Consider the following 243,793-nt stretch of genomic DNA (forward strand, 5'->3'; position numbering starts at 1 on the left):
ACCCTCACCCTCACCACCATCATCATCACCCTCACCTTCATCCATCACCATCGTCACCACCATCCCCATCATAACCTTCACCATCATCCATCACCATCATCACCATCCTCACCATCACCATCACCCTCACCTTCATCCATCACCATCGTCACCACCATCCCCATCATAACCTTCACCATCATCCATCACCATCATCACCATCCTCACCATCACCATCACCCTCACCTTCATCCATCACCATCGTCACCACCATCCCCATCATCACCACCACCATCATCATGACTCTCACCATCATCATCACCATCACCATCCTCACCATCTCCACCATTCTAAGTGACATGGGAAGAGGTGGAGCAGTCTCCTCACCAGTGTGCTGACAGTCTTGCCTGGGGAATTTCACTGCAGCCTCTTACCCTGGTGCTGGACCATCTGCAGCTTAATCAATACCTTCAATAATTTGTGCCTACTCCCTGTTCAACGGACAGGGCAACTTCACGTTTCCTGAAGGTTCCCATCACTCATAGAAGCATTCCGAGGGACTGCCCGCAGGCCTTTGCAAACCTGTTCTAACCACCCCAGCCCAACCCCGGCAGAACTGGCCGCTCCCTCCTCCGTGCCCCATTGCACCTGGCTATAGCACCTGTCATTCCTTATGACATCTACCAGTTTACATGACTGTCGCCCCCACTGGGCTATAAGCCCTTTGAAGACAAGAATCCTGTCTCATGTGTCTTGAATTCACTGATACTTAGCAAAATGTCTGGCTATGGGCTCAATAAATGTTCCTTGAATGAATGAGTGAGGAGACACATGAGCAAAACTGAATTGTGAGTGTTATCTGGGGTAAGATCTACCGTTAACTGTCTCACCATCAGGAATGTGTGAATTCATAATGCATTCCTTTTATTTTCACCACCTGAATTTTTATTTATTTCTCCGACCCTTACAGATGTTTTCTACGATAATATTAAATGACCATCTATTAAACCACTCCATAGTCTGAGATTAAAGACACAGAAGTGATGGCAAGAGAGAGAACAAGAATATGCCTGATGCCACCAACCGGCCTCAGAAAGAACCAGAATTTAATTTTCTCCATGCGTGGGAGTTTATGCTCTTAAAGCATACATATTAACTTTTCTACTTCTAGATAAAAATACAAATGACTTCTACCACCTCTAAAGGGCCCATCCTCATTTGCCAACTGTTTTGGGAAAAACATCATGCTCAGAGTTGTGAAGCCTTAGGGAGGCCGCCTCAGGGACCCGGAATAACTGAGAGAATGACTGACGGAAGTTCAGAGCCAAGGGGCCCTCCAGGGAGGAAGGAGGGCATGAAGCTATATACGCACTCAAGTCTTGGCCCCCTGCTACTCCCTGGGTGGGAGAGAAACGAGCTCCTGCAGCCTCAGGCTCTGAAACAGAGGACAGCGGGGGCTGCCCAGGTCAATGTGGCCCTGCACTGGTGCCGGTGGAAGGTGGAGGATGCTGTCACAGTTAGAGCAGGGACTGGGTCCAAATCTCAGCCCTGCCACTTCCTAGCAATGATCTTGCATGATGCCCTCAGCCTGCTGCCCCTCTGCAACACGGGGAATGATACTGCCTACCTCCAGGGAATATGAGGAGGAAGCAACAGAGGCCTGTGATGTGCTCAACCCAGTGCCTGGTACTCCATGAACAGCACCAGTCACTATTCGGTGGCAGGTGGAAGGCAACCTGGGAAGTAAAGGAAACACGCCCAGGTTTGCGCTGGGGCTGAAGGGCACTATGGGGCCTAAGACAGTGGTTTGCAAACCTGGCTGCAAGTTCAAAGTGCCAGTGCCAGCCTCCTGTACACCCACTGAATCCGAGTCAGTGGGGGCGGGCCCAGGCGTTCCTTCAAAGCTCCCGGGAGACTCTCATCGGCAGTCAGGGTTGAGACCCTCTACCACAGCTAAGAGTTGAAGTCAAGCAATGAGAGAAACATACCTGCTAATGGTCAATCCAAAGTGTGTCTCCAGGCCTAAGAGGGAGGCCATCCTGGTTTCAGAATTGAAACAAAAGGTCTTACAATTAAAAACTTACCTATCTTTCTAACCCTGAATACTCCACATTAATAAAACACATAATGACCAAATTCTTAGAAAGCAACCAGTCTGGAAAAGTCGTAACAAAGCTCAAGTGTTTATTAAGAATTAAAAATACTGTAAATAAGCCATACAGTTCATTTCACAGTAAACTAAACAAACCTTTTTTTTCTTTTCTTTTCCTTTTCTTTTTTTTTTTTTTCCTTTTTTGAAGGGCAAGACAGCCGTTAAAGAACAGTACAGCTGAGAGGGGAAGGGAAACGGAACAACTACAGAAAATGCACACGCTCCTCACTGACAGGCGGGGCTCTGCTCGGACAGCAAACCTCTTCACGGACATCATGGTGAAATATGACGACTTGGCCTCCACTCCCCAGGCAGACAGCCCATGCCTTTGGGGACAGCCCTCATAAGACATTTCCTGGAAGAACCCAAGGACTCCCCTCTCAGGGGTTCCAAACCTATGTGTTATTTGGGGACCCCACAAGAGGTGACACAGGTCCGCCACAGGGCACTCAGTGGGGTGTCGTGCTTCACATTCAGAACCATCTGGATTCTTTGCATAGTTACCTCTGGGATCACGAGATGATTCAGGAGTAGAAAAGACGCCCACCCCGAGGGAGGCGACTGTCAAGCAGCTGATTCTTTTTGACTAAAAACCGAGGGGGGCTTGCCCCCCTCCCAATTCAGAGGTGACACTGATGGGTTTTAACCGGCTTAAAGTGGAAGACAAGAAGGGAGTGACAGCTCTTAAAACTTCAGCCAGAAGTATAAAACAAAAAAAGGAGTAAAATTAATTTTCCTTAACGACAATTAGAAAGAAAAGTGCCTCCTCCCCCGACTCTTTTTACTTGAAATCTGCCAGCCAGGCAGGGCTTTTGAGGTTAGAGTTAATCTGCTTCTGTTAATCCTCAGCTGAAGCCATCACGGTTCTGCCCTGACACTAGGGACATCCCTTCTGAAAAGCACCTCTGATTCGCGGCGGCCAGGCCTTCAGGAAACCAACCAAAAGCAGAAGCAGAAAACTTGAGAAACCAGTGGCGTGTGGCAATAATCGCAAATAAATTAACCGGGCTCAAAAATACAAAATGCCTTGGTGTGCCAGGTGGTGCCCAAGGCCCCGGAGGAGGGGACGGGACGTGGGGGGAGGGGCGCGAGGGAGAAAAGAACACATTTTTTGGTCATAAGAAACTGGACTTTAAATCCACGCCCTGCCACCCACAGTTCCTTTACAGGTTTTCGTGAATCTTTTCCACTTTCACAAACAACCTATCCAGATCACTTCTCAGGTCATCTAGCAAGCCCTTGGCGGATTCCAGGTTGTTCTCGTTGGTCTCTATTTTCACTGAGTAGGCGACCAAACTGTCCACGGCAGTCCTGAGCATTTTCAAGTCCGATTCCACCTGGCTGACTGAGGCTTTTAGGTTGTCTAGAGAAGAGAGTCTGTCCAGGAAGTCCTGGGGAGGCGCAGGGGCCGCCCGGGCTGGGTCCTGGCCGAGCAGCGTGTGCACCTGCTCCTGCACCTTCTGGAGCGCCTCCACGGTGCTGGGGAGCTCGCCCAGGCTTCTCTTCAGCTCCTCCACGTCGCCGTAGAGCGCGAGCTGGGCCTCCCCCAGGCTCCTCACCGTGCTGGCCAGGCCGCCCTGGTCCCCCTCCGAGGGCGCGCCCAGGCCCCGCACGCGCTCCTGCAGGGCGGCCAGGCGCTGCTCGTGCTCCTCGCTCTTGGCCAGGAGGGACTCCAGGCTGGCGGTCTGCTGCGCGGAGGCCGTCTGCACGGCGTGGACCCCGTCCTCCACGGTGTGGAGCCTGGAGTCCAATCCCCGACTCTTTTCCTGGAGCACGTCGAGGGCATCGGAGTTTCTAAAGACTGCGTCTTCTTGGGGCTGGAGGGATTCGGCCTTCAGCTGGCGGAGCTCTTCCTCGAGTCTCCGGATCTCCTCCGGGAGGCGGGCGGTGGACTCCTCCGCCTGGAGGATCTTCTCCGTGAGGGCCTGGAGGGTGAGGCGCTCCGAGTCGGCCACCTCCTTGAACCTCTGCTGCTCCTGCTTGAGGTTCACCAGCTCTTTGACCTCGGTGTAGACGTCAGACTCCATGGTCTGGAGCGTGCTTCTCAGCGCCTCAAGGTCCTTTTCTTTGGACTTCATAGAGGTTTGTATTTCCTCCACGACTTCCTTCAAGGCTTTCAAATCCTGCTTATACCCCTCGGAGTCTTCCAGAGAGGCGACCTTGGCCTTCACCTCATTGATTTCCTTCTGGCTCCTCTTCTGGACTTCGGTGAAGATGGCAATGTTGTCGTTGATGGACTTGGTGAGCTCTGTCAGCCTCTCCTCCACCGTGTTCTCCAGGGACGTGAAGTCCCGCTCGCGGGCATCCTTCACCACGTGGATGCCATCCGACAGGTCTTTGAGGATCTCATTCTGGAGCTTCTGCAGAACCTCACTGATCCGGTTGATCTCGCTCTCCCCCTGCTTCACGGCTTTCTCCGTGAGATCTTGTTTATGTTGGGAGCTTCTCAAGATGGACTCGAAAGTCCCGACCGTGGCCTGCAGAGACTGCACCTGCAACCAAAATCCAGAGGTTACCTGCTGAGAAGAGCTGAGGAGTTTTACGCAACATAGCTGTATCTCTCTGTGTCTGCCCAGCTTCCAGGTCCCCCCTCTTCCAGAATGGCACTCTAATTTTCCTTGAAGAACCACCCTTCCATACACAGTCCACGTGGTTTGGAGGACCACCCAAAGGGCCCCTCCAAGTGCTCCAGGGGTGGTTTGTACCCCAGGCCTGATCAATCCTCACTTTCTGTTCCCCACCCTCCCCCTCCACCAGGAGCCACAGTGATTAGCCCAGGGATGGGCATGTGGCCTAAGGCAGGTCAACAAGTGAATTCCAGGACTTCTATTAAAACTACTGAGAAAGAAAACCTTTTTCTGCTGGGATTGCCAGCTATAGGATGAAGGAAAGCCTGAAACAGCTCAGACCAGCACACAAAGAACGCCAGTCTAAGAATCAAGCCAGCACACAGGGAAGCAGAACCGAGAGACAGCAAGATCAAGTTCTGAAGACACAATATGAGTCCCTGGATACAGCTATACCTGAAGGAATCTCCTCTTGAACTTTTTAGTTTGAGCCAATAAACTCTCTCTCCCTCCCTCCATCTCTAAGCCAGTTGAAGCTGAGTTTCTAGCTCTTGCAACTAAAAGAGTCTCACAAGTTTTCATAGGGAAAAATCTGAGTCACACAGAAGACACCGGGCTGGGAGGAAAGAGACAAAGGTTCGGGTCTCTGCTCACCACTTCTAGCTATGTGGCCCTGAACAAGTCACTGTCCTCATCTGAAAATATGATCAGTGGACCAAATGATCCCTTAGCATTCCCTGGTTTTGTGAACACATTATGATCCTGTTTGTCACCAGACATTCACTCTACATACATTCTACCCTCAACAGGGTCTGACCTGGGAACCACCCTGGGAATTGATTTAACGTACTAAGGCTGACAATACGGATTAATGACCTGGGCTTCATCCTGACGTGTGGCACATGGTGCTCCCTGGAACGCTTGCTCACAAAAAAAGAGAAGAATCGGAATCTATCAAGCCTCCAGCTCTAACCACCAAGTCACAGAAACCGTACAAGAGAGGAACAGCCACGAAGATGCAATCGGCCAAACCCACAGGGTGGGAAATTCTACAGGACAAATAACCAGGATCCTCAACAATCCAATGGCATTTTTAAAGGAGGAAAGACAGGAAACGATTACAGATTAAAGGAAATTTAAGAGATTGATCAACCAGATGCAACGTGTGGACTTACAAGGATCCTGATTCAAACAAACCAAGTGTAAAAGAGATGTTGAGAGAGTCAGGGAAATCTGATTTTGGACTGGGGATTAGAGGATAATCCAGAATTACTGTTAACTTTGTTAGGTGTAAGACACTGTGTTTTGCCAAAAGAAGCAAGGAAAGGACAGGAAAGGGAAGGGAAAGAAAGGAACTCTTATTTGTTAGAAATAAACCCTAAAATACTTTAGGGGAACTAATGTGTCAGTCAAAATTAGATCCTGGTTCACCATCTCCTGGGTCTGCCAGGGCAACACAGGCCCTTCAGGGGCGGAACAGAACCACCAGCATTTCCTGAAGCCCGGGACCCATGGCGCCCGCTGAATCGTCCAGGTAAGGCCAGGCCAGCCGCTCTGCCCCTGCTGCGGCCACTCAGAAGACACGGGCCACTTGCCCATCCCGAGAGCATCTGAGAACAAAAGAGACCAGCTGGGCACCCAACAGGGCAGGGGAGTAGGGTGCTTCAGACTACTCCAACTTCAGCCCCCAAAAAACAAAACAAAATGGGGGAAGGAGGGCTGATGATGCAATGAAACAAGAATAGCAAAAAGCTTATTATTGAAACTGGGGTTCATTATATTGACCCTTCTTTGACTTATGTTTAAACATTTCCATGATAAGAAGTTAAAGAATAAACAGCATGGGCTCTGGAGCCAGACAGCCTATGTTCACATCCTAGCTTGGATTCATCCTCGCTGTGTGATCTTGGGCAAGTTATTTAGCATCTCTGTGCCTTGGTTTCCTCGGCTGCAGGATGGGAACAAAAATAGTACCAGCCTCATAGGCTTGTCTTGTGAGGATTAAGTGAGTTAATATTTGTAAAGTGGTTAAACTGTGCCTAACACATAGTGAATGATCGATAAACAATAGCTATCGTCTTCATTATTGTTTAGACTTTCTTCTGAAGTCACTCAGAAGCCTGGAGATTCCTGACCATCCTCAGCCCAGTGCCAAGTGAAAACGCCTCAAGAACATGAACAGACACCTCGGGTCCAGTTCCAGCCCCGTCAATAATCAGCTCTGGGAGCATGAGTAAGTCACACTCGCTCTCCGGGTCCCAAGCTCCTCGTCTTTTAACAAGTAGGTTTCTCAAGTCCCTTCTGGCTTCCACCAGTCTGTGATTTTAAGACAGATTAGAACAAGGTTCTCAGGGACTCCAGAATAGACAAGTTTCCTGCTCAACCAAATATAACCTGAGTCGTAAAGGACACTTGGAGAAGGTACTGGAAAGAGCTCCCCTCTGAAACTAGGTTATTGGCTCAGAGCGCCTGCCTGTTCCACGTACAGCACTCAGAACAGTGGCGTGAACAGGGGAGCACGGCACACACAGCAGGGCCGGCCTTCATCAGTGGTCTCTGATGAATCAAAGAATGAATGAATGAACAGGGTAAAGCCTGGTGAAGACCAAGCTGGTCTATTTCCCCTCTAGTCCCTGACTGTCACCCCTAACCTGGGCTGCCTCTTAACAAATAGCTAGGAAGGGGACTAGATCAGTAATTATGGATGAAGTCAAATCCACCCCCAACACTATGAACACAGAAAAGGTCCCCGTATGGATGGTGGTGTGAGTTCATCTTCACACACAAAGACCTCAATATCATCAATATGCAATGAATGCTCTGTTCCCCCAAAATACGTGGGGTGCCCACTAAGTGGTGTGCAAGATGCCAGAGGGAAACTACTGGCTAGGACAGCATCCCTGTCCTCAAGGAGCTCACAGCGGGGGGTCGGGGGGGGTGGCTGGGGAATGGTAGCTGACATTCAAAGCGCACTTACTGTGCATCGATAATCAAAGTCCTTCAGAGACATCATCTCATTACATCCTCGTAATAATCTCATGAGGTGGAGGCTCCCAGTGATCTCTGTTTTACAAATGAGAGACTGGAAAGTCACAGAGCTGAGGATCAAAATGCCAGAATGTGTGGCTTCAGAACCTGAGCTCTTAACCTCTAGAGATGTGTGTGTTCAGAGTGCACTGAGAGCCTGGAGGAGATGCTGCCTAAACCCGAAGCCCTGACTCCTCGTCCAGAGTCAAGAGGAGACAGTGTAACAGGACCAGAGAACTCGCTCTTCCACACACAGCCCCCAGTCTCATTACACCAGCCCGGCCAGGCCTCAGCCTTCTCCTACACCACTGCATGCCACCCTGGATCCACCAGGGCAACACGGGCCCTACAGAGGGTCTGCAACTGAACCGCCAGCATTTCCTGAAGCCCGGCACCCACGGTGCCCGCTGAATCGTCCAGGTAAGGCCAGGCCAGCCGCTCTGCCCCTGCTGCGGCCACTCAGAAGACGCGGGCCACTTCCCTATCCCGAGAGCATCTGAGAACAAGAGACAGAGGACACCCAATAGGGCGGGGGAGGAGGGTGCTTCAGAGTCACACTGCTCCGACCCCAATCCCAGCTCCACCACAGAGGGTCTGTGTGCGACTCTACATGAGTAACACAACGGCTCCAGGCTGCTGGCCCATCTGTGAAATGGAGCTAAGAAACGGGACCTGCCTCAGACAGTGGCTAGGCAGCACTTCACAGAAAGCCTGGCCCACACTGAACACATAATAATACTGTAAGTATAAGTCCCTGCTAAGGACCAAACCTCGCCCCCCCGCCAAGCCTCATACAGACTTAGAAAGGGCTCAAATTTCAGTTGTCAGAGGACCCATCATTACTCACTCATCAATGCCAAATAACGCATTTACTGGCCACCCCAGAGGCACAGACAGAAGTGGCCACACACGGTGGCAAATCCTAATACTGTTCTGGGTGTGAGTTCCAAGTCAATGGAAGAAGCATTAATTGAGCAACTACTACATACCAGGCAAGGCATGGGAAAGATAACAAAAGGAAAAGACAAGTGGTTAAGAGTGTTGTGGGCATTCGCTACGGTTTGAAGCCCAGCCCTGCCACTGACTAGCTGTGTAACCATACGAAGTTACTTGGCCTCCCTGGGTCTCACTTTCCTCATCCATGAAAGGGGCATGATAATAGTACTTACCTCTTGGGGTTGTTGTGAGAGTCAAAAGAGATGAGTGTACAATAAATACGAGGCACTAAATAATAGCTTGATTACAGGACTGAATTAAACAAGGCGTATAGCCAGGTGGATTCTTAAAAATCTAGACGGAGCCCTCCCCTCACTGCGTAGATGGGAAAACTGAGCCCCAGAGAGGGAAGGAATCTGTACACAGCTGTGAAGGAGAAGGGGCGGGGACCAGAAAGGAGAGAGCGAGGGAGGGGCAGGGAGGAAGCAGAGAGAAGACAGCCCAATTTCTTCAACCCCGATTCAAGACCTCCCCACCCGGGCCTCAGCTTCAATCTCTCCTCTCACTACTTCCTAAATGTTACCCGCTGCGGGCAGGGCAGCCACCTGCTGTCCCTCAAAGATGCTCAAGACAATACCCCTGCCTGCGTGTCCTTCATCCCTTCTCTCAACAGTTATCGCTCACCCGCTAAAGCTAGACTGGCGGGACCCTGGCCATTGGACACAGGCTGGGGCCAACTCCACACCCGCTCTCTTCTGAACTCACAGAGCAGTTACTCTCATCAAAACATACCTAACGTGCCATTTCACAAGTAGGACTTGTGTCTTTTGCACCTTCGAGCCCTCCTACGCAGAGCCCGTTGACTATCAGACATCAACAAACATTTTGATTGAGAAATAGGTGGGTAGATGAAAGAGAGGAATCAGAGGAGCTAGTGAGTACAGGCCAGCAGTATGTCTATTTTTTAAGAACGATTTGACATTCAGAACAGGCAAAGCAGGGCTGCCTACTTAATTCCCTTCGAGAAGTCACCTCCCTTGGCCTGAAGCATGGAGTAGGCTGACTCATTCCAGTTGCCCTGCCAGTCTTAAGAGGAAATTCCTAGTCCTGCATACCCCACAAAAGTCGATAGAAACTTGGCAGGGCAGGCAGCATGCTGGGAAAAGGAGGCAGCAGTTCCGGGCTCAGAAGTCGTGGCGGGATTTTTTGTTTCCGTCATGCAACCAACTTTCACTGAGCAATGACACGAGCGGAGGACGGAGGAGGAGGAATGAGACTGAAGGAGCCACACTTGGTGTGGGAAAAACACAGAAAGGGTGAAACCTAAGCAACTTTGCGTTGAAAGGTGGGTCCACCCACACCTGAAACAGGCCCTCTGGACCCTGAACTGGGCCTGGCCTAGACATTCTCATGCAGTCCGCTGCTCCCCCGCTGGGGTCTTAACAGTTGACTGAATCTCTCTAAACCTCAATTTTCCCGCCTGGAAAATGGAGTCAAACAGCCAGTCCTCCCTCCCTGCCGGGGTTACTATGAGAATCAGATAATAAATGAGTAAGCCCTCTAAACACCATATAAATGTGCCTCGTGGTATTATTCACCAGGATGACCCAGTATTTTTGGCCCTTCCTTTCCTCTAAAGCTGAAATACACTACTTCAAAAGCCCACGTGGGTACACTGGACCAATAACGGACAAGGGGCCTCCAGATATGTAACATTTCATTTGAACTTCGCAAATGAATAAGATTACTAGCCTCTCCTTCCCCGGGCTCTGGGTCTATTAAAAACTGGCTCAGATGCCTCCACTGGGAGAGCTGAGGTGCGGCCTTGCCCGAGGCTTCCAGGGATGCGCCAGCTTCCCTTCCAACCTCCTTTTCAGACAACTCTGCCCATTCAGCGGTTCCTAATCCAAAAAGAATGGGCTCCCCAGAGCCTGCCGGCTTCCTTACAGGTCACCGCTAATGTCCTGTGACAGGCCCTTGGCCCACCCTCCCCGGCCGGCCTGACCACCCTCGCCGCGGTCCATCCCTGGGGGCCGATTCCTCCGCGGCCATTAACAAAGAGGGTCTGGGGACTGCCTCGGATCTAGGGCGCCGGGGTGGGGGCATCCGGGCCGCTGGTCGAGGAGGGGGCCGACTCTGGCCACAAGGCCTGGGCAGGGCGAAGGGCCCGGCCGGGAGGGCACGAGGCCGCCCGGCTGGGAGTGGGGACCGCAGCCGGGCGGCCGGGGCTGGGGGTCCGGGGTACCCACCTTCTGCTCGACGCCCTGCAAGCCCTGACCCAGCTCGTCCCTCTGCCGGGAGAAGTCCTGGTGGCCGCGCCGGACCTGCTGGACCTCCTCCAGGACGTGGTGGACACACCAGCCCGAGAAGGCGGCCGCCGCCACCAGGGCGAGGTAGAAGAGAAAGTTGAGCGCCCGGCCGAGCCTGCGCGAGCAGGACGCCGAGGACGCGGCGGCGGCGGCGGACTTGGCGCCGCGGTGGCCGCCCTTGCCGTGCGCCGGTGGCTGCGGATGCTGCGGCGGGTGCTGCTGCGGGTGCGGCGCGGGCGGCGGCGGCTGCTGCGGCGCCGGCGGCGGCTTCTTCGCCACGTCATCCGCGCCGCCCGACGGGTGGGCGCCCCTGTCCGGGGGGCTCGCGGCGCCGTGGCCGCCCTTGGAGCCCCTTTGTTTGGCCGAGGGCATGGCGGGCGCGGCGGCGGGGGAGGCCGCGGGCTGCGGGGCGAGCGAGCGGGGCACGCGGCCCGGGAAACTTCCTGGGGCTCCCCGGGGCTGGGCGAGCGGCACGCGGGCGCTGCTGGCGTCGGAGCGGCCGGGAGCGAGCGGGCGGCCGGGCGGGCGGGCGAGGGAGGAGGCCGGGCGCGGAGGGCGGGGGAGGGGGCCTGCCGCCGCCGCGCCGACCCCGCCTCCCGGGCAGGGCGGCCGGGAGAGCCGAGCCGGGAGAGCCTGCCACGCACGCGGGCCCGCGGGCGGCCCCTCCCCCTGCCGCCACGATCCCAAAGAAGGAGGGGGCGGCCCCGCGGGGCTGATGGGGCTGCCGCGGGGGGCGGCCGAGCGGGGTCTCCCGGGCCCCGGCCGGGGAGGGTGTCCCAGCGGGGTCTCCGGAGGCCGCGGCAGGAGGGGGCAGGAGGCGGCTGAGATGGGGAGGGCGGCGGGGCTGCGTCTACGGAGGCGGGGGCCGGCTGCCGAGGGGACCCAAGGGAGGGGCTGGAGGGCTGGGTAGACAGGAGCTGGGACTGGCGACTGAGCTGGGGCCACGGGGGCCCCGGGGATAGGCGGCCGAGGTGGGGGTGGCCAGGCGGGTCGGAGGGAGGGGAGCCGGGGGTGACCCGGTGCCGTGGGCCAAGTGCGAACCCCCTCCCTTTTCGACTTGTGCGGAGAGAGGAAACGGAGGGGGGGCGCCCCGGGAGTCCTGCCCCTGGGAGTGGGAGTCAGGAGGCGGGAACAGACCTCCCCGTGCCTTTCGGCAGGGAGTTAGGGAAATCCGCCCCCCCCCAACCCCGCCTTCCTACCCTCGAGCCCGCCACCGGGTTGGGCCTTGTCTCTTTCCTGGGGTTTGAAGGCGGAGGCCAAGAGGGCTGGCTAAAAACCTTCGGCTCGGAGGCATGTTTGGGGAGAGTTAGCAAAGATTCTTGGACTGCATGAAGTCTGTTCAAGAGAACACGTGTATTGATCGTCCCACAGCCCAGTCAGTCCACTGTCGACTCTCTTTCTGAAGCCGTTTCAAGTCCATTTTGTCTTTAGGGGGTCCCGCAGTCTGTCCACAGCCGTTCCTGCGGACAGGCTCTGTGCTGTGTGTGCCGCACCGAGAGGGAGGCAGATCAGAGTTGTCACCCCTACTTTGGTAGAAGGAAATAGGATAACGCCAGGCACTGTGCTTAGCAAGTTTCATATGTTCTTACAACTTCACAAAAACCGCGTAAAGTTGGAATTATTTTACCCATTTTATAGGAGGGAGACTGAGGCTGAGTCCCCACCCTAAATGCTTGGCTGAAGGTCGCACACAGTCATGATTTGAACCTCGGTCTGTGTCTTTTAGAGCCTGTGCTGCTTAATCTCTTCGGAGAGGGAAGGAAACGGGGCCCCAGGGAAATGAAGCAACTTGCCTGCTCAATAGGGCTGGTTGGTGCTGGGGCAGTGACAGACCTCAGCTCCATTCAGCTGCTTTCCTCCAAACCTGGTATCTGGTGTGTGCCTGGCACTGTGTGCGCCTGGCACTGCGTAGGAACGCTGTTTCTTCTGCATAGAACCTTCTCCCAATTGTGTTTTTTAAAAAAAATTCTCTGCCCTTAAGGCCTCGTTCAAATGCCACCTCTTCATGATGCCTTTGTTCTAACACCACCTGATACCTTTCACGGAATTAGAGACAGCAAATAATTGCATCAAGAGGCATTATGTATGTTAGGTCACTATAGCAAACCTTTGTTGAGGGCCCACTATGTGCCAGGCAGATGTCTGAAAACTACCGCAGTCTCCTTTAAGGACAGGAACCACCACTGCCTATTTTCTCTGTATCTCAGCTTATAAGATGCTTTTAAAAAACTCTGGTGAATGAACGAACACATGTGTGCCTGCCCTCCGGGGGCCTGCGTTACCTTTGGAGAAATGTGCAGAAACGTTTTGAGGGCTAAATTATGTCGTTGCGAATATAAATGTAATGAGAACTTGGAAAGCAAATCATTGGGCTGTACATGAGGAAGTCTTCCGGGGCAGAAAGGTCTTGAACAAAGCCTTGAAGAATGGATTTGCATAGGGGGAGAGCGGGAAGGATATTTTTGTGGCGGAAATGGGGTGAGCCCAGGACACCTGTCTGACATGGGGGTGTGTGCTTCGATGTCGGGAAGAAAGATAAGCCGGGTGGAGTGGGTCCAGATTGCAGAAATCGGTAGGGGCCAGCCAGACAGGCAGAACAGTCTCTATTAGTCTGGGAGGCTGGAGTAAATTATAGCAGGTTCTGGACTAGAAATATAATCATCTGTCCCAGACAGAAAGGAGCGTCCCCACTCCAGCTAAATACTGGGAGCTATAGTAGGAACATCCTAGTTCAACAGGGCACACAGCTCTGACCCAGGCGTGGGGAAAGATGGCTGAGGAAAGCATAAGGCTAACTCATCAGAAGGTGCTAGAAGAATCTTATTTTAAAAACTTCAGCCAAGTTCAGATTGTGTTTCAAATCTCTAGCACACACAAAGGCAATCATCCACCTTCCAACAGTCATCCATGTCGGGGCAGAGCCGTGATAACTTGAGAAGTGGCTTTGGCGGCCCGGCCAAGCTCTGGCCTGGGAGGCAGGAGCCCTGCTTTTTAAGCCTTCGTTCTGCCACTAAACTAACTCTGTGACCTTGAGAGGTGTATTTAACTTCCCCTCTAGATTTCAAGGTCACCCTTTCTGCACCTCTAAAGCTCTTTCTCATTATTAGATTAATCTGTTTCTTAGAGAAAATAGTCATCTGATTATCAGAAATAATTATTTAAAATTTTTAAAGTTGATTCGGACTGTAGGCCAGATATAAGAATGGAAAGTTTCTCAACTTTCTGCCTCTACTGAGCACTGAAAGAATCGAGTGTAGGGGGACGGGACTGTTACTATTTTCAGTGTTTTCCTCTGTCCCTTTCCTCTGGGAGGTAGTGAAATATAATGGTTAAGATATAGGCTCTGGCATAGACTGACTTGGGTTCAAATTCAGCTCCATGACTGACTAGGAAGTGTGACCTCTCTGAACCTCTGTGTCTTCATCTGTGAGATGGGGGTAATAAGAACAACCTCACCTGGTTGTCGTGAGGATTAAATGAAAGACATGGTCTTGCTACGGGGCACGTAGCAAGGCTCAGTGAATGAAGGGTGGCTAATACAATTTGCAGAGTCACAGAGTGAAAGCTTCTATGTCTAGAGTTCAACGATTTTCTTTCATCATTATTTTTTGGAGCTCCCGCCACCCCATGTGGTTTATAGACCACAGGCTCTGATGTGTTTAACTTGAAAAAGCAAGCAGTGTTTTCCCCTGAAGCGTGGTTCCACTGTGGTGGTTGGCTACACCCAGAGGAGGAGGTTGGGAAGCAGTCATGAAGTGTGTCTCCTAGAACAGGAAGGCAGCAGGGTTTCTTTCTGGAGAATTCCATTCTACCCCATTTTCTGAGTTGGCACAGCGTGAATTTAGAGGAAGTTTCCCTTCTTTTCCTCCTGATTTCTTCTCCTCCATCTCTTTTCCACTTCATCCTCCTAAAGTCTGTGAGATGGTCAGGAATGTGGGTGGAGATGAGGAGGAGCCCGCAGATGTTTCTTCCTTTCCCCCAGCTTGTGCAAAGCGCTCCTGAGCGCTCTTGGACTACATGGATCATGAATTCTAAAGTAGAGCTTTGTAAACCTGCAGCCCTCTTGGTTTTCTGCATTTCAGTTAGAATGCCTAAATAGAAAGGCCCTGTTACTGTTGATGGCCTCGTCTCTGGTCCAGGTTGACAAGACCCCCAGAGGCCAAGGCATGAGCCTGAATGCCCTGCGAACAGGCTGTGTTAGAGATGGGGGCCTCCTTTAGTTGGCTCTGGAGAGCTAGGACCGCCCCTCCCAGCCTCAGGGGTTCACATTCCCAGGAGCTCCCCAGTATCAGATGCTATAGCTCCATGCAGTAAGGGCATTATTTCTTGGAGTTTGCAGCACCAAAGTGACTTATAGACCACAAGCTTTACTTCACTGAGTCCCAGTTTTTGAGGAAAATAATTAGAGTATCTACACTATAGAGGCAATGTGAACATGAAATTGATTTTCTCCTCCACCTGTCCTGCACGCATAGTCTCCCTCATTCCAGCACATATCCGTCCAGTCGCTCAGGGATCATCCTTCACTCCTCTCTTTCTTTCACTCGTCACCCCCACCCAATGCAATATATTAGCAAATTTAGTTGGCTTCACCTTCAAAGTACATCCAGCATCTCCCTCTTCTCGTGACCTGCACCACTACCCATGATTCAAGTCACCACCAACTCACACTTGGGTTGTTGAAATAACCCCATACTGGCTTCCCTGCTTAAGCGCTTCCTGCCCTGTGGTCTGTTTTAAACACAGAAGCTAGAGTGATCCCTGAAAATATGTCAGATCATGTAACACCTCTTTCCAAAACCCTCCGATAACTTTCCAAGTCAATCGGACTAAAAGGCAAAGTTTTTACAGTGTCCCCAATGCCCCCGTGTTCCAGCCCTCCGCTGCCTCTCTGATCCCGTTCCCTCTTACTCGACCCCTGATCACTACTGTCCAGGCACACAGCCCCCTTATTGCTCCTCCGTATGCCAGGTGTGTGCCTAGCTTGGAGCCTTTGTGATTTTGTCCCTTGTGCCAGGTGAACTTTACCCCCAGGTATCCACATGGCAGTGTCTTTCACATCCTCAATTCAAATGTCACCTCTAGGTGAGTTCTTTCTTGACCGTCTTATATAAAATAAGCGCCCAACCCGAGACACTGTATCATTCTTTCCCTTCTTTACATTTATCTATAGTATTCATTTTCTCTGACATACTGTATTTCTGCTTGTTTGATTATTAGTGCCTGTCTCTTCTCATTAGACTTTAAGTTCCATGAGTAGGAACTTTATTTAGCTCACTCTGGTATCCCTCATACCTAGAACAGTGCTGGCACATAGTAGGAGCTCAATAAATGCTATGAACTTCACATTATTAAAATTCCTCTACATAGGGCCTTCTCTTTCATAAGACAACCACAAGGAAGGACAATGGAGGAGAGGAACCCAGTGAGGAATGTTCTCTTAGAACTTCAATATCGTGGTGATGGGAATGATGGCGATGATAGTGATGATGATGATGATGATGATGGGAATGATGGCGATGATAGTAATGATGATGGTGATGATGGGAATGATGGCGATAATAGTAATGATGATGATGATGAAGGCAATGATGATGGGGATGGTGATGACAAAGAGAGGGTGATTGCTAACACTGTTAGGCTGCAAGGGAGCTACAATATCACAGTAAATTGACATTTATTGATCACTTACTGTGTGCCAGGCACTATGCCAGGAGCTTAACATGTGTTACCTCCTTCCATCCTCAGTGAGCCTTTGATGTAAGCACAGAGTGGTAATGATCCGTGTAGGTGGACAACTCATACAAGGTGACACAGCTTGAGAATGGTAGGAGTCTGGCTAGAATCTAGGCAGTTGATCCTAGAGCTCCCACTCTCCACTAGCACGTGAATGTACAGACAGATAAGAAGACAATGCCTAGTGTGATGAAATCGACTATCCAAGGCCAGTCAGCCTTCTGATAAAATCCAGACTCTTAATAAGCATCGTGAATCTCAAACTGGGAAGGACTGGGCAGGGTTGTATCTCTGACACTGATAATTCACCTCCACAACTGCTTCCTCTCACCATGCTGCTGGTGGATGTATGTTTTACCCTTTAGGTGTGTTGTAGGCAAAAAATATATATGTTTTGAGAACTCCTGCCTTAGCATGATATTGAAAAGTCCTTCATAATCTGGCCACTGCTTCTCTCTCTAGCCTCATTTCTCCCTCGAATCTCTTCCTACCCTGTGTTTAGCCAGACTGGACATTCCTACAGTTTCCCTAATTTGCCGTGTTGTCTCAGGAGCTCGGCTTCCTTGACTGTTTTCTTGGCTCCACCCCTACCTGGATAAGGTGTCCTTTCCTGGTGCTCCCCCAGCTCCCAGATGGGTCATAGCACTCACCATGATGACTTACTGTCATCCACCCTCGAGCTTTCAGGGCAGAGACTGTGATCTGTTCCTTTTCTTATCCCTAGGGTCGGGTAGTTTGCCTGGATTGTAGGAGGCGCTCAATATATGATGGATGGATGATTGGATGGATATGACAGTACCTAACTTACAAGGCGAGGCTTCTCATTCTCTGCAGCCTGCACTGTTAGGGTACCCACTCTTTAGTGGGCGAGGGTTTGGGGAAAGTCTCAAAGTTTTGAAAGTTAGTAGAAGTGGGTATTATGTGGAAATGCAGCGTTTTAAGATAGGTTCAGAGAGGATGTTATAAATGTATGTTGCTAATTTAACCAAAAAAAAATAGACAAAGTGTGTGGATATGATGGATTCCTAAGTGAATGGGATGGAGAAGTTGCTGTAAAAACTCTACTCCGCGGAGACCATTTTCATCCTGTCCCAGCCTTGCTCAAAAACCTCCCATATCTCCTTATTAGAATCAAGCCACAATGACCAAGAGTATGTGTGTGGGACAGGGGTGTGGAAACGATGCCTCCCCTCCCACCTAGGATTCTACTCAACCTACCTCTCCCTGCCCTGCAGCCACCTGCAAGCCTCTGTTCTTTGTTCAAGCTCTTCTCCCCAGCCCTCCAACCTGGAAGTCCCAGCTGCCTCCTTCCCTAGGATAAGCTAGTCCCTGGACCACTTCTCCCCCCTCCACTAGTCTCTCCCTCGTTCGTGTTCCTCGGAATGAGGAGGTGTGGTAAGGATAGGAATTGGGTTTGATCCTATGTGGAAGAGTTACTGGGTTGTGTGGCTCTGGAAAGTTATCTAACTTCTCTAGTCCTCACTTTCCTCGTTTATAGAGTAGGATGAATACTTTGCAGGACCATCGGAAGTCATGAATACAAAAAAGACCACTGTAACTGTCAGTTACATATACGTAACTGTCACTAACATCTGCCAACTAAATCAATCCAGCCCCTCTATAATTCAGAGCATATTTGTGGACTTTCAGCTGTAGAAAAAACTAAAATAGTGTCTGTAAACTGTGGCTTATAGTACCAATGGCCTAGGGTTGTTGTGGTGGTGTTTTAGTGAAGTAATATCAGTAAAGCACCCAGCATGCTCTATTTTGGCAAAATGGAGATTATTATGTAGTTAGCATAAAATCTTATCCCCACCAGGCTGTGGACCTCTGGAGAGCAAAAACTTTGTCTGCCTCATTCACTGCACCATCCTTAGTGCTTATTATTGGGTGGATGATTGACACTGAGAAAGTATTTCTTTCATCTGATTCATGCATTGAACAAATTTGAGCACATGATCCAGACAAGGGGGCGACAGCAGTGAACAAAGGAGTCCAAAGGCCTGGGCCTTATGGAGCTTTTGCACCAACAGGGAGACCAGGCAATAGCACATTAGTAAAACAGTGTACTCTAGATGGTGCTAAGGGAGGGATGTAACGTGGGGAAAGGGGAACAGGGAGGCTGTGGGATTGGAGGGGGGTGCCATGTTAGATTAGGAGATCAGGGAGATTTCTCTGAGAAGGTGACATTTGAGTAAAGACCTGAAGGAAGTGAGGGAGCCAGCCCATGCAAATATCTGGAAGATTCTTCTTCCAGGTAGAGAAGGAGCGAATGCAAAGGCCCCTGAGGTGCATCTGAGGAGCAGAGAGGAGGCCAGTATAGCTGGGACGATGAGCAATTCATCCAACGATATTTATGGAGCCCTTACTATTTATTGAATAAACAAATGAATGAGCACAATGCCTGGTCCATAGTCAGCTCTCGGCACATGTTGCTGTTATTGTTGTCATTGTCATCGTCACTATTATCTCTGGGTCTCTGCCACCCCCACCACCCAGTATCCAGCCCAAGACCTGGCACCTCGTAAGAGCTCAGTGACTGCTTGGTGAACTGACTCGCACTGTCCTGTGCAGGCTGATGTTCCCTCACCATTAACACCTGGCAATCCCTTCAAATTTTGCTGCACTGGAGACTTACTGTTTCCTTACATTGGCCTTTTGCTCTGAAAATCCTTACGTCTTAAAGTGATAGGAGAACTGTATGTAAATGCAACGAAAATCACTTTGGTTGAATTCCTCAGCCTTCAAAAAGATAGACAGGGGAGTCCAGCAGTTTGGATTCTGTGAATTCTGATCAGTCCTGGGCCCCCCTTAGGGGAAGGGCAAGCGCCTGGGCTCTGGGCCCAGCATCCTCATCGGCTTTGGTGTCACCTGGGATCCAGCGGCCAGAACTAGGAGCCTGCTGTTTGTAACTCAGATTAGTCTCTGAAGAGGCTTCTGCCTAGAAAAGGGTAGATGAGAGTGAGGGAGCTCAGAGTTCACCAGGAAACTTTCAAACACAACGATCATCACAGTAATTCAGGAGACGTGTCCAGGATCTGGAAGAGATTGAGTGTCACTCACGAACTAATGAACTCCTCTCTGAGCCTCGCCAACCAGGAGATTTCAAATCTCTTAGAAAGGAGACTCCTTGGTGAGGTAGAATAATCTTGTCCTTTTCTCACAGTGAGGAAGTCAGTATTACTATCTAACTTAAGTCCCTCTTGCTTCAATAATCCTAAGTCTCCTTGTTGTTTCTTCAAGTGAAAAAAATACTGTCTCCCTCTCTCTCTTGTTCTCTCTCTCTCTTTTTTTTTTTTGGTGAGGAAGATTGTCCCTGAGCTAACAACATCTGTGCCAATCTTCCTCTACTTTATATATGGGATGCCGCCACAGTATGGCTTGATGAGCGGCATGTAGGTCCACACCTGGGATCTGAACCCATAAACCCTGGGCCGCCAAAGTGGATCGTGCGAACTTAACGACTGTATCACCAGGCAGCCCCAACCATCTCTCTCTTGATCCATTTCTCTGGTGTCCAGTGAAGGTGAAGCAGACAAGAACTCTACTCATAGAAAACTTTCAATTCAGTTGCAATGTGACTCCTGAGGCACCCAGCCCCTGCAGCTCAAGCCCTTCCATCATCTAGAAACTTCCAAGACACCTGTCCTAAAGCCTGGGCTTTTGCCATGTGACCCATGTACAAAGCAGAAGGGCCCTTCTTTTACTGTCCCAATGTTCTCTCTCATTGTTCCCAAACACACCCTCCCCCGTGGGCAGGCTGGCCTCTTTCTCTCTCCTCTCTGGTACCAGGCAAGTTCCCGTCTTCTAGAATGAATAACCTCTTTCCTCTTCTCCACCCAACCAAATGCCACCCTTCCAGGAAGAGAACACTGGCTTTAGAGTAAAAAAGACATTCTTGTTTTAGAGAAAAATAAGGCTGGGGCCCAGAGTGTTTTAGCAATTGGCCTAAAATCACACAGCTCATCCCAGATTATCAAGAGTCAGGGTTTGAAACACGTGTGTCTGATTCCAAACCCCTCTCCCTTTCCACCAGTCCTTACTGCCTCTTGGATGGATGACCTCCAAGGGATACTGATTAGCACTCAATCCTAAAATAAATATTTGATGTCGATTTGTAATACAGGGTAGCATGGAAAATCAGTTTTAAATGAGTACTATGCAGAGGCTGGTTCCAAAGTAGTTGTCAAACAGAACTGATATCAATAAATATTTGTCAGCTCACTAAATGAATATGAATGCTATGAATTTAAGGCAAGTGGATCTTCTGAGAAGTAACAGCATTTTCCATCCCGCAGAAAGGAGATTCTTTGCTCTGTAAACAGATTTGCATGAGAATTGTTTTTTAATAAAAATGACTATGACTGTGTTATTTTCACAACAGCTGTCCTTGGTTTACAGGCTTGAGCTGCCCAGGAGCTGGGATTATCTTCGCTACTGAGCCGAAGGGTCCTCTAGTGGAGCCCGATTTTGCCTTTGCCAAGCTTATGAAGGCAAGGCTTTTGTGAAGTTCAAAGCTGCTCTCCATTTCTCCAAGGAAGAAGGGTTCCTCCCCAAAAAGGGACAGGCTCTTTGAAGGTTTCTGAAACCTCTGGCATTAAAGGACAACATGCACCTCTTTCCATCTCTCATCCTGATGAGTATTTGCATGTTCTCTCTGGCAATGTCAGTTCCATCAGTTCATCCTGAAGGCGGCTACGAAGCAGGCCTGGCCTGAGCCGGAGGCTCCCTCAAGAGGAGGAAGGGAGAGTTAATTAACGTCAGGTGCTGAGCCAGGCATCTTATACTTGATTTCCCGTTGAATCATCACAACCCCATTAGGTAAATATTATTAAGTCTATTTAGGGCAGAAAAATATGACTCAGAGAGGGCCAGTGATCTGACCCGATAACACAGCCTGCAAGTGGCAAAAATGGATTGAAGCCTATATCTGCCTGAGTCCAAAGTCCACGCTCTTTCTACTCTCCCCTCACAGGCTTCCTGGACCTATAGCTAAATTCACCTCTCTCAATCTGCTCCCTACTTATCTGACTAGCTTTATCCCAGGGAGCAGTGCCCAGGGAGCTTGTAAAAAATAGATGAACCCCGGCCTCATATCAGACCTACCAATGGTAGGGCCCAGGCGTGGGAACTTCTTTAAAGCGCCCCAGTCGACAGGTGTGCCCATCCCGTATTAAGAATCACTACAATATATGGGCCCTTTATTCCAGACAAACTCCACCCCCCGTTAATGGCTTGCAGCTCCCCCTTCCTCCATTTCCCAGACCAGTTCCCTAAACGAGCAACTCCAATTGCCCTTCATCAATTCCCTACCTCATCTCTCCATTGATCAAAGTTCTGTCTGTCATCTTTACAAATCAATCGAGCAAGGAAGACTTCGATAAGTTAAATGTTTGGAAAAAATGACCAATTTAGATGCTCAGCTCAACCCCCCCACTCTATGACAAATTACAAATGAATTAAATCCTTGAATACAAAAGTTTCAAGCCTACAAACATAATTAAATAAATGAATCATATCTTGAAATTTTGGTGGAGAAATGGAATTCTAAGCATAGAAGAAAAAGTGTTTATTAAAAGGAGAAAATAGATCAGATTTAACTACATGAAAATGTACGACTGCTGTACTGAAGAATAAGGACAGCATAGAGCATATTTGCTGTAAATACGACAAGCAAAAGTTAATATATTATCATCTAAAAAGACCATATGAATAGGGTAAGTGCTCTGAAGATAGGAACCCTGTCTATCTTGTTTGCTCTTGTGTTTCCTGTGTCTATAGATGCTTGGCCTGCAATAACAGATCAGTAAATATTTGTGAATGAAGAGATTTTTTTAAAACCTTAAAACTCCAGGAGATAAGTGAACATAAGAGATGAAAATAATTCACAAAAGAGGAAATACGGTTATTCAACATATAGGAACACATTGCTAACCTCGCTTGTAATATAAGAAATAGAAGTATTTAAAATACCAATGGGTTATTATTTTTGCCTATGAAATTAACTGAGCTTTTAAAAAACTGTACAACATAATGCCAAGGCAGGTAGGGTGAGACAGCTCTGTCATGCTGTCATGGATCCGGCCACTTTGGAGACTAGTAGAAATGAGAACCAAGTGCTGATGGTATTGAGATGGTCACCGTAATGGAAATTATTGGTTTTGTCTGATAGGCAAGTCCCCGTCTTCTTCTGAGAGACCCCAGGATCCTCAGGCAGCACACCTACCCTCTCATCCAAGGGGAAAGCAACAGGTAAAGACTAGTCAACCCTTCATTAGGATTTTTCAAACTAGCACTGGCTGGAGGAGAAGCCCTCCTTTTTGTCTCGTGAATCAGTGAGGATGTGACTCTGGAAGCTGCCAGCAGTCATGTCTCTTGAAATATGGAGAGCGTATATCTGCAGATGGAAAAAAATAGGTTGGTTTGCAGAGAGAATCCTGTTGGCGTTAGATTCCCTGGTTCCTGTCATTCCTGAGGTCATTTTCTGTGTCCCTGCTCTTCCCACGTGTTGATGACATGAGTCAATCATCCCCCTCCCTTAAGTGTACACCAGAGTGGGCTCCTTCTGTCTGGCAAGAGCCTATTGTTAAATTTTCAGGAATTTTGTGAACTGGTTATTAAATGGGTTGGAGCTCAAAATGGGCCCTGGTAGAAGTATTTACAGTCATGGGGGAGTTTCTAGCCCGTGGAAATTTGCAAACACTCCAACTCAGGGTTTTGGTTTTTTTTTTCCCCTGGAGAGCCACTTATTAAACATTCACCAGCACACCACTTTCCTTAAGGTGCTTGAGCTGGATTTCTGTCACTAGCAATCCAGAGAACTTTGGGCAATGCAGCCAGAGACGCTAAGAGCACCCAAGCCCACCTGAAACTTCCATTATCCCTACTTTACAAATGGAGAGACATCCCTGGTGGTCCCCCAGGGAGGCAAAACCCCAAGGGGGAGCTTTATTTTTAGCTGGGCTTTAGGCTCTGCACCTCAAAGCAGAACTCTGATGCATGAAACTGTTCTGCAAGGTCACGGCTAGACAATGAAGAGGGCAGCCTTCTCCCCGACCATGAATATGGGGTCAGCCATTGGCAAGGAAAGGTGATCCAGTGCATATCCATAAGTGCCGGATGAGATGGAGCCACAGAGAGATGAATCTCAAGAGAAAGTGCATCTGCCTCTGAGCCTGGCAAGGAGCCCTGGCAGAGGCCAGGAGGGGTCCCAGGCCTGCTTGCCACATGGGAGTTCTGAGAACAAAGAGAATGTCCAGGTGTCCTCCAGAAGTTCATGCTCTGCGGCAGCGTTTCTCTCAGACTGCATTCAACACACTGGCGAGGGAAGCTATACCTGCCTCCAGACCTCTTTCTGCCTGGCAACCCTGCCCGCTGGCAAAGGTGACTCAGTGAGCCCCCGGCACTAGTTAGTCACATTCCTCCTCTTCCTCCTCCTCTTGGAAAAGAGGCAAAAAGAGGCTGTAAGGGACGAGTCTGGAGATAGAAGCCCCTCCTCCGGATGCCTTCTGAATTCTTTTGACAACAAGGAAGAGCATTAAAACTGTTCATACCTTCTACATCAGTGAGTTTATTTCTGGGAATCTTTTCTAAAGAAACAATCCAAGTAAAGGAAAAGGTTTATGCATGAACTTGTTCATCACCAAGTTATTTGGAATAGGAAAAAAACCCTGGAATCCACACAAATATCTAACAATAGGAGAATGATTAAGTAAATTACAATACATCAGTTCCACTTAATGTATCACAGTCATTGAAAATGTTTTGAAGAGATTATAATAAGATGGAAAAAATTCTTATGTTAACTAAATAAAAGTTAGGATTTAAATTTTATCTTCAGAATGACTGGCAATACAAAAAGAAAAAAGGCAAACTAAACTAGGCATTGACTGAAAACTAGAAAGATAGACCCCAAAGGTTAAATTTTCTTCTTTGGGTGGTGGGACTGTTGGTGGTTTTAGTTCTGCTTTTCTCCATATTTTCCAAATTGTGTTCAATAAATTTACATAAAAATGGATACCGTTTATTGAATATTATTCAGTATTTATCTCATGCAAAACACTTTTCACAAATTATTTTATTTAAATTTCACAGCAACCCTATGAAGTGGATACTCTTATTATCTCCAGTTTACAAATGAAGAAACTCAGGCTCAGAGAGCTTAAGTAACTTGCCCAAAGTCACACAGCTGATAGCCAAGATTTAGAGCCTGGTCTGTTTGATTTCAGAGCCAAAGTACACTATCCACTCCACCCTCCTGACTAAGAGAAGAAAATAGATAAATAATTTACATATAATTATATACATAACTGTATATGTATAAATATACAAAATAAACTTCTTTTAAGCAGTAGATCTATCCTTCAAGGCTAGTTCGAGGCTTACCTCTTTCAGGAGAACTTCCGCTTCCTGTCCCTAAGCTCTGGCACTGATGTTTGCTCCCTTCATTGGCTCTTACACTGTCCTACGTTGTCGCCTATCTTTCCAAAGGTCAGCTGTAATCTCTCTGCCCCATAAGATAACATGAGTTAGAAACTCTCAAATTCGTATCCTAAGGGAGGTTGAAAAGCCTCACCCCAGATTGTCACCTGTTTACTTTCTTTTGGCTTCTTCTGACTCCACTGAACTAGTTCACTCAGGAAATGGTCTCACCTCTGTGTCCCTGACCCAGATGGAACCTCAGCCCCTTCCTGGGTTCTACAGAAAACCCACACTACAGGTGCTCTGAACGTGAACATGTTGTCCAAGATATGGGAGGGCGAGGAGAGGTTTACGCTATGGAAACTCAAACAACTTCAACGTGAATGTTAAACAGCCTTCTGAAAACTAAACAAAACAAAGTCCTTGGGCCACCAGGTCCTGGAGATGTATTATTTATTGGCTGCTGTGCTCTGTGAATATCTCCCTGGATCCTCTCTCTCCCTCCCTCCCTACCCGTTGCCTTCCTACCCCACCCTCACTCCACACTCAGCTCCAGGCTCTCCTCTCTGTGATGCACAGCTATTCAGCCACTCAAGCCCCAACCTCCAGACTCAGCTCCTGGCCCTTCCAGGTGCCCAGTGAACAAAAGGACCTTTCATTGAAACCAAATCTACTCTTCTTAAAAGGCAGTTATGTTGGTGGAGAGCAAACATTTTATCCTCCTCTATTACATTTAAATATTTAAATTTAATTGAGAACCTGGTTTGGGCCAGATGCTGAAGCTATACAAAATTGGAAAAATACACAAGCAACAATCCCTAAGAACGTAAACATTAAGTTTCTTAAGAACTCACAGCTTATGGAACAAGTAACCCCCATACGAGCTCACTGGGGCTATAACAGAGGTGGGGGGAAAGGGCGATGGCACTCAGGGGGATGGAGCAGCCTGTGGGCTTGGGCCCCTTAAAGATTCCAGGGCCAGACACCCAGGAGTCTCGAGTTCTGTGTTCCTTTCTCTGGCATGGGTTCAGCTGGTATTTCTCGTATTTCCCTTCCTAAAGCTTCTCTTTGGCTGTGGCTGCCAGGATTCTCTCCATTGCATAACAAAATATACAGCATTAATGACTGGTGCTAACCCCAATAACCCTAACTTGACAATAACCCCAATTTGAAATGTGCAGGACATTAGCTCTGCACCACCCTGCAGGGTACCGTGAGCATCTGCAAGACCGCTTGGTGGGTTGGGCAACAGAGGATATTGAGGGTTCTCCGAAGGAAGTCAACATGTGCTAAGATGCTCAGTGCAGTCCATTTTCAACCTAAGTTTCCTGTTTCCTGGGGTTTTTCCCCCTCTTTCAAAATCAAAAGCAAACCACCACTCTTCTTTCAGATTCTTTAAGAACAAACAGGGGTTGGGGGGAGCTGGTGATTATCACAGAGGATGTTCCTGTCTTGACATTGGTTTCAACAGTTCCTTTACAAAATACGGTGACTGTGCTTTATTTTTAGCATTAGCTTGAATTTTGAGCATGGGACAATTGGTTGTCAAGACACCTGAACTGCTTGTCATAGAAGTACTGATATTTGTGGAACACATGTTCCATGCTCGTCATGCTAAATATAATATAGTATCAAACTTAATCCTCCAAATGAACCTGTGAGGGAAACGATACGTCAGATTTTTCTAAAGAAAGAAAATCGAAGCTCTGAGAATTTGCCCATGATCACATGGCTGATCAGTGGAAGAACTGCAGTTTGAAGCCAGGTTCACTTGAGTCTAAACTCATGGTATCTCTCAAAAGCCATAATCTATGGAAATAAAAATCATATTGGTTTTGAGGTCTCTTCCTAGTAATTTGAGACTGGGCACCAAATATATTATCTTTTAAGGATATAATGGGGATTTGCCTTCACCCCAGCATACTATGCTGTTACTGCACAAAATTGGGATTGTCTTGCCTGACGCACATAAAAAAAGCCAATTTTGGGGGCCAGCCCCATGGCGTAGTGGTTAAGTATGGCACATTCCACTTTGGTGACCCAGGTTCTCAGGTTTGGATCCCAGGTGCTGACCTACACCACTTGTCAGCCACACTCTAGTGGTGACCCACATATAAAGTAGAGGAAGATTGGCACAGATGTTAGCTCAGGGCTAATTTTCCTCAGCAAAAAAAACAAAAACAAAAACAAAAAGCCAATCATTACAGCATCAGCTTTTGGGAAAAGAAATGTAGCTTTATTTTGTGAGATCAATCTGCAAGGAGACAGAGGGCATGTGCCCTCAGATCTGTCTTCCCAATCCAGGGGTTGGGGTACAATTTATGGGATGAAAGGTGGGGTGGTCTGAAGTGTGGAGGTAGATGGTTGGAGGTAGGAAAAGTGAGGTCATTAATGATCTGCGCAAGCATAGTCAAGCTTCATGCCTCTTCATAGGATGCATGTTCACAAAATGGTGGCGTTACCATGATCTGAAGGTGGGGCTTTTAGCTCTTTGACATCGAAAAGGTCACTTATGGAGCATTTGCACGGGTCCAATTGATGGATTGATGATTCAACGAGCCTGAACTGGACAAGGGGTCTCAGTTCCTGAAAGACAGCTCTTCATTACCCTGCTGATAAGATAGAGTCGGTTGAACCGGTCCTGGAGGGCCCTTAGTTACAATATTACCATTAAGGTTAAAGTACAAACTGTAATTATTGTTGTATTCTGGGTTGAGATACTTTAAATTAGCTTTTTAATTATAAAAGAGATATATGGTCATTGTAAATTTAAAGCGCTATGAAATACAAAGTGAAATATAAGTGTCAATAGACCACAAAAATTTGAATAGACACCTGACCAAAGGAGAGCTACAGGGGGGCAAATAAGTATATTAAAAATGTACATCATTAGTCATTAAAGAAATGATCATTTAAATCAACCATAAGAAGAGCTAAAATTAAAACGTCTGATCGTGCCAGATACTGGCAAGGATGTAGAGAAACTGGCACGTTCACACAGTGCTGGTGGGACGTAAAATGGTACAGCCACTTTGGAAACCAATTTTGCAGTTTCTTAAAAAGTTAAACATGCAACTACCATGTGAGCTGGCCATTCCACTCCTTGGTATTTACACAAGAGAAACGAAAGCGCATGCAAACACAAAGACTGGTCCACGAGTGCTCCTAGCAGCTTTATTTGTAACAGCCAGAAACTGTTAACAATCCAAACGTCCATCAGCAGAGAACGATAAGCAAATTGTGATACACCCACCCAACGGAATGCTATTCAGCAATTAAAAGGAATTAATTATTGATACACTTAACAACGTGGATGAATCTCAAATTAATTTTGCTAAATGGAAGAATCAAGACCAAAAATAAGACATATTGTATGATTCTGTTTATGTAAATTTCTGAAAGATACAAACCTTTCGTGACAGAAAGCAGATCAGTGGTTGCCTGGGGACAGGGGACAGGAAAGGATGCTAGGGAGGGGTTAAAAAGGGATGTGAGGAAACTTTTGAGGGTGATGGAAATATTCACTATTGCGATCGTGGTGATGGTTTCATAGGTGTGTGCGTATGTCAAAACTTACGAAACTGTACATTTTAAATATGTGTGTTTATTGTATGCCAACTTATCTCAATAAAACTGTTAGACACACACACACACACAAAGTCAATGGCCCCAAAATCCCCTGTTGAAACTCTCACTGATATAATTTTATGATCATCTTTCTAGACATTTGCGCAACAGAGGTCATATTATACACTCTTCTACAACTTACGCTTTCCATTCGGACATTTTTTCATGCAGGAACACACAAAGCTACCTCATTCCTTTAAATGGCTTCCTTGTCATCCAGTAGGTGAATGTTTTGTGATATTTAATGTGTCCTCTTTTTGTGGACATTTAGGTGACTTCCACTTTTTGCTGGAAAATTTTTTTAATCAATACAGTTATTTCCAGAGTTATGAGCACCTGACTTAGGAGCCTCCTGCTCACGCAAACAGCCCTTTGCTGGTACTTTCTCTGGTTCTATCCTCTCTCCTTACCCCCCAGCCAGCAACCAGGCTGTTCTGGCCTACTTGCTCCACCTGGTGGGCAGTGTAGGAAACTGCCAACCTTGATTATTTTTTCCACACAAGTGAGTCTCCCTGACTTCTGTTAGCCCTTCTCAACCATCTGGCCCCTGGATGCCAGAGAGAACTTTCTAAACACAAATCTGATCTTCTCACTCTCCTCATGAAAACTCACCATCTAAAATAAACCTCAAGCCCCTTATCAGAGCATACAAAGTATTAATACTCTGGCCCTTCCCCAGCTCTCCAGTCTCAATTTTGGTAACTTCCCTCCTTTGTAGTTCGGTCCATAACCAATTGTGGTTCTCTAAACACATAGCACTGCTTCATACATCCATATCTTTGTACCTGCCAGTTGTTCTCCCTGGGGTGTCAGTCTGCCCTCTCCTATTCCATGTTGGCCTGGTAAACTCCTACTCGGCCTTCAAAACCCTACTTAAGAGTCCCCACTTCTCTGCAGTCTTATCTGTTCCCTCCCACATGGAGTTAATCACTTCTTTCTACCCATGCCTGGCATATACATCCAATACCACACCTATAACATTTGATTATAATTACCTGTCTATATGTTTGTCTCCTGCACTGAATTAGCTCCCTCACTAAACTTGGTCATTGTTGTCTCCCAGAGTATTCCACGTTACCCAAAAAATAGGAAAGTGAGGCCTAATAAGCAGACACTGAAATAAAATGAACTGCAGTCCCAAGGGAATGGTGCCGACTGCTTCTTCTTTTTCTCATGCGTGTAGGGCCTGCCAAAGTTAGGGTGCTGTTGGTCAAGACACAAAGTCGAGATGCTGAGATCTCTCAAAGGGACTATCCGCTTTTTAATCTTTCTCAAATACATTGTCCAGTGATATCCACCGCTTGGTGAAGGCTGAAGACTATTTGAACTATCTTCAACCTGGCATTCCTCATTCACTGGTTGGAGAACAAACAACAGTCTGTTTGCTGAATGAATTTTCGGGTTTGGTTTGTAGCTTACACCTTGTCCCTTTGGAGACCACAAGGAAACTGTTCCTGCAAATGGAGTTTCCTGACTTTTTCTTACTTCTCCAGGAGAGAAACTGTGGGACCATCATGACCTTCCTTTGTTTCATTTGGGATCTGAAGGAAAATATCTCATCCTTTTGCTCATTCGTTCAACAAATATTTATTAAGTGCCTACACTGTTCCAGGCACTGCTGTAGACACTTAGGATACATAAGTGAACAAAACAATGGTGCCTGCCCTCATGGAGCTTCATTCTCATGGAAGGAGAAAGACAATAGTAATAAGCATGATAAGTCAGTACATTTCCTTGCATGCTAGAGGGGAGAAAAGAGAGAGCGGAGCAGGTCAGGGGGTTCTGTGTATAAAGATATGTGTATCAGAATGCGGGAGCAAACTAAATACCCCCGGACCTGTTGTGGGAGATGATTTGCTCACTGGTTAAGCCAGTTAGAATTGGATTTTGTTCCTCAAAGCTGAAAGCATCCAAACTAAACCGAGGCAGTCGTCCTGGCGTGCCTTCCTTAAGAGCAATGGTTGTCATTCACTAGTCCCATTTGTTCCCTTGGCAAGGAAACATTAACTGCAAGGAGACACCAGAGCCTCAGGTTGCATTTGGGGATGTTCCTGACAGCCTTTGATGGCACTGTGTTCTTCCTCATTTAGCATTCAAGTGTATCCATACCAGGTGATCTCCTTCTCACTGTCAGACACGGGAGACAGAAAGCTGTACCTCCCGGTATGTCCCCAGGACAGGATTCAAGAGGGGCACACCCCACTGCTATTCACAGGCATGCTCTTTCCACAGGGATGAGGCCACCCGCACAACCTCAGGACAACCAGCACCATCTCCAGCCTGAATTGCTGCCACAGCCTCCCAAGGGGTCTCCCTGCTTCCTTCTTGCCCTACGATACCTGTTTTCTTCTGTTATCTTCACAGCAGCCAGGGGGATTCTTTCAAAACATCTTCCTGTCACTTCTCTCCAATCACTTCTCATCATTTTCTGGCCTGTGTGATCTGGCCCAGGTGACCTCCAATCTCATGTTCCACCCCCTCCCTCTTCCCCACCACACTCCAGCCACACTTGCTCCCTGGCTGTTCCTTAAGTGTGCCAGCGTGCTTCCACCTGAGGCCCTTTGCACTTGCTATTCCTGCTCCCTAGAACATTCTTTACCCAGACACCTGCAGGCTTATGCCCATGCTTCCTTCATATTCCTGCTCAACTTTAGCATTAAGGCCTTGCCTGACCAGGCTCCCTAAAATAGCACGCCCCGCCTGTCTATTTCCTTACCCAGCTTTATATTTCATCATAGCACTTGTCATACCTTAAATTCTCATGTGGATCTGTTTATTTATTTCTGTGCTGCCTGCCTTCCCCTCCTAAAATGTGAGCTCCTTGAGGACATGGACTTTGCCTGCTTTGTTCACTGCTTGGCTCCCCGGATACAAACAGTGTCTGGCACACAGTAGGTGCTCAATAAAAATTTGCTGCATGAATTAATGGTAACTTGCCTGACTCTACCTCACTCCATGGCCAAGATAGGACATTCACACAAAGACACACATCCTTTTAAAGCCTCTTCTTCCTTGCCACTCCTCTTCTGGGTCTTATAATATCTTTAGGAGATCTTGGCTGCCATCTTCTCTTTCCAGTCCACTGAAGAAAAAATATAAAGAGTCAAGTCTGATTAATAATCTGATGAGTGGTAAAGGTCTTGGTCTGTACACCGACAGAAGTGTCTCCAGGAGGCCACACTGTGATGGAACTGATAGAGAAAGATCTCGAGAGGTTCCAAGCATGAGCAACTGAGAGTGTGTTCAGGGCCAGGGAGGGGTCTCAGCTCCCACCTCTGCACTGAGCCCAGCATAAGGTCTGGAAGGTTTGGAAGCATCCAGAGGTTGCCATTTGGCATGGACCTTGACTGACCTATGGCTTATAGTGGCAGAGGTGTCCAAGCATCACTTAAGCAGGGGGCCTGGACACACAAGGAATCTGAGTCAGAGGGGACAAGCAGGGCTGATGCTCTGCAGTGTTTGGAAGTGGGAGGCACATGTGGCTGCTCAGGAGTAACTGGAGGATGCTTTAAAGGAAATACATTTCCATGGGGCCGGCCTGGTGGTGCAGCGGTTAAGTGCGCACGTTCCGCTTTGGCCGTCTTGGGTTCGCCAGTTCGGATCCCAGGTATGGACATGGCACCGCTTGGCAAGCTATGCTGTGGTAGGCATCCCCCATATAAAGTAGAGGAAGATGGGCACAGATGTTAGCTCAGGGCCTGTCTTCCTCAGCAAAAAGAGGAGGATTGGTGGCAGTTAGCTCAGGACTAATCTTCCTCAAAAAAAAAAAAACAAAAAAACCAGGAGATACGTTTCCAGCAACACAGCTAGTCGGCACCTATGCGATCACCATTTGAGTACAGAAAGGAAATGTGACTTCCTTTTCTACTCATAAGCTTGGGAGGGCTGGCACTTTGGGGTTATACCTCGGGGAAAAAAAAGCATGCGTTGGGAATCAGAGTTAGATATAAAAATGAACCAGGTAAGTCAATCTTCAAATTCCTGCAGAGTGTCAAAAAGTCTTTAGTGTATGTGTCCCCAAATTCTGCAACCACATTCTCATTTTTCCTTTCCTTAAATGAGCTTTTCCCTCAAACATCAGCCTGCTGGAGTTGTTTCAAAAACTATGCCCACTTTTTTTTTTCAGTTCTGTTTATTTACTAGCATTGTATCATTTTTTTCATGGCAACTAATCAGTATTTTGAGATATTATTGCCGGAAGAGTGTTTTGTGAGTCACCTGAGGAACTTTAGGTTCATGTGTGCAACGAGGTAGGCTTGCAAAGTATCCCCTGAAAATTTTCGGAACATCTCTTATTTATAAATCAGAAACTGCTCAACAGTGAGTTGCTTTTTTGTTTGTTTGTTTTAGCACTGATATGTACTATGAGTAGAATGATCTTAGGTAATCCGTTTGCTGTGGCCCAGAAAGTTCTGCCTTTGGAGAAGAGAAAGTCAGGGAAAGAAGGGGCTCGAAAGGATGGGCTGAAGGGTGACACTTGTCTGTTTGGAACGACAGCATGGGCCTTCTCCAGGAAAGTGGTTGTTGGTTGGAGGGTAGCCAAGACAAATACCATTCACTCTGACCTATGGCGTCTGGTGGATTAAGAGCATTTCATGCTCTTTCAGCATTTGGAGATGATCTCTTCCAACTGCTCGAATGTGCCTCAAACCAAATATTAACTGGTTAATAGAAAAGGAGCAAATTAGCAAAATATGCACACGTGTGTGTGTGTGCGTGTGCGCGCGTGTGTGCGTGTTTTGGGGGAGGCAGGCAGGCTCGTTCATCTAACGAACGTTCTTTGAAAACCTACTCTGGCCAAAGCACTGCTGGGAGAGCTGGAGGTGGAAGCAGGGGTGGGAGGTGGCTACAAGGGTAGGTCAAACTCATTCCCTGCCTTCAAGACACTAAAAATCCAGAGGGGAAAATGAACACAAACAGAAGCAAACTCAAAAAGATGTTGTACATATCACTCATGGTCACTTTCTCACTTGGCGTTTTATTATGCTATTTTGTTTATCCATTTAACAAATATGTATTCAGGTCGCCTAAGGAAAATTGAAATAGGGCCCTGGGCAGAACAGAGAAGGTGTGATCACTTCCAAAGGTAAGGCTGTAGAAGATTACAATGCAGATGGCGTCTAAGCTGAATCATAAATGCTGAGTAGATATTTAGGAGGTAAATTTGTGGGACCAATGGCACTGCAACAAAAGGGTAGTGTTTAAGTAAGAGCATGGCCACAAATTCAAGGATCGATGGGTGATTTGGTGCCCCTAAAGCATAAGTGGGGTTTGTGGTAATTTTAAAACATGTCTTAAAATTCTTTGAAGCTCCTCCCACAAAAGGTGGGTCTAATTCCCCTCCCTTTGAATATGGGCCGGCCCTCATGACGGGCTTCTAACTAATAGAATGTGATGGAAGTGAGATTGTGGGACTTCCAAAGCCAGGTTAGAACAGGTGATACAGTGATACCGTATCCAGCTGGCTCGCCTCCCTCTCTCTTTCTCTCTCTCTCTTTCTCTCTCTCTCTCTCTCTCTCTCAGAACATATTATTGGCAACCCACATGGGAGAAGTCCAGTTACGCTGAAGTCACCAGTCTGGAGAGACCACATGGAAAGGGCACAGAGAGAGGCCCCAGGACCCCAGTTATCTGAATCTTCGCAGCATCAACTGCCAGACAGGCAAGTGTGCAAACTGCCGATGACGCTCATCCTCTGCCTTCACATCTTCTAGCTGAGGTCCCAGACATAGCGGAGAGAGAAGAGCCTTCCCTTCTGAGTCCTGTTCAAATTCCTGACACCCTAGAATCTGTGAGCATAATGAAAGGTTGTTTTATGCCACTACATTTTGGGACTAATTTGTTACACAGCTGTAGTAACTACAGAAAGTCTGGCGAGAGATATGGCAGAAAGGCTTGGTTGCTGCCCAAACAATGAAGTCCTTGAAATCTATGTTAAGAAGTTTGGATTTTTACTTGGGGGTAATGGGGAACCACTGATGGTTGTTGAGTAGGGGCATGGCATGACGCCATTTCATAAAATTGTTCTCCGACATTTTTGTGAGGACAACTTTGTATTTCCTTGAAACCTGATTGTCAGTGAAGGAGGAGGAATACAAAATATGAGGCCTTGAGGAAGGTGGTATGGAAGCAGAGACACTGACCTCTCTGGAGCTCTCTCACCTCCTTGGGAAATACAGGAAAACATGGAAAACTGGAAAGAAATATGATGGGCAGGAATATCTGAGCTCCACCACTAGACACAAAGCCATTGCTTCAGGACCTAAATATAAGACCAAAAGCTGGTCTTCTCTTTTTCCCCTCATTTTCCATAGGATAAAGAAAAAGTAGATTAGTGAGTATTGTATAAAGAGAAATCAACTAAATAATGTGGAAGGTAGCTATTTGCTCTTGCTCTCGAAATCCAGCTTTTCCCCGCCAGGTACACACTGCTCTCACCTCTGTGACTTTTGTCATGCCATCCCTTTACCCAGAACACTCCCATTCTTCTTCTAGCTAACTCATCCCTCAGGACTCAGCTTTAGGGCAGCTCATTCATTCATTCATTTATCTACAAAAGGAAGCAAATAATGCACCAAATGCTGCACGAGGCACTGGAGAGACAATCGTGAAGAAAACTAATGCAGCCCTTACCTGCATAAGGTCCAGTGGAAGGAACAGATGTAACAGGATATATAAATGAGACAGCAATGGTATCATCTGAGATCCCAAGAAAGTGAGTGACAACACTCCCAGGCTCCTAAGAGAGATGTCAGACTACTTAGATATGACTTGCAAATGAAACGATTAAAACCAGTTTTGTGACTCTCGGCTCCTCATCCACTCAAAGGTAGAAAGGTTTAGATTTGAAGAGGCTAGGAGAGATACAGTACACAAATAGTTATAGGAGTCATGGAGGGGGACGAGGGCGTCTGCTGAGGAGATGTGGGCAGACTGAGAACAAAAGAGGGACAAGTCATACCCTCCAGGAACGCCATCATCCAAAGGGCTCATCAGGGGAAGAAGAACCTGCGAAGACTGAGAAGGAATGGTCAGAGAAGTAGGAGAGTCTGATGCACAGAAACAAAGCAGAGAACGTGTTTGAAGATGGAGAGCGTTCAAACTGTGATATACACCATACAGAGATCAAGCAGGTTGAGGACTGAGGATTCACCACTGGATTTGGGAACATGGAGGTTTTCCGGGAGGCTCCCCCATAATTCTCAAATTAGCCTAAATGCACCTCTTCTATGCTCCCTTAGCACCCTGGGTGCTTTTAAAATCATACTGTCTTGTAATTCTCTCTCTTTGTGTGAATCTATCCCATCAGAACCTGGTTATTTAAATTTAAATGAATTAAAATGAAATAAAATTCAACACTGTGTTCCTCAGTGGCTAGCCACATTTTAAGTTCCTCATAGTCACATGTGACTTGAGTATATTGAGATTATAGAGTGTTTCCATCGTTGCTGAAAGCTCTATCAGGCAGCGTTGCCCTAGCCTGGGTCCTTGACAATAAGGGTACCATCTCCAAAGTATAAAATCAAGCAGCCCATTCTTAGATCACTACTTCCTATCTTTCTTCTTCCTCTGGTGTCCCAGTTCCACTGAATCTGCATTCCCACAGGACCTCAAGCCTATTGACTTTGCCCACAGAGCTGAGACCTAGACTTCAGATGAGGGGCTGGCTGGCTGCCGGGGCACCCACTGAGGGACATCATGAGACTGGTCGTGGGAATGCCCAAGGGAAAAAAGGCTGAAGGCTGCCAAGGCAATGGGCCATTGCTGAGGAGCAAGGTCCTCTTTTCTCTCCAGCCTCACAGTCTCCTTCCTTCTAGTGCACACCCCCAATCCCCAATTATGAGACTTAACGAGAAGCCCCTAGCAAGGGAGACACGTAGACTGCAGAGTCTCAGCCTCAGTCTTTTTATGCGTTATGAAGCAGTGCATAGAAGTTAGCGGTGAGAGTCACTCATTTAACAACTGGCTGAGCCCCTGAGAAGCCTTCCTTGACCATTCTTCCATCCACCTCCCCCCATCACATTCAGTCCCCTTTCTGGGCATTATTTTTTCCATAGCGCTTATTGCTACCTAAAATCATGGTATATATTTGTGAATTATTATCTGTCTTCCCTCCTAAATTGTAAGCTCCCTGAGGCCTGGGCCCTTGACTATCTTGTATCTCTAGTGCCTAGGATAGTGCTTGACACATGGTAATGGCTCAATATAAGCATGTTATATATTTATTACACATTATATATGCTATATATGTTATGTTATTATATATGATATAATTATATATTATATATAATAAATGAAGGTACATACTGTAGTTTATTATATATTTATTATATATGATACATTACAAATGAATATATTATGTATGTATTTTATGTATTATATATAATAAATGAAAGTATATAATTATATAATTATATATAAAATGAGGGTGAAGCCAACTGCCCCAAATCTAAATAACAGGTTTGGGGCCGGCCCAGTGGCCAAGTGGTTAAATGTCCTCATGCTCTGCTTCAGGGGCCCGGGGTTCACAGGTTCAGATCCCAGGCATGAACCTACTCCACTCATCAGCCATGCTGTGGCGGCATCCCACATACAAAACAGAGGAAGAATGGCACAGATGTTAGCTCAGGGTGACTCTTCCTCACCAAAAAAGAATAAAGTAAAAAAAATAAGTAATGGCTTACTTCTCGCTCTCGCACAGTTCAAATGGGTATTCCTGGCCAGCAGGCAGCCAGGGACCCTGGTTCCTTCTGTCTCATGATTTCTGTCTTCTCGGGCCTCCACATTATCTGCACACAGTCCACGGATGGGGAGAAGGGTGTTTAAGGGCCAGTCTGGAAAGTGGCACCCATCACTCCCCCCCATTCCACGGGCCAGAACTCAGTTACATGTTCATATCCAACTGTGGTAAGGCTAATAGGTGGTAAGGCTTCAATTCAAATCCAGGTTTATTTTAATAAATCCACCGCCTTTTATGCTAATTTCAATTATGCTAGTTTCTTCCACCCCTGCTACTAACTCCCAAAGGAAATGCTTAGATCATGTGTCTTTATAAATAATTATATTGTTTGAACCACTGCTTAAACACTGGTGTTCACAAAGTTCTGAGAAATCCTAACCGATCTTTACTTTAACTGGAGTTTGTTTCAGCTTTTCCTAGCTCCAGAAAAATCCATCTAACTTTTCCACAAGAGCCTCTGCAGTTAGCTCCCATGTAGCTTCAGATCTTCTTAGAAGGGACAGAGATAAGGGAATAAATTTCCCTCTTAATTTTCACAATTAGCTCTCTGATCTCTCTGACTACCTTGTATATTTCCTGGTTTTCAAGCAAAGCAAAAGGAAGAAAAGAAAGTTTCATTTAAAGTTTGTCAGGGTTAATTTTCCTCCACATCAGTGATTTCCCTACCAACTAGCTTTCTGCCCTCCCAACCAATATTTAGAAGTTTTGCCTGTAAGGTCGTCTTATGGATCAGCATGCACAATATTGAGTACCTACTATGTGACAGGCACTGTGTGAAAGAATATAGATTAATTTAAAGATGGGTATGGAGGGTTATTGTCTGACAAGGGTTTGGGGCAAACAACAGCAAGCATCGCTTAGTGCAGGCTTCAATGCACAGGCAGAAGTGCCTCCTGTTCTCCTGGCATACACAGAGAGGTACACTTGGGTGAGGACACAGCCGAACATGCTTCAGAAATGTGCTGCAGAAGACAACCCCCAACCCCTGGTATTCCCCCCTTTTTCAGAGCAAGCATGAGAATGACCTTGACAGGAAGAAACATGGTGGTCTTCACCACGGCCACCAGGCAGTCTGCTAGTAGGAGGGAGCTGTCGAAGACAGCAACAGTAAACACTAGTGGCCCAGCCTGGAGAGCTGAGGCACTCATGAGAAGTTGAATTTGGGCACAACCTCCACTGCTGGTGGAAAAGACCCCCCCAAATCCCAGTGGGCTCACAGGCAACCTGAGATGAGCCTCCGGGTGCAGTCCTTGGACAATCAAACCTCTTGTCTTGATAGTTATGAATTGGATACAGTCCTTAATCCCCAGGAACTAATAGTCTAAAATGAGTGACTTTCATGTAATCACATCATTACATGGTATGTGTGATACATGTTTTCAAAGCTCGCCTGACGTCTGTTTTTCTATCTAGTCATGCTTAGCAGATCTTATAGATGAAAATAATGGTAAGGGCCCTTGTTTCCTTCATGGAGATAACGCAAATGCCAAAAGGGCCAGGTGAATCATGTAAATGAATGCCATAGGCCACGTGCAAGAGACACGGGGTCTGCAGCATGCAAATTCCAACAAAACACACCTGTGGGCTGAAACCCACTCATTGCAGTGCCCTCTTCACCAAGCTTATGTTCCAGTTCTGGGCCCCTGAGGAAATCTCTCAGGACTGTCACCCTAGATCTAGGAACTGCAGTGAATTCCTCACCTCATTTAATAGGAATAATGAATCTCCCACAGTTTGCATATACCAAAGTGAGCCATTTACTGTCATTTTTGAGAATTATAAAAGCATCACTGAAATAGTTTAAACCAATCCAGATTTTTGGCTAAGCAGTGCTGAATTTCTTCCAAGTCAGTTCAGCTAACATCTCCAGTATTTTTTCTGCAGTGAATTTAACCCAAATACCATATCCATGGGCTCGCATCTAATCTATTGAGGTCCCTCGAAAATTTTTTATCCATGTCTGCTTAGATACCACTTTCTCTTGGAAGCCCTACCTGGTCCTCAGCTCCAGATCGCATGCTCCTCCTCCATGACAACGTGGATTGACTTCTATTTATCAAGATTCAATTTGCAAGAAGTTGAAAAACATGATTCTGTAAAATAGAACATACATAGGTTTAAAAAAAGGTATTCATTTTATTAACTAAAGGGGTAGCCAGTAAAATGATAAAGGCGATTTAAGGAGCATTTGAGGAACAGAGGTTTATATATCCTAGCAAGAAAGGCATTTACGAGCCAGCCCCGGTGGTCTAGTGGTTAAGATTCAGCGCTCTCCCTGGCCCGGGTTCATTTGCTGGTTGTGGAACCACACCACCTGTCTGTCAGTTGTCACACTGTGGCGGCAGCTCATATAGAGAACTAATAACTAGGATACACAACCACGTACTGAAGCTCAAACAAAACAAAACAAAGCAGGCGTTTAAAAAAATCTTAGAATAAGATTATTGGATTAGATACAAAATCGGCTAATATTTTACAGGGCAATAAACAGTAACCTTTGGGGTTATCTTTATGGAACAGAAATAATTTCATTTGTATTGGTAATGGACAAGAATCTTCCATGCTGTTATCGGTTTTCAGTAAATTTATATCTACCTTTACAAAACTGTAAAATATCTGAACCAATAGTAAATAGTAAATCCAACAATTGCACAATAATTGCTAACATTATTGAGCACCAACTATGTCAGGCACATGATTAGACACACACATTATCTCATGTGCTTAATACTAAGAAAAAGGTATTACTACTAGCCCATCTTACAGACGAAACTGGAGCTTAACTGAATTAACCTGCCCCAAATCACTCAGCTCATAAGTGACAGAGCAGGGATTAGAAACCAGATCTGCCCGTTTGGCTCTATACTTGTGCTCTTAGCATTTGTCATAGAATAGTAAAATAGCCCGTTTCTTGGCCTATCTTCTCACTGGACTGTGATTCCATTAGGGGAAAGATCACGGCTTTTTGTTCATTGATATTTTCCTTGCAACGACTGATATCCAGCACCTAAGAAGCACTCAATAAATATTTCTTTAAATTAAGTTGAATATGTAAAAGCAGAGAATCATATTCCAATTCTAATACTTTTGTTAGCCCTTTCACCCTCCTCTCATAATTAAAAGTTCATTTATAGTCCATATATTCACCTTTCTTCCCCTTGGTAACAATGTTTAGTACAATGGTGGAGGTGAGGTGTTTAACCGATATATTCTTTATTCATTTGTATTCATAAAATAAACATTTATTGAATTCATCATAGTGCCAAGCACTGTACTAGAATGGTAAGAAGGGCTCCCCTACTAAAATGCAGCTTTATGAAAAGGAATTGTGTCTCATTTAACTTTTTTTATCTCCAGCACCCGGCAAAATGTCTAGGCCATACTAGGCACTTAGTCGGTAGTTGCTAATTTAATGAATGAATAATTGTTGAATGAGGGATTATTGCAGACCCACGGCATTTTCTTGGGATAGTTCCTGAATGCCCCAACTAACAAATATCAATCTAGAATGTCATTCTCCTAATAAAGCGCCATCAGATAAAACTTTTTAAAATGTAAATGATCCTTTCTTACCCTTGGTGAAATTCACTGTACTGGTTATCTGGTTTTATCCCCGCTTGCTTGGAGGTCCTTTCTCTTCCCTTCCCCTGCTCTGCTCTGTCTTCCAGGACTGATCCCTGGAAACATTTCCCAGGCTCTCTGCCAACTGGCTCCAAGGTTGGCTGATATGAGGCCCTGGAGGGAGATAGGAGGATGGGAATAAGGGAGAAGAACCCACTCCTGTCCCTCCTTCTCCTCCCCTTTCTACTCCTTGTGAAAACTCTCCAGCAGTGGCTTATCTCCTCTATGGTTCTACCTCCCATTCATCAGTCCCTTGTTCCATGGTCTCAGGGCCTAAGGGCAGTCCTGACTCCCAGGTTCTGCTTTGGTCCCTTTGCTCTTTTAGCTCCAGGGATGTAGCTTCCCACTGATTCCATTATCTGAGTTGTGTCACCATCCCATAATAGGACTTTTAGCTCTTCCCACCTGCGTATAATTTCTTCTCTCTATTGAATTCCTTCTATTGAACTATATGGAATGGATTCTTGTTTCCCCGAACGGGTCCTGACTTACTGGTCTGATGAGTAGAGAATGGCCATAGTGACACTAAGTCAATACTCAATGGTCTGTAAGGCTCCTTAGCTAAGTAAATGGCTCCTGTACCAACAACTTGTTGGATTTGAATTTGTTCCTTGGCAGAATTTTAAATTATCCCACATCACAGACCTTTAAGTTGCTCAGGACCAGTTGAAATTGTAAATATTAGATCAGTAAATAACAAGAGTATAATAATAGTAGCTATAGTTTATTGATCCATACAATGTACCTGGCACTCTCCTCAACTCTTTATATATATTATCCCTCTTAATTTTCCAACAAACTGTGGGGTAAGTATTTACTCTATTCAAGGTTCTTAGTAGCCAATAACAGATACTTTGAATAGACATGCCAGAATAGTCTTGGGGAGCTCATGGAATTGAGAGGAAGGCTGAAGAACCAGGCTCAGGAAAGAACTAAAGGAAGCCATGCATAGCTAAGATCATGCCACAGGGGGATCTGCTAAGGATGCCATGCATTGGACACCATCACTGCAGGCTCCGTGAATCATCCCTGTCTGCTCGTGGTGGGCAGCATCTAACAGAATATGCTTAGGTCCCACACCTACAGCCTAGCTGTCAGGGTCTGGCAAGAGAGAATGTCTTTGCCTCTTTCACCTTCAGTAGCAAAGTATTAATGGAATTACCACATCACTCCCTACTTTGGCTTCTACAGTAAACAGTAATAATGGGACTACCATTTGGGAAGCTGCATATCAAAATGACAAATGGCCCCCACAACATCATTATCCCCATTTTACATCTGTGAAGATAAGGGCATATATATAATATATGGTAGAACTTGGCTGTGAGCCCTCTGGTCTGTCTGAACCCAAGGCACACCCTCTTTCCAGGATACCACATTTGTTCTTTATATACAGTTAGTTTGTACCTTAATTGATTTGCTCTTTGAAAACTTTGATCTACATATACTTGTAAATTAAAAAAATTTTTAACTTTTTTAAATTTTTTAATTTACAAGTATAATCACAGTAACTTTCCTTGAAATAAAGAATTTGGCTTGAGCATTAAAATTCACTTGTACACAATTATGTTCTACACAGGTTTTCAGGATTTGCTGATTATGTACATGCAGGTGTACTTGTAATATGAACAATGTCATGCCCAGGAATCTTTCTCAAGGAATCAGCCAGAAACGCCTTGTTGCTCTTTACTCCAGATTTCCTTGTAGCAGAATTTACCTCCTGTTTGCTCTGACTGCTTCATATATATACGAGAGAAGCATAAACAGCTTTATATTTTGGGAGACTTGGCAGCATTCCATTCTCCTTGCTTTCTGGAAGGCATAGCCACCCCAGTTCCTGGTCCAATCACCCTTCTAGAGTAGTGGAATGTAATTATAAATACTTCGGGCACTTAGTTGATATAGTGCTGGCATGCTTGTTGACATGTTGTTATGGAAATTAGATAATTATGCCAAAAGGTAATACTTTGCATGTGACACTACGCGTATGTGTGTGTGGAAAGAGAAGCCATGAAATGGGTTCTGGTTTCTATTCTTGACCTGCCAATTCAGTGAGTCACTGAACATCCGTTTGGTCACTCATAAACCCTCAGTGCCCTAATATAATTCCTTTCACCAGACCCTCAGGAACTCAGCTAAAAGCTACCGTACATGCATCTGAATGGTCAGGACTCTCAATTTTTCATCCTCAAAAGGTGGTAGCATTATATAAGTCCTATACCACTTCGGCAAAGAATACCTTTCCAATTTATCATTAAAGGAAGGAAACCTTTAGAGGTCACAGGTTGGGGCAAAGTACGTTTTTTAAATGAAAGTAAATTCCACGTATTTTGACTATCTAAGAATTGGCTTGAAGGGAACAACTTAAAAAGTAAAGATTAGTATTTTCCCACCCAGCATAATGTTGACATACCACAGTGAGGGGCCTTTCGCAAATCTATTCCTTTCTATAGTTTATATGAAACGTTCCACTTGTTCTCATGACTTTTAAAAATATGAATAAAAAGGAAATAGGAAGGTTATTTATTGTGTAGCGTTAATAGCCCACCACAAAGGCATATTTAGGAGGACATACGATGATAAGAGCAGTATCATTGTATGGCAGCGTGAAATTACATTAGTAACATATGCATGAATACATTCTTACTGTAAAAGAAATAAGCCATTTGTATATATATAGAATAAATCAGGGACATCTCTCTACTTGCTTCTTAAACAGTTCGGAGGATAACTTTGTAGTCCATTTCTACGCATTTCATGTATACAGAATTCACATATGCACTCTCTAATGCAAATTCTCTTTCAAGCATAAATGGTATCACCACATAATCATTGCTCTAAAACTCATGTTTTCATATTGAACACTCTATCTGAAGAGTCACATTTCTTAATCTTTTCCTTTGTGTCTTCTGAGTTTTGCCTCTTATTTTAGAAGCTCTTCCCCACCCCACTGGGTACTCCAAATGACTTTTAAAGTGAGGGCCTAAATGTTCACTCGAGCCTGAACAGGACTACGGAGGCATTTAGAAAATGACTCCCTGCTGGCCCAGAGGTGGGGTAAGGAGTGTGACTGTCTTGGCCTGGGCTCTGAGCCATCACCTCTTTGGCCTCCCATAGGTGCTCCTCTGAGCTTCAACTCTCCTTGGCCCCTCCTACTTCCCGCCCAGAGTTGTCTTCACTGCTGGTCCTCACTCTGTCTTTTGCTTTCCAGGGTACAACAGTGGTTTCCAGGTAAGTGGAGAGGGCCCAAGGAGGGTGAAGGCAGGATACTAACAATGTTTTTTCTTTTAGTATGTAAGGGGTTAGGGTCTGGGGCTGTGTCCTAGGCGTGAGGGTACAGGCAATTAGAATGAGAAATAACCTCCAATTTTATACTAATTCAGTTCAGTGGAGTCAAGGGAAAAACTGGTTTTGGTGCTTTGGAAACTTGATCAAGCATGAGCATTTTGATTAACAGTCAAAACTGGTCAATGATCTAGAGCTGCCTTATCTTCCAGACCAAAAGAAAAAGAAAAAGAATGACAAAATCTGACAAGAAGGTCTGGTTAAATTTTGAACGTTCAGTGACCGATTATCTAGTTTATATTAGCCACATTATTTTCTTCCTTCTACTTTCTATTGGCTTCCCCCTCTTCCTGTTTTCAGCCCTTCCTAGCATCTTAAGATGGACAGGGGGAGAAAAAGAGATGGGACTCAATTTAATCAATTTTTCTACTTACAGTGGAGTCACATCTTATGTAAGGGATTAGATTCTAAAGAAAAAACATAGGGTCAAAATCATGTGCACTCAAAATCATCCTTGAAATTTCCTTAAGTGGGCCATAAGACCTGGGATACACTCAGGTTTTTGCTTACAGCATTGAAACAGATACATGTTCCTTCATCTGAGTACTAGATAAAATAATTGATTTGCACTTGGGGACAGGTTAAGGGAAAATAAGTACCTTTAAACACGAGACGTATTCTGGATGGTGAGATCAGGACCAGCTACATAATTTGCAAGGCCAAGTGCAAAATGAAAGTGCAAGGTCCCTGTTCAAAAGCTAAGAATTGCAAGATGGTGGCAGCAGAACATTAAACCAAGTGTGGGGCTCTTCCAAGTGTAGGGTCTCGTGCAACTGCACAGGTTGCACACCCATGAAGCCAGCCCTGGGTACGAAGCTTGGGACAAAATGAGAAGCTCTGAAACTGAGAGCAACTCAGGAAGAGAGGGCTCCCCACTCCCAGACAAAGAATAGGGGTCAAAATCACTGCCAGGGTGTATATTATTCTGTTGTGTTCCCCACACCTTGCCCTATCTGAGTAGTATAGTTGAATTTGCATTATGCTAGATCAGCACAAGATGCAGCTACACTAAAAAAGTCAAATGGTTGAGAGCTTGCAAATCCATATTAAAAGTACATTTTTGCATTTTCTGATTTATTTCAAGGATTCATTGTAATTTAAAACTCAGATTAAAGATGTGTAAAAAGAAAGTAAGTGCTTACATTTCTTTACTGAGCAAAATTTTGATCTGCCCATAGTCATTTGCCAAAGGCAACAAATCAAATTTAGTCTCTTGCTTAATTTTACGGGGAAAACAGACTTCATTACCAGGAGTTTCCTAGGTGGTTCAAAAAAGGAAGGTTAGAAAAATTAGGTGTCACAAAACGTCATTTTCAAATAAAAAGCTATTTTATTTACTAAAGAGGTTGCCTTTTCAGACACAGTTTTCAGAAGGTCATGAACATAATTCGAGCAAGAAGGACTTTACGCTGATTGCCTGAGCTCTCTGAGCAAGAATGTGATACAAGGTTCCTTTTCTAAGTGACCTAATATTTTATAGCACCATGTTTTTTCAAAGTGCTTTTATATACAAGCCAGGCCAAGGGCAGTTGGTCAGGTAATTGACCAGAAGGTCTCCAGACACCAAGTTATTTAATGTCGAAGTAACAGAAGATTGTGTTTCCAGGATATTTTCTGTCTCTGGCTTGAGTCTCTGATGTTACCCCCCGCAACCCCCCTTCCATCTCAAAGTTCTCACCAGAGCACAAGCTGAAACTTGACTCATCTACTTTGACAAAAACTGCTTCCTTGTGGCTTTGAGAGTTACATATTTGGGCTTTATGTAAGTGCCACGCCTAGGGTCAGGTAGCTGGTCACCCAGGTAGGCAGGACAATTCCTGACTCATGCTCATCTGCTCCAAGTTACATAATAGCATAAAAACAATACTTAACAAGCTCCTACAATGCTCAAAAAGGAAGCAAAGCTGCCATGTGTCATTGTCACAGTGTCCAGAAGTTTGGGGATATTTTTGGTTAATCCTGCTATTGTGGAGTTTTTAGGGTGGTGATGGCAGTTGTTGTATGGCGGTTATTATTTGGCAAGAATTGAAATTGGAGGCTTCTCTCATCCTGACTGCTGATTCCAACAAATGATATAAACACGGGCATGTTCATAGGAAAGAATCTTGGTGGCAACCGCATTTTCTCTTCAATCTCTTGATCTGTACATTTTAGGAAAAAGGAGGAGAGAGTGGCATAAGGACACACAAATAAAAATTTATACAGATCACCAGCTAAGTTTGTTCAGAGTAGTTTACCAAATAGTTTCAATAACTAACACTGAGTGCTTACTGTGTATAGCTCTAAGCATTTCACATGCTTTATCCCATTTCATCCTCACAACAACCCAGTGAGATAGTTATCATCTCACAGGTAGTAAATGACAGAGCCAGAGTTTGAACTCAAGAAGAGTCTATGTTGTAACACTGAATTATTCCATCTAGGTAAGTTGCTTTCCAGCCTCCTTTAAAATGTTGCCTGTCTGGTTTTCTTCTAGAATCAATTCTGCCTCCACAATCCAGACATAATTTCAGCGCTAAATAGAAATACTTAAATCTATTCAAAATTCACTTACGTTCCTGGAGGAAACTCTCCCCCAAATAATATCACCTGACACCCGGCAGAAGATACAGTGGCTTCCCTGTGCGCGGTTGGGGGAAGGGTGTTTCTCTACACCCTGCAGCATGCCCACAGGAGCTGAACAGTAGGCCTGACCGCACAGAGCCCATCCTGGGACTGCTTATTTACATTAACTCATGTCGAAACTTCTCCCAGAGATCGGTGCTGCCAACAACCCTAGAGGAAGTAAGATGCGTTATCTTTTGCACGCACACCAAGTTTACGTCTTCAGAGAGCCTGGGTGGGGGTAACTCCAGTAGCTAATCGTCCCGTCCGGCCACATGCAAATCTGGATTCGTGTTTACGTGGAGGTGCAGATACAAACGTCCGTGACACGCTAGGTTGCCGACGTCCGTGGGAACATACTTGCCACGTTGTCGGTTGGGTTGTCTCTGTATGCGCGGACGGTGTGATGGTGGGCACCCAATTTAGATCGCCCCTTCTAGATGAGGGGTGTTCCGCAGTAAAACGTCCCCCCGCCGGCCGGAAGCTTGCAGCATGGTCCACGCTGGGGCGCCCCGGAAGCCTAGGGAGGTCAGTCCAGCGCTCCACGAGCCGATCCGCCGACGGCTTCGCCCCGCCCCCAGCGCCCCCGCTCCGCCCCGCCCTCCGCGCCCCACTCGGCCCCGCCCCCTAGGGCCCCTGCAGGCCCCGCCTCCAACGCCGGGTGCTCCGGGCGGCACGGCTGCCCCAGTTCCGTAAACACTTCTCTCCCCGCCCCTAGCAGTCCCTGGACCGCACCACTCGCAGCCCGCGGGGGGGAACGCTCTCTCGCACATCCCAAACACCTCCAATCCAAGCTCTCCTCGGCCTCTTTCATCCAAACATGAGGGAAAATGTTCTGTAGTAGGTCAAATCTGTCAGCGCTCTGCTGTCAGAGCCCGAAGTGCCCTGGATTTCCCCTGGCCCCTGTGCCGTCTTCCCCCCGCTCGCCGGTTGTGTGATGGCCACGCCGTGGCTGCCTCCCTAGAGTCTCTCCCGGCCCTTTAAATACCGCGTGGGGGGGCCGGGGAAGCGGGGGGTTGTTGGACTGGTGAGTTTTCGAGGTGTTTTCACCGTGCTCAGTGAGGGGACACTCAGAGACCCACCTACCCCATCCCGCGACCCGGGCTCGCTCAGTCGCTTTCTCCTCCGCCTGTCTCCGCGCGGGACCCGGTGCGTATCCATCCCGGGGGAGCGTGTCGCCGGCTCTGAGGTGATGGGCCTGGGCCGGCGGAGGGGGACACCTCGCCCCAGGGCAGCCCGAGAGCCTCCCCCGCCCCACCTCGGAACTCGGTCCTGGGACGCCGGCGTCGGGGGCGAGGAAGCCGCGCTTCTTGCTCCCCCCACCCCCCTTGTTTGACCTCGAACCGCCGTCCCGCGTGGGAGCGGGGCGTGTGTCAGGGTGGCCGCGGGCTTCGGCGGGGTCGCGGCCGCTTGGCGCTGTTTCCATCCCGCTGGGCCCGTGCCAGCGACCGCGCTGCGAGCGGCTTCCCACCATCCGTCCGGGCTCCAGGAGGGGGCACCCGTCTGGCCTGCGGCCCCCGGCCCGGCCGGGATGGGCGAACCGAGCCGCGGTGGGGACGGGCGGGGCCCGCGGCGTGTGTTTGGGGTTTGTTGCCGAGGTTTCCGCGGCGCTCGGCTTGGGCCCCGCGGTCCCCTCCCTTCAGGGTTTGTTTTGACAGGAAACGTGCTGCTGGAGGGGAGGGGCGCCCGCAGGACGTGGGCGAGGGGTGTGCAGAGTCCCGGTGAGTCCCCTGGACCTTAGGCTCAGTTAGAGGGAAGAGGCGGGAAGTGCCAGTCAGCCCCGGGCTCGAACCCTGGCCTCTCAGGGATGGCTTGTGCTTCCCGAAGCTGGGGACTCTGGGTGGCAGCGCTGGGGTAACGGCAATGATTCGAGGTGGCAGGTGGACGAACGTGGTTATGTTTCTGTTAATATTAGGAAAAACTTCCATTCAACGAGCGATTTCACAATGATATAAAGTTTCCTTTTTAAAATAAATGTATTTAAATGCAAACATCTAGTCAAGATAAAGAGAAGTGATTGATAAATAGAGTATAGGTGAGGGTGGGGATGTGGAAACGCGTGCAGAGTAGTCCAACGACTGAAGTTTGGGAAATATTGTCTTGGATGGTTGTCCTGTTACTTTAACCTTGAAGAAACTAGATAAGTTGTCCTTGTCCCCAGTGGGCTCCTCAGCCCCCAAGATCCCTGTGGCCTCAGGATCTCCAGCCCCCTCAGAGACCTTGCTCCTTGCCACCTGCCAACCGTAATGAGGTTACTGCAGTGGTTCCCACTTTAGGAGACCCCCTGCCTGCCTTTTCCTCTTGCCTCCAGGGATTTCATACATCACCCTGGCAGCCGGGGGAGGTTGCCTGCCTTGAAGTGGCCCAAGGCGGAAGGTACCCAGTCATGTGTGAAAGCAGCTTCAATGCCATTTTGTGAGGGGTCGAGGGCCCCAGGGGGGGGAAGCACAGGTACTAAAACAAGCCAGCCAGGGGTGGGAGGAGAAGTGTTTTCAAGTGTGAAAAGTGCCTAGAAACCCTTTCCCTGATGCTGTAATGTTATGTGTAGCGTGAACATCTGCTTTTTTAGACAATGACTGGCTTGTTGGCTTTTATCTAGCTCTTTGTTGGCTCTAATTTGATGAAGACCAGTATTCTCGAGCTGAATGGAGCAGGCACCTACCTCCCTGCTCTGTGGTTTTTGCTCTGCTGCATATGAATAACTTCTGAACGCTGCTGTTTGGGGCTGATTCTAAAGCAGCCTTTTGCAGAGGGAGATTTTCCATACCATCTGCAATTTTTTCTTCAAAGCCCAGCCTCCCTCCTCTGATTCCTTGCCCTTTGGTACACATATGTGGATGCTTGTCCTTGCACCTGACCTTGATCTCGTCTTCAAGGATGATACCACTAGACGTTTCTTGAAATTTCTTTTTTCCGTGACCTAACCTTAACTGGATGGGTTCCATTCCTCAGAGCACTGCTGGATAATCTGAATAATTCACTTCAAAATATTTTTTGACTCATACTAGTTGTAGGCAGTTAACCCTTTTGATAATATTTGGGTTGTAACAAGGGATTTTGCAGCGCTTAAAGAATGGCTCCTGGATGGAAGATTTTCAGTCAGTCTAGTGGGATGGTTGAGAATTATTGTGGACAATGGACTCTTTCAGTGATGCCCTTCGCAGTATAGCACTTGAGCAGCCCCTTGGGGGTAAGCTCAGCTTGCTACCACATGTACAAGTGTCCACGTGATGATGGGTAGATCGATTTGACAGAATGGAAGTGGAAAGGGCAAACAGCACACCACGTTTTCTCCAGCTGTTCTAGGGTGGTAGAAAGCATGGGCTTTAGGGATCCACTGCCTAGATTTGAGTTGTGCCTCTGCTGCTGCTGTAAACCCTTAGGCAAGTAATTTAACTTCTCTAAGCCTCAAGTTCTTATCTATAAAATGGCAGTAATAACAATACCTTAGCTAACAAGGTTATAATGAAGATTCAAGGAGATAAAATATTTAAAACACTTATCATGGGAGCCGGGTCATAATAAGTGCTCAATAGCTATTAACTCTTATTGTTAATATTTGCTATTTTGAGCTTTAGGATGGTGGAAAGACACAATGTAAACATTTCTTTATGCTCTGGAACTATGAATCTTTTCTGGTTGAATTATTGGTGCCTTGGAAATGTGTTGAGGTAGGCACTGGCAATAGGAGAGTGGAGCTATAGCTCTTTTCTGAATGCAGCTTAAAATTTGGTAGGGATATAGCTATGCAGACAACAACCCTAGTACTTTAAGTGACTGTGTAATGAGAAAATGAGTGAAGTGAGTGGGGTGGAAGAGAAGGAAAACCCAAGTTGTCTTATGAATAGGAGTAGCTTGTCTTGTTCCTCAGCCATACCCGTTGAGCTCTCGCTCTATCCCAGGTAGCGTTCTAAGCTCTACGTGACTCATTGAGATAGAGTGAGTGGCGATAGCAGGGAAGGTCACTTTGAAGATGTAACGTTTAATTTCAAATCTGAATGACAAAAAGGTGCCAATCACTGGCGATCAGGGAGAAGACATCTCAGGGGAGGAGCACAGCAGGTCCAAGTGCTCCAAAGCAGAAAGTTTGGCTTGTCTGAGGAACCCAAAGAAGGCCATTGTGTGTGGAGCGTGAAGGGTTGGTGAGGAGAGTGGTACAGGTGAGGTGAGTAGAAGCCAGTCACAGAGCGATTATCAACCACTTCTTACGAAAAGGGAAACCACTTGGAGATGAACTCTTAAGAGATGATTTGTTGCCTATTCTGAAGCACTCTGGCCTATTTCCTGTTTTATGCTCTGGGCACTGTTCAAGAAGGACATTGGGACAAGTTTGACTGTCTGGAAGAGCTTTTGTACTAGAGGGGTATCTAAGCTATTGCAGTGGAGGGAAAAATCAAAATCTAAGAACTGCAGGAGACTGGACTATTCTGAGTTAGACTTGAAGTTTCAGTTTATTACTTCTTCTCGTTTAACTTTTTGCTTGAAAATAATTTTCAACTTACCAAAAAAAGGTTGCAAAAACAGTACGAAGAACTATTGTCTACCTTTTACTCATATTTGCCTGTTAACATTTTGTTCCATGTGCTTTATTGTTTTCTCTTTTTCTCTCATTTGAATCATTTGAAAGTTGCATATATCATGGCCCTTTATTCCCAAATATATAATCATAGTACCTTTATCAACTTCAGTAAATTTAACATTGTAATACAGACAGTAGATTCAAGTATAGTAGCAATGTTGTCAACTGACCCAATAATGTCTGTTATAGCATTTTTTTCCCTCCGTTATAGGATCCAGTCAAGAATCGTCTATTGGACTATGTTGTCAAATCTCTTTTCCTTTGGGACATATCCTCTGTCTGTCTTTGTTTTTATGACATTGACATTTTTGGAATTCATAACTTCTTTTAGTAAGAATGAAATAGTGGTTGACAATCTGTCAAGCATTTACTAGGGGCTTAAGTACTTGACGTAGAGTATTTCAAAATTAATCGTCGCAACGATTCTGTAAGGTAGATACTATTATTGTCCCCAGTTTGTAAATGGTGAGTGCCCTGTCTTCAGCCAGTAAATATCAAGAGTTAAGATCAAGAACCCAGTCCACCTGGCTCCAGAGCCAGTGTTCTTACTGCTTTAGTGACATGTGCATTGTCACTGGTGGATCTTTGCAAGGTAGAATTTGCTGCAGGAAAGAAATAAGGATGTAAAGTCAGTAATCTGGACACAGGTTGAGGAATCACTAGCAAATTAAAAACTCATCTCTCCTCCATCTGTGGTGGAACACAGGACTGGCCCCTTCAGGTCCTTGTACCCATTCCTTCCTCTCTAAAATGTCAGTAGTCACGCTGCGATTCATTCATCCAACAATAAATATTTAAGTGTCTGCTGCCTCCCAGTCATTGACCTTGGAAGGAATCACATAATATTGCATTTATTATTATAAAATATGGAACAGTATAATGAAAAATGTGATTATTCTCTTTGAATAGTGACCCACTATAGTGTTGGTGACTTTACTTGGAGTTATCTTCTGTCTTCACCTTGACTTTACCTTTCGCCAGTGAGTAAATCCTCCAGGTAGGATGAGATGTAGTGTTCCTGAAAAGTTGTTTGGTTTGCCTGTGAGTTACAATGGTGAAGGTTAGGTAGGTCTAAGTTTGTTGGTATGAGAAGCATTACCTTTCTTAAAGAAACGGCTTCTTTTCGTTATCACTGTTCTAAGAGAGAATTCAGAATAGTTTTAAAAACAGATTAAATACCCTCACTGCCCTTTGAGTCAAGTAGCTTTGTCCTCAGATGACTTATATGGAAACCTAAGACCGAAAAGGGAAGACCAAGTGTGAAGGAACTTGCAGAAGACCATTTACCAGGGTGGGCCATTTGCTTTTGGTTTTTGTATTTCAGACAAGTCCAAGAGTTCTGTCCAGGTTAACCACTGGTCTTGTTTATCTATAGAACATGCTTTTATCGTCATGGGATAAAATTTTTCTTCCTTCTAGAGTTTTTACTACCTGAAATGATGATGATGACAATAATGAAAGCAAATAATACTGATAATAGCAAACATCTGCAACCTGTATACTCAGTGGCAGTCACTGTTCCAAGCACTCTGCATATATAGACTGAATGAAATCTCACACCAGCCTATGAGTTAGGTATTCTTAATATGACCGTATGAGGAAACAGGCAATTTTTTAATATAATGGACATTTTGGCTTCAAAGAAAAGTTTCTGCTTAGATCCACAAAGCCCAATTGAAACATGGAGCCTTCTATCAGCTAAACAAGAGTTTCTAGACATTTTGAAGCTTTTAAATTTTCTCTTGCCTCCCCTGTACTGGAAACTCGATCTCCAGTGAATTGTTGGAAGAAAACATAGTTGCACGTTATTAAGCATGGCTGCCATGAGCATGTTTAATTTCTCAGAACTCCTAGTGATGCGCCATGGGACCCTGGGTTTATAGCATTTTAGCAATACCTAGGTGAAAGGCACCTTATAGCTTGCCCAACCCACTCAGAAAAACGAGGAGAAGAGAGCAGATGTGATGTGCATAAAGTCACGCAGCAAATTAATGACAGACCCAGGCCTCAAACCGTGGACTTGTAACTCCTAACCTAGATCTTTTTATTTTTTAAATCTTTGTACTTTGCTGCCTTATTAAACTCAATTAAGAAACCTACAAAGTGTGCTGTTCAGCTGGAGTAGAAAAATGAAATGGACAGTTATAGCTATTAACCTCATTCATAAATTCCAATGGATGAAAGCTTTTATTCACCTTTACTTGGAAAAACAGCCAAAGTGAAGAGAAATTAAGGGCAGAGCATACATAACACAATAGTGACAGTGGAATGACTGAAAAAAATAAAGTGGAAACAGAGTTTAAGATATTCAAATAAGGGTGTGACAGGACCAGGAAATACTGAATCTTAAGCCTAACAAGATGGGTTTAGGTGGCGGATTCTGCTCCCAGCTTGAACTTCGGCAGTGCCAGGCCTGGAAATGTGCAGTGATATCAGTTTGCAAATGTTCTGGTTGAAGCTATACCAAATGGGAGTGAATGATTCCAATTCAGCTGACACCGAATGAAACTTGTCACATACTTGAGACTGGTAATGGACAAGACACAGCCCCTGCCTTATTAAGGAGAGTCGGAAGTAGCCATGGGAGGAAAATAACTGTACAAGGGACAGAGCTCTGTGGTGGAGATACAGGAGGTGTGCTGCAGGTGTACAGAGAAGAGTGCCATTCGCTCTGGCCAAGAGGGTAGAGGGAAGGCTTCCTGGAGAAGGTAGCATTTTCAAGAAATGCCATCAGTGAAGTAAAATGTTGGTAAAGAGAGAGAAAGCTAGAGGGAAGGGCAAGCATTCCATTTAGGATTTGGGGTTTGGTGGAAGCGAAAGGGTTAGAACAGACCCTTTTCTTCTGTTCTCTATATCCATCCCCCCACCCCCAGCAGATAGGAGTTAAAGCTCAAGTCAAATCTGGTTTGCTTGGGGTGAAGGAGGTTGTTTCACCACTGAGGATGCAAGGGTTCAGGGCTATTATATAGCCTGTGCTCGTGGTGGTTGGCCTTGGCACTCTAGGATAAGGTGAACGTCTCTGCACAGTATCTTCCTGGCAGCTCCAGTCCACTCCTTGCCCTTCAGTCTACAGGGGCAGCCTCTGAGTTAGTGGTTTTTGTTTGCGGAGGTGGTGGGCCAAGCAAGGTTGCATTTCTGTGAGTGGCAGGACTGAAGAAAGTTGTTTAGGTGAAGCCAGGCACAAATGCCCGTGGGCTTTTGATCCTCAATAAGTCCCTCTCGGGCCCATCCTTGTCTCTGTCACCACCCAAGGGATAAAAAATGGCACGGTTTCTCTCAAAAAAGGCTAGATTGATTCCCCCTTAGTCCCAGCCCTGCCTCTGCTTTCTCACGCTTCCTCACCAATGCCTTGTTTTCCCTTTTCTTGTCTTCTAGCATCTGGCACACACAGTTTTTGGCAACTGGACTTGAGAGCCATGAGAGTAGGGCCCTGCCTATTTTGTTTGTAGTTGCTTTTCCCTGTGCCTGGTGCACAGTAGGCACTCAGTTTCCAGGCATACTGTGCGTGGTTGTGGTTTCACATTCTGGCAGCTTTAAAGCTCTGCGTACCTCCTTGCACAGGCTGATTAGGTTTAAAGAGACTCAGTGAACCCTTACTATCGTTACTGTCCATTCAGGATTTGAGATGCTTTTCTCCTCTGGCCCAGGTTTCCCCTCAGTGTCAGCGAATACCACACTCATATCAAGGCCAGCTCCCTCATGGGCCTGGCTGAGGCTCCTGGGCTCATGCCTGGGCATCCCGTGTGCCCAGGATCTCCTTTCTAGGGGGTGACTGGCCACAACTGTCCTTCCCAGGGAGGTAATCTGATGTCCCAGAAACAGCACTGGATGCAGAGCCAAAGGACTGGTTTTATGGCATAGTAAGTCCCCTTGTCCCTTGGAGTCCCATCCATGTCCCAACCCCATGAATCAGGATCTTTTGTGCCTGTTTGTTCATCAGGTGGTGGTGAGTACTTTGTAAATTGTGAAGTAGAAACCAAACATCAGGGCTTACTCTTCATACCATGGCAGTTGATGGAAAAATGGAGAAGAACTTGAAGACTTGCCAGCCAGAGGTTTTAATTTGCCTTCTCTTTTCCTCAAGGGGCTTACAGAGAACTAAAGAGGCTGATTTCAAAAATATTTAAAACAAAGACATCAAAACAATAATAACAGCTAACATTTGAGTGCTGTGCTAAGCACGTTAATAAGAATAATCCTAATCTTCAAGCAACCCTATGAGGTTAGTCTTCCAGCCCAGTTTTTCTAACGAGGGAGGTGGTCCAGTGACTTCCCTAAGGTCACATGGCAAAAGACAGAGGAGCTTCTAACCAGGGCAGTCTGACCCCAGAGTGCCACACTCTTACCTTCCTGTGTTTTGGTGACCCAGGACGAGAGAGCTGTGTGTGCTCTGCACATTTCTTTTGAAGCATCTGTTATTGCTGAGAGCTGCTCCATATTCTCACTGAGTGTGTCCTGAGTAAGCTCACACCTATGGCTGTGGAATCAGTCTTCTGGAAGGCAGGCTTGAAGGCCTAGTGTTAGGCTGGCCAGAGTGCTATAGGAAGGATGAGGTAATCTTCTGGGGGCCCCTCCAGCGCTGTGACACGTGCAGGCATGGCTTCTACACCGGAAGAAGCATCTGTGCTGCCAGTGGAAGTACAGAATGTTGACACAAGGTCTGTTTGTCTATGCAGGTGCTTTACCCACGCTCAAGTGACACAAAATGCCCTTCAATGGTGAAAAGCAGTGTGTGGGCGAGGACCAGCCAAGCGATTCAGACTCTTCCCGGTTTTCCGAAAGCATGGCTTCACTCAGTGACTATGAGTGCTCCAGGCAGAGCTTTACAAGCGACTCCTCCAGCAAATCCAGCTCTCCTGCTTGTAAGCCGTCAGGGAAGCAGGGGCTGGGGGATGGGGGTGGTTCTAGATGTGTGTTAGCTTTTAAAACTCATAAATGAGTGACAGCAAAGGACAGACTTCCCCCTCCTTTCTAGACGTACCAGAATAGAACTGCCAAGGCAGGAATAAATAGCCGCTAAAGTTTATTTTCATTATTGACCCTGATCTGCTTTGGCTTGACTGTAAATCAGGTCCCCCAACCCCAGCTGTCGTCTCTCTCAGGTAGGAGAAAGCCTCTCCTTGAGATCACTTCCTGGGCCCCATGCAAAGATTAATTTAAATTGGCCTGTTCTTACCATTTCTGATTTACATGGAAGGAAACTTGCCCCAATTCGAGGGTCGGGCAGGAAGTGAAATAATCTAAAGGGTTTCCTGCCGATTTCAAAAACTGTTGTGCAAATCACCCCAGAAAAGTGCCCACAAGAATTACTACACTAGGGGTGTGAGGAGAATTAAAAGAGTGGCTGGCCACAGTGAAGGGAGACGACTTGTTTTGTGTATGGAAGCTGGAGATGTGTAAAGCAGATGTGTTTATCTTTTTTTTTTTTTAGCTTTTTAATTGGCATTTTGTATAGAAAATATAACACCTTTAACTGACACACCCAATGCAGAAAGAAGCAACTAATGTTTAATATGATCAAATGCCCACTTCAAAAAAGTTTCTGTTTATTTTAAATTTAGACAGTCTCTTTTTTAAAATTTGGAAAGTACATAAGTATAAGGAAAAGAAAATATTTCCTATAATATCACCCAAAGACGACAGCTGGCAGTACTTTGTCATATCTTCACTCTCACATAGACGTATGTGTGTATCTATGTATGGACTCTTTTCACTTAGTATTATAACTAAAACATTTACTCGTGATAATATATTTTTAAAACATTGAAACATTGTTTTTATGACTACCGACTACTTCATCAAGTGAATGCACTATAATTTATTTAACTATTGGTTTGTCATTGGACGTTTAGTTCATTTCCTTTTTTTTTTTTTTTTTGCTGTTTCAAAAAGCACTTTCTAACATCTTGGAGTGTAAAGCCTTTCGAGGAATTCCTTTGGATATGATTGGATTATTGGACCAAAGGGTACAGACATTTTTAAGGAGACTCTTAATGACACAGAGTTGGGAAAAGAATTTACTAGAAGTGACTCAGGTTTCTGTGCTTTTTCTCACTCTTTATACTATCTTTAGGGTTGACGCCCCCAACAGGGGACCTAGGCATCCTAAAGAAGGGTTTTACTAGTTCTGTGTATTACCATTCTCCTCCCTCTCTCCTTCCTCCCCCCCTTCTTTTTAAAATGATTTAGGTAGCAAAGTATTGCCAGTCAGTACTGTTTGAAGTAATGATTTTTAATTAACAGATGCTAAGAGTTGCAAAAATGATTTCAAAAAGACATGATTTGTTAAATATTTTTTAGAATAATCTTTAGAAATAACTAGAATAATTATTTACTACTTCCTTCTGAGAAGTAGGTCATCTGGCTTATCACATTTGTTTTATTTTAATTATCTACGTTTATCAAGTTCTTACTGTGTTCTTCTTTACTTAAATTATCTTATTTAATCACCTCAGGACAGCCGTGTGAGGAGGTAAGTTATGGCTCAGTGAAGTCAAATGATAAGTATCAATTAGCAAAACTAAGACTCAGACCTAAGCATTATGCTATATACTGCCTATACTTTTAGAAATTATAGTTTTAAAAAATTAGTCATTTCATATTGAGTCTGTTTCAGTTAATGAGAGTTATGAATTACAGAATAAAAAGTAGGCACGATTTCCTATATAGTCATGTAATAAATGCGTATATCAATAGGCACTAGAAATGAGGTGATTTAATTAAAAAAATGTAACTTATAGTAGCCTATGTTAATAAGATTATCTCAGAAACATTTGGTAATTTGTTATCAATACAGTAATCAAAGCTATTAGAGGAGTCCTTAAGTTTTTGAAGTCTTTAAGTATTAAGCAGAGGACTCCACCCATTTTAGTATATATTCTTCTCACTTGTGAAACCCTGAAAATATATGTTGGAACAGCTTAAACTCTGTCTGCATCAGGAGGCTTCATTGCATTACATTTTTTCTTCCATGACATTAACTGGTTTCTGTTTTTCTTTCAGCAACAAGCCCTCCCAGGGTTGTAACATTTGACGAAGTGATGGCTGCAACAAGGAACTTATCAAACCTGACTCTTGCTCACGAAATTGCTGTAAATGAGAACTTCCAATTGAAACAAGATGCCCTCCCTGAGAATAGGTAACCTGGAGGTGTTTTTTGTGCATAAACTGTGCTGCAGCTTCTGTGTGTGTGTGTGTGTGTGTGCGTGCACGCCCGCGCCCCCCCCCCACACACATCACACTGATTCTCGAAAGTTCTTGTATAATATCCACTGGAAGTAAACATTATTTAGTTCTCTAACAAGGTCTTATACTTGTTTTCAAACCATTCCTCTAGGGTACATGTTAACCATAATCTTTGCAACTCAGCTTATATGTCACTTCCTGAGGGAAGCTTTTCCTGACATTCCTGAGCCCACTAGGCTACATTAAATCCCCTGCTAAAGACTCCTGTAGCCCCCTCTACTTCCGCTTTGCTAAGATGTCTTATAATCTTATGTTCAATGTCTGTCTTTTCCACTTGACCAAAAGCACCATTAATGGATTAACTATGTCTGTATTGTTGGCTGCTCTATCCCTGTTGCCCAGCACAGTGCCTGACATATGGTTCATTCTCAAGAAATATTTGTAGATTGACTTATTAAAAACTGATATTCAGGTTGTGAAGATAAATAAATGCAGCTAAGCTGTCCAAGTGCTAAAAGTAGGTGATCCAAAAGCGTCTGGAGGGTAGGAATCACAGCTGCATGGGCACCCCATCCTGCCCCCACCCCCGAGACCTCTAGTTAGAGCTGCACCCTTATATCCTACCTCAACCTCTCTGGCTTCAGAGGCCTTCAAATCCCCTGGGACAAAGAGGAGGCAACGGCTGGAGGCCGTGACTACAGATAAATCACCCTCATCGGTAAAGTTGGCTCATGGATGACAGCATTGAATCTTCAACCTCACAGTGCCATTTCTAAGTCCAGAGGCATTCTCTCTACCAATTAAGACAATATATACTATTTGATTCCATTCAGAACTTTTTGTTAGTTTGAAAGCAGAAAAATAGTAAACATACTAATTTCGTTCTTTTAAAAGGTAGATCATAGGGCCAACCCTGTGGCTGAGCAGTTAAGTTTGTGAGCCTGCTTTGTGGCCCAGGGTTTCACTGGTTGAGATCCCAGGCTTGGACCTAGCACCGCTCATCAGGCCATGCTGAGGCAGCGTCCCACACAGCACAACCAGAGGACCTACAACTAGAATATACAACTATGGACTGGGGGGCTTTGGGGAGAAGAAGGAGGAGAAAAAAAAAGAAAAAGATGGGCATCAGATGTTAGCTCAGGTGCCAATCAAAAATAAATAAATAAAAAATAAATGGTCAGTTCACTTTAAAAAAAAATGTAGATCATAGTCCTCCTGCTCCTGGGGATATTGGTCATAAGAATCATGAATATTTTTTAAGATTACTAGCCAAAGTAGGTGTATCTGTTTGGTTTTCTATAATAACTGCATTTCGCCATGATCCTTTGTCCCAGCTCTAGAGCTACACCCCTAGGCCAGGCCCCCATCATCTCTGACCTGGACTCCTGCAGTCCTACTAGTTGCCCTGTCTCCATCCTTAGCTCCCCATAGACCATCCTCCACACTCACACAGTAGCCATAGTGGTCTTTCTAAAGGCTTAATCAGAGTAGATCATTTCTTTGCTTAAAACCTTTCAACGGTTTTCTGTTACACTAAGAATAAAAACCCAAACTCTTAAGTATAGCCAGCAAGGCCCCACTTCCCTGGCTGTCTCTCTGACTCCTTTGCGTCCTGCTTACTGTGCTTCAGCCACGCCGGCTTCCTTGCTGCTGATCCTGCTTGATCACCAGCTTGATCCTGTCCCGCTGGTGTACTCCAAGATAACTGGTCAGTTGATCCTGTCCCAGGGGCTTTGTCCTTCTGTCTGCTTTTTCAGTCTGCTTCCCCTAGATGCTCGCCAGCTGCTTCCTTTTCCCCGTTCTAGTCTCAACTCAAAGGTCACTGTGCTAGAGAAGCTTTCTTCAACCACCCAGCAGATCAGCACCCTCTTCATCACTGTCTACCACAGTGTCTTACTCTGTCTTCCTCATGGCTCTGAAACTGTCTTATTCGTTTTTGATGGGTTTTTTTTTCATCTTTCTGTCCCCGCTAACATATAAGCTTTTTAAGAGCAGAGACTTTCTTTTCACCACGCCTAAAACAGGACCTACCACATATTGAATGTTGAACAGACATTTATTGACTGACTAGTAAAAATGCATCTTTGAACTTAAAGTGAATGTGTTTTGTGAAGTATGGCAAAAGCCAATTTGGGAGTATTTGTGCTTTAAATTCAAAAGTTGCAAATACAGGCTGTGTTGAAGGCATTTTAGGATCAGACAGACTCTGGGATTTGAATCGTTGTTCTGCTGAGACCATATCTGAGCCTCACATCCTCCAAGGATAAGGTGAGGACTACAATACTCACTTCAAATGCATACTCATGGGCAGACAAGTGCCCTGCATGTAAGTACTTTGATACGATGGAAAGTATGAATTCCTCTTCCTTCACTTTCTGCCATGGCTAGAAAATATGAGTAAGGGAAACAACATGCGGAGTTGGGACACATTACCTTTGTTTAAAAGTGGAATAGCCTATTATTAGCTGTTGATTTTCAGATGACTCTCCACAGTGGCCAAATTGTTACTTTGTAAAATATGGCTGACTCATATTTTGCTACTGTCTTTGGGGAAAACGCTTGGTAAAATGTCAAGTTTCTGATACCCAGTAGGAATACTTCTAAATGGTTTGATTGATCTCATCTCCACTCCTCCCTTCCCCTCCAGAAAATTAAAGAGCTAAAAAGTGCCTTGCAGTCTTTAGAGAAACTTAAATTTAAATTCTGACGTCCCTGAAGGAACCATAAAATTGTTTTGGCTCATTCCTGGTTGGTGCATTCAAGCCAAGTGTATGAGGCTTGTAAAGTCAAGAGCAAAAGTCTGTCCCAGTGATGTTTGCCTTCCTACTTGTTCTGTGCTTGCTCAGGAGAGTCTCAGACCTTGGAAATGACATTTATGTTGAATAAATCTAGTCAAGCAACTAGAATAAGTTTTAACATTGAAAGTTGCTGGGTTGAATATAGTATTTTCAGTTATAGAAACAATTTTAACTCACACTCCTCAGAAAGCTAATTTTTCATTTCTCATAGCATTATTGTATATTTAGCTATATGTACTTTGAAAAGAAAAATTAGAAGATATGCTTAACTATCAAATTATTAATTCATTCACCATGCATTCATTGAACACTCAGTATATGCCAGGTGCTGTGCTAGGTACAATGGTAGGTAGCTAGGAGAATTTGTGGCCTCTGCCTGGGAGAGGTGGAGAGCCCTGTGGAGGACAGAGACCCATAAGTAATTACAGTGTTGGGAAATATGTGCTTTTCTGAAAGCTATGGCAAAATAGTGTAGGAGTTCAGTAGGGATGTGTATTTTAATGTGCACCTATTTTAGGGCATTGACATACAGAGTGAAGCAAGGTGGCCACCTATTTTATTGTGAGCTCTTCCTAGGAAGGCTCCTATTTCAGCAGTTTGGTCTGGCTAACTTTAAATGGAACATCTAAGCTGACATTGGCAGGCATTCAAATTCATGTCTCCTTGGGGCCAATCTGTTCTATTTTGTGCCATGAAACTTCAGCTGTTGAGCAAAGAGCAACTTAGCTGTCTCATCCCAAAAATCTAGAACAAGTCTAAAGATCTATGCAGAAGAGTGGGAAGGTAAATTATGGTATCTCCTTAGGACAGAATTTTATGAATTTATTGAAAGCTATAGGAAAGAAGCATTTAAGAAGTCTAGAGGAGGGGCTGGCCTTGTGGCATAGTGGTTAAGTTTAGTGCACTCCCCTTCAGTGGCCCGGGTTCACAGATTTGGATCCTGGATGCACACCTAGGCCAGTCATCAGCCATGCTGATGACCCACATGCAAAATAAAGGAAGATTGGCACAGATGTTAGCTCAGCACTAATCTTCCTCAGCAAAAAAAAAAAAAAAGTCTAGGGGGAACACTAGGACAGAATATTAAATGAAAAAAATATATAATATTGTACATACTGGGTACTCTTAACTATGTTAAAACAATGCATTGAATGAGGAAAATATGTCAAAAGATTAATGGGATTATGACCAATTTTTATTTTCCATTTTTCTGTGTTTTCTAAGATTTCCACAATGAATGTATGTCTTTTAAAGTCAGGAAAAATAATGCTTATTTTAAAAACCAATCCGTTTCATTCCTGTAGCTTGGCCGGTCGAGTGAAGCACATTGTCCACCAGGCCTTCTGGGATGTCTTGGAATCAGAGCTGTGTGCTGAGCCTCCCGAGTATGAACACGCCATCAAACTGTTTGAAGAAATCAGAGAGGCAAGTTGATATTGTCTGTATTAATCAGTCATTTTTTTCCCCAAAGACTCTTTTCACGTCCTCCAAAAAGTATTGGAGACTCTTTGAAAGGCTGATCAAGTGCAGTCACTGGCAGGGTTTTTGCCTGCCCCTCCTGGGGTGGGGTGGAGGCTGGGGAACAGGCCGGTGGCAGGAAGGCAGGGCAGTACCCAGCGCACGGAGGGGTGGTTCTGACGGTTAAGAGCACAGACTCTGGAGTGGGACAGACCTGGTTCATGACATGCTCACTCTCCTTCCATCTCAGTTTCCTGAGTACTTACAGGGTAGTTGTGAGAATTAAATGAGATGATAGTTACAGTTTCGCTAACATTTACAAGACACTTGCTCTGTGCCAAGCATTAGATTACTCATTTATCCTTACCATGACACTGTGAGGTCGTCGCTCCTGTTGTTATTTTATATAAATAAACTGCCTTCCCTCACTCGCCCAGGGTCACAGAGCTTTGAAAGGTGGAGAGGGTTTGAAGTGAGGCACTCTGGCTTGAGCCTGTGCTCCTAACCACATACTGTGTGTATAACTACAGTGTCTGTTGCATAGTGAGTACTCAATACAGGTTGCCTATATAATATATAATAAATATTTTATATGTGAAATATAATATACCAATGGAGCCCATGGGGTGTTTCCATTTGCTCTTCTTTAAAGGGTTCTTTTGGAGCTGTGGTCTGCAACTTATTCTTTCTTTTCACAGTTTATCTGTAAACTTTTAAAGTTCTTTCAGTAATATTGCTTCCCTGCCATTTGTTTTCATACTGGTAGTGTTAGTGACTTCCCATGGGAGTTGGGGGGGCCTTTAATTCAGAAGATAGAGCTTTCTTTTTAGAGTTGAGACACGGAGTGTTCCTCTGATCCACCACCCAGTCAGTGTCAGCTTCTCTGGCATCCAGGACATTAAAACATGGACAGGGAACATGGTCATCTAGACACTGAAATAAAAAATAGCAACCTTTATTCGTGTAATGGCACTGTTAATTTTTTTTCCTTTCCCTGAGTAGATTCTTCTCTCGTTTCTGACTCCTGGTGGCAACCGGCTTCGCAACCAGATCTGTGAAGTTTTGGACACAGACCTCATTAGGCAGCAGGCTGAGCACAGTGCTGTGGACATCCAAGGCCTGGCCAACTACGTCATCAGCACGATGGGAAAGCTTTGTGCTCCCGTGCGAGATGATGATATCAGAGAGTTAAAGGCTACTGGCAACGTTGTGGAGGTGCTGAGGTTAGCACTGTCGCTGCTTGCATTTCTTAGGATACCTTTGAGTTCATTCACAAGGGAAGTGTGTGAATTGAGGAACACAGAATAATAACTGGGCTCCCAAAGAAATCCTTGACCCTAGGGAAAAAACAAATCAGCAAGGAGCAAGTCAGTCATTTACTGTGTACATAGAGTTTTCAGATATAATGACCTAACAAGGTTGTTAGTTGGCATGTGCTGGGCCTGAGGGATGCAGGATGAAAAAAACCAGATACAATCCCTGACCCAGGGAGTTTACAGTCTAATGGGGAGACAGACCTTGGACCAGGAATTACAAGGGGAAGGGGAGGGGATTAATAGAGCCTTCAGCAGAGGGACCTAATCTAGTCAAGGATCTAGGAAGGCTTCTTTATTAGTGGGGGTAATACTATCTGCTGTGACACATAAACCCTGAATTCTCAGTGATTTAACCAATAAAAGTTTATTTCTCCCACATGTCACAGTCCAAGTTTTTGGTCAGGCAGGCTTCCACATGTCATTCAGAGACGCAGGCTCCTTCTCTCCTTGGCTCCAGCCACACCCGGGTCCTTGGAGTCCTTTACATTCAGTTGGTGAACGGAAAAGAGGTCATGGGGAAGGCATACCAGTGTTTAACCACCTCGGCCCAGAAGTGACACATCCCATTGGCTATAACTAGTCCCATGGTCCCACCTGGACTGAAGGAGCCTGGGAAATGTGGTTGCTGTCTGGAAACATATTTCCCAACCACAAATCCTCACTGTGGAAAGGGAGCATGGATGTTCGGTGGTCGGCTAGCCATCTCTGCCGCAGCTTCCCTGAGAAAGTGAGGCGTATGTTAAAATAGAATCTAATCTGGCTGCATAGGCAATAACTTCTTTCTGATCCCGGAGGAAAGAACAGCCTGCAATACTTTTTGCCATTGAGGGGAACTTTTCTCCCCTTTTTTTGAGAATATGGCCACACCGAGAATTAAGTTTTATGTAATAGTATTGGAAAGATAGAAGGAAACTGGTTTGCATACTTTATGACCTTGGGCAAGTTGATAACCTCTCAAAGTCGTACTTCTCCCCCTCTGTAAAATGGGCTGCGTGTATCCTTAGATTTGTGCTCAGCTCTGCTAGATTGTGGTTCTTCGCTGGCAGAATCCTTGCTCTGAGTTATCTTTTTACCCAAGTGTGATACCAAATCTGGTGTTCCTCTTCATCATATATTGACCACCTACTGGGTGTGCATTTTACATTCATTATCTCACTGACTCTTCACAACACCCCTCCAAGGTTGGTCTTGTCCTTTTCTTTCACAGACGAGGAAACTAGGCTCAGAGAGATTGAATAACTTGTGCCTGGGCACAGAGCTGGTCAGTTGCAGAGCTGCAATTGAGCACAGGGCTGCCCCACTCTAAAATGAAGTATTTTTGTCCTGTACCTCACTGCCCTGTTCTTGCTTTTCTTTTTCTTTTTTTCCCCTCATTTCCTTAGGCATAGAAACCATACACACTCTGTTCAGACTCCTTAAGATTTCAGAGACTTTCAAATGAAAACTCCTTCTTGAATCTTTTGTCTCATTGTTTATACTTCCTAGCATCTATCTGTCAGTTTATGGCTGATGTAATGGATCAGATGGAGGGATTATATTTGCTAAAGCAAATATTCTTGAGATCCATGGAAGAATACACCTGGAATGTACGTGTAATGCCTTCTCTGGAAAGTGACCTTGCCAATGGCAATTGGAATTTCAGGACTGTTTTGGGGTTATCTTTTCCAGCCTATGAAATAGGTAATAGTTAATGAATTTCAGCTTAATTTCTTGATCACCTCTCTAACTATTTTTAACTCTAAAATTTTTAGACAAATATTTCATGTCTTGGACCTCATGAAAATGGACATGGTCAATTTTACAATTAGGAGTCTTAGACCTCATCTTCAACGCCAGTTGGTGGATTATGAGAGAACCAAGTTCCAAGAAATCCTCGAAGAAACTCCAAGTAAGTACAATATAATGTGTACATATATTGAAACTGGGTGAAAATATATTTTTATCTTTGACATCTTAGGTAGTGTCACTAAAGAATTTTGGCTTTTCTGTCAAATGTTTTTTTTAACTTCTAAAATTGACATCACAAACTTATAGCTGTTTCCATGTCCCAGGAGCTGTGCTAAGCGCTCTTCATTTCTTATTGCATAAAAAAAATATTTATGGAGCACCTGCCGTGTCCCAGACACTGCTTAGTGCTGTGAATACTGCAGTGAACAAAACAGAATAAAGTTGTGACCCCAAAGACCTGACATTCTAGTAGGCATGACAAATAAATAAACATGTATTGTCAGATGTGTTAAGTGCTATGAAGAAAAATAGGATAAAGGGACAGAGAGTAATGGAGCAGGAGTGGGGCGGGGGTTGTTTTTCCAGATGGGGTAGACTGGGAAGGCCTCTCTAAGAAGTAACGTTTGAGCTGAGTTTGCAAAGGAATGAGGAAGGGGCATGTGAAGACGTGAGGGAAGAACATTCCAGCCAGAGGGAGCTGCAAGTATGAAAGCCCTGAAGCAGAAACTTGCTTGTGGAGTTGGACAAACACAGGGCAGCCAGTGTGGCTGGAGTAGGGTAGGCAAGGAGAGAGTGGCCAGAGATGAGGCCGAGAAGTAGACAAAGGCAGGCCATATGGAGCCTTGTTAGGAAATGAGGGGAATTTAGATTTCATTCCAAGTGTGATAGAAGTCATTGGAGAGTTTTGAGCAGGGGAGAAAATCTCGTTTTCATTTTTAAAGAATACTCTGGCTTCTATGGGAGCAAAGAGGGAAGCAGGAGTACCAATTAGGTGGTACTCCAGTTGCTTGGGCAAGAAATGATGGTGGTTTTGGTCCAGGTGGTAGTGGTAGAAGTGGTAAGAGGTCAGGTTCTGGATATATTTTGGAAGTAAAATAATGAGAATTGCTGAATGAAGGAAAAGGGAGGAGTTGAGCATAACTAAGGTTTTCGCCTGAGGAATGGGGTGAATAGTGATGCCTTTTAGTGATACGGAAGATGAGGTGAAAGAAAGTTGGGAGATGGTATGCAATCAAGAGTTCAGTTTAGATATGTGAACTTTGAGATCTTGTTTGATATCAACATGGCGATGTCAGGTAGTCAGTTAGATATAAGAGACTCAAGCTCAGGGAAATAGTGGGAACTGGGGATGTACATTTGGGACTCATCAGTGTATTTGTAGTAGATGAAGCCATGGAACTGAGTAGTAGCTAACATGTATAAAATGTTTGCCACATTCTAAGCACTTTACCTGTATTAACTGATTTAATCTTAACAACAACTTTAGGAAATTATTCCCCATGTTATGGATGAGGAAACTGAGGCACAGAGAGGTTAAATCACTTGCCTCCATAACACAACTTGTAAGTGATAGAGCTGAGACTCACCCAGGCAGTCTGGCTCCACGGTGCATGCTCTTACCTGCAGTCTTACACTGGATCAGATTCCCTAGAGAGAGAGTGTGAGTACTGAGTGGGCCTGACTGAGACTCTAGAGCTTCCAGAGCTTGAGGAGAGGAGAAGGATCTAGGAATGGAGACTGAAAGAGCAACCAGAGAGGTGAAGAAAGCCAGGAGAGGGTGATGTCCTGTAAGACAAGTGAAGAAACTGGAGAAGGAAGATGTCTTCAGCTGTCATAAGTGTCGTAAGAATGATGAAGGCCAAGACTTAACCATGGGATGTGACTGCATAGGGATCCTTGATAACCTTGATGGGAGCAGTATCAGTGGACTAGTGGGCGTCTATACCGGCCTGGAAGGGAGGCATCAAGAAAGAGTGGGAGTCGAGGAAGGAGTACCTCATTGAATCCTCACAATTCCTCAGTGAGGTAGGTACTGTTAGACATTTCACAGGTGAGGAAACTGAAATGCCAGATGTTGCATAGCTGGCAAGAGGCTGGCTAACTGGTTCCCCCATTGGCAAGTGCTTGACACCAGCCTCTGGGCTTTAATTAACCACAGTCTAAGGCAGAGTTAGGTGATCCATCCACCTCACCCTACCCGTCATGGACTAAGCTTTTCTGTGAAAATAGTCAATATGATAGCCTTATGTAGACAGAGCCAAACAGGTGCCACTTTTAAAGGGACTCTGGCAGGCTGGAGCATGTCCAAGGACGAGGGTATGGGCCGTGGAGGGTCACGTGAGGAAGAGTTGACGAAGCCGGGCACATTCTGCTTGGTAACAAGGAGATTCAGTGGGCCATGAGCACTGCCCTCCCTGTTGATAACGATTCAGGGACTTGGTTAAGCTCTATAGGGCAGACTAGGATCCATAAGACTAAAGTAGCAGCCAGCCAGTTTTGACCTTCCTAACAGCTGCAACTGATTTAACTTTGGAATGAGCCTCTCTCTTACTAATAGTAGGCAGTGCTAGCTAACATTTTGTTTGAGCACTTATGTGCCAAGTCCTTACTATGTGCCAAATACTTTACATTTATTAGCCCATTCAAGCCTCACATTAGCCCTATGAGGCTGGTACTGTTATCACCTACTGTTTATAAATGAAGAAATGTTGGTTAAGGTACTTACCCTAGGTGACTGCTAGTAAGTGGTAAAGCCTGGATAATGCAGATGTGTCTGCCCCAAAGCATGTGCGTTCAGCCTCTCTGCAGCACTGCCTCTCTTCAAGTGAGATAGCAGCTGTCTTTGGGGGATTTGCAGAGGGAGCTCTAGCATTGGGTGGCAGATCTGATTAGATGAATTTTAAGGATCTTTCTACAACAAAAATGCTGACTTTGGGCCTATATTGTTTCAGCTCCAAAGGGAGAGAGGGATTAAGGGAAATAGAAGCCTACAAAGAGCCTGAATTGGAAAGCTGCACTGCAGTAACTGTGTTCTTAGCGTTTTCCTGAGACGTGCTGGTTGTTTCATCTGTGTGCCTGTGTGTGTGTATATACACACATGTGCAGATGTCTCCTTGTCTTAAATCAAGATAACTTGTAATCTAGAGCAAACTCCTCAATTTACAGTTGAATTATAATTTTGTTCATCTCAAATGATTTGTTTCTCTCCTTAAAATCCAGGCTTAGTGACCTGTAATTCATTTGCACCTTTCACATTGACTTGGATATAATCAGAGATTTAAGAATAGAATAAATCCAGCTGTGCATATAGGTCATTATTGCCCAGCTCTAAACATGTGCCCAGAGATATCAAGAGTCCAGGAAGCAGAGTGTATGTCAGCAGTTAATTATACCCTCAAGTCACTCTGCCAAAAGTCGGCCACTGTGCCTAATATCAAAATAAGAGCCTCACAGTATCACACAGAGGGACAAAAGTGTTGGATTTTTGTGTGTACATGATTTTTATAAAATAATTATTGGAAAACTAATACAGAGAAGTACTCTGGATTTCTGAATTGACTCCAAAAAAGATTTTCTTTTGCCAACAGAGAGATTTTATATAATTGCCTTATTTAAAATACACCCAAATAAGCCTTAGGCAATGATGGGTGTACTAAGCATCAACAAGGTAACCATATTAGAGCCAACAACTAAACTGCCTGTAGAAGGAGTAACAGATTACCCTTGGGGGGCGGGCCAGACCACAAGTAAATTTTAAGATACTCAGAAGGAAACGGTTTTGTTTATTTAGATAATATCTTATATTTGATAAAATGTTCTCATGAACTTCATTTCATGTGATTCTTTCAGAAATCCTTTGGGACATAAATATTTTTCAAAAATACATCAGACTGCAGTATGATTTTGTTTGCCTGGTGCACAAGGCATTCAGGAGATATTTATGGAACATTTTAAAGATGAGCAAACTGATGCTCAGCAATGACCTTCCCAAAGACAGAGCCGTACAGCTCATAGGTAGTGGGGCCAGAAGTGGAAGCCAGGTCTCCCAGAGCCAAGCCAAGATTAAATCAAGCTGCTGCTTTGGCTACTTTATTTGGATTTTTCACTTTTATATTATATCAGCTGGGTTATATTGCAAGCATCAGAAACCAACTCTGGCTGATTTAGCAAAAATGGAAGTGAATGGAAGGATGGGGGCAGTTCACAGAAAAGCTAAAACACCTGAGCCTGAGCAAAGCCAGAAACCAGGAGAGCATCCGGCATCTGGGCAGGAAGAAGCAAGGGAAGTTCTTAGCTCTGTCGTCAGGATGGTTAATGTGCACTTCAAAATGGGCCATCCTCTGATGTTGTAGTCACCATTCATAGTCCCAGGAAAGAGTCTGATGGGCATATGACTCAGCTAGGCCAAGCTCTGCTTGGAGAGGTTGCCTGGTCAGGGGCCTCTTAATTGATATTCACAAAAGTGTGGAAAGGAGAGAAAATGATTTCCCAAAGAAAATCTGTGCCAAAAGAAGGGGAGGGGAGGTGTTGCTAGGCATAGATGAGCAGATGTCATGGATAAGGGAACTACATTCTCCTAACTGGAAGTTGGGGTACTTGGTCTGAATGTTTTCCAGAATATTGAAAAAGGGGGACATCTAAAGCCTTGCACAACATCAGGGGGTCTCATTCGTGTATTCTGTACCATTCTCCTAGTTGATGTGAATGGTGCCTGCTCAGAATTGTACAGGCCAAGAGCTAGCCTGGCCATCCCCCAAAACCAGGATATAGAGTCGTTGCCTCCTTAGGGGTCACTCAGATTTTTGTGCTTAGGTACCAGGTTTCATACTTAAGCACCATATTAGAATTCAGCAGAGATGGGAATTGTATTCCTTGATAAATCCGTATGGGGGGTGCCCTGATGCATTCATCTCAGAAAGTTGAAACACTGAAGTCTTTCATACTAAACTGGCAGATTTTACAGGACAGTCTCCTGACTGAACTCTTTGTAGTGCTAAAGACACAATCAATGGCTTTTATGTAACGTAAGTATTTACATGTGGGTTTAGTGTTGATAAAGCTTTCTGCAACTTCAACCTGAGTTTACTAGGTTTTTGCCTTAGATTCAGTGACCTAGTTGGTCAACTTATAACCCGTATCTATTTTTTTAAACTTTGTTGAAGTATGCTATACAAGCAATAAAATGTGCCCACTTTAAGTGTTTAATTCTGTGAGTTTTGGCAAAAGAATATGCCCATGTAACCACCACCACAAGCAAGATATAAAGCATTTCTGTCACCCCAAAAAGAATCCTCGTGCCCCTTGCAATCAACCTCCCCGCAGTGAGGTAAACACTGATATAATTTTTATCACCATAGCTTAGTTTTGCCTCTTTTAGAACTTCGTATTAAATAGAATCATACTCTGCGTTCACTTTTCTGTCTAGCTTCTTTCACTCAACATAAGGCTTTTGGGAGTCATCCATGATGTTGTATCAGTAGTTTGTGTTACCGAGAAGTACCCTCTGATGATTATACCATGCTTTGTTCATGCATTTGCCTGTTGGTGGACATTTGCATTGTTTCTGGTTTTTAGGCTACTGCGAATAAAGCTGCTATGAACCTTTATGTACCAGTCTTTGTGTGTGCACGTGTTTTCATTTCTCTTGGGTAGACACCTAGGAGTGGAATGACTGGGTCATATAGTAAATATATGGTTAACTTTAAAGAAATTGCCAATTATTTTCCAAAGTAGTTGGGCCATTTTACACTCACCGTCAGTGTATGACAGTTCCAGTTGGTTTACATTTTCACCAACACTAGGTATTATCAGTCTTTTTAATTTTATCCTTTATTTAGGAAGTGTGTAAAAGTAGTATCTGATTGTGGTTTTATATGCATTTCTGTGATAATTAATGACGTTGAGCATCTTTTCATATACTAAACAGCCATTTATCTTCTTATTTGAAGTGTCTATTCAAATCTTTTGCCCATTTTTAAGTCAGGTTTTCTTATTGAATTGAAGAGCTCTTTATATATTCTGGAAACAAGTCCTTTGTCAGATTTATGTGTTGTGGAAATTTCTCCCCATCTGTGGCTTGCTATTTTCATTTTCTTAACACTATCCTTTGAAGAGGAGACGTTTTAAATTTTGATGAAGTCTAAATTATCAAATTTTTCTTTCATAGTTTGTGCATGTTGTGAAGTATCTACAAAATCTTTGCATATCCCAAGATCCTGAAGATTTTTTGAATGTTTTCTTCTTCTTTCGTGTGTGCGTGTGTATGTATATATACGTATACATACACACACAATCATGCTGCCTGTAAATAAAGACAGTTTTACTTTTTTTTAATTGATGTGCCTTTATTTATTTTTCTTGCCTTATTGCACTGACTAGGCCTTCCAATCAAATGTTGAATAGAAGTCATGAGAGAGGGCATCCTTGCCTTTCTAGGGGAAGAATCTTCATTGGCTATTAAGTATGATGTTAACTGCAGCATCTCATAGATGTCGCTTTTTGGCTTGAAGTTTTCCTCTATTTCTAGTTTGCTGAGAGTTTTGATCTAAATAGGTCACATGTTAAATTTGCTCATGTGCTTTTTCTGCATCTACTGAAGTAATCATGTTTTTTTCCCTCTTTTATTGTGTTAATGTGGTGACTTACAGTGATTTTTTTTTCTCATGTTGAACTCACCTTTGCAGTCCTGAGGTGTTTAGCTCACCCCTTGCATCTGTATTCATGAAATATGTCATTGCTCTGTAATTTTCTTTTTGTGTAATGCCTTTGCCTGAGTTTAGTATCAGGGCAAAACTGGCCTCACAAAATGAATTAGGAAGTGTTCCCTCCTCTGCTTTCTGAAAGAGTTGACAAAAAACACCATGTCTTTTAGTTTGATTTGCATGCAGCATGTACATTAGTAAACATTTTTCTAGATGACAGTGGGAAAGGACAGATAGCTGCAAGCAGGTAGGACCAAATGAATTTGTCAGTCTGAAGGAGACTATTTGAGCCAATCTTTAAGCCCATGGTTACCTCTGGAGGTGGTGACTTAAACTGGAAACCTACCAGGTCTCTCATGCCAGAAATAGAGAGCAGAGGCTTTTTGAGCACCTACTAAGTGACTGATATCACTGGAGGGACATCTGATTAGTTTCCCAAGACGATGGCAGACATTCCACTACCTGTCAAGGTGTGCGGTGAGCTAAGTCAACGGAAAGAAAGAACAAATGCAGGTCGTAGATTGGATTCTCAGTGAGCTCACTAGTGAGCTGAAAATGAGAGGAAAGCACTATTTAATGACAATTTTTAAAAAGTAGAGCTGTTTTTCAGTTCAGCTGTTTAAGAGAAATAACATCCAGATTGAAAATTCAAAGGTGGGTGCTCCAAGTAGGGAGAAATAAGGATGGGTCCCTACAGTCAAGAAAGGCTTCCCACACGAAGAGGGATCTGGCCACTAAGGACTGGCAGGGTTTGGACTTAGAGAACCAGAGGTAGCTCCAGGGGGGTTAGGCCACACCTCCCTGGCAGATCAGGAGCATGGATTGAGCATGAAGTCCGTGAAGTCGGGTAGGGCGCTCTTGGGCCTTCACTGCTCATGGGAAATTCTTAGGTAAATGCACCTGTAAAGCCATTGCCTGTACTTGGGTTTCTCCTAGTAGACTAGAAGCTTCTTGAGTGCTAGGACTGTGTTTACTCATCTAAGAATCCCCAGCACTTGGTAGAGTACCTAGTGTAGGATAGGTGCTCAGTTATCGTTGAATAAATGAGTGAATGGAAAGGCTCTTATTACTGTCCACATGAGAAACCAAGGGTACAAGTGCCTCATGATGTTGACCTTGCTTTTGGAACCACCTAGAGCAGTCAGGGTACGAGCTTGTGGGAGTGAAATCTCAGCAGATCCCACAGAGAAAAGTCGATCTTTCACTCTCCATTTGTGCTCTGCTTTACCAGTCATACTCAATTCTCTACGTACTAGGATCACCTGGGGTGTTTAAATACAGATGGCTGCGCGCCATCTCAGACTGATTAAATCAGAATCTCCAGGAGTTGTGCCCAAGATCATTTTTCTCTTTTTAAAGCTCCCCAGGTGGTTCTAAAATCAGCCAGGATGGAGAACCACTGTGCTATGCTCTTGCTTTTGTTTGAGATAACCAAGTAGGCTCTTCACTGTGTCAGCTGTAAATGATTAAGCTCGCAGTATAAATGCTTATTACCGCCACATTGTAATTATATCCGTGACGATTTCCACACACACTTTCTCTCTCTGTTGGATATCTTTTAAATAAAAGACTGCCAGTCTTTTACGTCTTTATAAACAGAACTAGAAAAACCAAGAAAAACATTTGCCATCTGAGGAGAAACAAAGAAACAAAGTTGTGAAATTCTGGGGGTAGTGTGTTTTTAGTGTGGCAAACAGAGCTACTCATAAATTACCCCTCTTCCAGTGGGTAGGAGGAAGAATTTCAACGTGGCTATTCTTTATTTTGCTCTCTGGGTCGTTTTAAAAAATCTGCACCTGTATTCAGTCTGCACCTTTTTTTTTTTTTTAGCAATTGTCACCTTATAAATTCTACCAAATACATAATTTTATAAGAAATGCAGTATGAAAACCAATTTGTTCCTGGTGGGAAAGCTTAGAACTGGGTCTGAAGTACAATAAAGTGCACACACCAGCATGCACGTGCATTTTGAGAGAGGCATAATTTGAATCAGACACTCAGAGGGGTCCAGGACCCAAAAGTGTCTAATAATCAATGCCTTTAGTCTAAACACCTTCTCTGCACAAAACTCAAGGTTGTGTGTGAGCTGGCCGGTGTACCCATCCAGAGCCATCTGCTACCACTCTTTTTCCCCTTGTTCTTTAATGGACCAGCAATACAGATTTGTTTGTAGCATCCAGAATGTGCCACATTCTCTCACTTTTCCAGGTCTTTGTATGGGCTATTCTCCTGGCCTCGAGTGACAGCCCTTTCCTCTGTCTGCCTTTTGTCTTCAAGTGTCACTTACGGATCTTTTCCTCTTAGACCCTGTGCTGGACAACCTCTGCTCCCTCCACTCCCACTGTGCCATCTGGTATTCAGGGTATCCTGCTGTCATTGTTAGTTTACAGACCTGTCTCCCTATCTGGACTATAACCTCCTTGAGTAGGGTGGCTGTCTTTTCATTCCTCCCTAGCACCTGACATAGCATCTATGTCAAATGCACAAATGAAGGGATCCATCAACTATGGGACAAATATGTGGCCTTTTCACTTGTAGGTGCTCTTGATCAAACTACAGAATGGATAAAAGAATCTGTAAATGAAGAATTACTTTCTCTTTCTGAGACTGCTTTGTCTCCTGGGGCTGAAAATGGCTCCAAGCCAAGCCTGAGCCCTACATTGGTGCTAAATAACAGTTATTTGAAACTGTTACAGTGGGATTATCAGAAGAAAGAATTACCAGAGGTGAGTGATTTTTTTCTTCCCTCAAGTTTCCCGATATTTTAATTTTAAAGTTCTAACTGTGAATCAGCTGGTCTGTCTGTGTTGCACGTGGTTTAATGACTTTACTGAAATCAGATAAAAATGGGCATTTGGATGCAACACTGCTTGTTTTACATTTTCATGGTATTGAGCTTTCTTTTCTATTTTTATGTTTTAAATAAATATGCTAGACACTCATGACAGATGGAGCACGTCTTCAGGAACTGACAGAAAAGCTGAATCAATTGAAAGTTATTGCCTGCCTGTCACTAATTACCAACAACATGGTAGGTGCTATTACAGAAGGCCTACCTGAGCTTGCAAACAGGTTAAAAAGGATTTCAGCTGTTCTCCTTGAAGGCATGAGCAAAGAGTAAGTTCCAAGTGTTTTTATCTGCCTACCCTTGTATGTGTTTCAGAGAATGTGAATAACCTTGGGCATCTGGATGTGATATTCAGGACTGTGCTTTAGAGAAGCTTATCTTACACCTTCTTTTTCTAGAATTTCTTTTAATATCTCTGAAGGCTTACATGTCCTTTCATAGGAAGGGAGAGGTCTTTTCCATGACCAGTGCCAGGGTGAGTGTAGTATTTCCACTTAGGATGGGTGTGTGCAAAAACTTCTTTGACAGGGCTATGGAAAAAACAAACAAAACCTAGAAATCCACTAAGCTCAGTGTTTAAAATACCCTGTCAAAGAGGCTTTTCAGATTAAGTTGTTCTGATTCCACCATTTTTCTCTAGTGAAATGTTCACCAACTTCACTGACCCAGCCTGCTGTGAAGTCTTTAGAAGAGGTGACATCACTGTCCATTAAAGATGTTAAACAAGTCCAGGAAAGGTTCTATTTTTTAAAAAATTCATTCCCAGTATCATACCTTCATTAAATACTAGAATCCCATTTAGAGCATCCTGTTGGGAATCCTGTCCAAGACAGAAGATTCCTAATCTTAGTCAATGGCCAGATTTTCCTGTGGTCTTATATGAGTTAACTCCTGCTGCTGGTCCCCCTTTCAGGTGTTTTCAGGGACTTGGACTCCTTATTCCTCTCACTGAGGGGAGATGCCCCCATCCTTCTATACTCCCACCCGTTACTCAGACAGCACATGAATTCCCTGAGAAAATCCTAGAATAGTAAGAGCCAAAAGGAGCCCGAGTGGTCACAGAATGCAGAGTGCTCATTTTGAACTGAAGCTCAGAGAGAGAATAGGATTTGCCTTGGGCTGCAAAGCAAGAAAGGGAATCCAAGGCCTGGGCCCTGGCCTGACGGCCTCAAGTGCTGCTGACTCTGGTGTGAACCTACCAGGCGTGGCTACTTCACACTCAGCCCAAGACCTGTAACCAAAAGAAACCTCTGGTTTTGCTTTTGGTCTTACCTTAGTGTTTCCCCACACGAGGTAACCATTACTTTCCAGAAACCCTTTATTAATAAATGAAGTCATTAGTGATCCCCCAATGCTGCTTAAGTATTTTTATACAGCATATAGCAAAGTGGTTACTAAGAGGACAGACAGGCAGGGGTTTGAATCCCAGCTCGGCTGTGGTTGGTTATACCTTGAACAAGTTCCTGAATCACCCTGAGCCTCGTTGCCTCTTTTGCAAAAAAGGAGTAATAATTGTACCCATCTTGGAGTTGCGAGAACTCAGGATGATTCATATGAAACACTTAGTATAGGTGTCCAGGACATGGTAAATGCTTGATAAGTGTTAGCTGTTAGTAACTATTTAGTTGTTATAGCATCCTCTTCACAGTTGCTCTGCCTATCTGGTTGTATTATTGTTTTGTTTAAACCGCTCCCCCCACCCCAACCTGTGTTGGGAAATGAATATAGTTAATTCTCAATTATCCTCATTGTGGATGGGATAATAACATTCAGAATATAAAAAAGCAGATGGTTCCAAGTGATCAGGAGACCCAGGTGTCATTTACATTTGGTTTGATGAAGCATCTTGAAAAGTAGCAAGAATTTTGCCTTCTTTATTGTGAATAGGAGGCCATAGTTTATGCTAAAATTTGTTTTTTTCTTTAGCCTAAGAACTCACTGATTAAAATCAAGAGAAAGCTAAGGCAGTACCTTGTGGTAGGTAAAAGTCAGGAGGTAAAAATTTTGTCGTAAATATTCTATCTTTCAGTTGTAGAACCCCAAAGGCAGGTCCAATGTGATTTATAACAAATTCCAGACAAGGCAGAAACACCAAGGACTTGTTATTGTTGTTAATGATGATAATAATGATAAACAGTTTTTCTCTTCTTCTCATTAAGCATTTACTACATGCCTGACAGTCGGCCAAGAGCTGATATAGTCACATAGCAAGTTTAGTGGTGGAGTCAGGACTTGAACCCAGGTCTGCCTGACACCACAGCTTATGCTCTAACCACTATATTATGCTGCCTCCTGTTGTTGGGCCTTTCTCTCATTCTTTAATTCCCATTTTGAGCAGAGCTATCTTAAGGACCCTTTCTGGATAGTGAGATGCAGTTTTCAATGATCATTCCCCAATAGTGAGGACCCAACAAATGCACTTTCTAATTACCCTTTTTTCCTTACCTATTAAATAACCCACTGCTAATTACTTTCTACAATTTTCTGGACTCTATATATTTGGATTATTGATCAGTTACTTGAAAGTAGCAATGAGAATGAACTTCTTATCTTTATGGTATTGACCTTTGAATATCTTCATTTCTTGTTTTTCATTGGTGTTATAGATTTCCTGCTCAGGCATGGATAAAGGAATTGATTCTACCTCGTTTTCCAAGCTTAAAAAAAAAAAAAAAAAAAATCCATGAATGAATCCACTCAGACTAAAGGGTTTATTTTAAGAAGTAAATAGGTATTTTGTTTCCTTTTCTGATAGCCCTGCATGAAAATGGGGTTGCAGACTTATTTTCAGGGACCATATTTTTCTGTCTGTGCTGTCCTATTTAAACACTACCTACAGAATTGAGTGGTTGAGTGGTTTTAAGTATTTAAAAATATACTACATATAAGGGTTAGTGGTTGGAAGGAGTTACTGTTTTCTAAGTACATTCTAATAGAAGTAATTATTGTATTTATAGGAGAAAGTTGGTAGATATTTGAAACAAGTTGGTATATTAAAAAGAAAAACTGACAAAAACTATCCCTGATGGGATTTTGTTTTTTGTTTTCTAGGACCTTTAACTTGAAGGAAGTCCTGAATTCTATTGGTGTTCAGACTTGTGTTGAAGTTAACAAGACCCTGATGGAGAGAGGTTTACCCACTTTAAATGCTGAGGTTCAAGCTAATCTTGTAGGTCAATTTTCAAGTATCGAAGAGGAGGACAATCCTGTCTGGTCTTTGATTGGTGAGTCCTCATGTTTTTATTGGTTTCTGCTTCAATTCCGATTTGCTTTAACTTGCTGGTCTTGACCAATAAATGTCCATCAAATTTTAGTTTTAAACAGGTTACCTGCTTCTTTTGGAGAACAAATATTGAAAATATGAAGAAAGTATTAATATTTTCAAAGATTTAGGACTCATTGCTTCTTCTCTGTGTAGTGGGCGGGGGGATGCTTCAGGGCCTTCCATCTTCCTATCAAACCAATAGATTTTTACAAAGAAAATAACATAATGCTGCTGGTAATGTTAAAATCCTAGATCAATACAGTGATCCAAACCAGCTGGCAGTGTGTTCACAGAAAGTAGATGTTGGTTATGCTGTGAGCTAGCCAAAGCGAGCTGAGGCCCCTTTCTTGGTCAGGCTTCAAGAGACAAAATGTAAGAAGGCTGTGGAACTGGGAGGCAAGTGGGTGGGCTTTTTTGGTACCTGATTGCTAAAAAAGTGAACATCTTGGTGTCAACTTTTATTGGTGAGTTGGGAAATGGAGAATGTATCAGTTAGGACTTTTTCTGTTACCTGTGACAGAATCTAAACTTCTAAACTAGCTCAAGCAAAAAGGAAATGTATTTTCTCATGTAACTGAAAAGACCAGAGGGCTGACTGCAAGTACAGCTTCGTCAGAGCTCACACTGTCGCCAGCCCTAGTTTCCCCACCTCCCTCCCTCAGCACTAGCTTCCTCTGAGCTGGCTTCACAAATAGTCTCTTCCTGTCATAGCAAGGTGGCTTCAGCTCTGACCTACATCTTCCCATGTTTAAGTTAGGTGCAAAACAAGGAGTCGGCTTCCCTGTCGGCTCAAATGACCCCAGAATTGAGTCTCATTGGCTCCAGTTGGCCTGACTATAGGTCATGTCCCATTCTTGAGTCAGGCATGGTGGCCAGAGGGGAAGGAACTCAGGCCCAAGATGTTGTTGAGTTCCTGGAGGCACAGTGAGTCAGCTTCACCTGTAACACCTGGTCTGAGAGTAGAGAAGAGAGAATCCCCCCAAACAAAATCAGGGTGCTGTGGCCGTAAGAAGGGGGAGAGGGTGATGTGGGGCACAAAGCAAGTGTGTACTACAGAGGGCGAGGAGTAAAACTAGAAGGCGGAAAAGAGTGTGGAATTAGAATATCCTAACATTCCACGGCTAATCTGCAAGTTTTCAAAATACAACATTGACTTCGCCAAGAATACAGATACTTGCTGTTATTTATTTGAGGCTCTCAAAATAGTTTCTCTCATCCTTATCCCTGGGTACATGGAATGCTGGACATCTAGGCCACACAGGCCACTTAATAGCTCAAGGCTGCCACCCCTCCCCCAGAAAAGAGCCATGCTGGTGTGCAGCACTGCGGGCTGCTGAGAAGTGACAGCTGATAACAGGAACAAGCACAGCATAACCACAGCTGCCCGTGGCTGAGCCCTCCCTGTGTGACCTTCACTGCCGACATGCGTCTGTCCTCACAGCCTCTAGTCTCCAGCTGAACAGCTGATACCTGGGAGGTTGTGTTCCTTGGAGGAAGAGGGCAGACTGAAGTCTCTGCCACATCCTGCTAGCCCCCAACGAGAGTGCAGGCCTCATGAGGACAGGGTGCTATATCCCCGTACCATGCTGGGCCCATTGATGACACTCAATAAATATCTGTGGGAGGGGGGAATGCCTTGGAGACTTGGAGTGGTTAAGGAGCTCTCACCTGAAGGCACATAACCAGCCGGCTGCAGAGTCAGGATTCTCCCCGAGCCTTTCTGACTCCAGAGCTTGTATTCTTTACTGCTCTGGTTGGCATTGCGGTCAGAGCTGGAACCCTGCTGCTTGTTGGCAGGGTGGCCAGAGCATCTCTGTGCCCTTGCTCTAGATAAGGGAAGTACTTGCAATGTCAGAAGGGAGAGGGAAGCTGGGAGCCAGGAGATGCCCCACCCAGAGGTGGCTTCTCAAGATCCGGTGAAGCAGCTTTTTTCCACCCAGCCATCCCCAGTCCAACGTTCCTGTTCTTTTGTAAATTGAAAGCATTTTTTAACCTCATTCAAAGTATTGTTGCCTAGCAACTCGGTTGACTCACTTGAGCGTGTCTCCTTTGGCTCTGGAAGCCGAGAGCATGCCTTTGGCAGGGACTCGGTGCGGCTGCTCCTAACTGGACAAGCGCTTCTGTCACTTTAGTCTTGGCCTAAAAACTGACTCGTCTACAGAGGAGACAGAACCACTTGTAAGCATAATAACAATTTTGAAAGAGTTTCATTCTTTAAATAATCTTGCAGGAAAGTGTTTGGATTGTATCTGCAATGAAAATAGACCTGGGCTCCTGAGTCAGGCAGCCAGTCTAAGGGGAAATTTAGTACACAGTGGACTCTTACTTTTCTGCCTGCAGAGGAGTTAGAATAAATTAAGCAGTTAGAGGGATCCCTGGGACAAAAGAAGGACTAGACCAACCTTAGCTATGGAAGATATAGAAAAGTTTTCTTTCAAACCAGTACCAAACGCATACCAAAACCAGGTAAAAATTATTTATAGATTACCCACTGTGAGGATTATTTGCATGCTTATAGCCATGTACATTTTTTAAAAGTAGTTTTCAGTTACACAAGTGATACCTACATGAATAATTTCTTCTTGCTGATAAGTTACAGACAAGGCCCCAGTCATCTTTGACTGCCTCCTCCAGCCCCGTTCCGGCCTGACTCCCATTGCTCTCAGTTTGGTGTTAATCTTTCGAGACCTTTTCATTCTATTGAAGAATGCTTTCGAGTTTGGGGAGAGATGAGGAGAGGTGGAAGGGCATTCTAGTAAGAGGAGACAGTCTGGCTAAGACGGGGACATGGGACTGGGAACTTTGAGTTCTAGGATAGATCTGCCTGGAACATGTGACTTTTGGGAAAAGTGTTTGGAGATAAGTTTCGTTGATGTCTTAGTTGTCCATATTCGATGGAGTGTGTTCTCCTTAGCAAACTTTCCTGTTTGTGAGGTTTCTGTTTCCAAAGCCAAAGAAAGTCCTCAGAGCAGCATGGGCTGTAGCAGGTCTGGTTTGTCCAGTGCTGTGACAGCCTAGTTTGTGTATGTGTTTGCATGCTTTTGTGAAGTAGTCTGAAATGCAAATGCATTGAAGCAGCGAGGCCAGAAAGGTGGAGAAGGAGTGCCCGTTGGGGCGGCTCTTCTTCAGTGCCTCCAGGCTGTCGGCCACCTGTGGGGTGACCATATAATTTGTTTTCCAAACCAGGACACTTTTGAGAGTGCTCTTTTTAATTATGCCAGGATAACAGGTGTAAACTTCGACTGTCCTGGGAAAACCTGGATGTGGTCACTCTTGCCATGTGGTAATTTGGGCTCCTAAGTTTCCAGGTCTCTAAGCAGATTTTTCAAGAGGAACCAGAAATTTGGATTTTTACATGAAATTTTCTGATTTTAAATGGTTTCTATTTTTTAAAAAACACTATGTGGGCCAAACTGGCAGTGCCAGTTTACAACCTGAGCTGTAGTGTACCTAACTAAAATTATGGGCATTTAGTATTGAGTTTTTGTAAAAGATTCTCTGCCATACCCCAAAAGTGCTGTACATTTTTTTTATCAGTTAGCTATTACTGCATAACAAGTCACCTCAAACTTCATAGCTTAAAAAAAAACAAGCAGGGGCCGGCCCAATGGCATAGTGGTTAAGTTCACGGGCTCTGATTCAGCAGCCCAGGGTTCACAGGTTTGGATCCTGGCCACGGACCTAGCACTGCTCATCAAGCCACACTGCAGCGGCGTCCCACATAAAGTGGAGGAAGATTGGCACAGATGTTATCTCAGGGCCAGTCTTCCTCACAAATAAAAGAAAAAAAAACCCCAAGCATTTAGTATTGCTTACAAGTCCATGGGGCAACTGGGTAGTTCTTTTGGTTTTGCTGGGCTCACTCAAGCATTTGTGGTCAGCTGTGGCTTAGGTGGTTAGCTCTGCTGATCTTGGCTGGACTTTCTCAAGTGTTTGGGATTTGGTTGGTCTAGGATGGCCTCAGATAGAACAGCGGAGCTTCGCTTGATATGGCCTCTCATCAAGCCCAGGCTTGCTCACATGGCAGTGGTAGCTAGAGAGAGCAGATGCAAACCATGCCTCTTGAAACCTCAGCATGGAACTAGCACACTGACACTTCTGCCAAATTTTGTATTGGCCAAAGGATGTTATAAGGCCAACTCCAATTCAAGACTTGGGGAAACAGACTCCAGCTCTTGATAGGAAGAGCTGCAAAGCTGCCTTGTAAAGGGCATGGATACAGGGAGGGTAAAGAATTGGAAATATTATTGCAATCCACCTACTGTAATTAGTATTCTCATTTAAAAAAAAATATGTGCTTTAATAATGGGACTGATAAAGATATCTTATTTTTCCCCAGATAAGCGAATCCAACTGTACATGAAAAGTCTACTCTGTCTTACAAGCCCTCAAAAATGCATGCCTCCCATGCCAGGAGGCCTTGCTGTCATTCAGCAGGAGCTAGAAGTGCTAGGCTCTCAATATGCAAACATTGTGAATCTCAACAAACAAGTGTATGGACCATTTTATGCAAATATACTTCGAAAGCTGCTCTTCAGTGAGGAAGCCATGGGGAAAGCGGACACTTCGTCTTCTACTAAATAAAGAGCAACTGACATTGGATAAGAGATGGAAATTCAGCACTTCGGTACCTAGTCTGTTTCCATCGATGGCATTACAGATGCAGCACATCCTCAGTCCTTTCCATGGTGCAGTGTTAGCCTGAATCTGTGTGATCCAGTAATATTAGCATTGCAGAAGACACGCACAGCATCTAGACCCTTTTCATGCATCATTTCCAAGTTCAAAAGAGACTTTTTAATGAACAGAAAGCAATTTGTAATTAATTATATTACCTATATAATACTTTTAAATGTCTTCGTAAGCATTTATATCTGACTTATTCACTCAACCCTTAAGGAGTTGTATTTCCTCACTTGTCACTATCAAATCTAATGATTTTTCATTTTGGTACAACTTCTCAAAGGATTGCAAGTTGTGAGAATAACCAAGGGGATTGATTTTCTGGGTAAGTGATGTGACGTGAGCATAACTGTATTTGAAATGAACAATTAAATTTTCTTAGTGTGTAATAGAAACTTACATAGTAAGTCTTAAGCTTCCACAAACGTACCAAATCACATTTTATAATGCCAATTGTCAGTATTTGTTTAGAATTTAAATTTATTACATACATTTTAAAGCCACATAAAAATTTTAGATAAAATCTCCCTTATTCGTCTAGTGAAAATAGAAACAAATCCTTTCTAAAATTTTATTTTAAAGGTTGGTTTCTCCTTGTAACTTACCCTGCTCTCTGAGAAAAACAGTTTTTGCACAAATCTCTTAGTGAATGTCCTTGCATTTCTCAGGCCATTGGTAAGGTTTATATAAGATTTTAATATTTTTACGTAAGGCAGGAGTGGTTTGAATTGGTTTACTTGTAAGAAGAAGGGAAGTTAATAAAGCGAGATCCCCATTCTTAGTGAAGCTCACATCTGATAAAGAAGTAGTCAGAATTTGGACTTTTTAACCATATAACCACATAGCTTGCTAGCAAATGCCTTCTGTGCTGACTAAATTCTTACCCCACTATGACCAAGAAGCTCTTCTAAGTATCATCATTTGACGTTCTTGAGCATTCACTGGAACTTTGCTTTGCCAGGCTGGCCCTAGTCATCATGGGGATTCTAGAGGAGTCTGTCCTGGCCTGACAGACTTCTTTTGCAGTGTTAAGGGAAGCACTACACTTGGGTGGACCCAGTCTAGAAAGAGCTTGATTTGCATAAAACACATTTTTGGTTGTTTCATTTTCTAAGGACTCATTGAACCTTAGTAGTTTGGTGGGGAAGAGTGGGCCGGAAGTCAAAAGGGGTCTTCCTTTCTTCCTCAACTCCTTTTCCTCACCACGACCTCCACCATTATGGTGCTACATAATTATTTGAGAAAGTTCTAGGAAATGATTGTGTGAATAAATTATCCCCAATCTTTACATTTTGGAGGGTTCTGCCAAAATTTGAGGAAATTTTGAAAGTCAGTTTTGTTCTCACAATGACCAATAAATAAATCAGCCATTCTAGCCGTTTAAGCAGCTGTGTTTAAGTGGAGTTTTACTGAAGAGCACATCATTGGTCTTACCCATTTTTTTTTCCCTTTCTATATTTCCATTCTGCGTATGTTATTCCTACGCTTAGAAACCATAAGGTGCTAAAGATTTTTGTTTTCTTTTCTCTTAAGTTGAAGCAGTTTTCAACTGTGTTCACTTTGGGGCATGGGCAGCGGCGGGGGGGGGGGTCTGACACATAAAAGTAATACACAGTGTGGGGTTTTTTTTTTTTTGTCTTTCTGAGGTGAACTCTATATTTACCAGGAAAACCAGGTGGTGTACTTTTTTATTATTCGATTGGGATCCAGCTGGTATTCTTATATACTTGATTATACTGCAGTTGCCAGCAGGAAAACAATGTGCAAACATTTTTTTAAATGCATTAAAATGAAGGGCATTCTGTTTCCTTTTTTTTTTTAAGCTGCAAAATAAATCTCAATGTCTCAAGTCTGGATTTAGGCAACTACATTTATTAGGATTTTAAAATCGTATCCTTTAGCATGTTGTATATTTGGTTTTTACTTAAATGTTTACTTCTACTTTTGAGGTTTTCTTAACATGGTCTTGTTTTGTGATGTCAACTTTATTAAACACCATACACACATTTTCATTCTTCTGCTAAAACATGTATTGTGTGCACTAAATTTTAAAACATTAAAAATTATTTCAAGACAACCAGTGTCTCTGTGTCTTCTTTAAAAAAAATTTTTTTTGAGGTAACATTGGTTTATAACGTTATAAAAATTTCAGGTGTACATCATTAGATTTTGATTTCTGTGTAGATTATGTCATATTCACAGAGATTAGGTTAGTGGTTACCAGAGGGGAAGGGGGGAGGGCGGAAGGGGGGATGGGGCACACATGTACAGTGTTGGATGATAATTTGTCTTTGGATGGTGAACGTGATGTAGTCTTTGTCTCTAATCCACCTATGGGTAGCTCAGGGATGGAATATTGAACAGTCTGTTGTGGTTGTTCTGGAATGGTTCTTCTGGTGGTTGTCAAAGCCTTACAGACATCAGGTCATGTTCATGCATTCGGTCAGTCAACAAACCTCTAGTGAGCATCTACCATGTGCCTGGAAGTATCCTAGGTGCTGTGACATGTAGATGACTAGACAGACGCTGTTGTCAAGAAGTTTATAATCTAGTGAGAAGGACAAACTTGTGAACAAGTGTAATAAAATGTAATAACGGCATAAAACAAGTACACGTGGTGCTGGAGGAAAATCATCAAAATCCATTTCGTGGAGCTCATTCCTGAGCTACAACAGGAAGGATAGGCAGGAGCCTACTGAGAAAGGGAAAGGCACCACAGCCCACGTGCTTGGGGAGGACAGAGTGGGGAGAGAGGGTGAGCCCAGGCACCAGCATGCGGTCGATGAGTGAAAGTGATGAGAGGTGAAACAAGAAAGGTACAAAGATTCTGGGATGTCATGTAAAATGTGTGGGTTTTGTCCTGAAGGAGATAAAGAATCAAATCTTCTGAAACAGAAGAACGTTACGGACACGTTATGTTTTGGAAAGATTGCCCTGGCAAAAACACTTGCCATTGGTGCTGGAAGATTCCTCTGTTGTGTGCGTATGCATACACACACTCAAATATGAACACAGGGTACAAGCAGTAGAAATAGACTCTGGCTAATTGTAGCAGAAAAGGAGTTTTTTGGATAGGTATTAAGTACCTCATAGAATCTACGTAATCTGAGGCATCAGGCTTGGAAAATGGGTGGGAACCAAGGCATTGCAAGCTCAGGACTCCTGCCAAGCTGGATTCAGTGCTGTGGCTTCAGAGATCGCTTCCTCAACTGTCCTTGCCCCTTTGTCCATTTGCTGAAGATTTACAGTCCCTGGTACAAACATTCATTTGGAAGAATCTAGATCAAGTGCCCAAGCTCTAATTTGCAGTGGATGGAATGAATGAGTAGCTGACACTTAGACTCCCATGGTCCCACCAAGGTCGCCCAACCAGGGATTTCTCTGAAATAGGAAGTGTATTCTGAGGAGCAGAAAAAGAAAAATGTACTATTATGTACATTCATGAGGTCTTTAAAATTTGTGAGAAATGTGTGAGGAAACCACTCAATCCAGCATTGCCTCATGACACCAAAAGACCATTCAAGGAAGGGCACAGTCACAAGAAGTCAACCTTTATTGGTGTGTGTAGATGGACTGCTGAACAAACAGCTCCCAAGCCTCAGTGGCCTCAGTATAGTCTTATTTCTCAAATTATAGTTCAAAGCAGGGGGTAGGTTGGTTCGGGGGGAGGAGCTATTCCATTCAGCCACTGAGAGACCCAACTTCCATCCCTCTGTGAGTCAGTTCTCCCCTGTATCTTCAGAGTCTTCCCCATTCACTCAGAAGATAGGGAAAGAAAAGGATTGCCCACTTCCACTTACGGTCCATTGGCCAGAACTCCTTTATGTGGCCTCATTTAACTGCAAGGGAGGGAGCAAAATGTGCCCAGGAGAAAGAGGCTTACATGAGTATTGGTAATCATTGGCAGTCTTTACCTCAGATCCCTCCAGCTTCCTTGGATCAACCCTATGAACCCCCTTTTCATGAAAATAGGTTTAAAATCATGTGTCTACTCTCATCTTTTAGTAGTAGCTCCACAGAACACTGCTGGGAGGATTCTGAAGCCAGATCTAGGATAAGTAGTAAAGAATTCTCTGGCTGATTGACAAAGTATGCCATGGGCACCGGCAGCGCCCCCTTTTGTGGAACGTGTTTTTATTCCTCAGTGGAACCCTTCTCGAAACTAAAATTCAGCCTGTTCTACCTCCGGGGATAAGTTCCAAAATGTTCCACTCATTGTTCAGTAAAAGTAGCATGGGGCTGAGAGTCACAAGACCTGAGTTTGAATTCACTACCACTACTTAATAGCTACATGAAGACAAGCCAGTCTTCTAATCCACCTGAACCTCCATTTCCTAACCTACCTGCCTACCTACTACGTGCCTGGCTCGCAGACCTATTGTGAGAATCAAAGGAGATAATGTATTTGAAATTGTCTGCAAACTCTAAAGCATAGTGTCGCCAGAATACATTATAGTAACTAATTTATTAGTCCCAAACCTCTTTCAAGCTTCAAGGGGTTTTAGTATTGTGAGATGCGATGATCAAGTACTTAAATATATAAGAACAAAAATAGTCATATCCCATCAGAACCATGGTCCATTAAGCCCAATATTGTCATTGGCAGAGAAACTCAAGGGTATATAGAAGGCTGCAGTTATTGTCCTTGAAGTCGACTTCAAAGAACAGTGACAAAACCCAACATGCTGTAATTTCATTCAGTAATCAGTTATGACTTTATCCTCCATGATTTAATGTAACCTTTTGGAAAATACATTTGTATTATCAACTTGTGCCCTCTTGTTCTTTATTTTTGAAGTGAAGCTTCTCTTTTCACTTCTAAGCTATGTTAGCCTCTTTCAGATTTCAGGGGAAAGGAACAGAGGGATTTACTGTAAGTCTTTATGAAGAAGAAAGAAAACCCAGGAATCTGTCCCAGCAGCGGCATTTGCAGGCTTGGTGCGGAACCTGAATGGAATTTTTTTCTTTCAGAATAATAATAAGTTAATAATAGCCACCGAGCACTTACCATATGGCAAGGGCTACCCTAAGCGCTTTACATGCATGATCTCATATAATTGCACAATGCGCTGTGAGGCGGGTTTGATCATTATTTCCATATGTGCAGAATGAGACTGAGAGGCTAAGGAGGTTGCAGAGCTGGTAAGTGTGTTTGAATCCAAGGAGGTTTTTTTTTAAGATTGGCACCTGAGTTAACAACTGTTCCCAATCTTCTTTTTTTTTTCTCTTCTTTCCCCCCAAAGCCCCCCAGTACATAGCCGTATATTCTAGTTGTGAGTGCCTCTGGTTGTAGTATATAGGACGCCGCCTCAGCGTGGCCTGATGAGCGGTGCCATGTCTGCACCCATGATCCAAACCAACGAAACCCGGGGCCGCGGAAGTGAGCGCGCCAACTTAACCACTTGGCCAAGGGGCGGCCCCAGAACCCAAGGAGTTTACAACCCTGTAATGTGCGCTCTTAACCGCTACCTATATTGGTTTCCTTAGGTCATTCAGTCAAAGCATTTCCCACTGTCATGATGCTACCAAAGGCTGACTTGGTGTTTACTTCTCTGCTTCTGCCTTCTGTCACTGCCCTCCCTTTTGGTGCGTCTTAATTGAAAACATCACAGGAGAGAGAATATAATTGGGTCTATTTGCCACCAGTCAGTATGGACACCCCCTCCCCCACTCTCCTGCCTTGGGTAGTGGTCTCATGACAAACCACCTTGGCTCCCTGACCTGGCTGTCTTTGGCAGGTTCCTGACTCTATTAGAGTTGACAGGATGGTAAGGTCACATGACACAAAGCAAGGCTTTTCAGAGCAAGGCCTGTGGGCATGGCAGGCAGCTTAGAGGATTTTGGACCAGCCAGTCCTGCTCAAAATGTGGAATGTTCTCTGATTACAGTAGAGACTTCCGTCCATGTTCCTCCTCACCTTGCTGTTTGTGAAATGACAGACTTCAAGGACTTCCCCTTTGCTCTTGACTTTTCAGAGTGAGGAGCCCTTATTCCCTCTCCAACATGGCTCTGGTCTTCTCCAGTTCTACTATGAATTTATTCACCTATAGAAATCAGGACCACACATCTTTTTCCAGTCTGAATGCACCAAGGTTTTGAAGAGAGGATCATCTTTTTCTTTTGTCTCTAGGATCTTCATGTTGAAGCCTCTCAGAAGAAGGTCTAATTTCTTTCATACGGCATAAAGGCCAGTAATGGCCCAGCCCCACTGGATTTTTCTAGTATCATCTATAGACACTTTCCTTGACAAGCCCTATGGGAAAACCACACTCAATTGCCAGAATGTGGTATTAGGTATCTGAAAGCCCTCCTGGCATTGCTCAGGCTGTTTTTTTCTGCTTGAAATGTCTTCTGCAGCCCCATCCTTTCAGCATGGTAGTATGATAGAGAAGTTAAAGGCATGGGCTCTGGGGTCAAGTAATTATGGATTTCAACTCCACATTTCTTGACCTCTACGAGCCTCGGTCTCCTCATCTGTCAAGTAGGGATAATCACATCATCCCTCAGGAGTTGATCATTAAATCATGGAATGCACATACAGTGGTCATTCCCATGCTTGGCAAACTGTAAACAATAAATGAAAGCACTCCCTGATATTTCAGGGTCCAGCTTGGCCACCTCTGCGTTTCCCTGTCTCTTGCTCTTCGTTAACCAACGGCCCCTCTTCTCCTGCCCACTCCTCCGGCACTGGTCACTTTCTCATCCGGTTACCAAAACATTATCTACATAAGTGATGGGATAGTATCCTGAGATGGCAACCATTTTCCCTTCCCTGACTGACCGGCCCTCTGCGCAAACCAACAGTCATTTTGCACCAATACCTCAGCAGAAGGATGTGGCAGCAGAAAGAGAAATTAGGAGACTGTTCCTGGCTTTTTGGTTTTAAAAACCCATCCCCTTAGGGGATCAGAAAGAAGTCATGGACTTGACCTCAGGTGCAAGTGGCGATAGCTCGGGGGCCAGGCAGGAGTAATAAAGGAAGGATCGTGGTAGCTGTGGCCTAAGGGCCAACACCACTCAGCATCAGCCAACTGTTGCCATGTAGGACTCTGGGACCACAGCTACCACGTCCTCCTCTTTTCAAGAAAAACTAAAAACAAGCATTTACAAAAAATGTGAACTATAATATTGAATTTATTATCACTCACTGCATGTTTTTCTTTCAAATTATTTTTTCAACACAAATTTATTCAGGAACAAACAGTGGGTTAGAACCTGGGAATACAAACAAGACGGTCTGTGCTCCAGAAGCTCCCGGTCTGGAGAGCTAGACACAGGAACAGAGGATGTGGTATCGAGTGCCAAGTCTTATGTTAGAGAGTGATTCCCAAAGTGTGATGACCTGAGAACTTATTTAAAATGCAAATTTGCGGGCCTTGGCCCAAATCTACTGAATCAGAAAGCTGAGGTTGTTTTAACAAGCTCTCCAGGTGATTCGGGTGTATGCTGAAGTTGGAGAACCATGTTGATAGTGGAAAGCCAAGAGGTCTCAGGAGCCATGAGCCAACACAGCTGAGCCTATCTTGAGAACTCTGCTATTGAAAAATCTCTTCATGCTTCCTTCCAGGCTAGATTCTAAACAGGCTGCTCTCTGGTAATTCACAGGATGATACCAAGGTGTATCTGTCTCTTTAAGTAAGATCTTCAGGAGCTGATTCTTTTTTCCTTTCTCCTCCTACTTTCAGACATCAGCACAATACTTAGAAGACACAGGTGTTGAAATTTACTTGAAGTACCTAATTCAGAAATTAGACTAACGTGGTACAAGGGCTATATATTCATGATGAGAAAATGGCAAACGTGTATTTACAAATTTTCATAATTTATTGTGTGATACATAAAATTTAACATTTTAACTCTTTTTAAGTGTTCAGGTCAGTGGCCTTAAGTACATTCACACTGTTGTGCAACCATCACCACCATCTAGCTCCAGAACTTTGGCATCTACCCAAACTGAACTTCCAAACTAGTTAAACAATCGTTGGTATCTTTTGCCTTGTTTTTTCCGAGGGGATTTCTTTTCCTATTGATTTGTATAAGTTCATTTTAAATTAGGGATACCAAGCCTTTGTCTTCTACCAAGTCGTGTTTTTAAGAAACTCTACTCATGGTGATTTTTAAAAATCTGTTTAGAAAATTTTAAATTTTTTATGGAATCATGGAACTATGGTTAGAATTATATTATCAAATCTATGAATATTTTCCTTTACAATTTCTGACTGTTGCCATCCTCGAAGGCCTTCACCACCTCAATGTTATGAAATTTTCACTTACGTTTTCTTCTAAAGTTAACATTTAAATATTTAATCTATATAGGATTTATTTAGATGTATCTTTTTTCTAAATGACTAATCAGCTGTTCCAACGTCATTTATTGGATAATCCACCGTTCCCCTACTGATTTAAAATGTCTTTTCATTCTAAATTTCTCGACGAGCTGGTATTTATTCTTGGATCTTCCCTCTAATCCTTTTCGAGTATAACACTGTCTTAATTACTGTCCTGTTAGGCTCTACTCTCTAGTGAGTTAATTCCTTCTCACTTTATGGTCATTTTAATGGTTGTATAATATTCTATCACATACGTACCATAATTTTTTTAACCAATCCCCTGCTACTAGGCATTTGGTAAGTTTTCTGTTTTTCCATACTACATGTGTAGTTTCGGACTGAATTAAATGAATTCTCTGCCTCCGTGGCTCAAGCTGCGCAAATTATCCGTTTACTCTTTTCTTTGAATTATTTAAAAAGTTACAACCAATATGCTTTATTGGTCTTAATTATGGGATAATTGGCAAAGAATCTATCAGCTGGGGTTTAGGATTACTCGGGCGAGACCTCCGAGCGACACCAGGGGGCGCAGTTCCCCATCTTCGCCTCAGCCACATCCGGGTTCCACGGCAAGTTCGAGCAGCGTGCAGGCGGAACCTTTCTGTCGCGCCTTCAATTAACTTGTGCGGCGGGGACCCTTTAGGCCTTCACGCCCCGCTCTCCACGGGCGCTGCAGTTTGCTTGGGGCAGGGAAGGCGGGTGTGGGGGTTCTGTTTGCTTCTTCCTTTGTCGTGAGCAGCATGGACGTGCTGGCGGAGGAGTTTGGGAGCCTGACTCCGGAGCAGCTGGCGGCGCCCATCCCGACTGTAGAGGTGAGGGCCGGGCGCGCGGGGAGCGGAATGGGCCGGGACGAGTCCTCAAGGGGCGTTGCCCCGAGAGCTCTCGCCACGGAGGGCTGCGGGCCGCGGCTTCTGCGCATGCTCAGTACTCCGCGCATGCTCAGGCCGCCACGTGGTGGGGGGAGGGCTCCTTTCCCCAGCCGGCCGCCGCGTGCACGTAGAAGGCCTGAGTTCTGCCGAGTTGTCAGCTGCCACGCGGCCCTCGGGTCGGACCCTTTTCACTGGTCGCGTGTGTCAGGGGAGGACTGGTCCTCGCCCACCTCGGGGAACATGTTGCATCTTCTCAGGCTTAGAGAGGACAGGGAGGTGCAGGGAGCTTAGGCCGCTTTGATGGGGTCCCGTAGCTGCCTGTGGTGGTCAAACCAAGTCGTCCGAATTGCAGACCAGTTTTCCTCTCTTTCAACTTGGAATTCAAGTTTGGGCTGCAGGAGTATTTTAATCACCCTGGAAACTTACCCAAAATTTTGCCTAGGTGTTTTCTGGGGAGTAGCCCCATCGCTGCCATCCGATGATGAGAAATTAAGGATAACTGCCTTACCGTGAGCTGCCTGATGTTGTTCAGCTGGTGACATAATTTTATTTTCTGGAAAGCCACGTGTTATAACCTCTCTGGGCCTCAAAATCTTCCTTGGTATGGAATGAGGGACTGGAGAAATGAGGCTTGAAACGATAGGCGAGAGATTCCAGGCAGAGGGAAGAGGACTCTTTGAAACCCCGTAGGCAAGGCTGGCTGATGTTTTTGAGGAGCTAAAATCCGGTAGTACTAGAGTGGAGAAGGGTAGAGGAGAGCTGAAAGGTGGAGGAGAGGTAAGGGTCCTGATTATGCAAGGTTTTGTTAGACATGTGAGGGAGCAGTGAGATGCTGTTGAAGGGTTTAAGCAGAAGAGTGATGTGATCAGTGAGTCTATTATAAGAACCTCTTTATAATCATTTGGCGGGTTAATGAGGTCGAATTATAATCAGTCCATCAAATTCAATCTGTGAGTGCCTGCAATACACTGCTGATCGTCATCAGGCAATATTGGATTTTTAACTCTTGAAGAGTTAATATTAAGAGCACTTATTGTGATCTAGGCTCTGTTTAAACAGGCCTTAGGTTATCTAATTCTCTGAAATAAGCACTGTTTTTACCACATTTTGCCAATTAAGATTTTTGAGACCCAGAAAGGTTAAGTAACTAACCCAGTGTCAGAAGGCTGCCAAATGGCTGATCTGGAATTTGGGCTCTGGAAGTCTGACTCCAGAGTGTTCATCCTTGAGTGCTAACTGGATTCCTTCTCCAGAGAGCTGAAGGAATAAGCCTAAAGGATTTATATTTCTTGCCTGAATTTGCCCAGCTATGAAGGGACCAAAATCACAGTTCGAGTCTTCTGATTTAGGAATAACAGTTCTCCTTCCTGGCCCTCTTCCCAATCCACATCCCATCTTAAGGGTCCCGCCTACTAAGTCTACTCAAGTCTGAGACTTCATTCCTGCTCTTCTCCCACGTCTGAGTCACTGTCATCTCCTACTAACGAGGCTCCTGATTTGTCCCCACTCCAATCTCTTCTCTCCTCTCAGCCATCGGTTTAAACACAGAACACACAAATACGACCGTATTGCTCCCTTGCTTAAAATTCTTCAGTCTCTGCCTATTGCTCTTGGGCAAAATCTAAAGTCTTTACCATGTTTATAAGGCTTCCCTCAGTCTAGGCACTGCTTACTTCTCCAGCCTCTTTTTCTGTCTCCTGCCCATCCCTGAGATCTTTCTTCTCTTCTTTTGTAGTTCTTTCTGATCTTTCTTTTATTCCTCTGTGTAGACTTACATACAATAAGCACATGAATAATGTGTCCCATTTCATTGGTTTTCACAGTCATCTATACCCAAACAGCTACCACCCAACACAAGATACAGAGCGTTTCCATCACCCCAGAAAGTTCCCTTTTCAGTCCCACCACTTGTTGAATTCTAGCGTCATTGATTAGTTTTGCCTGACTTTTTTTTAAGACAATCTTTTTAGAGCTTTTTAGATTCATAGCAAAATTGAGAGGAAGGTACAGAGATTTCTATATTCCCCCACCTCACTTTATACTTGAAAAATGTTTTTACTTTCTCCAGCTTGTCTGCCTCCCTCCCTGGCCGCTTCTTCTGTCTCCTTTGCTATAGCTGCCTTGTGCCCCTCATCTCTAAATGTTGGAGTGTTCTTGATCTCACTTCATGGAACTCTTCTCCGCCTATACTCTTTAGGAAATCTCTTCCATTACTTGGCTATAATTACCATCCATTTGCTAATTTATATCTCCCTAACTGATATCTCCAGGCCACTCTTTTCCCAAGTTCCAGGCTCATATTTGTTGTTTTTTTGACATCTCCACCCCAATGTCTAATAGATATCTCAGACTTGACATGCCCCCAACCAAATTCCTGATAGCCCCTCCACACCTAAACCTGTTGCTTTGACAACATTCCTGCTTCCTCATCTCCATAAGTGGCGACTCTGAGGTGTTATTCTTGACTCCTCTTTCTCTCAAAGTCTCTATCTAACCTATTATCAAGTCCTGTTGGCTCTAACTTCGCACTGTGTCTCCCAGCTAACCGTTTCTGACTACCTGTACTGGTAGCAGCCCGGAGTATTGCAGTAAGCTCCTAAATGATCACCCTGCTTCTAACCCTGTCTGTTCTCAACCCAGCAACTCAACCCATCATTTCACCTGATGCAATTAAAATAAGTCACATCACCATGTTGCTTTTTGCTCAGAACCTTCTCGTGCTTCTCATGTCACTCAGAGTGAAAGTCAAAAATTTTACAGTTGCTGCAAGGTCTTACCTGATCCTTAGGCCCTTAGTGAGAAACCGAGTTTAGACTCGGTTCTACCCATTTGCCAGATTTCCCATTAGCAGATTATGTGATTCATGAAAGGTGTCTTATCATGGTAGGCTATTTACAAACCCAGGAAGGTTATAAAAAGCGGGCCAAAGAACTCCAGACCCATGGCAGTCTGCAGCTGTTTAATGTAGGAGGTGGACACCATGTGTGTCGTCCGTCTGCTGCCCTCAGATGAGCTCTGACCATGCATTAGTTGAGAGAAAATGGAAGGGAGAAAGAACTCAGGAGACCTGGGTTCCCCACCGGATTCTGAAGCTTACTTTCCCTTTCTCAAACTGGCAAACCCCATTTAACTCAGGAAGTGTCATGAGAATAAAATGAGGAAAAGTGCTTGGAAGCTTGATCATCAAGAAGATATTAAATTCTGTTCTATTTAAGAAGTCTGTGGTGTGCGCATATATAGACGTATCTGTGTCTACCTGTATTTCTGTGCATGTACACACGCACATACATGATTTCCATAAAAGTGGTTACAATGTAAAAACTGTTCTTTTTGTTTTGGTTTATTTTCTTTTGCTTCCTATGGTAAAGTGAGTCATTTTTGGTACATTAGAATAATTTCTTATAGAAATATTGTGGTTGCTAGCACAGAATTCTGATATTCTTGTTGTTTTCCTGTTACAGGAAAAATGGAGGCTGCTTCCAGCATTTTTAAAGGTAATGAACATTTAATAATAATTAGTTATTTTTCTGGTGAAAAATCAAGAAATAAGTCTTTTTTTAAGATTAAATTTTTATCACCAAAATTTTTTGACTATGTATAACTGTGTACCTTGCTAGGTTTTGGAAATACGAGGAATTACAAGGCGGTATCCCTGCCTAGGAGGTTCTAGTTGGGGGAGTGGTAATCTAATTTTAGGGACAGGAAGTAGTGTATCTGGTGTCATGGCCGGAGAATAATATAGACTGAAGTGCTGTTGGCAAAAGAGTGATGCCACAGGTGTTCAGAGAGAGCCTCCCAAATGAAGTGAGACAAACCACATCTTAAGAGGAAAGGATTTAACTAAGCTGAAAGGTAGGATGCAGAGAGCCGGCTTAAGAGAGCCAGCTTAATAGCGGTGCTTGAGAGGGGCCTGCCCAGGGTCTGTAGGAAACAGCGACCAGTCTGTTTGACTGGAATGGATGACTGGATAGTCCGAGGAACTGCTGAATATAAGGGTGTAGGGCTTCAGTTCAATTTTAACGAGCTTCTTCTCAGAAGCAGGGAGTACTACAAGTGAAACACCACTTGGCACCCAGGCGGATGGCTGTAGTCGGAAAGAAAGATAGTAAGCGTGGATGAGGATGTAGAGAAATTGAAACCTTTGTGCTCTGCTAGTGGGAATGTAAAATGTTGCAGCCACTTTGGAAAATAGCCTGGCAGTTCCTCAAATGGTTAAACAAAGAGTTACTGTAAGATCCAGCAAGGCTGCTCCTAGGCGTCTGCTCAAGAGAAGTGAAAACGTTTGTCCGTGCAAAAACTTGTACACAAATGTTCATAGCAGCATTGTTTATAATAACCAACAAGTGGAAACAACCCAAATGTGTGTCAACTTATGGATGGATACATAAAATGTGGTATATCCATATAATGAAATATTATTGGGTAATAAGAAGAAATCAAGTGCTGATACATACCACAACATGAATAATCTTGAAGGCATTATGCTAAGTGAAAGAATGGAGACTTGAAAATTGAGTTTTCAATTAAATTTTGTTGACTTAGTTCTGTGTTCTCAGCAGAGGGGAGAGTGCTGGGAGATGATCCTGGGGGAGCTGTCAGGGCCTGATTTCTGACCCAAATTGGAAGCCATTTTAAAGATTTTTGGCTTTTTTCTAACAGTAATAGGAAACTATTAAAGAATTTTTAAGTAGAGGAGTGATCAGGAATGAAATAAAATGATAGGTCAAGGAAAGATTTTTTTTAATGTTTAAAAAAGGGTATATAATGTATATTTTTTATATAAAAATATATCTTCATATTATTTATATATTTATATATTTTGTATTATAAAATTTAAATTTTATAAATTTAAACTTATAAGTAATGAATTTATAAAATTTATATTATAAATCTATTTTTATATATTTATATATAAACTATATATTTTTTATATAAAAATAATTATAACTTGTTTTTAAAGGAACTATACATAAGCATAAGAGAAGGGGTGGTATTTATGATTCAAAAAAGAGGATGTCATCGATGGCACACAGTCCAAGAAGAGATAGAAAACTTAGTAGAGACATAAGACTGTGGTTATTTCATTCATTCATTCAGTCTTGCATTCATTCATTTAAAGTTGGGCAGACTTTCTTGAAATATACTTGTCCGAGAAGGAAAGTGTAGAGATTTTAATATGTAACTGAAGACAGGAACACAAAGCTTGTAAGGCTACCAGTGCTCTTGGCCAACAGAATCAAGGCTCAGAATGTTAGGCTGGGATGACAACAGTGCAGAGGGACAAATGTAAATCCTGGTACTTAGTTTTGCACAAGTACCAAATGGGGTGTGCTTAACTTAATAGCATTTTTTTGTGAAAATAAAATTACCTTTTGAGTTTTAGTTGATGAACCATAAATGTGGCCTGTTTCTTTAATAGCAGTGGTATAATATCCAGAATGAGGGAGGTGGCAGCCCCCTGTACACTGGTCAGACTGTCCAGAATGTTGTCAGTGAGTTCAGGGTGCTCATTTTAAGAGGAACATGGACAAACTGGAGCAAGTCCACGAGGAGGCCGTTGGCTGCTGAAGGGTCTGGAAGACTTGCATGGGAGAAATAGTTGAAGGGCCTGTTCAGCCTGGAAGTGAGAACGTGAAAGAGTGATGTGATAACTGAATGGACTGTCCTAGAACATTTATTTTCTCCAGAAGAGACAATTAAGTCCATGGGGTGGAAACTGGAGGAAGGCAGACCTCAGGTCATTATAAGGTTGAATTTTTTCCCCATCAATCAGGACTCCTTCAAAATGTGATGGTTGCTTTGTAAGCCAGTGAGATCCCCAATCAGAAAGTGTAATTAAAGCAAAGGTTCTATGATTATTGGTTAGGAATGTTCTAGAAGTGTTGAACTAATTGTGTTTGAAAATTAATGTAAAGAAAATAAACATGCACAGTCCTTTTAAATCTTAAGATTTTGGAGTCTGTGTGTTTGTTGTTCCAGCGTTTTCCATAGCAGCACACAGTACTATCTGTGCAGACATTTCTGACTTCTGAGATGAAAAGGAGGTCACTCTTAGCTGGTATCTGATCTTCGGTTCCCTGAGTTTCAATTTAAAATGCAATTATTTTCAGTTTTCTTAATAAAGATCTTTATTTTTTCCCACTTCATTCTTCTATAAGTGATATAAATAAGCCAGAGTTTGGATATGTGAAAATCATGAAATTGCCCATAAGGGAGAAAGATAAAGAATATAATAGGCATTTTTTGAGGGTTGAAGAGATAATGCTCAATTGCTATATTTGTTTCTTGGATTTTTTTGAAAATTCAAAGTATGCAGAGTAAATCCTGCCTTATTTATTAACTTGAGGGAGTCAGGTATATTCGAATACTCCTATCTTGAACTCCAAAGATCAGGTTGCTTCTCAAGGAGGAAAATTTGAGGGTGTACTAGTAAGATGGAGGAGAAATTCAAGGAGGGTACATAAATGTGAAGTTTTACTAAATAAAAGTCAGGGATTGTTTTTCTCACTTTGGTTTTGAGAAAAATTTGATGATCACCTATTATTGGAGTCTGTTATATAATCTGCTACTTTGTTGCTAACCTACTTTTTACTTTTTATCTGTTTAGGTTAAAGGCCTTGTGAAACAGCATATAGATTCGTTTAACTATTTCATTAATGTAGAGGTAAGCATCAGATCTTAGAAATAGACGTAGCTAGGAATTGATTGGAAGCCAGAGTCTTTACTACTGTTGTTCTTTCCACTGCAGATAAAGAAGATCATGAAAGCCAATGAAAAGGTTACGAGTGATGCTGACCCCATGTGGTACTTAAAGTAAGGAATCAACTGCTGTTAATTGGCTCTTTTGATTCTATCTAAGATTTTTTAAAGTGAATGTAGTTGCTATCAAAACTCTTTTAAATAATTTTCATCTGTTTAATAAGAAGTTAATTGTCAAGTGCTCAGTTTTTAATTGTCACTATCAAGTACTCAATTTTTAGTTGGTAAACTATAACAAGTAGAGTTTGTTTGAGAAGTTACTGAAACTATTAGGTTTTAAATTTTTTTAAAACAATTTTAGATGTGGAGAAAAATTACAAAAGTAGTACAGAGTTCCTTCCCCCAGCTTATCCTAATACTATCATCGTACATAACCAAAGCACAGTTAGCAGAACGGAGAAGTTAGCATTGATACAATACTATCCACTAATCTGGAGATCTTACTAAAGTTTTCCCATTAGCATCCTTTTTCTGGTCCAGGATTCAATTCAGGGCCCTACGTTGTGCTTAGGTGCCATGTCTCCGGAGTCTCCTCCAGTCTGTGCCAGCTCCTCCAGCTTCCCTGGTCTTTCAGGACCTTGACACTTTTGAAGGATTCTGCTCAGTTGTTTTGTGGAAGATCCTTCGATTTGTGTTTTTATGATGTTTGCTTATGATTAGATTGGATTATGGATTTTTGGCAAGAATACCGTAGAAGCGATGTTTTGTCATTTTCACTGCATCATATCAGGGAGTGCAGAGGTCAATATATTTTATTAGTAGTGATTTTCACTTTGTTCACTGATTAAGGTAGTATCTTCCAAATTTCTCCACTGTCAAGTTGCTATTTTTCCTTTTGTAATTAAGAAGTATCTTAGGGGGAGATCCTTTGAGACTATGCAGATATCTTATTTCTCATCATATCTTATCCACTAATTTTAGCATACATTGATGTGTCTTACCTATAACTGTTATTGCTGTGATGTTTGCCTAATGAGATCCTCTATTTCCATCATTCCTTCTACATTAATATTGGAATTCTACATAAGGAAGAGATTTTTCTTCCCTTCATTTATCTATCTATAATTTTATTTATGTCAATATGAATTCATGGATATTTATTTTATTCTATGGATCATAATCCAGTACTATCATTATTGTGTGGCTCAAATTGCATGGGAAGATTCTTCAGGTTGACTCCTGTGTCCTTTCAACACGCTCCTGTTAATATTTCAAGCACTCCTTTGCTTTTTGGCACCATGAGCTGTGGTTCATCTGGTATTTTCCCTGTTCCAGCCTGGAATCAACTGTTTCTCCAAGGAGCCCTAGTATCTCTTATTGGAGAATAGTTTTTAGAAATTAAGGTATGGATACTAAAGCCTCCGTAGACAGAGCTAGGAAATATATGTGTGTATACTAACACGTGCATACACACGCACCTGTATTTCTATATCCTCTCCTCTTTTATACATATTAAAAACCATGCATACTGATACCCCTGATTGTAATCCAACTCTACAAGACTCATTCTAACCTTCTGTCTTTCCTTCTTTGTAGCTTCTATCCCTGACAGTGAGAAGCCTAGATCATTATCCACACTATATTTACTTAGTTATTCAGTCCTAGAATATACATAAAGTAGTTTCAGAGTTGTTCATTCATGCCTCTGTGAGAGTGAAATTTACTAAATGGAGTAAAATATTGGTATACCACTTTTGTATCTTTACGGTATCGACTCAAAATGCAGTTTTCCAAAGTTACTTTGATCAGTCTTCTGTCACACCTTTTCAGTGCAGTTATGTTATGAATTTGTGATGCAGTAATGTTTGTGTTCCATTTGGGTTCGCCCTGCATGCTGATTGATTTTAATTATGCATTTATTTTTTGGGTATCTGAAACACTATTATGATTGTACAAGTTAGACCTATAGAAAAAAGTATGTTAAGGAAATTGGCACTCCCCTCCCAATTCCTTCCACCTTCTTCCCAGGTACTTCCTGTAGGTAACCAATCTCAGTTTCTACTTTCTCCTTCCTAATAGGAGCAACATTAGCTTCCTAAAAGCTAATGTTGCTTTTGTACAAATGAGCATATATATTTTTTCCCCTTATATCCTGTTTCTTAATGTGAATGATAGCTTACTGTAGATACTCTTTTGCCTTTGCTTTTTTCATCGGGTATCATTTTTAGGAGCTGTATTTCCAGTATTTTTGTAAAGAGATGTACAGTAATTTTTGAAAAGATATTTTGATAGCTTTCCAAAGGAGGGAAAATACTATCTGTACTGTCACTTCAAGAAGATCTCCAATTATAATTTTTAATTTGTTTGTCATCCTTAGCGAGATAAGCATTTGTCAAAGTATAATCCTTGCATTTGGGAGGAAAACAGCTTGTCTGTTTATTTGTCCTTTGAGGGGGTATCGTTGGTAATGGAATAATTTGCTTTTCAGATATCTTAATATCTATGTCGGGCTTCCTGATGTGGAAGAAAGCTTCAATGTGACTCGACCAGTGTCCCCTCATGAGGTAATCCTCAACCTTACTTTAACTGGATTTGTTTGCTTTTAGTCAAACAGTCTGTGCCCTTAATATTTATTCTTAAAAGATTTAAAAACAGGAGAAAAAGTCTTATGAGGCAAAGACAACCAAAATAAATAAGCACTTGTATAATACTGTAATATATTAGGAAGCAGTTCTGCACTATTTAGTTTTTCATTTAATCTTAATTAACTTGCACTGTTAATAACTGTGTTCTGTTTCTGAGCTTTCTAGCCATCTTTCCTTATGCCCCCTCGCCAGCCACTTTGCCTGGCGTGGTGAGCTGCTCGTCGCACAGGGTACTTGTTTAGCACATTTTTGAGGGTCAACAGGCAATGTGTCAGGCAGAGGAGCCTGAGGACTGGGAGCTCACAGTCTAATAGAAGAGATGATGCGAAGAGAATTTAAATACCAGGGTTTTGACAGAGCTACAGACAAAAGCCTATAGAACAGGCCTAGTTATTGGCTTTTAAAAGATTCTAGCTTTCTTTTCAAATTCATCCACTCAGTGTCCATAATTTGGAATTGATTTGGGAAAGGAAATGATTTTTGTAGCTATGTCTGGTTTGTGCTAATGTAAAGCTAAAATGGCAATTAGAGAACGTAGCACAGGAATCTTTATTAAGCAACAAGTAAGGTATTAGAGTGTTGTGGCTGTCTGCACAAGGTTAAACAGGAAGTATGATCAAGTGACCAGACATTTATAGGGGCAAATTTTGGTATTAGTCACCAAGTGTTGATTGAACATTTATTTTGTGCCGCAGCATTGAGACATACCAGAGAAATGAGACACAGTATCTTTCCTCAAGGAGTTCATAGTCTTGTGGGGAGATTAAAATAGCAAACATGGAGACAGACACACCAGGGACTGCAGACTTGAGTGCTCAGAAGTGTCAGGTAGATGAGGTCCATATGTGACGTTGTGTTGAATATGCAGTGGTGAGGACTGGAGTGTTGGAAAGTGCGTGCCCAAGTTTGGCTTTTCTTACCTCTGTTTTGCTAGAACTTTCCAATTTTTCAAGAACTAAGCAGCCAGTTAGCAATTTCCAAGTCGTCTTCTAAACTCTGTTATTGAATTCAGAGAAGGAGGAAGACAAAGTAGTTTCAAGTAGTTCGAGAAAGCTGAGGCTACAATTGTCGGTATAATTATGCTTCCTGATATTGAAAAAAGCTACATGGGTATTACCACAATTAGAGAGAGAGGGTGCAGAGATTACTGAGGGATTTTTGACTCGTGGAGAGATGGGGGGAGTGGGAGAGCAGGAGAGTGGGCAGTCACGGGACCTGCAGCACAGTTGGCAGGGTGCAGCTACTGCAGACTGGACCAGCACAGCCCTATTCCTGCGAAAAGAGAGAGACTGAGAGAGACAGAGGGAGCTACAGGGATCGTTTGGGGCCTAGGGAATGGATCCCCATTTTTACCACATTGGCTGAGTTTCATTGCCATTTGAAGGGATAAGTTTGTTAAAATCCATGAATGTTTGCCTATCATGGGCATTACTTTAGTTTTGTTAATAAAATTGAGATAATATTTATATAATAGCTGTATACCAAGGTACCTTTCTAAAAGTATATATTTATACTCATGGGAATTAAAATTATTCTCATCCTCATTTTATATGCTAGGAAACTGAGATGCAGAAGGGTGATTTAAAACTTAATTGGTATAGCCAGAATTTGAACACAGGCAAGACAGTCCGCACTCTGAACGACTGTGCCACCCTGCCTTTGCTCCGACCTGAAGGAGAGGGCTTGATCTAATTGAATATAAGATAAACAATTTTTATTGGTTAATAATAGGGATATCTGGTATTTTTAAATCCCAGGCACAGTTAAAAAGGCTGGAAAAAATTTAAATCTTAACTATTTTTGGTTCAGTAGCAGCCAGAGAGAGGATTCAGTACTTATAAATTGCATGGTGGATGTTTAGAGAAATTCTCTTTTTGAGACTACAAGTCACCTGATGACCATCAATATAATGGGAAAGTCATTGGAAGATTTTGATGGGGTTTCCTATGTTTATCATGGCTGAGGCATGGGCATCATTTCGAGAGTCACTGCCATGTAAAGCTAAAGCACACACCAATTTCTAAAGTTCCACAAATGATTCAGGAATTATTAGAATGACGTGATGAATGATTTGTGCTATAGCATATCACTTGCTAAGGAATTTTGTCATATAGTTTATTTGGAGAAGAAAAGGAAGTATAGTTTAAATTTTTTAGTTCGTGTATGTGTATACTTTAGTTATTATACTGGTTAACTGTTTTGAATAAGCCAGCCACATTGGTTACCTTCCATGGACCCATTTGCAAGGAACAATCTAATTGTTTCAAAGATGTGGGAGCAGACTGGTGATGGTGTCAGATCAGTGAGAATTTAGTGTTCCATTCCTGGGCTGGCAGGGCCAGGGATGCTGTGGCGATGTCTAGATCAATAGCTGGTGTTGCTCCCCTCAAGAAGATGGTAGGCTCATAACTCCCAGTGTCCTAAGGCAGCACATGGAACAGCTCAGTGTTCTGTGGAGAGATCACAAGTGGGCTGTATTTCTACTAGACACAGAGCTCTTGGACCCTGCCAGGACCCTTTCTGTTCCCGCGAGGAGCAGTGACTGTCTGACTGTATTTCAGTGCCGTCTGCGGGACATGACGTACTCGGCCCCCATCACAGTGGATATTGAGTATACCCGAGGCAGCCAGAGGATCATCCGCAACGCCTTACCCATTGGCAGGTGAGAAATGACGTCCGTGTTGGAGCCACGCTGTCTGCATTCCAGCCCTGTGACGTGACCTTGAGCAAGTACTGAAGTTCTCTGCCCCATTTCCTCACCTGAAAAATGTGGGAAAGGGTGCCACTTCATGGGGTTATTTAATGGATTCCATGAGCCAGCACAGGTAAAGCACTGGGAGCAGTGTCCAGCGTATAGTTGTGGTTATTAGTTTTGAATTGTGAAATTTTTTCTGTAAAGTTAAGGGGAATGCTTCCGTTCCCTCCTGTGACTCCAGGCAGTTCGGAGCATTAGGTAAGGTAGCATTTCAGTGAACTCTCCTGGGCTGGTCTTCTTGATGGATTCATGTATCTTTTAAGTTTGAGTTTTCCTGGAAGTTTGAGTGTTTCCCATGTAGCAGTATTTAAGGGAGAAGTTACTTATTGCCCAGAACAAGCTAGGAAATGATAGCCAGCATTAGCTAGCATTTTTGCAGTCTGCTTTTCCTAATTAGAGAAATATATTGACTCTCCTATAGAAATGGACATAACCCACATTAATAATAATAATAATAATAATGCTTAATAATGATATTGGACTTTAAACTTACTCCAAATAATTCCCATTCAAGTGTTTTTCCCTCTTCAGAAGTGCTAGAAGCTTAATAAACAGTCCATTTGTTCAACAAATATGCACCAGCTTCCTGTCATTTGTCGTGCAGTGTGCTAGGTACTCAGGTAAACAGAAGATAGTTAAGATACAGCTCCTGTCAGCTCCGGTAAATCCCAGCTGCCAGGGAAGGCAGGCTTAAGTAACTGTGGCACCACTGGGTAAGTACTTGGATAGAGAAGTCCAGAATACTGTGGGAACACACAAGTTTAGCAAATCCTTCCCCAATTTCTCCTAAGGAAGGGGCTATTTGTATTGTTTCTTTCCTCATTCTTCAGTAAGGAAGATAAGTAGGGATATTAAAATATTAATCTTTGTTGTAGCAGGACTGTTTATCAATGTTAAGATGAGAGCTTTTCTCTTTCTTATATGTGGACCACACTTGTGTCCAGTTAAATCTTGGACCACTGCTAAATTCTTACCCAGATGGGGTAAGGAAGATGTGAAGGAAAGATTGGAGAGATAGGAGCACAACCAAAATAGTTGGTAAGATTTAGGGTTCAGATCCAGGTTAAAGAGAAGGCAGGGAAGGGCGTGAATGTAGCTAGTATTTGTTGTATACCTACTGTGTGCCAGCTGCAGTGATGGGTGATTTCATTGGTTAGCCCTGCATTCATAAAAATGACCTCTGTTAATTAGAATGGTTATATGTAGCATGCACTACCTAAATTAAATACATTATCTCATTTAATTGTTTTTTATCTAAAAATTTTAATTTAATCCAAATAACATTTGTACATGGTAACAAACCCAGTAGTGCATAAGAACGTTTGATACAGAGCAGTAGTCTTCCTCCCAAACCTTCCTCACCCCAGTCCCCTTCCCAACCTCATAACCATTTCTGTTATTTTTCTGGTGGTTATCAAGTCTGTAACTTTAAATGCTTTCCTTATACCTTTATTTCTTGATACATCGACCTTAGACAGTATTTATTGACTCCTAATAAAGAAGGTGTGGATTAGCTTATCTCTGTCACCCCCTGTCCTCCTTCCTTCCTCCTCTAAATTTTGTTTCTTATTTTTAATCCTTCTTATGGGTACTGTGGTCATTTTACTATTCCTATATCTTAGTGTTTTGACTTCCTTTTGTGTAAAGTGAGGATATTTCTATCCCTACCTTCCCATTATGGTTTCTTTTTTAACCTGTGGGTTACTTAGAAGACTGTTTTAAAATTTCCGAATTGGTGCTTTATATCAGTCTTTGCAACTTTATGGAGACCTGTTTCTTTTCATACATGTTTCAGGTGTGTTTGGAAGCAAGGGGTATTCTCTGGTTATTTTGTGTCCTTGTCTATGTTTTTCCTTCAGATTGAGCTTGCTAATTGTGTTCTTTAGATGTTATGTATCTTCACTGATATTTGATTTTTTCGTTCTCGGTTACTGGTAGAGATGTGTTAAAATCTCCCACTATGCTGGCAAATTTATGCATTTCTCCTTACCTTTTTGTTTATTTTTGCTTTTTGAAGTTATGGTATTAGATGCATAGGATTTAGAATTTTTAGGTCTTTCTGGTGAATTGAACCTTTTATTATTATGTGTTTATTTTCTTTATCTCTTATAATATTTTTTGCCTCAAAATTTATTTTGTCTGCTCTTAATATAACCACATCTGCTTTCTTTTGGTTATTTTTATGGCATATCGTTTTTAAAATCCTTTTCTTTCTAATCTTTCTATGTCTGTAGTTTTTTGTTTTTTTTTTAAAGATTGGCACCTGAGCTAATATCTGTTGCCAATCTTTTTATCTTCTTTTTCTCCCCAAATCCCCCCAGTACATAGTTGTGTATTCTGATTGTAGGTCACTCTGGTTGTGCTAATGTGGGATGCCTCCTCAACATGACTGGATGAGCGGTCCCATGTCCGCGCCCGGGATCCAAACCGGTGAAATCCTGGGCTGCTGAAGCAGAGCGCGCGAACTTAACCACTCCGCCACGGGGCCCGCCCCTGTCCATATGTTTTAGCTACATTTGGAGTAAACTGCATAGGGCTAGATTTTTAAAAACTTTACCTGAGGGGGATAGCCCTGTGGCCAAGTGGTAAAGTTCACGTGCTATGCTTTGGCAGCCCAGGGTTTTGCCGGTTCGAATCCTGGGTGCAGACATGGCACTGCTCATTAAACCACGCTGAGGTGGCATCCCACATGCCACAACTAGCAGGACCCACAACTAAAAATATACACCTGTGTACCAGGGGTCTTTGGGGAGAAAAAGGAAAAACAAATCTTTAAAAAAAAAAAAATTTACCTGAGAATGTAGTCCATTTACATTTATCATGTTACTGATGTATTTGGATATACTTCTGTCAACTTATTTTGTACTTTAAATTTGTCCAACTTGTCATATATTTCAGTTTTTTTCTCTTTTTGCCTTTTGGATTAATGGAAGTTTTTTTTTTTCCTTACTCTCCCTCAAGAGGTTGAAAGTTGTATACAGTATTTCTGATTGTTTATGTTTAGTTTATAAATTTTAAAATACATACTTAACAAAGTTTGAAAATAATCAATATCTTTATTCTCCTCCTGGAAAGAACAAGGACTTAGAAAGCTTTGGCTTGTTTATGTGCCTTTGTTGTGCCAAATTTTAGTTCTACCTTGGTTTTTTTTTTTTTTTCAGATGTACTTTTTTTTTTTTTTAAAGATTTTATTTTTTCCTTTTTCTCCCCAAAGCCCCCCCGGTACATAGTTGTGTATTCTTCGTTGTGGGTTCTTCTAGTTGTGGCATGTGGTTTGATGAGCAGTGCCATGTCCGCGCCCAGGATTCGAACCAACGAAACACTGGGCCGCCTGCAGCGGAGCCCGCGAACTTAACCACTCAGCCACGGGGCCAGCCCCTACCTTGGTTTTTTTTTTAGCACATAAATCAGAATTATTATTATTGTCTTAAAGTTAATATTTGTTATAGTTACCCACGTTATTTACCATTTTCTTTGCGTTACCGTACACGTTTGCCTGTCAGATTCTCATTCCACATTTATTTTTCATTTTCCTGAAGTGCTATCTTTTAGAAACTCTTTTAGTGAGGGTCTGTGAGTAGTAACTTCTCTCAGTTTTTGTCTGAAATTATCCTTGTGTCAGCCTCATTCTGAACGATGGTTCAACAGAATGCATGAATCTCGGTTGACAGACAGTGTCTCTCAGCACTTGCAGTGATCACTCCACTGGCAATCCTTCCCTTTTTGGGAACTTGCCTTTTCTTCTAGCTGGGTTTTAAATCATCTCTCTGCCTTTGGTGTTTTGTATCTTAACTGTGTTTAGGTGGAGCTTTCTTTTTTTTTTTTTAAGATTTTCATTTTTTCCTTTTTCTCCCCAAAGCCCCCCGTACATAGTTGTATATTCTTCGTTGTGGGTCCTTCTAGTTGTGGCATGTGGGACGCCGCCTCAGCGTGGTTTGATGAGCAGTGCCATGTCCGCGCCCAGGATTCGAACCAACGAAACACTGAGCTGCTTGCAGCGGAGCGCGCAAACTTAACCACTCGGCCACGGGGCCAGCCCCTAGGTGGGGCTTTCTTTTTATTTATCCTGCATAGATATTATTGTAAGGATTTATGGCTTTTACACATTTTTAAAACTTCTCAGCCGTTATCTCTGAATAGGACTTCTCACCCATTCTGTATATTCTCTTCCTCTAGAAGTCAGAAGAGACATATATGAGACCCTCTCACTCTATCCTTCTTTGACTTTTAAACTCTTTTGTATCTTCCATCTCTTTGTCTCTCTGAAATACATTCTCAACTTCTTCAGATCTCTTTTCCAATTGAGTAATTCTGTCTTCAGCAGTGTCAAATCTACTATTATTCAACCTATTCATAGATTTTTAAATTAATGCTTACATTTTTCATTTTTGAAGTTTTACTTAGTTCTTGTTGAAAACTGCCTGGTTAGTTTTGATAGTTAGTCAGTCTCTTGTTCCTTATACTTTGACTCATTGTGCTATTTCTACATAACTAATGAGAATCACTTTGTTTACCGTGAATGAAGAGTTGCTGCCATTTCTGACTTTCACTAAAGCCTGTCTGCAAAGTTCAAGGAAACCAAACATTTGAGTTTTTGTTATCTGTACCAGAAGAGCATTGTGCCTGAGGAAATACTTCATTTCATCAGCTGTCTCATGTAACTCCATTCCTCTGCCTTTTCTAACACGCTAGAGAAGAAGGCAGACCCCTTAGAGATGTTCGTAGTGCATGATTTGTATTCTTCTCACCTTTTTTTTTTTTGCCAGTGACAATCTTTATGTGATATTTTCTTTTGTTTTATTTTAAACAGAATGCCCATAATGCTACGTAGTTCAAACTGTGTTCTCACAGGAAAAACGCCAGCAGAATTTGCCAAACTGAATGAATGTCCGTTAGATCCAGGTAGGTGTGATTCCTCGGATTTACCCCCTTTCCTTTTTTTTTTGCTTTTGTTTTACTGTTGATGTTGTTTTAGTTTTTCTTTGGAGGAAGATTAGCCCTGAGCTAACATCTGCTGCCAATCTTCCTCTTTTTTTTTGCTGATGAAGACTGGCCCTGATGTAACATCTGTGCCCATCTTCCTCTACTTTATATGTAGGATGCCTGCCACAGCATGGCTTGACAAGCAGTGTGTAGGTCCACACCTGGGATCCAAACCAGCGAACCCCGGGCCGCCAATGCAGAACATGTAAACTTAACTGCTGCGCCACCGGACTGGCCCCTGTTGATGTTGTTTTAACATTTTTCTGCAAACACAATAGCAGCCTTTCTGCTGTATGATGAACTTGAACTTGGATAAAACTTCATTCATAAAACTTCTGGAAATTTGGCTCTAACTTTATTCTATTACTCTGTATTTCTGAAAAATATGCTATTTCCTCTTTTATTTCAAGTTTAAAACTTTAATACTCAAGTTCTGAGGTATTGCTATGGTTTGTCAGTCTTTTCTTTGTCTCTGCTCAGTGGTTTCTTTTGGTATGCTTACAAATTCAAGAATAATCTCACGCTTATTTGTCTAGCTGGACTGAACAGACTCAAATAGCTCACTGCAGATGGGTTTAAATGCAGTAAAGGGGCAAAAAAATGAATCTTGTAAGTTTTTAACAATTATTTTTTCTGTACTATTTCTAGGCAGTTTCTTTTGTAAAGTTTCAAGCTTTGCATTTAACAGAAAGCTTCTTTTAATTCTTTAATTCATGTTTCACATTGATTTAATTTATAGTTACTTTAATCTCATTCCTTTGAAGTTGCATTAATGTAGACTCCAAGAAGGTTTTGGAAAGACCTTAACAAGGTAACTTTACTAGACTATAGTAAAATGTTGTGTAAGTCAAATATGTTGCCTTTTTTTTGCTTATATGCTGCAGGTAAAATAAAGTCTCACTTCATCTTATTCTGAATTGTGTGCAAAAAATGTGTGATAATGTTTTATGAGTTTTATTGAATATAGAATATTATTTTGGAAGCCTAATCTTAGTCTACCATTGTCACTGATTTGTTAGAAAACTTAGAGCAAATTTCAGTTTATATTAAAGATTGTTGGTATTTTTGTGCTTAAGAAATCTAAGGAGTAATTTTTTCACATTTTTCACTTGCCTCTTATGTATGTCAGATGCTAATGCTACATAGACCTATAAGATGCATTCCCTGTTCTCAAGAAGTTTAGTGTCTTACGGCTCATTTGTGTAAAATCGGTTGCTGACTGTCATCCAGTCATGAGACAGTATCAGCAAAGCCCTTCAAGTTAAGTGGTGCCAGCGCCGTGAAGCAGTAATTCAGGAGATTACTAAATCACACTGAGGAATGGGTGGTGAAGCTTTTCTTGTTTCCTTTGGGCAGGTGGCTACTTCATCGTTAAAGGAGTAGAAAAAGTTATTCTTATCCAAGAGCAGCTGTCTAAGAACAGGATCATCGTGGAGGCTGACAGAAAAGGCACGGTCGGTGCTTCGGTTACCAGGTATGGAGAGCAGAGATGATGCCCTTAAGAAATATTGTTAATTCCTTTCATATCAGATGGTGCTCTTTCAATATGAGTAACCAGTTATTTCTGATAACAGGCAGCATAATATTCAAACTACCTTTGTTTAATTTATTGTATAAGTCTGTAAGTGTAGAATATTGGTTTAAGATTTTCCGTGATGAAAGTGTGAGACATTATTTGAAAGGCAACTCGTTATTTTATTCAAGTTGAATTTTATGTTTATTCATAGCATTAAAGGAACTTGTAAAAAAGAAATAGAAAACCACTCTTTAGTTTTTCATGTTCCTTTTCAGTCTTTGACCATTTTACATATGTACATCTACACCGAAATAATCAGTATTTTATACTAAACATTTAATGACTTATATAATGGACTTAACATCTTATTGTTAGTTTCCTAGACCAGACTCTTTCACAGTGTACTCATTTTTCTACCACAGCGTCCCTTGTATTACCCGCATAACTTCTTTTCTCTGGTTTATTATCATGTAATTTGAAATTTGAATGTTAATGAGTTCTGGGAATTAAAAACCTTGTGGCATAGTTAAGATGTCAGTGTGCAGGGCCAGCCTGGTGGCGTAGTGGTTAAGTTTGAGCACTCCACTTCAGCAGCCCAGGGTTTGTGAGTTCAAATCCCGAGTGTGGACCTACACACCACTCATCAGGCCATGCTGTGGTGGCCTCCCACATATAAAATAGAGGGAGATTGGCACGGATGTTAGCTCACTGAGTCTTCCTCACACACACAAAAAAACACATGTCAGTGTGGAATAGGGTTTCTCTTCTGACAACCTATAATGAACTGCTTAACTCAGACTTTCTGCATTTTTCTTTCTGATGAAGAGGCAGCTAACAATATTGGCGATTTATTGAGCAGTTACTAGAAGCCAGGCAGTATTCTAAGTGCTTTACATTTATTGTTTAATTGTCACCTCAGCCCTCCAAGATAAGTAGTAGTATCTCCATTTCACAGCTGAGTGACAGGCCTTGAGGTCAGGGTGCCATCAATCATCAGAGGTAGCCAGCATTTGAACCCAAGTCTAATAGTTCTACAACCCGTGTCTTCCCACTGTACACACCTTTTGGAGCCAGGGCAGTTGGGATCTGAATCCCGGAGTTGTTGTATAGCAGCTATGAGGCACTTGGTCTCCATGCTCGGTTTCCTCATCTGGGATCTGGAGACACCACTTCAAAGTGAGTGTTAGTATGTAGGAGATTAGGGCTGATACAAGTAGAGTGAGTAACAGCACAGTGTTCATGGCAGGGGATCGGTCTGTGTTACTGTTGTGGTTGATGAAAGCTTGGGAGTGTTTTTAAATCCATTAGGAATTTTGTAGGTAATAGAGATACCAGTAAAGAGAGGTTCCCTAGTTTCTTTTGGCTTCACAGTAATACCAAGACTGAGGTATGTTTTATTGGATTATAGTTTAAAAATTCATAGTATAAAGGTTGTAATCTATCACAATCTTAATAAAAAAAATTCATAGTATATAAATTCATTTCTTCATAGTTTTCTCATTATGGCATAAGCTCATTTTGAGGTTTTTCTCTTCAGATTTATGAAATTGATCATGAATATGTCCCACAGTGGATCAAAGCAATGCAGCACAAAGTGAAGCAGATCAAAATGAATTGGTGATTGTCACTCATTCACCCACAAAACTGCCACCATAATCTCGAAGCTAAAGAAGCTTTTATGCTGTTTTAAAATGTTCATGGAAGTGTCAGGAGAGGAGTTGTGCATCTTTAAAAAGCACTTGTTAGAAAGGATCTTACCGACCATTATTGATCAGTTGAACCTTACTGATTAATCATATGCCATGTTACTAGCTTGAAACTAAGTGGGGATGCAGCTTAACCAACTTATGTTTCCTTGTAGCTCCACCCATGAGAAAAAGAGCAGAACTAATATGGCTGTGAAACAAGGACGATTTTATTTGAGGCATAATACTTTGTCAGAAGATATACCCATTGTAATCATATTTAAGGTAAGGCTGTGTGTATCTGCTGAAAATTATAAAAAATTCTCCAGCTTATTTGCATGTGTAAGTAGAAATTTGGGCGCTGGCCCCATGGCCAAGTGGTTAAGTTTGTGCGCTCTTCTTCGGCAGCCCGGGGTTTTGCTAGTTTGGATCCTGGGCGCAGACGTGGCACCACTCATCAGGCCATGCTGGGGCAGCCTCCTACATAGCACAACCAGAGGCACTCACAACCAGAGTATACAGCTATGCACTGGGGGGCTTTCGGGAGAAGAAGAAGAAGAGGAAGAAGAGGAAGAAGAAGAAAAGATTGGCACCCGAGCTAACATCTGTTACCAGTCTTAAAAAAAAAAAAAGAGACATTAGAAGTCAAAATTAAAAACCTAGGCACTGAAAAAGAGGAAGATTAGGAAAAAAAAGAAATTTGGAGGATGCGAAGTTCTAGGAGTAGAAAGATTTATAGCATAGATAAGTTGTCAGTCATGTAATATATTTCCAATTAAAAGCTAATAAGACCAGGGGTCAGATATTTTTAAAAGCAGTAATCTATTTTTTTAAATAGATACATTATAAAAAGTTCCAAAGATAAAACAGGGCATATAGTGATGAATAAGCCTCCCACCCACCTGTGCCTGACCACATGGCTCCACTCCCCAGAAACTAGCTTCTTGTGCATGTTTCTAGAGATAGTCTGTGCATATACAGGCACGTAGTATATGGTAGGTTTTTATGCTGTTTTGTTTTTTACTTACATACATTGCACACTGTTTTGCACTTTGCTTTTTTTTTGTAACTTACATCTTAGAGATAGTGTTATGTTAGTTCATACAGAGCTACTGCATTCTTTTGAACAAACTTCCATTTATAGGTGTATCGTAATTTAACTCCGTCAGTGGACGTGTACACTCTTACTGTTATAAAACTGCTGTAATGTCATGTTACACGTGGGCAGCAATATCTGTAGGCTAAATTCCTAGCAGTGGAATTTTCTGGGTCCAAGAGTATGGACCAAGTTGATTGTTCTTTTTTATGGACTTCCGGACTCTGGTGATTTTCTGCATCAACACAAATCTTCATTCTACAACTGTATTTTTTTTTTTTTTCAGCTTCTTTGTGAGTATGTTGGCTTAGAACCTAAAAGACATTTTCCCATGGAGGTAATGTTTAAATGGTGTAGTCTTTTCAGATAATTGCCTATTAGCCCACTTACCCTGCTCTGAGACTTAAATATTATATCCATTCTGTGAATAAATTGTAGTATTCGACATTAGACAAAGCAGGAAAATAGTTGGCATTATGTGATAACAATTCTTCCTCAGTATGTGCAGATTCTATATTTGCCAGTTCTCCTACTTGCTAAAATTTATTTTAACCTCCAAATCAGTACTTCTGGTGCTTTTACAGTTATTCGTGCGTGCACATGTGCCGAGCAGCTAAAAACTTGAGTCATCAACAGGCCCATTCCCAGCTGAGGTCAAATGCTCCGTCTTTGCGTTTCAGCTCTCATCCTATAAACAGTGCCCTTTTTGAGATCTGTTTATTGCCATGTTTTTTGCATTTTTGTGCTTTTCGTTGATGATTTTGCTGTTTAAAATGGCCCCTGAGCATAGTGCTGAAGTGCTGTCTGGTGTTCCTAACTGCAGGGAACGTGATGTGCCTTGTGGAGGAAATGCAGGTGTTAGGTACACTTCAGGTGTGAATTACAGGGCTGTTGGCTGTGAGTTCAGTGTTAGGAATCAACTATATATATTAAATAAGGTATTTTTAACTGGAAACACACATAAAACAAGGTTCTTATTGATCAGTTGAAGAAAATGTAACAGAAGCTCACAGGAACCTAACTGTGTCGGCGTGGAGCAGTGCTTCCGGATTGGTTGACCCAAGCATTTTCAGCAGCTTCGTGGAACATGGCTGCCATGGGTAACGATAATCCACTGTATGCGGGTGTGAAAGGAATTTTGATGACTGGGTAGATTGGAATAAAGAACTCAGATTATTCGAGGAAATACTGAAGAGATACCGGGAGCCTCAGATAATTTTAGAGGTTGGTAATACTCTTTTCTATCATTTAGTTTCACTTCAGAGTTAAATATTTCTGTTCAGCAGTTGTTATGATAGTAGAAATATTTTGGGGGTTGCAGTGAGAGAAAACAGAGGAGCAGATCCTCTGAGGTGGAATTAACAAAGTTGGTTGAAAAAGAAAAACATTTGGAGATAAGCCTCAGAGGAGTAAGAAAGAAGGAGTTGAGTTGAACCTGTCCCGTTAGAGTTATAACCAGGTACCAGAGTGCCGGAGACAGGGAAGGTGGACCTTCTCATGTCAGGCTGGTGTTGGGGGCCAGGCTGTGTGCCTGATTGTTCATAGGCATCAAATGGATGTTGACAAGTCATGTTCTTGAACTCAGGAGATACCCATATTCGAATGCAGTTATGTGAAGGAGGTTCTAGGCAATTTTCTGTGTGTTTACTATAGCTTAATGTGCTTTTGACTTCTCTACATGAGATGGTGCCATGTATTTTCTTTTTAGAATGACAATCATAAAAGCAGGAGCATTATATGTGGGGGGCCAGAGAGAATTCTTAATTATACTTTTTAGTGCCTTTATTCAAGGTTTTTTTTTAAGCACAGAAGTAATTTTGGCTTTTCTTGTAGGGATCGCACGGTATCCAGTGTAGTATCTTGTGTATGTTAGTGATGTTCAGTAGATAAAGAAAATTTTATCTGTGTAGAATTACATCTCCAGCAGAGGGCACTATGTTCCCATGCATCAAAAGGACTTCTTTGAATGTCTACAATGCATGAAGATGCACAGGACTGCTTTCCTTAGTCCCGAAATTATAAATTAACTATACATAGACTCTTATATCACTCACATGGAAAATGAATTACTAGACACATGCATGCATTAAAATCAGAAAACCTTTATTAAATACTTCCTTTTTTGGCTAGGTGGCAAAAGTTTGATAAGACACTTTCTTCTGTCAAATTTGTTTAATATTTATGTTGTATATGTATACATATATAGAACTGACTTAAATCCTTTTTATAGTGGGGCTATGAATTAACAGTGTACATTTTTATGTAACCAGTAGTTGAGATTTCAAACTTACCCATTTCTGATTATAAAACAGTCCTTGCATTGTAAAAATTTAGAAAGCCACTGAAAAATATAACTACAATTTTGGATAAATTTTTCTAGGCATTTTTTCCCTTTCCTTTTGTAATATGCACATCGATTTTATTTTATTTTTTTCACTTAAAAATGAATTGTGAATAGCTTTCCATGTCTTTAAATATGAATCTACTTCATTACTTTTAGAAGGTGTTGTGTAGAAATTACATGTGTGTGTTATAATCTATAGTCAATTTCCTGTAGTGGGTCATTTAGGTGTCATTTTTTTCCCCCAAGTTTTCACTCTTATACACAACCCTGGGTGTCCTTATACATACATGTTTGTGCATGTTGCTGATTATTTTGTGAGACTTAATTCCTGGGAGTGGATTAGATCTTTTTTTAAAAACTTGGTACGTGTTGTCATATTTTCCTCTCAAAACGTATCCGTTACATTCTAATCAGCAGTGTATAAGAATTGAATATTTTTAAATTTTCAGTTCATGTTTTTCACTGTGAATTTTCAGTTTAAATTTCAGTGGCTTATTTTGGTCTCCTCCTGTAAGGATATTTCAATAATCTGATGGAAACTTGTTTGATAACCACTATTTAGACTTTTACATCTGGGAGGCAGCATAGAGTATTGGATAGCTTAGAATCAGACAAATCTAGGTTAAATCCCAGCTTCTCTACTTATTACCTATGTGACCTTAGGCACATTTCCCAATCTCTTTGTGTCTTGGATAATTTATCTATAAAGTGAGAATTTCACGTAAGAGGGTTGTTGTGAAGAACAAATGAGTTAATATATTTTTTGAAAAGTGAGACTGCCTGGAAAGAGGATGCTGATTCTCTTTCCTTAGTTCTCCTTGCGCATTTACTGAGAAGCCCAGGAAAATAAACTGGGATACCAGGAAAATCACATCATTTCTCTTTCTGTGTTGTGTGGCCCTAACACAGACCTTGACAGTCATTAGGACTTGATGGTTGTTGATTGTAACCAACAATTGGCTAAAAGTGACAGAAGCAGCAGGGTTTCCAGATTTCATGCTGAGTCTGAATATGATGGATCAAGCTTTTAAGAACTAGATCAGCCTTATTTATGGACTTGAATCACTACAAAGGTTCTCCCGCCCATGAATCTTCCCCACTTTGCGTTTTGTATTCCCAAGTCTTCAGCAGTTGTGCTGTGGTGGCATCTGGAGTCCGAAAGTTTTTACAGGAAAGAGGATCAAATTTCAAGGGTGCTGGGCACTATTTCTTGGAAACCAACTTACATTGAAATTTTTGATCTTTAAAGAGAAAAAAATCACAAAGCTATAGAGGGCCATCACAGTTCTTTTGTTATCTGCTAGGACTACTTTTGGTAATAAATTGACTTCTATCTACTTTAAAGCAAAATTAGAGATTTCTGAATACGAGCTATTTTAAGAAGTTTTTTCCTTTCCCTCCTTCACATAATATATTTCAGCGTATCACCATTAGCCTGCATATTGTTCTCTTCTGCTTATTGGTATTTTTTCTGTCTTTAAAAGTCACACTTGCAGTCACACTTAGTGGATATCCAAGGAGAGGACTTCATGCCTCTTGTTAAGGAGCACTGCCCTTATTTTTGTTCTTTCTTATTGCTGATTCCCAGACTGAGTGATCTTCTGCTGAAACATATTGTCTCTGCTATTTTTTCATGAGGTTATTATACAGCATTCACTTCTGGCTTATTAGTTAGGTAAAATGATTTCAGATATCTAGAGTACAAAGAGTTCCATATAAAGCTAGTTTTCAGATGTCTAAATTATGTCTGGAAAGCAAAATGGTTGGGCATTTTGCTGTTGTTTCCATAGCAATATATCATTTATTTGAGCTGTGACTTCTGAAGGCTACATAGTCATCAAGTCAGCTTGGTCTTTGGAGTTGGAGCACTTTTGGTGATAATCTGAGTTATCCCCCTGTATTTCAGCGACCTGATATAGGAAGAGTTTAGTCCTTTTAAAGGAAAGCTTTGCCACTGATCATTCTTTCTGCACATATGGTGTCATTTACCTTGTGCTTGGCATATCTTTGCTTCATGGCTTAGAAATGTTTGGAGGGCCTGAGCAGTCTGTTTAGATCTATGTTAGGCCACTCGAGAATTTTATGCAATTATAAAATTACTGCTTAGATTCAGCATCAGAACAACTTGAAGTGGCAATCCATATGTTAAATGAGGAAAGACTTTTTTGTTGTTATTAAACACCAAAATGTGCAATCAAGTATATAGTCTTTTTCACCTGGAGATTACTGAACTAAAAATTAATTATTAAAACAATCTAGGTGGCCTTCAGTTCAGATGATTTGGGTGTTAACATGCCTAAAGAAAGGGGGCTGATCTAGAGAGCTACTGCCATTTCAGCTCTAGGTTTCTAAGTGTGTCTCAGTGCGACCTCCTCCTGCTTTGTCGTTTTGCGTGTGTGGTTAGGTATCTGTCCCATATAGATCTTTCAATGTTTGGGCTTTCCTCTGAGAAGAGAACTGCATGGGCTACAAAGTTTTATGTCAAAGATTTTAGAGAAAGCTGATTAGAATCTACTGCAAATTGGTATTGTTTTTCTTATATTTCGATTTCATTGAAACTCATATAACATTATTTTGAGAGGTTGACAGATAAAAATTAACTTAAATTTAATTAGCTTTTTACAGGGAAGTCTTCTCTTCTGATATTTGTGACTGGCTGCATGCAGACCGAGGAGAAAGTGTAGATAGTTCTGCATACTCGCCATCACCCTCGGCGTAGATGCGATGCAATGTGCTTGATCTAAGGGGAATCCAGCTTGTTTCTCATTTGTTTGAAAATTAGAACGGATCATTTTTTAGGATTGCTCTTCTTTAATCTATGAAAGGTTAATGAATGTGTGTAATTTTTAAATAGTGGAGTTTGTGTCTAGTGTCCATTTGAATAAACACATCATATCAAATTAGAGATAAAAATATGGAAAAATTAAAGTCCAAAAAAAGGGATTTGTGTCCCGTGAACTTCTTTATTTGTTCACTAAACAAAAAAATTTTTGGACAAAACAAGTTATACACTTAAAATTGTTTTTTAAGTTTAAATAGTAAATTTAATTCTAAAAGTTGGTCTGTTAGTTATCTGTGCTGTGTGACAAATCAGTGCAGTCTATGTTGATCAGGGCTTTGGGGGATGCGTGGCTGAGTGGTCCCGGCTCAGGATCTTTCCTGAGTGGAGTTGTCAGCCAGGGCTGCCGTCATCTGAAGGCTGCATCGGAGCTGGAGGGTTTGTCTCCGTGATGGCTCTTGCACGTGATACCATAGCTTCTCACCCCTGGGCCTCTCCGTAGACTGCGTGAATGTCTTCCTGACACAGCTGCTAGCTTCCCCCAGAGGAGCCCTCTGAGAGAGCAAGCAGGAAGCGACAGTGTCTCTTAGGATGGAGCCTCCACAGTCGAACACTGCCGTTTCTACTTCTTTTCTGTAGAAGTGGGTCATTAAGTTTAGCCTACACTCGAGGGGAGGAGAATTAGTGTTCACCTTTTGAAGAGAGTGTTGAAGAATTGGTGACCTTCTTTCAAACCACCACAGTTGGGGTAAAAGGGATAGAACAGATATTTAGCTTCCCCTCAAATCTTCAAAACTTTCAGTAAGTTTCCATCTGATCCTGAAGTATCCAAACTGAATTTACAGAATGCAGACTACTAAAACTCAAATGTAGAATTGTAGAATTTTCAGCTGGAGGGGATCTGGTCGTGCCCTCTCATTACAGAAATGAAAACACTGAGGTGGAAGAGGTGATGTGACAGTGGTGGTTGGAGAGTCTGTGGTTGACGTTCCATCAGACCTCTCTCTCGACTTTGGAGAGATGCCCTTGCCGTTGTGCTCAGGGCAGTGTCCTTGGTGTTCTGTGTTGGAAGCTGGGGTTTGGTTTTCCCTTTCTCTCTCTCGGCGTGGAGAACTGAGAACGAGAGCATTGGAGCCTGACGCGACAGTCCTCCCTGCTTCAGTGTCTCTGCATAGCTAAAGGAGAATTTTAATGCAAACATAACTTTTCCCTTAACTTCTAAGGGGCAGATTATTTCCCTGCCAAGAGAGGTTTAGGGAGATTATGCTCTGTTCCTTGATATGGCAGAATTCCAGGCAAGTGTGTGAAGGAGTGAGCCTCGGTGCCATATGGAACTACGAAGATCTACACTGCTGGCTGCCACCTTGAAACACTTAAGTGGGTTTCTTAAACCTGTTAAGTGTGTTCTTAGTTTTTAAACAAATCTCTTACAATCTGTATAAAGTATAACTTGATGTCCCTAGAATAGTGAGGTAAAACATCTCTTAGCAAAAATTGTTTTAGCCTGAATGTGAATGATTTGGCAATTCTCAGAAAAATTAATCTTTTGACAAAACTAATTGGGGTTCTGTTTATTTTCAGCAATGCACGTTTTCACATTTACTGCTTTTTGGCTGTTTTGTTTAATTTTTTTCAGTTTGCCTCTGTAATGGTGACCAGTGTCTGCACTATACTTCCTGCCTCCTTTTTTCATGATGAAACTTGTAGGATATTTAAAAATTTTAGAAGATAGTACACATGCACAAAGTGCTTGAGAATGTTTGTTTTCCTCTTCCTAATCAAAATTTCTGTTTCAGGTTCTTCTGCAGCTTGGGCTATGGCTGCCAATGCCAGATGGCACCGTTTCTGAGAAAAGAGCTAGCTTTTGCTTAGAAGTAATACCCACAAACAATGCCAAATTAGCATAAGCAAATGTCAGTGAGTTAACACAAAGCCAACACTCTTTCTATCTTTTCTTTCCTTCCTAGGCCATGGGTGTTGAGAGTGACCAGGAAATTGTGCAGATGATTGGAACAGAGGAGCACGTGATGGCTGCATTTGGACCCAGTTTGGAAGAGTGCCAGAAAGCTCAGATTTTCACACAGATGCAGGTGTGTCTTTTCATCTTGTCCTTTGCTATGAAAGGGAATTGGAGATTTAATGCTGCTCATTGATAAAGCATCCGATGCAATGACTTTTTGGGGTGTGGATTTGGGGTGTTGGGGGGTGTTGGGGAGATGGGAGGAATGTTAGAGATGCTTCTTTGACTCATTTTTTTTAGGGATTAAAGGGAGGAGTTTGTCTAGATAAGTTTTTAGCCTATGGCATCTAACTTAGAAGGCGGATATGTGGCCAGTAGGCTTTTGTTCTGATATAATAGCAAGTACTCTTTTTTCCTTATTTGCCTGAGTGATATGTTTTTTTAAACTACAGCAACGCTAGCGTAAAAGGTTTTTTTTTTCATGCATTTCTTCTTATTATCACTTTTTATTCCTTACTTCTAGTTGCTTTCGGCATCCAGTCATATGTAGTCTTTATCCCTTTTCATGAATTCACAGTGTTATCAGTAAGAAAGGCCCAGGATCAGGGACCCCTTTACCACTTCAGAGCCTTCATTGACCTGCTTAGGCACTCCAAGTTGGAACCTGGGAATTTTATGGCAAGACTCAAAGATGAAGATAGGGATCTACATTTATGCCAAACATAATAAAAATAATTGCCCCTCCCTTGCCATGTGGCAGGGAACCCTCATAGCCATACGTAGGGTTTTTATCCCATGTTTGTGAAGTGCTTTGCTGAGTGTAAATCAATAGTGACATTGCTCATAGCCATCCTCAGAGGTAGGAATTCCCTACGACAGAACCACAATAGACAGTTCTTATTTATCCATATGTACACTCCCTGTTCTGTGGGGTACTTACAACAAGGTATAAATTCCAGGCTGCTTTTTTCTTGCCGCCCAGGATGCTTGTAGAGCCAGCGTTTTGCCACTTAATGTCTGTTAGTGTGTGTTTTGAAAATCAAATCCGTTTTGATATTTTCATAGCCTGAGCCAAACATTTGGGAAGGTTAATTGTCATGTGTAAGTATATTTTACCCCAAAGCACACATCAGCAGGGCTTATTCTCATCACTGCGTTCCTCTTTTTCTGCACTTAGTTAATAGTCAACTCTAGTCATCAGGCAGGCAGCATCCGGAAAAGTTGTTTGGATTTAGGAGAGTCTATTTTTGGTTTTTATTGAAAGTGAAACATTTAGTAAGCATGAATCTTTGTTACAAACTGAAATTATATTGTCCAAGGGTTGCAAGCACATGAAGAGAAAATGCTAAGAAATACCCCAAAATTGGTTCAATTTTGGGAGATACACTCCATCCTGTAAACACTCCATCCTGTAAAGCTGTGTAATGCCCTGAAAGAGCAATTTACCTTAGCCTTACCCCAGCGGATTCAGTGGACTCCATTACTCATTTTATTGCGGACATCATCAGTGTTGGTCAGATAACTCTGGCATCATAAAGCCTTTTGGGCAGGGGCTAAAGAGTGAGTTGGAAAATCATTCATTCATTCCTCTTAAAAAGGTATGGCCAGAAAATTTCAGCTAACTGAATTAGAGAACTTCGGTTAAAAGATGGGGGGAATATATAGTTAGTTAACATAAGAAATACATGTTCCTAATATGAGAAAGTCAAACAGGAAGTGTAAGTTGGAAATGCGTTGTACTCTGTACGCTAGATTAAAGCATAGATTAATATTTGCAACTAATAAGAGGGCACAGAGGCACGTGTGATCCAAAATGATTGATAAGTTGAACATATATTATGAGTTATGACAACATGAATATTTTATGTTGTTCTAAATGCAAATGTAGCGAGTAGACTTTATCTTATACGATAGAACTTTCGATGACGTGGCATAGAACTTTCGATGATGTGGCACATTAGTGCAGTGCTTCAAACCCGTGTTTTGATTTGTTTTTAATGCCTCCCTTTTCAGCCTCTCCTCCGTTTCTCCTTCTCACAAAGCCTATTTGCTGTATGTTGGTCATGTCCATTTCATTTCGTTGTTGCCGAGGGCTCTGGTTTAGAGAGGAAATTCTTTATTACCTTTTTGGGAGAATACGATGCACTAGGAGTGTCATCTTGGCTTGTTTGTGAATCCATTGGCTCTTACCCCAACCCTCACACTGTGAAACCCTGACAACATTGTTAGGTAATCCAGGGAAAAGGTGACTTTCTGCTACGTCGGAAGGGATGTTAGGCTGCCCTGTGTTCCTTTAATTCTTCCTAAAAGAAGTGAAGAATTTTTAGCCTCTTTCCCAAGGGAACTAGAAGACCAAAATTTAATGAAGACAACTCGGTTTAGGGAACTGCCTATCTGTGTGGCTGCCGGCAGCAGCTGACTAGCTGTATTCAGTTACTTACTGCGAGGCCACTGCAGCAGTGGTGTTTAGAGACCTAGTTTGTCTCATGCTCTGCTGGCCTTTTAACGGGGAAGATCCTAGGGTTCATATCCAAATGTTAGCACAGGGAGTTCCATGCAGTTCTGGGCACTATACTAGTCGTTAGGAATCAAAGCGAAAGATGCCGCAAGGTCTAGTAGGAGAGACATGTGTAAACAGTGCTTAAAATACAGTGTGATCTGAACACAAATGAAAGTAGTCAATTCTTTATACATAAAGAGTTAAACGAGCAGAGGAACGGAAGTGGAGTTAGGAAAGGCTTCAGAGAGGAGGTGATTCCTGATCTAGGTTTTAAAGCATAGGAAATTTCCCAGGTGGGTAACTGGGGACAGGAATTCCAGGATAAAGATTCAGGGATCCTAGCCCTTTCTTTTCACTGAAAGCCAGTTGAAAAAAAAAAAAAAGGGCATTTTGTTGTTGTTACAAAATAAGAAGAACCACATGATCCTCTTCTTTAAAAACTTTATTATGGGGGCCGAGTGGTTGGGTTCACGCGCTCCGCTTCGGCGGCCCAGGGTTTCATGGGTCCAGATCCTGGGTGCAGACATGGCACCGCTCATCAGGCCACACTGAGGGGGCATCCCACATGCCACAACTGGAAGGACCCACAACTAAAATATACAACTATGTACTGGGGGGATTTGGGGAGAAGAAAAAAAAAACCACTTTTTATTATGGAAAGATGTCAACATTATACAAAGTGTACAGAATAGTGTTATGAACCCTCATGTACTTAACACTTAGCTTCAACTATCGCAGACACTTTCCCTTTCTTGTTCCATCTGTCTCCACCTACTCCTCACCCATTACTTGATTAGTTTTTAATATTTCATTTTTTTAGGTAAAACTTATACACCAAAATGTACAAATCTTAATTGCATAATTTTATAAGATACAGAATATTTCCATTACCCCAGAAAGTTCCCTCACGCCCCTTCCTAGTCAGTTTTCACTTCCACCCTCTAATTTTTTTCCCACCATTCTGATTTTTTCACCGTAGATTAGTTTTACCTGTTCTAGAAGTTTATATATATGAAATTTTGCAGTGTATATATTTTTGTGTCTAACTTCTTTTGCTGAGCATACTGAGATTCATCCAAGTTGTTCCTTTTTATGTCATTTATCCATGTAGTTTGTTCCCTTATATTGCTGAGTAGTATTCCATTGTATGAATGTACCACAGTTATGTTTTCCTATTGATGAACATGTGGTTTGTGTCACTGTTTGGCTGTTATGAATAAAGCTGCTACAAATATTCCTGTACAAGTCTTTGCTTGGACAGGTTAGCATTGCTCTTGGATAAATACCAGGAACAGAATTGCTGGATCAAAAGGCAGTAGTGTATTTAACTTTTGTGAAGTTGGAACTGCCAAACATTTTTCTAAAGTGATTGTACAATTTTGCAATCCCACTAACAGTGAATGAAAGTTCTGATTGCTTCTTGTCCTCACCAACAATTGATGTTGTCAGTCTTTTTAATTTTAGCCATTCTAGTGTGTGTTTGGTGGTATCTTATTGTGGTTTTAATTTGAATTTCTGATGACTAATGATGTTGGACATTTTTTCATGTGCTTATCGACCTACTTTGTGAAATGTCTGTCCAAATCTTTTGCTTGTTTTTCTTAGTGAGTTGTTTGTCTTTTTATTATTGAATTTGAGTCCCTTTTAAAATATGTATATATATGTATAATATCTGTCTATCTATCTATCTCCTGGATATAAACTGCTTGTCAGATTTATGTATTATGAGTATTTTCTCCCAGTCCATCACTTCCCTATTCATTTTCTTAACTGTGGCTTTTAATGAGCAGTTGTAAATTTTTACAAAATCTAATTATCAGAGGTTTTTTAAATTTGTTTTTCTTTTATGGTTATTGATATCTGTGTCCTATTTAAAGAAGGCTTTGCCTACTCCAGGGCAGGAATATATTCTCCTATGTTTTCTTCTAGAAGCTTTATAGTTTTAGTTTTTACATTTAGGTTTAAAATCTGCCTTAAACTAACTTTCTATTTGGTGTGAGGTATGGGTCGAGGTTAGCTTTTTACTTTATGGATCATTTAGTTGTTTCAACACCACTTGTTGAAAAGACTTTCCCTTCCCCATTGAATTGCTTTGGCATTTTTATCAAAAATCAACTGATATATAATAATGTATACCTGAAATTTACACAAATTGTTATAAGACAATATGACCTTAATAAAATAACTTTTTTCTTTCCTTTTTCTTTAAATTTTTTTTATTGAGGTTATGATAGTTTACAACCTTGTGAAATTTCAGTCATACCTTATTATTTGTCAGTCAAAATATAGGTGCACCACTTCACCCTTTGTGCCCACCTTCCATCCCTCTTTCCCCTGGTAACCACTAGTCTGTTCTCTTTGTCCATGTATTTGTTTATCTTCCACATATGAATGGAATCATACAGAATTTCTCTTTCTCTATCTGCCTTATTTCACTTAACATAATACCCTCAAGGTCCACCCATGTTGTTGTGAATGGGACGATTTTATGCTTTTTTATGGCTGAGTAGTACTCCATTGTGTATATATACCGTGTCTTCTTTATCCAGTCATCAGTCGATGGGCACTTAGGTTGCTTCCACATCTTGGCTATTGTGAATAATGCTGCAATGAACATAAGGGTGCATGAATCTCTTTGAATTGCTGATTTCAAGTTCTTTGGATAGATACCTAGTAGTGGGATGGCTGGGTCATACGGTATTTCTATTTTTAATTTTTTGAGAAATGTCCATACTGTTTTCCAGAGTGGCTGCACCAGTTTGCATTCCCACCAGCAGTGTATGAGGGTTCCCTTTTCTCCACAGCCTCTCTAATATTTGTTATTTTTTGTCTTGGTTATTTTAGCCATTTTAATGGGTAAGAAGGCTAAATCTTAGTGTAATTTTGATTCAAAATAACTTTAAAAAAAATAAGTTGACCATAAAAGTGTGGGTTTATTTCTGGAGTTTTTATTGTCTTCTATTGATCTATTTGTCTTATCCTCTGCCAGTGTCACACTGTCTTCATTACTGTAGTTTCATCATTGAAATGAGGTGAGGTAAATCCTCCAACTTTTCTGTCTCAAAATTGTTTCAGCTGATCCAGGTCTTTGCATTTCTGTGTAAATTTTAGAATCTAGAATTTTAGAGTCAATTTTTGATTTTTAAAAAGCCTGTCAGGAGTCTAATTAGCAATTATGATGAATCTATTGGTCAGTTTGGAGAGAATTTTAACAGTAAGCCACCTTAACACTATTAAATCTTCCAGTCAATGAAACTTGACATAACTCTCAATTTATATAGGTTTTATTTTCTCTGAGTAATGTTTTGTAGCTTTCAGGATAGAGATCTTACGTGGTATGATTCCTTTTTGAAGGTGAAAAGTACTACCCCAAGATGTTCACTGTGGTCTAGGGTCTCTCTGGGTGGAGGATTGATGGCTGCTTTATATATATTATACTTTTTTATATATTTATGTATAATTATTCTCTAAATTTCCTACAGTATTCATGTAGCAATTTTATAGGAAGAAAACTTTATAAAATAAAAAGGGAACCAGTGTATTGCTATTTTGTCATTGATTCATGACAAATGTTGATTTTTTTTTGCTGAGGAAGATTCGCCCAGAGCTAACATCTGTGCCAGTCTTCCTCTATTTTTTAGTACATGGGCTGCCAGCACAGTGTGGCCGCAAACAGAGTGGTGTAGTTCCACACCCAGGAACTGAACCTGGGCCACTAAAGCAGAGTACGCTGAACTTAACCACTAGGCCACCAGGGCTGGCCCTTAAATGTTGATTTTTGACTAGTCCCAGTGTAGCTTTCTCTATAACCAGTGTTCTTGTCTTTTCTGCTTGTAGTGTTTAAGTATGGGTAGGTGCTTAATAAATTCTCTCTGATGGTGTCCTTCAAACATTATTATAATATATGCTGTTTTTTATAGGCATTAAAATATATAGGGAACAAAGTAAGAAGGCAAAGGATGTGGGGAGGTGGACCAAAGAAAACCAAAATAGAAGAAGCAAGAGAGCTCCTGGCGTCTACCATCCTGACCCATGTACCAGTGAGTAACCCCTTTACAACTGTGAATAATGGTCATTGTGGGGTGCGTGCGTTTCTGTTCAAGAATTTTGAATACATGTTTACATTATTTAAAGTCTAGTTCCTTAAGAAAAGGGAATCCTAAAGAGGGCTGGACTGCCCCCCCTGCAAATAATCTTCCATGATCAATAATTTGTTTGTACTCAGAGAAGGTTCCTGTATTGTATCTTCATCTGATCCTCTTTGTTCTGTCATGGTTCTTCTTTCAATCTAAAATTATAATTTTTTTATATTTGTACATATATTAGCGCCACTCCTAGATTTCATGGTTTCGAAGGACAGAGATGGTATCTTAGATGTTTTTAAGTAAGCTTACAGTGCCTTGCCCGTATGGACGCTTTTTTTTTTATTGTGGTAAAATATACATAAAATGAAATTTACTATGTTTAAGTGTAGCGTTCTGTGGCATTCTCATTGTTGTGTTACCATCACTACCGTAGATGCTTGTTAAAATACTGGATGGGTTCGTCTCCTACACCTTGGATTCTTGAGTTCACGTTGTCCAGCTTCCGTCACTTGCTGTGAAGATGCTCAGGTCCAGACAAGCTAGATGACTTGCCTTGTCACTCAGCTGCTTAGTGGTCAGAGAGAGGGTTAGAATCTTATCTTCTGACCCTTGAACCAGTGCTTAATGTTTATTTTTTATTAACTTCAAACAGTTGGGCCATGTTGGCAAGAGCCATCCTTCCCCCACTCCCATTTAATAGATATGCTACTCTTTCTAAGTCATACAATTATTTGTTAGACTATCTTGTCAATCAAATAGCTGGTTAATGATAAGTTACCATGTATTCTGTTCATGAATGATTTAGTTCAGGGATTGCAAACTCTACCTTCAGGGGCTGATTATAAATAATGAGAACTTGTGAGATCTGTGGAAGTGGTCAGTGACCACCTAAAAGCATTCAGATTCAGTTTTCTTATTTTGGAACACCTTATTAGCCAAATAATGGGGGTCTCTGCCTCTGCCCTTTGGCTGCCGTTTGTTTGTGTGTATCCTTGATCTAATTCAAAGAATTAGAAAGTCTTAATGTTAAAGCTGGGTCTGAACCGAATTTTCAACTTTTTTGGATGATTGGAAAAACAGTTTGAAACTCCAAATAGCAAAAATGAGTAGCGGAAATAAGAAGGGCTTTGGAGCCAGGGAGATAGGAGTTCAAATCCTGCTTTCTTGCTCCTAGATGATTTACTTTGGGCAAATCTTATCTTTTCTAAGCTTCAGTTTTCTCATCTGTGCAGTGAAACCAATACCACTTCCTGACAGAGTTGTCGTGATGATTCAGTGACACGATGTACACAAAGCTCATGGCTTCTCAGCTCCCCACGATGGCCATAGAGTCTCTCTTAGGGTCTCACTTACCTTTGTGTGATAACTGAAGAGAACTTTTGATTAATTAAAGAGCCTAGCTGATAGAATGCTGGCTAAAATGACATTTTTTACTTAAATTGATAAAGCTAAACACTGGCACTTTTATGTGGTTGCAGCACGCCTAAACTACCATTTTAAAAGTTTTGTTGTACATAATTCAGTGAGAAGTAAAGCCAGAGTAGATAAACCAAGAAAAAGACCTTCATTTTCCAGAATGGTTTAGGACAGTATTTACCTAAGTGTAATATTGGAGATGATTTTAGGTAATACAGGAACATTTTTATTTAAATAATTATATACTTACTAGAGAAAATACAAGTAGCCTATAAAATCCATTTTGGGGTATTTGGAATCTTATGGTGTTATTTTGAGGGAGGAAGCTTACTTAAAAATGAGCTGTTTAAAATAGGGAGGGAAGAAGTGAAACTCTAACTGTTTGCAGACGACATGATCTTATATATAGAAAACCCCAAAGAATCCATTGGAAAACTGTTAGAAGTAATCAACAACTACAGCAAAGTTGCAGGGTATAAAATCAATTTGCATAAATCAGTAGCATTTCTATACTCCAGTAATGAACCAACAGAAAAAGAACTCAAGAATACAATTCCATTTACAATTGCAACAAAAAGAATAAAATACCTTGGGGTAAATTTAACTAAGGAAGTGAAGGACCTAGATAATGAAAATTACAAGGCCTTTCTGAGAGAATTGGATGACGACATAAGGAGATGGAAAGACATTCCATGTACATGAATTGGAAGAATAAACATAGTTAAAATGTCCGTTCTACCTAAAGCAATCTACAGATTCAACGCCATCCCAATCAGAATCCCAATGACATTCTTTACAGAATTAGAACAAAGAATCCTAAAATTCATATGGGGCAACAAAAGACCCCGAATTTCTAAAGCAATCCTGAGAAAAAAGAACAAAATGGGAGGCATCACAATCCCTGACTTCAAAACATACCACAAAGCTACAGTAATCAAAACAGCATGGTACTGGTACAAAAACAGGTGCACAGATCAATGGAACAGAATTGAAAGCCCAGAAATAAAACCACACATCTATGGACAGCTTATCTTTGACAAAGGAGCTGAGGGCATACAATGGAGAAAACAAAGTCTTTTCAACAAATGGTGCTGGGAAAACTGGAAAGCCACATGTAAAAGAATGAAAATTGACCATTCTTTTTCACCATTCACCAAAATAAACTCAAAATGGATTAAAGACCTAAAGGTGAGACCTGAAACCATAAGGCTTCTGGAAGAAAACGTAGGCAGTACACTCTTTGACATCAGTATTAAAAGGATCTTTTCGGACACCATGCCTTCTCAGAGAAGGGAAACAATAGAAAGAATAAACAAATGGGACTTCATCAGATTAAAGAGCTTCTTCAAGGCAAATGAAAACAGGATTGAAACAAAAAAACAACCCACTAACTGGGAAAAAATATTTGCAAGTCATGTATCTGACAAAGGCTTAATATCCATAATATATAAAGAACTCTTGCAACTCAACCACAAAACATTAAACAACCCAATCAAAAAATGGGCTGGAGACATGAACAGACATTTCTCCAAAGAAGATATACTGATGGCCAATAGGCACATGAAAAGATGCTCATCATCGCTGATCATCAGGGAAATGCAAATCAAAACTACACTAAGATATCACCTTACACCCGTTAGAATGACAAAAATATCTAAAACTAATAGCAACAAATGTTGGAGAGGTTGCGGAGAAAAAGGAACCCTCATACACTGCTGGTGGGAATGCAAACTGGTGCAGCCACTATGGAAAACAGTATGGAGATTCCTCAAAAAACTAAAAATAGAACTACCGTACGATCCAGCCATCCCACTACTGGGTATCTATCCAATGAGCTTGAAGTCAGCAATCCCAAAAGTCCTATGCACCCCAATGTTTATTGCAGCACTGTTTACAATAGCCAAGACGTGGAAGCAACCTAAGTGTCCAGCAACAGACGAATGGATAAAGATGTGGTACATATATACAATGTAATACTACTCAGCTGCAAAACAGAACAAAATCATTCCATTTGCAATAACATGGATGGACCTTGAGAGAATTATGTTAAGTGAAATAAGCCAGCGAGAGAAAGATAATCTGTGTATGACTCCACTCATATGAGGAATTTAAAATTATGGACTAAGAACAGTTTAGTGGATACCAGGGGAAAGGTGGGGTGGGGGGTGGGCACAAAGGGTGAAGTGGTGCACCTACAACATGACTGACAAACATTAATGTACAATTGAAATTTCACAAGATTGTAACCTATCCATAGCTCAATAAAAAAAAAAATAAAGGGCAGGGCATATAAAAAAAAATGAGCTGTTTAAAATTGATTAAAAATATAGAAAGTCAATAATAATTTAAGTGTTAAGGAGATAGGACAATAATCATGATGTCGGGACCTGAATGACTGACATTTAGAAAGCACTCGTTTGGAGGTGTCTGCGTTAAGGGAGAAAGATGGGCAGGTACTCGCAGCCCGCAGCACTTGTACTTGAGGGTGACCTGCAGAGGCTTTGGCTTGGAACCCCAGCCTCTCAGTTCCTTGGAGGCAGTTGATCTCAAAGTGCATTTTTCAGACGAGTGGTGTCAGCATCACCTGGGAACTCGTTAGAAGTTCCTAGCCTCTCCTTGAGGCCGCCTGAACCAGACGCTCAGGGGCTGGGGCCCAGCAGTCTGTTCTAACAAGCCTTCCAGGGATTCTGATGCTCAGTAAAGTTTGGAAACCACTGCCTAAGGATTTCCCCAGGATGCCTAAGACCTCTCTTTCCTCTAAGGTAGTATTAAAAGGACTCAGTTTTGGTGACAAAATTCGGTTTCAGTGTTCCAAGCTCATTTGGTGGGTCTTCTTTCTCTCCCTCTTTCAGGTAATCCACAGATTGACATCCCACAAAGGGACGTCTGAACTATTATTGGTCTTCTACCAAAAAGTGCTGTCAGCCACTAGATTAGAGAGTTTCTATTCTCCACATCAGTGGGATCAGAAAAATGGGAAAAGTATTAACTCATTTTTTTCAGTTTAGACCTAGAGTTTACTTTTCAGCATATGGTAGTTAAAAAAGAGGGGTAAAATGAATGACGGTTCAAGTGCCTTATAAAGTTCAGCAGGATAGCTGCCATAAATACCCACATTTATTTCTGCTTATAAATGTCTTGGGAGAATCTACCAGTATTTACGCAAAGTGAAATTGTGAAATGGACTTTGTTAAAAGTCGAAAATTTGGTTATGAAAGTTTGCTTCATTTTTTCCATTAACAAGAAAGATAAATACAACTAAAAGAGTTACGTGTTTAATGTAGCTTGCCATATTAAGATCAGAAAAAAAGCAAATTAGCTGTATCTGAATGGAGGTAAACATCAATGAGAATGTCTAGAGACTGGGTTTTTCGGCTCAGTGTTGTGGTAATTGTTGTTATGGTGTGAGTTTTTTGGTATTTTTTTTTTGAGGATGGACAAGAGACTTTTCTTTTTAAAGACCTAAATTTGTTCCAACCTGTCTTGTTGATGTAATTGTTTTGCGAGTACAAGATGACAACATAGCTTTTAGGGCTACTTTTTCTTTTACCACATTCCAGAGTTCACACGTTTCTTTAAACACATTCCGAAGTTCTCAGTAATAGAAAGGGAAGAAATTGACGTAGAGAAGAAATGGAGCTTCCTTTGAAGGAGAATGAACTTTTTGAAATACGTACAGAATTTCTGACATCCTGTATTATTTAGTGTAATTCCTTAACAGCAACAACAAACTGTGTGAAGGAGAATGGTTCCTGTTGTTCTTTTAAATCAAGATCCCCTGAATTGATCTGTCACAGTGATAAGGTTGATAGGGTCTCACTGGGATCTTACTCAATGATTAAGGAAAGTAAAATGGAAATTTTATAGTATGAATCTTCTATAGAAAAGCCTATAAAATATTCTTTAGAACTGGCAGAAGCTTAGGCCATACTCTCAGACCTCATCATTTTCAATGTGTAGAAAGAATTTAGTTACCTAAGGGTTTTGTCTCCCCAAACAAACCAGTGCAATTATTTAACCAGTTCTGATTTAACTTACTGATTGGGCCAGATTCATTAATGTGGATTTCAGGATTTGAGAAGATTGACTAGAATATTTGTAGCAAATCCATTCATCAGTCCACTCATCCTTTCAATAGATATTTGTTGAGTGCCAGACAATTTTTTAGTACTATTCCTGTTACCTATTGGTGTATAGCAAACATTTCCAAAACTTAATGGCTTAAGATAACTGTTTATTGCTATCTCTCATGGTTCTGTGGTTTGACTGGGCTCACCAGTGGTGGAAGGGAGTTCTCATCGGGTTGCAGACAGATAGCAGCTGAGGCTGGAGTCATCCAAAGGCTCACCCGGGCTGGACGTCCAAGGTGGCTTCTTCATCATGTCTGTGGCTCTTCAGTGTTTTCCAAGTAGGCCCTCTCTTCCCAGCGGAGTGTCCTGGACGTCTCACATGGTGCTTCAGTAGTTTAAGAGAAAGGAAGTGGAGCCTGCTAGTTTATAGGCCAACCCAAAATGGGTGATGGACTCTACCTCTTAATGAAGGAGCGGCATGAAACATATAGGGAGGGAAGGAGTTGATCATGGTCATCTTTGAAGAAAAGCTACCACAGGTAGTGAGTACAAAGATGAAAAGTCACCATCTCAGCTCTCAGGAAGTTTATAGACTAATTGAGTTATTTTGAATAGGTAGAATCATAACAATTCATTATTTTCTTATTTAAATATTATAACAATGGTTCTTTTCTGGAGGCACCTTAAATTTTCATGTGCATTGTCTCAAAAATTTTCTCTAATTTCTGAATTACAGGTTAAAGAATTCAATTTCCGAGCGAAATGTATCTATACTGCAGTGATGGTGCGAAGAGTAATTCTGGCCCAAGGAGATAATAAAGTTGACGACAGAGACTATTATGGTAACAAGCGATTGGAGTTGGCAGGACAGGTGATTTAATTATTTCCTGTTGGAAATCTTCTTTTATTCAATAAAAATTAATTTGATATTCACTTTAGATAGAAGGAAGAGAGTTGAATGGAATATAGGTTGCATATATTTGAAGCATAAATATTTCACACATAACTTACTATCTCTTTGTCTTGAGTTTCTTTGACTATGAAAACTCTGTCTTAATTTTTTGTTAATAGTATGTTACCTGTATTATATCTTTGTGGAGATGTTTACCCTCATTTTGCGTAATGTAGGAAGTGAAGTATGACTTTAAGTAATATCAATTCTTCAATTAACAAATATTTATTAAACACCTATCATGTGCCAGGCAGAATCCTAGGAACTTGGTACATAGTGGGAATAAGAGATTCAAAGGTCCCTTTTCTCTTAGAACTTATAGTCTAGTGAGATAGGCAATAAACAAGTAAACAATCCCCCCACTTTTTTTGGTGACATGTAGCAGTGGGTTAGTGAGGATGTCTCTAATCTCGTTTTAAGTCTTACCTGATAAATTCTATCTTATTTTGAGAGCATGTATCCCTTTCACCTGGGTAGCAAGTGTCTAAAAGTATTTGAAACTTCATATTTCAGCATTTAAGTCAGAAATTACCTTTCAATCAAAGAGCTAGAACGTAGACCTGGCTGCTTTTGGTATTTTCTCTCTATTTTTGGTTTTAAAGAAGTGCCTTGGTGCAGTGGTCTCTGTTGATGTCCTACTTAGGGGTCACTCAGTTCTTAAATCTGTACATTTATTTCTTTCACCAAATCTGGGAAATGTTTGGGCTTTACTTCTTCAAGTATCTTTTTTGTACTATATTCTCTTCTCCTTCTGACTCAAATTATACTGTTATACTCTTTGCTATTAAGGCTCTGTTCATTTTTTTAAAAAAATTTTGTTCTCTTCCTTAGGTTGGATAATTTCTATTGGTCTACTTTCAGGTTCACTTTTTCTTATGTCGTTTCTAATATGCTCTTACACTCATCCAGTTAATTTTCTTAGTTTAGATATTATATTTTGCAGTTCTAGAAATTTCATGTGGGTGTTTTTTATATCTTCTGTTTCTCTGCTGAGATTTGCTGTTTGTTGATTCATCACAATCATATTTTTATTTAGATCCTTAATTTTAATAGCTTCTTTAGATTCCTGGTCTGCTGATTCCAACATCTCAGTCATCTTTGGATCAGTCTCTTGATTAGCTTTTCTCTTGAGTATAGGTCATTTTTTCCTATTTCTTCATGTGTCTAGTAATCTTGAATTGTATCCAGATGGACATCATGACTGATGAGTTGTAGGGACTCTGGATTCTGTTTTATTCCTCTGAAGAACGTTCTGTTCTTTTTGCATGTTTTAAGGCAGTTAACTTCCTGTCTCCTTGCAGTAAGTAGCTGAAACTCTTTAGTTCTTTCAGTCATAGCTGGGCTGCAAGGTGCTCCTTTTGCCTTTCTCGTGGTGGTCTTCCCAATTTAAACAAGTATTTTTAATTAAAAAAAATAATGTAACAATAAATTAAACATTATAAAATAGCAGATATGTTAAAATAAAATCATAATATATGGTGAAAAATGGTTTTTAAAAATAACATAGTAAAAATATTTCAATTATAAGTTACCTGACCCAGTCCTCAGGTTCCTCTCCCCAGTAACAGCCACTTTTCCTTTTCTCTCCTCTGTCCTTCCAGAGACACCCTATGCATATACAAATATCTTTATCAACTGGCATTTTGAAGTTATACCATTGGAGACTCTTGGCTTGCAGACAGTGAGGCCTATGTGTGAATTTATGCTAAGTGTTGTGGCCCTTTGTCTGGGTCCTTTGTCAGGGGTGAGTTTGGAGTCAGGCTTTGTAATTTTAGAACAAATCATATAAAGGATTGATTTGTCCTCGTTGGTACGAAACAGATATTCAAAGCAGTATGTCTGTGAATGTCGCTTGGCCATTACAGGGATGCCGCAGAGATATTGTGGTTTGGGTTCTAGACCACTGCAGTAAAGCAAGTCACACAAATTTTTTGGTCCCAGTGCGTATAAAAGTTATGTTTACATTATACTGTAGTCTGTTAAGTGTGCAATAGCATTATGTTTCAAAAAACAAGGTACACACCTTAATTAAAAAATGCTTCATTGCTAAAAAATGCTAACCATCGTCCGAGCCTTCAGCAAGTCATAATCCGTTTGCTGGTGGAGGGTCTTGTAAAAAACACAGTATCTATGAGGCACAGTGAAGCGAAGTGCAGTGAAACGAGATCTGCCTGTACTGCCAAGGCCTCTTACTTAAGGGGGGATTTAATCAGTTAAAGGTGTGTGTTGCCTCAGAAATTGACATATGCCTGTTTTTGTGTATGTGCTTTTCAGTTATGAAAAATTTCATGCATACAAGACTATATAAATGTGTATGTGTGTTTGGATATTAAGACTCATAAAGCAAATATTTACATGTCCCAAATCAACTTGAGTGACCACAGCAGTGTATGTTTGAATCTTCCACGCACCTTCTCTGATCCTTAGCTGCCCCTGCCATCTGTCTCTTCTTGAGGTTCTGACCAGGTGCCTGCCTATTCATCTGGTGCAAAGCAACTCCAACACACCCTGAGCATTTCCTGTAAGGTTGGGTCCAAACACAGATCCATTTCCCAGGAGCATCCCTCAGCAGGCCTGAGCTTCAAATGTGGGTTTCGAGGTTTTTAAAGCATGAACTCTTACTCAGAATCCCAATATTAAAGCATAAAAGCTTCTCTGGTTGAGGGGGACTGTAAGGGCTTTTAATCTGCCTGCTTGCCCTTCCCCTGAAACTCCGCTGTGGAATTCGTAAATGCGGTTTGCTCTATAGAATGAACTGTAGACTCTTTAGCAGGGCTTGTGGGCTCCTTGATGATCTTGCCCCTGTGCGCCTTTCCAGCCTCATCTCATGCCAGTGCGAGCCACTTACATCTTCCCAGCCACACCATGATGCTCTTTCATCCTTCCATGCCTTTGAGTCATGACTTCTACCTAAGTTGCCCCTCCCTCATCCCTTAAACGCCCCTCACCTTCCCCTTAATGAGGAGCTCCTACCCATTCATCGTTCTTTAAGTCGCTCTCTCTGAAACCATCTGTGAACCCCATGAGTAGTTAGTTGCTCTGTCTTCCCAATGCCACTGGTACTTTGTTCAAGTCTTTATTGGCATGCTGAATTACTATATAATTCTTGACCCACGTGCTTCTCTCCCCCTTTAGACTGTAAGCTCATTGAGGTAGGAACCATTTGTATTCATCTCTCTATCCCCAGATAAAGTACCATGCACCAGAGACACAGTGGTGAATGAGCCTTGGTGAAGCTTCTGCTCTCGAGTGCATTTTGGTAGGAGAGACAAACAATGAACAAGTGAACAGTAAATAAATGTGATAATATTAGATGGTCCTACGTGTTTAAGGAAAACCAAAGTTAGGTTCGTGTTAGGGCATTGGGGTGTTGGTGGAGGTAAGGGATGTTACTTTTGTCAGGATGGTCACAAAAGATCTCTTTGCAAAGGTGATACATTTTAAACTGAGCCCTCAGACATTCTGTCTGAGACTTTGATGAGGAGAAGCCGGTCTCACATAATGTCGGGAACTGTGTCCAGCAAGAGACACACACAAGCACGTACGTCCCCAGGCAGGTGCTGGACTGGAGGGACTGGAAGAGGGTCGGTGTGGCTGGAGGGCCTGAGGTGTGGGGGTGCTGAGAGAGGACAATGGAGATCTAGTGTGTAGGTCTCGGAAAGGGTTTTGGATTTCATTTCACATGCAGTGGAAAACCACTGGAGAGTTTTACTCAGGGAAGTGACGTGATCCGATTTACAGTTTAGAAAGATCTGAGCTGGAGATAAATAGGACAGGAATGGACCCGTTAGGAGGCTGTGGCAATATTCCAGATGACAGATGATCATGGCTAGGGTGATAGCAGATATTACCACAACTGAAATTTAAAAACTAGAATTAAAAAATGGTAGCAATGTAGATTTTGGGGAAAAGTTTGTGTCTTAACTACTGGGGATGTTCTGTTTGGTTAATGGCTGATGCCAGCTGGTGGGTTTTTGGCCACCTTCAGATTGATCACTCTTCAGGGGATTATGGGTATCCTCACTACCATCAATCTCAATTTTTACAGTTTCTTACTTGGAAAAAAACATGCTGTTAAATGAGTCCATTAAAAAAACATTAGTTGTTTAGAGGAATAAGGAGTGGAGTCGGGAGAGGGGAGAGGAGTGGAGAGACTATCCTGTTGCTTAAAAAATTAGAATTAGAAAGAGTGTTCCCATGTGCAAGAAAACATCGCTTTATAAACAATGTAAAGACATAAAAGGCATTGTGTTGGCAAAAATGTGTAAAAACAATAGCTGCTAATTTCACACCCCATGGGATGAGAGAGTATAAATGTGCTTCAGCTTTAGATAACAGAGCTGTATCCCATGGCCAAGCAGGTTCACAGAGCTTTCCCTCAGTCTTGCTGCCACCAGAGGGCTGGCAGGCCAGCCGCCAGTAGAGGTGTTAGCAAAACCTACCGATTTCAGGCTTAATCTTTTCACCTACCTTTTCTTTTTCGGTAATGTGTTCATTATTTGCTGAGCATTACTCTATTCTTTGTCCGCAAATTTTTTGTTTCTAATTCAGCTTGCTTTGTATGGGTGAGATATGGAACGGCACCAAAAATCCGGCACCCTGGAAAGCCAGGGATTTCCACCCTGTGACAAAAGAATGCCGTCTTGACTTCAGAGATTGCCTAATCCCAGCTGTTTTGATAATGTAATTAAGGCTGCCTAATGTCTTTAATTTTGCAACCAGTTTGTGTGAAAAGGAGAATTTGGCACTCTGAAGGCTTAAACACTAAATAGCAATCTCAGGACGCCTAATTAGAATTCTCTGACATTAAGCTAATTGGCGAAACTGTATTTCAGCAGCTTAACTTCTTTATTAATTTTTTTAGCATTTTCATTGAAAATCAATTGATGAGCTGTCAGCATTTTTTCCTTAAATATAATTTGCTCTTTAGTACTCCTGTCTTAAGCAGGCTAAAAGGCCTCGTACTGGTGATGAAAGGTATTGAATATTATCACCAGCATTCCATCCCTTTTCATCATTTCACTCTTGACCTAAATAATGTGGTTTATTGTGTATCTTGGCTGTGTAGTTTCTCACTGCTCTGTGAACTGGAGAACATTATTTTTCTTAAAGTGAAAATTTAGGGGGGAGAAATGTACTAATGAGGCAGTAGCTCTGTGGGGTGTGTTCTTACTTTTTACTTGTTTAGTATTTGTGTTTAACCAGGGGCTGCAATAAATTCAACTGGGATCTAAAAAACTTTGTCATAATTTGAGACACAGCAGTCTAAGAGTGAGGAACTAATTAAAACAGAGCTGTGCTTTTGTGGTTTAGGTGAAGGGCCTTTGCTTCTGTTCAGGATGCTTGTTCAAGTTCCTTTCGCCAGTGTCCACAGGAAGATGCTGCGATGGGCTTCTTCGTCCCTCCCACCCCCTGCACCTGCTTCCAGTGCCATATTCCTTCTTTCCGTGAGCGGAACTGCTGGGTCTGAGTGGAAGGAAGGAGTAAGCTCTCAGAGGAGGAAGGTTTCTTTTTAGAACACTTCTGCTTGGTGAATTCAAGTCCAGGATCCTGCCTTTCCTATCTGCAGAGTAGACGAGTGGAAGGACATGTCTGACTTAAGGAGAAAAGCGTAAAGTCAAATTCCGCTTAGGAAATCCTTTCTTCTCTAGTGGCTAGAGAAGAAGACACTTTGCTTTGAATTATCTTCTTCATTATGAATCAGAAACTACCTGTGGGTTAGAAACATTCAAAGATATAGTTAGTATGGAATTTGGAAAATCTTTAACTTGGAAGGTTTCATTGAATCTCAGAATTCCTCCTTAAGTAAATAATTAGTATGTATATAATGCCCCTACCTCTCCAATGTTACTTTACTATTTTGTTAGGTAATTAGACTATAAATATGTCAAACTTGTTTCTTCTTCTGTAAAGGAAAGAAAAAAGCTTAGAGAAAAAAGAACTAATAGAATTAATTTTGTAGGGGAATCTAAGTATTTGTCATGTCTGTTATATTTGATTGTTGAAGAATTTGCCTGCTATTTATTTGTAGTAAGCCAACTATTTACTTCTGGTCATCTGTTCCTGCATTGCATGCTGTCCCAAAGTAGTGTTTGAAAACAATAACCGTTTCATTAAACCTCACAATTCAGGAATTCAGGCAGGACTAGGCCGTTTCATGTGGTCAGTTGGTAGTATTCTGCTAGAGGGTAGTGGGGTGGGTTGACACGCTGGTCTTAGCTAGGACCCGCCCTTTCCAGTGCTGTGGCATCAGAGTGGCTCAGGACTCCGAGTGAGTGTTTCCAATGAATAAGATGGCACCTGCGTGGCCTTAATGACGTAGTATTAAAAATCACAGCTTCCCTTAACTTTATTGGATAAAGCAGTCACAGCCTCCGCCCACATTTGTGGCAGTGGGAGGACATGGGCCACACCTCTCAATGTGTAGTTCAGGGGTCAGCCAGAGCTTTGGGCAAAGTTTATACGCATAACTTGGAGATTTTCTCCCTGTGGTTCTCTCCTTTCTGTGAATTTCCCCTAACTTTCCAGCTACTGTGTGGTGGCTCAGATCTTTTCCCTCTGGTTCTTCAATGCAGCGAGGCTGTGGATCTCTGAGTTTTAGCTTGGACTATAAGCTTGGATGTAGCTTGGACCCTGCTTAGCAATGTGGCCTACCTTTCCTTGAAAAGCATTGGAAACAGGAAATGCACCCGGAGCCATTCACTCTTGATAAGTGTTGGCTTCATCCAGTTTCTGCCTGCTTTTCGACACTCTCCAGTGCCTTTAGATAGTTTTAATGTTTTGTCTAGAGCTTATAGTTATTATCAGCAGGCTAGTCCATCTGAGAGGAGCTGCTCCACCAATTCAGGAACAGACCATCCTAGTCTGTTGTTATGACTTCCTATTCCATTCCATTGATTTGGCTTCCATGATTACACTGTTTTAGATATGTCACCATAGTTTAATATTGAATTTTTATTATGTAATTTTTGACATAAAAAATAAAAAATTGTTACATATACGTAAGTTATGAAGGGTACAAGTAAAATCAACACCCTCAAATCCACTACCCAACTTAAGTAATTCTTAATAATTGACCATCATCAGTACCGTTCATTTACCTAAGTATTTCTTCCTTACTCCATTCTTCTTTTCCCCCCCACTATCCTGAATTTTTGGTCTTATTTTTTTACTGCATCATTTAAATTTTAATTTTAAAGTTTTAAGATATTTTATTACAGTATGTTTTGCTTACTTTTGAACTTTATAAAAGTAGGTTCATACCACACACATTTTTCTGCAACTTTTTTCTTTACCCAACATTGTCTTTAAGATTCTTCTATATTGTTGCATGTAGTTCAGTTTTATCTTTGTATTTCATTGTGGGAAGATATGATATAAATGATAAATATTACTTTATTCATTCAGATCAAGGACTTTGTATAGTTTCCCTTTTTTTAAATACTAACGTTCTTATTCATAACTTCTGGTGCCCATATGCAAGACTTGCTACGATTAGGATTGCCTAGTCACGGAGTCAGGTTCAATCTTCAGCCTGACTGGAGAATGTCAAGCTAGTTCCCACGTCTTTGTACATTGCGTTGTATATGAGTTCCTGATGGTCTCCCTCCTAGGACTTAGTATGAGACTTTTACATTTTTGTCTATTTACTGGGTGTAAAGTGGTGTCTCCTTGTGATCTTAATTTTCATTTCCTTCATTTCTAATGAGGTTGAGCCTCTTTTTCATACGCTTATTGACCATATCGTTTTTTTCTTTGAAATTATTTTTAGGTTGTTTGCATTTTCCATATTGATTTCAAGATTTTTTTTGTATGTTTTGGATCCTGATTTTTTGTCAGTTTATGTGTGTTATTGATACCTTCTCCCAATCTGGAGTATTATTTTTTTTAAACTTTATGGGATCTTTTAATGTCTAGAAGTTTATAATTTTAATTATGATCAATTTTGTCAACCCTTTCTTCTTTTTAATAGTGCTCTTTATATTTTAAATTTATGCCTTTGATATTTGTTCTTTAGCCTCTTGGAATGGATTTTGTGCGTGGAATGAAGTAAGGAATCTAATTTCATTGGTTTCCCAAATAACCAGTTGTCCCAGCACCGTTTATTATACAGCCTTTCATTTCCTCACTGCCCTGAAATGCCACCTCTGTCATATAACACGTTTTAATATGTGCGTGGGTTTATTTCTTGACTCTCTCTTCTATCCATTGGTCAGTTTGTCTGTGCATTCATTAGTCCATTCACCTTATTGTCTTGGCTGTGTTACCGTCTTCCATATGAATTTTAGAATGTCTGTCAATTTTCGTTAAAATCTTCTAGCGATTTTGATTGGAGTTGCATAGGAATTGTAGATCAGTTTGGAGAAAATTAATAATCTTAAAATATGTTGTCCTCTTATGCATGAATATTTTCTTCTCTTCATTTAGTTAGATTTTCTTTGATGTGGTTCACTAAGAATTTATAATTTTCTCCATGAAGATCTTGCACCTCTGTTGTTATGTTTGCTTCTAAATACTGCAGGGGTTTTTCTGGCAGATTTTTTTTTCTTGAGGTTATGATAGTTTACAACCTTGTGAAATTTCAGTTGTACATTATTATTTGTTAGTCACTATATATATGTGCCCCTTCACGCATTGTGCCCACACTGCACTCCCCTTCCCCCTGGTAACCAGTAAATAGTTCTCTTTGTACATGTGTTTATCTTCCACATATGAGTGGGATCATATGAAGTTTGTCTGTCTCTATCTGGCTTATTTCGCTTAACATAATACCCTCAAGGTCCCATCCATGTGGTTGCAAATGGGACGATTTTGTCATGCTTTATGGCTGAGTAGTATTCTGTTGTATATATGTACACCACATCTTCTTTATCCAATCATTAGTTGATGGGCACTTGGGTTGCTTCCACATCTTGGCTCTTGTGAATAATGCTACAGTGAACATAGGGGTGCATAAATCTCTTTGTATTGTTGATTTCAAGTTCTTTGGATAGATACCTAGTAGTGGGACGGCTGGGTCATACGGTATTTCTATTTTTAATTTTTTGAGAAATGTCCATACTGTTTTCCATGGTGGCTGCACAAGTTTGCATTCCCAGCAGCAGTGTATGAGGATTCCCTTTTCTCTACAACCTCTCCAACATTTGTTATTTTTTGTCATGGTTGTTATAGCCATTCTAACAGGTGTAAGGTGATATCTTAGTATAGTTTTGATTTACTTTTCCCTGATGATCAGTGATGTTGAGTGAGATATTTTTAATAAAAATATTAAAAAGAAAAATTTCAAACATATACAAAAATAAAATAGTAAAATTAGCTCCCATGTATCCATCACCAACTTCAATTATTATCAGTAGAGGTCAATTTTGTTTTGTCTGTACCCTCTTCAGCTCTCTCCAGTTCTGCAGATGAGGTTGCTTAAACAAATCGAAGCCGTCAAATCAGATCATTTCAATATCTCAGATATCAAATCACATTCTGTAAATACTTAAAAATGTGTCTCTAGAACATAGGACTTTAAAAAAATCGTAACACCATTTTCACACCTAAAATTTTTAAAGAATAATTGTTTAATATCATCAAGGATTCATTAAGTGTTCAAGTTTCTCTGATTTTCTTATAAATATTCTTGTTTATGGTAGGATTGTTGAAATAGGGATCCAAACATATCTCACATATTGCATTCGGCTGATAGGTCTTTTAAATTCCTCTTGTTTTATAGGTTTTCTGTGTGTGTGTGTGTCTGTGTGTGTTCTTAAAAAAACTAGACCTTTTGTCCTAAAGAATTTCCCACATCCTGGGTTTTGCTTATGGTACCCCATGGTGTCTTTAACATATATATTCCCCTATAGTCCTCTCTCCTCTAAATTTCTTGTAAACTGGGAGTTAAATTCAGGGGCTACATCCTTTTCAGGTTGTTTTTTTTCTTTTGCCTGGAATACGTCATCACTGGTGGTGTATAGTTTCTGTTGTATCCTATCAGGAAGAAGGTCTGGTCATATCTGCTTTTTGTGCCACTGGAATTGATCACTGGGTTTAGGTGTGTGGGGCCCTGATTCATCCTTTGTAAAGTTCCCCATCAGTTTTTCTCCTGATGGTTTCATTTAGCGGCTGATGATCATTCCTTTATTGGTTATTTAAGATTATTAAAGGCATGCAAAGTACTGATATTCTAGTAGTTTCATTCTTTCTGCATTTTTTAGCTGGAATTTTTCAATAAAGAATATTTTCATTATCATCTCTTTGGTTACCCTGAGACATAATTTATATGGCAAAAGCAGGATAAATGCTTGCTAGATTTTTTTTTAACCCATTTTGCAGAATATTGATTTAGCTCTCTAGTTTCCTCCAGAGGTGAATAGTGAAGGTTTTTTTTTTTCATTTTCTGTCATTGTAAACTTAGGAATTTTAACATTCTTACTTAAATTTTAGAATTACCATCTCCATTTTAAAAAAATGGCTGCTAGTTTCTTATTGGGATTGCATATGAATTTACAGATCAATTTGGGAGAATTGGCATCTAATAATACTGAGTCTTCTAATCCATGAACATAGTATATCTCTCCTATTGAGATTCTCTTTGATTTCTCTCAGTAATGTTTTAAATACAATTGCTTTTTGTATACTGACCTTGTATCTTGCAAGCGTGATAAACTCTCTTATTGGTTCTAGTAGGGTTTTGATTTAGATTCTTTGGTATTTTCTATGTGGACAAACATGTTATCTGTAAGTAATGACAGATTTATTTCTTCCTTTTCAATACTTACGTCTTTTCTTTCTTTGTCTTGCCCCATTGCGGTGAATGGTACCCCCAGTACAGTGTTGAATAGGAGTGGTGAGAGGAGGCATTCTCTCCTTTGCCCTGATTTTATATAGGAAAGCTTTGTTTGCTGGCCTTCCCTGTGGTACTCTGCCCTTGCTTTGTATCAGTGCAGGGTCTTTGGCCCAAGCGGGTTTCCTGCTCCTCCCTCAGGGAAGGATGTTTTGACTTCTCTGCTTCTGTCTGGCCTTGTACATTTTCCTGGAATCAGGGGCCAGAGGGTTTGCTGGCTTTCCTCCAGCTGTGGACTGCTGTTGCCTGTTACTGGGTGCAGGGCTTATGGTGGGAGCAGGGGGAGTTCCTCCATCCTGAGGGACAGACAGCTTTTGCTTCTTCCTTCTCTCAGTGCAGGTTACCCTTGCCTGGGACCATCACCAGGAGGGTATCCTGACCCTTCTCCAGTGGCTTAAAGGTGTTGCATCATGTGAGAGAAAGTCCAGGGAAGTAGATAGGGTTTTCTGTTGCTTGTTCCAACAAAGAGGTCTTTCTCAGGTCTTCTGCCTTACTCTAGTCTTTCATGAGCACTAACGGAAAAGAACTTGTTAGCGAATGTAGATCGTCTTGTGTCTGGGACTCCAAAAGATTCGTAGCTTTCATGCTAGCCTACACTTGGCCTTTAAGAAGTCCTTAAAATTTTAAATGATTTCTTCTTTTTGGCAGGCCTTTACTCGGTCATGTGTCCCATCTCTCCTTGGAGAGGCTTGTCACCGTTTGTAATTCAGTTCACCTGGTTGCCTTGCAATTTTACCTCTGTTAGAGTGAAGAAATTTATGATTTTTTAGATGATTCATCTTTTTTTTAAAATTATTATTAGATTGGAAGGGATGTTGTCTTGTGGCTTTCTCCGTCCTAAGTGGAAATGGAGCTTGCAAATCTTTCTTAACTCTCTACTCCCTTTCATTTCTAGCCTTCCTTCCATCTCTGCTGTTCATCTGTTCCATGAAATCATTGATTAATCCTTTCCCAATAATCTTAGTGTAGGGGCTTAAGCACTTTGATTTTTTGTTTTTTTTTTTTTTTGCATAGGCTGAACTATCTTGTTTCACACTTTATTTTGGTCTTTATTGTGTTTATATCTTTCTCTGCGTATTTAGGCTTGTGGTGCCTGGGCACTGGTCTGAAGATTGGTGTGAGGCTGTGGTCCACTTTTCACTGGTCTGGAGAGTAATGAGTAAGGGTGGATGATATGAATTTCATCAAGAAAATTGTATTTACTTTCGTTGTTTTTCTTCTGAGAGTATTTGCTTTGCCATTCTTTGATGTTGAAATGTCCTTTTTAAAATGAGATGATGTCAGAGTAATTGGTGAGGAGTATTTTATTTTACAAAGTTTTTATTGAGAAATATTACATAATGCAGAAAAGCGCATAAAACGTAAATTTCAGCTTAAATTGTTGTGAAATAAATACCTTTGTAAATAGCACTTAGGTCAGGAAATGAAATCATTTTAATACTCTAGAAGTGCACCACCCACAGCATGCCTCTGCTTGATCATAATTCTTCCCCTCCACGGTCTCATCCATAACTGGATTTTTATGGTATTCGAGTCTTTGCTTTTCCTTAGAATTTTGCCTCCTAATTATGCCTTTCTAAAAATATAGCTTAGTTGTGCAGGTCTTTGAACTTTATATAAATGAAATCGTCTCATATATTTTCTTTTGTGTCTGGCTTCTTTCACTTAATGTTATGTTTTTAAGATTTAGCCATGATTTTGTGGTTAGTTATCTTTTGTTCATTTTCATCACTTTATAGTGTTCCATTATTTGAGTATGCTACAAATTGTCTAGCTGAATATTATTTGTATGGTTTCCAGTTTTTAGCTGATACAAATAGTGCTGCTGTGAACATCTTGTGTACGTATCCTGGTGCTCATAAAGGCGTGTTTCTGTAGGGCAGTGATACTCAAGGTGCCCCTCCCACCACCCCCCAGCAGCACTGGCATCTCCTGGGAACTTGTTAGAAATGAAAATTCTTGGGCTCTGCTCTAGACCTGTTTAATCAGATACTGTAAGGGTAAGGCCAGCAGTTTGTGTCTTAACAATCCCTCAGCATGGTTACCGTGCATGCTAATGTTTGAGAACCACTGCTACAGGGGACATAGTAAGAGCGGGACTGCCAGGCATAGGGATGGGTAGATGATGGCAAACTGTTTTGTTAGTGGTTGTACCAATTTGCATTTTTCCCCATGATCTAAGAAGGTCCAGATGGCATCCATCCTTGGTGTTGTCAGACTTTTTAATGGTAATTCTCCCCACCCCACTTTTTGAGTTTTAATAATCTTTCTTTGTAAAATTGAAAGTTAGGTCACTGGTCAATGAAATCTCAAAGTCTAGGAGTGACTGTTTTAAATTAACTGTCTTTGAATACAGGGATTATGTCATCATCTTTGCTCTCATTCCCAACGCCTAGTATAGCGATAAGCACATAGAAATCTTCTACGTATTTATCATATTGAATTTTTAAATACTTTTTTCAGTTTTAAGCAGTTCCTTAATGTTTTCTTTAACAGTTTAATGAAGACGAAGTTTATTGAATAGGTTACTAATGCATTTTGAAAGTTTACCATATACTTTTTTTTTTTAGCTTTTATCTCTTCTTTTTGAAGATTTGTTTAAAAAATTCAATTCTGAAATGAAGAAGATTGCAGACCAGGTGATTCCTAAGCAAAGAGCAGCCCAGTTTGATGTTGTGAAACACATGCGTCAAGACCAGATTACAAATGGCATGGTGAACGCCATTTCCACTGTGAGTCTTCAGTCATTTGTTCGGGGTTTTGTAACTTATTTGTAAACCTATTCAATGGAATAGAAACTAAAAGTACTTTGAGAATGTAGGTGAAATATATATACATATTTTTAAAGGGATGCTTACGAGTCACAAATTTTCTACCTTGAAAGATAGTGTATGGTTTAAATATTATCAGTAGGAATTTTGTTAATATATAACTTTTTTGCCAAATTATAGTTCCTGTTACATGAGGCAGTACGAAAATAGATACCCTTATAATCATTAATAGCCATTCTTTTAATGGATCCTTTTCCCTGTTTTTTTTCCTGTAATAAAACTGACATATTACAAATAGGTTTATTAATGTCAGCTTTTGTTCAAAACAGTACAGAATGTTTCATTTCATTGTAGGGTTATATTCCTCAAAGGGCTGTCAGCTGTTCCTCACGTGAGCGATGAATTCAGGCCCCACAGCTGCTGTGTATTGAAGGCCTCTGGCTGTTCATAAAGGGTCATCAGATAGGTTTTTGCTCCCTTTCTTAGAGCGCACCAACTATAGGTCTATCTGATGAAGTCTGGCTCCTCTATTGTATGCCAGACATAAAATTAGTTTTATGGATGGGATTTTTCCCCAACAAAGGAATAGTATAGTGTAGCACGTTGATTCCCTTAACAATGGAAGAATTAGTGGCCGACTTGCTGCAAACTTGACTTTTAGAAATTTGCGGTGGGTCTCTGTGAGCAGCCCTTGCAGTGACAGCTACGTCTAAACTCGAAGTGAACCAGGCCTTTGTGCCTGCTTAGGCACATTAAGCTCTTGCGGCCCAAATGTGTCTGAAAGTAGATCCCTCCATATTTGAAGAGCAGCCTCCGAAGAGCACTTGAACACATTTCTGTTAGAATTACTTTCTCTTACTTTCTGACCCATGATTTTCAGGTCGTAATAACTAAGTTGTTCTCTTGCCCCTAAGTGACACTGCTTTACCTCCTGGAGAAGACTACTTATTAGGAAAATCAGTAGTAGCCTTGTTGCAGGTGTACCCCAATCTGTAGGCAACCAGAGAAAGATCAGCTCCTAAAATTCTGTGTGTTGCCATTAGTAGAATATTTTCAACAAATAAATTTTCTCAGAGGAGCAGTTTTAGACCCCTTGTCTGTTCCTCTTCTCTCTCCTCTGTAATGCTCCTGCAAAAGACTGGAACAAGTTCTCTCACCGAACACCTTGGCTTCACTCCCCATCTCCTTCCTATCCGGCAACAGCTGCTGCCTTAGCTTAGCTCTGAATATTTATTTACCTTACATATTTTTACCCTCTGGGCATGAGTCAGTTTACTAGGTTCATTCGCATTCAAGGCATAAGAGGAGTTAATAAGCAATGTAAGAAGATGTTAACTTGTGGAATAAATGTGTTTGCTCTGTCTCTTTGCTTTGTAATGGATAGAGTTTCTCCCTAGAATTTAGCTCTTTTCCATGTTATCAAAAACTCAAGTTTCTGAAGTGATAGATCTTCACAGTAATAATAATTAAACTTTAATTTGTGAGGAAGCTCCCCCAAAGTCACATATTTCAATTCAAACAGGCTACCTTATCTGCTTCTAAAACCCTAGCAGTTTTTTTGCTATAAGGGTTTTTAACCTGGGGTTCACGAGTCCTCCCCTGAAATGGAATGTAAAATTTTATATTCATGGTCCTATGTGCATTTCTCTCAAGAGAACAGTCACAGCTTTCATCAGATTCTCAAAAGAAAAATGAAGAGCCACTGTTTAGCAGATGTAATTTTTTCTCTTTTAAATCAGAAAAATTATTGAATGAATTGTTTTTTTGACATTTAATTTTCTGCTTTGCCTTTTTATGCATACTATTTTCTATGGTTAATTCATATTACCATGAGTTGAAAATTTAATAGTTCCTAACCTTAATCTTTAAACTATCCTTGAGAATATGTAATGTGTGCAATTAATACAACTATAAAATAATGTACTTGATGTAATACAATATATTTAATGCGTAGGAGATAAAGTAAATTTGATGTTCAAGATTTATTTCATATGAATCTATTTTAAGATTGACGTGATAGCCACAGGATATATACTGTTTCTTAATATGAATATATATGTAGTTTTTAGCTTTAAGAAGCCTACAATTTATTCGTTATCCCTGATAATTACTGTTAGAGTTGTTTTTCTTTTCTTTTTTTTTTTTTAAGATTTTATTTTTCCTTTTTCTCTCCAAAGCCCCCTGGTACATAGTTGTATATTTTTAGTTGTGGGTCCTTCTAGCTGTCGCATGTGGGATGCCGCCTCAGTATGGCCCGATGAGCGGTGCCATGTCCGCGCCCAGGATCCAAACCTGCAAAACCCTGGGCTGCCGAAGCCGAGCATACGAACTTAACCACTCAGCCATGGGGCCGGCCCCTAGAGTTGTTTTTCTGTTGCTATATTTTCCTCTAATTCAGAGTAATTTTGGAAGACATCCAAATAATGGCACATTCCAATATGAAATTCTCTCTTTGAGCTTCAGGCTAGTTTTACCTTAAATGTGTAAAGAAATTGCTAGTGTTCTATTAGTTGGCTGATTGCTTCCATTGGAAATCTCTGGTTGAACTGGCTTGTTCAGGATATAATTTGTTTTTCAGAATATTACTGCTCTGATGTGATATGGTTGATACATCAGAGCATTCTGAGATGGTTGCTGACATAGATATTCATTAAATTCCTGGAAAACCTCAGCGAATGATCTGGCTAAATTTTAATTTTAATTGTGACATTTTGATTTCTGAATATATGTCATGGCTCTAATTTCACAAACAAGCAGTTCCTATGAAGAATTTCTCAGAGTGACTGCAAAGTATCAGTCACCATGTGAATGGGTTAGGGATAGTCTTATGTCTTTCCTCTCTCTGCAGGGAAATTGGTCGCTCAAGAGATTTAAAATGGACCGCCAGGGTGTGACTCAAGTGCTGTCTCGTTTGTCATATATATCTGCACTGGGCATGATGACAAGAATCTCTTCCCAGTTTGAAAAAACAAGAAAAGTGAGTGGTCCTCGATCCCTCCAGCCATCTCAGTGGGGAATGCTCTGTCCTTCGGACACTCCTGAAGGAGAGGTAAGGTACCTGAGGAGTCTGTGCTACATCAGAAGTAATACCAATGGTGATGTCTGCTTCTGCTCCCATTCCCCCAGGCCATATCCTCTTTCGGGTCACCCACTTATCTGGCAGAGGAATCTTGATGCAGCCTGTCAGAACGACATCAGTAGCATTCCAAAACCAGACCTACAGAAACATTTGGTGTAGTATCTTACCTAAATAGAAATATGGTCCAAATATTCTATTAGTTTATCTCAAGAATCAAACCACGCAATGAATAGGGGATAAGAATGTGAAGGAAAATTGACAGACCCATCACCTTTGCCCACGAGGAGCTCTTTTTAAGCGACTCCTTATCATCTTTAGGTGTGCTTAGAGGACAGCATAGTTGCACCTGCAGCCAACTGGGAGCACGCTAAGATCTGAAGTGGATTCCAACTCACTTATATAGGAAACACAAACAATTACCTAAACATTAAACTGAGGAGTTTCAATAGCATCCTTCCATGGCAGCCACTACTTCCTGTGCCACGGCCCCTTCCCCGTATTAACCAGTGTTGGTTTCACTTGATTTTATTTGTTCTAAATTTTAAACTTCCAGAGGAAGGAACCTTGTTAGGTCCACCATTATAGCCCAAGCTCCTAGCACAGAGCCTTGTTCAAAGTAGAGGCCCCATAAATATATGCTGAATGAATAAATATGTTAATTATGACAGTAAAAGGTAGAAGTTCCAAAGTGTAGGAGTTTGTTATGACTCAGGAGAGGTGAAAAATGGGAGTCCATGCAGAGTTAGGATTTTTAGAAATTATCATTCTTTTCCTGATTTTTCTTGAACTGTACGGAAATTCACACTAAAATTATACAGCTAGTCAAATTTGCATAACTAATATACCTTAAGCTTTGGGACACTAAATTTCCCAGAGATTGCTTCACCTGACCTTGATAAAGTACCTATTTTGTGCATCACTATAGCATGATTTTTAAGAATTGGAGATATAATCTTTACATGCCACATGTGTCTCAAGTGTTTTTTTCTATTCACTCTGTTACATCTTTGTTTATATTTTTGTTTTAGATTTTTTTTGGTTTGTATAGAAGTTTAAAAATGTTTTTTTATTTCCTTTTCATTTTGAAATAATTTCAAACATACAAAAAAGTTGCAAAGATAGTACGAAAAATTTCCATAATCCTTCACCGAGATTTCTCAAATGTGAACATCTTACATAACCATAGCATAGTTATCAACCTCGTGAAGTTAACATTGATAACAGTGCTAGAATCTATAGACCTTACAGATTTTGCCAGTTGTCCCATTATGTCTTTTTTCTGATCCAGGATTACACATCGCTTTCAGTTGTCAAGTCTCCGTAGTCTCTTAATCTGGAGCAGTTCTTCAGTCCTTTTTCGCCTTTTATGACCAAGAAGCTTTACAGAGTCCTGGCCAGTTATTTTGTAGACTGTCTCTCATTTCAGGCCAGAAGTTTTATATTTTTATGTATCCACATTTATCAATGTTTTCCTTTACTGTTTTTGTACAATGTCATCTTAATGACTGTGATGTTCTGTTGTCTGGGAATAGAAATTTATGTAGTCAGTTTCTTTGGGGAGACATTTATGAGGCCATCATTATTTGCCATTTCAAATAGTACTATGCCGGGCATTTCTGTGCCTAAGTCTATGTTTATACCCTTGCTTGTTACCTTAGGATAAATTGCTCTAGGTTAAAGGGAATTTACATTTTAAGGCTTTTGTGTGAGTCGCCAAAGCGTCACCTACAAGATTGTACTGCTTTACATTGCCGCCAGCAAAGTGGTGAGTTATTTTCAGACACAAACTGTACTTTGTTTTACTAATGTTCATTCTTAGAAATGACTATCTTTCATTTTTCTAGGCGTGTGGTTTGGTGAAAAACTTGGCCCTTATGACACACATCACGACTGACATGGAAGATGGACCCATTGTTAAATTAGCCAGTAACCTGGGCGTAGAAGATGTGAATTTATTATGTGGGGAAGAGCTCTCTTACCCAAATGTGTTTCTTGTCTTCCTCAATGGTGAGTACATTATGGAGACATGTTGATCCTAAACAGTCTGTGGGGGAGGGGGAGGAAATCAATTATTATCCATGTGTTTAAAGCACAAATATACTTTAATTCTGGGCCCAGGTTGACCTTAATTTAAAGGTAGGAAAAATGGTAACAGAAACAGTTATTCCATTGGCTGGGTCATCCAGGTTCTGAGAGGATACAGCTGTCAGAGCTAGAGGGTAACATTGCAGAGATTGGCTGCTTTACACCCTTGTGCAACTGCCAGAATATCCACAGCAGAATAAGGCTCAGATGGTGTCTTTAAGTTCAAGTTAAATATGTGAAGCATTTTGCAAAAATCATCAGATCCACCCTGGCAGTGAGTTGACGTATTCAGCCACTCAGTGCTTGATTGTCAACAGCCTGTGGCTAGAGCGTCCCTCTCCTTCGGCTCCTGCTCCAGATCTTCCTTCACATACTCCTCCCCATGGGCTTTAAGTCCTCCGGACACTCAACAGCAAGTGTGCCTCGTCCTTCCTGCCTGTGGTTGGTGGTCTGGTGCCTGTCCCTCCGCAGTGTGCTCGTCCTGACCACTGAGCTCCCACCTCTTCCCCCTCTTCCTCCTTCTCTGGGAGGTATGACTCCTTCACTGCGTGGGCTGGTGAGAAGGAAAGCGGGGCCATTCACTGACTGCCTCGTTCAGTGAATCCCTGTGGCTAATGCTACATGAGCCCTGACTCTGCACTTTCACCTGATACCTCTGAATCCTCCCGTTATCCCTGTGAGGCAAAGTCCATTTTGCTCATTTCACAGATGATGATGACAGCAGGAGTAGTTTAATCATAGCATTTACTAGGTGCTAGGCAGAGTTCTAAGTGCTTTACATAAGATCAACTCGTTTAATCCTCACATTGACCCTTTGGAGGTGATAGGGCCAGTGTTCAAACCCAGGAGGTCTGGACTGCGAGTTCATGCCTCCATCATGGTGCTGACAGATGAGGAAAATGAGGCCAGCTCTTCCAGTGTTACTCAGCTAGCATGTGGTGGGGCTGGCCCTAGCCTCAGGTCCCTCAGACCACCCTTATCCACTCCACTGTGTTAGCTTCCCTACAGCCTTGTGGGCTGGCTGCGGGTGGAAATAACAGTATTTTTAAATTATTACTTAATGCTGGTTATCATTTTTATTGGGTGGATATTTTAAATCCAATTAAATATATTCTTTATTCCTGTGAGAAATATTCTTTCTTCTTTCTGCTTAGGTAACATCCTGGGTGTCATTCGAGACCATAAGAAGCTAGTGAATACATTTCGACTGATGCGAAGAGCAGGATATATCAATGAATTTGTGTCCATCTCAACAAATCTTACAGATCGATGTGTTTATATTTCCTCTGATGGAGGAAGGCTGTGCAGGTATAAGTTCTAAAAAGAAGTTTTAAGAGTCTCTTTATGTTTACTTTTGAAAGAAATAGACTTGTTTTTATTTTTGAATCTGCTTTAACCTCTTTCATTGTTAAGATAAATTTAATTCAGTTAGCAAACACCTCATGAATATGCATACTGAGTACTAAGGATTCAAAGATTAATGGGAGTCAGTCTCTGCCTGCAGAGTGCTCAGTCTGCTGGTGAAAGCAGAAAGAATTGCTAATAACAACTGACTATGCTAGTAATAAATGCTAGCCATTATTTTTTTAATAGGTGTACTGTGTGTAAGGCTCTAACTACATTCAGTCCTATGAGGCTGGATTGTTATTTTCATTTAACAAATGAGGAACTGGAGTTTAGTGAGACCAGGTAACTTACCCCAAGCTAGATAGTGGTGGAGTCTGTTTTTTACTTGAAAGTTGTTAGAATTCATTTGACTCCAACAGTCATGATTTTACCCATTATATCCCGTTGCTGTGAACTGAATTTTAAAGGATGAGTAGGATTGTGTTACTTGGATGAAGGAGGAAAGGAGATAGGCTGAGGAATGGCAAGAATAAAAATGTGGAGGCATGAAGAAATAAAATGACATTAGACCCAATAGAAAAGTAGATGCCTTTTGGTCACTCAGGAAATATTAAGGGCTTATTAAGCTCAGGTGCTGTCTGGGAAGTAGGGGTACAAAGCTATGTGTCTGGTCTTTTGGGGATATGCAGGGACATTAGCTGAGGGCGTTACCTTGTTTCATAAGCCTGTGCTTGTTTCGCTGTAGTTGTTTTTTATAGACTTTGGTGCGGTTAGGGCACAGGTTCCTGAGCCAGCAGTAGTTAGAGTAGTGGACAGAGCTTGGACTTGGGAGCCTATCAGGACTGGGTGAGTAGACTGCCACCGTTCATGTCTGTCCAGCATCCCCTCCTTCCGATTACCCTCCTCATTTTCCTTTGGGGACAGCCCCTCCCCACGGGCAGTCTTCTTGGGACGGTCAGTCAGGTGCCCTCTCCTGCGCAGCCAAGGGTCAGGCATATGACCCAAGCTAGGCCAGTCATACTCTCTCCTCAGAGAATTTGAATCCCAAATAGAGTAACTCAAAGGAAGAAGTGGTTGGAACTGATTCATCCTGACAGCCAGGCATGTGAGAGACTGCCCATTACTCCTCCCTTCCTGGATCCTTGGGACTCTTCTAGTTCCTTTTCGTTCTGAGGCTGAGCAGTTCACCTTTTTCTGTGATTCTTATCCTTCTAGTAAATGCTTATGCTTTCGGTAAATTCCTTTTTAATTTATTAATTATTATTTTCTAGTAAATTCCACTTTTGCTTAAGTTAGCCGGAATTGGTTTCTATTCTTTGCAACCAAAGAACCCTAACTGATGATATACCTGTGTTTGAATCTGAACTTCCCACATTGACTTGTGTGCCTCTGAGTTTACTGAAGTCTCTGAGCCTTGGTGCCCTTGGCTGTAAAAATGTGAATAACAATGCCTCGCTAGGACTGTCCTGAGAACTAATTGATAAAAGGTGTGGTAAGTGCCTTGTAGGGTGCGCGGCACACATTAGGGGTGGGAAAGACAATGACATTTTCTAGGTTACTCTTTTTCGGGATTTTTCTCTTTCGTTATATCCAATATAATATGGCAGAGTCTAAAAGAAAACTAATTCTTTTTTAGGAGTAATTTTATAATGGCGTAACGTAGGTCTGGCAGGAAAAATTGGTAGAATTTATTGAGTAAAGTAGAAGTTAACTGAGGCAGCTCCGTGGGTTTGCCTCCCTCTCCTACTCCTGTTTCTGTCATCGCTTCTGAGTCCCTTACCCTGGACCAGGCTGCAGGCCTCGAAGGAGGCAGCAGTGTTGCCCTGCTACCAAGAAGCAGCCGGTATTTCGAGGTAATGTTGATTTCCATGAAAAGTTCCCCAGTTCATTTTTCAGCAACTTGTATTCCCCTTTTGTAATTGTGCAGCTCCTCTCCTTAACTGTTTAAAAGTGCTCATTAGTCCTCAAATAGTTATTTGGTCTTTCGGGTAGAGCGCACAAGTGTCTGGTGGTTACTTGCTCCTCTCTGTAAGAGCAGCTTATCCAAATAGCAACAGCCCTTGACGTTTCAGTGCCGCATGCCATCCTTTGTGTCGGTGTTTCCTCGTGGTGGTGAAGCCCTCAGAGGCAAATCACCACTGACAGTTACAGGTTAATCTACCAGAACGTGTAGACCAAACGCTCTCTACCTTACACCTGTTACATCGCCAGAAATCACAAAGGAAAAACGCTGTATTCACTGCGAATGTATAGCCACACTTTCTGGTTGTGTGCAGCTTTCGGTGACCTGCTGGTGTAGCCCAGTGATGTTTGTCCTAAAGCAAACTGCTCTAAACAGCTGATCCTCATCAGATCCTCACTACAAAATGCCATTGTTATCCTCAGTGACAGTTCTTCTCCGCCCGCTGATTCCATGGATAGTGGACCACGTATTCCCAGTATGAGATCAGGAGATGCTTTTGCTGTGATACGTTTATACAGGTTTTTAAAAGACGACATTAAAGGTTTTGTTTCCTTTCTAGACTTTATTGAGTATCATTTTTCTGTTCCTTTTTCGTGCAAAACCAAGTGTTTCCTAAGATGCTTGGAGGAAGTACTGTGTGTACACACATACACGCATGGGCTGGTGTGTGTGTGTGTGTGTGTCTATATATGTGAGAATAGAGAAAATAGGCCTCTGTGCACTCACATGCAGAAAATACCTGGTGTCCTCAAGCAATCCAGAAATAAATGTGATTATATCTACAGCTTTCCTCATTTCACTACAGTAAACTTACTTGCCAACTTAATTCTTCTGTTGAACTACTATGAATTTGATATTTTTTTCCATTCCAGACCCTACATAATTGTTAAGAAACAGAAGCCTGCGGTCACAAATAAGCATATGGAAGAGCTGGCTCAGGGCTACAGGTAAATGGCCAAAAGCAGAACTTCTCCATCTCCTTAACACCCATTTGTATGTTTAATCAGCATAACATTATTTGATCTGAGCTTTTTAAAAAAGTATATTTCCATTTTGTAGTCTCTTAATTCCTCCTTACCAAATGTGTCAATCTGTTAAAAACCTATTCTCTATGTGAACTTGCGTGGACATTGTAAAATGTTTATCACTTTAGATCTTGAGGATTACAGGGTATTTGTGTAAATTAACACACTATTAAGTGTTTCTAGTCAGAGAAGCATATTTTCTTGTAGGCACTATGGGTCTCTCGTCATATGGGATTTCTAAAGTCATAGAACATATTTTTAAAAGTGGAGACCAGAATGACAAGAATCACAGATGTTTTACTGTTTTTATTTCAGTGATTTGTGATCACTCTGAGATCCAAGGATAATATGTTGCAAGCATCCCAGGGTATTGATACTCTCTCAGAGAGAAGGGTGCTTTGGGCCTAAATGAAAGCCAGTATTTTCCATTATTGCATAGAAAATACTGCAGTAAAATGCTTTTTAATAATGTATGTTTCACCAATGTTCTCCCAGGAATTTTGAAGATTTCTTACATGAGAGTCTGGTTGAATATTTAGATGTAAATGAAGAAAATGATTGTAACATCGCACTCTATGAACATACAATTAATAAGTAAGTAGGATCCGTAACAACCATAATTAAAACCTGTTCTGATTATAGAAACTACCTTCTTCTCTTTTCGTTTCATCTTCAATTGTGTGATCTCTTATTAAGAGCTGTTAGAAATATACTATTTTATAAGGAAGCATAATCCATCATTTATCCCAATGTAAGAGTATCACAAAACTGCTAACAAGTAATCTTTAGATTTAATTATCCTTCCTATTCATTTTACACTTAGTTTATATTTTTTTAAAGAAATTTGATTACTGCCAAAATTGAACTAATGAGTTAGGCTGTGTAAAGCTGTATTTCAGTGGACATCCGAATTCTCATTGTCAGTGCAGGAATTCCCTACATTCTATGTTGCAAGGGTATGTCTGAACTTACGTGCAGTACGAACATGAAACGGTAATGTGTTCACCATTTTCTTCTAGAAAGGTGATTATTTTGGGAAGCACCTGTGTCCCATTTGGAATCCATTGGAGAACATTTGTATAACTTGCTGTCTGATGTACCGCTTACCTGAAGTTTGAATTTTCACAGTTATGTTGTTAAATAGTTAGGGAATTTAATACTACCACCTAATAACTAGGTCTTCAGTCAAGAAAATACTTTTCTGTTTTTGGCTACGAGATGAAATATACCACTTTATTATTGTCATATTATAGTTTAGCAAATAATATTTTTAAGTCAGAATTTTTATTCCTTAAGGGTATAAGTCTCTCAAAGTACTATTTTTATGGCCTTCATTTCAAGATCGAGTATAAAAGAGAACTATTGTATAGTAACCCCATGAAGAGCAATTCCATCCTTTTTGTTATGCCACCCAAAACCCTCAGTTTCAGCCTTGACTCCTCTCCTCTTCTGCACCTCCATCTAATTCCTTAGCATATCCTGTGGACCTTCAGAGTAGACCCGGAATCTGAGCTCTTTTCATCACCTCCACCTACCACCTAGACCAGGCCACTACCATTGCTTGCCTGGATCCTTGCAAAAGGCTCCTGACTATTTTTGCACTTGTTTCGATACAATCTATCCTTAGTAGATCAGAGTGGTCTCGTCACTTCTCAAACCCCGCAGTGGCTTTCCATCCCCCTCAGAAGTCCTTAGGTGGACTCAGGTTCCTCCACCATCTGCCCACCCCACCTTATGCCTGCAGCATCCTCTCTTACCTCTCCTCCCTCCCTCTGGGTTAACCACACTGGCCTCTTCGAACCCCTCATGCTCCTGCCTCAGCACCTTTGTGCTGACTGTTCCCTCTGCCTGGAACACTCACATGCCTGCACGGCTCACTCCTTCTCCTTCAGGTCTTCACTCGGGTGACACCTTCTCACTGAGTGTTCACAACCACCCTGTTTAAATAGAAACCTCTCCTGTGTCCACCCCTCTTCACTGCTTCATTTTTTTATTGCTTATTACCTTGCAATAAAATCTATAAAAGGTAAATTTTATTGATGTATCTGTGTATTGTCTGTCTCCCTCCACTGGAAGCTTCGTGAAGGCGTTTTTCTCCATTCTGTCTACTGCTGTAAAGGAATATAACTGTCAGTGTCACCCAGTCACCAAGCTGTCCCATACATCAGATTGATTTTAAAACTAGACAAGACTTGGTATCATTTAATTCATACTTATGACATTTTCTAAAATGTAGAAATGAATAAAGTGAAAAAGAATGAATCTCCTTCTTTCCCCATCCCACCGAACCCCACCATCCAGAAGTACCAGGTGCTAATGGTTCGATATGTACTCTTGTAGATTTTTTTCCTAAGTGAATACAAGTATCCTTACATGATCTCACACAGTATGTGAGACAATAGCAACATATTTTCAGTGTCTTGATTTTTAAACTTAACATTATTATTGACATTATCATTCTGGACATTTTTCCATATTAGTTTATGTATCTATATTTATATATATAAATATGTTATTTTAATTGCTAATAAAGAGCAATACTTAACATTATCTGACTACGCACAGTTTATTTAACTTGTCCCCTTGATAACTTGATGAATATTTAGGTTTCCAATTTTTCCACTATTGCAAGCAACAGGTTACTTAGTCTTAATTTGAGCTAAATTTAAGGCCATTATGCACAGCGAATAGGAAGATTCCTATTTCCTGTTCAGGATAGAAACCTTATGGTAGTTATAATAATAATTTTCCTTTCTGTTTTGTAAAATCAGAATCCAGACTGTTGGACTTTCAATAATTATTAGATAATATATGATCTTATATATGTTGTTGTCATGAAAAAAGAAGAAACTTACGTCTTTACCTTCTTCATTTTCAGCTTACACCAGTCTTTATATCTGAAAAAGTAGTTTTTATTTACATGAGGAGTGTCAAATTGGCCAATGTTTAAACAAAACAGTATATTTAAAACAAACTCTGCTTTATTCTAGGCTATAAAATGTCACTATAAGCTGTTTCTCTTTAAACAAAGAAAACAAAACAAAACTTAGAGCCCTTCTCTGCTGACAAAGGCCTAAAGTATCTGAGAGGATTGGGGTTCTACTAGGTCATAAGGTCACACTGTATCCCTCAAACCTAGAACCACATGAAGAGCATCCTCTCTAACCGAACTAGGGACAATTCAATATATGTGTACTGAAAAAGAAAACATAGATAACTGGGTAAGTAGGTGATCTTTTGCCATGTACATTACAACTAATTTTCTGTGATGAGTTAGGTTATCTTGGAAATCACTTCTCTTTACAGATGCTGTAAACCATTGAAATTATTAGTTAAGCTTCAGGAACACTTGAGGAAGGAATAGAGGATCAATGGAGAGCACAGATCCTGGATGTGATATTGGTTACTTTCAGCAAGAGCTTAAAACAACGTAGCTGCCCTTTCCCAGTAAAATATCTGAGTTGCTTTACCATTTAGCCAAAACTGAGTTTTCTGCAAAAATATGTTATGAAAGTAACCAAGATTCTAACACCTACTAGGTAAATTCTTACTTTGTGTCCAGTATCTATAGCTGAGCTATCCGATAAAAATGTAATGTAAGCCACCTATATAACTTTACATTTTCTAGTAGCCACATTAAAAAAGTAAAAAGAAACAGGTGAAATTAATTTTGATAATTTTATTTACACCAGTATATCTAAAATATCATGTCAACATGTAATCAACATAAAAATGTTGAGATATTTTACCTTTTTTCCCATTAAGTCTTCAAAATCTGGTGCCCACTTACAGTACATCTCAGTTTGGATGCTAAATTTTCATCAGAAATGCTTGATTTGATTTCATAACATACAATTGAAAAAGCAGATTCACAAATGTAAGTTATTACAGACATAACTAAAAGGTTTTAAATAATTGAACTGAATTATTTAAATTTAAATTTGAGTTTTAAAATGTAAAGTAGTTAAAATTAAGTAAAATACAAACTTCAGTTCTTTGTTGATACTAATGTAACTTTTCAAGTGCTCAGTAGTCACATTTAGCTAGTGGTTACAGCATTGTCCCCATAGGTCTATCGTAACTGTTCTTAAAGGGAACATAGTCCTCTCTCTAAAATGATCATACAAGTTTTTCATTGATATAACTTGGGGAGTGAGGAAAAGTAGGCTACTCATTCATATACACATTATTTTTTTATTTTTGTTTTTTGCAGGGGAAGATTTGCCCTAAGCTAACATCTATTGCCAATCTTCCTCCTTTTTCTTCTTTTTTTACCCCCTCAAAGCTCCAGTAGTAGTTGTGTCTAGTTGTAAGTTCTTCTGGTTCTTCTGTGTGAGCCGCTGCCACAGCATGGCTACTGACAGACGAGTGGTGTGGTTCAGTGCCTGAGAACTGAACCCAAAGTGCCAAACTTTTAACCACTAGGCCATCAGGGCTGTGCATATTTTTGATACTGCATTTCTATATGCTCAGTATAGTAATTTCTCTAAAAGAGTTAGTTATGGTTATTATTAGTTAGTATGTAATAATGCTTTATTTTTTATATAGGCATACCATACTGTCTCCCTTCTCTTGTATTTCTACAAATAATAAAAGTTTCTATCACTGAAAAAAATAATTTGTTTAATTTAAGTGTGTTTTTATTTTATCAGTGTTACTAGCATCAGATTTTATTGTTATTGCGGTTTTATTATATGTTTTATATATGTTTATATAAAGTTATGTAAATGTTACCTAGGCCCCTTGGGGACTTAGAGAGTAATATTTTTATACCCTTTAAGAGATATTTATTTTAGTACTTGGTACCTAAGATGCCTCACTCTTTGTTAACTTGATAGAGATACCACCCACTTGGAGATTGAACCCTTCACTCTTCTCGGCGTTTGTGCTGGCCTGATCCCATACCCTCATCATAACCAGTCCCCAAGAAACACGTATCAGTGTGCCATGGGGAAACAAGCCATGGGTAAGATTTCCTTCTTGAACTTGGTTCTAAATACTTGGATAAAAGACTTATATCTTTCTTCTTTCCTCACTAGTATCACATGTTTCACCAGGTCGGGCATTGCCACCATGTGAGTGTTACCACACACACAGGGTTGCCTGTGGAGCTCTGCAGTGCTTGCAGGTGCCCCTGTCATGTCTAAGGCTTAAACAGACATGGAGAAAACCTCTCTGAACTTGTTCCCTTGACCAAACAAAGGGACATAGAATAAATGTCACAGAATTATGACAGGGTAAATATAAGGAGAAAAGCCCTATAAAATGTAAGTTGTTAACCAGGAGAGATGAAAGAAAGAGCAGAAAAACTCAGGGTTAAAGGAAGAGAGGGGAAGGAAATAGAGATGAAGATGCACAGTGTGTATTAGAATGTACTTAGTAATTGTCTGGATGATAGTCATTGAGCCATTATATCCTTGCAGTTGCTCCTATAGCTCCTGAAACATCCAATTCGTGTCACACCAATTTCTGAATTCATTTTCCTTTCTTCTTTCTGTTTTTCTTCTCTGTCATCCATCTCTTAATTTATCCATCCATCCATAACATTTATTGATCATCAACTATAGACCAGACAGTGGGGCCAGAACCTGAAAGTACAGAGATGAGACAGAGCCCTGTCCTCAGGGAGTTCACAGTCTAGTAGGAGGGACCACAAATAAGATGGTAATTCAATATAGTGTGATAAACTCTTTAATAGACTGACAGTGGAATCTAAAGGAGTAAGAGCAGAAAAGGTCACATAAGGTTAGGGAGTAGGTTGTTTCTGAAGACTAGACCTGGGCCAAGTCTTGAAAGACACTGAGTATTTTTCACAGGTATGGAAATATAAGCAAGCATTGCATGGAAAAGTCCTGGTACTTTGGTGTGGGTATTTAGTATAGTATGGGTATAGAGGTGTGCTGGAGAGGTGCCAGGTATTAAAGAGCTTGGGTTTATGTTGGGTGGTAGAGAGGAGACCAGGCAAAAAAACCCATTTTGTGTATAAACTTTTTTTGAAATGTTTTTGAAAATCATTCAAATCCTAGTAAGTTTAATTAGTTTTATTTTCATATGTATCTATGACATCAGTATGACTTGTCATCTCTGATTTAAAGTATGAGGGGGCTGGCCTGGTGGTGCAGCGGTTAAGTTCGCACGTTCCACTTTTGTGGCCCAGGGTTTGCCAGTTCAGATCCCAGGTGCAGACCTACGCAACACTTGTCAAGCCATGCTGTTGCAGGCGTCCCACATAAAATAGAGAAGGGTGGGCACGAATGTTAGCTCAGGGCCAGTCTTCCTTAGCAAAAAAGAGGAGGATTGGCAGCAGATGTTAGCTCAGTGCTAATCTTCCTCAAAAGAAAAAAATAAGTATAATACAAGGAGTTTCATAAAGAAACTGTCAAAGGTTTTTGCATTGCCTTTGGGTAACAACTGGAATGCAGTTAGCTTCTCAGTGCCCAGCTATCAGCTGCAATTGACCATAGCTTGACAATTAAGGAATCCTATTTCTCATTACGGATAATGGGTATATATTTCTTTTCAAGCTTTATATTGCTGTTTGGTTGGCCATGAAGAAATAAGAAGCATGTTGTCCTGCTACCATTTACCTGATGATGTAATGCCTGGACAGTTCATAATAATTCCCAGTGGGAAAATCCAAACAGCGGCTCCTCAATTTAGCCTTCCCCATTCATCCTCAGCCGCAGCGTAGGCTGATTTCCCGCTTGTGCTGCTAACTTGCTAACAAGTTGAAATATACAGTACTGAACCCTGTGTGTCATGAAAGGGCTATCACTTCTATTGGGTTTACCAAACCGTTTTGTTTCATGATGTGAATCCCAGCTGAAACAATACACCTTTTGTGTAGAACCTCCAGCAGAATTAACGGAAGACTAATCACTTGGTGGCTAATGCCACTCTTTAGTGTGTTTGAAGATTGAAACAGAAAGGGCTGCGTCTGTCTCCACTTAGCACGTATTTTTCCTTTTTTTTTTTTTAGTAAAGGAGAGACCTGAAGGAAAGAAATAATATTTTTGTTTTTGTAATTCCCCTCCGACTAAAAAAAAAGTCTGTATTTTGTGGCCATGAGTATCTGAAACGTTCAGTGAGTTACCACACACAGTTAAGCAGGATCAGTGTGTGCAGAAAGCCAATTCAGTGTCTGTAGAGTTCTTTTGTAGTTTTGTGTGTGAAGGTTTTTTTTCTCGTTTTGTTTTGAGTGTCATTTGCAATTCATTGTCTGTGTTTTCTGAGGTTGGTGTATTCAGCTGCTCTGACCCTGGGTCCTGCACATTTAGCTCCTTGGATACAATCCTCTGACGTTACTGCTGACGCTAGGAAGACAAAAGCCACTGAATATCTTAAGTAATAAAAAAAAGCCTTTGTTACTGTTTGTTATTATAAAACACCTGACTGGAAAGAAAAGCAGTGAGATAAAAGTACGTTTAAAGTTGGCACATAACGTGGCCACATTTCTCTCTGGACACTGAAATAGCTGCAGAAGCATCGAGTGAGGTCTGTATGAAAAACCACAAAAGGAGAAAGGCTGGCAGAGGGAAAAACCCATAGCAGAGACCCAGGTCTGTAAAGCAGACCTGGCACTTTGAGTTGGACTTCTCTGAGTCATTTTAATTCCATGCAGTCTTGCTAGCTGATAGCTGAAAGTCACACCGTCCCATTTAAAACATGAGCCGCGCTGAAGACCATATACATCTCAGAGATTCTATCTGGATTTTCTAAAGTAATGTTTTAGTTACCATTCATCCATTAGTCCATGTGGAAAGTGGAAGACGGTAGCCCAGAATTAACTCACTAAATATTCTAGCCAACTTGGGAAATTTGCTATGTCCCTCTCACTACCAGTCCCTCCCATTCGGCAGAGTGAAGAAATGAGAAAAAGTCATTTTCCGTCACTGCAAAGGAGAGCAAGACCAGCACAAACCAGAGACTGAAAGCCTTACCTTGTATGTAAAAGAGAGCTGACTTTAAACCAACATGAAACACCCGCAGAGGGTGTCTCTTAAATCCAAGGCTCTTTGAGTTATTAATAAAGTTCAAACTTCCACACAATGTCTTACTGAGCTACTGAGAAACACCACTTCCGTGGATATGGCTCTGTCTGTTGTGACATGGCTCAGGGCAGGAAGTCAGGTAGATGTGTGTGGAAGTGGCCAGGTCTCCAGGGCCCTCAGTGCTACAAGGAAAGGCTGTGTGTTGGAGCTGCATTGTGTATGCACTCTCTCTGGCACCAGGCGCCAAGTTCACACGAGTCACGCTTTCATATCCTGCCCATTTTATTAGTTGGCAATCCTCTAGTGGAACACTTTCTCCTGTTTAAAAGGATCTTTTAGTCCCTATCAGCTCAATTAATGAATATGCATCACATACCTCCCTGGCGGGCTGCTTCTCACCACCCCTTCCCCCTTCAGCTCCAAATTGCTGGGACTTTTTCTTTCTTATTTAACTCAGGAGCTAGTGCAGCTTCTCTTGTTGTTTTGTTTTCAGTAGATTCTATTCTTAAGCAGATAGTTCCTGCTCTTGTATTTCCCACTTTACAGTAAGATGAGATGTACTAGAAATAGGCTGGAGAATTTTGAGATATTAAAAAACGCATAATATACAAAGATCTTCATAAAATTTTGTTTTATTCTGCATCTCCTCCTCCCCCACCTTCTGTTTGAATTTTTTTTAGAATATTTATTCTTTATCCCTTTGGGGCTACAAAATGAAAAGATGCCTTGGCCAAATTATCCTTGGCACTTCTTTTTTAAAATTCTGCTATTGGTTCAAAAAAATTAAAATCATTGTAGCTATTTTAGGTATAAGCTTATAAGACATTTCCTGAGACTAGCAGGTTAATAATAAATACTTATGGAAGTAAAATTAAAGTTCAGTATTTAGGGTTAGAGTTGGAGTAGAATGAGTGATACTGCAGGGTGATGGGGTATATATTTTTACTACTACTAATATTGTTAATATTAGTCATAATGAATATTGCCACTTATTGAACATCCAAATGATTTATATACATTTCTTCTTTTAGTCGTCATAATAATCCTGTCAGATATAATACATACCTTTTTTGTTTCTGACAAGAAAACTGAATCCCAGTTAGGTTGAGCAACTTATAAAGTGTTCCTTCATGTCGTCTATACAAGGCTATCTATAAAACTGACTAAAATTCTTCTCAACTGAAGCTAACTTCTTTCCTCACTTTTTCCTTTTTACTGTGGATCACGATCAAGGTGCTGTCCCTGCTAGACTGTGGATTATAAGCTCCTTCAGGACAAGGACTTGTCTGTGTTATTTATTACTATGTCCCTCGTGTCTAGCGTAGTGCCAGCTTAGTAGGTAGAGTATAGTAAGTACTTAATGAATGTTTCAGCAACGAATGAATGATCCTCGGAGCACATTAAAATTGTTAAGAAATCAGGTGCAGATTTTTGAAAAGAATCTTTGAAACAAAGAACTAAGTTGGAAGGCTTATACAACCTAATTTTAAGACTCACTATAAAGCCACAGTAATGAAAACAGTATATTGACATAAGAGTAGACATATCGGTCAATGGAACAGAATCAAGAATCCAGAAATAGACCCACACATTTATGGGTAATTGATTTTCAACGTGTCAAGGCAATTCAGAGGAAAGGAAAATCTTTTCAACAAAGTAAAATATCTGTATCTTGATCTATATAGAAAAAAAATGAACATCAACTCCTACCTCAATCCATTCAAAAAATTAACACAAAATGGATCTTAGCCCTAAATGTAAGAGCTAAAACCATAAAATTTATAGAAGGGAAAATAGGCAAAAATCTTCATGACCTTGAGTGATCTAAGATTTCTTAGATAGAACACAAAAAACACAAACTCTAAAAAAGAAAAAATTAATAAATTGGACTTTCTCAAAATTAAACTTTTGCTCTTTGAAAGATACTGTTAAGAATATGAAAGACACTGTTAAGCCACAGAATGAGAGAAAGTATTTGCAATACAATCGTTTCTCAGTATCCCTGGAGGGTTGGTTCCAGGACCCTACGCAGATACCAAAATCTGAGGATGCTCAAGTCCCTTACATAAAATGATGTAGTATTTGCATGTAACCTACCCACATGCTCCGTAACTTTAAATCATCTCTAGGTTACTTATAATACCTAATACAATGTAAACACTATGTAAATAACTGTTATACTGTATTATTTAGGGAATAATGACAAGAAAAAAGTCTGTACATGTTCAGTACAGATGCAACCATCATAGGCCTTTTGATCCACAGTTGGTTGTATCCGAGGATGGGGAACCCATGGATACAGAGGGCCGACTGTGCATACATCTAAGAAAGAATTATATCTAGTTCATATAAAGAACTCTTCAATATTAAGACAACTCAGTTAAAAGATGGGGAAAACAAAAGCAAAAACCAGACACTTCATAAAGAGTAATAGGAATGACCCATGAGCTCATGAAAATATGTTCAACATTATTAGTCATCAGGTAAATATAAATTAAAGCTGTGAGATACCACTGCACACTCATTAGAACCGCTAAAATGAGAAAGACTGGCAGACTAAGTGTTGGTAAGGATGTGGAACAACCAAAATGCTCATACCGTGCTGCTGAGAATGTAAAATGCCGTGATCACTTTGGACGGTTGTTAAGCATACCCTTACAGAACCACCCAGAAATTTGACTCCTATGTGTTTACCCGAAAGAAATAAACACACAAAGTCTTGTGTGTGAATGTTCATAGGAGCTTTATTCACAGTAGCCCCAAACTGGAAACAACCCAAATTCCATCAACTGGTGAATGGATAAACAAAATGTGTATTCATGCCACGGAATACTACTCAGCAATAAAAAGGAATGAGTCATGATGCACACAACCACATGGATGGATCTCAGAATCATTATGCTAAATGAAAGAAGCAGTACAAGAGTGTACATACGTGCCTTTATAGACGATTCAAACTAATCTATAATGGTCAAAAACGGATCAGTGGTTGCCTGGGGCCAGAGACAGAGGGAGGGATCTGTTGGGAATGCTGGAAATATTCTGGATCTTGATTGTGGTCGGTGGTTTCACAGATGTATATATCTGTCAGAACTCATGAATTTGTACAGTTTAAATGGGTGACGTTTACTGTATTCAATAATGTTGATTAAAAAGCAGTTGGGCAAAGGAATACAAAAATAGTGAAACACATAAAACTTCATTTTATTTTTTCAGTGTAATTTTCTAAGCTATATGCATCCTTACTAACCTTTTTTTCATCCCACTTTAAAATAAAAAGCTTCTTCCCTATTTTAACCTACATTTATGTACCTTGCTATGCCAACTTGTGACTTCTTAAGAAAGTTATGATCAAGAAAATATGACTTTATAAGAAAGATTATGTCCTGGGTAGTAAGAAAATGAAATCATTGGAGACTATAGTTATAGCAAAATGGGGCAGTAGAAGGAGAATTCAGCTTACAGATAATCTTGTTGTGTTAGTTATTCTATAGATGCAATGCCCTTTTTAAGGAAGCTGGAAACAGTCATAGAGGCATCCTGGTTTGAACACATGCTTCACCTTCTAGTCTGATAATTTAATTTCTGCGTAACATTTTTGTCAAAGAAGCTTGCTTAGTGACAAAATAGCTAGTAATTCATTTATAATTTTTATAGAAATAATGGAGTGTAATGGCATTTTGAAGCTTTATAATATGTAGAAGTCATAGTTGGATATAAATCCTGTTTTAACCTACACATCCAAAGTCAGTGCTACTAAAAATATACACGTATACTCCTACAGGTTCTTTAAAAAGTCTTTAAAGAACAATTTCTGATGCAATCATAAGCACTCAACATTTGCTAAACCATTTTGCTGTTCATCCATTGAATGGTCAGTGGTGGGTTACGAGAATTATGTTCCAGGCCTGGTAGCACAATTTATAGCAGGATCCAGTCTCTTTCACCATTGTTCAGAGGTACAGCCATTTATGCTTCCCTGCTGCATAATAATGCTTGTCTCAGGTTTCAGAAGCACGTTTGGCAGCCTGGTGGGACATTGCCTGAACCCTTGTCTCAAGCTGAGTAAAGTACACAATTGGAGCTGAAATCGCAACATAAATTTTAAATGATTTCATGTAAAAGGACAAACTTATTGTCAGTGAACTTTACCACGATCCAAGCAGCAGCAGCTTTATTTTTAGAACAGTAAGTGATCTGTTACCAGGTATCCTGCCCAGCTTATTAGTTGGCACGAAAATAACATAAATTAATTGGCAATTTGTAGTGTAAACTTGACAAAAAAGTTCATAAAGTTCAGTTTAGGTGTTGTTTTTCTGCTGAATCTTGATAAGTTTTCTAGAGATTTAAGCACAAATATATACTATCATAAAAAGTATAATGTGATTCTTCAATTTTACTTAGTTGACATTTATTGAGCATCTATAGGGAGCCCAGCACTGTCCAGGTGCTCGTTTCTTTAGTTCCCTACAGTTTTCATTATTTCTTCCAATAGTAGTCATCAAGGAGCACCATATTATTTTTGCTACCTGAATAGGTTACTTTCATCCCTGACTTGAAATCACCACTGACTTAATGGTATGAGCACAGGGAAAAAGGTAAAGGAAATAAATGTTGAGTTTTGGTATCTGCTCACCTTAGAGCTTAACTCCATTAAATGGCACGTAGGCATCCTAGGGTGTGTGGGTGTTGTGGATGTGTCACTATGGAAGCGTGTGTGAGAGAGAGACTTAGCCACTTAGGGGCAAAGAAGAGAGACCTGGAGAAGTTCAAGAGGCTCAGTAGCCCACACTCAAGCTCAGCAGTAGGGCAAACATGAGTGTCCCAGTTTTTTTTTTTTCTCCAGATTGGCCCTGAGCTAACATCTGTTGCCAACCTTTATCTTTTTTCTTTTTCTCCCCAAAGCCCCCCCCCATACATAGGTGTATATTCTGGTTCTAGGTCCTTCTAGTTCTGTTATGTGGGACGCCACCTCAGCATAGCTTGATGAGCAATGCTAGGTCTGCACCCAGGATCCAAACCGGTGAAACCCTAGACCACCGAAGCAGAGTGCGCAGACTGAACCACTCTGTCACGGAGCCAGCCCCAAGTTTCCTGGTTTTAAGGTCTCTGTGGAGGAGCACCTGTGTGTTCACAAGCCCAGGAGAGAGAAAGCCTTTTCTCAGGCAGGTCCCTGAACACGATGAACCCCTATGGGGAAAGGGAGAAAGAGTAACGTTCTGATTTCCCCCCCAGTTGACATAATACACTTCCGAGGTCCAGTCAAGTGAAAAGGCTGGTTGCTAAGGAGGGGGAAGCCCTTCCCTGACTGGACAGGGCCCTGGGTTCCTTAGTGGAAGGGACCATGCCTTTCCCCATCTTGTCTCCAGTGTTGGGCGCAGAGTAGGTGTTTAGCAACTGCTTAATAGATGAATAGTTAAGCATGTGAATGAGTCCACTCTGCCCTGCTTTCACTTGCGTCTCCTTTATTCTGTTCCCTCCCTTTTCTCCTGCTTTCTCTTTCGTTTAGAACTTTTGTAATTGTTGATTTTTTTTTATGAAATGTATCTGTTTGTCACACTGTATAAGCTCCTTGCTTGTCAGCACTGGGCATTCTTGTCTAGTTACCTTCCCCCGGCAACTGGAAATGTGCCTGGAGCCTAACAGAGCCAAATCCAGAATTGTTGACTGACTTGTGAAATTAACCAGTGGAAACTCACATTCCTCAAATGGGATCAATTCTATAAATCCAAAAAGTTGAAATTATTTAGATTAGTATACCTTGAATGTGATTTTTCTTCATTGTAGGATTTTTACTATTACTGAGAAAAATTACTCTTAAAAGTTGTTAGCCCCTCTGAGGATATCACTTTTGAAATGTTTGCCCTGAAGATTTTCTTCATTTTAATTAGTGAATTTAATGTGTTTATGTCTGTATTCGTTGGTACCTAATCATTTGACATAATAGAATGTTGCATTTTGTTTTCTCCAATATCAATGAAGGTACCATTGGATACAACCAACGGAACAGAATTGATACTCTCATGTATCTACTCGCATATCCACAAAAACCCATGGTTAAAACAAAGACCATTGAGTTGATAGAATTTGAGAAGCTGCCGGCTGGACAGAATGCGACAGTTGCCGTAATGAGTTATAGTGGCTATGATATTGAAGATGCTCTGGTTTTAAACAAAGCTTCCTTGGACAGAGGTAAATGAGTTTTCAAAGTTCTAACACCAAAGATGCTTTGTGCAGAATTAGATTTAGGGATGATCAATGTAAAAATCACTTAGTGTCACAATGTTAATGTCAGTTTTAAGTGATTTGAATTTTATAGTATATAAACAGGGAGCAGTTAGATTTTGGTGTTGACTTACTTTAATGAATATTACATAGAGGTAATTTGTTAAATGTATTACTAAGGAACCTTTTTTTTTTCTTTGTTATTTTACTTTATTGGTGACTTGAGACAATTCCTCAACAGGAATGTTCTAAAACATTTAAGAATTTGTTTATTTTCTAGCAGGAATTACAATAAATGAAATATATTTTTTGAAGACATCTAGTTATCTATTCAACAGCAAACTTGTTTGAGAGGGCAGTAGCAATGTTTATGTACAAAAGGCTATTTTTTATTGTATATCTCAACCCTGTATAATGTTATGCCTTTTTGTTAAGAAAATGATAAGAATTAGAAATATACCTACGTAAACCGTGGCTATAGGTTTTTATGCTTTTCTCGCTCGGTTTTTGGACGGTTTACTTTTGCAAGTCACCACTTGGTGGTTTGTTAGCCATCACCTGATCTGAAGCCTGACTTTCTCCATAATCTGTTTCTCTTTCTCCTCCCTGGCATACCCACTCTGCCTTCCACTTCGCTCTTTGTAGTTGCTAGGCAGCGATAATAGTACGCCTAGACATGTGTCTTTGGCATTAATGTTGGCTGCACTTAATTTATGCCTCTTTTTTTCCTCCGAATGACAACAGCCATGCTTTAAAACTAGATGTTTTCCTTTCTGATTAACTGGTAACGTTTATGTGGAAATCTGAAGACTTTGTGATATCTGTCAGAAACTCCGCAACACAGTTTAATGATCTGAGTTTACTGTCCTCTAGCTTTTAAGCTAGCACCTGTAAATAAAATGTCCATTTACACTTAGAAGAAAACACTTCTTGATTTCATGCAGTTCAGATTCACACTGCACTCCAGCACGTTGCAGTTAATGGCCATTGTACGAAATTTCAAGATCATGTAATGTTTCCAAAGCAGCTGGCTCTCGGAGCCGGGTTTATTATGGCCATACACAATTTAGTAGAAGCCACAATGACTAAGACCTTTCTTGAAACACTCAAACGTCTTCATCTAACATCTGATTGTAGAAATTTGTTGTTTCATCGCACAGTCACCTTCATATTTAAAAAATTACATTAGAGCACTGAGGTTTTGTTTAGAAAGCCACTTTTCCCTGATTGATTTTCTAAACTCATGTTCTTAGATTTTTTGAAAGAGTTCTGCTTTTGGTGGAGAATCGTAAGTGAAGGATTTCACAGCCGTGCATTTATTTCATCAGTAATAGCTAGCATGTAATCCTGAGATGTTTTCCTATTTAGGTGAACTCTGACATGGCTCAGTATATCCTGGGGAGATTAGAGAGAGAATCCAGTTTACAATAACTGCTTGGCCAAAGGGGAAAAAAGAAAGAAATGCTTCCACAGAATCCTGGGAAATGATATTTGGTGTTGAAGGATTGACAGGTCTTTTGGGCAACTCTACAACTGATAAATCTTTTTGTGGGATTCAGTGGTTGAGTTTTTTGCTCCATCTAAAGATTTTCTTCTGTTCATTTGCTTATTTTTCTTAATGTTTACATTTTTAGTTGGTCTCAGGACTTTTCCTTCATCCACTAAATAAGTGTGATCTAAAAATGTAATCAAAGTAAGTTCTAGTCTTCAGGGCAGAGGTGAACGCTCACTCTCATTAAAATTATCTGGTTGCTTCTTCTTTTCATTCTTTCTCGTCTCTGGAGAAAATTGATTTTTTTTTGCTTGTTTGGGATCTCCTCTGGATGCCAAAATCAGAAAAAGGAACACTTTCCGGGGAAGGATAGTAGAAGTTATGCACCAAAAGGATGTGTAGGAAGAATCCTGGCTGATCAGTGGACTTGATCTGCCTCAACTCTGTCACCAACTTGCTGGGTGACCTTGGCCACTTAATTTCTCTGAACCTCACTCGTAGCACCTGTCAGACAGAGGGGTTAAGCCAGGTGGGCTCTGAGGCCCTTTCCAGTTCTCACATTCTGTGGCTCTGTGCTCTGAAAGAATCACAGTGGCACTCAGATTTCTCTCACCTTCCTCCAACATGACTGGATATATTCCATGCTGACAAATGGTTGTAGAGATTCCCATATTTTTATGGACAGGAGGTAGGAGAGAAGTCCTGAGCCAGTTCTTCAGAGTATCAGATTGTTATTTGGTCTGGCCAGTCGCAGATTATCCAAATGTAGAGCAGATTGGGGTTATTTTGGGGGGAGAGTGGGGTAGGTTGTTGAATACTACAGATCTGTGTTTCCTCCTTGCTTTGTAGTACTGGTGGTTCTCATCCCCATTTTGGTTTCATTTTAGGCTTTGGGCGTTGTCTTGTATATAAAAATGCTAAATGTACATTGAAACGATACACCAACCAGACATTTGACAAAGTGATGGGGCCGATGTTGGATGCTGCTACAAGGAAACCCATCTGGCGACACGAAATTTTAGATGCAGATGGTATTTGTTCTCCAGGTAAAAGACTTAAAAAAAAAACTTTAAGGTATACTTTTTGAAATTATGAAAGTTATTCGACAGTATTTCTGAATGTTTGGTAAACAGGGCAGAAAAAAATAACAAACCACTATCCTGACTCCACCAGATCATTTTTGATAAATTTCCTTCCAGTCTGTTTTTCTGTGCATGTGTTTTTACATAGAGTAATCTATTCTAGTTATAATTTTGAATCATAGAAAAGCCACTTTAAGGAAATATTTAGAATGAAAGTCATGTCCCTGCATTTACACTGGTGTTTCATCATTTGTGCATTTAGCTTACAGACTGACTTTAAAATCTTCTTCCCCTAGAAAGTGTGACTCCATTGTAATTACAAATCTGTGATGAATTTTGTTGATGCAGCTCACAGCCCCTGCCCTGTGAGTCTTGTGGGCTAGTGTGGGAGACTAACATTAATCAAAGGATCACACACAAACACATGTCAGCCTACAACCAGGTTAAGGAAGCGTATACGAGCTGTGAAGCCATTGTTTAGCAGGAGGATTTGACCTAGTCAGGAAGATCGGGGCAGCCTTCCCCCAGGAAGTGAGCCGAGATCTCAAGGATAAGTGGAGTTAGCTAATGAAGAGGGGAGGGGAGTGTGTTCTAAGCAGTGGGATTGGCTTATGCAAGCTTGATATTTAAAGGATCTGAAAGAAGGCCAGTATGGCTAAAAGGAATAGAGTACAGGGGAGTGTGGTGAACATGAGTCTAGAGAGAAGAGGGAGGGAAGGGCAGAGGCCAGACACAAGGCCTTGCAACCATGTTACTGTTTTCATTATGATCCTAAACTCAATGATACAGTCATATGCATTTTGAAATGATCACTCTGACTGCAGTCTGGAGAAAAGAGTAGAAGGGAGCCAAGATAGAGGGGGACCAACTGAGAGCTCTCCTAGAAGACCAGGCGAGAGGAGCTGTGGTGATGTGGAGAGAAGGGCTGGGTTGGGGAGGTCACTGAGAGAGGGGAAATGCACATGACCTTGTCACGGATGGTGCACGGGTGGCGAGTTCTGCATCCGCTGCAGTGCCCTGAGCCACATGGTGCCTGGCTTCCCCTCTTCTTGCTGCCTGTGATTCTTGGAGAATTGCCCTCACTCTTAAACAAGGTCATGTCGCTGGGAAAATACGTGCTGTGATAGTACTGTAGCAGTTGGTCTTGGAGCTTACCATAAAAAGACGCAAAGCACAGGTGAGAGCAGCAGGAAAAACCAAAGAAATATTTTGATTTCCTCATCACCTAAGTTAAGTTGGTAGTGACTTATTACTAGTTGAAATAACTATTAATAAAAATAAGTGGTGCAAACTTATTCTAACACCCTAAGAGATATATAAAATTGCTTCCTACTGACGTGACATTTCTCTTGTTCACATGGTCCCCTAAATCAGTTTCCTAGTTTTATACACATTGTAATCTTAAGCTATAATTTTTTCATATGGGCTTGCAAAATTACAAACAAGCCCTGTTGAACTCTAGTTTCCACTGTATGGACTTGTTTTTTTCCTTCCACGTCTGGATGTCATGGACCGAGTCTAATCACACAGTTTTATGTCCCAATAAGCTTTACATTCCACACAGATGATAACGGTTGGTCTCCCATCCTTCTTTCTTCCTTAGGTGAGAAAGTAGAAAACAAGCAGGTGCTTGTGAACAAGTCCATGCCCACAGTAACGCAGATTCCCCTGGAAGGAAGTAATGTGCCGCAGCAGCCACAGTACAAAGATGTGCCCATCACGTACGTGTGGGTTGTGCCTTGGAAATTTAGAAAGATTCAGAAAAAAGAAGTAGGGGAAATTAGGAGTTAGCTCTTGGAGGGTTAGAGAACTAGGAATAGCAATTTGGGGTACTAATGCTTGTCACGAAGACGGCGTGGCATAGAAGATAAAACTGGGCTGTGGAGTTGCTTAGACCTTCTAACCTGGGTTTGAGTTGTGGGCCAGATAGGCAGGCACTCCAGGGAGAGGGGGCAGCAAGATGAAGGGCACGTAGGCATAGCACCGCCTGGGTTTGGAGACCAGTGCAGCTCGCTGGGGCTAGACTGTGGAATGATTGGGTATTCATTCGTTAGAGGGTGATGTGATCAGGTTTGTGTTTTAAAAAATAAAATCAAACACTCTGGCCGCAGCGTGGCATCACCGATGCCCTAGAATGTAGCTGGGTTTTAGTACTCGTGGTGGTGTGTGTTATCTCACAGGGATAAAGCGCTTAAACTCTGTTGGCCTCAGTTTTTTCATCTGTACAATGAAAGAGTTACATTCATTAATCTCCAGGTTTCATTGGAGCTCTGAAGTCTAATGGAGTATGAAACTTAGTGAGATGAGCCCTGGTCAATGAGAACAACCACACTGTGATATAAAAACAAAACGAGAAGGAGTAACAAGACGTTTAATCCAGCCAAGGGGAGCTAAGTTAACAGAGTACCTGAGGTGAAGGTGGGGGGTGACATAGAACTGAATTCCTGGGCTGTGAAAGGCAATTTAACAAATCCATTCAACACACAATTCTTTGAGGCCAGAGTTATGGAGCTGAAATAAACCACAAGCCTTGCCTGCAAGGAGGAACATCCAGTTGGCAAAGACCTACAGAAAAAAATAAGTACAGTAAATGCCATGATCGTTAGTAGCTTAATTGAGAATTTTCACTGTACCAGTTACTGTTCCGACCTTTTTACATGTGTTAGCTCAGTTAATCCTACCACCACCCCTTGAGCTAGGTTCTGTTAATAGCCTCATTTGAAAGACATGGAAACTGAGGCACAGAGAAGTTAAGTAATTTACCAAGGTCACACAGCTATAAGTGGCAGAGCCAGGATTTGAACTCACGCAGTCTGGCTTCAGAGCCCCACTCTTGACTACTCTGCTAAATCCAGCAGAGTTGTGGGTGCCATGGATTTGTCTCTACCATGGGAGCATAGAGGAGAAAGTGGGCCGGTCCACTGGGGGAGGGGTCAGGACCTTTGCACTGAATCCCACAAGATGAAAAGCTATTTTAGAATTACAAAAGTGGTTATGCTAGTTGGTTTTCTTCCTGTCCTGAAGGAGGGTGTCTCTTTTCCTATTCAAAGCTTGTCCCTCCTACCAGGCTGGCTTCTCATTCTCAGCCTGCCCTCCTCCCCTGCTGTGGTGACAGTACCCTGGCTAGTGACTCTGCACTGTCTGGATGTGCTCACCCTCTGCCAGCGCTCCACGTACTCTCCTGTTGCTCCTGACTCCCAGGTGGACGTGTGCCTGCTTTCGGCTGCATATCAGCACATGGACAACTTGATGGGGCCCTCCTCCCCGCCAAAACCATCCCCCTCCCCGCCCCTACCCTGGCCCAAAACCATCCCCCTCCCCGCCCCTACTCCAGCCCCTACAGGCTCCTCCTGGGTCCCTCTCTTATGAGTGGCACCTCCATCCGGCCAGTCACCTGCAGCACTTTCTCTGCCTGCCACACACACCAGTTCAGCACATCCTGTAGGTTCTGTCTCCCCAGCAGTTCTCTGACCCCTCATTGATACCTGTTGCCCTCTAAGTTCTGGCCCTCTCCTACCGGACTCTTAGTAACTGCTCGTCTGCCTCCAGTCTTGCACCTCTCCACGCCTCTCAGGCTCTGTGTTACTGCCAGAGTGACTTTTTCTAAGTTACTCATCTGGTCATGATACTCTCTTGAGTAAATAGAATAAAACTTGGGTAGATTGAGTAAAACTCTCAATGACAATGTTGCGTAAAGGCCAAATGAAATAGTCATACATACAAGACCATCTGTGACCCTTGACCCTACACTTTTGCATCCCGGGCCCCATATTTCTGGTAAATTGTCTCTTATTCTCCAAAATGTGCCATCCGACTTCGAGGTCTCCATGCATTTACTCGTGCAGCTCCTCTGCCTGGAATGCCCTTCCCTGGTCAGGTCTCAGCCCTAGGGTCACCTCCTCTGTGAAGCAGTCCCTGACAGGCTGTCCCCTGCCTGCCACCACTGTCTCCCCAGCCACCAGCTGGATGACTGTGGTCTCCCTTGGGCCTTTCCTGACCTCCATACCACTGATGTCTTTACTGCACTTTCTCTCATCCTTCATTGGGTTGTAGTTCCTTTGGGGCAGGAACTATGTCTCCTTAGTCTTTGTATGTCCAGAACCTACAAGGATCTGACACAGAGTAGACTCTTAATAATGTTTGTTGTATGAAAAACAGCAAAGTATGTGAAAAAATTAGTGGGAAAGCTGAGTAGATACAAGTAATACTTAAAAAATGGTTAAGAAGTTGGAGTGGAGTCTTCCAGGCTTCAGCTCAGATGCCGGGTCCACTTCGTATGAGGCATGCGTTCTAGACGAGTGCTCACCCTCTCTTGGCATCAGTTCTCATCTATAATAAGGGCATAGCAAGATGGGAATAATATGTGTGGTGAAGGTTAAATTGTGTTATGCCTGCCTCATAATAAATATTTAGTAAATGTTAGCCATTTTAAACTATGACCATAAAAGGGAAATTGTAACATTCGAATTTAATGTTGAAAAATAAAAGTCATTCTTCAGAGCCCAAATGGGAATGTCACAATATTCCATGGTCGGTATTAATAAAATATGGCCTGTGGGCGATAGGTTCACAAAGGGCAGTTTGAAAACTCTGCTAAAGTGACTTCCTCTTAACATTAGCTACAAAGGGGCAACGGATTCATATATTGAAAAAGTGATGATATCTTCAAATGCCGAAGATGCTTTTCTAATCAAAATGCTGCTGAGACAGACGAGGCGTCCAGAGATTGGAGACAAATTCAGCAGTCGTCATGGGCAAAAAGGTAAATTGTTTCATTTCTCAACCTGTTTATACAACTGAATACAGTAAAGTATTAGCCACATGTGTATGAAATATTTTATAATTTCCCCTATTTAAAAAAATTAATATGTTTGAAAAATTATTACATTGTTATCAAAATTATTCTTTTGTTTCTCAGATTAACCTATTTATGTCTTAATGGCATTTAAAAATATACCATGGCGTTACTTCTCTGTGCTAGTTATTTTACTCTCCTGTAACTGCTTGGCCCAAAATTATAAATACGTATTTAGAATACTGTACATTCTGTTGGGCCACGGTATCGTAGGATGTGAGCACTAGCAGATACCTCAGGATTGTCTGCCCTTTTATTTAACCCATGAGGAAGTGCAGACCCTGTGTGTTAAGCGGCCAGTGAAGGGTACCCCGCTAGTTGGTGCTGAGCTGGTGTTAGAACCTGGGTCTCCCGGCTCCACTGCGGGGCTTTGTCAGCTGCAGCGTGGTCCCTCTCCTACATGGGGTTTCTCCGTCTGATCCCATTGCCCAGCCTCACTCTTTCCTTTGATGGTTACTGCTGGGTTTTCATCCATTTGTGGTTTTGTTTTGTTTTGTTTTTTATCCTCAAGAAGCATAGCTACGTCACCATTGATTAATGCATTTTTCGGTAGGGTCTCTTTTAGTCAATATACATAGTGCGTAAGAGTGGAAAGTTTGTCCTGGATTTGAATTTTGGCTCTGTCTGCCTCCTACTAGTTTTACAGACAACAACAGCTAACAGTTTCGTAGCACTGACTGTGCGCCTGGCAGTGTTCTCAGCACTTTACATACGCTAACTAATTTGCTTCTCTCACAATCCTGGGAGGCAGGTACTGTTATTACCTGCATTTTATACGTGAGGAAACAGAGGCACAGAGAGATTGATAGCTTGCCCAAGGGCCCCAGTTGGTGGCAGAACTGGTGTTTGAACCCTGACATCCTGGCTCCAGAGTCCATGTTCTTACAACTATACTATCCTGACTGCTAAGCACTTCGCGTTGTGCCCGGCACTTAGTAAGTGCTCAAGAAGTGAGGGCAGTGATCATGAACATGGGCTGGTATTCGTTCCACTCTTCACCCTTGAATCCTGCCTTTGTTTATAAAGTACTAGTGTGATATCTTCTTGTTTTGAAGATAACTGCACGTTATGTTCTTGCTGATTTTAACGGTTTATTTGCCAAGCAAGTACATCAAATATTACAATTTGTTTGGTCCAATGAATACAGCCTTAGTTGTTGTTCCATCAATGAAACTATTTCAGGCTAAGATACTATTTCATCAAAAGCATTTTTACTTCAGTTGACTGACACAAGATTATTTTAACCTGTCAATATTTTGTAAGAATTGATGCCATCTATAAATGTGAATTTGACACTTCTACTTCATACACTTACCTAAGATGCTAATTCTTAGTACCTTTTGGAAACATATCTTGAGGTTCTAGTGTTTTCTATTGCTTACCAGTGAAAATCAAATTCTCTATAAAACGTCATCACTGAAAGCTTTATAAGAATGCACATGGTAAGAGAACATCTCCCTTCTGAATCAGTTTACAAACTTCAGATATCCCAAATCCTTATGCTTTACTCCATCAGAGTATTATGTGAAGAGTTGAAGGCTGGCGTACATTTCAGTAATTATCCACTGTGTTCAGTTCAGTGACTCCACCAAACTTCTGGAGGACAGTGAGCATGTCCGCGTAGTCTTAAAAAGCCTGACTGAGCCTTTCTCACAGTAGATACTTAATTGGTAGTTGATAACGGGTGAATATGTGAATGAATTGAAGGTAGGAGAAATGAAAGCGGACAGATTCTCTACTCTTGATGGATTAAGTTTACTCAGGCTTTAATCTGTACGTTATATGTGAGTGTGTGTGTATAGCATAGACAAAGCAGTACCTTTGAAAATGAAAAACACACTTGATTCGTGAGCTCCTATGAACACAGACCTGTAGGTAAAGTGTCAATAAGTTTGTGCTATAGCGTTTTTTCAAACTATTAATATGACAGGGATAACGTTCATTGACAGAAGTGGTTGCCAGCGTGCAGTGGTCTGAAACATGGCAGATTTTGGAGATCTGTTCGATCTTAGGGGGCTGTGACTTGTACGTCTCTCTATGAAGCTGAAAGAAGGCCCCTGGGGTTAGATGACCTTTCACTTGTAGTGCGGAGTTTATCTTGCTCGTTTTCCTTTTCCAGATGGCTTTTAATCCAAGGGTAAAAACCTTCTGATTAGCCTAGATTCCCTTGATATTCCCCTCTCTTGCAGCTTCGTCAGATTTATTGAAAAGATTGGGAAACAACAAGCAAACATAAAATAGGTAGTGTAAACTTTAAGAGAAAAATAGAATTGGAATGATATAGGACCCTTAACTGAATGTAATTTTTATTTAACTTTTTATCAAATAATAAATGCATGTAGTTTAAAAAGGTGAAATAGTACAAAAAAGGGGTTTTGTACTGAAAAACACTAATTGCTGCCTTTCCTCCAATTCTGCTTCCCAGAAGCAGTTTCTTCTCATTTTTACCTTCGTATTTCTAAGTGACATTCTTAAACAGCTGGATATTCATTCGTCCATCGTAGATATTACTACCTAGTGACTTCCTGTTACCATAGATGGGGGGACCGAGCACTTTGCTACCTCTCTTTCCTGTGTAAATTTGTCATAATTTTGGGTTACTCGATTGTTTAGATTGCATTATTATGACTAGATAAATATTGTTCACTCCCAGACCAAGTATGTGACTTTATTTTTTCAGAAGGTAATAATCTTATTTTAAAATGTGCTTAATTTTCTTTATTCCTATTACCATTCTTCTGTGCCATCAACAGCCTCTCAACACACTTTGCCACACGATTGGCAGTCTGTTAGGACCATTCCCCATGTCACCCCAGAAGATCTCCTCTGTAGCGCCCTCACTGTTGCTGCTCCAAACTGTGGTGGTTATTCTCTGAGCCAGTGTGTCAAGAGTTGGTAACAGGTGAGGGGCTGGCCCGGTGGTGCAGCGGTTAGGTGCGCACGTTCCACTTCAGCGGCCTGGGATTCCCTGGTTCGGATCCCAGGTACATGGCACTGCTTGGCAAGCCATGCTGTGGCAGGTGTCCCACATATAAAGTAGAGGAAGATGGGTATGGATGTTAGCTCGGGGCCAGTCTTCCTCAGCAAAAAGAAGAGGATTGGCAGCAGATGTTAGCTCAGGGCTAATCTTCCTCAAAAAAAAAAAAAAAAAGAAGAGTTGGTAACAGATGAGCTGAGGGATTGATTCCGGCTGCCCCCGGAGTGCTGGGCAGAGCCTGGTGCAGCCAAGGCCCTTGGCAGCCTCATCTTGTGTGCCCTAGAAATATTTTTAGAAAAGGTTGGGGAGCCCCCTATGTTAGTGTGCTATAACAAAATACCACAGACTGGGGGTCTTAAACAGCAGAAATTTACTTCTCACAGTTCTGGAGGCTGGAAGTCCGAGCTCAAGGTGCTGGCAGATTTGGTTTCTCCTGAGGCCTCTCTCCTTGGTTTACAGACAGCCACTTTCTCCCTTTGTCCCCACGTGGCCTTTTTCCTATGTGCCCGCATCCCTCTTCTTGTAAGGACAGCAGTCATATTGGATTATGACCACGTTTAACCCTAGTGACCTCTTGAAAGATCATGTCTGCAAATAGGGTCACATCCTGAGGTATCCTGGGGGTTAGGACTTCAACATATGAATTTGGTGGCACAGTCCATGGCACACACTAAGCTTGCTGAATGGCATCCACTTATTAAATTCCCATTTGAGCTCCTGTTTCTTGGCTCTTCCCATGTCACCCCCCAACAATTAGTGGAATAGTCTGTACATTAAATTGCTGAGAAAGGAGGCATGAGAAGTAAATTTTTTGAGATTGCGTACGTCTGAACATGTTCTGTCCTCATACTTGATTTATACTTTGGTTGAGTATAGAATTCTACACTGAAAATTCTTTTGCCTAAGGATTTTGATGGCACTGCCACATTATCGTCTAGATTCCGTGTTACTTACATGAACTGTAACATGGTTCTTCCTGATCTTTTGTGTACGTGTGCCTGTTTCTCTCTTTCCCTTCTTCCTCCCTCCCTCCTTCCCTTCTTCCCTACTCCCTGCACCTAAGCTTTTACTGTCTTCTGTTCTTGGAATTCTGAAATTTCGTAGGCCTTTTTTTCATTCCTTGTCCTAGGAAATCAGGGACCTTCTTATTCTGGAAGTTCAGATTCCTTTAATTCTTGGACATTTTCTTATATTGTTGATAATTTCCTTTTCATCATTTTCCCTGTACCCTTTCTGGTTTTCTTACTACTTAGATGTTGGATCTTCCAATAGTTTTCTTATCTTTTCCCCCTCCTTGTCCATTTGTTTCTCTTCTTGTTTTTCTTTCTAGGAGATTTGATCAACTTTATTTTCCAGATTTTTTTTTTACCTATCATATTTTTAATTTCTAATTAAAAATTTTAATTTGTACTCTTCCCTTTTTTTGAGGAAGATTAGCCCTGAGCTAACATCTGCCGCCAATCCTCCTCTTTTTGCCGAGGAAGACTGGCCCTGAGCTAACATCCTTGCCCATCTTCCTCTACTTTATATGTGGGATGCCTGCCGCAGTATGGCTTGCCAAGTGGTGCCATGTCCGCACCCAGGATCCATACCGGGGAACCCCGGGCCGCCAAACTGGAACATGCGCACTTAACTGCTGTGCCACCAGGCTGGCCTCTGTACTCTTCCTTTTTATAGCAATGAGTATATATTTTTAGTTTTCTTTCAGTTTTTGTTTTTGGGGGCTTTTTTTCTTTTTAGTTTTCTTCTATTCCTAATTTTGTCTGTATTTCTTGAGAGGTTTCTTTCCCTCACCTGTGTTTTAGGGTCTGGTTTGTTGTTGTTGGAATCTTTCTTCTAATACCTGGTATATCCTTGAACCCTGAAAAGCAGTTGGAAGCTCTATGTCCCATGGATAGAACTTGTTGCCTGGTGGACATCATTGTAGGGTGGTTAGGCAGGGAACCATTTTAATTGCTAGTGCCATCAGTTTCTATGTAGTAAGATCTTTCTAACTGCTGCCTGAAGGTTGGAGCTGGGAGTGAGGCTGGGGGCAGTGCTTAAAGCTATCAGCTGACCTTCTGGAAGCCTGGCAGGGGCAGGGGGCTGGAGCCCACTGTTCAGTGCACAGACTTTCATCTAATTCCTCTGTATCGGGTCCCACCCTCCACGATGCTGGCTCCCCTTGGGTCTTGGGTCATTGTGGTTCACTTACTCGAGTGAGGGAGAGAGGAGAAGGGTAGTTTCCTGGCTGTATGGGGTGAGGAATAGAAACTCGGGATCTGATGATTTCTCATACAGACGTTTATTTCTACAAACATTATTAAGTGTCTTCTAAGTGTCGGAGACTATTCTGGGCCCTGGTGATAAGCAGTGCACAAAACAGACTAAACTTCTAGCCCTTGTAGGGCTTACATTCTTGTGGGCAAGAGACATAATGATAAGTGCTGAGATGAAAGTAAATAAAAGATAAGGAAGCAGACTAGGAAGCATCTTGCAGGGGGCGTGGTTAGTGGTTGAAATTTTAGGTAAAGTGGTGAAGCATCACCACCTCATTGGAAAGATGACGTTTGAGTAAAGACTTGAGAGAAGTAAGGGAACAGACCCTCTCTGGCTGAAGAACTTCAGAGGTGAAAGGAAGGCCTGAGGTTGGAGCGCTCGAGGACCGGTCAGGAGGCCAGTGTGGCTGGAGCAGAGAAGGGAGCAGAGAGTAATCGGAGGCGAGACCTTATAGGTCATCAGTCTGTGAACTTGGGCTGAGTGAGATGGAGAGACGCTGGAGGAGTCTGAGCAGGTGAGAAATATGATCTGACTTGTTCTGGCTCCTGTGTTGAACACAGACTGCAGTGGGGGAAGGGAGGGAGCAGTGATGCCAGCTAAAATGCTATCACAGAACCCAGGTGAGGGTGGTGGTGAGTAGGAACAGCCTAACAATAGAGAAACAGTGAGAACGGGTCAGGCTAGACACGTTTGAAACGTAGAGCCCGCTGGAATTGCTGATGGATGGGGTGACTTTGAGTCGGTCCTCCTGCTTCCAGCCTCACATTTCATCCCGCTTTTCACAGTACTTTGTCTCTGTTTCCCGAGCCTCCCCAGGAATGGGGGTGAGGCTGAACCAGCTCGCTTCTTCGTGCCTCCTCCTTGCTCCTTCTGTTAAGCCGCCGGCTGTTCTTTCCTCTCTTCATCAGCTTTCAGAATTCAACAGTCATCTCTCGTCCCCTGCTAGCTCATTGACCATTCTTTTTCCTTATAGGTTTATACCATAATTTTTCCAACTCTTATGTTAGTGAGGTTTGGAGGAGTGGAGATAAACATGTGTTTCATCTGCTGTGTTTACTGGAAATCTGTATGTCCGTCTGAGAATGTTCAACACGAGAATAGTGTGCCCAGTATTTTTCACTGCGGTTTGTAGAACTGAAGTTGAAATTATTGTAGTAAAAGGTGAGGAGGAGTTTTAGAGCACCAACATTTTGTTCTCTGACCAGAGCCTTGCCTCTAAGCCTTCTTGTTTTTGCTGGCTATCAGAAGTGGGATGCCTCATCGTTATCCAGACTGGTACCAGCCTTTCATCCCCCAAGGCTCATAGCTCCCCGGTCCTAACTGACCACATAAGCCCGCTGAAGCTTTTATAAACAAAAGAACTAAATACTAAACCCACCCATGTGCACCCTGGGCATCAAAGAGAATCTGCTTTGACGGTCCCAGAGAAATCTATTCAGTCATGTTTAAGTCACTACTGTGAGCTCAAAACTGTGTTGGGCTCTCTAGGAGGTAGAAAGGAAGTTCAACCCTTTGCTGATGCCCATGAGGAGCTGGCTGTATACCTGAAGCAAAAAGATCAGTACTAAGCATTACAAAGCGTTAAATAGTAAATTATATGGTAAAGACCACTCATGATAGAGAAGTTTAGAGTTTATTGTGGATAGGAATAAAATCTTAGAATTTGAAAAGACCTTTTAAAAGTCTAGTCTAAATCCGTCTTCCTAGTATAAGAATTCCTTTCAGGTTATCTTTGGCAGATGGTTTTCCACTTCACATGTGGCCTGTGAAGGGAGGCCCTCACTGCCGTCTGAGACAACCTGTTCTGTAGTGACACCGTTGCGATGGGTATATTGAGCCTGAGCGCACTTTCTGTAACATGCGCTGCTAGACCTGCCCTGGCCTGCGGGTGTGCTGAAGGGACACGTTCCCCTTTTCTTCTTGGGCTCCTTCTGTTCAGCATTTAGAGAATGCCTTCAGGTGGAGAAAGAGTATAGCAGAGAGGTAAAGGTCTAGAGCATTAAGAGAGCTATTTATCCCTTTATGCCTTCATCTCCTCCTCTTTGAAGTGGAGACGGTTTCGTAGGAGTTACTGCGGGGATTAAACGAAATGATGTGTGTAAGGCAGTGGACAGTGCCTGGTGCACAGCCGGCAGTCGGTAAAGGGGAACTGCTGCCGTTAGGTCTGTCTTGTGTCTCCTCTCGCGGGCTAGGCAGGAAGGGAAGGCTTCAGAGACGGGGTGGGATCTGGACTTGGAGGGCTGTGATGAAGATGGGGCCTGAGAAAGAAAAACGGATTGGTGACAGAGAAGAGCAAGTGCGTGGGACTGGTTGACCCCAAGAATAAGGAGAGGAAAGAGGCCACAGTGACTGTGGTTTTAAGCCTGGTCAATGAGGACACCAGTCACAGAGCAACTTTTGTCTCGTTGACTTTGAGATGATGGAAGGTCATCTCACGTGCTTGTATTATTATTTCATCTGTTTATTGAGCTTTCCCTGTGTACCAGGCACTGTTCTAGAGACTGGAAATACAATGGTAAATAAAACTGACAGGGCTTCTGCTCTCTTGGAGTTTATGTTCTCTTGGGGGAGAAAACAGAAAAGAAGTAAACAGAAATACACAGTAATTTAAGATGTCATATGTGCTCCCTGAGACCCGACAGATGAAAAAGAGTCAACCAAGCAAAAGTCTGGGAGAATTAAGTTCAGTAGCCCTGAGGCATGAGAGAGCTTGATATATTCAAGAGATAGAAAAGAGGCCAGTCAGGCCAGGCGTATGCCTGAGGAGGAGCATGGTACGAGATATGGTGAGAGAAATAGTACAGGGGCACATCCTACAGGGCCTTGTGGCCAAAAGAAAAGAGTGTGGACTTGATTTTATTTTTTCCGTCTTCTCCCCAGAGCCCCTCAGTACATAGTTGGTTATTCTACTTATAGGTCCCTCTGGTTCTGCTATGTGGGATGCCTCCTCAGCATGGCTTGATGAGCAGTGCTAGGTCCACACTCAGGATCCGAACCGGCAAAACCCTGGGCCACTGAAGCGGAGCGCACAAATTTAACCACTTGGCCAAGGGGCTGGCCCCTGGACTTTATTTTAAATATGCGGGGAACCAATAGGCCTGTTGGCTAGCGAGTGTAAGCAAGGAGTAACAAGAGCTAACCTACCATTGTAAGAGATCGCCCTGGATTCCATGTGGAGAGCAGACTGGAGGGGGGAGCAAGGAGGGACAGGGACACAGGGAGACTACTGCAGTGTCCAGGCAAGAGAGGATGGTGGCTTGGACTAGGGTAGCAGCAGTGGCAAAATGGAGAGACATGCTGGATGCTGGATATACTCTAGAGAGAGAGCCAACACAACTTGCTGATGGCTCAGGTGTTGGGGGAGGAAAAGATGAACTGAGGATGAGATTTGTGACCTGAGCTTCTGGCAATGCTATTTACCAAGACTGGGCGACTGGGGAAGGAATAGTTTTTTGGAGTTAGGCAGAGGAGGGGTTGAGAGCTTGGGCCTCAGGTTTGAGATGCCTATTAGACTCCAGGAGAGGATGTTGAGTAGGCAGTTGCTTAGAGTCTGGGGCTCCAGGGAGAGGTTAGGGCTAGAGGTAAAATTTGGAAGTCATCTGCATGCAAATTTATAGTATTTCACCTTTGTGTATTAGTAATTTACAAGCATTTTCATCTGTATTCCATCCTTTAACCTTTACAGTTCTGGTTAGTATTGTTATTCCTACCTTATAGAACCAGGAAATTGAGGCTCAGGGAGGTGAGTAGCTTGCCTACTACAGCTTAGTGCCGGTAGAGTCAGCAATCAAATCCGGGTTTTTGATTCTGAGTGCATTGCCCATTCTGTTAAATGTGGTTAAGGTGGCTCTTTTCTCTTCTGACATCCCATTGTCACACTGCCCCTGAGATTCCCCTTGGAAAAGACACAGCCTTTTCCTGAGACTGAATCCTAGTATTTCTTAATATATCTTTAAGTCTGCTCCTTAAGGTGATCATCTTATTAAAATGCCCATTCTTCCTGGCTAAGCAGCTTTGCACAGCACTCCTCTGCTACCAATCCGGAGTAAATACCATCCCCATATACCTTGTACCAGAAATGGCTGCCAGACCCCCATATTAAGACATATTCCTCGCATAGAGCTGTCTTTCCAGGGATCCCTTTCCTTCTAAAATAAACTCATTGTAGAACACTACCCCCATTCCCTTCTTTAATTGGTCCTCTGGTCAGGCTTTAGTAGCCTTGGTTAAAATTCAAAATTGTCAAGAATTTGAGCAGATAGAAAAGAAAGTAAATTTTTGAGCGCTCAACTTTGACCATTCTCCTGACTCATCTGGCTAGCTGTGATGGTTAGAGCCAGAAAAGGAGGAGCATTGAAGGATGTTTGGACAGCGATGACAGGGAGCTGGTTTGGAACATTCACGTGCAGTGGCACAGCTGGCAGCGTCTGTAAGGAGCCATGCAGCAACCCAGCCATTAAAGAGGAACTGGATCAGGCCCCAAAGAGTTGTATATGTTGGCAAGTAAAATGTGGATGAAATGGAGAATGTAGTCCCCAACATCAGTTCTGCTATTTGTCGTTGCCATGAAATGAGCTGATAAAACTTTCCTAGTAGTAGTGTGAGTTTTCAGGGTACATGTGTCACACCGTGGTCCCTGCGGTGATTTGTTTCCATTTTGGTCTAGACACACTCCAGAATGAGAGCAACAGTTCATTGAATGTAGTTTTCACTCTTGAAATGTGGAATTGTTTTTAAAATCTTGATCTCCTTTCCAAGTGTTCCAGACTGCTAGGTACCTTAGAGTGAAGCCATGGCTTTTACGATAGATACGTAGTGATGTTCCATGGGGGAAAATAGAGCAGATCGTGAGTCTGGAATGTTCCTCGTGTTTTCTCTTCATGTTTTTTCTCAGTCAGTTTATAGATAAAGATAGGAAGAGATCTCCACATATAATGCTGATTGCAGTCGTGCTTGGAACTAAACTTTTTATTAAAATCAAGATAACTTATGTAAGTCTCTTGAACGTTGGTATAAGTTCTATATGAAGGGAACTCATCAAAGGCGAACATTTTGCCCTTGAGCCTTGCTTTTTCTGATGGTTAGTGCATTTATTAGAAGGATGAGCAGATTTCTGGCTTGGTTTTTGTTTTTTTTTAGTTCTTTAACAAAAGTTATCTGTCAGCCTAAGGAATTTCCAAGTTAAGTTTCATTCCTGTGCTCAGGCAAACCAAATTATTATATTTCCAAATTTCCTCTTACTTTTGCTGCCATTCACAATGAGGGAGGAGAAAGTGGACTCCTTTGATGTGGGTAGTGGGGGGGAAGCAATATATCACATCCCTGAAAGCACATTTCTCAGTCTCTCATGTGAAAAAGGATTAGCACCTCCAACAAAGGTTCTGTAGATCACAGAATTGGGCAGCGATACCAAACAGTATTCCTAAGGAGAGGAAAAACTGTATTTGAGCAAGAGTGTTTGTCCTGGCAAACAGAAGCTTTTTAATAACTGCAAATCTGAGATAATGGCATACGCTCCTCGGTATCTCCCCCTAAACCCTCTGACAGCTAGTTTAAATAGAGGGAAGTCAGCCCTTGTTTTAAAGTAGAAGTGCAGTCTTCTCCACATGCAGTCTTTTCACGGAGTAGTTCAGTGTATCTTTGGTCCGTAAGGAGTATGCATTTACGGATAAAATTGTTTAGAGGATTCACCTTTGACTGTCTCATTCAACGAAAGTTCCATTATAAGGTTACTTGCTTCCATTTTGCATTAATAAAAGTTCTTCAACAACCTGCTGAATTAATTTATTAAGATTTTGATTGAATATTTATTAGAAGAAAAGAAAACCTACCCTGACTTTCCACCACATCAAAGAATCCTTACACAGTGCGTGTAAAGAGGCTTTGGGAAGTGAGAAAGTGTTAACTTGCGTGTGGCAGAAAAGCCAGGAGGAAGGTTTGTTTGTTAAACAAGGTTTGGTTAAAAACTTTGCTTTTTTCCAGACCTTCATTAATTTCCTTCTTCAAGATTAAGTTTTCTAAAATTGAGAGAATGAAGAGACTTGGATTTCAAGTAATAATAATAACACCTTGTGCTCATGTAGCACTTGAGACCATCTACAATCCTCTCTGCTAGACCGGGGCTTCAAAGTCGCGGTGTCTTTGGCTCCCTACTTTGCCTGATCCTGCTTGAATGAAAGATTCTAAGTCGGAAGGCAGGAGGGGGCCGATCGAGCTAGCAGTGTGGGCTCCAAGATAAGGTGTGTCATGCCAAATGATCCTTCAGAATTTTGGTCCAAAAAGAAATTCTGGCAACTCTTACTTTAATGTTAGATATGAGGATTATTTTGTCTGCATAGGCCCATTATTGTAAAAAGATTTTGTTTAATTTACTTTTTTAAGAACAAATCTTGGTCTTCACCAGCTAGCCAGTAACCCTCTGACCTTTCAGTAAGTATCCAACTAAAGCTTTGAAATTAGGGTGTTTAGTGTTTTATGGCCCGGAATAAAAATCTCCAATTCTGTTTCCAAATAGTATAGCCTCAGCACATTTTATTAAGCTCTTGACACATTCAGCCGTGTGTATTTTGTAAAGTTCCTATGGTTATTGTTTTACAATAGCTGCTTCCAGGAGTATTGTAAGGGTTTCAATTAATCAGCCCTTTGTGTGCTTCAGACTATGCAAATTTATCACATCAAACCATTCAACTGCTCCTGGGAAAGCCGTGTAAAAACTGTATTGTCTTCGAGCGCCTCCTCTCATTTAGAGTGATGTTTTAATAAGAAAGCTAATCAAGTTTTCTTATGCATTATTTATCTGTTAACATGTAAGGAAGAGCCGAATTAAAATTATGTCAACCGGGATATGGCAAGCGATGTGATAGATCTGGAAAAGATTCAACCCCAGAACAAAGCTGATAGGATTCAACAGTTTTTGTCTCCTCCCCTCCCCCTCGGGATTATTTAAGGTGGTGGTGTGAAGAATAAAAGAAGGTTAATTCAATGACTGGAAAGGGGGAAAGGAAGAAAGGACTAACCACCTGTGTTAGTCTTCACGTTTTGATTTAGAGATTTACGTTTCTGAATATATAAAGGCTGATCGAGATGAGTTGATTCAAAGCAAAAACATTTCATACTTAACACCAACAGTAGAACTTGAAAGCATTCCCGCTGCCGCTTTGGCCCCATTTACCGCCATCTTCATCCTCCGTGAACTGTGCCACGCTGGAGAGCTGCAGCCTGGGTCCTGTGAAGTTCTCAAGTTGTCGGGAGACACCGTCCTGTTAATTTGAAGTGATCTGAACAGCCCAGCAGAGCCAGCTTGTTCTGGGCCTCTTCAGCTAAAGTTAGTGCAGCTACAACTGCTCCTTCTATTCATTAAGTTGGTCTCCTTTGGTTTGCTAGTTTGCTTCCTGCTGAGAGTAATTAGGTTTCTTATATAATAATAATTCCTTGTATTTAGATGCTGCCTTTCTCTAAGGACCTTAAAGTACCTCTCAGACATTAGCTCATCTATTCTAACACAATTGCCTCATGAGGTAGGTGCTAATTATTCCCATTACAAAGATCAGACACCTAAGGCTCACCAGAAAGTGGTGCTTTCCCCCCAGGTAACACAGTATCAGTTGAACAGAACAGAGTCAAATTAAGGTCACCCGCTTCCTTGATAGCCTGCCCTCTATACCTCTGTCTGAGAGTCCAGGGGATGATGAGCCCTTCACAGATGGCTTCCCCCCCATTTATGAACCTCCTTACCGGGCACTGCAGAGTGATCATTCCTCTAATAAACACCAGCCCTCTTCTTCTACTTTGACTGACAGAGGAAAATCACAGCATCATTTCACCCTTCGTTTAGTGCAGAGGGTGTTAAACTGTGCAGAATAAACAGTCTTGTCTAACAGTTAAGTACCTGCAGAAAGTAAAAGTAGGTAATTAGACTCTGCTTAGTATGATTTCAGCAGAATGTACCACCCGATTTGCTCTACATCTCTCAGCATTAGAACATGGCAAGCTGAATTGTAGAAATGTTTTCATTTTTAATATTCAATCAGATGAATCTGCATAGGACACCTTTCAAGTGGACTGAGTCCCTGAACCTCTTCATATACCCACCTCCACCACGGCACTTAGCACACAGCATATACTGGGAAACCGAGGGAAATGATTCTCTCTTAACTCACTCAGAAAAGGAAGAGTAATAACATATCTCAACCTGAGTGGCAAATGTAATCCAAAAGTGGTTATACATAGAAAGTAGACTTGCTAAACACAAATCTAAAAAATTAAAAAGTGAAGCAGAGTGTGGTATTAAAATGAGACCTGGCTAACAACAAAATAGAAAACCATTTGCTGCCTGGTTCTCAACACATTGAAGTCACGTTAAAAACAGCACTTGAATTAAAGATGTTTTTACAGTTGTCTTCTGCCAGTTGCTACTTGTTTTCCTGTCTTGATATGGTACTAGAATGCTTTAGTTTTTTTTACCTTTTTTCTTGTGTTCTTACCTTTAATTTTTTTTTTCTATTTGAATTGAGATAGGTCCATTATACTAAAACTAGTTTTTAAAAAAAGCCAAAAATGACTTTTGAACAAATTTGTTGCTGTTTATAATTAGAAATACTTTTTAAGAATGATTCATCAGATTAACTGGACTTTTGCCGGGTAAACCTATTCGTAAAATGATTTACATGTTGTTCTGCGAGGCCTCGGAAATAGAGATAACAAATTGGTGTAAAAACCTTCGGTGTATGGGGCATGACGCAAGGCGGACGGTGCCGGTGGCTCCCCAGATTTGCCTTTCCTGAGTGGCTTGATGCTCAGACTTGTGGCTTCTTTAGATTCCGTAAAATCTTCACCTTTATAACTTGAGATTAAGAGTGGTGGTGACGAAATAATATTTTATCGACTGGGTATCTGTAGAACCTTTCTGCTCTGACTTTCTGTGTTCCAGTTTCTCCCGATTATCTGTTTTCATTTGGTAAGAGTTCTGCCGTGTAGTCTGTCGTCTAATTCCTTCGGCTCCTGTGAGTGCATTGACTGTTCCTGGGCCTGTTAAACTGGTGTATTTGCATTTCACTGCCAGGAGGTCGTGCTATAAACAATGGGGTTGGGACACCAGCATGATGAGCCAGGGGACGAAATTTTATTTTAAAATCTGAAATGCTGTGTAAGCATTTAAGGTATGAATTAGTCGTTGTTTCACAACAGCCTCCATTCGATGTGGTTTATTTGTAGTCCATCCTCTTTTCAAGGATCCAGGGGAGGGTTAGCACACTGGAGCGCACTGCATGTCATTTACATTTTTAAACCAGCATTAAAGGAAAGTGACTATAACTTTCAAGAGTTCTAAATATTAGAAGAGATTTTTCATGTCTCTGTCCCTGGAGACAACAGTTTTAATTTCTGATTTGAAAATAAGAAAAGGAACCTTCCTGCTTTGATTAAGGATTTGAATAATTCTGAAACAGAAATACCTTTTAAAAAAAGAAAAGTCTGGTTCTGAGATTGAGAACCTCTTCTCTCCGCTAATGAATTCAGTAAAATACAAACTTTAAAAAATCATCTGTCTAATTTGAGATTCAAGATCATCAAATTCTGTCTAAATATTTTGTTTTAACTTCTAAGCTCATTATGGTTTCTTTGTGTTAACTTGTATTAAAATCTGTCAGCTATGACTGGTCTCATAAGCACAGTCAGCGGACCAGAATAAGTTAATTATTTACTTGTGTCACTAGTGCTCTTCATCTAATGAAATGCACAGCTGTGTTAGATCTGCAGTTGGATGTGTAGCTTCCATTGTTCCGCAAGTCAGCAGAGGGTAGAAGCCGCAATGATGGAGAGCCCTCAGTTCTTTCTGCTGTTCTGGCTTTCTGTGTCGATTTCATGGATCTTTTATCATTCACTTTCACACAAAACAAACAACACAGGGCTGTCTGCTATGGGAACCATCTTGGCATATAAAAGGGTTTTCAGAGCCTAAAGTAATTTTAAGTTAGCTAAGATTTAATTTTTGGCTTACAGGTGCCCTTGATTCAGATGCGGCCGAAGCAGTTCCTATAATGGAATGAAAAAATCCGAAAGTTACTGTATTTTTAAATGCAATGTCAGAAAAGAACTGATAAGAAAATAACTTTCCAGAAAGGAACCTCCATACTAAATATTAATCAGATTTCAAGCAGAGTCATTAGAGATTCAGATTTCAGGGGAAGGAGCATTACTTTCGTTTTAATAACAAAGTTAAATTTGCTTGATTAAAACATGTCATCTAAAACTGAAAATGCGAAATGCAGATCATCTCTGTCCTCCCCCTCCCCCATATAAGTCTGTCATGCTTCCTCGGTGGGTTTCTGTACCTCCTGCCCCTCACTCCCACCTTCTCTTGTTGGGGGGTGAACAGGCAGCTTCCTCCTGAGCAGACGCCGGCATCCCCCTGTGAATGCTGCTGAAGGGGTGCAGAGGTTTTCCTTTGGTTTTGTGTTTAGGGATGTGACTGAACCCCCCCCCCCCCCCCCCCCCCCCCCCCCGGCCAAAATGATATTCTCACCGCAGCCGTCCTGGGACCGCCTCTTCAGGAATTAAATGTTTAACATTTCGTTCACTGCTAAACAATGTTGTTGTCGGCGCACCTAGATTTACTATTTGATCTCTTTCAGAGTGGATTTCCCAGTAGCCCAAGTGTGTTGTCAGATAATTTCAGTGTGGACAAGATGGATTTTTGGAGGGAAGAAAGAGGGGTCACACCCTCTACTTGATTTAAATTCTAACACATTGGAGCTGAATCTGAAATAAAGTGAACTGAATGTTTCTGTTCTCCATGTACGAAAGCATACTTTCTTTATAATAAACAATACGATTTCAACCAAAAAGCCAGTTAAAGTACCTACAGGCTCTAGAATTCAAGTCCACAAACCTAATTACCATATTGTTGACAGCTGTTAGAAATCAGAATATTAATAACCAGTGTTAAATAGGCAAATGACACTCTTCTTTAGACTTTAAGTCTTGGTGATTATAACACATCGTGAAACATTTATTTTAAAATAGTTTAATTATGTAGAAATCAAACTGAGAAATGAAAAATTTCTTTGAGAGCAGTTTCTTTTCAATAGGTGTGGATGGTTGATAACTTTATATACAAGGGAAACGGAATTTTCTCTTAACTAAATTTAAAAGCATTTTTTCCTTAGTCCAAGCCATCATACACTAGTTTTCCAATTCTAAATTATATAGATTGGGTTAACAATCTAAATTATACCCCTATTTGTCCAAGCAAAGGAAATCAGGAATTAAAAATTATTTAAGCAACAAAATCCCCTAGAGTTTAGAATCATATTAAGGGAGTAATAAAGTACAGTTAAGAGACTAGCAGGAGTGTGCATAGAGTTGGTAAGTTTTTTGTTTTATTTTGTTTTCATTCTTAGAAATTCCATTTCTAATTCTACCCTTTTCTTCCAAGAATAATTTGGCGTTTAATTTTCTTGTTTGCCTTTACACTTCAGTGCAAGATCACTTTTCTAATGTGTTATAAGCTATAGGAATTGAAATTCCTCAGGGCAGCTTAGGCTCAGCCAGGGAGGCCCTGGCAAAAATCAGCCAGCCAGCTAGCGCTCTGCAGCCAATAGGTAGACCTGTTAGCACGTCAGCCACACACAAGTACTTCTTGTCACAGTTTTCTAAAACCACAATTGAAACACACCCCTGGTTCAATCAGTTCTGTGTTTGGTGACCCGAGAGCTTGGGTTCCTGTGATCTGGATACAGTGTATAGCAGATCACGGACTAGCTGACAAGGGGCAAAATTGCTGCTGACTTGAAGTTTCAGGGACGTTGATGGGGCCAGGGGCCAGTGCAGTTGCTGCCATTCCATCTCTGTGGCATGAGAGGTTGGGCAAGCAGCCGACAGCACCAGTGTGTCATGCCAGCAGGCCAGTCCACAGGCTGCAGTGCCTTTCTGCAAGGACAGCCGTTTTTGAAGTATTTGTCTAGCAGGATTGTTGGAAATTGCTTTTGTCACTCTTGATAGAGACCATGGGAAAGGTTTGAGAGCACTGGAAATAGAGATAGCAACGGAGAGATCCCAATTAAGTACTGTATTCTTCCTTTCTGCTGATTTGCTTTACGTGGCATGAAATCTTCTCTCCCCCAGGTGTTTGTGGCTTGATCGTCCCTCAGGAAGACATGCCATTTTGTGATTCTGGCATCTGTCCGGACATCATAATGAACCCACATGGCTTCCCATCACGAATGACGGTCCGTATGTTTTCCAGAGGTGCTGCTTTTAAGAAAGGGGTGATTGGTTTGTAGTGAGTGGAGGTGCTAGGACCCTGAAACTGATTTTTAGAAAGGGCCCTTTAACCTCTTTCCAAGTAAAGGGCTTCCTAGCCCCTGGTGATGCTGGGCTACTCCTCTCTACAGAGGTAATGCGGAGCAGGTCTGCCCTTCCCTTCGAGAGCAGTCTTCTGGGTGATAACTAGCTGTTCAGCAAAAAGAACCCTTTGTATGAACCTAATGCATCTCCCTTTCCCTCGTTATCTTGTAATCCTGGCTCTACCACTTACCAGCTGTATGATTTGGGAAAATTGCTTCATCTGTCTGTCCTTCAGTTTCCTCATAGGTAAAGTTAGGGAAATTGTAGTACCCATGTCATAGGGGTTTTGGGAGACATAAACTTTAGATCACACATGTCAAGCTTTTCCAACGGTCTGTCATACAATAAGAGAGTGATAAATATTTACTGCTATTAATTTATCTCTCATTAATAGTACTAGCCTTATAATCTTTGGGGAAATAGGCCAGAACTAAATAAACAAACAGAATTCCTGTACCACAAGAAGGTGCTCGTTTAATTTATTCACATCCCACAGGTGGGAAAGTTAATTGAGCTGTTGGCCGGCAAGGCTGGTGTGTTAGACGGCAGATTCCACTACGGCACTGCGTTTGGAGGTAGTAAGGTGAAGGATGTGTGCGAAGACCTCGTTCGCCATGGTTATAACTACCTGGGGAAAGACTATGTTACGTCTGGCATCACAGGGTAAGTGTGTTTTTAGACATTTTAAAGAAAAAGTATGATTTCATTAGGATAAGTGGTAAGAGCCCTTAAGATTTAAAGCTTCACTCCTTTAAGAAATCTGATACGAGAAAATCCAAATTTATGATGGAGGTGTTAGCTCACACTATGGGGGGAATCATTTTGAGGTATTTAAGTGTATCAAATCAACATGTACACCTTAAACTTGCACAATGTTCTCTGTCAGTTATATCTCAGTAGAACGGGGGGAAAAGAAAGAAAAGAAAATCCAAATTTAGAAAACTGATAAATTAAGGAGTGCTATTTTACTGGTGAGGCTATTGTTTAAAAAGCAGAAAAGATTAAATTTGCCAAAATAGGATTTCTGCAAACTTTTAAGGAACGCATCAATTGCTTATAATGCAAAATCCCTTCCCTGTTGACCTTTCTCTGCATTCACATGATGCATATCAGATCATTTGTGCTCTGACAGACAGCCTGAGGTCTAACAGTTGCACATTCAGTCACTACAGATGTGTTAACACCTCACTCGTGCTGGGTACTAAGTATGTAACAGTCAACTAAATAGACATGGGCCCTGACCTGTGGAGCTGACCATGGGGATTTGTGACTAGACATTAAAAAATAACAGACAAAATGTAACTTGAGCAGGGCCTACCCTGACTACTTCATTTAAAACTACAACCCAGTATTGCCCATTTTCTGCTTTATTTTTCTCTGTAGTATTCATTACTATCAAATATACTTTGTAGTAATACTACATAATATTGTTGTCTGTTTCCCCCACTAGAATGTAACCTCCGGGAGAGGAGGCCTTGTCTGTTTTGTTTACTGTTTTATTTCCAGTGCCTAGCACGGGGCCTGACACACAGCAGGTGCTCCATAAATATTTGTTGAATAAAGGAATGAAAACAAATAAATACAAGTACAAATAGCTCTTAGCAAAATGAAGACAAAGAATAAGTCAGAAGCCCCCTGCGAGGAGGCGGATATTTCAGCAGCGATATGAAGGACGAGAAGAATAGACCATTGATGAGTGTTTCGTGCAGAGGAAAAGCCTGTTTAACATCTTACAGGGGCAGATCTTGGTAAGTTCAGAGAACTGGAAGAGGCCAGACTGGCTGCAGTACTGTGGAGAGGCCACCACTGCGGCTGGACAAGGGGAGGAGCAGGTCACGCAGCCGAGCCATGGGTCTTCCCGTTAACCTGGGAGAGACAGAGACCCCTGAGGCTGTCGTGAATGACAAGGTTTTGAGACTTGACTCACACATGGTTTTAAAGGTCTAATCAGTTGCTTCAATTAAGACACACTTAGGTATTTTTTGCCAGATAAAAGTCTGGGACAGTGTTATACCATTCTTGCAGGTTTGAAACTGCTTGAACACAAACGACAGTCCGCGTGGAAGCATGTGTGAGAACACAGCTTGCTTTTGGTGCTGCTGATAGACTCTCCAGATGTAATTAAAATGCTCAAAATCTGTATCTGTTAACAAGACTGAGTGCCTTCTAAGGTGATCTATCCAGACTATAATAATACGGATTTCTTTAAGTGTATCATACTTGAGATGTTATAGAGAATCACATTACAGGTAAAGAGTAATGATCCATTTCAAAAGTGATTCAGTAAAATAGCTAAGGTCTTTTTCAAAAAACGCTGTTGTCATTGATCTTCTTAGTCTTGCTTCTCATCCAGAAATAATGCAGAATTTGACCAGAAACTGTGCAAAACCAGTGAATCAATTTGGCGGCCCTTCTGGACATAATTTCCTGAAAGCTTTGGATGAGTTAGCTCTGCTTCCTATGGAGAGCTGTAAGCTGTGTCTACACCACCTATCTCTACGCCCCCAGCCAGTGTTTTCATTTCTTGGTCATTTATCTTGGCAGCTAAGTTTGAGAAACGCTAGTCCAGCTTGCTAGTTGAAAGTTCCACAAAGGGCTTGCAAACAGATTCACCCACCAGCTTTCATTCCTTGTCACATTCTTGAGCATAGCCAGGAAGAAAAATTGCATATGGCTTTATTCCATTGATGATGGAATGGCATTAGGTGACAGAGTTCCATAAATTCTACATGAGCTACCATACTTGGGAGGAATAGAATCATTCATTGTTAGACCTGCAAAGAACCTCAGTCTGACCACGTTGTACAACTAAGAAAACTGAGATAAAAACCTCATATAATTACCACGTGACACAAGTGGGACAAGAAAGGGTCTCCTGACACCCTGTCCATTGTGCTTTCCACTCTACTCAGCATCTTCCAAGAATCTGGTTGTGCCTAAGCCAGCGGAATGGCCTGGTAGCTGCAAAAGCCTTTGCTCACGATGCTGAACGTGTTATGAGGTGCACCGAGCAAGTGGAGCCAGATGCTTTCATGCGCCTCTCTGCCGTGTCTGTTGCATTCCTGTGCTCTTTCCCCCTTACGTCGTGCTGTGGCCTAAATTGGCTTGGTTCCGACTGGCCAGCATGGCAGGGGGAGCACTGGATTGGAGCCCCGCTGCCGCACCCCCAGCCCTTACCTGACCCCTCGGACCCTTGTGCCTATTTCTTCATCTTAAAAATGGGAATGACCGTATCTCCCTCCCTGGATTGTTGTAGGGATTAAACAACACGTGGCAGATGCTTCCTTTCTCTTGAGGGAGGAAGTTCTGGGGCAGCTGAAAAATTTTTAAAGGATCTATCCCCTGGCTGCTCTTGCTCCAGACTAAAGAATAAAGGTCTCTTCTGTCAGAGGACTTAAATATTCACTCTTTTTTAAACTCTTACTACAGTTTTCCTAAAGATTCATTGAGTCAGCTATGTGACAGACATTACTAAGCACCAGCTGTCTGACAGGCAGGGTCGTTAGTGCTAGAGCCACAGTGACAGAGGACACAGAATGCCTGTCCTGCAGAGTTTACTTCCTGTGGGGAAGACAGTCAAGAATCAGAGGAATAAGAAATGTATACTATATTACCAATCGGTGATAAGTGCTCCAAAGACAATAAAACCAAGGTAAGAGTTGAGACAGTTTGGGAGCATGGTGATGCTGGGGTGGAAGGAGGACTCCTTTAGATGAGGTGATGAAGGAAAGTCTCTCTGAGGAGGTGAAATGTTTGACAGAGCTAAGTGATTACCTGGTGGAAGAATGTTTCAGGCAGTAGAAACAGTAAGTGCAAAGGCCCTGAGGCAGTCAGGCTTGCTGCCTTTGAGGAACAATGAAGAGGCCAGTGTTGTTGGGGTAGAATGAGCAATGGGGAAAGGGAATAGGAAATAAGTCAGGGGTGGGCAGGCACCAGATTATGTTAGATCTTATGAGCATGATACAAAATTTGGATGGTAGAGATTCTGAGTGTGATGGGAAAGCATTAGGAATTTAGAGCAGAAGAATGACCTGCTGTGATTTACATATTAGAAGGAATCACTCTGGCTTGTTATATGAGGAATAGATTGTTGAGGGACAAGAGTGGAAGCAGGGAGACCAACTAGGTGATTATCTGCGGTAGCCCAGGCAAGCAGGGACAGTGGCCTGACTGAGGGGGCAGCAGTGGAGGGGGCCATCCTGTACACACTCTTTCACAACCTGGTTAAGTTCTTGTATCTTAATTAAACAGTATATCCGTGGTCCTTTTATATTTTCAGATCGAGACTTTTCATTCACTGCAGACTTTTTAAAACCATTCTCTCCTACTCAGTCATCATCCTGTTCGTAAACAAATACGGACCTGCCAGTGATGAGTCCAAGAGAAGGCTGTCTCTCAGCGCAAACTCAGTTTCTTAATGCGTATCTCTGGCCTTTCTTTCAGTGAGCCCCTGGAAGCGTACATCTATTTTGGCCCCGTGTACTATCAGAAGCTCAAACACATGGTGCTGGATAAGATGCACGCCCGAGCCCGGGGACCGCGGGCCGTGCTCACCAGGTGAGAGAAGCATGCACAAAAGAATGAATGGCGCAGTCAGGTCAGCCTTGCGTTTCCCAGGGAAAGCAATAAGCAGACTCAACGAAGTTTCTGCTTTCCTGAGATACCAGAATTTAGGGTGTTAGGCATCAACAACAGACATCGATGTCTGATTAACGTGAAACAATAGCCACCAATTAATCATTTCATAGGCACAAGAGTAAAGCCTCCGTAGGTCTTGCCCGTAGTCTCTAACACAGTCGTTTACTGTGTCCCAGTGTGCACAAGCGGTCCTTTTCAAAAAGGTACCTATACAAGAATGTAGATGCCCTTACACGCCCACTCACATACAGATACACCTGCACGCTCCCATGTGTACACAGAAAATACATACGTATGTTATTTGGTATGTATGTATTACAACTGTCATTTTGTAAACCTTCTGTTATTGGAGCGTAAGGCACCTGTCTGCTTATTTGAATAAGCTCCAGGGGGTTGGGGTCCATGTGCATCCCATTTTCCAGTGTATCCTCAATTCCAGCATAATGTCTGTGTATTGATAAATGGGTATAATTCTTGGGAAAGAAAATTACCAATACTAAGTTCTACATATTCTTAGTACTACATTTTGCAGTTGGAGAAGCCTATTTTAGGGTAGTGGTTCTCAACCAGGGGCTATTAGCCTCCCAGGGGACATTTAACAAGGTCTGGAGACATTTTGGGATGTCACATCCTGGGGAGTGGGGAGGGAGCTACTGGCATCTCGTGGGTAGAGGGCAGGAATGCTGCTAAACATCCTACAATGCACAGGGAAGCTCCCCCTACACCCCCAAAGAATTACCTAGCTCAATATGGCACTCGTGCTGAAGTTGAAGAACCCTGGGCCAGGGGAGGGAACACCAGCTTGGAGCCAGATAGACATGAACGTGAACTCATCTCTATCTTGTAGCACTCCCAGGAACCTTGGGCAAATCACCTGGCTCCTCTCAGCTTCAGTCTTTCTCATATGTGAAGTGGAGACGACAATCCCTACTTCACAGGGTGCTGGTGAATGTCAAATGTTTGGATGCAGAATGTACACAGTGCTGGTCCATAGGAGAAGCTCCATAACTATTCAGTTCCCTCCCCGCTGTCACTGAGCACTGCTTGGATGTTGCAACACGCGGGAGGGGGCAGGGGAGCAAGCAGCTAGTGTTTGGGGTTTTTTAAACCGAGAGAGGTGTAGATGACTCAATCCCTTGACCCTTTGAAACTGAGCAAATGCACATGCCTTTTCAAATGATAGACAGATGTGTGCTTAAAATTGCAAAACAGGGAAGAGGAGTTTAGATTCTCGGAACAGTACCATCCTCCGCAGTGAGACCCTACTTGGGTTAGGTGTATCTCTACCCTGAATGCTATCCCCTCTGAAACTTGCATTTCAGTTACAGCATCCAAAAACTATTTCAGAGGAACATAAATGCCAAAGCAGTTATTTCCTGTCTTTTGCTTTCTTGTGTAAAAAAGTCACTACTTTAGCATCACTGTGTGTATTCCATATGAAGGCTGCCCGGAGTGTGTTTGCCTGCAGTCAGTTACCTAAGCTGGTTCTGATCCGAGCGCTGGGCTCTCCCACATGTAGTCTGACCACCGTCACGTTGCCCAGTGACCGCAGATGGGGGGACCCCCTACTCCTGGGTGGTTCTACCAGCAGATAAAAACAGAAACGTTGGTCTCAGTTATGAAGTTTCCACTACAGTGTGTTCATTTAGACCTATTTGTAAGTTTTTCATATGTAGATTTCTTTCAGTGAAGAACCGACAACTTAAATTGATTTCCCATTGTAACTTTCGACAGCAGCAAGTGTCTAAAATTTCAGCCTGTGATGGCATACACTGTTTACCTTCGTGACTCTGGGAGACTGGCAGCAACAACAACAAAGATTAACAGATGTCATGAAATCAAGCAAACAAGAGGGTTATGGTCCACCCCTGCTCAGACCACCTCCAAGGAGTGTCACTCCACAATCAGCCAGCCAGGGAGTTCCCTTTTTTCTTTTTTAAACAATTTGTGTCATTAGTGCATAGGTGAGCTTGCCCAGGTTGTTCCAGACTCCCCTGGTTCTCAAGGCCAGTAGACATATAAGCCACAAGGAGTGTGTTTGGGGGGCTAAGTGCCCTCTCTAAGGAGGAATAGACTGTTTTCATAAGTGAAGCGAAGACCTGAACGAGACCCCCGGAACTTTCTCATCTGGCTCAGGCGCTCTCCTTCCAGATGATTCCTGATCTATTCCAAACTTTATAAAAATCCGTTTGCTTCTTTCCATGTTTAATTGATTTTTGAACAGTAAAGCTCCTCCCTGGAGCCCTGGCAATGAGTGGAGGACCCAGTTCTGCTTAGTGTTTCTGCTTTTAAATAACAGAGAAGTGAGACATCTCCGAAAATACCGAGAAGACATTCCTCCCAGATTTGAGGACTGTGCTGTCCTAATGATGGTGATGGTAATAGTTGTGCTAGCTGTGCTGTTAGATGGTTATGTGTTAATTTGTTGTTATATAACATTATGTAATTGTTTATTATTTCCATTTAATAATGATAATAGCAACTACTAGTATTACATCTCTTCTCATCTGAGACTCTTTGGGATAGGTGTTCTTACATACATTTTACAAACGGGGCTGAGGGGCTGAGCAGCGTGCTCACGATCACTGTCTGACAGGTGATTGGAGTCCGGGTGAGCCCGGCGCCGAAGCCTCTGCCCTGAGCCACCAGGCGGTGCTGCCTCTTAGTGTGTTCAATATAATAACAACACATTTGTGTACCTTGTTTCAAAGGCAACCCACTGAAGGTCGATCTCGTGATGGTGGTTTGCGTCTTGGAGAAATGGAACGTGACTGTTTAATCGGTTATGGAGCCAGTATGCTTTTACTAGAGAGACTAATGATTTCAAGTGATGCCTTTGAGGTTGATGTCTGTGGGCAGTGTGGACTTCTGGGGTATTCTGGCTGGTAAGTGGATACCATATGTCTCTCATACCATACCCCTGGCCTCTTAAATCACAACTTGAGAACTGACCCTGCATCAATACCCACATATTCTCCAGCCTTCCCCATCCATGCGTTCCTAGAGTTAGGGATTTTGTATGTACATGTTTAGTTTGTCTACCCAATGTTTTGCTTTCCACATTGCTAGAGCTTAACCTCCCAAGGATTATAAGCTTTATCTTCCTTTTAATATTATCTCAGGTACCTTTTAAAACACTATTCACTAGTAAAAATCCTAGCAGATTCATTGTTGAATGTTAGAATTATAGCATTTTATGACTAGAAAGTTTTTAAAGGAGATTATGTAGCATGTCCTTGTTTAACCTCAGGCCCAGAGAGTGAGGTATCTTGCCCCAGGTCTTATAACAAATTGGTGATGGAGCCAGGACCAGGTCCTGGTACCCTGACCCCTTGTCTGTACTCTCTTTGCTATCGCAAGCTGCTCACACTTGGACTGTGAATTCCATGACAGCACAGACCATGTCTCTCTCAGTCATTCATTCAACAAACATTTAATGAGAGTCTGCTAAGTGCCAGACACTGTTCTAGGCCCCAGAAATACAGTGGTGAATAAGATGGATGAATGGTTGCTCCCAGGGAGCTCATCTTCTAGTTCATTCTAAGTACGTCTGCCTCGTTTACCCCTGCTTCGTCAGCGTTGGACCTGGTAGATGTTTAATAAAAAATAATTGCTAAATGACACTGACCCTGTGTATGGAGGATTGCCAATAGGTAAATTATATAATTCATAAAGTTGTAATTTCTGTGTAGGGTTCAGTCTTCAAAGGCCAGCTTACAAGAAGATGCCGCGTATTTTTTGTGTTGTTTTGTGGTTGGAGCCTTTCCCCCTTGTAGTGATTCCACTTTCCCACCAAAGAACAGCGGCTCTGCTCAGCGTCGGTCACGCTCCAGAGCCCTGACATCCCCTGTGGGCGGGGGACCCTTCGTTCCCCGCGTCTGCCCACTTTCCTGTCGGAGACCAAGGCTAAGGCAGGTGCTGCAGGGAGGGGAAACAGCCTCAACTCCTGCGTCACCCCGCCCCTGCCCTCCAGAGGCCCCTTCCCCAGGAACGGGCCTCCCCAGAAGGATGAGTCAGGCTCAGATGCACATTCATCGCTGGAGCCTGAGGAGTACTGGGCCACCTTCTCCCCGCCAAGTCCCCCCTCAAAGCTCCTTCCAGGAGAGGCTCCCAGCTTCTTGCCACCCTAAGCTGCAGTTTCTGGGCTGAATAAAGCAAATTAAGAGTCAGAAAGAGTGGGCTGCTTAGAACACAGCGCTATACCTTGCTGGTTAAGTGACAAAACCTTTTAGCCAATTATTTTATGACTTTTGGTGTAGAAGAGTTGATGAGACCTGTCTGTGAAGAAATCATTTCATTTTAAACACTAACACAAGAAGTGGCCATGTGCAGCTCATTCCTTTCATAAAGTTGCAGAGATGGGGTGACATTATTCTAAGCATAAGCCTGGCTCACTCTTATATCAATGACGTGGAGGCAGGGCGGGGTTCAATTCTGAGATGTCTGTTCATCTTTTGAAATGCATATCGAGTTTGCTTTTATTGTCCTGGCTGTGTAACCCAAAAGAAGTGTAATAAGGAGATGCCTGGAACCCAGTTCCTCTATGCTTAAATCTTCCAATTTGGCACAGATATTTAAGTAATTTACTTTGAAAAGATGTTGCAGAGGAGCCATTTTATTAAAAATAGGGATCATGAAACGTCAAAAAGTTCAAAGTTTTTTCTCCATCCTTCCTGCATTCCCTCCTGCGAATTCCACAACCCCCCCCCAACCCCCCCCCACCCCCCCGCCCCGGCCAAGAGGAAAGAGGAAGAAGCACGCAGTAGACCAGATTCACTCGTGCCCTTTGACAGCCTTCCCCTCTCCTCTCTGAATACTCAGGGAAACCACCGTAAGCAGTAATGATCTCAGCATCACTCTGCGAAATTCATGGCTTCTTTCCTGCTTCATTTCTGACTCATTTAGACATCGTCTGATGGCAGTGCCTGATTTTGAAGCTCATGTGTTCAGTCTGTATTGTATTTGAAATCCTTTGAAAGAGGACTAAATAAGGTTACACGATGTAAGGTCTTTACTGTAATTAAACCGACCTGCGTGTACCGTACGTCTGATTTCAAGTGGCCTGCTTATACCCTTGTTGCCAACGGAAAAAAATCCTAACCCAGTCTGGTAGTCTGGCAGCCTCCTTGTGTGCTGCTGTCCACAGAGGAGCGTAACGATGCCATCACTTTCCCATCGTTACCTGACCATGTGTGCTGGGTTGTGTGGGAGGGAGCATGGGCGTTTGCTGGAGGAGGTCGCTCTTTAATGAACAGCACAATGGAGGCTGGGTAATTAGAGCGGTTCAGAACCTTGAAACTGGCCTTTTGTCAGTGATTTGCACATTAGTAAGGCATTGCTATGGGGATGTTTACCGCAAGACTTGTTCTGCAGAAGACACGAAGGGCATAAGTCACAAAAGAGAGGTCCAGAAGGAAAACTGCAGAGAAAGGAAAATCTCCTGTTAAGGTAATTAGCTCATAGAGGATATTTTACTGGGCAATCATTTCTCATGTGAAGCCACAGCCTCCTTCCTTTGCTGCCTTTGTCCTAAAAAATCAGTTTATTTTATTGTTATTTGGGTCAAGTATCTTCCTTTGGAAATTGTTCAGGCACAGGGTGAAGTAATTTATATATTTTTATTTATATATATGTATATGTGCACGTATGTATATATATGTATTTCTATGTATGTATGTATATATATGCATTGAAACATTTTAAATGATGGAGAAATATTTAATAATAGACAAGATTAGTGGACTTTCTGGATTATGAATCAGCACATGTGGAAACTTTAAATAGGTAAGCTTGGCTTGAAGTCACAGGGTAATTTACTAGACAGGAGAATCAGCAAGAAGTTGCTTTAAATCCATTTCTCCAATTTAATTAAAGCATGAGCATGATTCCTGAATAAGGCACATTGAAAACATAATTCTTAAGCTACAATGCATTAAAGAGGCCTTCAGGTAATCTTTCAAAAAAGGTCTTTGACCATGTTTCTGTTACTGCTGTCGTTGGAGTCAAATCCTCCACAGTGTGTTAAGCCCCTGTAGTGCCCTCACAGGGACCAAGCTGGGGTCCCTGATGGCTCGTCCTTCCCCATTCTCTTCTCCTCAGGCAGCTCATACATAGTCACTCGCCACCACATTCACATTCTCAGCCTTAGTGCTTTTCTTTTCTAAAATAATAAAACCTTATTTTGCTGATTGCAAAAATGATCCCTGCCCTCTGTAAAATATTCAGAGTTACAAAAAATATAAAGAAAAAGTGTAAACAGTCACATTAACCCCCGCCACCCAGAGATGACCACTGTTAACGTTTTAGTGACTCTGTGGGACATCTCTGTTTGCCAGTAGTTCTGTACCCTTTTTTTTAAAAAAAATCATGAACCCTTTTGAGATTCTGATAAGAGCAGAAAAATACAAATATATACTCATACAATAAATCTTGCTATATATGATTTTGGGGGCTTCAGACATTTACTAAAACCCATCTGAGAAGCCCCTTGGGACCATGCTGTTTAGCAAACTGCTTTTTTCACTCCATAGTGTGTCCTGGACACGTTTACTTTTCAGTAAATATGGGTCTACATCCCATTTGATGGCTGCACAGCATTCTTCCGTATAAATGTCCTATAATCACAAAACCAATTGCCTGTTGGGCATTTGAGCAGACTCCTGCTTTGTGCTGTTATAGTGTGACCAGGAACATTCTTGTGCACATATCTTTGCCATTTTTGTGATTACTTAATCAAATAGCATGCACATGTGCATTTTTACACATATTGCCCCACTACCCTCCAGAGTGGCCTTTATTCACTGCGGCGTCTCCCTCTGCTTCCCCATCAGCAGCGAGTCCTCTGAGCCTTGGTTGCTATTCCTCTTGCACTCATTTCCCCCTGTTACTGGGAGGACCTAGTTTTCTACCTATTAAGTCTCAGGATTTGTACTGGATACCTATTGTCCCAGCTGCCCCAGAGCCCTGAGGTCTAGGGTAAGGTCCTAGTCTGGTCTGAAACCTGAGAGAACAGTTCACTTTCTTCCCAGGGATCCTCCTTCAGGTGCAGCCATTGATTAAGACCTAGGTTCAGTTCACTGGCTCTTCCTGAAGGAAGAGAAAAGGAAATCCTCATTGGAATATCAGGCTCACTGGTTAGGAACATGGGCTACTGTAAGGATTATATGGGAGTATATGCACACACAGGTCCCTTACTTTTGCACAAGGGGCAGCACATTGTAAGTATAGTAGCTTCCAATACTAATGGAAATAAGCTTGAAGAGCACTGGAAAAATAAGTGGCATTGCATTGGATACCAGCTTTCTACATCAAAGTGTGGTCTTTCCTATCATACTTCAAGTCCCTCAGTAACAGAAATCAAAATGTCCTTGCCTGGGATAGTGTAGTGTGGTAGATGCTTAACAAATATCTGGAGATCGATTGAATCAGTTTAAAACACTCAACAATGAAAAAGTCTAAATCTGAGTAACTTTCAGATGGTTCAGCCTTCTGGGGCTCATTCAAAACAAGTAAATAGGTAGACTTTTGCATTTTAAGGAGAAAGGTCTAGAAGTATGGTAGTAACTGATTAAATTGCATGCTTTTGAAACTGAGGGAGTGATATTTGTTTGGTTGTTTCTTTTGCTTCCTTGGATGCTTCCTTTTATTTGGGGCACATGTGTCCGTATTTGATCGTGTGGCTGAGCACCGAGGAATAGAATGCTGCCTCACCTGACACAGCGGTGATAGGACGCAGTGGAGAAAACTCGCTCTCCACGCACAGGCCTTGGTCTGAGCTGCTGTCTCTCTAACTCGTGCTGACTCGGTTTCAGGTGCCATTACTGCAAGTCGTCTTGCCACGTGTCCTCCCTGCGCATCCCCTACGCCTGCAAGCTGCTCTTCCAGGAGCTGCAGTCCATGAACATCATCCCCAGGTTAAAACTGTCAAAGTACAACGAGTGAGGAGGGAAAAGATGGTGACCTAAAGAGGGCAGTCGATGTGTCCGACACGGCGGCAAGCAGGAGGGCTTGAGGACTACTCCTGTGAATAATTCCTTTGAATACTCCGTCTCAAAAAATGCCGATGGAGGGGCTTTTGATACTCTGGAAGACTGACTAAACAGCCGTGGTCGATGAGCCCCGGGCCTCAGGAGAGATGCCAGCAGTGTGGACGATAGTGCATTTGCACATGTGCGAATTTATTTGATTTATAAATGGAGGTGCCCTAAAAGATAAATAAACTTTTATTTATGTTCTGGTATTTTGAAATTTACTCATGAGAAGGACCTTCCTCCTTAAAAAGAATGTTTGGGGCTGGCCCCGTGGCCGAGTGGTTAAGTTCGCGTGCTCCGCTGCAGGCGGCCCAGTGTTTCGTTGGTTCGAATCCTGGAGCCCAGTGTTTCGTTGGTTCGAATCCTGGGCGTGGACATGGCACTGCTCATCAGACCATGCTGAGGCAGCGTCCCACATGCCACAACTAGAAGGACCCACAACGAAGACTATACAACTGTGTACCAGGGGGCTTTGGGGAGAAAAAGGAAAAAAATAAAATCTTTAAAAAAAAATTGCCTCAGACAAATCAGGTTTTTAAAAACAACAAAAAGAAAAGAATGGGGTTAAATAAAACTCAAGATTCTTATGAAACTTGAAGGATATGAAGAATCTGTTTGAATTGGCTACTTGGCCTTTGTCAAGGTGGCTGATAGTGTGTGAGGGGAGAGAACCACGGGAAGCCGAGAGAGCGGCCGGGAAGGTGGGGGCTCTCTTCTCTGGTGCTGCGAGGGGATAAATTTTCCCAGCAATTGAATCTTTCCTTTATACACCCAAACTTTTTAATTTTAATCTTGACGAAATATAATAAATATACTTCTGTGTTAAGGGTGTCACCTTTTCTTACGGACTTAATTGCCACTACTTCGAACCGTGATCATCCCATGCAATAATATTTGTTGAATATCTGAAAATAATTCCATGGATGCTTCATAATTTTCCCGTCCCTTACGTTCCTGCCAGGATGTTCGCTGTCCATTTTCTTTTTAATCTGACAGGCTTCTTCACCCATTTCTAATTTGCTCTTAATTGCTCTGCCCTGAAGCTGGATAAATATTCGTGTTAAGAATTGTTTATAAAATACGTCTGAAAAGCTTTCAGTCATGGTTGAAGGCTGCATTCCTAGCATGTCACATTGAACATGTTCCACAGAATATCAATAGGTATTATACACCAACAAGAATCAAATTCCAGTCAAATAAGGTTGTGAAGCTGGGTGTAACCAAGTTAAACCGGAGTTTTTCAAAGCCTTCACCAAGCTGCTGTGCACTGGGCCTCTCCAAAAGAGGGATGTTCCTGGAGCCAGCATCTCGTTAACTTGAGAACCCAGCTTCGACATCACTTCATTTCCTTCACAATAAAAAGCTCCCAGACAGGTAGAAAAGTCCTAGAGGCCTCACAGTGACAGCAGAAGGAAGGACACGCTGCAGGTGAGCAGGCCGTCCTCTGCCATCACCGGTCTCCATTCACCCCAGGGTCTCCATAGCGGTTACAGAGGCAGAGGGGTCTGAATGCCGGGAGCCTCGCTTATGCTGGTCCTTCCGTCCTGTGCTCTGCCTTCGTAGTTCTCAAAAATGATGGTCCCGAAAGGTCACTATACTGGATTGAGTGTACAAGATATATGTATTGTACTTCTTGGGCCTTTTGAGTTTTCTTGGGTGATTTGGACTATTTCCCATTATGTGACAACCCCATTATCAACTCTGTCAAAGTTGCAATTGCTGTGCACCGTGTGCCACACCGTTTCAGTGAACGCTTGGAGGGTCTGCTTGGGCAGAGCCACCAGTGTGCTGGTACTTATCACTCAGTACTTGCCATGTGTGACACACTGTACTAAGGCTGAAAAGAGGGCAGGATGTGGCTGCTGCCTCAAGGAGCTCAGAACCCTGTGGAGGAGGCTGAGATGTGAGCTAGTGAGAGAACACCGGCTTGCAGTCGGGTAAGGGTTAACCCCCTCAGTGCTGACAGAGCTGCCAGGGCAAAGTGATAACTGTGCTTTGGAAGCATTTCACAAGGCTGATTATTCCCTTTATACAGCTGAAGAAACTGAGGCGCTAAGTGACCGAGTGACTCCCCCAGCACCACACCACTAACAAGGGGACGAGCCGGGCCTTGAGACCAGGCTTTCTAACTTAGAGGGCTTTGTTTGGGTTTCATCCATGATTCTACTTTTCAGTCATCAAATGTGACAGTTTTTTTATTCAGGGGCAATAAATGGTGGTCTTTCTTAAACATCTTTTTTCAAAAGTCATTCCAGACAATTCTGATCATTTTGAGGGAAGTCACCTATCGAATCTTCTAGGAAATTCTGAGTTCTCTAAGATCTAGAAAGTGTAGGTTCCAAATTGAGACATCCTTAAAGGAAACAACTGTCAGGTTGATATTTCCAAAACTAGCGGGTACTACCTTTGAATGGCTATTTGACTTTGAGAAAAACTTTAATAAAAAGAGGCCAGAATTGGTCAGTTGGTTCTACTGCACTTTTACTTTTTAAAGTTATTTGTAAGTTCCTTGTGTTAAAAACTACCAGTTAGATTCCCGTTTCCAGTAATGATAGAGTAAACTTTCACAGGCCACCCTTGAAGTGCTTTTTTCCTCAAGGCTTTGCCAGGTTGGAAGTGGCACAGGGATGAGACGCTAAAAAGACACATAAAAACCACTAAGAGGCTGCAACTCTGACCTGGGCTTTGGCAGAGTTGAGGAGCTGGGGAGGCAAAACTGTGGGCTCAGAGTTGCCAAGACACCAGGCCTAGAAAGGCCAAGATCCCAAATAGAAAGTTCGTTCACTGAGGTGAGCCCAGCTCCTCCACCACTCTTCCCTTGCCTTCGTCTGCTCTGGCCGCCGTGACAGAACTCCACGGGCTGGGTGGCTTAAACAACAGGAATTTTTTTTTCACAGTGCTGGAGGCTCCAAGTCCGAGGTCAGGATGCTGACGGGTTTGGCTTCTAGGGAGGGCTCTGTCCCTTCCTTGCCACAGACAGCCACCTCCTCATTGTGTCCTCACACGGCCTTTCCTCCGTGTGTGCTAGGAGAGAGAGCGTGCTCTGGTGTCTCTTCCTCTCCTTAAAAGAACACCAGTCCTGGGGCTGGCCAGGTGGTGCAGTGGTTAGGTGCACACCTTCTGCTTTGGCAGCCCAGGGTTCACCAGTTCGGATCCCGGGTGTGGACATGGCACCGCTTGGCAAGCCCTGCTGTGGCAGGCGTCCCACATAGAAAGTAGAGGAAGATGGGCACGGATGTTAGCTCAGGGCCAGGCTTCCTCAGCAAAAAGAGGATTGGCAGTAGTTAGCTAAGGGCTAATCTTCTTCCGGAAAAAAAAAAAAACAGTCCTCTCAGATTAGGGCCCTTGTGTCCTCATTTAACATTAATTACTTCCTTCAAGGACCTATTTCCACATTCAGTCACGTTGGGAGTTGGGGCTTCAACATACAAATTTTGAGGGACTTATATCAGTCCATAATACCCCTCAAGGCATTTGCCAGTTCATAACAGCACAGACTGAACTGCTAGCAGTATCTGTTAAAGCTGAAAGTCCCCAGCAATTTCATTCCTCGTGTATGTGTGCCCAGCAGAAATGTGTATGTATGTGTTATCAGGAGGCATGAGCAAAAATGTTTGTAATAGCCCAACTTAAAAATAACTCCTGTCCATTAGCAATAGATCAATTGTGCTATGTTTACACAGTGGAATACTGTGCAGCAATAAAAAAACTATGTACAATATCATAGATAATCTTACAACTATAATATTGGATTAAAAAAAGTTAAACACAAAAGAATTCACAATGTGTTGGTTTCAAAATAGTTCAAATACAGAGAAAACTAATCTATGATCTAAGAATGACAGTTGCCTGTGCAGAATGGGTGGCTAATGACTAGGGCAGGAAGGGGGCTGCTAGGGTGCTGGTACTATTATTTTTTGACCTGAGTGTTGGTTACATGGGAGTGTTTATTCTATGAAGATTTAGTTTTCCCATCTTCAAAACGGGAATAATAACAGTACAGACACCTAGGGCCGTGTTTAAGATTAAATGAGATAATACATGTAAAGGGCTCAGCACAGTGCCTGGCACATAACAGGTGTTCACAAGTGTTTGTTACTGGTTCCACTGGTAACGCCATACTCCTCATTGTGACGCTGCCAGGGCTGGCCTCATGCTGTACAGCTCCATCAGGAAAGAGTTTGGAGAGGTGAACTCCCGGTTTCCTTTGGAAGAGGGAGTTTGGAAACCAGGACCCAGTGCGGAAACTGTAGGGGTTTGTGAAAGGCCGCCCCGTTCACGGTGGTGGGGAGGAAGGAGGGTGGCGGGATTAGAGAAACACTTCCCTGGAACAGCCGCTTAGCAGGGACATCAAAGTGAGGCCTGTTGTCGGTGCGGGGGTCCCAGCGTAGTTCCACAAAGCCACAGAACCAGGTCTCCAAACGCTTCCATGTGGTGGGAGTCAAGTAAAGGATTTTTTCAAAAAAAGAAAGAAAATGGCCTTGATTGGGTGCTACATAATGGGATAGTTTTCAGCTGCTTCAGAGCATTTTGGGCCAACACCTTTATTTGCCCTAATGAGTCACATGAGATTGAACACATTCGGGCTGGTGGCTGGGCCCATCCGCTGCTGGGCCTCTGGGTAATAGAGAAGCCAGTTTCTGAGAGACCTGTAAATAATTCCTTTGTGAAACGAATGGCCAGAAAAGTGACTGTAAAAGTAGCACCTCTTTACCATCCATATTTACTCCATATGTGTCTTGAAAACAGTTTTGTTTCATTTGCTGACCAAAAGTTGGATTTTTACTCTATCAGCCCCACAGGGCCAAGTTTGGTGGGAAATTAAAGTCAAGCTTTAAAGGGGCAGTTTTAAATGGGAAAACAACAAGTGCTGGCAATCCAGAAGTATACACTCTTACCAAAGACGATTTGGATTTCAGACACAGGCTCCAGAAGCAATTAAGAGATTTCCCTCAGCAAATCAAATTGTGATCAGGACGTCATGGCAGAAAATTTCAGAACAACCTGACGCTCACATTTTCACTCACAAGTCTAAACTCTCAGGTGATGGTCAAAGGAGTGAAAGTATTTTTCAAGTCCAGGTAATAGCTCTCGTTCCATGCATAATAAATTTTAAGTCTGGTTAACTCCCAATCATCCACGTTAATGGAGGCAAGGAGCGGGGTGAATAAATCAAAACAGATGATGGATCCAAAACCTTTTGCAGTGGATGCCGGGATGAAGTTTGCGGTCACACGTTAACATAACTTGAATGGAGGTTTGGCGAATTTGCTGTACTTTAGTGACTCCTCTGAACACTGTATTTGAAGAAATTGGAATAATACCCTTTATGATTAAGTCATGATGACATCTTTGGAGGGGGCAGTAGCCTTACTCAACTGGGATGCTTCTAGGCCAATGGCTCTCAAGCGTGGTCCCTGGACCGACAGCATCAGCATCAGCTGAGGACTTGTTAGAACTTCAGGTGGAGCCCAGCAACCTGTGTTTAACAAGCCCTCCAGGTGGTTCCAGTGCAGCCTAAAAGCTGAGAGCCACTGCTGTAAGCTACATAAAGAGCTTTGGAGTCTCCCTCCCTCAGAGCCAGCCTTTGGATTTTTAGGGGTGCCAAAGAACCCCTCCCTTGGGAACTAGCTCCCCACTTTTCTCTCTTCCTTGCTGGTGTGACTTCCCCTTAAGCAGCAGGTCGTATTGGATCGCTCCTCCCACAGAGCTCCAGCCTCAGTTTCCCAGCCTCCTGCACCCCTCCCCCTGCTGGTGGAGACCCTGCACAGAGGAAACTGGCGTTAAAAGTCAGATTTATACAGGAAAAGCTCTTACCTATCAACCTAGAATGCTGCTTCTCACTTGTGCTGACTGGTTTCTAACTCTCCAGCGCTGAGGTTTCCACTTTCTCCTTCTGCAGCTTCTTTCCACACTGACCACATCTGCCTGCTAGCCCCACAATGATATCCCAGATCCAAAGTGGCCTTTCTGCAATGACTGTTCAGAGAGCCGCCGGTTCTGGCCCTGTCCCGGCTGGTCATTTCAGTCTGCTGTCCAAGTCTTCGCAGGGATGCAGCCAGTGTCCCCCAACCTGGAGCAAAGCAGAACATCAGCCAAGGTGCTCTCGGTGCTACACAGCTTCCTAGGGGTAGTTTGGTACTGTGATTTTCCAACTCTTTCCGGGTGCTAAGCCTGAAAGAGTAGAGGAGCCCCAGAGCAACTGCCCGTGGAGCTGCTGTCCTGAAGATGAATTGGCAGTGGTGTTATCAACAAAGGAGAGGGTGAAGCCACTCTGTCCTGTGTTCTGTGCAGGTGAACACAACAGGGAGGCACCACCCCGCCCTGGACTGGAGTGGGAAGGCCCAGGTCTTCCCCTAACACGTCAAGTCTCAGTCTCATCATCTGTTCAATAGCGTGTAACCTGCCTGCCTGCCTACCTCATCCACCCCACGAAGTCTTGTGCGTGAGTAAGAATAGTAGCTGCCTCAGAGGTTCGTTGTGATGAGATGAGTTAATTCATCTGCCTGCCCTGTGGTACTCAGTAAAGGTTAGCTTTCTTCTCTTTATACGTGTAAACACCAAACTAAACCAGAGTTTCTCACCCTCGGCATCAGTGATGTTTTGAGCCGAGGGTTCTTTGTTGTGGGTGCCGTCCTGTGCTCTGTAAGGTGTTGAGCGGCACCCCTGGTCTCCACCCGCTAGATGCCAGTAACGTCTCCCTAGCTCTGACAATCAAAAATGCCTCCAAACATTGCCAAATGTCCCCTGCAGGGCAAAATCACCCCCGGGTGAGAACCCCTGAACTAAACAATGCATATATAAGCGGTTTAAATTACAAAGCAAATGGGAATAGTCTCAAAATTGTAGTTATGTGGATTTGTCCTCAGTAAACTGATTGCCTGCGTGCTTCTGGATAACAGGGAAACTCTGCTAACAAATGTTAACGTGAACCGCAAAGCCCTTGTTTTTTCTTCCATGTACCAGTTGTAAATAGCATCAGATAAAACTGATGTCAATCATATGTTGGTGGCAAAGTTAAATAAGTTTCACTCCTATTGTACAATGTGCTTATATATATTTTTTTTTTTTTTTTTGAGGAAGATCAGCCCTGAGCTAACGTCTGCTGCCAGTCCTCCTCTTTTAGCTGAGGAAGACTGACCCTGAGCTAACATCCATGCCCATCTTCCTCTACTTTATACATGGGACGCCTGCCACAGCATGGCTTGCCATGCGGTGCCATGTCCGCACCCGGGATCCGAACCGGCGAACCCCGGGCCGCTGAAGTGGAACATGGGAACTTAACCGCTGTGCCACCGGGCCGGCCCCTGCTTTTATATATCTGATGATAATGTGACAGATATCAAAAGATAAGGTTAATTATAATCTCCATTTTTATTCACATTTGCCCACATCCTGGTTTTGTTTTCAATCTAGCTAATTTTTTGTTTTTGTCAAAGATACATACTGATGTTCATCATTTACCCAATCAAACCTCAGCTTGTGTCTGCCTGCCTGCCATGTGGCAGGGACTGTTCAGCTCCCAGTCTACCCTAAAGCCAAAAATTCTGCCTTCCCTTTGAATGGCTGTGTGTGAGGAAATGGGGCCATGAGTCCTGGGAGAGCCCTCTTAGCAAGCTGCCTGCTGCCTGCGCTTTAAATGACAGCAACAGGGCTGGGCCCCAGAGCGGACATCCCAGCAGCGGCAACTGTCTTTCTGAGTTACTGGAAAATTTCCTTCCTCTTTACTCTGGGTCTTGCATGTCCGAAGTAGGGCCACAATCTGTCAGGACCTGAAATATATCAACGCTCGTCCAGAAAATTAAACAGGAGGCTGTTCGTGATTCATTACCTGTTCTGCCTGCAGGGAGAGTGATTCTAATTACCTTACTCGGTGTCAGATGTTACAAAAATCCAGGAGTAAATATTTGTAGAGATTGAGGCAGACACGGTGCTGATACCACAGATGTTGTAGGACCTTTTCTTTTAAATAAAGTCAGAGATGCAAATATACATACATGTGCTTCCGTTCTGTGTCTGGATCCCCTTGGCAGCTCCTAATCAATCATGGCAGTCTCCCCTGCTAAACCTGAACTTGGCCTCGGACCTTTGAACACCAAACTCAGCCATAACCCATCAGCTGGGATGCAGGAGTGTGCCGTGGTGGAGAGCAAGGACTCTGCGATCAGAATGCCTGCCTTCAAATCCTGGCTCCGCCAGCCACCTACGGGCTATATGATCTCAAGCAAACTATTTTGCCTCGGTTTCCTCATCTGTAAAAATGAGGTAATGATAGTACCTACTCATAGGGCTAATTGAATCAATTCATGTGACCCACCTAATAAGTGCTCAATAAATATCAGCTATCCTTATGATTAATGGAAGTGGCTTCCATATGGAACCTATTTGGCATCCCTGTATAATAGCATTTCTTCTCTTTCTTATTAAGTCCAATTCAACTGTGTGATTTGTTCCCTAAGTGGAGTAGCCTATCTTGCTGATAAATCTAGGGTTGGACCCTTGTTGGAGTAGTAAGTTTAAACATGCCCCTCACTTTTATTCAAACACTCCCAAATGTGTGCCTTTGGTTACAATGGAGACTGGGTCAAAGGGTGTGGTTGACAAAGTGAAGCCGTTTTCACTCTTGGAAAACAAACAGCTTAAACTATTTACCTAATACTGGGTTAGGAGTGCAGTCTTCTTGTGGGAAAGAAATCCAAGACATCCATATGGCACTCTTGGCCTTCCCATTCATCATCCCCACTCCCTCCACTTACCAGATTTTATGTATGTATTTCTATTCAGCCTTGTGCATTGAACTCAGCATTAATGTCCCCCGCGAAAGAATCTGATGACCTGTGTAAGAAAGAATTTGTGTATGAAGGAATCTTTGGCTTATGTGCAAAGGAAAAAGTCTCCCCTGGAAAAATGCAGGCCTTACACATTTAGCAGACCCTCTTGTCCACAGAAACAGTCAGTCACTGGCAATTAAGCAACTGCTGAAAGATCAGAGGCAGGAGCCCAAACATGAAACAGAGGCGGCGCATGAAGATCACCGCCTTCTATCTCTGAGTTATGGGCGGCCGAGGTTGCCTCCCCCTGGGCCCAATCTGCTCTGAGCTTTTCCTGCTGTGGACAGAGGCCCCCGGGGACTTTTACTCACCCCAGTCTTCATGCAGCTTACTGATCCCTTTTTCACATGAATGAAAAACGCCTTTGATTTTGAACACTCACGTCTGTTTTGTGTAACACTTAACCGATGTGCCAGAATCATTCTGTTCCTTAAAGGGGGTCTTGCACCGCGTTATTAAAATCAGTCCTTCTGTGAAGAGTCACTTTGCTCACTTAAAGGATAACCACCCTGCCTTTCTTAATGATGCTCATCTCGTTAAACCTGGATTAGGGAAAAGAGGGGCAAGCAGACCAACAGTTGGAACCCAGCCCAGAGCCTATCGATGACTTGCTCCAGCCACAGGAGAGACTTCAAAGAAATATTGTCTGCTGATCAGCTGATCTGGAGCCTTGTAAGCCTTTCAGCCCTCTCTTCCTTGGGAACCCTGCTTCAGATCATTAATTCCAGTTAGAATCCTGGTAAGCCAATAGAGACCTTGACCCAGTGGCTCCACTTCATTTGTTCAGATGACAGAATGGACTGTATTATTATCTATGGAATTCCCCATCTCTGGAGAGGTCCAAGAAGAAGTTAAACCATTAATCCATTCAACTAACGTTCTCTGTTTCTTGAGGGCGCTCTAGCAAGTCCTGGGACTGCAATGATGAATGAGTTGCTCAGAACTGGGAGAGAAGACAGAGAATCTACAATTCAAAGAGTGGGTAGGCTGCCGTTCATGTATGTAACCTCGGCAAATTCAACTACGTGCTCAGCATTGGAAAAGAAAGGAAGGGTAGTATTAGCCCAGGCTGACAACTCTGTTCTCACCTCCCCTCTGTCAACTCGACTTTAGATTAAGGGAAATGTAATAGCTGTCTGCTCATGCCTCTCACAGTGAGACTCTCTGCTCTAGTGTGAGTCTCTAGAGTTAAACAGATTGTGAGTGGGTGTTTTGTGTTTTTGTACATTATGGACCCTAAATTTATGACATTGTCCCATTGGGTGCCCAAAGGACTAGTCAACTGTTCCAATGCTGAGTGGCTTAAGTTGTCTTCAAAGGTAATTTTTCACTTTAAATCCTGATTGTAGAAGCTAATGCCTGGGTGAGACTAGATTTTTCTATCATACAGCAGAAGGGGAAGCTGGGCTGTGACATCATAGAACGGGAGCTCCTGAGCAGTCAGGGCTAGTTTCCCAGAGGAGGTGACTGCCAGAGCTGACTTTTTCTTTTTTTTAAAAAGATTGGCACCTGAGCTAACAGCTGTTGCCAATCTTTTTTCTTTTTTCCTGCTTTTTCTCCTCAAATCCCCCTGGTACACAGCTGTATATTTTACTTGTGGGTCCTTCTAGTTGTGGTATGTGGGACACCACCTCAGCGTGGCTTTATGAGCTGTGCCATGTCCTTGCCCAGGATCCAAACTGGCGAAACCCTGGGCCGCTGAAGCGGAGCGCGTGAACTTAACCACTCGGCCTTGGGGCCGGCCCCCAGAGCTGACTTGTGAAGAATGAATGGACATTAACCAGTAGAAGGATAGTCTAGGGTGGGGTTGGAGGGGAGGAGGAGGACGATGATGACAATGATGAATGGAGAGAGTCAGGAAGTAGAATTGACAAGACTACGTAGGAAGTAACAGAGAGAAAGGAATCAAGGAGGAGCTCTGAAGTAATGGCTTGGACAGCCAAGTGGGTAGTGAACCACCAGGATGAGGAGTAACTGGCAGAAAGCCGATGGTGGCGGGGGAAGGGGGGGACAATGATATGTGCCATTTGGAACATACTGAGTTGGGCGCCTACAGGACACCTGAGTCAGCAGCCTGTCTGGAGATGAGAGGCTGGGGCTGCCAAGGCAGACTTGGGAGTCACCAGTGACTGAGGGCATGGTAATGAGCGTGACATTGTCCCCAGAGAAGTGCAAAGGGAAGAGGGCCAGAGACGGAACTTCAAAGACACCATCCTGCAGGGATGGGTGTGAAAAGAGTCCAAACAGGAGAAGCAAAAGATAGCCAAAAAAATAGTAGTGTCCAACAAACCAGGGGAGGAAGGGTCTCCAAGTAGGTGGGAGGATCAAGAGTCGGATGCTGTGGAGAGGACCAGGAAGATGAGGTCTGAAAGGCGTTCTGTGGATCTCTCTAAGCTGTGAGAGCAGATTCACAGGGGCATGAAGGGGCTGGGGCTCTAGGGGGTGGGACGTGGCTGTTTAATTGGGTGTCATAGAGCTCCTAGTCTCCGTCCTGCTCAATGGTTCATAGGGCAAACCAAGGGAACACCACTGGCCTGTAGATCGCCTCTGGTGTGATGGTTGCAGCACCCTTTCCCAGATCTTTCTCTGCATCAGTCTGCCTGAAATCCTCACTATTAGACTCCTGCAGGCAGGTCTCCTGGGAAAACATGTTAACTAGTTAACTAAGGAACACGTGATCAGTATCATGACTGATGAGATTAGCTAGCCTGTCTTCTCAAACCCCTAAGGGAATGCACAAGGATCAGGAGAAAGGGGTGAGGGCAGCAAGAGAGGGGCAAAGTGAGCAGTACTCAGTCAGCTAGGGGTCTCTTTCCCCTACGTTACCACACCACTACCCCCGTAGTGGGGGCTCCTGGATTCATGATCCGGGGGCGCAGGGAAGGGTGATATGAGAGCATGATGTCCTCACAACTTCCACAGTCTTGAGTTTGACCTACTTGATCAATCCTTCTAGAGAAGGAAATTGAGATTGCTTGAGCACCTGCTTCGCACTAGTCCCTTTGCATAAATTACCCTCCACCTAACCCTGCTCAGTAGGCAGTGTTCTCCCCCATTTTATTCCCCTGTGATGTGATGTGATGGGGGAAATGTCTTAATACAAATCAGCATTCTAGACTTTTCTGTATATATAGTTATGCAAATTCACACACACACCACAACACAATCTCTTTTTTGAACTTTAATCATTGAAAATTCCAAATATTTACAAAACTAGAGAGAAGTATAGTGGATCCCCATATACCCATCACTCAGTTTCAACGATTATCAACTCGTTACTGATCTTGTATCTATAACTCCCCCTTTTCCCCTCCTAGGTTATTGTGAAGCAAATCCAAGATTTACAAATATCATTTCACGTTAATATTTCAGTATGTACCACTAAAAGGGCTTTTTAAAAATCATAACCACAGTACCATTGTCACACTTAGTAAGAAGTAACAGTAATCTCTTACTATCATCAAATATCCAGTGTTCAAATTTCCCAGCTGTCTCGTAAATATTTTTCCCAGATGTTTGTTGGCGTTGGAATCCAGATACTTTACATTGGTTAATCTGTCTTTTAAGTCTCTTATAATCTATATGGGTCTCTCCAATCTCCCATGTCCCTATCTCCTTTTTTTATTTACAATTTATTTGTTGAAGAACCAGACGTTTGCCCTAGAGTTTCCCATAATTCAAACTTTGCCGATTGTATTCCCTTACTATAGTTTTAACACGTGTCCCTGTACACTGTATCTTCTGAAGTTTGCACTTAGATCTAAAGGCTTGATTGGATTCAAGTTTGATTTTTGTGACAAGACTAATTTATAGGTGGTTGTGGTTTTCCATCAGGAGGCACGTACCTCTTGACTCTCTTTTGGTGATATGAGCGGCCATTGATGCTCAATGCCTAGCTTCACTCATTCAATGGAAGTTGCAAAATGGTGCTATGCTGATTCTATTACTTCCCCTTCATTTGTTAGCTAGGATACACCTGTTTAGAGAAACTTCTCTTCATCAACTCTTTCTTTACCCAGAGGTATATTTCATCTAGTAAAGGCTGGATATGTACTTGATTATTTTCCTTTACTTACCAGTTTTCAAAATAATGAGTTTGTTTCCTAGCATCCTTCAGTAGGCACCAATGAGCTTTGGGGGTATCATTATGAACTCATGGATTAGCATGTTTCATATATCCCAGTCCATTGCAGTTGTTATCCTTCTGGTGCTCAGATTGCCCTCTCTTTGGCCAAGAGCAGCTGTTCAGGTTTGCTCCTGAGTCTTTTTGATACAAATCCAGGAGCCCTTGAAAACTTCCTTGCTTTCAGGTATGCCCTGATGTTCCAGTCTCCTATTGTATATTTCCTGTCCCAGAACTGGACTCAAACATTTCTTCAAGGAGCCCAGTCTCCTTTTTGTGAGAAATGATATTTCAAGACCACAATCCATGTGTTAAGGATGCTCGTTACTACTGAGTGAGTAATTATTGCTAAGCCTTTTTAATGGTTAGTGCTAAGATAGATGGGGCATGGGGGGCAAGGAGGAAGGAAGAGAAAGTGTATCACAAGTTCATACTAATACTTCCAATTCCAATTCAGGACTACAGGGTTATCTTAATTGCATCAGTCTTACATCTATTTCCACACCAAAACTTCCAGTTCCCAGTTCTCAGCAACACCAACAGAATTACTCACTTACCATCCCAGAATATGTGCACAACAGCCTCAGAATGGCAATATCAACATTACCACCAGCAATATGGCTACGAAGAGAGTTTAATATTTTTGTGGCTTTCTGGTCCTTTCTGTTTATACAGGATATCCCACGAGGGATATGCAGTCAAATTACTGGTTGTACAGTAATTTAGAATTGTTGTCTGTGAGGTTTTAGGTCCAGTGATTTCATCTGATTTTGGTTGTTAGGGATTTTTAGTCTAGTTTTGTTTTACATTAAGTCTAGCTTCTATCCTTGTCCTCTCCACCCTGTTCACTTGCCTCTGTAGACAACAATTGAAATTTTTTTCTGTTTATATTTTCATTGGTTTTTTAAATATATGCACATATCCCCTTCCTCTTCAAAAAACCAAAACATATTACCTATACTTCTCCACCTTGATTTTTTGACCCAACACTATAATGCATGACACGGCTCTATAGCGATATCTAGAGAAATGGGTCTCGCTGTCAATGGGATCAAATATTCCATGCTGTTTTGTGGCCTGCCTTTTATCACCTAATACTCCAGGAGCTTCTTTCCCTCTTCCTCTAAGGCTTTGGAAATACGATCAGATGAACACCAGCTTCGTGGGAGGGGCCCCATGGCAGTATTTCTCAGGCTTTTGGTTTCGTCCATCAGTTAAAGACTACACATATGTCATCCACCAATTTTAGGTCAAGTAGTGTGTAGAGTTTCAACACACTTGGTAAACAATAAAAACACTATTTTAAATTATTTTCACTTGTTTTAAATCTGTGAAAGAGATGACACTTGCCATTTTTACCCAGGATTTGTATGTGACTTGATGATACATGGCTGGAGACCCAGGGGAGGGTCCCCATCAGTCTTTTCTTGTTTCTCTTAACTATAAATTTTTACTCAGTTACAAAATCTTAACTCTCAAGTATTCAGTGGTTCTAATAGATAGTTCTGGATGTTTCTTGTGGAAAGTATTTCTATTGCTACCACGAACTACCTCAAAACTTAGCAGCTTAAAACAATAGTTGATTTCTCATGATCCTGTGGATCAGGAACATGGGCAGGGCCTAGCCAGGCAGTTCTTCAGCTCCATGCCGTGTCATCTGGGGTCACTCATTCAGCTGAATCCACCTGATGGCTGGGCTGGGCTCGATGGACCAAGAGAAGGCCTCATTCACAAGTCTGTAGGACAAGTTAGGAGTGAAGCTTCAGGAGGCAGAGGACCTGGGTTCAAAATCTGGCTCTGTCACTAATTAGCTACACGCAACGACCATTAGATAGGTGACCAGGATCAACCAGTCGCTGGACATATTGAGAGGTCCTGCCTACGGCATGCCTTGATGTAGGCGTCCTTGGAACAGCTGATGGTGGTGGGGAGTGAGGCTGGCTCCTAACTTTCATAAAGCTCTCAGAGGTTTTTGTGACCATAAAAATTTTAAAACTATTGATGCAAAGAAAGCGTGCCTTCTTTAACCATTCTGAATTGGCTACCAATTAGAGAAGTCCTAAAAGAGAAGATACCAGAGATTATAATTTTTCATGTAAAAGGAAGTTGAAATTGGATATTTTTGGTCCCTCTGTCTGCTTTTTGGCTAAGGCCCTAAAGGGTGAGAACTACAGAGTGTCCTCATTTCCCTCGTCAAGGTGCGAGACGCCATGCAGGGCGTGCTGAGACTATGAGACCAGTTCTGTCGCCGTGTCCGCAATCATCTACCTCTAGTTTACAAAAGGAAGGTGGTTGAAGAGGCCAGAGCGGGAGGATTTCTTAGAAGAGAGGAATTGGATTGTTCTGGCATTTTCTCTTCCCCTCACCTGTGAAGGACAGTGGGGAGGATTCTCCCTCCCCTCAACCCAAAAGAGAGTCCCTCAAAGGGACTCCACATGGGTCGGATCTGAAGCCGGACACAAGCCTAAGAAAGCCAAAAGCGAGAGACTGAGGCCATTGGGCTGAGGGAGCAGAGGAGAGGGCCAGCGCTCTGCACTTTTCACTGACGACAGGGACAAGGATGTGTGAGGTTTCCCAAGGGCCAAGTGGACTCGCAGGACGGAAGCTGCCTAGTGCTACTGTAATGGAGACACCAGGAAAGAGAATTGCTTCGAGGGGCTATGTGACTCCAAGAGTCAGAGTAGGATTCTGTTAGTTAAGATTTGGTTTGGTGCAAGTAAGAAAAAAACCAACAATGACCTAAACAAGATTGAAGTTCATTTCTCTCAAGTAAGTGTAAGCAGACCAGGGCTGATATGGGGGTTCCAAAATCATCAGGGATCCAGACTCCTCCTGTCTTGTTGCTCTGCTGTACTCAACACATAGCTGGCACCAGAGGGCCCAGTATGACCATTCTATCTCCGTCCATTGCTTCTGCAGTGTAGCCAGCTGGAAGGAAGGAGAAAAGCCGTCTCCCTACATTTGAGGACAATTCCCAGAAATTGCTCACATGACTTTCACCTCCATACCATTGGCTAGAACATTGTCATAGGCTCTATCTAGCTACAAAGCAGGCTGGGAAATTTCATTATTCCAAGTTGCTATGCATTCAGCTAATCGAGGATTCTGTTTCTGAGGAAGAAGGGTAAAACTGATGTTGAGGAGCAATTAATAGTCTCATCACATCGGTAGACTGCCCACGATTGAGAATTGAGTTGTAAAAGTCTAGGCATATGAGAGGCATCACCCAGGTCAAAGGAATGGCAAGAAGCTCCCAGCAAGAGCACGGCCAAACACATTGTCCAAAGCATCCCTTGAGAGAGAGAATCCGCACCAGTGCAGGTGACGATTGTGCTCCCCACAGACGGCTGTGCCTCCTTTTCATCTCACGGTCTCTCCCCCGAGAGCTTGAGTTGGAGGAGACGGAAATCATGACCCGTGAGTGGCAGAGCAACCAGTAAAGTAAACACAGTAAAAACCCTCTTTACCCCACTCCAGGCTTGGGTTCAGGCCAAGCTGGGGAAGTTAAGGATCTCTAAATTAGATCAGAGCTTGGATTTTTAAGTTGTTATTCTGCATTTGACTTTTAGATGACTAAAACAAAGCTTGCTGTTCTTATAAGTGCCTGGAGGACTTAAAAAAATCTAATAGTGGCAGTTCCTTAGAAAGCTGAACACAGAGTTACCATATGACCCAGCAATTCTGCTCCTAGGAATATATGCAAAAGAATTGAAAACCTATGTCCTCACAAAAACCTGTCCACGAATGTTCAGAGCAGCGTTATTCATAATAGCCAAGACGTGGGAACGACCCAAATATACATCAACTGATGAATAAAAAAAAAATAGTATGTCCATACAATGCAATATTATTTAGCCATAAAAGGAATGAAGTACTGATAAAACTTGAAAACATCATGCTAAGTGAAAAAAGCCAGACACAAAAGGGGCACATATGATATGATTCCATTTGTATGAAATGTCTAGAATAGGCAAATCCATAGAGAACGTCGATTAGCGGTTGCCAGGGGTGGGGGCGAGGGGAGTTTGGGGAGTGGCTGCTAATAGGTATGAATTTACTTTTGAGGTGATGAAAATGTTCTGGAGTTAGATAGTGGTGATGGTTGCAAAACCTTGTGAATATGCCAAAAACCACTGAATCGTACCCTTTAAAATGGTGAACTTTATGGTATTTGAATTATATCTCAATTAAAAAACTTTTAGGGGCTGGCCCCGTGGCCGAGCGGTTAAGTTTGCACGCTCCGCTGCAGGCGGCCCAGTATTTCATTGGTTCGAATCCTGGGTGCGGACGTGGCACTGCTCATCAGACCACGCTGAGGCAGCGTCCCACATGCCACAACTAGAAGGACCCACAGTGAAGACTATACAACTGTGTACCAGGGGGTTTTGGGGAGAAAAAGGAAAAAAGTAAAATCAAAAAAAAATTTTTTTTAAATGTAATACTAGCCAGAAAGTTATTAATCTTGCCTGAGATTTCATCCAGAGCTGAGGAGAGAGCCGGCCAAGAGGCGTATCTAAGGGGACAGTGGAAGAGTTGTTTTTTCACTGTTCTCATGAGAACTGAGTCCCTTCAATGTAGTGGTTACATTTGTGGGAGCTCGTCTAGGATCAAATGGATCGTCTAGGATCCTTTACATGAAACAGAAATGATCAAAATGTTAGAAAGGATTAGGGGACTTCATGTTCAGCTTTCACATGTAAATCTGTCATTCCCATTCTTAGAACAGGAAAAAACTGAGTGAACTGGAAATCAGCCATTTTTCTTGAACACAGCAGAGAACTGAGTCTGTGGGTGTGTTGGTCAGTTCTGGCTGCCCTAACAAAGTGCCACAGACCAGGTGGCTTATTAATAACAGGAATTTACTTCTCACAGTTCTGGAGCCTGGAAGTCTGAGATTGGGGTGCCAGCATTGTCGGGTTCTGGTGAGAGCCCTCTTCTGGGTTGCAGACAGCCAACGTCGTGTTGTATCTTCACATGGTGGAAAGAGGGCAAGCGAGCTCTCTGGGCTCCCTTTGGACGCTACTCCCATTTGTGAGCGCTCCACACTTCTGACTTAATCACCTCCCAAAGGCCCCACCTCTGATACCATCACATTGGGTGTTATAATTTGAACATGTAATTGGGGGGGAGGGGTGGGAGAGACAGAAACATTCAGTCTATAACACTAGGGCAAACTGCCACCCTAAAATCTGGAGAGACAGGCAAATCCAGACACACATCTTAGATCTGCTTACCTGGAGCAGAAACTGCTGGAGCCATAGACTGATAGGAAAGTTTGAATGGTAATTTTTATGAACTTCTAAAGGGTGAATGTAGACTAGCCTGAGAGTGAGAAACTTCTGGGGCCTTCAGTTTTAGGGGGGCCTTCACACTTTTGTGGGCTTTACCTCTAGCAACGCCATCAGCTTATCATGGTGAAGATGCCAGAAAAATCCCCTCCCATGGCTCTGTCAAGGACTGGGGAAGAGTAATCATTGTGAAATACAACCAGAGTGTTCTCCATAACAAAGACCTACTCTCCAAGGAAAAAAGACTATACCAGAGCCTTATCCCACCTGAGGGAAGGGCATTCCTCCCCCTTCAGCCCCCTCTAAGCTCCTGTCTCACTTACAGGAGAAAATCTATACCAACAGAGAATCGCTTGTAAAGGTCACAGGCCAGAGGCGCGGCTCACTAGAACACTGATATTTAATGGTAAGGTTGTAGAATGCTGTCTCTCCCCTACACTTTACCACCACTCTAACAGGGCTCCAGTAAAATAACAGTGGAATATAGCTGAAAGAGCTGCAAGACACAGACTCATTTCACAGATGAGGAGTTCTTAAGGAAGCCAGAATCCAAGAGAGTAGACACAAGCAAGAACAGTAGAGGAATTTGAATCCTCTGACACCTATGGCTACAGCAAACATTAAATGGAGTCCAACTCCTAACCAGATTAACATAATCCTCACACTAAAGGCTCAGTTCCCATTACTCAATACAACAGATCTAACTCTCAACAAAAAATTACAAGGCACCCCAAGGCAAGAAAAAACACAGTGTGAAGAGATGAAGCATCAGAACCAGACTCAGATATGACACAGATGTTGGAATTATATAACAGGGAATTTAAAATAACTATGATTCGTATGTCAAGAACTCTAATGGGGAAAGTAGACAACATGCAAGAAGTGATGAGTAGTATAAGAAGAAAGATGAAAATTCTAAGAAAGAATCAAGAGGAAATGTTAGAAATAAAAAACACCCTAACATAAATGCAGAATGCATTTGATGGGCTTATAAGCAGACTCACCGTGGCCAAGGAAAGGATCACTGAACTTGGAGATAGGTCAATAAAAACTTCCCAAATAGAAATGCAAAGGCAAAACAAATAAACAAAAAAACCAGAACAGAACATCCAAGAACTGTGGAACGATCTCACAATTTCAAAATATATAACATACATGTAATTAGAATATCAGAAGAAGAAAGAGAAAACAGAGCAAGAGAAATATTTGAAGTAATAATGGCCAAAATTTTTCCAAAAGAATGGCAGACACCAAACCACAGATCCTGGAAAGTTAGTGAATACCAAGTGGAATGAATACAAAAAATCTACACCTAGGCATATCATACTCAAATTTCAGGAAACTGAAGACAAAGAGAGAATCTTGAAAGAATCCAGAGGGAAAGAAAGACCATATCTATAGAGGGTAAGAATTACCGTGGGGGCCAGCCTGGTGGCATAGTGGTTAAGTTCATGGGTTCAGATCTCAGGCATAGACCTACACATTGCTCATCAAGCCATGCTGTGGCAGCATCCCACATACAAAATAGAGGAAGATTGGCACAGGTGTTAGCTCAGTGACAATCTTCCTCAAGCAAAAAGAGGAAGATTGGCAACAGATGTTAGCTCAGGGCCAATCTTCCTCACTAACAAAAAAAAAAAGAGGGAGAGAGAATTCCAGTGGACTTCTCATTAGAAACCAACCAAGCAAGAAGAAAGTGGCATGAAATATTTAAGATGTTGAAAGAAAAAAGCCACCAACCTAGAATTCTAAATCCAGCAAAATTATCCTTCAAAAGTCGAGGAGAAATAAAGACTTGCTCAGACAAATAAAAACTGGAAATTCATTGCTAGCAGACTTGCCCTACATGAAAAGCTGGAATATTTTCTTCCAGCAGAAGGAAATTATATAGGGTAGAAGCTTGCATCTACATAAAGAAAAGAAGAACATTAGGGAAAGCATACATGAAGGTAAAATAAAAGTTTTTATCTGCATTTTTCTTAATCTAAAAAATAACTGTTTAAAGTAATAATAATAATGATTTCTTGGGTGATTATAACATATGGGTAAGTGAAATAAGTGACAGCAGTGTCATGAGGGGGTGAGTGAGATGAACTGGGAATACTTTGTTATAATGTACCTGCACTACACCTGAAGTGATGTCATGCTATTTGAAGCTGGATTTAGGTTAGTTAAAAATGTATTTTGGAGACTCTAGGGCAACCAGTAAAAAAAGTTTAAAAAGAAGTATGATTGGTATCCTAAAAGAGGAGATAAAATGGAACCATATAAAATGCTCCTTTAAAACCAGAAAAGGCAGAAGAAAAAGAAACAAAGAAGAAATGCAAGGAATAGAACACAGTTATGAACATGTTTGATATTAATCCAACTGCACCAGTAATCACTTTTAATGTGAGTTGTCTAAATATACCAATTAAAAGACAGAAATTATCAGAGTGGATTAAAAAAAAAGACCCACCTGTAGGTTGTATACAAGAAACTTACTTGAAATATAAAGATTTAGATAGGTTTAAAGGATTGGATACTGTCACTGTCTAGCTCTGTTTTCGTAGATACACCTGATATCCTTAAAATAAATTTCCTGTTTTTTTGTTAAGCTATTTCCAGGTTTACTTGCCAGCCAAAGAGTCCAAACTGATACTCTACAAAAGAATGCAATGAGTATAGACAAGATAATATGTGCACATGCATTATAAAGGCAGTTAAAAACAGTGGGTATGTATTGAGGAAGGCTTCCTCTGATTATTTGGAACACACATGGGAAATATGGCAGAAGCAAGCAAAAATGTTGCCATGTTATAAGCACGGCTATTGGGGGGGAAAAAAGCAAAGGGATCGAAAAAGACATACTACTCTAACACTATCCAAAAGAAAACTGTAGTAGCTATATTAATTTCAGACAAAGGAGACTTCAGAACAAGTAAAATTATCAGGAATAAAGAGCGACATTATATCATGATAAAGGGGTCAATTCTCCATAAATACAAAACAGTCCTCAATGTGTGTGCACCTAATGAGAAAGCGTCAAAGTTCATGAATCAAAAACTGATAGAACTGAATGGAAAAATAGACAAATCCACTGTTATAGTTGGAGAGTTCAACACCTCTGTTTCAGCAACTTATAGACCAAGCAGAGAGAAAATCAGTAAGGGTATTTGACCTGATCGGCACTATCAGTCACCTTGATCTAATTGACGTTTATAGAGTACTCCATCCAACAAGGGCAGAATATTCATTCTTCTCAAGCTCACATGGAACATTCATCCAACAAAGACCACATTCTGGGCCATAAAACAGACCTTAACAAAAGCAGGTATGGGAGCTGTATGAAGAAACTTCAATACTCTGATAAAAGAAATAAAAGAAGATCTCAGTAAACAGACAGATATTCCATGTTGAGAGATTGGAAACTCAATATTATTAAGATGTCAATTTTCCCATCTTGACATATAGATTCAACACAATCCTAGTCCAAATCCCAACAAGTTATTTGATGGATGTAAATAAAATGATTCTAATGTTTATATGGAAAGGCAAAAGATCGAGAATAGGCAAAACTATCCTGAAAAAGAAGAACAAAATTGGGGGACTCACACCTACCCAATTTCAAGCCTTGCTATAAACCTCAGTTATCAGCACAGTGTGTTATTGGTGAAAGGATAGACGCAGTGATTAATGGAACAGAATAGAGAACCCAGAAACAGACTTAGACGAATATAGTCAACTCTTGGACAAAAGAGGACAGGGGATTCAATGGAGAAAGAGAGTCTTTTCAACAAATGGTACAAGAACCACTGGATGTCCATATGCAAAAAAAGTGAACGTAGGCCTAGACCTTACGCTTTTCACAAAAATTAAAGTGGGTCATAGACTTAAATATAAAATTCAGAACTAAAAACTTCAGGAAGAAAACGTAGGAGAAAATCTAGCTCACCTTGGGCTTGGTGATGATTTTTCAGATATAACACTAAAATCATGAGCCATGAAAGAAAAATTGATGTTAGACTTTATTAAAATTAAAAAGTTGGCTCTGCAAAAGACAAGCCACAGACTTGGAGAAAATATTTGCGAAACACATATCTGATAAAGGGCTTGTGTTCAAAATATACAAGGAATTTGTAAATTCCATCATAAGAAAACAAACAACTTAATTAAAATGAGAAGAAGATCTGAACAGACACCTCAGCAAGGAAAATACACAGATGTTAAATAAGCATATGGAAAGATGCTCAACATCATTTGTCATTAGGAAATTTCAAATTAAAACAACAACAAGATGCCACTATACACTGATAGAATGACAAAACCCCAAAAAACTAACAATACAAATTGCTTGTGAGGGTACAAAGCAATGGGACTTCTCATTTTTGCTGGTGGAAATGCAAAATGGTACAGCCACTTTGTAAGACAGTTGAGCAGTTTCTTACAAAATTAAGCATAGTCTTACCATATGATCCAGCAATTGTGCTGCTAGATATTTACCCAGCTGATTTGAAAATCTAGGCAAATAGAAAAATCTGCATAGGAATGTTCATAGCAGCTTTATTCATAATTTCCAAAAAAGGGAAGTGACCAGGATTTCCTTCAATAGATGGGTAATGAAACTGTGGTACATCTGTACAGCGGGGTATCATTCAGCAATAAAAAGAAATGAGCAATCAAACCACTAAAAGACATGGATGAATCTTCATTGTATGTTACTAAGTGAAAGAGTCTGGAAAAGGCAAAACTTTTTGGTGAAAAAGAGATGGTAAAAACGTCAGTGGTACCATCAGGGGTTTGGGAAGAATGGGGAAGATGGAATGGGGAAGTGAAGCATAAATTTTTTTTTAGGTTGGAGAAATTATTGCATATAATACTGTAATAGTGAATACATGATACTATGCATTTGTCAAAACCCATAGAACTTTATAGCACAAAGAATGAACCTTAATGTAAATAAAGTTAAAAAAAATCCTTTAGAAGGTTGGAGGATCCCAGGATGGAATGCGGAATATGACCAAACAATCTAACTGTATTACACGTGTGTGAAACAACTTTATTGAAGGGGGTGGGAGGAAAATGGGCTGACCTAGGTAACTTTGGAAATTAGTAACCTCTGAGACCACAGGCACAAGAAACTGCACATAAGCCCTGGACTCCAATTGATAAAGCTGGTTCTCACGGGGGTATGGGTTAACAATTCTGGTGCCACTGTATGTGTATACTGGAATTAAACAAGTAAATAATGCTGTATGGGGAGAGTCAAGTTTCTCACTATTGGAATGGGAGGGGCAAGAGGGAGCCAAGAGGACCCTAAGGAGACGTGACTGCTAAATGTAGTATGTATCCGGGATGGGATTCTGAAATAGAAAAAGGACATTAGGTCAACACTATGGACATCTGGATAAAGTACTGACTTTAGTTAATAATCATGAACCAATGTTGGTTCATTAATTAATAAGTATACCTTACTAATGTTAGATGTTAATAATAAGGGAAAATGGGTGTGGGGCGTATGTGAACTGTGTATAATCTTTGCAATTGTTCTGTAAATTTAAGCTGTTCTGAAATAAAAAGTTTATTTAGAAAAAACACTGTAGAAAGTGAGAATTCCTCAGAACTGCAGTTAGAATTATCTAAACTGATATTTAATCTATGTGTGGCAGTAAAATAATAAATGAAACAATATTGAAGAAATTTTGAAGGAAATTTTGAAGAAAGGATTAGAGAAAACCACAATGAGATACCAGTACACCCCCTAGAATGAGTAAAATGTTTTCATTTGACAGTATCAGGCAATGTTGTTGGCAATAATGTGGAGCTGCTGGATCTCCCACACATTGCTCATGGGAATGTAAAATGGTACAACCTCTTTGGAAAACTGTTTGACAGTTTCTTATAAGTTAATTGCGCACTTACCATATGACCCAACAATTTAATTTCTAGGTGTTTCCCCAAGAGATATGAAAGCACACACTCAAAGACTTGTTCATGAATGTTTATACAAGTTTCACTCATAGTAGCCCAAAACTGGTAACCACCCAAATAGGTGAATGGCTAAACAAATTGCCGTATTTTATACAACAAAATACTATTCAGAATTAAAAAGGAACAGATCTACTGATATATGCAGCAAAGTGGATCAATACCCAAAACATTATACTGAGTGATAGAAGCTAAACAGAAAAGAGTATATGCTATATGATTCCATTTTTTATGAAACTCAAGGAAAGACAGATCTAATCTGTAGTGTTAGAAAGCAGATCAGAGGCTGGTCCTGTGGCCAAGTGGTTAAGTTCACACACTCCCCTTCCGCAGCCCGGGGTTCACCGGTTGGGATCCTGGGCACAGACCTGCACACCACTCATCAGGCCATGCTGAGGTGGCATCCCACACAGAAGAGCTAGAATGACCTGCAGCTAGGATACACAACTATGTGCTGGGGCTTTGGGGAGGAAAAAAAAACAAAACCAAACAAACAACCAAGAAGATTGGCAACAGGTGTTAGCTCAGGGCCAATCTTGCTCACCAAAAAGTAAAAAAAAAAAAAAAAGAAAGCAGATCAGTGGTTGCTTGGGGCTGAGGAGGGGAGGTGGAAGTTGAGAAGATGCAAAAGGGAACGTTTTAAGATAATGACAATATCATATATTGATTGTGGTGGTGGTTATACAGGTGTATGTGTTATCGACGTTCATCCAACTGCATACTTAAAATGTGTGCATTTTATTGCATATAAATTGTTTCATAATGAAGTTGATTTTTAAAAAGGAGTCGAGAAAAAGTGACAAATCAGAAGATGAAGGAGATTAAACTTGTGCAAAACCGACACTCTGAAGAAAGATACCAAAGAAATGGAATGAAAAAAACTTCAAAAATACAATTCAAGAAAACTTTCTAAAAAACAAAGCCTCAGACCACAGACTGACAGACCCGTCGTATCCTGGAATATCTGATGCAGAAAAATCAACACTGAAATTAGAAGGTTTACTAGGCATCAAAGAGAAATAAAGAATATTTGGGCTTCTATGTAAAAAGTCACCTATGCTGGGAGAAACGAAGGCTGGCCACACACTTCTCCACTGCAACGTCAACAGTGGAAAAAGTTGAGCAATGTTTGCATTTTTATCTCAGATAAATAAAAGACTCATACCCAGCCAAATTTTCTTTCTAATATAAAGCGAACAGCAAATATTTTTGAACATGAAGGGAATATAATGTTCATGAGCCCTTATAGAATAAACTGTAGGAAGTTTCAGCCAACTGCAGCAAGAATAGAGAAACCACGGTAAAAAAGACTAGGGGAGAGGGTTGAATTTTTTTTTAATGTAGAGCCATGCCTAAAACAACTTTAGAAATTGTATAAATATGATAAGCCATGACAGCTTAGAAATAATGTAACTAATAAATGCCTGGAGGAGCAGAAGAGAAGTTATGAAGTAGTTTAAGTGTACTGATTAGCTCATGTTTTACAACCTGAGTTCAAAGGGTATTAAAACTGCTGAGTCAACAATAGATGGAAAAGGACATTTAAGGGTATAAAGTATAAAGATATGGAAAGGTATAAAGGATATTTAAACATAAAGAGAAATGCTAGAACTAAAATCATGATATAATGTAATTAAAAGTTGATGGTGGAAGGGAGGAATGGATGGGAGGCAGGAGGAGGTGGAAGCATGCCAACTTTCTTATTGCATATGGTCAAGTCAATAATTGCTATGTGAAGAAAAAGGGATTAATTATGTAAAATTAAACCGCTAAAATAACTTTAACACTAAACCATTAAAATAACTAAAAACCTTCCAAATCATCAGGAAATGCATGCACAGAATGAAATACAGCAAACACAAATCACATTATTAAAAAGATTTTTTAAAGGAATCAAAAATACATATTGTAACATAAAAGACTATTGAAAAACACCAAATATATCTGTTGCTATTGAAACATTCGAATGGATAAACTAACTTATTGAAAGGAAAATACTCAGGCTGGATCACAAAGCAAAACTCAGCTACTTGAGCAGACACGAAACATGATATCCAAGAAAGTTTGAAATAGAGATATGGGGCAAAATTCTGGTCTATAGAAACAAAAAGAAAACAAAAATTATCACAGTAAAATTTAGGGCAAAAAGCATTAAATAGGGGTAAATAAAGGCAATTTGAAATAAGGGGAAAATTGCACAATGAAAAATTTACATTTATATTTGTTTATACACGAATTACAATACCATTCAAATTCATAAAGGAAATAAAAGAAGAGAGAGAAATAGAAGTAGAGGACTTCACGTCTCTTAGCCTCTGGCAGATGAAGTTCACGAAATAATAAATAATCTGAAAAAAGACCCAAATAAAATACTTAAGACGAATTTAATGCATTGAACTCCACACAGCCAAAGCAGATAATCAGTGTCTCCTCAAGAACCATACATTTAACATTCTCCAGTCGCAATGCAAGAAAACTAAAAATGAATAACAAAACTGGAAAACAAAGAAAAGCAAAACACCATCACAACTGTTGAATGAAAGAGGAAATCAAAATTAAAATTATAGAGTATTTAGAAAATATGTCAAACTCAAACTTTTGAGATATGACTAAAATAGTGTAGGGAGAAAAATTCAGAGCCAAAGACATTAATATTTGTAAATAATAAAAAATGAAAATTAGTTAATAATCTAACTCAAGAGATTAGAAAAACATAAGGAGAAACTAATGTAAAGAATTTAATATATTAGAAAGTAAAAAGGGTATAACTAATAAGTAAAAAGGGTTATTTAGAATAAAAACAGGAGTCTAATGCAGAAAAAAAGGAGAAAGCATGAAAAATACACACAAAAAAGAAGAGTGATGACAATAACCTCAGACTTAGAGTAAACTAAAACAATTATATGTCTTATTTGTTCAGTTTCCAAATGAAATAAGATGATTTTCCAGGAAAATATGATATCTAATATTAACCTTAGAAAAGAGAGAAAAATCTAAACAAACCATTATGTAGAAAAAATAAAGTTTTAATCATTTAGTCAGCTGTCTTCCACCAGAAGAAGTCCCACATGATTTCCCAGGGGGAATTGAACCAAATTTTTAGGGAATTCTAATGCTTTAATTTTTTTTCTGGAAAATTAAAGAATGTAGTTCTGTAAGTTCATGCATTGAGGTACCCCCTTTTCCCCCAGATGGATAGCAATAATGGGCAAAACACACAAACAGAAAGTTAAACAAACCTAGCCAGGTTCAAGAACAAATGAAATCTCTCCCCGCCCTGGGAAACAGGACAGTAACACAAAATGAGAAGCTCAGCTAAAGGAACTGACAAACTGGGCTCAGAACCTGCCATGGCAGCTGGGAGTTTGTCTTTTGCGAAGTTAACTGGGTCTAGACGTGATCATATGCAGCCAAGGACATCACCAGAAATGAGAGCCTGCACCAGGGCTCCTCCATCTGTGAAAGTAGGCTGAAAAATCATTGCCAACTGCTGCCTGGTGCAAGACTTTCATGAAGCTGTGGTCCTAGGGAGGCAAAGAACAGAGCACAGTTTATGACCAGAATTAAATCAAGCTGTCCACTGACAGCTTGGCAGCGTATTTGCCATTGCTTCAGTATCACCATGGGGCAGGAACCCTACACTGCCGAATAAGACCTAGTTCAGGACTGAGAGGACTGGGTGGAACCACTGGGCAGGCTGCTAGGAGTAAAGTGAAGACAGAAAGGGGGAGTGATGATAAAATAGACATTTTCCAACATATGAAGACTGAAAGAGTTTATTACCCATTAAATGTGTTCTTCAGCAAGAAGAAAAGAGGAAAGCTGTGGCATTCAAGACACAATGGGTGAGCACAGAAATTAATAAATGTATGGATAAATTTAATGAACTGTAGACATAAAAGCCATTAAAGAAAAGTGACACAAATTATAGGAATCAATATTACGTGGGAGTTATCTTCAATGGGCAGTTAAGATTCTTGTTTTATTTGTGACTTCAGACTTTTTATAAGAAGATTAATTAAAAATATACACTAAAACATCAAGGGCAACCATTGGAAGAGCAGAAACACAGTCAGCACAGAAGGAGGTGAAAGAAGATAGAAAACCTTACCAATTCAACATAAATCAGGCAAGAAAATAAAGCAGAAAAAAAGATAATGCAAAAAAATAGATGTTAAATATAAGTCCAAATGTGCTATTTATCACAATAAGTGTAACTAGGTTATATTAGTTTTCTAGGGCTGCTGTAACAAATTACCATGGACTTGGTAGCTTAAAACAACTGAAATTTATTCTCTTAGTGTTCTGGAGGCCAGAAGTCCAAAATCAAGGTGTCAGCAGGGCTGTGCTCTCTCTGAAGGGTCTAGGGGGAAATCTCTCCTTGCATCTACCAGCTTCTAGTGGCTTCAGCTGTTCCTTTGGCTTGTGGCTGCATAACTCCAATCTCTGCCACCTTCACATGGCCTTTCTTTTCTATGTGTCTCTCCCCTGCATGTCTCTTAAAAGGACACTTGTCATTGTGTTTTAGGGCCCATCTGGATAATCCAGGATGATCTCATCTCAAGATCCTTAATTTATTTACATGTGCGAAAATCCTTTGTCCAAATGAGGTCACATTCATAGGGTCTGAGGGTCAGAAAGTGGACAAGTCTTTTTAGGAGTCACCGTTCAACTCACTAGACAGGTTAACTTACCTATTATAACAAAAAAGAGAAAGACCATCAAACTGGATTTTTAAAATCCAGCTAGACACCAATTACAAATGATATACCCAAAGGTAAATCACATATAATGATTGAACATCAAGGGGAGGAGAAATATATACCAAGGAAATGCTAATAAAAAAAAGTTGATATAGCAATATTAAAGCAGACAGCTTATAACTTGCATTTTCACTTTATTTTCAATGTCTTTTGGTGAACAGTTGTTCTTAATTTTATAGAGACAAATTTATCACTATTTTCCTTTATAGTTAACATTTTTTGTCTTGTTTGAAATATTCTTGTCTAACACCAAATCAGAATAATATTCACCACCTATATTTTCTATCAAAAGTTATAAAGTTTTGCTTTTGACAGGTAAGTTGGTGATACATCTGAGTTAGTTATTTGTATGGTGTGAGGCAGGGATCAACTCTATTTTTTTCCAATATGAACAATTTCTTTTTCAGATCCACTTGTGGAATGGTACCTCTTTTCACTACTGATCTGCCATGACAGATAAGTGAGTCTGTTTCTGGGATCTATATTCTATCCAGTGTTTAAATTGTTTATCCTTTCTCCTATACCATGTTATCTTGATTACTGTAGCTTCATAATAATCCTAATAGCTAGCAGGACAAGTCTCTCCTCCTTACTTTTTTTCTCTAGAAGGTATTGACTTCTTTGGGCCTTTTATTTTTCACTTCAGAGACAATAAAGATCTAAATAAAGAAATCTATTATGTTCATGAATACGAAGATAATAACATAAAGATGCCAGTTCTCCCCAAAATGACCTATAGATTCAATAAAATTCCAGTCACAGTTTCAACAGGATGTTCATGAAATTTGATAAGCTAATTATGAAATACACATTCTCTTTGATTCAGCAATTCTATTTCTAGTAATATATCCTACATATACTTGAACATGTGGACAAAGTGAATGTACAAAGAAATTCACTGTAGCGTTGTTTATGAATGCTAGAAAAAAAGATTTTAAAAACAATCTAATATCAACAAAGATGGAACTGGTTAATTATGGAACGACCATATGAAGAAATACCATGAAAATTTTTAAGACCAGGGCAGCTCCATATACATTTAATATGTCATGAGCTCCAACATACATTGTTAAGTAAAAAACAAAGGAGCAGAATGATAATTTAAATTATACTTCTAAATTACTGATTTTAGTTATTATCATTAGTATCATTAATATCTACTGAACATTTATTGAGACAAACACTTTTCTAAGTGCCAGTGTGGCTGAGATATTTTACCCCAGTGGAGTGTTGAGAGGCAGCATTACCAGTAATCTACCATTGCCAGAGAGAATGGCAGTGCATTGGAGGCCGCACACACTTATATTTAACTTGGAGAATTTAGCCCTGTGTTCAGGAAGATACCATGTAAATAGTGTGGGCAGTCCTATCCATCATTCCACTCTATAAGCGCATGGTCAGAGGAGAGGGACCCATGAGGGAGATGAACATTGAAATAGTAACTAAAAAGGGCCGGCCTGGTGGTGCAGCAGTTAAGTTCGCACGTTCCGCTTCTCAGCTGCCCGGGGTTCGCTGGTTCGGATCCTGGGTGCGGACATGGCACTGCTTGGCATGCCATGCTGTGGTAGGCATTCCACGTATAAAGTAGAGGAAGATGGGCATGGAGGTTAGCTCAGGGCCAGTCTTCCTCAGCAAAAAGAGGAGGATAGGCGGCAGATGTTGGCTCAGGGCTAATCTTCCTCAAAAAAAAAGAAAAAGAAATAGTAACTAAAAGACGTTGACCAAGTGTCTCAAAGGAGAAGAACAGAGCATGATGAAAGTGTATGACATAAGAAATTATTTATTTCTGACTCTTTTGTTTGCAAGTAGCAGAAACCAAACTCAAACTACCTTAAGCAAAAAGGTGAATTTATTGGCTCACATATCTGAAATGTCCAAGAGAAGATCGAATTTCAGGCATGGTTGCATCCACTCAAAAGGCATCACTGGGGCTCTCTCCCTTCCTTTCTTGGCTCTGCTTCCATCCGAGCAGGACTCAGTTTCAGGCAGGCTCTCCTCTTAGGTGGCCTCCAACAGAGCTAGCATTTCACCCTTGCAGTCTAAGCTCTCATTTGCAAGACTTCTAACAAAAGCTCAGGCTATGTTTGGGCCACATGCCCACCCCCTGGTGTGGGAATGGTGTCAATTCCTTATAGTTCAACCACATAGATGGAAGTAGATAGTATCAAAGAAAAAACGGAGCTGTTTTTAATAGAATGAGTGTGAGTAGATAGATGCTGAGCAGGCAAAACATGCAGATGTCTACATTTGGGGCTTAACCTAGTTTGCAAACCCGAGAATGGCTATTTTGGGAATGCGGAATTTAAGATGAGGATTTAGAAAACTCTGCCAAATAGGAAAATATTTACCACTGTCTTGAATAAAGGTTCTTGGAGGTGCTAAGCTGCCTTTTATTACTTCTACCCCTATGTGACGGTGACGAGGGGTCCCCTAAATTGGAAGGTGGTACAGGAAGAGGCCTGGTAGCCTTGTTGTTTATTTTTGCCTCTATCTTGCATCTATCCCTGAGCATAGAAACAATGTTTTATCTTTGTTATAGTCTTAGCACTCAGCCCAGTGCCTGGTCTGTAGTGGGGAATAGATAGGTGTTTGACAATCAGAGGATAGACTGAGGAATATAATTTCTAAGAATGTCTTTTGTCGTTGAATCTACTAAACTGTATTCTTGCAATGAGCTGTTTTTTCCTTCCCATTCCACTTGCTAATATTTTTTCTGGTCTCCCTGCCTCTTCCCTTGATTTTGTATCCAGATTCCTGATAACCACTTCAGGCCATTCATGTTTTGAAGACTCATTTCAGCTCTGTGTCAGAGATTCCTCACTCTTCCATAGAGGTTGAACCAGTGTTTATCCAGGTACGTGGACGCTCAGTTTAAAAACTATATTTCCCAGCCTCCCTTGTAGCTAGTATGGTCATATGGCTTAGTTCTGGACAATGGGAGGTACGCAGAGGTGTCCTATGACAACTTCCTGGAAACTTCTGTGGTGGCTAGCCTCTAAAGATGGCCCCCAGCAAGCCGTCTCCTCCTGGATGTGCATGCCACTCTTCTCATCAAGGGGTAGCCTGCGCCCACCACCACCCCTTCCTTGGGCTGGCCCTGTGACTGCTTTGACCATTAGAGTGCAGTAGGAAGGACATTCAGGGATTTCCAAGCTCAGGCCTTAAGAGAGAGAGAGCTTTCATTTCCTTCCTCTTGGGACACTCATGCTTGGAATGGTCCTTTTTGAACGTAGCTCCCATGCTATGAGGGAGCCCAAGCAGCTGTGAAGAAAAACCCTTGTAAAGGAGAACTGAGACTTCAGGCAGTGGCTCCAGCTGAGCTCCTAGCTAACTGCCAGTGCAAACTTGCCAGCCATGTGGTTGAGGTCATTTTGGACATATCCACTGTCCTAGAATGCTGGCCAACACCATGTAAAGCAGAACTGTGCCATCTTCTCACAGAATCATGATATATAATAAATTATTGTTGCGTTAAGCCACTGAGTTTGGGGGTGGTTTATTACACTGCAGTAGAAAATCAAAACACTTTCTGTAAAACATAGTTATCAGGCTGGCCCAGTGGCACAGTGGTTAAGTTCACATGGTCCGCTTTTCCGGGGCCCGGGGTTCACTGGTTTGGATCCCAGGTGCGGACATTGCACTGCTTGGCATGCCATGCTGTGGTAGGCATCCCACAAATAAAGTAGAGGAAGATGGGCATGGATGTTAGCTCAGGGCCAGTCTTCCTCAGCAAAAAGAGGAGGATTGGCAGCAGATGTTAGCTCAGGGCTAATCTTCCTCAAAAAAAAGAAAGTTATCATATACTCCCTGCCTCTTCTTTTCCCTTTCTTCTTCCTGTTCACTGAAATGCATACATGATAAACAAAGCTGAAGCAACCATCTTGGCCTATGAGGCAATCTTGGGAATGTAGGTCATGCAAGAGAAAATAACTTGAATATCTCTATTTCATTTATATACATAAAAGAAAGAAACTTCCATCTTGAATACACCACTGTTATTTTGGGTCTCTTATTCAAGTTGAACCTAGTTCTGACTGTATTAACTCATTCTCAGACACCACTTGAAGGTAACTTTTGCACATCCCTCAGTTTCTTCAGTTTCCTTGTTCTTCTGTTTATTGTTAAATTAATTTTTGTTTTACCAAAGAGGCATGTACATACACTTTTAGAATCCAGATAATTTGAGTGTTCCAGTTTCTAACAAGATGAAGGATCAGCTTAGCCTTGCTAATTCCTTCCTCCAAATCCCACCTCATACACGCCACACAAGGGGCTGGCCCCGTGGCCGAGTGATTAAGTTCGTGCGCTCCACTGCAGGCGGCCCAGGGTTTCATCAGTTCGAATCCTGGGCACGGACATGACAGTGCTCATCAAACCAAGCTGAGGCAGCGTCCCACATGCCACAACTAGAGGAACCCACAACGAGGAATAAACAACTGTGTACCAGGGGTTTTTGGGGAGAAAAAGGAAAAAATAAAATCTTAAAAAAAAAAAAATGCCACACAAAACCAGAAGGAAGTTGTGTGGAACTGACATAACTCGTGCAAAATCTCTGGTGCAACAGGAGGTATTTAGGTCCTGCTGTGAGGGAGAAGTGGAACATGGCTGAGCCCCGTGGGTGGAGACGGGCACTTGGGTCACAGAGACTTTGAGATGTCCCTTTTGCTCTTTTACATTTTCCTGGACAGACTCGGCTCATTCTGATGCCACAGTTGAGTACAAAAACAGCAGCCACCCCTATATTGTCAGGACTGCCTGTGTAACATCAGAGTGAGCACTCTAGCCAAGTAGGGGGGTTAAGAACCAGTTAACAATGGGTGCAAACAGACTGGTCAGCCCCTTAGCATTCCTTGCTTGACCCACTCTGCTTTGTGGTGACTCTTGCTTCACAGACAACTCTTGAAAAAGAGCAGGCCTGGGATGGAAGTCTAAATCGTAACATCCTGAGGTGTGTTCTCACTCTCTCTCTGCAACCCCCATGTCAAACTTACCAAAAACGACAGAAGCTAGGGCCTCTGCTTTGACCCTTCTCACAAGCTCAGGGTTCTAGTACTTCTGGGATAGGATTTCTCAGTCTTGGCTCTATTGACATTTTGAGCAGATAAATTATTGCTGTGAGAGGATATCCCGTACCTTTTAGAATTTTTAGGAGCATTCCTGGAATCTACCCAACAGAGGCCAGTAGCAATACTCTAATACTGCACTCCGCCCCACCCAGATTGTGGCAAACCAAAATGTCTCTGGAAATTTCTAATGCTCCTGTAGGGCAAAATCTCCCCTGCTTGAGAACCTCTATTCTAGGAGAATAGGTATAGGGCCCCTGCATGGCAGAGTGACAGCCCTGAACATGAACCCATTGGAAAAAATAACTGGACTTGTTGGGAGGGTCACTGGGATAAGAGAAAAACAATAAATGGAAAAATCTAAGCTAGATGAAAGCAAATTTAGCAGACCAAACAGAACAAGAAAGAAAATAAGTGTATTGAAGAGATAAGAAAGGATACTATAAAACCAAAG

At 41.9% G+C, this 243,793-nt stretch overlaps 3 protein-coding genes and 3 long non-coding RNA genes across 8 annotated transcripts; 3 read left to right on the forward strand and 3 right to left on the reverse strand.

Moving 5' to 3' along the window:
* Window positions 1–2,143: 2,143 nt before the first annotated feature.
* On the reverse strand, window positions 2,144–11,508 carry CKAP4 (cytoskeleton associated protein 4). The gene is made up of 2 exons (XM_014865852.3): window positions 10,911–11,508; window positions 2,144–4,623 (listed from the first exon to the last, which is right to left on the reverse strand). The coding sequence occupies exons 1-2, from the start codon at window positions 11,340–11,342 to the stop codon at window positions 3,295–3,297; spliced, it is 1,761 nt and encodes a 586-aa protein (XP_014721338.3). The 5' UTR covers window positions 11,343–11,508; the 3' UTR covers window positions 2,144–3,294.
* Window positions 11,509–20,005: 8,497 nt separating this feature from the next.
* On the reverse strand, window positions 20,006–25,215 carry LOC139045062 (uncharacterized). Its single transcript, XR_011502682.1, has 3 exons — window positions 25,092–25,215; window positions 22,933–23,103; window positions 20,006–21,435 (listed from the first exon to the last, which is right to left on the reverse strand). It is a non-coding gene; the product is annotated as an uncharacterized lncRNA (long non-coding RNA).
* Window positions 21,391–24,722, forward strand: LOC123276810 (uncharacterized). The gene is made up of 3 exons (XR_006513360.2): window positions 21,391–21,527; window positions 22,879–22,958; window positions 23,724–24,722. It is a non-coding gene; the product is annotated as an uncharacterized lncRNA (long non-coding RNA).
* A 20,555-nt stretch (window positions 25,216–45,770) lies between the features above and the next one.
* Window positions 45,771–47,669, reverse strand: LOC106846806 (uncharacterized). The gene is made up of 2 exons (XR_006513372.2): window positions 47,272–47,669; window positions 45,771–46,601 (listed from the first exon to the last, which is right to left on the reverse strand). It is a non-coding gene; the product is annotated as an uncharacterized lncRNA (long non-coding RNA).
* Window positions 47,670–48,032: 363 nt separating this feature from the next.
* Window positions 48,033–85,702, forward strand: TCP11L2 (t-complex 11 like 2). 2 transcript variants are annotated; one of them, XM_014865828.3, is made up of 10 exons: window positions 48,033–48,213; window positions 56,320–56,505; window positions 58,646–58,781; window positions 62,931–63,051; window positions 64,087–64,307; window positions 66,152–66,288; window positions 75,368–75,555; window positions 75,765–75,946; window positions 78,729–78,901; window positions 83,282–85,702. In XM_014865828.3, exons 2-10 carry the CDS (start codon window positions 56,349–56,351, stop codon window positions 83,524–83,526), a joined length of 1,560 nt encoding a protein of 519 aa, XP_014721314.2. In that variant the 5' UTR covers window positions 48,033–48,213; window positions 56,320–56,348; the 3' UTR covers window positions 83,527–85,702. The 2 variants fall into 2 exon arrangements, with proteins under 2 accessions (XP_014721314.2, XP_014721318.2); XM_014865832.3 differs by lacking the exon at window positions 56,320–56,505 and having other exon boundaries at window positions 48,075–48,213.
* Window positions 85,703–92,504: 6,802 nt separating this feature from the next.
* Window positions 92,505–241,111, forward strand: POLR3B (RNA polymerase III subunit B). Of its 2 annotated transcripts, XR_011502684.1 has the most exons (29): window positions 92,505–92,767; window positions 96,286–96,318; window positions 99,432–99,488; window positions 99,573–99,637; window positions 102,012–102,087; window positions 104,730–104,830; window positions 109,734–109,825; window positions 111,263–111,380; window positions 113,284–113,392; window positions 121,294–121,416; window positions 127,707–127,826; window positions 134,094–134,228; window positions 147,711–147,872; window positions 150,760–150,960; window positions 152,835–152,997; window positions 154,230–154,383; window positions 157,258–157,332; window positions 157,906–158,004; window positions 162,249–162,376; window positions 171,384–171,593; window positions 174,006–174,164; window positions 175,804–175,921; window positions 178,820–178,962; window positions 196,415–196,518; window positions 197,133–197,299; window positions 201,080–201,193; window positions 203,986–204,159; window positions 238,684–238,736; window positions 241,027–241,111. XR_011502684.1 is itself a non-coding variant. In XM_014865833.3 (28 exons), the coding sequence occupies exons 1-28, from the start codon at window positions 92,696–92,698 to the stop codon at window positions 209,213–209,215; spliced, it is 3,402 nt and encodes a 1,133-aa protein (XP_014721319.1). In that variant the 5' UTR covers window positions 92,505–92,695; the 3' UTR covers window positions 209,216–209,513. The 2 variants fall into 2 exon arrangements, 1 of the variants encoding a protein (XP_014721319.1); XM_014865833.3 differs by lacking the exons at window positions 238,684–238,736; window positions 241,027–241,111 and adding an exon at window positions 209,086–209,513.
* Window positions 241,112–243,793: the final 2,682 nt, after the last annotated feature.

Source organism: Equus asinus, chromosome 4 (genome assembly GCF_041296235.1).
Source record: "Equus asinus isolate D_3611 breed Donkey chromosome 4, EquAss-T2T_v2, whole genome shotgun sequence".
In the NCBI taxonomy this organism is placed as follows: domain Eukaryota; kingdom Metazoa; phylum Chordata; class Mammalia; order Perissodactyla; family Equidae; genus Equus; species Equus asinus.

What these genes read in the sequence shown, in the direction of transcription:
- CKAP4 (XM_014865852.3), bottom strand. Translation starts at nt 11,342, where the DNA reads ATGCCCTCGGCCAAACAAAGGGGCTCCAAGGGCGGCCACGGCGCCGCG. An exon ending in TGCAGGGCGTCGAGCAGAAG is followed by an intron (nt 4,624 to 10,910) that starts GTGGGTACCCCG and finishes TTTTGGTTGCAG; the next exon opens with GTGCAGTCTCTGCAGGCCAC.
- TCP11L2 (XM_014865828.3), top strand. Translation starts at nt 56,349, where the DNA reads ATGCCCTTCAATGGTGAAAAGCAGTGTGTGGGCGAGGACCAGCCAAGC. An exon ending in AACGTTGTGGAGGTGCTGAG is followed by an intron (nt 64,308 to 66,151) that starts GTTAGCACTGTC and finishes TAAAATTTTTAG; the next exon opens with ACAAATATTTCATGTCTTGG. An exon ending in AATCCTCGAAGAAACTCCAA is followed by an intron (nt 66,289 to 75,367) that starts GTAAGTACAATA and finishes TTTCACTTGTAG; the next exon opens with GTGCTCTTGATCAAACTACA.
- POLR3B (XM_014865833.3), top strand. Translation starts at nt 92,696, where the DNA reads ATGGACGTGCTGGCGGAGGAGTTTGGGAGCCTGACTCCGGAGCAGCTG. An exon ending in AACGCCTTACCCATTGGCAG is followed by an intron (nt 104,831 to 109,733) that starts GTGAGAAATGAC and finishes TATTTTAAACAG; the next exon opens with AATGCCCATAATGCTACGTA. An exon ending in AGATTTTCACACAGATGCAG is followed by an intron (nt 121,417 to 127,706) that starts GTGTGTCTTTTC and finishes TGTTTTTTATAG; the next exon opens with GCATTAAAATATATAGGGAA.